This window comes from Typopeltis vanoorti, chromosome 18 (genome assembly GCF_054136105.1).
Source record: "Typopeltis vanoorti isolate ZY-2024b chromosome 18, IOZ_Tvanoo_1.0, whole genome shotgun sequence".
Taxonomy (NCBI): Eukaryota; Metazoa; Arthropoda; class Arachnida; order Uropygi; family Thelyphonidae; genus Typopeltis; species Typopeltis vanoorti.
The window spans coordinates 67,298,216-67,549,760 of record NC_143566.1 but is presented as its reverse complement, the minus strand read 5'-3'; the positions used below and the strand labels follow the sequence as shown (position 1 = coordinate 67,549,760).

The 251,545-nt window shown below is 35.5% G+C and overlaps 2 protein-coding genes across 3 annotated transcripts; one reads left to right on the top strand and one right to left on the bottom strand.

The window, feature by feature from the left end:
* Window positions 1-27,345: 27,345 nt before the first annotated feature.
* Window positions 27,346-186,649, bottom strand: LOC150096738 (uncharacterized). The gene is made up of 16 exons (XM_090408306.1): window positions 186,427-186,649; window positions 162,669-162,794; window positions 154,426-154,486; window positions 141,705-141,784; window positions 132,180-132,284; window positions 119,297-119,471; window positions 106,331-106,528; window positions 73,145-73,261; window positions 64,197-64,466; window positions 63,360-63,503; window positions 58,116-58,241; window positions 57,247-57,328; window positions 44,722-44,816; window positions 35,728-35,802; window positions 32,382-32,515; window positions 27,346-28,240 (listed from the first exon to the last, which is right to left on the bottom strand). Exons 2-16 carry the CDS (start codon window positions 162,758-162,760, stop codon window positions 27,970-27,972), a joined length of 2,025 nt encoding a protein of 674 aa, XP_090264432.1. The 5' UTR covers window positions 162,761-162,794; window positions 186,427-186,649; the 3' UTR covers window positions 27,346-27,969.
* Window positions 186,650-211,151: 24,502 nt separating this feature from the next.
* LOC150096737 (glucose-6-phosphate exchanger SLC37A4-like) lies at window positions 211,152-241,704 on the top strand. 2 transcript variants are annotated; one of them, XM_090408221.1, is made up of 9 exons: window positions 211,152-211,605; window positions 226,697-226,791; window positions 226,938-227,073; window positions 227,171-227,278; window positions 227,383-227,544; window positions 229,982-230,079; window positions 230,173-230,274; window positions 237,370-237,508; window positions 241,525-241,704. In XM_090408221.1, the coding sequence occupies exons 1-9, from the start codon at window positions 211,458-211,460 to the stop codon at window positions 241,683-241,685; spliced, it is 1,149 nt and encodes a 382-aa protein (XP_090264347.1). In that variant the 5' UTR covers window positions 211,152-211,457; the 3' UTR covers window positions 241,686-241,704. The 2 variants fall into 2 exon arrangements, with proteins under 2 accessions (XP_090264347.1, XP_090264346.1); XM_090408220.1 differs by having other exon boundaries at window positions 226,559-226,791.
* The last annotated feature ends 9,841 nt before the right edge of the window (window positions 241,705-251,545 follow it).

Genomic DNA, 251,545 nt, shown 5'->3' with positions numbered 1-251,545 from the left:
AATGGATTCGTTCACCAGTCCAGTCGCCTATCACTGGTAAACCAACAGAAAACGCACAACAATTTTAACTGCACTATTAGAAGTTTTTTTTTATTCGCTTCACAGACCATGACCTTTGTTATCTCACGTATCACGACACGGCAACAAGCTAGCCTTCCCCCTCAATGGCTTCCCTCCCACCCCTCAGGAAGCATGGATATTAAACACGTCTACACGACTTTCGCTTTGTTGGTAGCCAACCAATTAAGATGTTTGATGACATATGACGTCAGTTATTTAGTCTCGTGACTATCGAAAGGAAATCTACTATTTCTTGCTTTGCTTTGGCGTTTCTCATTGGTCGGTTAGGAAACTACGCAGATGCAATTTGTTTTGTAGAAATGTTTGATTATTCTAATTTTGTCAATAAATGAAATGCTTTTATAATCGAAATCGTTTGCTATATAACACAATATTAAATTATGTACATTTGTAAATATTAATAATCCAATTCCAGACTATTATTATTACTGGTATAGTAGTTCTCTACTTTTTTAATTAGCCTAAGTGATTATATTTGAATGAATCAAATCAATCATTACAATTGAATATTTGAGGTACTTGACTACTTAATAAAAGCTTGTGGCCAAAAGGATATGCGCAGAACGTTCACCCCTAGCTTTTTTTCCCCCTTCTTTACCCTACAGATTTCACCAAAGCTGAACTTAAAAAAAAAAGAGTATCCTCTTAAGATTCAAATGAGTCATTCTTCAAGTTAGTGCATGCATAGGGGATCAAAGATTCCGACTTCTTATCTCCTTCTTCGATGCCTCCAAACACCCACCCACTCTGTGGTTCAAGAGGACGCCTTCGTCGACTGGAATCCCGACTTCGGCCTGCAGAATGAAGCCTTAAAGGGCCAGGCAGCTGTTAGGCCGCATATCCGCCCCAAGACAACAGTCCACAACATAAACTACGTCTTCTCCACCCTCGTTACCTGCCTGTAATGATAGCGTTCCACACCCATAAGGTCATGGGGTCGTCAATAGGAACTCTTTCTGATGAGTTCCACTGAAATTCCAGGGAGGCCCTTTCGCCCATACACAACAGGGATACGGAGATGCCTCGCAGCCCGTGGCTTTTCACAGAAGGCTAGTCTAATTACTAAGATGACACACACACATACACCAGGATACAGGAAGTTGGTGTAACCCGCACGTCCAGGTCAAATTCTAAACGCTTTCTTGAAAACTGCTGTGATGATACCCTAGCTGTTTTGGATAATACCTCTTAGAGTTCATTTCCTTGTGTTCATAGCGAACTAAAATCTTTGTTGATTCACTAAAGTCTTTGTTGATTCTTCTAAGCTATATACTCCTTTGTCCGAAGTTAAGACATCATAGTTAACTATTTATAGTGTGTGTGTGGGGGGGGGGGGAACTAATGTAACAACAGATATATCTCACAAGCTTTTTTTACATGCTTCTTACAGCGACTAATTTCAATATTATTCATTTAAAATAATGTAGCTGGTTCTCCTCTAAATAAGGTGTATATTTTTTTCAGATTTTCTCCTTTTAAATAACTTGATTAGAGGCAGCCACAATCAGACTAAGACCACTGCTTTGCTGATAAGAATTGCTGTATAACCAACTAGCTTCTTGAATATCTATTGATTTTATCGTTTTTCTGTGTCTTTTGTTAACCTGTTAGCGCGCTATGCACTCAGAAGTTTAAATTCTGAAACGCATTTGTTATAGAAGGTTTTTTTTTTTTTTTTTTTTGGAAATCGTACTCATATAGAAGCAGAATGCCATTTTGTGCCCATTCGTCCACTCATTTAACAGGATCTTTAACCACAAAGTAACTAAGGATACGAAACCATTATGTTTTGTCGGTTAAAATCACGTGTGTTCTTCGGCCAGTTTGCTTATTTTACATGATGAAAAACCCAGTTTCCAAGAGAAAAGAATCTGCCACATACTAGAGACAGCTAACTCACCTTTAGATAGTACTTATAAAAAAGTACTATCTGGGCCAGAGGAGATCACGGGTATCATGTATTGGCAATCACTGCAGATGCTCAGTCATAGGTCGCATGCAATGCGTAGTGTGTATTCTCAAATCGTCTACTCAACTCTCCCCCACCCCAAGATCAAATCCTGAGTGCGCTACTGGATTCGAATGAGTCTATTTAGACATAAGAATGCCGAATTATTTTTAGTCAATGAAACGTCAGCATTCTATTGCATCATTATTAGAAAAATAAAATGTCAATGGTTCCTTAAACCATATGTGAAGAGGAAAATCAAGTATAGATGGTTTGCGTGCGTGTCAGATTGCGTTCTCAAGGTCATCCTACTTAACCATGTTGGTACACAAGTCGAAAAGTGTTTATCCCAGCGGTTGCTGCTCGTTATTGTACAGTCGAGGAGTAAACACGTCAACAGTGCTGTCAAGATTGTACGCTGTTCGTGAGCGAGCTTTGATGTCATCGTATTTTTGTTGGTCAGATGGATTGAGGAGAGGGAGATCAAGTTCTCCGTGATTTGACATAAACACACTACTAAGGAAAGTGTCAGTCAGAAAAAGATAGACAGAAAAAAAGAAAAAAGTGTACGAATGAGTAGAAAGATGCAAAATAATGAATCTCAGTAAATGTAGACGAATGCTATCAAATAAGTGTTTGGCATCGTGACAGTGCTCCACCTCATTCAGCCTCGTTGAAAAGTTCAAGAAACTGAAATTGAAAATACACCCTTACCAACCTTAATGTACCGATGATCATCATCTTTTTGAATCTTTGAAAAAAAAAAAAGCAACTTTATGTCCAAGTCAAAGAAACAGAACGTTTTGGTTGCGAAACCAAAAATTCTTAGATAGTGGGAAGAAATACAAAGTAGACGAAAATGAAAAATAAGTCAGTATCGATGATGCCTTTTGATTGGTAAGTCCTGGATTATAATTCCATTTAGGATACGAAACCCTTCAATCAAGGCTTTTCAGTTAAAGGTGAGTTAGTTTCATACGGAGGTGGGAGGGGTTTTTCCCCTCCTTGAAACTCGGGTTTCCCATCCCACAAGATAGTCAAACTCGCGAGGAAAACACACACAATTGACAGCCTTAATACACTCACAGCAGATAGCATTAACCACCTTATCAGAGCATTAATAGGTTTCAATAAGCCATTAGGCTTTAAACCTATTAATGCTTTGGCTCAATGACTTGTCACGGCTAAGTTACTTGGCCGTAACAAGCCATTGAGCCAAACACGCAAGAGATGAAGAGATGGATTAACATTTCAAACAAGTGTTCTTTTGATCATGACGGTGCTCCTCATTTAGCCACTACAACCATTGAAACGTTTGAAGAAACTTATATTAGAAATTCATCCCCACCAGCCCTACTAAAAACTGATCCCCCCCCCCCCACCAAGAAAGTGGTGTAAATACAATATTTGATTTCCGGCACAGTCTTTCCAAGAATTTTCTTGAAAGTCTTCACTTGTCCTTTGAACTCTAGGGACTTCTATAGCGATTGACGTCAGAGTATGATAGGTGATACAACCAACTATCCCATTACTTTATAAGCTAAAGATTCTTCGGTACTAGTCGAAGGTATCATTTAATGGTGTCAATAACTGCCTGATCTCTGCCTTGATAAGTAAAAAGTCCCGTTTTTATTTCTCACAAAGGCTGTAGATCGAAAGAAAGTGAATCATGCATGGGCGTTTGTAAAAGAGTACTCTGGATGGGCTTGTTGGACTCCTTGAATACAGATTATTTTTCTAATATGAAAATCTACCAGAAATGGGGAACTTAAAGTAGGAATATTTTATAATCCTCATACTTAGATTATTCTGGATGTTTTTATTTATTTGTAATTCACTAACATTAATATGGCAATTGCTGTAAGAGAAGTTAAATACGAATAGGATATAAGCATTGCATTTCAATTAAGAAACTCATTGAGCAGCATATCTTAACGATTGTACGCTTCTGCGCATGATCTATTTAGATAAGATTTCCCAAATATACCTGTCTGCTTTATGAATAAATATAATTACTATTTTATAGCAATTTTTATTCATTTTATTTGATTAAATTCACGTCTTTTTTTCTTCCTTCTGTTTCTCTCCTAAGATGTTAATGAATAATTGATTCGTGACAGGATAATACATTTTCCCATGCCAACACGAGATGAAGCCCAGTAAGAAACGAGGACCCATGGTCTATGATTTATTTTGAATTTATTTCCGGTAGTATGTGAAACTCCAATATCATGAAATGTCCCAAAATTGCTTGATCTGCACTGCTCCACTCGAGCAGGGAAGTTCGCAGTCCCATCGATCAGAATTAAATAAGCCAAGTTATTTTTCCTCATATGTGTCCTTTTCCCTCATCCATCTTGTATCGTTTTTTCTCTATGAAAGTATTTTTTCCTTCTGTTTCTCTTAGATTTACCTTTGTTCTCTACCCTAGCTACTTGTCTGTTGCGTTAATCGGATGACCCACTAACCACACGGCATTTTTTTTCTTCTTTTTTATGCCCTAAAGGTCTGTCGACCCCTTCTTAGAATTTCAATGTGTCTTGTATTCTTGGTGGTGTGTCGCTACTTTTTTTTTTTTCTCAAAACATTCCTCCCATAACCTCCGTCGGACAATTCACACACCTGTTGTGCGCAGTCACACGTCACTTCACCCTAACTCCAGGTCTCGTATTTCTTAGCGGTGCCTTCGTACGTGCAAGCAACGATAATCTATTTGGGTGCGTTCCAAGCACGCTTCACTGATGCGAAGGTAGGCATACTCCTGTGTGTGTGTGTGTGTGTGAGAGTTTTCTTTTCTTCCAAGCATCAAACATCCGCTTCAAACAATTGCGGGTTCGAGTTATTCGGTGGTCGACCAATAATCGCTAAGTCGCCATTTAGGCGTGAGAGAAAGAAAGGGAGAGGGAAAAAAAAAAACTTAAAAAAAATATCGAATTTTTCCTTTAATTTTGAACCCTTCTGTTATTTAACTTTTTTTTTTTTTTTTTAATTCAAAATTGCTTCGTAAAAACTTATTGCCAAGCGAAAAGTGAAGTGGAAACTGACAAGTTTACAGCTAATGATGGCGCTGATATTAAAAATAAATAAATAATAAAAAAATAGTATAAATAAAAATAAGAAACAAGCTATTTGGGGAATGATGCTTCAGTAATTTTAACAACTAACTTAAAATCACGATGAGACAGACACTATATGAGGATGGTCTAAAAAGTTCTCGGCTTAACAATGAAAAAACGAATTTATAATTTCAAAATTATTTTTATTTTTCAACATAATCTCCCTTACGACTAATGCATTTATTCCAGCGATGCTCCAGCACCATTATCCCGTCCTTGTAGTGGTTTTCAATAATATTTTCTACAAAATATCCCTCTACAGCTGCGATCACCTCTTGATTCGAAGAAAAACGCGGACCAGCGCAGAAGAGCTTTAGTTTTGGGAAGAGATAAAACTCAGATGGAGCCAAATCTGGGGAATAGGGTGGATGTTCCAATAATTCATAGTTCAGATCCCTTAATATTCTCATAGCGAAAACACCTTTGTGGGAACGTGCATTGCCCTGATGAAAGATGCTTTTTTTTTCTTCTGCAAATCGGGTCTTTCCTCACGAATTTTTTCGTCTAGTCTGGTTAAAAGATCGGAAGAATATTCCCGGGTTATTGTTTTACCCTTTTCAAGATAATTAATAAACAAATTCCTTTAATATCTTAAAACACCGATGCCATGACCTTTCCTGCTGATGGAACTGAATTTGTCTTCTTTGGGGCTGAACAACCGGCTTCTGTCCACTGCATTTACTTCTGTTTGGATTCTGGTGTGTAATGGTGAATGGAAGTCTCATCCATAGAAATAAATCGACGCACAAAATCGTTTTATTCCTGTTAAAACGCTCCAAGCACTGCTCAGAGATTTTCATGGCAGTGCGTTTTTGATCTGCTGTGAGCAAGCGCGGCATCCATCTTGCGCAAAGCTTTTTCACTTGCAATTCTTCGTGCAAAATACACCTACACATTATTTTGAAATGCTTATAATCTCAGTAATTTCACGCACTTTGACTCTCCCCGGTCATTCAATACCATATGGTGCACTTGATCAATGAATTCTGGTGTTGTTTCACTTTTTGGACGTCCTTCAAGTTGATCATCTTCAAGGCTGGTACGGTCACGTTTAAACTCGGCAGCCCATTTCTTAATTGTCGAAAACGAAGGAGAAGAGTGCCCATAAACTTTTATGAACTTCGAATGTTGGCGTTAAACCTTCTTTTACAAAGAATTTTATAACCGCACGATACTCAATTTTATCCATTTCAAGGATACACACAAAACTTTTGCTTCAGATAGCTGTATAAAACAAACTGATAGAATGACTTGCAATTTCACATTGATGCTTATGGCAGGTGTACCAGCTTAGGGAAAAAATCTTGCCAATAGTGTTGCCATCTATGGTCAAGGCCGAGAACTTTTTAGACCACCCTGTATATACTGTATATACATATATAAGTTAAGAAATTGTTTTAAGACTTTGAGGAGCTGATATTAAAAAAAAATTATGCCATATTAATATTTTGTATTTTACGTTTATATGATTTTATTGAATAGACGAAAAATATATAACATAATGTTTTTTTTTTTTATTACTTCAAGAGTATTTTCTATAGATATTAAACTTTGTTTCGACCTATTGTTTTTATTATTATTATTGTGTGACACCTCTAAGGATTCAACGCGGGAAGGCATCTTACTCCATACCACCCACTGTCTCCACTACTTAATCTTCCATTTAACCACACAGCGGCACACTATTCGCCATCTACCGCCCACCGACAGTATTATTTGTCTGTAAATTGTGTGCATTGTTAAGTACCGTACTTCCTTTTTGATCAGCAGAGATTAGGGGGAAGTCGACAGAATGTTATTGATAATTATATTCACACTGCCGTTTCAGCTTAACAGTCTAAAACTCCACAATATCACATTTTTAAATTAGGTTATAAAAGGCGTTCTAGTAAGAACAACGACACGTATTTTACTCAGAAATACGAAAAATCTACAAATCTGCTTTCCGTTGTCAAAAAACAACAGCATTTTGAAGGATGATTTAAGGGGAATCAGAGGATATTTCTCCGTACGCCCGGATCTTCGCCATCCCTCCTGGAAAACAAATAAACAGCCGAAGAAGAAACACAAATTGGCAGACATAATACAGATCCCTGAGTCATGGGCGACTCGTGCATACGCACTGCGGAACTGCAGCACCCCTAATTTTTGTCGATATATATATATAAATATAGTTATTTATATTTGCTTCTAATATTTAATTTTATCATCAATAATCCTATACAATTCTCTTATTTTGTATAAAAAATAATAAAAATCCATCTTGTAGCACTTAGGACGCTAGCAGCACTGTGTTTACCACAGTGCCATATTGCTACTCGCGCAAGCATATGCACGTCATAGTGAGCTATTAGCGTAATGCGACACTGTCCGTCGCGCAGTTCCGCTGTTATTTATATGCAGTTTGCGCCAGTAGCAGAGTGTTTGTAGTGCTTATCGTGTTTACTCCGTCTCTTTAAATATTTGGACATTACAATTAAAGGATGTAATTGTAATGTCCAAAAATTGTAAATCCATTCCTTTAATTACAATTAAATGAATGGGTTTTATTTTAAAGTAATTTTGAATTATAATAAACTGTATAATTTTATCGATAATAAACAATATTTTTTCGTGTTTATTTTATTGTTAAATTTTTACCATAATTTTGATATATCTGTATGTATATTTCGAAAGTTGCAGCACCCCCACGATTTCAAGCCACTGTCCCTGACCTCACCATTAATTGCGTCTGCATCTGCATATCTTAACCAACTACAAGATAAACCAATAACTAGATACTGTTAGTATTCGGTAATTTCTGGACCTTTTTTTATCTTTTAAACGATTAAAAAAAGTTGAGGATGCTGTACTTGACTTCTTTAATCTCTAATCCAACAGTGAAAATATGTCACACTTTCCAACCTTCTCCTCAATGCTTCTCACCTAAAGTAGAGCAATATCCGAGGATGATCATAATAGTGCATTTGTTAACATCTTCAGATCGCAATTCAAAGGATTATTGGTTGGTAGCAATAAGAGACAGCTTACGTAATGAGTTGTGTTTACATTCGTGTACAGTAGTTCCCCCCCCTTATCTGAGGGGGAAACGTTCCAAGGCACCCCCCGCGGATACCTGAAGCCGTGAATAGTACCGAATCACAGAGATTAACAACAATAACTAATAATAAAATAGAATAATTATTACAACGTACTGTAATAAATTTATCTGTGAATGGAATCTTAGCAACCTCAGCATATTTTTTTTCTTCTTCTTTGTTTCCTTTGAAGTCGAGAACTTTTACCTTTTTCACTTAAAAGAAAGCACTTTACGGTCTCTCTTTGGCATATCCGAATTGCCAGCATCACTACTGTTGCGCTTTGGGGGCCATTATTAAGTAAAATAAGGGTTGCTTGAACACAAGCACTGCGATACCCGGACAGTCGATCTGATAACCCAGAACTACTCAGAACGGTGCTCAATTACAGATACTCCTGATTTCCAAAAAGGTGTGTGTGTAGCTTTCTCCACCTTTGCAACGAGTTGCCCTTGTGGTGGACTACCCCTGGGATTAGCCAAATTGTCTATTGCTAAAAGAAAGAGCCATACGGCTTCATTTCGGAGATGTAAAATTACATCGGCAAAGTGGATATTAAATCCAACATTATTTCAAAGCCGAATGTTTGTAGAAATTATGAAAGTTCGTAAGTTGACCTGAGAGCTTAGCTAAGGCAGCTCGGGGATGCCGATGATTGTATTCTCGTAAGCACCAAGGTCAACTTATGAAACTTTTCTAGTTTCTACAAACATTCGGCTTTGAAATAATGTTGGATCTAGTATCCACTTTGCCGATTGTAATTAAAAATTGTTTATTTCTGGAATTTTCCATTTAATATTTTCGGACCTCGGTATTATGATTATCAACTGCGTGTGTTCCATGGCTGGTTTGTCTGCCTCATGTGTGGGTGAACTTAATATTTAGGCTAAAAAGCCCCAATTTAAAAGTTTCTTGCGTCGCTTAAAGTGGGTGGTAACTAGAGGGGAAAACTCCCAATGAAGGGGGGGGGGGGGAAACGACACCTACAGTAAGTTTTGTGCAAAACTGTGAATCAAGAAAAGAAGTTTCGGATGTTTGTACTGAGAGAAGAAAGAAAGCGTAGCTTTTATTTCTACGCATCCCTTCAATTAATAATAATAATAAACTAGTTCAACACGTAATAAACACCGCGATCATCCAAGCATCGTCAGGTAAGCAAGAAAACAAAACAAACAAGGAATTTATGGTCCACCGTCCACGATCCAATTTCGACTTTCACACCTTACGAAATACCAATACAGATAACCTTTCTTGAAACGAAATCTTCCACCAAGTCGTTTTTTTTAAACCCTCAGAAAACCAAACATGCGTATCTTTCCTATGCGATCGCAGTGTAAAACGACCCCTTAAGCCTTTGGTCGTAATTCTCTATGACCTCCGTGTGTCGTACAATAAAGAAAACGGATCCGTGGTCAGCCAACCATGAACCAGACTAGACAATAAAAGGGGGAAAGTGTTATTTTTACCGAAAAACAAAGCCAGTAGCGATGACGATGTAATTACGATCAAATATCTCGAAAGCCCTTCTGCTAGCCCTTTATAAGCGGATGTAAAACAGGAAGGTGGTACTTTTGTAAGGATAAAATATCCACCGACACAACCGATAAAAATTAAGCCTGTAATTTGCTGTCCGACTCGGCTTGCGAAGAAAAGAATGAAAGTGTTAAGAGGCATAAAATAAAAGTCTATAGAAATTCTTCCCACAAAGACGAATGGATTAAGGCGATACACTTGACAGGTCCTGATTACTTCTGGATAAGCAATTTTCGTAAGTATTCGAGAGAATAAAAGAAAGACAGTTTAAAGGACAAACAACACCCTATGCATAATTCACGCGTTGATCAAATACGTAGGGTACACTACCGACAAATCCGTTAATCTCATAGCTGCCACTAGTCAGTCTTGAAAAGCGCTGTACTTCAAGAATAATTAAAGCATTCGATTAGGAGAGATCATCCTACTTTTGAAATCTAGTGAATGAAGTTAGATATACAGGTCTGTAATAAGGGGAGTATAATAAACTGGAAACCACTAGCAAGAAAATGCAACCTACACACATCACTGTTTCTGATCCAGTCATCAGGTCCAAGTGCTCTGACCTTCCAAGACATCTTATGTTCAACACAGACTTTACGAAATACAAACTGATTCCTGTTGGCAACTGCCCAATATTCTTTTACCCCGGAACGTTGGATTTTTTTATTTATTTATATTTTTTTAAGCATATTTTCATCCTTTTATTCCATTATTCATAATATTAATTTGGAATCAGTAGTTCTCGATGCTGGAAGCCTCAATTAATGGTGACACAAGATCGTATCTTATCTGTATGCCAAATTAAACCTCTGGATTTACTTCAGCTCGAGAATTTTATTTTTCTCATACTAGCGTTAGCATATCCTATTTCATGACATCGAAACTAGGACTCATAGCAAAGAGCGTGACTCCATGCTTGTACAGATTTATTAAAACGTATGAGCTGTTCATGAAACTAAAGACTGCCTAAAAATTCTGTTATATGCAAATGCTTATCATACAGCTTAGTATAATGCAAAAAAAAAAATTCCCTTTCAAATCATTTGCATGAGAGAGATATTTTTTTCTGAAATTGGGTATTTAATTTTGTCCATGTTAAATTGTTACCAAGTTTATCAGTGTTTAGATTGAAAAAGTCTATCTTCTTGATCACGCTATAATAATAAAAATAATAATAATAATAATAATAAATATATATATAAATATATAAAAAAAGTGATAATTTTTATTCGGTGATATTACCATACCGCGCGAATATCTTGTAGTTTTCTTCCCCTCCCCCATACGATGGCACTATTTGGTTGGAAGGCTCTGAGTTTGAACCTTGTCTAAAATGTAAAGGTTTCTATAAGTCCTTTCAACTGAAGGTGAGTTTAGCCGGTCGTATGCGGAAATTGAAGGGTTCCCCCTCCTCTTCCGTTAACTCAGGTTTTCATCTGTCAAAATAGAAAAGTCAACCAGAAAAAAATGGGCAATTTAAACAGATAAAACAATGTCTTAGCTACATTAGCTATAACTCCAAATAGCTTAACTATCCTTGCGAAGTTCCTTTTTTTTTTGGGGGGGGGGGGGGTAGAACAGATGAGTTCCGTGAGACCGCGTAAGTTCTTATAGAACTAACAAAAGATGGATTAAAATCATAGTGACAACACTTTCCGCTAAATGTTCTTTAAGAATTAACACCCCCCCCCAACGCTCCAAAAAAAGTCAGCAAATGGGAAATGATTTATTTGAAGTAACTTCTTCGAAGTTCTATGAAAAGCGAAAATATCAATTCTTATTACAGATCAACGTCTTCAATCCGATGATATAAAGCTCACAAAAATCAGATTTATTAGAAATGCAACCTAATGGGGTTTATTTTTCTAATCTTCTAAAACTTTATTGCTGGGCCAACGCAGAGAAACAGGAATGTTCCAGTCAAAACTGGATATACGGTAAGTCTCCTCTTTCCCCGAGTTGATTCACACACTCGCATCGTTCATCTTACATTCGTTGTCTTTTTACTGTAGACCTTCCAAGGAGTCAGAAGCATTCTGTCCTTTCAACGCGGATTTCTCTCCACCTCACCCAGGAACGCCGTTTCTTTCTCGTAAATCTAATCGTCAGTGTAAGAGTGGGATGCAGTTATCAGCACCACTGTGCGCAGACCATCTCCGATCATGTGCCCAACCACAAGTGTTCACCATTTTCTTCCCAACTCCTCGAAATGTAATAAAATTGTCACGATTATGAACTGTTGCACGGGATCGCAAAATCCTGCTGGAGAGGAGGAAGCATAGAAGACTTTCCAGAGACACACTAAGAGAGCATAGCACATCGTCAAGGATGGGGGGGGGGGGGAGAGCATGGTTATATTAGTCATGGATACTCTTTCATATAGGAAAAAATAATAATACTGTGATGACGGTTACAAAACATAATAAAACAATAAGAAATGGCAATAATCTGTCAGTAGAAAAATCAAAGCAGTAAAAAGCAATACGTATTACACACATATTGTGCAATGAGAGTGCTATAGATTCGTTTGTACGCTGATACGGACGAAGTTGTATATCAACAGTTAAATTGTGATGCCGGCTGAATAAAATCTACATAAGCTCGTAAACGCAGTGCTTATAAAATCATCTCAAAATAAATAAGCCTTCTTTTACTCGGTTTTCTGAAAATCGAGTAAAAAATAATCCGTTTTCCTGCGTAATCTCATTGTGAATAAATAAAGTGACGTCATTACAAAACGGTATGTAGAGGTAATCTAACTCTGCAGTAACGAAGGAAGGAGAGACAGACTTAGAACGACGCTGTAAAAAGATACTCCAAGTACAGTTGTGAAACTGTTTCAGCAGATTTAAAGAAGCGGGAAATGCCACTGATAAACCCAGATCGGGTCATCTCCGAGTTTCGCAACAGCTTCGTTAAAATATATCACGGATCAATGCCAACTTTAATTATCCTTGATAAGGAAATACTCGACTCGTTGCTACTTCACCATTCCAGAGAATGACAAGGCTGCATGGAAATGATGCATGATTTATAGATCCTGTTACGTATTATGATACACAATCAGAATCCTTATTTAATTCATAAACACTGTGCCATTGTTTATAAACTAATTTACGATCTAAACCAAAAGGTTGTTTCCCTAATTCTCGAATACGAAAGAAGTGATGTCTACCATGAGTGGCTCAAATAGTACACCTAACCTTCGATTTTTATGGTACTCCCTTTGCGCGATTCCAGTTTAAAAATAACAACAAAATGCGCGCTGTATTAAAACGCTAAGAAGGTACCCTACACTCGTTATTATGCGTTTTGTAACCATTGGTAGCGTACACTATTTAGTCACGCCTGTCATTATTCGACTATCAGTACACTGAGGTATCAGTCTGCCAGACACGTGCGTGCGAATTTTAGATACGTTCATTTTATAGCTTAATTATTACATTTTATACAACGTGGATTTAAATTATCTATTATTATAAGCACATAAATGGTCCACTAGGGGTGTGTATTGTTTATTAACGTAAACTGAAAATAATATAAGGTGACAATTCAAACATCGCTGTTTACACACTATCTTTATCAATTGTTTCAATAAAAGTTTTTTTATAGCACTTAATTATCCTTGTGTATTTATACATTAAAAAAATCGTTAAATTATTTTTAAAATGCGCAAATATTTAAACGAATGGTTCGGAACATATCTCATTTTCTAGACAAAGGACAGTTTCGATTTACACGATTTTCATTGACGCAGCACTTTTGCGGAATCTACCGTGTACATCGAGTCAACCATACCGTTGTTCTATCACCAGATGATTTGTGAATCTTTGTTACTCAGATAGGGAACCACAGCATCACTTGTTTTACCAAATGTAGTACATTTCTTTTCTACACCAGAAAAACGTAATGCTTTCTGGTTACGATTTGCAATAATTATAGTGATATCTGACATACTATGACAGATATCACTGTACGCTGAACGCTGCTTATCCAGCCTAAGGAAAACGCTACGAATGGCAGAAATTCATGCATTAGGGAAAAGCCTTGCAGAATGATTTTTATGCATGATACACCGGTAGGCTATCATTATGTGGTCATAATCTACTTGTAAAACATTACTGAGGCGATGAGCTCCTGTGGGATGGATTGAAGGTCACCTGATTTTACTCGTCTAGACTTTTTCTTTAGAGGGCGAAGCTTCTGATTAAATGCAGAAATTTGGATCACTATGGCTAATTATAAACGTGTCCTACGGCAGGTGCTTACCAGCGTAAAATGAACTCCTTTAGAGTTACAACTTTGCTTCTTATTCATCTCTACTTACACTCTCTTTAATCTACCGACTACAATTTTCGAATCATAGAATAAATTTATTTCCAAAAGTGCCATATTTTCCCTCTGGAGCAAAGTGCTTTGTCATTGAGGCTCCGGATTAGGCTGAAATATTTAAGTTTTGCAGAGTCGGTTAATTACCACGACAGGCAGAGGTTAATCAAGTCTAATCCTTTCAAGGTGATTTTCGTCATGAAATATACTCAGGTTGGCAGAAGAATAAAGATGATCGTCTTCAAATACCAAGTAGAACCATCCCTGCTAAGTTTCTGCTTGGAAACTTGTTACCGAAAATTAAACACCCTTCACAAGCTTTATCAACATGTATTATTCTCTAATACAAAATTTCACATTAAAAAATTTTAATGTGAATCTTATCCATGAAAGTTAGATTAAATATTACATAATCCAGAAACCCTGCTTTAGAGACCAAAAACGAAACATTTATTCATCTGTCAAAACATTCACAAAAATCCTCGACACAAGGATACGAATGCACGGCCTGTTAGTTACAGCGATTATCCTCATCAACTCAGCCAAAACGATTTTGGAAACAAAGCAGATTAATTTTAGAGCATTATTAAGCAATGTTTTTTTATTTATTTATTTGTTCAATCAACTGATAAAATCACGTTTTTAAAACAATCAGCTAAATCGCTGATTTGGTTCAATTAAATTATTTATTATTATATTAGTATAGAAATACGCTGTAAGAGTATTGATCTGATTTTTTATGTAGTCGATCCCACTTAATTCCAATCACGGGTGAAAAACATAGAACACTTCAGAGTGGAAAAGAATAATTTGTGCAATATTTCTCCTTTGGAAGTAGATGTATGGCCGTGTTAATTAACTACTTTCAATGAAACGCTCAGATTGAGGACAGTACTGTGCGACCACAGATGCGAGACTCCTCGACACTTCTGCGCATCAATGCGTTTCGTGGGATGAGTGCTTTTTATTATCATACGTCGGAAAATTTGCTTTTTTTTTTTTATGAAAATTCCAGTTTTTAAAGTGGAAACTATTTTGCTTATACAACAGTTGGAAACTTACGTATAAAACATTTGATTTCGCGTGTTGGTAACGAATTCGTACATCGCCTTATTCCTTTCTTCTCTTCAACATGAACTGACTCTTTTTGGCATATTGCCAGCCGAGGGTCTCGGATCTGTGGTCCGACAGTACTTCCTAACAGAAGTTTGCAAGGAGTTCTTGAAATTTGATGGATTAACACCAGAGGTAGCAAATATAATGTAGTCGTCAAAGAGCCAGTGATAGAAGTAGAGTACCTCAGAATTTAGTATTAGGTTTGAATAAAGAAAAATATATTATCTGATACTACTTTATCAACGTGAGTAAAAACACTTCTAGTGCTAATGGCAGGCAATTAGTCTCCGCCCCTAGTCTAATACAATAGCTGAGCTTGTGATTTATTTTCCATTACAGAAAGATTAAACTGGATAGCTTCTGCTACCTCGTGATCCATAAACCTTAACATTCATGATATTGTCTGAAAGAGAGAATAATATGAATGTCAGGAATTGCTGAAAGAAAATCCCTATTTGATGTGCCTGAGACATAGGAAACTGGTGGAGAAAAAGTTCCTTTATTCAGAGACCAGAATCAAAATGTCTTTTTCCTCCCCCTATCTTCTTCCCTTTCATATTAGGCTCAATGGCATATCACAGCCAAGAAATTTAGCTTTTTATAAACCTGATTTATTTTTATGATAGGACAGTTAATCCTATTTGCACTGTCTGCAAATAGTGTGTTCTTCTAGCCAGTTTGTAGATTTTGCAGGATGAAAAACTCTCCCACCACCACCATATGAGAACAGCTAACTCATGGTCAGTTATAAAGTCCTGATAAAGTTTTGTGTCCTAGACAGGATTTGAAGCCATCTTTCTAAATGAAGGACATCAACAGTGTTTGAGCTATGGACATTCCATTTTGGCATCCATGCCAAACTTTGTCATAAGGATACACAGGCATCTTACAGTCAAATATTAAGTAAAATTTCTCTTTGCTGATTATCTAAAGTTGGACAGAATAGTCAATTGGTTGGATCATAAAAGTTGTTTGCAGAATGATCTCAAGAGATTGGAAGAGTACACAAGGAAGCGTGGTCTTAGCTTTAATGTGAACAAATACAAGTATATTCTGTTTGATAAGAAAATATTAAATGAATATATGTTGAATGAAGATTTAACTGAAGTGTGTGAGTTAGTTTATGGCATGATCATGTCGATGGAATGAAAGATGAGAGAAGCAGGCTCGGTAGACAAACTGAACTATAAATGGATGTTGGGAAGTTGCTGCTTGTGTTTATCACAAACTCAGCAGAAACAGGGAAATGATGGATGCCAATTCAGTGGAACAGTGCACAAACAGGTACCAATTCAGTGTAAAACAGGTAACTCTAGAAAAGGCATAATTTAACAGGATTCTCTCAGCGCACATCACCCAGAGATGGGTGATGCAGATCTGCTGTGGATCTTAATTGCTTTTGATCTCTCTCTCTTGGATAGCCAGACAGATTGCAGGAAATCAAGCTTCAAGTATGTCAAAGTGACCTTCAAGATTAGAGGAGATAGAGAAATGATATAGAATGGAGGGAAAACAAAACAAAAAAAAAAGAAAAAAGCCAGGAAAGGTCAAAAAAAAAGAGAGGATTCTGGATTTTGCATTCTCTAACATGGAATATCAGACTGCCCATCTTCACTCATGTGACAGAAGTAATCATACAGAATGTAATTTGGAGTTTCGATTGAATATGATTTTTGCAGCTACTATCTAAGTAAATACTGTCCATATCTGGAAAAGTTCATATTTATGCTGTAGATATAGAATGAAATGGAAGTGTTTATTTTGGTAGGAATTTTTGAGCAAAAGTTGGTTTTTGACTACAGTGACATAAGCATTTTCTCATCATATATACTTGTGCTTCAGAAGGTAAAGCATAGAGGCATGCAGCAAGCAAAGATACACTTTGAAATGTCATCCATACAAGAAAATACCCAATTTTCATAACATAACATGCTTTTAACAGTCCCCAACAACTACCACCCAGGCACAATCAAGCAACATAGGTAACAGGATTAGAGCCAAATAATTGGGGAAGCCTCCTGTGAACTATCACTATAGAGGGATAATGCACAGCAGTTCCACAAGCTATCCTTTGGAGTGTGTGTGTGTGTGGGGGGGGGGGGATTCTGAATTTCTACAGTATGTAGAAAAGCATTACTCAACACCACATGTAAAAAAAAAAAAAAAAAAAGGTACAGGATAACATCGCTTAACATGATTAATTAAACCATCAATTAATGTGCGCTATGCAAAATCACGTTAAGTGAATACAACAATAGGAATAATTATAATCCATCCATCAGTTAGTGTAAATTTGGGAAAAAAAAATACAGTATAAGCTATATTACTATATTAGAGGATAAAATCAAAGTTAATAAAAATCAATTGCTTAAATTTTTATTTAATGTCTAAACATTTGATCCATCCACTTTTTTACAAAAAAATTAAGTCAAGATGTTTGAATCATACTCAACTTTTTTCATCTTGTCATGCAATTTGCGAGAGCTGGCAATCACTTTATCAAGATTTCGGTGGACTTTGAAGCTTCGTTCCATATCGGGATCAGTATCAAACAAAATTTCCTTAGCATACTCAAATGCGATTGAAAATTAGCTCAAGTTCTTTTGCAGTTAGTTTCTTAATCAAAACATTCTCTTCTTGTTTGCACTCCTTATCTTCTTCTTCATATGCACTCTGTTCTTCTAGTTGAAGGACATCATTCTCACTTAACTGTTCTGAATGGGAATCGAGCAAATTTCTCACATAATCATCCAGTTCATTAAATCCAAGTTCTTTTCCAATTGTGCTGATTTCTTCAATAATGTTAGATCTTGGATTTTGCACGTGATAAACTAACATAGGCTCGAGTTTAAAGTCCCCTTCTGCATTGCCTCCTAATAAAAGTGTTAGACGATCTTTAAATACTTTGTATCCTGGTTGAGATGCTTCAGTTTTAGCTAGGAAAGTTTTTGTTGGCATACGCTTCCAAAAGAGACCAATTTCGTCGATGTTGAATATTTTCTGATTGTCATAATCACCCTCCTGAATTATGCTTTGCAATTCTTCAGGAAATATGGCTGCAGAATCTTTATCAGCAGATTCACTAGTTATTCTTACGTTATGCAGCCCAGCTCGATTTTTAAGATGGTCTAACCATCCTAAACTAAAGCTTTCACATTTCTCTTGAAATTTGGTTTCTTTCAAGAAGGTAAAAATATTGAGAGCTTTTGCCTGAATATTCCGTGTACTAAGAGGTATTCCTTTTTGGTTACAATCCTCATCCAGAGCATCATAATAGAAGATGCTCAATCTCGATCATTAAATGACTTCTATTTTGGGTGATCTGCATGCTTAAAGAAGCAGTAGCAACTTTTCCTTGTTCTTTGCTCTTATTTCATATAGTCTGAACTGTAGACTCGCTGTATCCCAGGTCTCGCACAATCATTGTATTACTAGCACCACTTTCATGTCTCTTAATGATTCCTAGCTTTTCCGTTTGCTGCAGATTGGTGGCAAAAATTTTCATGTAACATAAAAAAATCGCATTAACTGATTAATCACTCACTTAAAGTGGGAAATAGTATCATTTCACTCAATCACGTTAACTGATTATCATGCATATTGAATTCGCGTTAAGCGAGGTTTTCCTGTATACAAGTCAGAATCCCAGTTCTGAAAATCAAACATGATCTCAGCAACTTCGAGAAGAATGGTGGAATTTGGTATTTTCTCCAACCAGGAAGGTATCCATTTGCAGTGAGAATGCTCACCAAATTCAACATAACATTGGTGGAAACAGACCAACCATGGGCAGGCATATTAACAACTGATTCTCAGAAGCTGCATATTGTACTTCTCTGCCCCATTAGTAGCCCAAAAATTATTAATAGCTAAGTTTATAAGATCTCAGTTGTTCTGTTTCTGCTATCCTTAATTTTGAATTATTGAAAAACAGGAGGAAGACTATTAGCATTTGTCATTTATTAAATTTGGTCTTGAAGTATAACCAAACAGCAGAATTTGGCTGGTCACTCACATCTCATATTACTTCACTGCAATTAATTTTTAATTTAAATGAGTACCAATTTAATGTCATCTGTGATTGAATTTGAAGCATTTGATGAAAGAATTGAGTAAACTAAGATTACTAGCAAAATGGTTCATGAAGAAACAAATACTAATGGAGAAAGATTAATTTGGCTGGTCACATATAGAAATTTAAAAATAAACAGCACTATGTGTATATGGAAGAATATACATAAACAGACACATAGAAATCAACTATGGATATATATCTAACCAAACAGGCAATATCATAAGCAATAAAAGACATAGGAATCACATCCAAGATATTTGGAGTTACAGCAGCTGAGTGTGACAGCCATTTTCCAACTGATGCTATTCTTAGGGTTAAAATAAACAGCAATTTTTTTGCACATGTCAAGTAGATAAGAGGAAAGAAGAAAAAATGAGAGTGAATTAAAACAAAAATTGAACAGCTGAAAGAGAATTAAGATATTAAAAACATCTGGAATCCTATTAAGGATAGTGTAAAAGTAACAGCAGAAAACTTGATGGGAATTCAAAGAAAAATACAGCAAAAGGTTTAATGAAGAATTGTAAAATGGCAGTAAATAAAAAGAAAAAAAAAAAGAAGTAACTGGCTCAATAACCCATCTGATATTCATGGTGCTCAGATAAGAGCAAGGAAGTTAGAATAATCAAACAAAAAAGAAAATTTTTACATGACCAGATTGATGATATCCAGAAACAATTTGCATTTGAATAACCAAAGAAAATTCTATGAAATCAGCAAACTAAGCAAAAATGGGTTCACATATGAAAAAAAAAACAACTGGAGTAAAAAAAAAAAACAGTGGCTAGTAGTCAAACACTAGCCAAAGCAGAAGAGAGTGTATAAAGTAACTCAGAAACAAAGAAAAAAGGGACAAGGTACTGATAGAATAGTAGCTGAACTCATCAAACATGGTGGTGGTAGAAAATTAACTTTAAATTGGCAAATTTAATATGGGAAAGCAAAGAGATACTCAGAATGGAAAGAATCACTAATCATACCAATGTATAAAAGAGGAAACAAAAAAATGTGAAAATCACATCGGGACATAGGCTCCTGTCCACATGCTAGAAAATTTTATGGAATATTATCTATAAAAAATCTTAAAATATGTTGGTGAAAATATAGGTGAAGATCAAGCAAGATTCCAAAGAGACAGGCTTACAGTTGATCAGATTTTTACACTATGACAAATATTATAGTTAAAAAAAAAAAAAAAAAAAACGTATAATCAACAGCTCCATAATACCTTATAAGATAATAAATTTAATCAAAATGTGCACCACTGACAGCCAAAGCATGGTATTGGCTAACAGAATTAGATTTCAACCATATACTATTAAGACAGGTTTGAAGCAGGGAGATGCCCTTTAAATCCTACTTAATTTTGCTTTAGAAAATGTATTAAGAAATTTAAAGTTTTTTGCTGAAGAACCTACTAGATTACAAATCGACCAAGATAAAACTAAATATTTAAAAGAATATAGAAACAAGAATCAAGGAGAAAATGACCAGTTCACCATTGATAAATTAAAATTTATAAATGCCACTTTCTTAAAATATCTTGGAATGCTGATTACTGGAGATAATAAAATTAGTACAGAAATACAAGATAAAACAAATGCCTCCAACTGATCTTATCATTCACTACATCATTCATTATTTTCCAAAATTTTCTCAGGCAGAGTTAAAATAGAAATACACAAGACAATCATTAGACCTAGTTTTTTATGGCACAGAAACGTGGACCAAGATGCAACAGCATGGCAGATCTTTGAAACTAAAATCCTTAGAAAAGTCTTTGGACCTGCAAGTGATAATATGACAGGTGATGATAACACACTGAGTTGTAGAGAAGACAAAATCATGAACTATACAAATTCTACAGATCTCCACTACTAATTGATGAAATTAGACTTTACAAATTGAGATGATTGGGCATTATGGAAAAAATGGATAAGGATAGGATGGCTAAAAGCATTCAGGCTGAGGCCTGATGGAAATCAACATAAAGGAACACCAAAACAACTATGGGAAGATAACTTCCAAAAAGCAGCTGAGATGGAAATTCTGGACTGGATTGGAAGAGCTTAAAACAGATAAGAGGAAGTGGGTACTTGCAGCACAGAACCTTAGTGTTTCAGTAAACTGAAGAAGACCTATTTAATTCAGAGTTCATTATCATTCAGCTCCTTTGATTGAATGATAATGATTCAAGTCATCAGGCTGAATCCTATAATCAACTTGTCCAATAATCATTTAGGCCATTAATGGGCTGGCAATATAGAATTTAGCCTCTCATTCAAGCGAAGTCAATCTAATTTCTCAAGGAGGCCCATTTCCACCAAAAGAGTGCTGGTGCTATCAGCAAGCAATTCTACTACCAAATGATACCTTCCTAGTTGAAGGAAAAACTTGCTGATAAAAAAATACCAAACAGATCTATCTATTTGGTATTTTTTTTATCAGCAAGTGAAACACCATCACCTTGCTTATTGGGGACCTGAAGTGGCTATTTGTGCTCTCCAAAGCAGGGATTCCAGCTTCTGTCCTCCTGCAAACATCTAATATGTGAGTAATAAATACTCTTCAAGGGTATGCCAAACAAACATATTACAGAGATCCAGCATCTCCCCAATCTTTTAGGGTACAGCAGTTCCACAAGCTGACCATAAGATAGTATACAAAACTGAATCTGGTTGCAGTGCATTTATGTAACTTCCTGATCAATTGATGCATAATTCCTAAACTTCCAGAGAGTGCCTGAAAGGAAGCCATATAGTGGTATGTGGAGAAGCACTGTTGAGGCCATACCATGGCAAGGAGACAGAATGGTCTCTTTAAGAAAATGTCTACAAGGCAATCTCCTCCCATTGCATGTTACCTTACCTTCCCTTGCTCTTTTTCACTTCTTAAACACTATAATGACAATAAACTCAAACATGGATACAATGTCAAGATGGTTAAAATAAAACCTCCCCCAAAAAGTAAAAAAATAAAAATAAAAACCCAGAAAACCTCTTATCAGCTTGTTGTAATAGATATGGTATGAAGGTCAGCAATAAAAAGACAAAAACAATGAAAATAGGCAGAAGCATTGAAAATGTCAACTGTGTTGTGAATGGGGAACCTGTGGAACACGTAAAACATTTCAGCTACTTAGGCACGATTTTTACTGAAGATGGTAAATTAAATATGGAAATAGACAACAGAATCAGCAAAGCTGGTATGGTGGGAAGTCAATTGAATAAATTCATATGGAATAAGAGAGAAACTAGTCGGAACACTAAATTAGTTGTATACAAGACAGTGTTCAAACCAGTTTTAACTTATGGATCTGAGAGCTGGGTCAGAAGTAAAACACTTGACCAAAGACTAGAGCCCGCAGATATGAGAGTCCTGAGAAAGATTAGAGGCGTGAACAGATGGCATCAATGGCAATATCATATTAAAAATGAGGATATTAGGAAAGAACTTGACATTGTCTGCATCCAGGAATGCATTAGCAGAGCTAATCTCAGGTTGTATGGTCACCTAAACAGAATGGGCGAGGAAAGATTAGCAAAACAAGTGTTCTTTGCCAGGTTGGCAGGAAAATGACCCAGAGGAAGACCAAGATATAGGTGGATTGATACGGTACAAAGTGCCTTAGACGATAGAAATATAAGATCTGATAATGTTGGAGTCTTGACAAGTAACAGACTGATTTGGAGGAAAATTGTAGATAGGAAGTTAGTAATGATATAATTTTTTCATGTAGTACTATCATATCCTGTACACCCCTTGAGGGTACATGGCAGGAGTTTGATGATGATGAGAAAACCTCTTTCACAGTCAACATTCATGAATAAACACTAACTTAAAGTATGTACATACACCATCACTTGAGAGACATCCAAATCTTCTAACACAAGGAAAGGTAGTACTTGTGTTTTTGTGCTATCTTCCTTGCAACACAATGCCTAATTTTGAATTTCTTCTTTTTGACACTCTCGGACCTAAGATTTCTTTACTTCATTACCTGTTTCTAACCCTCTCCCAATTCTGAAAATCATTCTGACTGCTTTGAATTCTTATTCTTTAAGCTTGATTTCATGCAGTCCCATTACCCTAATGAAATCATCCTCCTGGGTGACTTTAATGTCTACAAATCTAACTGACTTCCTTTTTCCAAATTTACTGAACAAGCTGGAAGAGATATTGCAAGCAATGATCTAAAGCAAACTGTGCACCTGCCTACAAGAATACCAATAATCATCTTCACTCACCCAATAATCTAGAACTTTTCTTAACCAGGTGATTGCTCATCTTTCTAATTCAGAACTGCCTCATATAATTCTCTCTCTCTCTAGTGTTATACTCATCCTTCAATCATTCACAACCTCATATCTCTTGGCAATACATCACCACCTAGTGGAAAGATCTCAGAGACTTATTCCTCCTTTCTATGGGCAGACTACAGTCTTCACTCTTCAGATCCTGAAACTTGTTGAGACCACGAAACAGAAATTACATGCTGGAATCAGGATCATTTCTCAATCTGTTAAAAATTCCTGTCTGTTATCTATGCCATGGTTTCAATGAACTGTGACAGGACAGTCCATGAGAAAGAGAAAACTAGCATATCATAAACTGCCTGCAACAAAAACTCCAGATTTGTGCACTACTTCGATCAAAGCTCACAGCACTTACAAAACAATCATTAACAGTACTAAGTAATGTTCAGCAGGCTAAATTGCTGCCTGATCCAATGCCAGTTGCATTTTGTGGTCCCTTGCAAACAATTTCCTTATCTGTGCTCCCACCTATTTCTTTCACTCAGGTGGCAGTACTGCAACATCACATCATATAAAGTTGACCTCCTGGCATCAATCTTTTCATCCATGTACTGCACAGATGGCAGAGTAAATCAATTCCAATGAACAGTGCATCGTTTGCATCCTGTAGTCTTCCAGAAATTCATCAGGTGAACCCTGAATGACAAATCTTAATACCAAAAGAGCCATTCTCTACTAATGCCTGTCCTTTATCAGCTGTACATATAAACTCAACCAGAATTCACTCCATAGCATGAAAGCAAACTCATATATTGCTGATTCTAAAATAAGACTGGAGTCTATAGTCAACTTTAACACTTAGAAAACCGTCATCTAATCAATGACCACTAATATCAATTTTACTAGTCAAGATCCACAGCAGATTTCTTTGCATATATCACCCACTTCTGGACATGTGGCATGAAAAGATTTGGAGAAACCTGTGTGCCGTTATACTTGACATTTTCAAGGCATTTGATAGTTTGGCTGTAAGGGCTTGTCAGCAAAATGCCATCTTGTGATCTGCCTTTCCCCCTTTGTAATTGGTTTGCCAGTTTTCTCTTGGATCATTCTTACATGTTATAGTGGAGGGTGTTCTGTCTTCATATTTTCCAATTAATATGAAGTTCTCTTCCTCATTAAACAACCTTCTCTTACTGACCTCAAACTCCAACCATAGTTTTGCTGATGACAGTACCCTCTATTCCTCATATTTATGACAAACCATGTAGTGTTCAAACCTTAAGATCATCTAAGTGCCCAAATGATCGATCATCATACCATCCTTCAGTGGGTGGATGATAACCTAGTCACCTTTAATGCTTCCAATACACAATCCCCCCCCCAACACACACTTGCACAAAAGACCTTACTTCTCTCCGTAACCTTTGTTAATGCTTAACTCAACAATCAGGACTAGATCTTACTTCTCAGACTGAAACTTACATCTATCTAGCCTTTCTAGAAGTGATGAGATCACTTCTATAGTATCCTTGGCTTCAAAAAAATTTTGGCATCTTTTCATCTGCTAACTCTGTGCAAATTAGAATTACATTCAACCTTGAAATACTGCTCTTACCTTATAATAAATTTGGTTTAATCCTTTATCCAAGTGTAAGCAAACAAAGTTTCGCCTGAAAATATCTTCAGGACTTAAGTAAGGTGGTACATCCCTTGGCAACTCGTAGCAAAGGTGGACCAAGCTCTCATCACTCCTTGTCGACATGTATACTGCTATGCATTAAGGGCAGGGCCACTACCCAGACCAGTTTCGACCTTTATTGAGGTCTCGTCAGTGGGAGGCAGAAGCAATGGAGAGGTCATATTTACCTATACGAGTTACCAACTGGTGTACCACCTTATTATTAAATTACTCTGGATTTAGAGAAAGATGTTAGAAGTTTATTTTGCACTTGGTTAGACTATAATAAATTTAGTTTAATCCTTTATCCAAGTGTAAGCAAACAAAGTTTGCACCTAACCAAGTGCAAAATAAACTTCCAACATCTTTCTCTAAATCCAGAGCAATTTAATAATAAGGTGGTACACCAGTTGGCAACTAGTATAGGTAAATATGACCTCTCCATTGCTTCTGCCTTAGTATCACCACTCCGGGGATGCCTCACACTGACGAGACCTCAATAAAGGTCAAAACTGGTCTTGGTAGTGGCCCTTTCTTTGCATAGCAGTGTGTGTGTGTATATATATATATATATATATATATATATATATATGCCAACAAGGAGATGTGCTTTGCATTATGGGAGATACTGAGACAAGGAGTGATGAGAGCTTGGTCCACCTTTGCTGCGAGTTGCAAAGGGATGTACCACCTTACCTCAGTCCTGAAGATATTTTCAGGTGCAAACTTTGTTTGCTTACACTTGGATAAAGGGTTAAACTAAATTTATTATAGTCTAACCAAGTGCAAAATAAACTTCCGACTGCTCTTACCTTTTTCGCGATGCACCTCCGATCTCTCTGAAAATTCCTGATGCAGTTCAGAAGAATACTGTTCAGATAATTGACGATTCTTCTTTCACACTTTCTTCAGCTACCTCACAGATGTTTCCATACTGTCTCTTCTATGGATATTTCCATAGTCATTTCAACAGAGGTGGAATCCAATGTCCCTCATTTCTGCTAAACCTACAGTAACATGAGCAATAGTTTTCCTGACATACTTTTATAAGCTGAATTGCTGATTCAACTAACCTGCCACTCCCATTCCCTAAAAACTACAACCTCCAGTTATTCAAAAACAATATCAACAGATCACTGCCCTGAACACACATGGCATTGATTTGCTGCAGGCTTAGCAGTCTCTTGTGTGTGGAAATTATATATATAATTAACTGTCTGCACACAGTCTGTTATGTTTATTCAATGTGTGTGCTCACAGGCTGGTATTCCTGTTTTGCAAGAGATAAACTGCTGAATTGCCAGGACATAAGAACTCTACCATGTCTGTCTTAGATTAAAAACCTACATCCAGGATGATTTTGCCTTCATAGCAAACAAGTGAAAGTACTTAATATATATTTATAGAACAGTGCATATCTCACCTGTATATTCCTACGAACAACTACTTCTTGATGGAATAATGCTGTAATCTGAATCTGCATAAGTACATTTTTGTTTCTGTTAGTCTGGAGAATAAGCTGGACAGAGTCCCAAACTATAAATTATGAAACAACTATCTTGCACATTTCATATATAGATTTAAAGAAAAGCAGACAGGGTCAGAACTACTGACCTCCCACCTCCACTGTCAAGTTTTTTTGCAGTCTTCTCCCAGCTAAATTTTAGAAAGACTAATAAGTGATTTTGCACATTTGAAAAGAAACATATTGCAATGATTAACATATTCATATAACAAGTTCAAACATTCATATTTCATCACTTCTTGGCTATGATATACAATACTGATTATTTAAACCTAAGGTAAGATTATAACAGGAACCAAAACAGATGTTGTTGCTATTATTTAGGATTACTCAGGCAACTAAGTTCATATCAAGACAAATATATTATGCCTGTCAGCTGCATATGTTCTGAGGATGGTCAGTCTTGTTTTGTAGCAAAGTGCTCCTACCTATATATATAACACCTAGTAACTAACCCCCACTGAAGAGCATGTGTGGTTAGTTACAAATATACTATGAAGATGTTACCAAACAAACAAAAAAAAAACTTTCCTTTTCCATATGCTATATAGAAGTTATCTAATCTATCAATAAATATCTTTAAAAATAAACATCTCACAACAGTATTCAACTTTTATATGTTTTTTTAATAAAAATTAATACAAATAAAATTTCAAGGCATGTCATTAATTATTTTTCATTACCTGCATGCATTCAAGCAAATTCATTTATTGTCATTTAAAATATCAGTGCAAGAATAAACATTTTTGAATAAGTAAAATGTCTAACTTCTTATAAACAAGACTAAACATGATTTTGTTGGCCGAAACAATTAATTCAACTAGAACTCACTGAATAAAATTAAGAAATTAAAATGACTATACAGAATATAAATAAAAGCATCAATCCACTTTAATTATATCTCATCGCCACGTGAAATGATACAATTTAAGTGGATGGGCCATGACAGTGTATGAATAAATTATATCTGTTCAAAAGAATATTTCCTGCCATGGTGAAAAAATTTATCTTTTAACATAGCAATTCATGGTAGTCATCTCAAAAACATCATTTATATACATTTACACTGAACACAGAAATTATGTTTCCATATATTTTATGACTCTCTCTCTCAACTTAAATTACTTACAACTGTCACAATGTACAAAAACAGAGAACTTCAGTCAAAGTCAAGCTGTTGCTTAACAGCCTTATTTTACTATTATTTTAGCAGATTCATCTTATAGGTCTTAATTAGGCTGCAGTGGAGTGGAAGTTGTGATAGGTATTGCTCTTGGTTTACTTGGGCAGGGACGAGACACGTGAGGCTCACAATCATTCTTTTGTCTTGTTAAAGGATTCTTGTTTAAGTCTTCTGCTGCTCTAGTTACACTGTATGTGGTGCTTGGTAAAGTTGATTGCTGAACATAAGGACTTTTAGTTGTGCTGGCAATTATTGGGACAGGGTTGTTCTCAGTAATAGGATGTCTCTGAAGATATCGATAATCAAGTGGAGGATTGCTAAATATAATGAAAAAAGTAGAGCAGAGTAAATTATAAAAATATTAATCCTAATGCACATACTAAACATGATTTATACAAGATTTTTTTTTGCACCCAGCCCAAGTTCTTAGCTGACATTATATGTTTGTCATGAGTGGCTGCATATTTCAACAAATCAAGTTGATAGTGCACAGCATTACTGAATTGGGTACATGTTTGTTAAATATATGTACTCTATTCAAGATATATGTACCATGAAATCAGCCAGTGATCTGCATATACAGATGGCTTAAAAAAAGTGAATCTCACTCACAGAAGGTTGTAAACTTGATGTATATTAGTACTGTGGGTGGTTTAAGAGTTACAAAATCTGGAGGGAGATAAATATATACCAAACATGGGACTTTTTCAAGTCACTTCAGGCTTCAAATAAGCAGAGTGGTAATTTCACTCAGGACAGTGCAATGCACCTACTACCTACAGATGTTCACAAACATTCAACTGTGCAGCCTGTTGATCAAAGAATAGAGATGTTATCAGTGAACCAACCAGGTGGCTAAACTAAGGACACTGTTTATGTGATAAGATTTTAACAGATGTGTCAAAAAAAGTCATTGAGTACTTTTTATGCTGGTTTAGAAGAATTAGTATGATTGCAGCATAGCTTAATCTCATGGTAAACATCTTGAACAGAGAATAGCATCTTAAGAGATATAGCACACTAAGGATGTACTTAAAAAAATGTATATAATTTAAACTGTAAAAATAGGTAATAGCTAAAAGAGTTTGCATTTGATTTTCATGCTATTTTAAAATACTAGTCTAATATTAGTTATGACTGAAAGCAAATAAGGTGCATTTTTTAATTCCTAAAACTGAACAAAAAATGCATTGCAACTAAGTGACTATAAAAGAAAGCATATCATTCTGAACCAAAATAATTTTGAAACAGCCAATATAATGCTAAAGAATTCCCACACTATGCAAATGAGATCTGAACCTAATCATATATCTACTTCATGCAATAAAATAAAAACATAACACAGAAAAATTAAATATCTAAAAACACTTACTATAATAAAGAAATGTGCATATAAGCAGAGCAAAAATGCCTTATGGATGCAAGAAGTACTGTGCAAAGTTTTTAACCAATTACCTGATGATTAAAAACTATTTTTCCAGTCAAAATATGCATACATTTTCAAAGGTCCTAGTGGAACAAGTAAAGCAGATATGGATGGATCCCACAGAATCAATCCTGGACTTAAAATATATAACGGAAGAAAACAGACAAATAAGTAAATGTCACAAACTAAAATACTTAGAATTGTATTTTAATCATCATTAAACAAGAAACAGAGCACTGTATGTTATTAATATGTTTATAGCATAAGCATTTTAATGTTGAACAAGAGTTGGAGAATGTTATGAGAGGTATTTATTTGTAATTATAATTAATTATATTGAGTATTCTAAGAGTACAGGAACTTTTTAACATTTTTATTCTCCTTAATTATCATCAGAGACTTCCAGGGAATTAAGTACTCATTGAGGAAGGCCATATATCACTCACACCAGCTGTCATTCCTTCTCTTCCTCATCTACAACTTCAACAGGCAAACTGTTTCACTCATTCACTGCTCGGTGAGAGAAAAATTTAGCTTTCACCTCTTTCTTAATCACACACAAAAACTTCCACAGATGCCCCAATCCTCTCCCCATCTTCTGCATAACAAAAAATTTCATGAACTTATATTCTATAACATCCTTTAGAAGTTTATAGATTTCTATCATAACACCCCTCTTATCTACCAATGTTTGCAATGAGCATACTCTCAATTTATCCCCACATTCCTCACATCATCTCTATGTCTTCTTTGCAATATAACATGCCACTTTGCACCTTTTCTACAGCTTCTTCATCTGAGAACTCAAGAAACCCAATCTGTGAATAGTAGTTCAGGTGTCATATCAAGAGGAAAAATGATTTCCTTATCTTTATATATCAATGTTCATTTCTCCACTGTGGCTACAAGAAACCTAGCCTTATCAGTTTCTCCAAGCATAATTCCACCAATATAACATGCCACTGATAATCTCATCATAATAAAATGCATAACTTTGCATTTACTAACATTGAATTGACAGCTATTATGGTTTGGCTATGCCTCCAGTCTTTTCAAATTGTCCTGTATATCATTAAGCATCTGGGATTGTCCAGCTTAGTTTTGCATCATCAGCAAACAATTGAAGATCGCCTGTTGAACACTTCCCAATATCATGAATATACAGATTAAAGAACAATAATTCAAGGACTGATCCCTGGAGTACTCCCAATAGTCACCTTAAATCAGGCAGATTCACATCTTTTTATATACTTGTCCATCAGCTGTCCAAGTCATGCGAGTCAACAGTTTATATACTACTTTCATATTCTCAAGTTTATGCTACAGCCTTTCATGTGGCCTTTCACAGCCTTTGAAATGCTTTAGCAAAGTCCAACCAGTATCATAGTGTATTCATTCTCTTTATACAGGATGGATGTAACATTATAAAATACGAGCAAATTGCTCAGGTATGACCTCCCTTTAGTAAATACATTCTGCTCCTTGTAAAGTAGAACTTGTCAACCAGTTCTGTATGCGAATTCTTACCAACTTTTCTAAAATCTCCACAATTTCCCAGAGATGATGATAGATTAGTAGTTAGACATCAGTTTCTGGTACTCTCGTACAATGGGACTATCATATATTCTTTCCATTCCTGTGGGACCTTTCCTGAGTTGATACTCAAATTACACAAACATGTCTAATTCTATTGAACACTCCTTTAGCATGCATACTGATATCCCGTCTGTTGAATTCTTATCCAAGTTCTGCAACAGCTCTCAAGCTGCCTTCTCATGCACCTCTATCTCTTCATCCAATATAGCGGTATCTGCTATGTTACACCAAACTGATAGTGCTCACCAAAATGAGCACTTATTATATGACTGTTGCATTCAGTAAAGTTATCCTTCCAAATCCCTCCTTTCATTTATTTAAACAATAAAATTCTTTAAGCCTGCTCTTAGCTCATACAATGAATTTCTTTTGATACTCTGACTGCTTTCCACACAATACTTTTAACTTTTCAGGCCTGGATTTTATATATTTTGCAACTTCTCTCACTCTTATTCTCACATTTCTTCACATCTCCTTATGAATCTCTTGTTTAATAGAGTTACACATCCATTTCACTCCCATCCTATTTGCTCTTCAAATAGTAGGGATACATTTAGATACTGCATCTTTTCAAAACTTCCCATGCATTGCAGATATCCTTCCTATTTAGTAACTGATAACCGGACTGAACTTCCAAATTTCATAATTTCAAAAATCCTTAGTTTTCATTCCTAGGATGCATGAAGTGGTGATTCCATCATCAAGTGCAAATAATGAACAAATCACTTTACCACATCACTACTACTATTACCCCCCCCCCCCCCCGACATTCTGACTGACTATTATTATTATTATGCATTCACATTATACCAACTTCTGGACTTTCCTGCCTCTAGTTGTCATGCTTATTTTTCTTGTTTGAATTTGTTTCAATGTTTCTTCATTTGTTTTTATTTGGGATATTTCAATTACCTTCATTTTTATAATCAGAACTGTGTTGTAATGCTTTTGCTCAGTAGAGCAAAGGTTCCTATCTCTGGCATCTACACTACCCATTGCTTTTGATTCTGCTCTATTGTTCTGACAAATTTTTGGCACAATTTTTAAAGACTGACCACCTTAATTTAACATTATGCCTACAAATATATTAGTAAATACACCAAATACAATAAATCCACTAAAGATAGGCTAATTAATTTCAGACAATACTCAATAAATAATAATAATAAGGAAAAAAAACACCTTTAAAAAAAAGATCAGACTTGATGTTAATAAATTTCTCAACATGATAAATAGGTACTGAGAATTTGAAGATGATAAAACTTAAAACAATTTTTTTACAATTTTCAGCTACACTATAGAATTCTGACATTATAATCTTATGAATGGGCCATAAACAATAACTGAATTTGTGTGTGTGTGTGTGGTCCATTATAAAATAAGATAATGAAATGGCCATCAACATGAACTACACAAAAAATGTGAATATCACTAACCTTGAACTCTTTGGATTTGAAACCGAATGGGCAACAGAAGTAGTCGGTATCTGAGTTGCGGCAAGAGAAGTAATATTTGATCTAACAGGAACACTGCTTGAGTTGAACATATGATAGGTAGATCCATACTGTGGCTAGAAAATATTAAATAATTATTATAAGAAAAACATTTCATTAAAAAAAATTCTAAATTTGCATCACCTCATAAATCTTATTCCAGTTGCTATAGAGAATAAATTAAAATGTTAAAATGGTACTAAAAATTTAATTATTCATCTCCTATTAGAGTTTAAAATTTTCAAAAAAAAAAAAAAATATATATATATATATATTTTTTAATCAAAACAAGTGTTCTCTGCCAGGTTGGCAGCAAAACGACCAGAGGAAGACCAAGATATAGGTGGATTGATACGGTACAAAGTGCTTTAGACTATAGAAATATAAAATCTGGTAATGTTGGAGTCTTGACAAGTAACAGACTGATTTGGAGGAAAATTGTAGATAGGAAGTTAGCAATGATGTAATTTTTTTCATGTAGTACTATCATATCCTGTACACCCCTAAGGGTACATGGCAGGAATTTGATGATGATGATGAATTTTCAAATATGTGCATCTCTTAATAAAGAATTATTTTTAATAATGAAAGAGTACAAAAATCCTGTGAAAAAAAAATCAAGGCTATGATTTTTCCATTTTTATATATATTATATACATAAGAGAAGAAACTTATGTATATAAGAAAATGACTAAAACTGAGGAATAACGATATAGAAAAACTATCTTAAATGCATGACTAATTTCATCTTCTTAAAAGACCACATCCAGTGCATAAGATGGAAGTGGGGGGAGAAGAAGAAAGAAACACAAAATATACATTACTTAAGAATAACAGCAATAAATTAAGTTACAAATGCAATGGTGACATTTCAAGGCATTTTGAATCTACAGTATTGTTGAGCATGTTCATGGAGGTATGATCTCACATATGCCAAAATTGGATGGCTGGGGAGTAACAATCAGAGAGGTTATAAGTTAGGTTAGTATTAAGGTGGACTAATGTTAATTGCAAAGATGAATTCGATTCGTAGTAAATTAGCTTGTTGAGAAGGAAGGAATGAGTTTACCTTTTTCTATTTTTGCAAGAAGTACTTTAGGAATTGATTCTAGAGATAATGTTACTATGGCAAAATGTCAAGCCTTCAAAAATCTATAAAAGAATAATGATATTATAATTCTCTTGGCAGATAAAGGAAATGCAACTGTTATCGTGGATACTTATTCAAATATTGAGATCCAACTCATGAACTCCAGAACTATACTAACAATCTCTTTGGATAACTACAGAATTTCCTAGAGATTTAACATTATCTCTACGTTCTCTTCACCCTCTCATTCCTTGACTATATGATGTCTCTAAAATACTTAAGGAAAACACTTCATTAAGACCCACTGTGGAAGGCACCGACTCTCCAATGTATAAGCTTTCAAAATATTTGGCCAAAGTTTTAAAAGATTTAACATGTCCTTCATCACGAATTCTGAACATTTCATTTCAATTGGAAAAACTGGAAACTCATGTTTCTCATTCATAAACTCAAGAAAATCAACCTTAGAACCCACACTATTACAGACAATAACATATCATGTTAGGACCAAGAGATGGCGACACTTGTCTGTTGTCTCTTCATCGCATGCCACTTGTAATCAGTGATAATCTTGTGCCAACTATCTCTCATCAGCTACTGGTGGAGATCGAACTGCTCACTCAGTTTCCAAAAATTAGATACGACTAAAATGGCCTTACTATAAGAGAATAAAAAGGTATTAGCTGAATTTTTTTTTTTTTTAATGTATTTCCTTTTATCAATTTTAACATTTCACATCTTCAACTAACCAACCATCTGTTGAGCTCTTACTTCAATAACAGTTACTGGTAAATTCAGATGTTGCTATGCACAAACACTAGCAGGACATGTCTGGCATCAATTATCCTAATGCGCTCAAAATCAATGGAACGAATAAGTGATAGTCCTTGAAATAAACTGGCCAAATGGTGCAATTAATTTTTGTGTATTCACTTCAAAAGTGGGAATATATATATAGCTATTAGATGAATTTTGATATTCTGTTTTTACTGATCAATCACGATTTTATTATAAATACCTCTGATTTTTTTTTAGCAATACTGTAGCTCAGAAGATAAGATGCTAAGTAACACGAATAATGCTTGAATGAAAGTGGAATATTCAGGTGAAAAATGAGGCATTTTCACCGCATGCTGTAGAGAAAGTGTAATGAGCTTTGACAGGTACATGCTACAAGGTAAAGCTTCAGTAGAAAATAATGGAGCAGAGTTGCTGATTTAAATATGGTGTTCAGTAATGGGCACATAAAGTACTAAAATCATTACACACTACAATGTTGTTTACTGAATGATTACTACGTATTATATGCAGGTTGTAGTAATAGTGCCAGGCTTTCATGAAGCAGTAGGTATGAAGTAGAATGCACTGTTCAAGTAAATGTGACATTTTAGTGTCTTGCAAGAAAAAGTGCTTTACAGTTGGTTCTCACTATAGCAAACACTACCTTAACAAACTCTCATAACTACCAAAAACTAGCAACCAAAGCTACATAGGTACAATGTTATGCTAAATAAAATTTACTATAGCACATTGGAGCCTCCGTAACTCAGTTGGCACAGATGAAGCCCTTTGGTTGGAAAAACCTGGGTTCGATTCCTGTCCACGATGCGAGGAACCTTTATCTGGCCTCTTTTGACTAAAGGTGAGTTAGCCAGTGTCATATACAGGTAAAGGGTTTTTTTCACCCTGAAACTCGGGTTTTCGTCCCTCGGAACAGGCAAGCCAGTCCCATGAACACACAGATCTACAGCCATAAATACTTAAAACAGTGTGGAAGAGACAGGGTCCTTTGTATTCACTGGATATGAGGGCTTAAGATTTCTACTTGTACCCAAAATGAGCCCCCCCCCCCAGAGGTTTCGTGATGTAAAAGAGGTTTTTTGAGTGATAGTTCGCACTATCACTGATATCAACAGGCAACACTTTTCTGATGGCATCCAGTGGCTCCCATAAATTTTGAAACAAACAGTGCAGAAAGAACATGGCAGATTATATTGAAGGGATGTAATTGTATAGACATGATAAATATAAACTATTTTACATTTTGTGGCATGTTGTCACTACTTTATTCACAACTTTTGTGTATAAAAATTAACGCATTATTGAAATGATTATTTTCTAGCATATTCATCTCTTTATCTCTCCACTTACTAATTCTATTTAATAAAACTAGCATAATATACTTTTAACATTACATACTTGATATGGTGCAGAAGAAAGAGCTGGTCTAATGTGGCTAGTAACTGTTCCAATGGGAGGCATCACAGAAGAAGGCTAAAATTAACAATTCAATATGTATTTCTAAATTTGTAAGACAAATAATCTACGATAAAACTCAACTGAACAATTCTCATTTTTTAAAATTCAAAAGATTGAGCAATATTCAAAACAAGCACAGTTCTATATATATATATATATATATATTCATTAGACTAAAATAGCTTTAATGTGAAAGTGCAAGGACATAATTAATGTTAATTTTTATATCATTTACTATTCATCTGCAATTCATTTACAACATGGACATAACTGACATTACTGAACAAAGACAAAAACAGGTGAGATGATACTAAATAATAAGCATAAGATGTCATTTTCACGCAATGATGATCAAGGAAAGGAGTAGCGATAGCATTCAACACCAAACATAAAGATAAACGTCTTGATTGAAAGGCACGTTCAAGCAGAACTGTATGGACAAACATCAAAATGGGGAAATGGACAACAAAAGCTATTTGTGCCTAATGGTCCCACAAAAGGTTCACTGAAGGAAGAAAGGAGAAGGAATTTTGAGTCATTCAAGTAGGCAGCTGACAAAGAATATGAAAAAAGTGCTTCTTGTTGAAGATCTGAACAGCAGAGTAGGAATGAATCCTACCAGACATATAGGAGTATTTTGGGAAAATTTGGAGTAAAGGGAAAAGCTAATGCATGTCGAAAGTTTTTTCACTTGATTATACTATAAATTAAAGAACCCAAGAAATTATATTCTTGGTTTCAACTGTTATCCAAGTGTAAGCAAACAAAGTTTACCCATGAAGTCACTTCATGACTGGGCTATTTGTATATAGAGGCTAATGACTCCATATCAATTGCCTTAGTATCCCATAATGCAATGCACATATCCTTGCAGACATGCATAATGCTATGCATTATGGGAAGGGTCACTACCCAGAGCAGTTTTGATTTTTAATGAGGTCTCGTCAATGGGAGCCAGACCCAGAAGTGATACCAAGGTTGAAGTAATGTACAAGAAGTAATTTCTATAATTTCCAAGTATCCAAAAGCCAAAACCATCATCATCATCATCATCAAATTCCTGCCATGTACCCTCAAGGGGTGTACAGGATATGACAGTACTACATGAAAAAATGACATCATTACTAACTTCCTATCTACAATTTTCCTCCAAATCAGTCTGTTACTTGTCAAGACTCCAACATTATCAGATCTTATATTTCTATCGTCTAAGGCACTTTGTACCATATCAATCCACCTATATCTTGGTCTTCCTCTGGGTCATTTTCCTGCCAACCTGGCAGAGAACACTTGTTTTGCTAATCTTTCCTCTCCCATTCTATTTAAGTGACCATACCACCTGAGATTAGCTCTGCTAACGCATTCCTGGATGCTGACAATGTCAAGTTCTTTCCTAATATCCTCATTTTTAATATATTGCCATTGATGCCATCTGTTCACGCCTCTAATCTTTCTCAGGACTCTCATATCTGCGGCCTCTAGTCTTTGGTCAAGTGTTTTACTTCTGACCCAGCTCTCAGATCCATAAGTTAAAACTGGTTTGAACACTGTCTTGTATACAGCTAATTTAGTGTTCTGACTAATTTCTCTCTTATTCCATATGAATTTATTCAATTGACTTCCCACTATACCAGCTTTGCTGATTCTGTTGTCTATTTCTATATTTAATTTACCATCTTCACTAAAAATCTTGTCTAAGTAGCTGAAATGTTTTACTTGTTCCACAGGTTCTCCATTCACAACACAGTTGACATTTTCAATGATTCTGCCTATTTTCATTGTCTTTGTCTTTTTATTGCTGACCTTCATACCATATCTATTACAACAACTATTCAATTTAGTCAGAGAATCTTGAAGACTTGTAGCGGATTTATTTAGCAGTATAACATCATCCGCATAAAGCAAAGAGCTGACATTAACATCTCCAATTTTGATATCAGGTTTAATACCACTTTCCTTCATAATGTGATCCATATAGATAATGAATAACAGAGGGGATAATGTACATCCTTGTCTCACACCAGATTTAACATTAAACCATCTTCCTGTACTTCCTTCAATTCTAACTGCTGACTTACAACTCAAATAAAGACTAAGTATTGCTTGATATAATGCCCCATTGACACCATATAACTGCAACGTATTGAATAGCTTCTCTCTTGGCACCTTGTCATATGCCTTTTCCAAATCGACAAAACTTAAATACAGATCTTTGTTATATTCCCATGCTTTCTCGACTATTTGTCATAAAGTGAAGATCTGATCCTGACAGCCTCTATTTGGCCTGAATCCAGCTTGTTCTTCACCAAGCTTTTCTTCCACAATTCTTCTCAACCGTTTCTCAAGTATACTTGCATAGATCTTGCCAGGAACACTCAGTAGGGAAATACCTCTGTAATTCTCACATTCAGTTTTATTTCCCTTTTTATATATGGGTACTATGAGAGCTCTACTCCAATCATCGGGAATTCGTCCCTCTGTCCAGGCTTTCTGAACTATGCAGTGCAGCCACTGTAAGACTCTAATACCACCATACTTCAGCATTTCTGGTTGAATATCATCTACTCCTGCTGCCTTTCCACATTTCAAGCCTTTGATGGCTTTTTCTACTTCAAGTATGGATATGTATTCCTGACTGCATGCCTGGTCAGTACTTTTTACCACTGTGCTGTCATCACTGCTTGTTTCATTTAGCAGTTTTTCAAAGTAATCACTCCATACTTCAAGGATATCTTTTTCTCCTATTTTCATGTCACCTTTATCATCTCTAACTCCTTTTACAGCACTCTTTCCTCCATTCCTAAGCTTCTTCAACAACCTCCAGAATATTTTGCCACCTTCTTGATATTTATTTTCTATATTCTTGCCAAAGTCCTCCCATGACTTTTGTTTAGCTAGTTTTACACAGTGTTTAGCTTTCTTACATTTGTCTCTGTATTCTGTAAGAGTAAAAGTGACTTATTTGCCAGGAACTTTTGATATGCTTTCTTCTTTTCCTTCACTGCCTCTTTAACTTCCTGTGTCCACCAGGGAGTTCTGATTTTTTTATTCTTGCACACAACCTCATCACATGCCTCTCTGGCAGAATCAATCAATGTTTTCTTCAGAGTTTGCCACTGAATCTCCAAGGTTTGATTCCTGTTCTCAAACTCTTTCATTTTTTCTTCAATAATCTTTGTGTATTTTAGTCTACAGTTCACATCTGAGAGCTGTTCAACTTTTATTCGCTTTAAAACTTTCTTACATATTATTCTTTTCAATATGAAATTCAATTTTATCCTGCTCAAGACTAAATAGTGATCACTTCCAATTTCAAATCCTCTGTACACTCTGGTGTCCTGCACCAGGGAGAAAACATCATTATCAACAATAACATAGTCAATGAGACTTTTCTTATTCCTAGCCTCTTCTCTCCATGTGAATTTGTGCACATTTTTATGTTGGAACATGGTGTTAGTAATAACCAGTCCATGTCCTGAGCAGAAATCCAACAGATATTTGCCATTATTATTAGCTTTGCTCTTTTCTCCAAATTTTCCCAAAATATTTTTGTATGTCTCACAATCATTTCCTACTCTGCTATTTAGATCCCCAACAAGGACCAACTTTTCCTTTTTCATTGTGTCAGTTGCTTTTTCTAAAGCGTCAAAATATTCCTCCACTTCTACCTTAGTAGAACCTTCTGTGGGACCATAGGCACAAATAAGTCTCATTGTCCAGTTCCCCATTCTTATATTTGCCCACATTACTCTACTTGAGAATGACTGCCATTCAAGAAGATTAGCCTCGTATTTTGTGTTGAATACTATGGCTACTCCTTCTTTTCCTCAATTGTCATTGCCTGAATATAACATTTTGTATTTATTGCTCAGAAAGATCTCACCAGTTTTGGTCTTTTTTGTTTCAGTCACCCCTATTATGTCGATCTGGTGATGTTGAGTTGGGGTTTGTTTTCAGATTTGTTCCAGTAGCTGACTTTTCGCTGTTCGCCCTGGTTCCCTGGCAAAAACAACGGGGGCCTTGTTTAACCGGGCGACGCCCCAGCCAGCATGAAATTTTGTCATGTTGTACCATCATTTTTTATTTTGGTTTAACCAGTAAGAATACAATTTGGTCGGCTAAATCCCAAATTGCCAGCCCATCCTCATTCGTTCAGTATCAAAGTAGATACCCAACAGGGTGCACCACGAGAAGGTGAGGATTGGACATTAGGTCAGAAGCCCTGGTCGGTTCTCCGCATTCCTTTAAAGGCTATGTGGAGGTCTCCTCTCAGTTATACAGCTTTGACCCTTAAGCCAAAACCTTATTACTAAAATACTCTGGATTAGAGATAGATGTTGAAAGTGTTTTCACTTGGTTATACTATAAATTAAAGATGCCAAGATATTATATTTTTGGTTTCATCCTTTATCCAAGTGTATGCAAACAAATTTTGTACGTGAAGTAACTTTATGACTGGGCTACTAGTACAGAGAGGTTAATGACTTCCCATCAACTGCATTCATTATATGTAATGCATTCCTACGATGAATGTAGAACAGGATGTCTACGATCTTCCACCTTTGATGGCTAATAATGTGCATTTAGACATAGCACGCATCCTAAACAAGGCTAAACCACCAAAAAGTAATATGCCACAGAATGAAATAGCTGTCTTAAAAACATTGTACAGAAATAAAAACATTGTTATTACTAAGCTGATAAGGGTAATGCAACAGTTATCGTGGATCAAGAAGATTATAACAAAAAAAGTAAGATCTATATGACAGTTCACTTACCAAATTATAGATCAAGATCTCACTATGTCTCAAAGGAAAATTATTGGAAAAAAGTGACTTCTTGGCCCAAAGAAATCATCAACAAAAATAAAACCCATTCATGTCAAACCACCCTGCATTATGGGCTACCAAAAATCCACAAATCTAATATTTCCCTATACTCTATAGTAGATAGCATAGAGAGTCCTCCATATAAAGTTGCCCATTAGTTAAAAATCATATCCTTAAAAATTCAGACATAATTGTTAGCTTTGATGCCACATCTTTATTTACTAATGTACTATTAATAGATGCTCTTGATTTAATAAAGTCTAAATTTCCCATCGCTTCAAATTTACTATGTATGCAGGTTACTTTACATAGGGGGGGGGGGCAGGAATCTACAAGCATTAATGGTGCTGCTATGCCCCCCCCCCCCCCCCAGCAAACTTTAACATGGAACACTTTGAAAACAAAATACTTACCACAGCTGCATACAAGCCCCTGGTGTGGTTACGCTTTGTCAATGTGTTTGCCATTTGGCACCATGGACAAGACATTTCGGATGCTTTTGTCACCTACCTAAACAGCCAACACCCCAAAAATTCACTTCACAGTCAAAAAAGAATCTAATAACTGTTTGCCTTTTCTGATCCATTAGGCACCTGTATTTCATATGAATCACTATTTTTTTCCATTTACAGAAAGCCCAACACATACACAGGAAGATATCCATATAAACAATCACATCACCCAGCCCAACAGTATAGTATTTTAAAAACACTTATGCACAGAGCCAGAGCCATTTCTTCTAATGATACAGCTCTTTTCACAGAACTTAAATATCTGCACCATATCTTCTTGGCCTATGGCTACAATTCCTACAAAATAGATTAAATACTACATAGTCCCATTATTTTGCCTCCTCTAATATACATGAACAAAATTACTATTCCTATTCCCTATGTCAGAGGTACATCAGAAAAGATAGCCAAAGTACTAAAAAAACATGGACATTGCACACATGTTAAATTAGTAACTCTAATCTGCTCTCCTAAGGATTAACTACACCCTCCAGCATATCCTGGAGTGTGTGAAGTTCCTTGTGACTTGTCTATGGGTAGACAGGAATATCTGTTACTATCCACCTTGGAGAACATAAAATATACATTTGCTACCATTATTATGTCAAGTCAGGACTGGCAGACTAAGCTTTGGACACCCCTTCAGACAGGATTACATGGAAGAAAACTAACATGCTACTTAGAAGTCGTTACAGATAAGAAAGATTATTTTTAGAGTCAGCCATGGATATGAATAATTCTCCTAATCATAACAAATATGGCTGCATTAATTTGCCAAAAATTTGGGAGACTTATCTTAAGATTGACTCCTGCACAGCTGTAATACTTTTTTTTTTTTTTACAACATTAGAGGGCACCAAATTAGAACTTTAGATCTTTTGTCCATTACAATTTGAATTGTTTCACTCATTGTTGCGTATATATATATATATATGCTGCTTTGTGCTCTGAAGATGCTGATTTGAAATTCAGTGAAATATATCAGTTAATGAACACCTTTTTTTACGAAATAGTTCATCTGGTGTTGTTAATCTCGTTAAAATAAGTTATGAATAACGTTCAACACCTAAGCTTGCATGTTAGGAATATACATAGAATGAATTAACCTAACATATATTGCAGGATTCAGTGATTGGAGAAAAAAAAAATTGGTTGAGTGCAAAACAGCTAAATTAAAATCAGACAATAAGCAGCATTGAAACAACACTGACTAACCCTGAAGTTACTAACATTGTAAGGCTTCCACCTAACACAAATTTCATTGTGTATACAGAATTGGCATGCACCAGCCAAAGCATCAATCTCCTGATATACATCTGCAAAGGGTATATGGTATGTACACCAGCCAAAATGGAAATTTCTAATAAAAAAATAATTAATAAATAATAATAATAATTACATTAATGTGAAATTGCTTAAGTCGAATCACTTAACTTGAGGTCTTATTGTATTTAAACCATGACTACTGACCCAATTGTTTTAGATAAAACAATTCTTTGACTGCCATTAGAAGCTGCAAGCACATCATAAGTTAAAATACCATTTAATAGAGCAATCCATGACTTATAACACGGTTCCATTCTGATAATTCTCATGCCAGCCTGGTTGGCCAAGTGTTTAGCATATCTGCTCTCCAGTCAAAAGGCTGCAGGTTTGAATCCCGACATGGGCATGGATGTTTGTGATTGTCTCTGAAAATACTAGTGGTGGGCAGTAGATGGCGTTGGTGTAGTTGCGGTTTGAGTGGTGAAGACAAAGCTGTAGAGTAGGTGCCCTCCCTCTATGAATCTTTGGACTCCCTGGAGGTGTTATGTAATAATAATAATAATTCAGAAATCACTATACTCAGTCATAAGAATATGCTAAAATTTAACATCCCTGAATGATAAAAATGTGTAGGTCAGTTTTGTTATTATTTTTTTAACTAATTTTATTCTTTATTTTTGGTGAAATAATACAATTTACAAATTATAATATAAAATTACTGTATAAAGTACTGTACTGCAATAAATAATGAAAAATGAGTGGATGGTGTTTCTGTGTGCTTACCAGCAAAAGGTCCAGATGGAAACATGGGGCAAGAAGAGTAAATCTTCAAAAAAGGAGATATGGAGAGGGAGAGCTAGGTTATCATCAACAAATTTTTCGCATGCAGGAATTGCAACAAAACATTTTGAGAATCGTTCATCTAGATGGATAACTTGTGGATGATCTAGGCTCATCTTCAAGGTTAAGGTGACAGCACAGGAGTGGGTTTCTTTAAAATTTTGTACATTATGTTCAACTTAGTCTGCACAGTTTGCTGTTTCTACATAAATTTCTCTGTAGCAAACAATTACAGCTTGCATAATTCTATCAGCTTTCCTAAATCTTTCATTGTTGGGGTTGCACTTCTTCAAACAACCAAACTGCCTTATTAACAGAAGCAAATGTCTTAATTTTTTCACTGTAATTTTTGTCTTGCAAAGACAAAGCCTTGCAAGACACTGGGTGACATGATAGTGCTGCTTGCTAAAGAGTTGGAGGTCGACAATGAAGATATAGGGTAGATGATGAAAACTGAGGAAGAAGAGCTCTCAAATGAATACCTTATAGAGCCAGAAGCACAAAAAGAGGGAAGAGAGAGAGAGAGCAGAAGAAGTCAAGCCCTCAAAAAGTTTATTTTGAAGGCTTTGGCTTCTTGATTTCCTTTCTTCTTCTTCTTGTGCATCTTCATTTGAGAGCACTTCATCCACAGCTTTCATCAACTGCTCTACATCTTCACTGTAAAATTCTAAATGCTAGCCAGCAGAACTATCTTGTGAATGTGAACACATATTTTCAGCAGGTTCTTCTACTCCATTTATACATTTTTGCCTTCACCTCACTTCATGCTGCATCTACATTCTTTGTACAATACAAGATATTATAAATATATTTCTTCCAAAAGCCTCTGAGTGTTTTCTCATCCTCAGTACCAGCAATAGCCCAAATAAAAGTATTTCTTAAATAATATGTCAAGAAAGGCAGCAATAACATCCCAATCCATGGACTGCAGGATTGAGATGGTATTCAGTGAGTGTGTTAATGGCTATTGTAAAAGTATGGGCAGTTGTAAATTAAGGATTGACTGTAATTAAATAACCATTACCTCATTGAATAAACTTTTTCATTTGAGTAGCAGCATTTAAAAAGTTAAGAAACCAGACTCAATGTAAAAATCTTGTCAGCATGACTGATTTAACATGATGCAATCCTGCATCAAGTTAAATTACTGTTATGCTTGATACAATTTTACTTGGCAGCATCAACTGCAATTAGAGTCAAAGCAAACTAAGGTATGAGGTCAGTACATTATCATTATTTATGTCAACTGTATATGTTCTCTGTCAAAGAAAAACTTGCCTTCTCTAATTAGAATGGCTAACTCATCGCCTTCAATCTTATTTGGCAAATAAAAATCATTTAGCAACACATATACCTTCATCTGTCAATTATGCAACTCTTCAGAAGATTTATATTGATTTTTTGAACACAAAGGGAAGTTGACTCATAAGATAGCTCTCTGAAGTTAACCATACAAATTAAACTCAATAGTAAATCTAATTTCCTACCTGATGAAACTGCACAACGGTAGAAGTTGGATCGGCTAGGGGTGTTCGACGATTCATTTGGACTTCTGTAAGACTTTTGTTTAGCCACTTAATCACTGAAAATAAAAACTGCATGAGAATGGGAAAATACATCACTTAAATTAGAATTATTCTAATAAGAAACTGCTACAGCATATTTTAAAAGAATGAATCATAACACAACAATATGAGTGCATATTTACCAGTAGTATTAGTCAGGATTTGTGGTACCCAAGAATGTTTATTTTTACCATCTTATTTAATGCTACGCTCTACCACAGCATTAAATAGATTTCTATTTCTGACACTCGTCAAAATGTTTTTGTGGGATGAAAAAAACAGTGTTCAGAGGAGGAAAAAACTTAGTAATCTACATATGAGACTGACTAATTCTCCAGCTGAAGATATATTTGAATTCCTATACAGGAATTCAAACTCAAGTCTTGGCAACAAAAGACTGTTATTACTGAATAAATTACAGAAAATCTTTCAAAAATTAAAATGTTTGGAACTACAAAACATCTTCTATGAAATGATATACTCTAAGCCTAGAAATGGAATTACCTTTCTTAACAAATGCTTTGCCATACCATATGTGTATATCAAATATGATTATCAAAAATATTGTAACTAATTTTTAAAAGTATTTGTGTTTGTGTTGGGAGAGGGGTGAAGCACGATATCACATACTTCAAAGACATATGTTGGTTGGCTGTTTTGAAATTACAGTCAAAAAAGCTAAGGCTATGAGACAAGAGTATTACACCTGCAAATTGCATGTGTTCTTTTCTGACCAGTTTGCAAATTTTGCAGAATAAAAGACCTAAGTTTCCATGAGAAAAAAGCTCCAGCCAACTCTGTATAAGACTGGTTAACTTATTTTCATATGAAGAAAAAAAAGTTCTTCACACCTTAGACAGGATATGAAACTGGAACTTTTCAGTCAAAGGACATTGCTAATATTGATTGCAATATGGAGACTACATCTCACAACATACCACACAGTAACCTAAAATGTAAATCAGAGCAAATAGGGAATTGACAAAATGGATAAGATAGCGACAGAATGAGAGACATATGAGAGCAGTGTGGCACAGGGTTCTATACTTGGACAACTACTGTATTAATTTCTATATTAATGATACTGAGGGTGCTTAAGGGTCAAAGCTGTATAACTGAGAGGAGACCTCCACATAGCCTTTAAAGGAATGCAGAGAATTGACCAGGGGTTTTGACCTAATATCCAACCCTCACCTTTTTGTGGTGTACTCTTAGGTATCTACCTGGATAATGATTGAACAAGGATGGACCTGGCAATTTAGGATTTAGCCGACCAAATTGTATTCTTCTTGGCTTAAACCACAATTAAATGACGGTACAGCATAACAGAATTTCATGCTGGCTGGCATCACCCGGTTAAACAAGGCCTCCATTGTTATTGCCAGGGAACTACGACAAACAGTGAAAAGTCAGCTACTGGAACAAATCTTGAAATAACCCCCCCCCCCAACTCAACATCACCAGAGTTCAAGATTGGTACTATCAACATAAGAAGCCTGAATGGCAAATAAATGGAACTAGCAGAAGAATTGGATAAGTACCAGATCGACATAATAGGGATGGCTGAAACAAAAAAGATAAAAACTGGTGAGATCTTTCTAAGCAATAAATACAAAATGTTATATTCAGGCAATAACAATCATGGAAAAGATAGAGTAGCTATAGTATTCAACAATAAATATGAGGCTAATCTTCTTGAATAGGGAACTAGACAATGAGACTTATTTGTGATGGTCCCAAGAAGGTTCTACTAAGGTAGGAGTGGAGGAATATTTTGGGACTTTAGAGAAAGCAATTGATGCAATGAAAAAAGAAAGTTTGGTCTTTGTGGGGGATCTAAATAGCAGAGTAGGAAATGATTGTCAGACATACAGAAATATTTGGGGAAAATTTGTAGAAAACAGCAAAGCTAATAATAATGGCAAATACATGTTGGATTTCAGCTCAGGACATAGACTGGTTATTATTAACACAATGTTCCAACATAAAAATGTGCATAAATTCACATGGAGAGAAGAGGCAAGGAATAAGAAAAGTCTCATTGACTATGTTATCGTTGATTGTGATGTTTTCTCACTGGTGCAGAAGAGTAAAATATGTACAGAGAATTTGAAACTGGAAGTGATCACCATTTAGTCTTGAGCATGATAAAATTGAATTTCATATTGAAAAGAATAGCATGTAAGAAAGTTTTAAAGCAAATAAAAGTTGAGTAGCTCTCAGCTGTAAACTAAAATACACAAACATTATTCAAGAAAAAATGAAAGAGTGAGAACAGGAACCAAACCTTGAAGATTCAGTGGCAAGCCCTTAAGAAAACATTGATTGATTCAGTCAGAGAGGCACATGTGGTGAGGTTGTCTGCATGGATAGAAAAGTCAGAACTCCATGGTAGACACTAGAAGTTAAAGAGACAGTAAAGGAAAAGAAGAAAGCCTATCAAAAGTTCCTGGCAAAAAAGTCAGTTTGTGCTCTTAAGAATACATTGACAAACATAAGAAAGCTAAACACTGTATAAAACTAGCAAAACAAAAGTCATGTGAAGACTTTGGCAAGAACATAGAAGATAAATATCAGTAGAGTGGCAAAATATTCTGGAGGCGGTTGAAAAAAGCTCTGAAATGGAGGAAAGAGTGATTTAAAAGGAATTAGAGATGATAAAGGTAAAAAGAAAACTGGATAAAAAGATACAGTATCCTTGATGTATGGAGTAATTACTTTGAAAAATTGCTAAATGAAATAAGCAGTGACAGCATAGTTGGTAAACTCTCAACAGGCATGCAATCAGAAATACATATCTATACTTGAAATAGAAAAAGCCACCAAAAGCCTGAAATGTGGAAATGCAGCAGGAGTAGATGACATTCAACCAGAAAGGCTTAATTTAACCAAATAGCATCAATGGCAATATCATATTAAAAATGTGGATATTAGGAAAGAACTTGACATTGTTAACATCCAGGAATGTGTAAGTAGAGCTAATTTAAGGTGGTATGGTCATTTAAACAGAATGGGAGAGGAAAGATTTGCACAAGTGTTCTCTGCCAGGTTGGCACTAAAAAGACCCAGAAGAAGACCTAGATATAGGACTGATACAGTAAAAAGCCTTAGAAGACAGAAATATAAGATCTGATAATGTTGGAATCTTGACTGGTAACCAAAAAGGTTACCAGTTACTTGAAAAAAGGGCACTACCATGGCTTTTCTTCTCTGTCAGTGTAGTAGGCAACACAAATAACTAGTACTCAAGTTCAGTGATGAAGATTTAAAAGATAATATATGGCTGAAGAAGGGTAGTGCTCTGGTGCTCTAGGAAATAATTATCTCTACAAGAATTCCTGAATGATGGATTATCTGAGTACTACAGCTACTATGTGAAGATCTCCAACAACTCCATAATCACTGCAATTGTCCAAGGAGGCAGGGCTTGAATACCAACCCATTTTTGAAGCATATTGTCCACATGGCATTATTTGAATGCTATGTACATGCAATGGATTATGAACTGCTGATAATGAAGGGCAACATGCAGATTGTTTAATTGAGTATCTTATATCATAAATTACCACAGATGCATATGGACTTGTGCACCTCTGCACATCCAATTCAGATACTTTTGAATAGATCTTATATTGCTTTACATATTGATAAATTTTTCCTTTCTTTGTTGTATTATCTTAGTTATTATAACTTTACACTGTGTATAATAACTAAGATATCATTAGTCCACAAATCAAAACTTTTTTTTAAAACTGAAATTTAAGTGATTATAATATATTTCAAAGTGTATTTAATCCAAATCTGCAACCCAAGAAATCCCTTCATTGTAAACAATATCAAGTTATCATGTAACAGAACATAAAAAGGGGACGTGGAGGAGACTCACTACAAACAGTGACCCTACCTAAGTAGGACAAGCTGCAGAAAAAGAAGATATAACAGAACATAAAAAGGCAAAATGTATCAAGTATCTGACCTGAATAAGATCACAGGTTTTTGGAATATTTGAATGTCAGTAATAACACTAAAATTTCAAATCATTGTACTTTACTGCTTTTTGTAGTTGTCATCTCTCTCAAAGCATGAGTAGCTATAGCTTGAAAATGAATAAAGGCACAATCCAAATATGCCTGGACCTATCTTATAGTGTTATTACTGCAGCATAAACTAAGATTCTGTGAGTGTAAATCTGTTTCTTTAATTTATTAAGCATGAGCTTCCTCTGTTATGCATGTATATGTGTTAAGCCAGTGGTTCCCAAACTTTTTCAATTCTTGGCACCCTTGCTGAATCCAGGTTTTCCCAAGGCGCCCTATGTCAAATTCTAACAAGTACATTTTGCGAAATAGCGAATAATTTCTTTTAATTAAAGGGTTAGGTAAAAATAAATAAAAAACATTTAAAATCACAAAAAAAGTAATTGAACAAATTCAACTAATTATCATTAGTGGGATGGATGAGCCTGTTGATCACTGCACATTTTCTCAAATCTTGGAATCAAACTGGACACAGCCACCCTCATTTCTTTTTCCACATCGATTTTCACACAATACTTAGTTTTTATCACAGCAACTGCCGAAAATTCAGCTTCGCACAAATAGGAAGTTGCAAATGGAATTAAAATTCTCTGAGCTTTTTCACTCAGAAGGGGATATTCATCTTTTACCGATATCCAAAATTTAGTTAATTCCATGCTGTTAAATTCTGTTTTCAACGTATTGTCTCAAGACAACTCAATAAGATTCTCTTCTTCTGCAGCAGTAAATTCAGATGAAGCACTGGCATGAAATGGATCTTGAATCTATGCAAATTTATTGATATTATCATTTTGAAAATATTTCTCAAACGAGGTGATAAGCTGTGATAGGTGTTCTTCAAAAATGGATTTCATACCTCGAGAGAAATCAACTCCATCGGAAGTCAAAAACTGTTGCAACAAGGGGAAACATTCTTCGTTCATTTTTTCCCCCATAGTTTTAGTTTTTTATAAAAGCTGAAATTTTCTCAATTGACTTTAAAAGGTGCATGTTGCATCCCTGCAGGGAGAGATTCAGAGCATTCATCTTTTCAAAAATATCACATAAGTATACTAGTTTTACCAAAAAAATCTTCATTCACAAAATTTTCGGTATACTTATCTTCCTCTTAAAGAAAAATATAAATTTCCTGTCACAGTTCAAACGTACAAGAAAAAACATTACCACAAGAGAGCCATTGCAAAGTGCTGTAGTACAACGAAGACATGTGCTCGGATCCTATATCCTCACATAGTTTTTTGAAAAACCTTGCCTTCAACGACTGAGTTTTTATAAAGTTTACTACATTCACTACATATTCTAAGACCTGGTTCAATGTAGGACTCAGATATTTTGACGCGAGTGTGCTTCCATGTGAATAACACAATGGATCCACATTTCATCAGGCGCTTTGCTTCAAATAAGTGCCTGCAATCCTCCATAATAGTCGGACATAGAATGAGCACCATCAGTACAGATACCAACACACTTAGTTCACTTCAAATCATTTTTGGAAATAAAAGTATTAAGGATCTCGAACAAGTCTTGAGCCTTAGCACCAGCAGTGATACTTTTACAAAGGAGAAGGTCTTCTACGATGTTATTACCATCTATAAACCGTACATAGCAAATCAAGTGAGCATCATTATTATTATCTGTGGCCTCATCCAGCTGCAACCCAAATTCCTTCCCTTTTATTTTTTCAATTAATTGATCATTGAGGTCCTCTGCTATGTGCTGTATTCCACGACTGATAGTGTTATTGGACAAAGGCACTTTTGAAAGCAGCTTCCCAGCAGACTCACCGATCACAATGTTCACCATATCTACAGCAGCTGATAGAATGAGTTCTTCTGCGATGGTATGAGGCTTCTTATATTTTGCGATTCTATGTGCCACCTTGTAAGATGCTAGCAAAGCATTGCTTAGTATTGACGCTTGCTTATAAAAGCTACCTTTTTGTTGATTTAACTTTTTTAACTTTCTGGTAAAGTAGTCACGAGATGTACTAACTATGCTGGGATTATTGGTTTCTAAATGGCGTTTCAACTTACTTGGTAGGATGCACTCTGGTGCCAAAACTGTCATACACAGTACACACTGTGGCCTCCCTTCACTATTGACTTCTGTCGACGTAAAACCCAAGTCCAAATAACTGTCATCATATTTTCGATATTTATGCTTCTTCACACTCTTGCCACTATTTGACGGTGTGCCCTCTTTATTTTTCTCTCACAACGCTTATTACTGTTTAGTAAAAACCGATCCATTTTTAAAAATACATGAGAAGAAATACTTCACTTGACTAAATCACAACAATATTCAGTTGATACAATCTCCGAAAACTAATTCAACACTAAGACCATGCAAAACAAACCGACAGCTATTTATTTATGAAAACAAAGTGCTGAGAGAGTTCGAGAAACTACTAAAATAATCGAGAAACTTAATTATTGTAGAGTGGCATCTAGTAACCATTTGTAGAGGCTTCTACAAACAGTTATTACTAAGTGAGTTACTGTTTTGCACCAGGTCTGCTAGATGTCACGTCCTATCACATTGAATTGATAGTATTGAAATAAAATAGTGAAAATTTTGTGATCGCGGCGCCCCTGTGAGGAAGCTGCAGTGCAAACTTTGGGAACCACTGTGTTAAGCAGTGACACAATATCACTCATGTGACTGGCAAGGACTGCATGCTTTCAATGTTTAGTGTGAAATGTGAAACGCAATGCATCAAGTGGGCTCTTCATTATTGCAACCTGCAAAATTAATTTTGACTTCAATTAATTCAGGTAAAAAAGGGCTGGTTTATGACTTTTGGGATGCCAAAAATTTTGAGGGCATTAAAAACTTGTTTAGCTTTTTGATGATTCTTCCAAAACAAACTTAACAGGTTTCATTGCATAACAGTAACAAGCTTCCATACCTCTCATACCTGTAATACATTGCTTGGAAAGAAGTCAATGGATACTGTAGTCTGAAGAACAAACAGCCATGGCACCTAGCTTAATAAGATGTAGGACCTCCTTTCACTGTGATGACTGCAGTTACGGAGTATAGTTTCCACAAGCATACAATAGCAATCGGTGGGAATATTGGACCATTCTTCCTGTAATGAAGTCCCGAATTGTTGTGGGGCAGATGTCTCTTGACCTCATCTGATGTGCCAGTTCATCCCACATATTTTCAATTGAGTTGAGATCAGGGTTGTGTAAAAGCTATCATGTCCACAAATCACACAGTTAAGCAGCAGCCTTATGACATGGTGCATTGTCTTGCTGAAAGAGACGATGGTCATTTCTGCAGAAATGTCAAAAAGTAGGAAGCATTTCATTGTCCGGAATGTTCAGATACCTCTCAGAGCTCAATATTTGTGACACCACAAACAGAGGTACAAGTCCAAACTAGGAAAAACAGCACCATATCATTACACTGCCGCCTCCAAATTTCATAGCTGGGGTTACTCACCCTGATAATAGACATTCACCAAGCATCTACTCAGTACAGGCTCTTCCTGTTTATCAGCACATCCCATTGTACAGGCTCTTTGCACCACTGAAGACGATACTGCATGTTGGTTTGGATAATGTGGGGTGTGCGAATTGCAGTCCTACCATGGAAGCCCATGTTGTGAACCTCAGTTCTGAATGTTTTTGTGCAGCTTTATGTTCTAGTCCATGTTGAACATGTCAGCCAACAAATGGTGGTTTTTACATATTATCCTTTGTAGCACACTATGGTCATGTTTGGTGAGTGCAGTGTGTGGTCCACTGAGGGTAGACTTGCAGCTGACTCCCTGAGCTTCCATCTCAGCATGGTATCGCTGACTGTTGACCTGAGATGGCCCAATTTGTCAACAATTTGCCAAAAAGATAGGCCCGCAACATGGCATCTTATCACAATACCTCTTTCAAAACTTCATCAGTTCCCTTTTCTCAGCTATTTCGCCTGGACACAGTTGCACAGACTTAGGAGTGTCATATTCCTCCAATTTATACTGGCTACAAACATGTGTCTCATTATGTGGTATGATGCACCTTGCCAATGCAGGGTGTCTGTTGACTTCTTTCCAAGCAATGTACATAGAAAGGACACTTTTAAAGATTTATATCCAAGTTGATAGAAATAACTGCAAAAATTCCTATCAGAATATTTGTATCACCTTCAAAGTAACTGCATTATACTGAATGGAGGAAGGATTTATTTATAAAATCCTGCTGCTTCTGGTGCTTATAGGACAGAAGGGTAAAGGCAAACATTATGTCAGAAAAATATGCAGTTCCCAAACAGATTTTACACCAGGAAGAGAGAACATAAAAACTTAAGCTGCTCATATTTGATAACAAGAAAATATTTCTGCCACTACTGCATATTAAACTGAGTCTTACAAAAATAAATCTGCATTCCAATAACTGCAAGATTTACAAAAGAAATAAATAAAAAGATAAACGTAAGGAAGTTAGGTTTGCTGGGTTTCATATTACAAAAATATCAAAAGATGAATAACTTGAAAAAGTCTTATTAAAGAGAACCACAAGTGTGTAAAATTTTCACAAGTTTTGTTGAAGAGTTTGGGGACAAAAATAAAGCTGAAGTTTACAAAGAATTCAGACACTTTTGAAAGGATTTCGTACTGTTTTTCATATTGATAAATTCTGCCTTTCTTTAATAAATTTAGTTTAATCCTTTATTCAAGTGTGAGCAAACGAAGTTTGCGCCTGAAAATATCTTCAGGACTTGGGTAAGGTAGTACAACACCGGGTAACTCGTAGCAAAGGTGGACCAAGCTAACATCACTCCTATCTCAGTATCTCCCATAATGCAAAACACATCTCCTTGCAGATATGTATAATGTTATGCATTAAGGGAAGGGCCACTACCCAGACTAGTTTTGACCTTTATTGAGGTCTCTTCAGTGGGAGCCAGGCCTAGAAGTGGAGATACTAGGCAGAAGCAATGCCGAGGTCATCTTTACCTATAGGAGTTGCCAAAAGGCCAAAAAAGTTTATTTTTCACTTGGTTAGACTATAATAAATTTAGTTTAATCGAAACCAAACGAAATAGCCTGAGTTCATTGTGAACTGAAATAGGGCTGAGATATCGGGAGAAAATTTAGCTTGGATTAGCTCTAAAGTTTCCTTGAGTGGGACATTGGTGAATAAGGAGGAGACGTCGAAGCTGACCATTATGTCATTATGTTGGAGTGTAAGGTTTTCTATGCTGGCTTTGAAGTGGGCTGAGTTTTTTATGTGTGATGGTGCGTTGCCAGTATAGTGTGTGAGCTCTTTGGCTAAATATTTAGCTAGTTTGTATGTGGGGGAATCAATGCCATCCACTATGGGACGTAATGGCACATTTTCTTTATGTATTTTTGGGAGTCCGTAAATACGGGTGGGGGGGGGGTATAGAGTTAAACGGTTTTAATCTGTTGGTAACTTCTACAGGCCAAGAAGTGACTTTCTTAAGGAGGCTGTGAAGTTTTCTAATTTGTGAGTTGGTGGGATTGTAATTGATAGGGAGGTAAGTAGCCCGATCTAATAGGAGAGCATTCATCTTACCTTTGTAGTCCTTTTGGTTAAGTACTACAGTTGCATTTCCTTTATCCGCTTTGGTGATAACTATTTCTTTATTATTTCTCAATTCCTGTAGGGCTTCAAATTCCTTGTTGGATATATTGGTTTTGGGTGGTTTTGCTATGGAAAGGACACAAGCTACATCCAGTCTTACACTGTTGGCGATTTGATGTGGAAGGTGGCGGATTCCTCTTTCAATCTGGATCAAAGGAAGGCAGATGTTGAAAGTTTATTTTTCACTTGGTTAGACTATAATAAATTTAGTTTAATCCTTTATCTGCAAGTTGCCTGGTGTTGTACCACCTCACCCCAGTCCTGAAGATATTTTCAGGCGCAAGCTTTGTTTGCTCACACTTGGATAAAGGATTAAACTAAATTTATTATAGTCTAACCAAGTGAAAAATAAACTTTCAACATCTGCCTTCCTTTGATCCAGATTGAAAGAGGAATCCGCCACCTTCCACATCAAATCGCCAACAGTGTAAGACTGGATGTAGCTTGTGTCCTTTCCATAGCAAAACCACCCAAAACCAATATATCCAACAAGGAATTTGAAGCCCTACAGGAATTGAGAAATAATAAAGAAATAGTTATCACCAAAGCGGATAAAGGAAATGCAACTGTAGTACTTAACCAAAAGGACTACAAAGGTAAGATGAATGCTCTCCTATTAGATCGGGCTACTTACCTCCCTATCAATTACAATCCCACCAACTCACAAATTAGAAAACTTCAGAGCCTCCTTAAGAAAGTCACTTCTTGGCCTGTAGAAGTTACCAACAGATTAAAACAGTTTAACTCTATACCCCCCCCCCACCGTATTTACGGACTCCCAAAAATACATAAAGAAAATGTGCCATTACGTCCCATAGTGGATGGCATTGATTCCCCCACATACAAACTAGCTAAATATTTAGCCAAAGAGCTCACACACTATACTGGCAACACACCATCACACATAAAAAACTCAGCCCACTTCAAAGCCAGCATAGAAAACCTTACACTCCAACATAATGACATAATGGTCAGCTTCGACGTCTCCTCCTTATTCACCAATGTCCCACTCAAGGAAACTTTAGAGCTAATCCAAGCTAAATTTTCTCCCGATATCTCAGCCCTATTTCAGTTCACAATGAACTCAGGCTATTTCGTTTGGCAGGGAAAATTCTACAAACAAATAGAGGGGACAGCCATGGGCTCACCACTCTCCCCACCCTTAGCCAATTTCTTTATGGAGACCTTTGAGGAAAAAGCCTTAGCCTCTGCCCCACAAAAACCAACCATATGGCTTCGCTACGTTGATGATGTGTTCGCTATTTGGCCACATGGCTCTGAAACACTCCTCTCCTTCCTTACACACTTAAACAACCAACACGCCAGAATCAAGTTCACCCTGGAAAAAGAGGAAAACAACTGCCTCCCTTTCCTAGACACACTAGTCACCCGCCATCCTGATGGAACCTTGGTTTTCTCAGTTTATAGAAAACCCACCCATACAGGCAGATACATTCACCAACAATCCCCCTCCCCCCCACAACAATATGGAGTGGTGAAAACACTATACAACAGGGCTAAACTAATCTGTTCTAACGACATGGCCCTTAACACAGAACTAAATCACATCTTAAACACTTTCTCAGCCAATGGCTACCCCCCCCCCAAAAAAAATATTAAAACCTACAAACCACAGCCCCCCCCCCCTCCCCCCCTCCACAAAAAAGATTACTCTAAATCCATCATCATTCCCTACATCCGAGGCACCTCGGAAAAAATTACCAAAATTCTAAAAAAACATGACCTCACCTCCTGTTACAGGCCTTACAGAAAATTGGCATCCCTTATCCGCTCTACCAAAGACCAACCACTTCCCCTAGACCTACCTGGTGTATACCAGGTCCCTTGCAGTTGTAAACTGTCGTACTTTGGCCAAACAGGCAGGACAGCGAATATCAGAATTTCTGAACACAAGGACTACATCCGGTTTTACAAATATAGCCATTCTGGTCTTGCAGACCATGCTCTGGATACTCGCCACAGAATACGGTGGAAGAAAGCAAAAATAATACACCGGAGCAAATATAAATTCGAAAGATTATTTGTGGAATCAGCCTCTGCCCTAAGAAACTCTCCAAACCTCAACAAATTTGGTTGTATGCGACTGCCCCAGATTTGGGAGGCATACATCAGCAGACCTTCAGCCCAACGGCCAAGAATGCCTACTTAGCCCACCAGAGGGCACCATCAGGACTTCTAGGAGAAAGATAGCTTCATATCTTCATTTCCAGTTACTATATTGTTAGAGCTTGTTGTGCTCCTGCCTTTTGTAAGTTCCTATAGAAAATGGCAATGAGACATTGCCGAAATATTGGAGATATCTATTAAAGTATTATTTAATTTATATTCGGATCTACGTTGTTTCAATTCCCTAAGTTATTTAGAAATGCCTTCCTTTGATGTATTATATCATAACTTTATACCAATCAACTTATAACTCAGCCAAGATGGATAAAACAAGATATCACTAAAGATTCATGTCCTTCATTTTCAATTGGACTTCTTCCTGAAAACCTTGGTACAGTGAGTGATGCGCAGGCAAACTTCTACCAGATCATGGTAATGGGTCAATTCCAAAAAGGAAACTAAGTGCTTTACTTATAAAGCAGTTCTAAAGTTCTGCATATTTAAATGCCCCCCCCCCCCCCATAAGGCATGATAAATAAAAAAAAAATTAAACTTTAAAATCACTATACCTAAATGCACATTGCTTTACAAAATATCTGTTGACCATAAAGGAACATGAAAATTATTTTCAGAATAGAAGAGTTTATTCTACTCCAAAGAAAGAAATAACTTACCACCTTCATTTGTTTTTATTTGTTTCTCATATTCTTCTACTTTATGATTAAGACTCTCTAAAGTTTCTGACTGTTTTGCCAACTAAAAAAATATAAATAAAAATTAAAAGAAATTAAAAAAGGAAGTAATTTCTTTAAATCTAATAATGTAAAACACACACAATATCAATTAATTTATGTGAAGCTCACATAAATTTGAAGAGCTAAAAAGCTCATGCAGCAAAGTACAATATGAACTATCAAAATAAATTTTAGAAATGATCAAATAATGTTAAGCTATTCTTCAGTTTTTATTTTTACCTTTTTTTTTTTTTTACAGCACAAATACAATGATCAATTAAGCTTACATTAATTGGGTTGGTCAAGTGGTTAGCATACTAGTTCTCTAACCAACCAGCTGCAGATTCAATGCTGCTGTGGGCATGGATATTTGTGAATGTCTTTAGTGGAAAATGAATTTCAATGACCAGTGTAAGACCATTGCTGTACTTATTGAGGGAGGGGGGGCCCTAAGGTGGCATGAAAAAGTTCCATGTTTGGTCTCAAAAGCAGAGTTTTTGAATTATGCCAAAAATAAATAAAAATACAAAAAAAATTATATATATTTAATAGAAAAAAAAAAGAAAAGAAAAGAAAAAAATCCTTAACCTATCCACAGTAATTTACAGGATTACTGTGGAAAGGTTGTAATCTACAGGATTACAATCTTTTGTAGGTGGAACCAGCCAGGCACAATATGTTGAAGACTCAATGCAGGGAGGTCTGCACTAACCATTATTCATAGCCATTTAAAGTACTATTTCAATAGATTGCCTTATGCCTTATTATTTTTGAAATTTTAACATTTCCAAGCAAGAACTATTACTTACCTCCTCTTCTTTGCCTTTTAATTTTTCTCTAATAGTAACCAGTTCTTCCTGTAAATGTTGAAGTTGTTGTTCTTTTTCATTCAATAAGTCTTCTTGCTTTATTGCTATTTTAGCTCGAACTTTCAACTAAAAAAATAATATGCAAAGTAACATGCTAATATTTTAGTATAGCTTCAACATTTAAAATAAATAAAATATTTAATAAACAATACTGAATCAATACATCATGGAAACTTTTAATTTTTAAGGAGCAGTTTAACTTATGGATATGTGTGTACATACAAATTTATAAAGATAGCTTGTTTCTAATGCTCCTGGCATCTGTATATAGACATAAGTTACCTCCTCACATTTTTATACTTAAATCTACAGTTTGCATGGCCCATTTGGCAATTCTTTCTTATTTCTCCCCAGACACACTCAAAATTAAATTATAAATATAATTTCATTTTAACTGCATCTTTCAATTCCAAAAAAGAAATAATCTACTATTTGATTATATGTGGTGAATACACTTTATGCTAGAATGTGGTGAACATGATAAAAGTAGTAGGATACTAATGATCCATAATGTTGTTTTCCAAGCAAAACAACAAGGTATTCTTTTATAAGCCAAGAGAAGCATCCCCATACCATAACATCACACTGAACAGATGGGATTAACATTCTTCTGATAGTTATGGTCTACTGTCCAGTGGACCACTGAAAGCAGTAACAGGGAATTATGTTTATAGATCTGTAGTTCAGCATGTTATCTGTCATGACTGTTGGCTACTTTCAGGCCAGTACGGTATGGTCACTGTCACCAAATGGTGGCAAAATAGTCACATCCGTAACTGAGTCACCTTCTGATACTATGATCAACACCTTACCTCATGTTGCTTCTTTCACATGCTGCTTGAGAAAGTTGTCTTGCAAAAGCTCGATAAATTCTCCTTCATTCTTATCATGAGTTTTCTCTGCTACCCAATCTTGAGTACTATGGAATTCAGTCCATAATGTTTTGACTGAATTTTGAGAGATATGAATTTCCTCAACTCCTGCTTGAAAGAATCTACACAATCATTTCTTCTGCCTGTATACCTCAGTGGTATGCAATATTAAAAAAAAAAAAAAAAACCTCTATAATTTGTGCAACATAAGGCACATTCCTTTTTCTACAGAACTTCTGTTCCAGAAATTTAGTGCTGAGGAAAACAAAGCTATTCCTTTTGTGAATATTAAACCTATGATATGTCAATTTTAATAAATGGCAGAAGCATCATGGGGACTTTTCTCACACATACACATGCAAAAAAAGCATACTAAATGAAACTTTTAAGAACTGTGGTTAACTACATAATCAAGAGACACATTAACTCGGTAAATTACTTACTGATCATTTAAACATTAAAGATTTCTGAAAAAATAACTGTAATCTTCAGTGAAACAAAGAAAGCTTTTTTTTTTTTTTAGAAAACAAAAAGCAAGAATGTATGGCTACTAGATGATGTTTAAGGCAGAATTCAAATTTTGATGAGGCCTTATCACTAGCCATAATTTAAGGAGGGATGATGGTTTAGCTATGCTGATAAAGCATGGGAGATTTTGATTCTAAAGCAACTAATTTGTTTTTGAATAGAAGCATTCATGTTTTAAGTTTCATTCAGTAGCATGTAGCACACACCTTGAACAGTTAGCTAAACATTACCAATTCTTACTTTGATACAAAGTCCTTGTTTCACATCATCATCAAATTCCTGTCGTGTACCCTCAAGGGGTGTACAGATATGATAGTACTACATGAAAAATTTACATCATTACTAACTTCCTATCTACAATTTTCCTCCAAATCAGTTTGTTACTTGCCAAGACTCCAACATTATCAGATCTTATATTTCTATCGTCTAAGGCACTTTATACTGTATCAATCCACCTATATCTGGGTCTTCCTGTGGGTCTTTTTCCTGCCAACCTGGCAGAGAACACTTGTTTTGCTAATCTTTCCTTGCCCATTCTGTTCAAGTGACCATACCACCTGAGATTTGCTCTGCTAACGCATTCCTGGATGCTGACAATGTCAAGTTCTTTCCTAATATCCTCGTTATTAATATGATATTGCCATTGATGCCATTTCACGCCTATAATCTTTCCCAGGACTCTCATATCTGCAGTCTCTAGTCTTTGGTCAAGTGTTTTACTTCTGACCCAGCTCTCAGATCCATAAGATAAAACTGGTTTGAACACTGTATTGTATACAGCTAATTTAGTGTTCCGACTAATTTCTTTCTTATTCCATATGAATTTATTAAATCGACTTCCCACCATACCAGCTTTGCTGATTCTGTTGTCTATTTCTATATTTAATTTACCATCTTCACTAAAAATCATGCCTAAGTAGCTGAAACGTTTTATTTGTTCCACAGGTTCTCCATTCACAACACATTGCCATCATTGACATTTTCAATGATTCTGCCTATTTTCATTGTCTTTGTCTTTTTATTGCTGACCTTCATACCATATTTATTACAACAGTTATTCAATTTAGTCAGAGAATCTTGCAGACTTGTAGCAGATTTATTTAGAAGTATAACATCATCCGCATAAAGCAAAGAGCTGACATTAACATCTCCAATTTTGATATCAGGTTTAATACCACTTTCCTTCATAATGTGATCCATATAGATAATGAATAACAGAGGGGATAATGTACATCCTTGTCTCACACCAGATTTAACATTAAACCATCTTCCTGTACTTCCTTCAATTCCAACTGCTGACTTACAACTCAAATAAAGACTAAGTATTGCTTGATATAATGCCTCATTGACACCATATAACTGTAGCGTATTGAATAGCTTCGCTCTTGGCACCTTGTCATGTGCCTTTTCCAAATCGACAAAATTTAAATACAGATCTTGGTTATATTCCCATGATTTCTCGACTATTTGTCGTAAAGTGAAGATCTGATCCTGACAGCCTCTATTTGGCCTGAATCCAGCTTGTTCTTCACCAAGCTTTTCTTCCACAATTCTTCTCAACCGTTTTCTCAAGTATACTTGCATAGATCTTGCCAGGAACACTCAGTAGGGAAATACCTCTGTAATTCTCACATTTAGTTTTATTTCTCTTTTTATATATGGGTACTATGGGAGCTCTACTGGAATCATCGAGAATTCATCCCTCTGTCCAGGCTTTCTGAACTATGCAGTGCAGCCACTGTAAGACTCTAATACCACCATACTTCAGCATTTCTGGTTGAATATCATCTACTCCTGCTGCCTTTCCACATTTCAAGCCTTTGATGGCTTTTTCTACTTCAAGTATGGATATGTATTCCTGACTGCATGCCTGGTCAGTGTTTTTTTTTATCACTGTGCTGTCATCACTGCTTGTTTCATTTAGCAAATTCTCAAAGTAATTACTCCATACTTCAAGGATATCTTTTTCTCCCGTTTTCATTTCACCTCTATCATCTCTAACTCCTTTTACAACACGCTTTCCTCCATTCCTAAGCTTCTTCAACAACCTCCAGAATATTGTGCCACCTTCTTGATATTTATTTTCTATATTCTTGCCAAAGTCCTTCCATGACTTTTGTTTAGCTAGTTTTACACAGTGTTTTGCATTCTTACATTTGTCTCTGTATTCTCTAAGAGCACAACTTGACTTATTTGCCAGGAACTTTTGATATGCTTTCTTCTTTTCCTTCCCTGCTTCTTTAACTTCCTGTGTCCACCATGGAGTTCTAATTTTTCTATCCTTGCAGACAACTTCACCACATGCCTCTCTAGCTGAATCAATCAGGGCTTTCTTCAAGGCTTGCCACTGAATCTCCAAGGTTTGATTCCTGTTCTCAAACTCTTTCATTTTTTCTTCAATAATCTTTGTGTATTTTAGTCTACAGTTCACATCTGAGAGCTGCTCAACTTTTATTCGCTTTAAAACTTTCTTCCATGTTAATCTTTTCAATATGAAATTCAATTTTATCCTGCTCAAGACTAAATAGTGATCACTTCCAATTTCAAATCCTCTGTACACTCTGGTGTCCTGCACCAGGGAGAAAACATGACTATCAACAATAACATAGTCAATGAGACTTTTCTTATGAATTTGTGCACAATTTTATATTGGAACATGGTGTTAGTAATAACCAGTCCATGTCCTGAGCAGAAATCCAACAGATATTTGCCATTATTATTAGCTTTATTCTTTTCTCCAAATTTTCCCAAAATTTTTTTGTATGTCTCATAATCATTTTCTACTCTGCTATTTAGATCTCCAACAAGGACCAACTTTTCCTTTTTTTCATTTTGTCAGTTGCTTTCTCTAAAGCCTCAAAAAATTCCTCCACTTCTACCTTAGTAGAACCTTCTGTGGGATCATAGGCACAAATAAGTCTCATTATCCAGTTCCCCATTCTCATATTTGCCCACATTACTCTACTTGAGACTGACTGCCATTCAAGAAGATTAGCCTCGTATTTTGTGTTGTATACTATGGCTACTCCTTCTTTTCCTTGATTGTCATTGCCTGAATATAACATTTTGTATTTATTGCTCAGGAAGATCTCACCAGTTTTTGTCTTTTTTTGTTTCACCCCTATTATGTCGATCTGGTACTTATCTAATTCCTCAGCTAGCTCCATTTCTTTGCCATTCAGGCTTCTTATGTTGATAGTACTGATCTTTAACTCTGGTGATGTTGAGTTGGGGTGTGTTTTCAGATTTGTTCCAGTAGCTGACTTTTCGTTGTTCACTCTGGTTCCCTGGCGAAAACAACGGCCTTGTTTAACCAGGCGACGCCCCAGCCAGCATGAAATTTTGTCATGTTGTACCATCATTTTTTATTTTGGTTTAACCAATAGGAATACAATTTGGTCAGCTAAATCCCAAATTGCCAGCCCATCCTCTTTCGTTCAGTATCCAAGTAGATACCCAACAGGGTGCACTACGAGAAGGTGAGGATTGGACATTAGGTCAGAAGCCCTGGTCGGTTCTCCGCATTCCTTTAAAGGCTATGTGGAGGTCTCCTCTCAGTTATACAGCTTTGACCTAGTTTCACATGAAGATTAAATGAGTTACTCTTTCTGAAATATTTGACATTTTGGTGATCAAAAAATAATAATTGACTGTGCTTATGTATTTCAACATTATGCTAACAGAAAATCAAATAAATTTTACTGAAAAAAAACTGTAAGTGCCGTGAATGAGCACTTAACACATTTTTGTAATACCTAATCACAATCTAATCTATTCTGCTTACCTTGGCGTGACTGCTGTGCATTTCTGCTTGCAGTTTTCGAATTATATCATTGCCTTTGGCAACTTCTTCTGTTAATGATTTTATAGCTGTTTCCTTTTTATTTAAAAGAACTTGGTTATGCCCAAAAGAATCTTCAAGATTTTTCTAAGAAAAGAAATACATACATGCAATTATTTCTCTCATCATGAAATATTTTTATTCACAATATTTCATAATTATAGCAATCAAAAGATTGCTATAAATATGAAAATTAAGCAAAACTGACACAACTATTTCAAAAAAATAGTTGTGTCAGTTTGCACTATGTTCCAAAGGTTTGAGGGTAGGGAATAACATAATTCCAATATTCATATCTGATACATGCTTCCACCATAACATCCTATGGTAAATAAACTGCAAAATCATGTATAATGTCCACTAATGTCAAATGTTTAACAATAAGGATAACCAATACTTCTCAGATCATTAATAGAAATATATATACACAAGTAGTAAACATCCGAGTCTTCCCTTTGACATAACAACATAGGTAGCAAAGTGACAACTTTACCTACTCAGTTCACATCCTGTACAGTACTTAATACTATTTATGCTATAGCTAAATGAGAAGTCTAAAAATAAGCCATATGTTATGATCTATATTATCCTTGCTCTATTTAACAAGTTTTTTTTTTTTTTTTTTTGAAGGAAGGGTTTGACAATTTTTAAGAAACCTGCAAATCTTTTGCATACCAACAGAAAATTGAAACCTTTATACAAGAATAAATAAGAACTGGAAAAATAATAATAAATAAATAAATAAAAAAAAAATTGGAATCTTTAAACATACAAACTTACATTTTGTCCATGAGCAACTTTGAGTTGCTCCTGCAATCTTGCGACTAACTGGTCCTGGTGGACAGCTTCTTGTTCAAGCCTAGACAGTGAATTTCGTAAATGTGCAACTGTCTTTCCACTTTCCTGATGCTCATTTTCCAGGTGAGACTTTTCTTTTGTAAGAGTCTGTAATTTCTGGTGAGTATGCTGCACTTCCTCTTCTAAAGTAATTAGCCTATGCCGGAGTTCTCTAATGGTTGTGTCAGATTTGTAATTTTTTTCCTGTAATTCCTACATCGAAATAACATTGTTCATTAAACTAAATGATTATTATAATTAGCACAACAATAATCTTCATCATTATTGTAGTGTAGTTTATGACAAACATTATTTGTTTACAATTCATCTCTTATTCTTGTTGAGAGGCTTATACGCTGGTTAAACATGATAACTAATATTTAAGGAATTGACAGCGTATACTAGAAATATAAATTAAATAAACTTTAATATATACTTTCCGATATTTCGGCGAACGTCACGTTGCCATCTTCTTGGGAACTTATTACAAAGACACGTGCACACAAGTACTACATAACAGCAAATGAGAACTGAAGCTAGGAAGCTAACGTTTTCCTAAAGTCCTGGTGGTGCCCCCTGGCGGGCTACATTGGTGGTTCTTGGCCTTTGGGCTGAAGTTCTTCTGATAATTGTTTCCCAAATTTGGGGCAGTCTCATGCATCCAAATTTGTTGAGGTTTGGCATGTTCCTAAGGGCTGAGGCTGATTCCATGAATAGTCTTTCATACTTGAACTTGCTGCGGTGTATGACTGTGGCGAGTATCCAGAGCGTGGTCTGCAAGCCCAGAGTGGCTGTACTGGTGAAATCGGATGTAATCCTTGTGTTCTGAGATTCTGATATTTGCTGTCCTGCCTGTTTGGCCAAAGTAAGACAATTTACAGCTGCAAGGGACCTGGTATACACCAGGTAGGTCTAGGGGGAGTGGTTGGTCTTTAGTGGAGCGGATAAGGGATGCCAATTTTCTATGTGGTCTATAACAAGTGGTTAAGTTGTGTTTTCTTAAGATTTTGTTGATTTTTTCTGAGGTGCCTCGGATGTAGGGAATGGTGATGGATTTAGAGTAATCTTTTTTGTGAAGGGGAGGGGGTGGTGGGTTGTGGATCACTGGGTTAAGTATTCTCTGGATTTTTTTTTTTTTTTTTTTCTTGGGGGGGGGGGGGGTAGCCATTGGCTGAGAAAGTGTCATGGATGTGATTTAGTTCAGTGGTTAGGGCTTGATCATTTGAACAGATTATTTTTGCCCTGTTGAATAGTGTCTTAATAACTCCATATTGTTGTGAGGCCAGGGGACACCACCAGGACTTTAGGAAAACGTTAGCTTCCTAGCTTCAGTTCTCATTTGCTGTTATGTAGTACTTGTGTGCACGTGTCTTTGTAATAAGTTCCCAAGAAGATGGCAACGTGACGTTCGCCGAAATATCGGAAAGTATATATTAAAGTTTATTTAATTTATATTTCTAGTATACGCTGTCAATTCCTTAAATATTAGTTATCAAATTCATCTCTTAATAATTAGAATATTTAATACAACAGGACATAATTTACTGCACACATTTATGTAACTGTTTTTACTATTATTTAAATGCTGACTTGATATTTGACATAAGAATGATCCACTAATTAATGAAGTAATAAAGTAAAGACATTTTTTTTCTCCTCCCATGTTTCCTAAATATTTATTCTGAAGTTGTATTTTCTATTTTATTTTATTTATATTTAAACTACCTGCTTTAGAGAATAACGAATGAGTAAAAATCATTTCTATTAAACATTAAATGCTTTATTTTTCTATAATTTTTTTACAATAAACAAATGGATCGCAAAGTGCTTGGCTACATTCAGTTAAGTGATAAACAAACCACTTAAGGGATAATTGTAACTAGAATAACTACTGCAGAAACGCAAAGTAACAACTTGGAATTAAAATTAAAAATAATACTATTATTATTACCAACAAACCTCCATGGAGTCAAGAGACTCATTGTGGGATGGCCTCTCATTCTCCCCCATGTCTCCAGATATTCCATGAAAAATCTCATCCAAGCTAATTTAGTAATTATCCTTTACCAAGTTATACATCTCAATCATGTTTCCCTCTTCCTTCTATCCAATAGGCTCTGTAATTTGCATTCTCTCAATCTGTTCTCATATTCCACATTCCAGAAACCAACTTAGTCAATGGTCTCTGGACCCTCTCCAACATTTCATTATGCTTTTGAAAACCTGGTGACCAAATCTGTGTACAGTAATCCATATGCAGCCCGATCAAAGTCTTGTACAATGGAATCAAAACATCTTTACTTCTACATGTCAATGTTCTCTGCATTATTCCCATAATCCACTGTGTCGTCCTCACAATTTTAGTAAAATATCCACAAAATTTCAAGTCCCTATCCACCATAACCACTAAATCCTTCATCTCCTCCAAAATATTTCCACCAATCCTATGCTCTGCACCCTATCTTTGCTTGCCAAATTTTAAAACCTTACACTTTGCAACATTCAACAATGGCACTGGAAAAGGCTTAAATGGTGATATATGGTTGTTTGCAGATGATGCAAAGTTGTAAGAGTTATGAGAAGTAGAGCAGATGTAGCTTTGCAAGAGGACCTAAATATGCATCTGCTCTGCTTCTCATGACTCTACCCAACTTTGCACCATCTGCAAACAACTGTATATCACCATTTAAGCCCTTTCTAGTGCCACTGTTGAATGTTGCGAAGTGTAAGGTTTTAAAATTTGGCAAAGCAAAGATGGGGTGCAGAGTATAGGATTGGTCGAAATATTTTGGAGGAGATGAAGGATTTGGGGATTATGGTGGATAGGGACTTGAAATTTCGTGGTATAAAATTGTGAGGATGACACAGCAGATTACCAACTTTGCACCATCTGCAAACAACCGTATATCACCATTTAAGCCCTTTCCAGGGTCATTTCATACAAATTAAACAACAATGGCCCCAAAACAGACTTCTAGGGCACACCACTAATGACTTTTTCTTCTGGGATATCACTTTCCCCATATACAACTTGTTGATCCCATCAGACAGCCACCTCCACAATGCCTTTTTCTTCCAGATTGCATACTCATTAATTCCTCATATACCTCCTGCTCATTCATCAACAGTGGTTTCTCCTCCATTCTCACTGCTCTCAAGTTCTGCATTATGTTACAATCAGAAGGATGGAATACTTTAATGAACTGCTCATTTAACACTTCTACTATATCCTCCTCAGTGTTTATCATTCTCCCACTATTACTGACCAACATCACCCTCCCATAATCATTCCTCCTTCTACTGGTCACATATCAAAAAAAAAAACTCCCTAGGATTTCTTTTAGTGTCATTTGCTAACTGCTACTCATACCACACTTTTGCTACCCTTACTAAGTGAGTCACCTTCCTTGCTTGCTCTCTGTACTCCTCATGTAACTGATTATCTCCATTCATCTTGTGCCACCTTCACAATGCTTTTTCTTCCAGATTGCATGCTCTTCAGTCAACCATTTTATATCTATCTGTTTAATCTTCTGACCTTTGGAATACACTCAGTCATCGTCTTTGCTAGATAATTCCTGAGTAGAGAGGCCAAGCGGTGCTGATTTCCTTCCTATGCAATTCCTCATTTCATATCACTGCAAGCCGCCTTCTGAGTTTGCCATAATCACATGTCTTACAGTTCCACATATAACTCTCTTTCAAAAAAATCCTGATATGGATGACCACCACCCAAGTAATCACCTCATAGTCACTTTAAGCAACTGAAGGAAAACGTGACACTTCACTGACAACAATATCTTCTTTTGACCACAAAACTAATGTAATAAAAATAACTAACACTGAGTTTATTGGTCATAAAGATTTGATATTACTAGTTATGCCACGTAAACTAGTGGCTTCATCTGGGTTTGGATGAACACACAAATATAAAAATACCGAATGCATACGAACCGTTACACAAGTACAATAGAAACATGTGGAGCATGGATGCTGGCACATGGTCAGTCATCATTGTTCAGCAAGTGTGTCCGATCTATTTTAGGAATGTGTTCTGGTGCAAAAAATCTTTCGCACCAGAGCTTTTCACATCTTCTGCAGGTGTCAAGTTGTGATCCGAAAAGTTTAAAAGTACCTTATCATCGGGTAGGGTAACTCTCGATTTTAAAATCTTCTCGTATAAAGCATCAAATTGCTTGATATGCCTGTTTTTGGTATACTTAGATAAGTTTTATTGTACATATTGTTGATCATATCTAGACGGGATCATAGGCGAGCACCTATGCTGTTGGTCAGAGTGTAGTGTCAAGACACAAAGAATCAACCTGGTTCAGAGCATACCCTGTGAATTGTATTCTCTCACGTAATGACTTTTCCAATAGATCTGTTTAGCTCTACCAGAATGGAAGAAGTCACACCAGAGCACATTCCTAAAATAGATGTGTAACGTAGAAAAGGTCCTTTACCTCCTACCTGAACCTGTTGCAAATGACATTAGATTAAAGACTGCGATTCTTCTCTCATCTTCTCGTCCTCCTAAAAAGAATATCAGCTCCTTAGAATAAAGATCACTGTTTAAGTTAAAGAAGAATAAAAATATTATGCACTTAGGCTGACAAAGGCAATTCAACAGTTATCTTGAATATGACAGAGTATATGTCCAAAATTTCAATTCTACTTTCTGATACCTCTACTCATTGTCAATTAGAGTCTGACCCAACTTGAACAAACCATGTAGAAACCAACAACCATTCATGCAACACAACTACATGGCCCACAGATCTTAAGAAAATATTAAAATTCATGCATCCGGTAACTCCACGTTTATATGGATCACCAAAAGTACACAAGACCAATTGTAGATGGTATCAGCTTGCCAACTTATTCGTTATCAAAACATCTTGCACATCTTCTAAATGTTCCTGAATGAAGTTATGGTACTTATGGATAATCTATTCCCTCAAGCCATCTTTCAACTCTATAAACACTGTCTCAACTCAAATTTTTTCCGATGGATGGAAAAATCTACAAACAACATTTGCGCCTTGCAATGGGAAGCCCTCTATTTCCTTCTTGTGCAGACTTATTCAGGGAAAAGTTTGAAAATGATGTCTTGTTATCTACAAATCCTAAACCATCAATTTGGTGGAGACATGTAGATGATATATTCATAACGTGGAAACACAGTGTAGCCGAGTTATATGATTTTCTGGCATCTATTAACTCCTTCCACCATAAAATCAAATTCACCTTAGAACTTGAGAATGAAGGAAAATTACCTTTTCTAGACATTTTAATTACAAAACAAGTAGACAAAGGCATTTCTCTTAGTGTGTATCATAAGCTGACCCACACAGGTTGTTATACATTTCTCCTCGTTGCACCATATTTCACAAAAATTGGGCATTGTACATATGCTGAAAAAGAGGGAGATCTCTATTATAAGAGATGAAGGAACATTAACAGAAAAATTACATTCTGTTCTGCAATTATTAATCAGCAATGAATATCCTCAAAAAAACAGCAAAAAGAATACTACTCTCTAATCCCTCTCTACAACAAATCCATGACATTCATTAAAGAACTTCATTATAACATCACAGAACCATTATAACAAATTCATTCACTATAACAGACTACTTTTCAGTAGTTATTTGAAAAGTTTGGTAAATTTCCAATAGGTGGCAACACAATTCGTTCATTCATACCAGTGTCAGCACGTATCATCTTTGTCATGATCCCTGGCAAAACTTCAGCCACATGAAGCACATAGTTCTCGTTTGGCAAACATTTAAAATGACCGTGTTCACATTTTTCATAAAAATGGAGAAAACGAGTTTCATGAAGTGATAAAACACTTTTATTTGAAGAAGTGGATGGCCACGTAGATCAAAGCCGAGTTAGATGCAGTTCATGAGGACTCTGCACCAGCATTAAAGACTATTTATTTTTGGATAAATGAGTTTAAATGTGGTCGTAAGTCCATCGAAGATGAAGCGCATTACTGACACCTGACTGAGGTTCACTACGAAGGAAATGATTGACAAAATCCATAGTATCATTATGGAAGACCATTGAGTGAGAGTTCGTGAGATTATAGGCATCTCAACAGAATGGGTGTATAATATCCTGCACGAAAAAGCTGTTTGCGCAATGGATGCTGTGATTGTTGATTGTCAATCAAAAACACATGCAAAAAGACATTTCAACACAGTTTGGTGATGTTTAATTGCAATTTGCAGGATTTTTTGCATCGATTCATGACTGTAGACGAAACTTGGATCCACCACTACACACCCGAGTCCAAGCAGCAGTCAAAACAGTAGACAATGCTCAGTGAAAGAGCATCGAAAAAACGAAGACTTTTGTCAACTGGGAAGGTGATGACCACTGTTTATTGGGATTCCCAAGGAATTGTTACGATAGACTATTTGGAATAGGGTAAGACAATAACAGGATTCTATTATGCGTCATTGTTGGACTGTTTAAAAGAAGAAATGAAGGGAAAAAACAGCGCTCTTTCATCAAGACAATGCACCGTCCCACACTTCTGCCGTCGCAATGGCAAAATTGCACGAATTGAGGTTTGAAATGATTCCATATCCACCGTATTCTCCGGACTTGGCCCCATGGTACTACTTCTTGTTCCCAAACTTAAAAATTTGGCTCGGTGGGAAAAACGCTTCTTCGAACAAGGATGTCATCAGAGTAGTCAATGATATTTGCACAATTTGACAAATCCTACTTTTCAGATGGGATGAAAAAATTGGAAACTTGCTAGACCAAATGTGTAGACCTCATTGAGAAATAAAGGTGATTTTTTTCCAAAAAAATGTGTAAAAAAACTTATTTTTTTTTACCAAACTTTTCAAAGAACTCTCGTAATGGTGTTGGCTGCACTGCAAGTTGGCTTTACCATGAGGTATAGCCAACTTGCAGTTTTGTTTCATAATCATAGCTTCTAGTTTTCATTATTATGCAACAAAGCTGCTTTAAAGCTTACTTTAGAATAATTCACAACCAAGAAACAATCTTTTGACTCGTGAACTTTCTTAATTTCTCTAAAAAACATTCATGTCGCAGCAGTGATAAACTCCAATCCCCATCTCAAAAACTGGATGCTAGGATTTTGGTGCAGTTCTAAAATCAGAAATTTTCTTTCATGAATCAATAAGTTTTCCACTGTTGAAGATGAAATCAAAGCAATTCAGATTGTTGTTTAGATGAATTCAAATTTCTAACAAGATTGTTTAATTCCTTCTGTTCAAGCAGATAAAATTTTCTGACAACCTCAAATGGTTTCTTCCAATGGTGAGATTCCTATCTGTACAGAAGCAGAGGGTTCATCACCCACTGCTACTACAATATCTTACATTGACAGTGAAGCAGATTCTACATTTGGGCATGCAATATCAAATGTTTTCTCTTAATGGGAAATCAGATATGTTAGCTAAAAGAAGCAATAATATAACAAAATGTTATATATAACATTCTTCTGCCTCTTTCCAAATCATCGACATTCTAAGGTTACAGATAAACTATTTTCCCAAATTTAGATGAGTCGAATTATTTTGACAAGAAGTGTAGCAATAAAAGCAGCTTTCCCTCCTTTTTTTTTTTTTTAAAACAAGAAATCTTATTTTCCTAGTTCACACTTAAAATAATGAAGATATGCAGTCTTTATGGAGCAAACGAGGTTGCTCTTAATGCTTATAAATGCAACGTAATAATAAATTAAAGAAATGAGATATTCAAAGAAGGCTGACTGCAAGTGAAAACTGACTTTGTGTTATGGTATTTCTGGATGTAGATAGCTTCAGATATGTTCAAACTATGTCTTAAGTGGTAGTATTACAACAGCTACAAAAGAACAATTAAGTGAAAACAATTCAAAAGTATTCCAAAATCAATGAAAAGCATAAAAAGAAAAAAAAAACATGGTAAATTTTTTGTATTATTACAGATTTGGATATTTTAAAATATATTAGAATTGTCTCAATTAAAGTTATAAAAAAAAGTTTCTAATGTTGACTGAACTGCATGTTACTGACATCATTCAGTAATGATTTGTCCAATGATAATTTATTTCTTTTTTTTGTGCTCAATATCTATTCTCTATATCTGCATTTGTCATTAAGGCGTGGAACAAAAATAAAACTGACTAGTTTTGCAATATCTATAATCTATGTCTTCTTCAGGGATTATTTTAAATGGGAGAAATGAAGAAAGCAGTAGACATTAAAACATAAATAAATCATTAAAAGAGAAACAATCCAACAAAAATTGGGGAGATAACACAGGGCATGCTTGGAAGTTAAGTTTGTTCTGCAACCAAAGGGGTAAGAGATGGGTTTTTCTCTCACAGAGAAGTAAGTAGAATAGTTTGCCTTTAGTGAATGAATTTAAGGGAAGGTATGAGAGCTGGTTTGGGTGATTTATAGCTTCTCTGGAGGTCTTAGATAATAATAATATAATTCCTCAGTTTTCCTCTGGGAAAACTGAGGAATTATATTATTTTTATCTTTTCCTTCATTTTTGTTTTAAACACTTGATTTTATAAATCTTTAATCTCACATTCTAAAAATTTCCTTCCATACTGCTACATATAATTGCAAAATATTTTATCCTTGCAAATGGTCAATGAAAAACAAACATTGATATGACATTTCTTTAGGATTCCAAATTGCAGAATTTTAATAAAACCCACCTAGCCAAAATCCAAGACTTTGCATGCAGACAAAAATGATAAAAAAACATGTTTACATGAAATGTACCTAAAAATGGAAAAGACCATTGCTTCTCGTACATATAATAAATTATTACCAAAAAGTACAATTCTTTAGTCTCGTTTAAATCATTAAAAGGATGACGTAAAATAAATATAAATATACCCTATTTAAAGAGTCTAAGCATGCTACTCTTGATTCTAATTGCTGAACTTTATTTTTATGATTAAATTCCTTTTCTTTTTTTTCCTGCTCCCATCTTTGCTGCTCTTCCAGATGACTCTAAATAAAAAAAAAAATAAATAAAATAAAAACTTTAAATCAGTGTCAAAATTATATTAGAAACAATTTGGCTTAAGTGCATTCTGAGCTGGAAATATAACCACACAATTAGCAACTAACAAACTACATCCAAATACAGTCTGCTATTCAAAAATCATTAATCGAATTAATCAGTCAGACTGGTTGGCCAAGTGGATAACATACACAATCTTCAACCAATAGGTCCTGGGTTTGAATCCCACCATGGGCATGGATGCTCTAAAAGCCTGCTTTCGATGAGCTTAAAATGCAGTGATGCAACAATGACAATCATCTCTTGCTTATAACAAATACTGTTGAAACAAACTTACGCTATAATGAACTACTAATTTGCTAGAGTGAGTATCAGCTGTAATACTGACCATTTCAATGCTGCATTTTTTCTGCAGTATTATAAATTTCCTGTGTTTTTTCATTACAAGGCTCCAAAATTGAATACTCATAAGGCTGCATAGTATTAAATAGCAGAAATCATAAGTTTGATGTAAAAAGTGATTGCATTTCTTCACATTTTAACCACCTTAAGAAAATATAATACATTAAAATAGAAACTAAGATATTTAGAATGAATATGAGATAAAAGTTCTGAATTTTCTTTTTTTTTTTTATTATCAATGGCAAGTATAAAAAGATACTATACACTATTATAATTAAGTTTGCATTATTATTAACTTCCTATCAACAATTTTTAGATTTTCACTGTCAGTCCTTACATCATCAATTTCTTGAAATGTACTCCCAAAGGGATGTTCAGGTTACTATGACAACACTACATGATTAAATTTACATTATTATTAATCTCCTATCAACATTTTCCCTCCAAATCTGTCTACTACTTATAAGTAACCCAATATTGTCATATCTAACATTTCGTTATATGTCACATGTTACATGTTTAGATATGGCGTTAGATGTCATATCTAACATCTAAGCTTCTGTCTAAATCAGACAACCTAGACTTTGGTCTTCCTTTGGGTCTCTTTCTTGCCATTTTGACATGAAACACCTGCTTTGCTAAACTTGACATAATTGCAATTATCTAACATATTCATTTTTAATGATTCAGCCATTGATGCCAACTTTCAGGTCCATATGTTAGAACTGGCTCGAACATTGTTTTGTATAGTGCTAATTTGGTGTTTTTGTTGATTTCTCTCTTTCCATATAAATTTATTCAGTTAGCTACTCACGATACCAGCTTTGCTTATTCTAGTCTATTTCCAGATTTAACTTGCCATCTTCACTAGAACTGTGCCCATGTAGCTGAAATATTTTACTTGCTCTATAAGATCTCAATTCAAATGGCAGCTGAAGTTTTTTTATGCTACTGCATAGTTTTGGTCTTTTAATTGCTGATTTCCATGCCAAATTTGATATACAGCTGTTATTCAATTTAGTTAGAGAATCCTGGAGACTTGAACTAGATGTATTTAGAAGTACAACATCATCTGCATAAAGCAAAGAGCTAAGTTTGACATCTCCAATTCTAATATCAGGCCTGATGCCACTAAGGAATAAGAGTGGAGGTAATGTGCATCCTTGTCTTACTCCTGATTTTACAAACCATCTTCCTGTATTTCTTTTAATTCTAATTGCTGACGTACAACTTAAATATGCTCTATGTATTGGTATGTATGATGTTCCATTCACACCATATAATTGTAATGTTTTCAAAACCTTTTCTCTGGACACCTTGTCAAATGCCTTTTCCAGATCTACCAAACTTAAGTACAGTTCCTTGTCGTATTTCCACAATTTCTCAACTATTTGTCTAAAATTGAAAATGCGATCTTGACAATCTTTATTTGGTCCGAACCCAACTTGCTCTTCTCCAAGTTTCTCTTCCACAATCTTTCTCAACCTCTTTTCAAGTATGCTTGCATAAATCTTACTTGGAACACTTAATAATGAAATTCCTCTTGTAATTCTCACATTCAGTTTTATTCCCTTTTTCATAGATGGATACTATGAGAGCTCTACTCCTATCATTGGGAATTTGACCTTCTGACTATTTCCCCTGAATTATGCAGTGTAACCACTGCAAAACTTTTATACCTTCATACTTGAGCATTTCTGGTTGGATCTCATCTATTCCAGCTGCCTTTCCACATTTCAAGTTTTTGACAGCTTTTTCTACCTCAAGTATTGATGTATATTCCTCTTTGCATTCCTCTCAAAATTTTTCTAGCACAGTTCTGTCACTGCTTGGTTCATTTAACAGTCTTTCAAAGTAATTACTCCAGATATCTAGGATGTGCTTCTCTTCAGTTTTAATGTAACCTTCATCATCTTTGATTTCTTTTGAACTATTCTTTCTTAGATTTCTAAGCTTCTTCAATTGCCTCCAGAACATTTTGCCACTTTCTTGATATTTATTTTCCATACTCTTACCAGTTTTCCTATGACTTTTGTTTAGCTGCATTTACACATTGCTTAGCTCTCTTACATTTTTCTCCATATTATTTTAGCACATCTGTTGACTTATTTGCTAGGAACTTTTGATATGCTTTCTTCTTTTCCAGGACTGCTTCTTTAACTTCTTGTCCACCATGGTGTTCTTATATTTCTATCCTTGCAGACAACTTCATTGCATACTTCCCCAGTTGAATCAATCAGTCTTCTCTTTAGTCTGACATTGAGACTTCAAAGTTTGGTTCTTGTTTTCGTTGTTTCATTTTTGCTTCGGTAATGTATGTATAGTCAAGTCTACAATTTGCCTGTAAAAGCTGCTCAACTTTAATTCTCTTTAAAACTAAAATTTCTTATATATTGCTGGCCTGGTTGGTCGAATGGTTAGCATATCTGCTCTCCAGCTAAAAGGCTGTGGGTTGGAATCCTCCCGCTGTGGGCATAGATGTTTGTGATTGTGAAAATCTAGTGGTGGTGGTGGGAGGTAGATGGTGCTGGTGTAGAGGATAATAATAGTTGCGGAGACAGTCGTAGAGTAGGTGCCCTCCCTCGATTAGTCTTTCGACTCCCTAGAGATGTCATGTAATAATAATATTGTTCTTTTCAATGTGATATCCATTTTTATCCTGCTTAGTACTATGTAATGGTTACTTCCAATTTCACATCCTCTGTACACTGAGGATGTGAAATTGGAAGCACCACCATGATGAGATCACTATCAACAATGTTGTAGTCAATGAAACTTTTCTTATTTCTTGTGTCTTCTCTCCATGTGAACTTGTGCACATCTTTATGTTGAAAGATGGTGTTAATAATGATTAGTCAGGGTACTGTGCAGACGTCCAGTAAATACTTACCATTTACTGTTCTTTTCAAAGCTCGACCCTCGCACTTTTCTCCAAATTTTCCCAAAATGTTCCTATATGCCTGGTGGAATTCATTTCCTACTCTGCTGTTCAGATCTCCAACAAGGACTACTTTTTCCATGTTCTTTATTTCAGCTGCCTGTTCTTCTTTCTTTCAGTTCTTCCTTAGAAGAACCTTCTGTGGTACCATGAGCACAAATAAGTTTCGCTGTTCATTTTCCCATTTTGAAGTTTGCCCACATACTCTACTTGAAATCACCTTCCAATCAAAAAGTCTATCTTCATGTCTAGTGTTGAATGCTATCACTACATCTTCCTTTCCTTGATCATTATTGCCTGAAATTAATATCCTATATTTATTATTTAGTAATATTTCATCTATTTTTGTCTTCTTTGTCTTTGTAATGCCAATTATGTCCATGTGGTACTTTTCTAATTCTTCTGCAAGTTCAATTTCATTACCATTAATATTCCTTATATTGATTGTTCCTATCTTCAGTGTTTCTGATTTTGGGTTTTTTATTCTTCTTCCAGATAATAAGATGGAGGTTGTTCCAGTAGCTGACTTTTCTCCTAGTTCACTGACGAAAACAGCATGGTCACTGTTTATCCAGGTGATCCTCAGATGACATGAAATATCATCACATTATACCATCATATACATTTGTGGTTAAGCTAATAGAAATTACAATTTGTTTGGCTATGTCCCAAATTGCCAGCCCATCCTCATTCTTTCAATACCCAGTAGATACCTACTAAGAGGGCACACCACATAAAGGTGAGAATTTGACAATAGGTCAGAAGCTCCAGTTGGTTTTCTGCATTTCCAAAAGATGATATGGAGGTCTTCTCCCAGTTATCTGGATTTGACCTTTAAGCATTTCTATAAAATGCATCCATCGACCTCGATCTTTCTCTAGGTCTTTTTCCTGCTATTAAACACTTGTTTTGATAATATTTTATCTTCCCATTATACCCATATATTCTCAGATGCTAATGATGTCAAATTCCTTTCTGATATTTTCATTTTTAACACGATTTTGATGCTACATGTTCACTCCCTAATTTTTTTCAGAGCTTTCATATTAGTGATCTCAAGTCTATTCATTTATAATTCTAACCCAACTTTCAGATCCATAAAGTGAAACTGGCTTGAACACTATCTTGTATAATATTGCCAGAGAGAAATTAGCCAGTTTACTGTTGGCTAATTTCTCTCTTATTCCATATAAATTTATTTTCCTGGTTACCTACGATACCAGCTTCGCATATTGTAAGATGGTAGTGGCATGAACTCCAACTGATAATTATACCCATATGAATATGTAACTGCTACCAAATGTGTTTAAGGTTAGTTTCAATTGTGAGGGAAAACTGGAGTACCAAAAGAAACTAGATCTCAGAGACAGAATGAGAGACAATCTTAATGTTGAAAAAAAGTAGGTGAACCATATAATGAGTAACCATCACTATAGCCAAACCCTATAGCTATTCTTCATTCTCTTGTGTCCTTTATTTATTTATTTTTAATTTATATATATTTTTCTATACATATCTGTAAACAAACCCATAACATTACCAATATACTAATCATTGTAAAACTGGATACTGTATATTTTCACGTATATTGCGAACTAGAAATTTTGTTTGAAAACTAGCCCTAAAATGCCATGTCCACGTATAATGTGATCTGTTAATCTTGTTCCCTAACATTATAAATAAAACAATACGAATTAACGAAAGAAATATTTATTTTAAAACAAAATGTCAAAATACAATACGAATTGGGAAAGTTCATATCCGTAATTTATGATAAATTTATGGAAGGATTCCACTTTTTCTTCAAGCTGCTTTGGTAACTTCTGCGCAATTTTTGTTCGGTGTCATAATGTTAATGCTTTGCGTTCCATAAATCTGTTGCACCACCCAGGCGAAGCAAGAAAAGATGAAATACCTGGTGTGTCCTTGAATTTACCATTCTTGAGTTGTAGAGCTCGAAAACGAATTGCATTTCTTGTTACTATAATGCCATCTTGTTGTTGTGTCAAAATCCATTCATTTAGCTCTTCTCCAAATTCTGGAAAGGATGCTACATCTCCATAATGGAGACGTTTTGTTTTGGGGATTTTTTCAAGACTGTCTTTTTGCTTATACCAAAGTCTAATATTACTCTCTGCTACACCAAATTCTTTCATAGCAACACTGTTATTATGCTGTTCTGCAAACTGCACAACACACAATTTAAATCCTGCTTCAAAAGATAAACGTTTACGTTTCTGTTGGCTCATTTTCAGGCTAGGTTTGTTTAATGAATAATATTTAAAATGAACTGTGGTTAAACCGATATAACTGTGCTAATATCCTGCGGGGGGGGGGGGGATATTAGCACTACTTACATTACTGGCTTTATGCACAGCTACGATGCGTGCGCGGTTGCTGAATGCGAGTGGGTCAAGTAGATTTGGTTGCATAGGCATTAGGTAGTATATATTGTGTGTGTGTGCAAGTCTAATAAGATATTATATTTTTTAAGTTCCGCATATAATACGAACCCCTAACTTTAGACCATAAATTTTTCGCATTATACGCGATAATATACGGTAATCATTATACATAAATTTTAATTAACCTGTCCAGCCATATCAAGTATCTAATTTTTTCTTAGTTACATAAATTTACAGCATCTATAACCTAAGTGTCATTGCACATATTTTCTTCCCTAGAAATTTTTATTATGTTGTCTAATACAGCCTTGGTCAGTTCATATTATAAATATGTATCACATTTATGATATGAACTGACTCATACACTCCAAGTAAATCCTCTTCATCTCAAAGTAAATTCATTACAATTACAACTAACCAATAGATTCTTATACCTACCATGTTACAATCCTCCCACATTTAATCTTTACTAACTAATATCAATTATCTTGAAATCCATTAAAATTTTCAGTGATATATTTGTCAACCATACTGGTCTAACCAGAGATATCATAATGGTATGATATATCTCACAAAAGCTTCTTTTAATTAGGCCTACAACATGCTGACCTTACCAGTGTTTTCTTAACATGATTCCTGAACTTTCTTTAAATCTCGTCCATTTCATTTATATCCATCCAATATTATTTTCTTACTGAATCATATATATTTAATATCTGTTCACATTAAATTTTATACTCCACTTGCCTGTCTACTTACTGATCTAATCTTTTAAGATATTATACTGTGAAGAATGGACAACTTGACTATTTTCACCAAGCTTCACATCATTAGGAAAGAAACAAATTTTAACTCCCTTCAAGGTCAAAGGGAATCAAATAAGAACTACTCACGATAAAAACATAAGCAGTTTTCTGTCTTTTAGCATCACCATCATTAATTTCCTGATACGTACCTCAAAGGGTGTTCAAGCAACTACGACAGCACTACATGATTAACTTTATGTCATTATTAAACTAATATCAACAATTTTCCTCCAAATTAGTCTATTACTTGTCAACACTCCAATATTGTTGTATGTAACATTTTGTGCTTTTAAAGCACTTCTGAGATTGTCTTTCTCTTTCATTGTGAGTCTCTTTTCTGCCATCTTGACAACAAACACTTTACATTAGTTCTATTTACACATTCTTGAATGCTAACAATGTCAAGTTCCTTTCTAACATCTGTTTTTAATATGATTCTGTCACTGCTGCCCTAATTTTTCTTACATCTCTCTCTCTCTCGTATCTATGGTTTGTAATCTGTGTTTAAGTGCTTTATTTTTAGCATCAGTCCACAACTTAAAAGTGGTTTGAACACTATCTTGTATACTGATAGTTTCATGTTTTGACTAATTTCTCTCTTATTCCATATCAATTTATTCAACTGGCTCACCCACAATATCTGCTTTGCTTATTATGTTATCTATTTCCAAATTTAATTTGCCATCTTCACTAAAAACTGTGCCTAAATAGATGAAATATTTTACTTGTTCTTGCTTTTCTCTGGGCACCTTGTTATATGCCTTTTCCAGATCTACCAAACTAAAGCACAGATCCTTGTCATATTCCCATGATTTTTCAACTATTTGTCACAAAGTGAAAATCTGATTTTGACAACCTCTATTGGCCCAAACCCAGCTTGTTCTTCTCCAAGTTTCTTTTCCACAATTTTTCTCAACCATTTTTAAAATATGCTTGCATAAATCTTACCTAGGACACTTCGAATCCTCTGAATTCTCACAGTCAGCTTTATTCCTTTTTTTAAAAATTTTTTTATAGATGGGAACTATAAAAGCTATACTCCAATCATCTGGAAATCAACTTTCTGACCAGGCCTTCTGAATTAAGCAGTGTAGCCATTGCAAAACTTTATAGATTCACATTTAAGCATTTCTGAATTTATTTATTTGTATGGAGTTTCCTCCCCTTTCCCCCCCATCCCTATTGGGGTGAGTTGTGCCCCATCATGGGGGGGTTAAGTATTTATGGTTGCAGATCATTGTGTGTTCACGGGGCAGATTTGCCTGCTTCCAGGATGAAAAACCCCAGATAAACTGGTGAGAAAACCCTGCTGTCCACGCCCAAGACCGGCTAACTTGGCTATGGCTGAGGAAGATCCTTAAGCTCCTCACGTCGGCGACAGGAATTGAACCTAGGACACTCCTTCCCTAGGCATATGGTTGCAAAGTGCATAGCCACTAGGCTAACCGCACAGACAGCATTTCTGAATGAATATCGTCTACTCCAACTGCCTTTCCACATTTCAAAAACCTGAAATGTGGAAAGGCAGTTAGAATAGATAAACGTTTCTTGCATTTTACTCTGTATTCTTTTCGGGCATTTGCTAGGAACTTCGGTAGTATGATTTCTTCTTTGCCAGGACTCCTTCTTTAACATCTTATGTCAGCCAGGGTGTTATTATTTTTCTATCCTTCCAGAGCTTACCATTGAGATGGTTTCATTTTTGTTTTCAAACTGTTTCATTTTTTTGTTGAATAATGTTTATATAAATATGCTTTAGGGAAAAAGTGGAAAAATATGCTTTAGGTTCGGACGTTTTAAGTATGTCTGGGGAGGGAAAAGAGAAAATTTTAGAACAAGACCAAATAGAATATCTAATTATAAGAATAAGCTAGGCGGTAATTTATTATATCAATACACAAATGCCAGGAGCATTAGAAACAAAGGGTATTGAGTTCGTTGCTTTATTGTGGCCTAAGATTGCACTAGTGAAATCTGGCTATCAAAATCAGATATGGTAATTGGTATTCAGTGTAATGGGTATACCATTTTTAGGAATGACAGAAGAGATAGGAGAGGAGGAGGAGTGCTGCTAATGAAATCAGATGCCTTCATCATCATCATCAAATTCCTGCCATGTACCCTCAAGGGGTGTACAGGATATGATAGTACTACATGAAAAAAATTACATCATTACTAACTTCCTATCTACAATTTTCCTCCAAATCAGTCTGTTACTTCTCAAGACTCCAACATTATCAGATCTTATATTTCAATCATCTAAGGCACTTTGTACCATATCAACCCACCTATATCTTGGTATTCCTCTGGGTCTTTTTCCTGCCAACCTGGCAGAGAACACTTGTTTTACTAATCTTTCCTTGCCCATTCTGTTCAAGTGACCATACCACTTGAAATTAGCTCTGCTAACGCATTCCTGGATGCTGACAATGTCAAGTTCTTTCCTAATATCCTCGTTATTAATATGATATCGCCATTGATGTCATCTGTTCATGCCTATAATCTTTCCCAGGATCCTCATATCTGCAGTCTCTAGTCTTTGGTCAAGTGTTTTACTTCTGACCCAGCTCTCAGATCCATAAGTTAAAACCGGTTTGAACACTGTCTTGTATACAGCTAATTTAGTGTTCCGACTAATTTCTCTCTTATTCCATATGAATTTATTCAATTGACTTCCCACCATACCAGCTTTGTTGCTTCTGTTGTCTATTTCTATATTGAATTGACCATCTTCACTAAAAATCGTGCCTAAGTAGCTGAAATGGTTTACTTGTTCCACAGGTTCTCCATTCACAACACAGTTGATATTTTCAATGATTCTGGCTATTTTCATTGTCTTTGTCTTTTTAATGCTGACCTTCATACCATATCTATTACAACAGTTATTCAATTTAGTCAGAGAATCTTGCAGACTTGTTGCGGATTTATTTAGAAGTATAACTTCATCCACATAAAGCAAAGAGCTGACATTAACATCTCCAATTTTGATATCATGTTTAATACCACTTTCCTTCATAATGTGATCCATATAGATAATGAATAACAGAGGGGATAATGTACATCCTTATCTCACAGCAGATTTAACATTAAACCATCTTCCTGTACTTCCTTCAATTCTAACTGCTGACTTACAACTCAAATAAAGACTAAATATTGCTTGATATAATGCCCCATCGACACCATATAACTGTAGCGTATTGAATAGCTTCGCTCTTGGCACCTTGTCATGTGCCTTTTCCAAATCGACAAAATTTAAATACAGATCTTGGTTATATTTCCATGATTTCTCCACTATTTGTCATAAAGTGAAGATCTGATCCCGACAGCCTCTATTTGGCCTGAATCCAGCTTGTTCTTCACCAAGCTTTTCTTCCACAATTCTTCTCAACCGTTTCTCAAGTATACTTGCATAGATCTTGCCAGGAACACTCAGTAGGGAAATACCTCTGTAATTCTCACATTCAGTTTTATTTCCCTTTTTATATATGGGTACTATGAGAGCTCTACTCCAATCATCGGGAATTCGTCCCTCTGTCCAGGCTTTCTGAACTATGCAGTGCAGCCACTGTAAGACTCTAATACCACCATACTTCAGCATTTCTGGTTGAATATCATCTACTCCTGCTGCCTTTCCACATTTCAAGCCTTTGATGGCTTTTTCTACTTCAAGTATGGATATGTATTCCTGACTGCATGCCTGGTCAGTACTTTTTACCACTGTGCTGTCATCACTGCTTGTTTCATTTAGCAGTTTTTCAAAGTAATCACTCCATACTTCAAGGATATCTTTTTCTCCTATTTTCATGTCACCTTTATCATCTCTAACTCCTTTTACAGCACTCTTTCCTCCATTCTTAAGCTTCTTCAACAACCTCCAGAATATTTTGCCACCTTCTTGATATTTATTTTCTATATTCTTGCCAAAGTCCTCCCATGACTTTTGTTTAGCTAGTTTTACACAGTGTTTAGCTTTCTTACATTTGTCTCTGTATTCTCTAAGAGCACAACTTGACTTATTTGCCAGGAACTTTTGATATGCTTTCTTCTTTTCCTTCACTGCTTCTTTAACTTCCTGTGTCCACCACGGAGTTCTAATTTTTCTATCCTTGCAGACAACTTCACCACATGCCTCTCTAGCTGAATCAATCAGGGCTTTCTTCAAGGCTTGCCACTGAATCTCCAAGGTTTGATTCCTGTTCTCAAACTCTTTCATTTTTTATTCAATAATCTTTGTGTATTTTAGTCTACAGTTCACATCTGAGAGCTGCTCAACTTTTATTCGCTTTAAAACTTTCTTACATGTTAATCTTTTCAATATGAAATTCAATTTTATCCTTCTCAAGACTAAATAGTGATCACTTCCAATTTCAAATCCTCTGTACACTCTGGTGTCTTGCACCAGGGAGAAAACATCATTATCAACAATAACATAGTCAATGAGACTTTTCTTATTCCTTGCCTCTTCTCTCCATGTGAATTTGTGCACATTTTTATGTTGGAACATGGTGTTAGTAATAACCAGTCCATGTCCTGAGCAGAAATCCAACAGATATTTGCCATTATTATTAGCTTTGCTCTTTTCTCCAAATTTTCCAAAAATATTTCTGTGTGTCTCACAATCATTTCCTACTCTGCTATTTAGATCTCCAACAAGGACCAACTTTTCCTTTTTCATTGTGTCAGTTGCTTTTACTAAAGCCTCAAAAAATTCCTCCACTTCTACCTTAGTAGAATCTTCTGTGGGACCATAGGCATAAATAAGTCTCATTGTCCAGTTCCCTATTCTCATATTTGCCCACATTACTCTACTTGAGACTGACTGCCATTCAAGAAGATTAGCCTCGTATTTTGTGTTGAATACTATGGCTACTCCTTCTTTTCCTCAATTGTCATTGCCTGAATATAACATTTTGTATTTATTGCTCAGAAAGATCTCACCGGTTTTTGTCTTTTTTGTTTGAGTCACTCCTATTATGTCGATCTGGTACTTATCTAATTCCTCAGCTAGCTCCATTTCTTTGCCATTCAGGCTTCTTCTTATGTTGATTGTACCGATCTTTAACTCTAGTGATTTTGAATTGGGATGTGTTTTCAGATTTGTTCCAGTAGCTGACTTTTCATTGTTTGACCTGGTTCCCTGGTGAAAACAACGGGGGCCTTGTTTAACCGGGCGACGCCCCAGCTAGCATTAAATTTTGTCATGTTGTACCATCATTTTTTTTTATATTTTGGTTTAACCAATAAGAATACAATTTGTTGTTTATTATTTTAACGGTATAATAGAACACAGAAACTAAGTAAATAATTAATTTATTAACTTGATGCTGATATTTCGCTGGTATTATAACCAGCATCTTCAGAGCACGAAAACACTGCTTGTCACAATACGCGAGACTAAAACAACATGGTGTACTTAAACAAAATTGTAGGAGCAACACAAAGACTAGAGTCCTGATTTTGGCGCCCTCTATCTGAAAAAAAAAAAAAAAAAAAAGGCTATCATATATTACTAGAGTCCTAGAAAAGTGCTAGTGTTTTCTTAATATGACTGTCTTCCAGATCTTTGGCAAGTTAATACAGCCATATTTGTTGAGATTTGGAGTGTGTTTTAGGGCTTCTGTCGCCTCTAAGAACAATCTCTCTGATTTATACGGGTTTCTGTGTAGTACTTTTGTGTTTTTCCAGTTGATCCTGTGTGCAGGGGTATCCAGAGCATGGTCTGCTAGGCCCGACTTCCCATAATGATAATTCCGGACGTATCGTTTATGTTCGCTGATGCGGATCTTCACAGTTCTTCCTGTTTGACCGTAGTAGGCTTGATTGCATGAGCAGGGTACTTGGTAGACTCCTGGATATGATAAAGGAGGAATGCTGTCCTTAGGTGAGCGGATGAGGGTGGCTAATTTGCTACATGGTCTGAATGTAGTGCGTAGTTTATGTTTATTGAGAATTCTTGAGATCTTTTCGGATGTGCCTTTAATGTAAGGGATGGTGACTGTTTTGTTGTGGTTCTCTGTGGTGGATGGTGGGAGGGGTTTCTTAGGAGTGTTTAGTATTTTGTTTATTTTATGTGGATTGTAGCTGTTGGCCAAGAAGGTGTGGCGTAAGTGAGTCAGTTCAGCAGTAAGAGCCTTGTCATTGGAACAGATTGCTCTCGCTCTATGGGTTAGCGTTTTTAATATGCCATATTGTTGAGAAGGATGATGGTGTGATTGTTTGTGTAAGTATCTGCCTGTATGTGTGGGTTTTCTAAAAACTGAAAATGATAAGGAACCATCTGGGAGACGTGTGATGAGTGTATCCAGGAAGGGCAGACAGTTGTTGGTTTCCAGTTCCATAGTAAAGTGGATTTTTGGATGTTGGCTATTTAAATGTGCTAAGAATGTTTTCAATGTCTCAGGGCCATGTGGCCAAATAGCAAGCACATCATCAACATAGCGTAGCCAAAGTGTTGGTTTGAGAGTGGCTGTATTGATTGCTTGTTTTTCCAGGTGTTCTATGTAAAAGTTGGCTGGGGGGGGGGGGGAGCCCATGGCTGTCCCATCAATTTGTTTGGATATTTTTCCTTTCCATGTGAAATATCCTGCATGTATTGTGAATTTGAATAGTTCAAATATATCAGGGGGGAAGTGTGACTTCAGTAGATTGAGGGTTTCTATTAGTGGTACATTTGTGAATAGTGAAGTGATGTCAAAGCTTACTATTAAGTCTGAGCTTTTTAGGGTAAGGTGTTGTAAGATGCTTTTTAGGTGTGCTGAATTTTTGACAAAGGAGGGAGAATTGTTAGTGAGAGTGGCTATTACACATTTAGCGAAGTTACTAATACATAACGAACACATAAGTCTGTCCACACGTTTAAGAATACAATTTGGTCGGCTAAATCCCAAATTGCCAGCCCATCCTCGTTTGTTGAGTATTCAAATAGATACCCAACTGGGTGCACCACAAGAAGGTGAGGTTTGGACATTAGGTCAGAAACCCTGGTCGGTTTTCCGCATTCCTTTAATGGCTATTTGGAAGTCTCCTCTCCGTTATACAGCTTTGACCCTCAGCCCAGTTAAGTAGAAACACAAGAAAACAATGATAGTAACAATGCCCCATGTAGCAGTGAGTTCAGGGGATGGTTGAGTCTATCTGTTGTGAAGTGTAGGGTAACAGAATGAAATATATGGTGGGGTGTTGCAACAGACCTGATGGCTCAGTTGCAGGGGATGAAGAAATGCATTGCCAATTTTAGTCTTATGGGTATCAAACAAATGGTAATTATGGGTGACTTTAATTTTCCAAACATTGATTGAGGAGAAGATCAATCTCATGATAAGAAAGAACAGGAATTTATCGAATTGTCGAAAGACAACTTTCTCAAGCAGCATGTGAAAGAAGGAATTCAAGGTCAAAGTGTTGGATTTGCTCATAACATCAGAAGAGGTCTCTGTCAAGAATATGGCTATTTTACCACCAATTGGTGGCAGTGATCACGTTGTACTTTCTTGTGAAGTATCTAATTGTATTGATGCTCCGATTAAAAGAGGTTACATGCTGAACTACAAATCTGGAAATTATGAACTTAAGAGAATACCATCTTTGGTCCCATGTTATCAGTTACTGAATGGGAAAAATGTCAGTAATGCATGGGAATCTTTGAAAAAGTGCTTAAATGAGGTGGTATCTGAATGTATCCCTAGTATTTGAAGAATAAATAGGTTGGGAGTGAAATGGATATCCAATCTTATTAAGCAAGAAATCCACAAGAAGAAGAAGATGATGTGGAAAGAATATTGTGAGAGGAGTAATGAAATATATAAAACTCAGGCCAGAAAAGTAATGAGTATTGTGAGGAAAGCTAGAATGGAGTATGAAAAGAAATTGGCCATGCAAGGCAATCCAAAAGAATTTTATCATTATGCCGCAAGTAAAAGAAAGAATGAATGTGAAAGAATAACTTTATTGAATGCAGATGGTATTCGTTGAAAGCTAATAAGATTGTTCAGTTATTGAGTGCTCACTTTGCTAAGATATATCAACCAGATGTATGTAACATGGTGTACAGTGCTACTGCTACATTGGATGAAGAGTTAGAGGTTTGTGAAAATGAGGTTAAAGAGCTGTTGCATAACCTGGATAAGAATTTGTCTATAGGAACAAATGGAATATCAACCCGTTTGCTAAAGGAATGTTCAGCTGAATTAGCTATGCCTTTCACATGTTTGTATAACTTGGGTCTAGGCTCAAGAATGATATCACAGGAATGCATGATAGTTCCATTGTACAAGGGTGGTGCAAAAACTGATGTGTCTAATTACTGATCTATCAGTATCTCTAGTGTGGTAGTGAAGATTTCAGAGAAGTTGGTAAGAACTCGCATACAGAAATGGGTAGACAAACATGCTATACTCTGCAAGGAACAGCATGGGGTTACTAAAGGAAGGTCATGTTTTAGCAATTTGCTCATATTTTAAATCAATGTTATGGCCGAGATGGATAAAGGAAATGAATACACTATATTAATGTTGGATTTTTTAAGGCATTTGATAGGATACCACACGAAAGGCTGTTGCATAAACTGGACAATATGGGATTGGAATATAAACTCTTGACTTGGATCAGGGGTTGGTTGACAGATATCAAAAGGTGATTTGGTATACAGTGGGTGTGAATCTGCCAGATTTAAGGTGACCGGTTGTGTACCTCAGGGTTCAGTCCTTGGGCCATTATTGTTTAATCTGCACATTTATGACATCAGGAAGGATCTAACATCAAATGCGTAATTGTTTGCCGATGATGCGAAGATAGGCAGGGCAATCAGGGATGCTACTGATATTTAGCAATCACAAAAGAATCTGAATAGACTGGAAATTTGGGAAAATGAAATGGCTGTCGATTTAATGTCATTAAGCATAAAGTTATGCACTTTGGCATGATTAGAGTTCCAGCAGGATATTATATTAGCGGGGTTATTCTACAAGAAATTGAAGAGGCAAGGGATCTGGCATATTGGTGGATAGGAATTTAAAGTTCAAAGGTCACATAGCAGAAGTTGCTAATACAACTCAGAGGATAATTGTGATGTTGAAGCAAACCTTGACATGTAAGGATAAGGAAGTCATTTTGTCTCTTTATAAGGCTTTGATAAGACCACACCTGCATTATTTTGCACAGATTTGGTCTCCTAGGTTCCAAGGGAATAAAGCTGTGGAAAGGATGCAAAGAAGAGTTACAAAGATTATATCTGGATTATGGGATTTAGATTATGAGGATAGATTGCGAGTATGTGGATTGCAGACTCTGGTTAACAGGAGAAAGAGATATGATATGATAGAGGTCTATAAACGTTTGAATGGGTGTTATAGGATATCAACTGATGAAATTTTTTGTTATATGGAAGATAAGGAGAGAACATGGGGGCATCCATGGAAGTTAAATTTATTTGCAGTCAAGAAAGGGGTAAGAGCTAGGTTTTTCTCCCAGAGAGCAGTGAGTGAGTGGAATATGCCCTTAGGTGAGGAGTCTCTAGTGTGAATGAATTTAAGGAAAGGTATGATAGCTGGTTTGGGTGATTTATAGCCTCCCTCGATGAGTCCTTGACTCCTGGAGTTCGCAGATAATAATAATAAACGAGTCTACAGTTGGGTGCTTAAGGGTCAAAGCTGTATAACTGAGAGAAGACCTCCACATAGCCTTTAAAGGAATGCGGAGAACCGACCAGGGCTTCTGACCTAATGTCCAATCCTCACCTTCTCGTGGTGCACCCTGTTGGGTATCTACTTTGATACTGAACGAACGAGGATGGGCTGGCAATTTGGGATTTAGCCGACCAAATTGTATTCTTATTGGTTAAACCAAAATAAAAAATGATGGTACAACATGACAAAATTTCATGCCGGCTGGGGCGTCGCCCAGTTAAACAAGGCCCCCGTTGTTTTCGCCAGGGAACCAGGGCGAACAGCGAAAAGTCAGCTACTGGAACAAATTTGAAAACAAACCCCAACTCAACATCACCAGAGTTAAAGATCGGTACTATCAACGTAAGAAGCCTGAATGGCAAAGAAATGGAGCTAGCTGAGGAATTAGATAAGTACCAGATCGACATAATAGGGGTGACTGAAACAAAAAAGACCAAAACTGGTGAGATCTTTCTGAGCAATAAATACAAAATGTTATATTCAGGCAATAACAATCAAGGAAAAGAAGGAGTAGCCATAGTATTCAACACAAAATACGAGGCTAATCTTCTTGAATGGCAGTCAGTCTCAAGTAGAGTAATATGGGCAAATATGAGAATGGGGAACTGGACAATGAGACTTATTTGTGCCTATGGTCCCACAGAAGGTTCTACTAAGGTAGAAGTGGAGGAATTTTTTGAGGCTTTAGAAAAAGCAACTGACACAATGAAAAAGGAAAAGTTGGTCCTTGTTGGGGATCTAAATAGTAGAGTAGGAAATGATTGTGAGACATACAAAAATATTTTGGGAAAATTTGGAGAAAAGAGCAAAGCTAATAATAATGGCAAATGTCTGTTGGATTTCTGCTCAGGACATGGACTGGTTATTACTAACACCATGTTCCAACATAAAAATGTGCACAAATTCACATGGAGAGAAGAGGCTAGGAATAAGAAAAGTCTCATTGACTATGTTATTGTTGATAGTGATGTTTTCTCCCTGGTGCAGGACACCAGAGTGTACAGAGGATTTGTAATTGGAAGTGATCACTATTTAGTCTTGAGCAGGATAAAATTGAATTTCATATTGAAAAGAATAACATGTAAGAAAGTTTTAAAGCGAATAAAAGTTGAGCAGCTCTCAGATGTAAACTGTAGACTAAAATACAGAAATATTATTGAAAAGAAAATGAAAGAGTTTGAGAACAGGAATCAAACCTTGGAGATTCAGTGGCAAACTCTGAAGGAAACATTGATTGATTCTGCCAGAGAGGCATGTGGTGAGGTTGTGTGCAAAGATAAAAAAATCAGAACTCCCTGGTGGACACAGGAAGTTAAAGAGGCAGTGAAGGAAAAGAAGAAAGCATATCAAAAGTTCCGGGCAAATAAGTCAGCTTTTACTCTTACAGAATACAGAGACAAATGTAAGAAAGCTAAACAGTGTGTAAAACTAGCTAAACAAAAGTCATGGGAGGACTTTGGCAAGAATATAGAAAATAAATATCAAGAAGGTGGCAAAATATTCTGGAGGTTGTTGAAGAAGCTTAGGAATGGAGGAAAGAGTGCTGTAAAAGGAATTAGAGATGATAAAGGTGAAATGAAAACAGGAGAAAAAGATATCCTTGAAGTATGGAGTAATTACTTTGAAAAATTGCTAAATGAAACAAGCAGTGATGACAGCACAGTGATAAAAAACACTGACCAGGCATGCAGTCAGGAATACATATCCATACTTGAAGTAGAAAAAGCCATCAAAGGCTTGAAATGTGGAAAGGCAGCAGGAGTAGACGATATTCGACCAGAAATGCTGAAGTATGGTGGTATAAGAGTCTTACAGTGGCTGCACTGCATAGTTCAGAAAGCCTGGACAGAGGGACGAATTCCCGATGATTGGAGTAGAGCTCTCATAGTACCCATATATAAAAAGGGAAATAAAACTGAATGTGAGAATTACAGAGGTATTTCCCTACTGAGTGTTCCTGGCAAGATCTATGCAAGTATACTTGAGAAACGGTTGAGAAGAATTGTGGAAGAAAAGCGTGGTGAAGAACAAGCTGGATTCAGGCCAAATAGAGGCTGTCAGGATCAGATCTTCACTTTACGACAAATAGTCGAGAAAGCATGGGAATATAACAAAGATCTGTATTTAAGTTTTGTCGATTTGGAAAAGGCATATGACAAGGTGCCAAGAGAGAAGCTATTCAATATGCTGCAGTTATATGGTGTCAATGGGGCATTATATCAAGCAATACTTAGTCTTTATTTGAGTTGTGAGTCAGCAGTTAGAATTGAAGGAAGTACAGGAAGATGGTTTAATGTTAAATCTGATGTGAGACAAGGATGTACATTATCCCCTCTGTTATTCATTATCTATATGGATCACATTACGAAGGAATGTGGTATTAAACCTGATATCAAAATTGGAGATGTTAATGTCAGCTCTTTGCTTTATGCGGATGATGTTATACTTCTAAATAAATCCGCTACAAGTCTGCAAGATTCTCTGACTAAATTGAATAGCTGTTGTAATAGATATGGTATGAAGGTCAGCAATAAAAAGACAAAGACAATGAAAATAGGCAGAATCATTGAAAATGTCAACTGTGTTGTGAATGGAGAACCTGTGGAACAAGTAAAACATTTCAGCTACTTAGGCACAATTTTTACTGAAGATGGTAAACTAAATATAGAAATGGACAACAGAATCAGCAAAGCTGGTATCGTGGGAAGTCAATTGAATAAATTCATATGGAATAAGAAAGAAATTAGTCGGAACACTAAATTAGCTGTATACAAGACTGTGTTCAAACCAATTTTAACTTATGGATCTGAGAGCTGGGTCAGAAGTAAAACACTTGACCAAAGACTAGAAACCGCAGATATGAGGATCCTGGGAAAGATTATAGGCATGAACAGATGACATCAATGGCGATATCATATTAATAACGAGGATATTAGGAAAGAACTTGACATTGTCAGCATCCAGGAATGCGTTAGCAGAGCTAATTTCAAGTGGTATGGTCACTTGAACAGAATGGGCAAGGAAAGATTAGCAAAACAAGTGTTCTCTGCCAGGTTGGCAGGAAAACGACCCAGAAGAAGACCAAGATATAGGTGGATTGATACGGTACAAAGTGCCTTAGAGGATAGAAATATAAGATCTGATAATGTTGGAGTCTTGAGAAGTAACAGACTGATTTGGAGGAAAATTGTAGATAGGAAGTTAGTAATGATGTAATTTTTTCATGTAGTACTGTCATATCCTGTACACCCCTTGAGGGTACATGGCAGGAATTTGATGATGATGATGATGAGTCTACAGTTTACTTGTAAAAGCTGCTCAATTTTAATTATTTTAAAACTTTCTTATATATTGTTCTTTTCAATATGATATTCATTTCTGTCCTACTTAGGACTAAGTAGGATATTGACTGTCACTGCCGATAGTGATATCTTCCAAATTCTCAGTACACTCTTGTATCCTGAACCAAGTATGAAGATATCACTATCAGCAGTGACAGTCAATGAGACTTCTTATTTCTTGTGACTTCTCTCCATGGGAACTTGTGCACATGTTTATGTTAGAACATGGCATTAGTAACCAGCAGATACTTATCATTATTATCAGCCCTGCAATTTTCTCCAAATTTTCACAAAACATTTCTATATGCCTTTTGGGATTCATTTCCTACTCTGCTGTTTAAGTCTCCAAAAAGGACCATTTTTTCCATTTTCGTTATGTCAGCTGCCTGCTCTAATGATGACTCAAAAAATTCCTCTACTTCTTCCTTAGGTGAACCTTTCTGTGGAACAATAGGCACCGAAAGCTTCATTGTCCATTTCCCGATTTTGCAGTTTTCCCACATAACTTTACTCGAAACTGCCTTCCAATCAAGAAGTTTATTTTCATGTCTGGTGTTGAATTCTATTGCTATTCAATCTGTTCCTTGATTGTTTTTGCCCGAATATAACATCCTATCCAATACTTATTAGTTAGTAAGATCTCACCTGTTTTTATCTTCTTTGTCTCAGTAATCCATATGATACTTTTCAGTTCTTCTGCAAGTTCAGTTTCCTTTCCATTAATATTCCTTATACTGATGGTTCCTATCTTCAGTTCTGAGGTTAGGTTTGTTCTTCTTCTTCTAGATGTTGAGTTGGAGTTGGCTTTTATTATGTTACTAATTATTTTACTTCATAGTTAATCTCTTAATGGAACTGCAGACATTAATGGTTTAATTGTAATGGAGTGACAGTGAGACAAAATTACTTAAAACTATACTGTTATACTTGGAATTTCATCTATCAGACTATAATAAATTTAGTTTAATCCTTTATCCAAGTGTAAGCAAACAAAGTTTGCACCTGAAAATATCTTCAGGACTGAGGTAAGGTGGTGCAACAACATGCAACTCCAAGCAAAGGTGGACCAAGCTCTTATCACTCCATGTCTCAGTATCTCCCATAATGCAAAGCACATCTCCTGGCGGACATGTATACTGCTATGCATTAAGGGGAGGGACACTACTCAGACTGGTTTCTACCTTTATTGAGGTCTCGTCAGTGGGAGGCAGACCCAAACGTGGAGATACTAAGGCAAAAGCAATAGGAGAGGTCATATTTACCTCTACGAGTTGCCAACAGGTATACCACCTTATTATTGAATTACTCTGGATTTAGAGAAAGATGTTGGAAGTTTATTTTGCACTTGGTTAGACTATAATAAATTTAGTTTAATTGTTGCACCACCTTACCTCAGTCCTGAAGATATTTTCAGGCGCAAACTCTGTTTGCTTACACTTGGATAAAGGATTAAATAAATTTATTATAGTCTAACCAAGTGCAAAATAAACTTCCAACATCCTTCTCTAAATCCAGAGTAATTCAATAAGGTGGTACATCTGTTGGCAACTCGTAAAGGTAAATATGACCTCTCCTATTGCTTCTGCCTTAGTATCTCCACGTTTGGGTCTGCCTCCCATTGACGAGACCTCAATAAAGGTAGAAACCGGTCTGGATAGTGGCCCTTCCCTTAATGCATAGTAGTATACTTGTCTACAAGGAGATGTGCTTTGCATTATGGGAGATACTGAGACAAGAAGTGATGAGAGCTTGGTCCACCTTTGCTTGGTGTTGCATGTTGTTGCACTACCTTACCTCAGTCCTGAAGATATTTTCAGACGCAAACTTTGTTTGCTTACACTTGGATAAAGGATTAAACTAAATTTATTATAGACTAACCAAGTGCAAAATAAACTTCCAACATCCATCAGACTACTGTTGATATTTCACAATCCTAAACTCTAATGCCAATACTATTGTTTGAAAGAGTGAAAATTTTATCAGACTTTTTTTTTAGGATAGTATTATGAGAAAAATCTAGCCAAGCAGACCAAAGGAAATCCCAAAGAGTTATTTTGTTATATGGAAAGTAAGAGGAAGAATGACTGTGGAAGATTAACCTTAATGAGTGATGATGGTCACAAAGAGACAGAAGCAGATAAAATAGTTGAATTATTGCTTTAACATATGTGGCAGACACTGATGTGGGAGCAGAGGAGGACAAACTGGAGGTTCTTAGGATATTGTAGAATCTCAATGTAAATACAGCTGTGGGATTAGATGGGACATCAGCTAGGGTTTTGCAAGAATGTACAAGGGAACTGGCAATACCTCTGACTAGGCTCTTTTAATTTAAATTACAGCTCTAGAAGAGTTCCAAGGGAGTGGAAAGAGAGCAAAACAATTCCCTTGCATAAGGGAAGTTCTAAGACTGCAGTAGCAAATTATAGACAAATCAGTATCTCAGGTGTGGTGGTAAAAGTACTAGAAAAGTTGGTCAAAAAGAGAATTCAAGAATGGGTAGATAAAAATATGATACTGTATGAGGATCAACATGGCTTTGTGAAGGGTCATTCATGCCTTAGTAATTTAGTAACTTTTTATAATAGAGTAACAGCTGAGTTGGATAAAGGAAATACCTACATGATGATTTTACTGGATTTTGCAAAGGCATTTGACAGAATACTGCATGGAACTCTGTTATGCAATTTAGAACAAATTGGGATAGACATGACACCGATTAAGTGGATAAAAAAGGTGGCCACCAGACAGATATTGAAAAGTTGTATATGGAGGGCAGAATTCAGACGAAAACAGATGACTAGTGGTGTGCTGCAAGATTAAGTGCTGGGACCATTGCTGTTAAATTTCTACATAAATGATATAGGAAATAACGTGAACTGGATACTGAACGAACAAGGATGGGCTGGCAATTTGGGATTTAGCAGATCAAACTGTATTCTTATTGGCTTAAACCAAAATATAAAATGATGGTACAACATGATAGAATTTCATGTTGGCTGGGGCATCGCCCAGTTAACCAAGGCCCCCTTTGTTTTAGCCAGGGAACTAGAGCAAACAGTGAAAAGTCAGCTACTAGAATAAATCCTAAAATACAACAGAACTGAACATCACCAGAATTCAAGATCGGTACTATCAACATAGGAAGCCTGAATGGCAAAGAAATGAAATTAGGCAGAGGAATTAGATAAGTACCAGATTGACATAATAGGAGTGATTGAAACAAAAAAAAAAAAAAAAAGACAAAAACTGGTGAGACCTTTCTGAACAATAAATACAAAATGTTATATTTAGGCAATGACAATCAAGGAAAAGAAGGAGTAGCCATAGTATCCAACACTAAATACGAGGTTAATCTTCTTGAATGGCAGGCAGTCTGAAAGTACAGTGATGTGGGCAAATATCAGAATGGGGAACTGAACAATGAGACTTATTTGTGCCTATGGTCTCGCAGAAGGTTCTAATAAGGTGGTGGTGGGGGAATTTTTTCACGCTTTAGAGAAAGCAACTGACAAAATGAAAAAAATGAAAAGTTGGTCCTTGTTAGGATGTAAATAGTAGATTAGGAAATGATTGTCGGACATACAAAAATATTTTGGGAAAATTTGGAGAAAAGAGTAAAGCTAATAATAATGGCAAATACCTGTTGGATTTCTGCTCAGGACATAGGCTGGTTATTACTAACACAATGTTCTAGCATAAAAATGTGCATAAATTCACATGGGGGAAAAGAGGTAAGGAATAAGAAAAGTCTCTGACTATGTTATTGTTGATAGTGATGTTTTCTCCCTGGTGCAGGACATCAGAGTGTATCACTTCCAATTTCGATTTGAAATTGATCATCATTTAGTTTTAAGCAGGATAAAATTGAATTTCATAGTGAAAAGAAGAACACATTACAAAGTTTTAAAGTGAATAAAAGTTGAGCAGCTCTCAGATGTGAACTTTAGACTAAAACACAAACATTATTCAAGAAAAAATGAAAGAGTTTGAGAACAGGAATCAAACCTTGGAGATTCAGTGGCAAAACCTGAAGAAAACACTGACTGATTCAGCCAGAGAGACATGTGATGAGGTTGTCTGCAAAGATAGAAAAATCAGAATTCCATGGTGGACACAGGAAGTTAAAGAGGAAAGCATATCAAAAGTTTCTGGTAAATAAATCAGATTGTGCTCTTAGAGAATACTGAGACAAATGTAAGAAAGCTAAACACTGTGTAAAACTGCCTAAACAAAAGTTATGGGAAGAACTTTGGTAAGAACTTAGAAAATAAATATCAGGAAAGTGGCAAGATATTCTGGAGGTTGTTGAAGAAGCTCAGAAATGGAGGAAAGAGTGCTGTAAAAGGAATTAGAGATGATAAAGGTGAATTGAAAACTGGAGAAAAAGATATCCTTGAAGTATGGAGTAATTATTTGGAAAATTGCTAAAGGAAACAAGCAGTGATACCACAGTGGTAAAAAACACAACAGGCATGCAGTCTAAAATACATATCCCTACTTGAAGTAGAAAAAGCCATCAAAGGCCTGAAATGTGGAAAGTCAGCAGGAGTAGATGATATTTAACCAGAATGCTCAAGTATGGAGGTATAAAAGTTTTCCAGTGGCTGCACTGCATAGTTCAGAAGGCCTGGATAGATGGTCGAATTCCAGATGATTGGAACTCCAATCATGAGTAGACCTCTTATAGTACACATATATAAAAAAAGGGAAATAAACCTTAATGTGAGAATAACAGAGATATTTCTTTACTGAGTGTTCCTGGTAAGATTTACGCAATTATACTTGAGAAATGGTTGAGAAGAATTGTGGAAGGGAAGCTTGGTGAAGAACAAGCTGGATTCAGGCTAAATAGAGGCTGTCAGGATCAGATTGTCACTTTACAACAAATAGTCGAGAAATCGTGGGAATATACAAAGATCTGTATTTAAGTTTTGTAAACTTGCAAAATATGACAAAGTGCCAAAAGAAAAGCTATCCAAAATTCTACAGTTATATGGTGTCAATGAGGCATTATATATCAAGCAATACTTAGTCTTTATTTGAGTTGTAAGTCAGCAGTTAGAAATGAAGGAAGTAAAAGAAGATGGTTTAATGCAAGATTTTCCAAACTGTGTTCTGCAGTTTGGGAAATCAGTGTTCCGCGGAAGATGAATAAGTGTTCTGCGAGAAGTTCTCCTGGAATTCGTCATTTTAGTTTTCTAAGCATTTCTCATGAATAAATATTTTATAGTGGAAATATTCACGAATATTATTCTCAGAGGAGAATAATATTCGTGAATATGTCGAAAAGCTCAGATCCAGAACGCCTAATAACATCAGGCTAATCAGATCCAGAACGTCAAATGTTAGTGACCAAGACATGTATTTTTAAATGTGGAAGTATTCATGAATTATCGTTAATTTTCACACATCGAAACCTTTCAACATTTGGGAAAGGGAATACTCTGTTTATGACAGGTCATAAAAATTGCCTGCAAGCAGATTATAACAGTGGGTGGCATATCCTCTGTTCTCAAAACTGAAGGAAATGACATCTGTGTAGCAAATGTCAGTGACCAAGTGGCATATTTTTAAACATCGAAATATTCATGAATTATCATTAATTTTCACACATCGAAATCTTTCAACAATCGGGAAAGAGAATACCACTGTTAATAACTGATCATAAAAATTGCCCGCAAGCCGATTACAACAATGAACGATGTATCCTCTGTTCTCAAATCTGAAAGAAATAATATCTATGTTGCAAATATTAGTGACCAATTAGCAAGTTAGTATAAAGAAAATTTTTCCACTAAAATTGAAGATAAAGGTAGACTGTATCCGGTTCTCAAATCTAGTAATACTGAATACTTTCTTCGGAAGTTCGTATTGTAGGGTGAATCGTAGTGCATTGATTTTTTAAAAGTAATAGGCCTGCAGATTTAAATTTTAATATGAATAAGAGACAAGTGACTTTCTTTAATTTTGGTATTAAGAAATCTCTCATTTAAGGTGTTTGTGATGCAACAGATAGTGAGTCATCCACCATCAGCCTATAAAGTGATCTCCAGGATGTACAAAAGGAGGGGAAAACTACCAGCACACAGGAGAAAAAGTCTGCATTCACTCGTAAGTACTTATAACATTATAAATTTTTGGTGATCAGAATGGGATATGTCAATGAAAATCAGCACAAATTAATTTGATGATGTTTATGTTTAATAGATGTTTAATTAATAGATTACAAAATAACCAAGGTGTTCGTGAAAATTTCAGGATTTGTGAAGTGTTCTCTCATAGGAAAAGTTTTGGAAATGCAGGTTTAATGTATAATCTAATGTATAATCCAGACATGGATGTACATTATCCCCTCTGTTATTCATTATCTATATGGATCACATTATGAAGGAAAGCAGTATTAAACCTGATATCAAATTGGAGATGTTAATCTCAGCTCTTTGCTTTATGCAGACGATGTTATACCTCTAAATAAATCCATACAAGTCTGCAAGATTCCCTGACTAAACTGAATAACTGTTGTAATAGATATGGCATGAAGGTCAGCAATAACAAGACAAAGAAAATAGGCAGAAGCATTGAAAATATCAACTGCATTGTGAATGGAGAACCTATAGAACAAGTAAAACATTTCAGCTACTTTGACATGATTTTTAGTGAAGAATGTAAATTAAATATGGAAATACACAACAGAATCAACAAAGCTGGTATGGTAGGAAGTCAACTGAATAAATTTATATGGAATAAGAGAGAAATTAGTCAAAACATTAAATTAGCTGTATACAAGACAGTGTTGTTCAAACCAATTTCAACTTATGGATTTGAGAGCTGGGTCAGAAGTAAAACACTTGACCAAAGACTAGAGACTGCAGATATGAGAGTCCTGAGAAAGATTAGGGTCATGAACAGATGGCATCAAATGGCAATATCATATTAAAAATGAAGATATTAGGAAAGAAATTGACATTGTTAGCATCCAGGAATGTGTTAGCAGGACTAATCTCAGGTGGTATGGTCACTTAAACAGAATGGGAGAGGAAGGATTAGCAAAACAAGTGTTCTCGGCCAGGTTGGCCGGAAAACGACCCAGAGGAAGACCAAGATATAGGTGGATTGATACGGTGCAAAGTGCCTTAGACGATAGAAATATAAGATCTGATAATGTTGGAGTCTTGACAAGTAACAGACTGATCTGGAGGAAAATTGTAGATATGAAGTTAATGATGTGAATTTTTCAGTTTGTAGTACTATCATATCTTGTACACCTTGAGTGTACATGGCAGGAATTTGATGATGACTTCTGTAGAATAAAATATTTCAGCTATTTAGGCACAATTTTGAGGGAAGATGGCAAAATAAGCAAAACTGGTATGGTAGAAGGCCAAATGAATAAATCTATATGAAAAAAGCTAAAGCTCTTCTAACAATTTTCTCTTCTACATACTCTTGTGAAACTCTATCTTCTGCCTTAAATAATTTCAAATCGAAAGGGAGAAATAGATTGAGCAATGATTTGAGCGCTGCCTGTCTATAGCCCTTCTATAAAGTAACTTTCTACCAGTACTCAGCAACAGAAAAGTCATTAAATGTAATGTAAATTTGTAATTTCACTTTATTAAATTAATTGTATAATATGAATTCATAGATAAATACAAAAATGTTTTGGGAAAATTTGGAGAAAAGAGCAAAGCTAATAATAATGGCAAATACCTGTTGGATTTCTCAAGACATGGACTGGTTATTACTAACACCATGTTCCAACATAAAAATGTGCACAAATTCACATGGAGAGAAGAGGCAAGGAATAAGAAAAGTCTCATTGACTATGTTATTGTTGATAGTGATGTTTTTTCCCTGGTGCAGGACACCAGAGTGTACAGAGGATTTGAAATTGGAAGTGATCACTATTTAGTCTTGAGCAGGATAAAATTAAAGCGAATAAAAGTTGAGCAGCTCTTAGATGTGAACTGTAGACTAAAATACACAAAGATTATTGAAGGAAAAATGAAAGAGTTTGAGAACAAGAACCAAACCTTGGAGATTCAGTGCCAAGCCTTGAAGAAAACCCTGATTGATTCAGTTAGAGAGGCATGTGGTGAAGTTGTCTGCAAGGATAGAAAAATTAGAACTCCATGGTGGATGCAGGAAGTTAAAGAAGCAGTGAAGGAAAAGAAGAAAGCATATCAAAAGTTCCTGGCAAATAAGTCAGCTTGTGCTTTTAGAGAATACAGAGACAAATGTAAGAAAGCTAAACAGTGTGTAAAACTAGCTAAACAAACGTCATGGGAGGACTTTGGCAAGAATATAGAAAATAAATATCAAGAAGGTGGCAAAATATTCTGGAGGTTGTTGAAGAAGCTTAGTAATGGAGGAAAGAGTGCTGTAAAACAAGTAAGAGATGATAAAGGTGAAATGAAAACAGGAGAAAAAGATATCCTTGAAGTATGGAGTAATTACTTTGAAGATTTGCTAAATGAAACAAGCAGTGATGACAGCACAGTGCTAAAAAACACTGACCAGGCATGCAGTCAGGAATACATATCCATACCTGAAGTAGAAAAAGCCATCAAAGGCTTGAAATGTGGAAAGGCAGCAGGAGTAGATGATATTCAACCAGAAATGCTGAAGTATGGTGGTATAAGAGTCTTACAGTGGCTGCACTGCATAGTTCAGAATGCCTGGATAGAGGGACGAATTCCCAATGATTGGAGCAGAGCTCTCATAGTACCTATACATAAGAAGGGAAATAAAACGGAATGTGAGAATTACAGAGGTGTTTCCCTATTGAGTGTTCCTGGTAAGATATATGCAAGTATAATTGAGAAACGGTTGAGAAGAATTGTGGAAATAAAGCTTGGTGAAGAACAAGCTGGATTCAGGTCATATAGAGGCTGTCAGGATCAGATCTTCACTTTACGACAGATAGTGTAGAAATCATGCGAATATAACAAAGATCTGTATTTAAGTTTTGTCGATTTGGAAAAGGCATATGACAAGGTGCCAAGAGCGAAGCTATTCAATACGCTACAGTTATATGGTGTCAATGGGGCATTATATCAAGCAATACTTAGTCTTTATTTGAGTTGTAAGTCAGCAGTTGGAATTGAAGGAAGTACAGGAAGATGGTTTAATGTTAAATCTGGTGTGAGACAAGGATGTACATTATCCCCTCTGTTATTCATTATCTATATGGATCACATTATAAAGGAAAGTGGTATTAAACATGATATCAAAATTGGAGATGTTAATGTCAGCTCTTTGCTTTATGTGGATGATGTTATACTTCTAAATAAATCCGCAACAAGTCTGCAAGATTCTCTGACTAAATTGAATAACTGTTGTAATAGATATGGTATGAAGGTCAGCATTAAAAAGACAAAGACAATGAAAATAGGCAGAATCATTGAAAATGTCAACTGTGTTGTGAATGGAGAACCTGTGGAACAAGTAAACCATTTCAGCTACTTAGGCACGATTTTTAGTGAAGATGGTCAATTCAATATAGAAATAGACAACAGAATCAACAAAGCTGGTATGGTGGGAAGTCAACTGAATAAATTCATATGGAATAAGAGAGAAATTAGTCGGAACACTAAATTAGCTGTATACAAGACAGTGTTCAAACCAGTTTTAACTTATGGATCTGAGAGCTGGGTCAGAAGTAAAACACTTGACCAAAGACTAGAGATCGCAGATATGAGAGTCCTCAGAAAGAGGCGTGAACAGATGCCATCAATGGCAATATCATATTAATAATGAGGATAGTAGGAAAGAACTTGACATTGTCAGCATCCAGGAATGCATCAGCAGAGCTAATCTCAGGTGGTATGGTCATTTAAACAGAATGGGCGAGGAAAGATTGGCAAAACAAGTGTTCTCTGCCAGGTTGGCAGGAAAACGACCAGAGGAAGATGAAGATATAGGTGGATTGATACAGTACAAAGTGCCTTAGAGGACAGAAATATAAGATCTGATAATGTTGGAGTCTTGACAAGTAACAGACTGATTTGGAGGAAAATTGTAGATAGGAAGTTAGTAATGATGTAAATTTTTCATGTAGTACTATCATATCCTGTACATGGCAGGAATTTGATGATGATGATGAGATTTTATATCAATGTCCTATTAAATAAATAGCCTAATAATATGATATGTATAAGTCACCATCTATGATTATGTAGTTAAATTTATAATGCATGTATGCAAGTGGCACATCAACAACATCAGTATTTAAAAAAAAAAGATGTTTGACACACCTAGGTAAAAAGGTTCGCCATCACTGCACTACACTAACAGTAATACACAAACCAAGTGAGCATTCTAACCAATTTTAATTCTTGTAGAAAGGCTTATACGCTGGTTAAACACGATAACTAAATACTTAAGGAATTGACAACGTACACTAGAAATATAAATTAAATCAACTTTAATATATATACTTTCCGATATTTCGACAACGTCACGTTGCCATCTTCATGGGAACTTAAGATAAAGACACGTGCACGCAAGTACTACATAACAGCAAATGAGAAACAAAGCTACCGGCAGGGGGACCATCAGGACTTTAGGAAAATGGTAGTTTCCTCACTTCGTTTCTCATTTGTGTGTACGTGTCTTTATCTTAAGTTCCCATGAATATGGCAACGTGATGTTGCTGAAATATTGGAAAGTATATATTAAAGTTGATTTAATTTATATTTCTAGTGTACACTGTCAATTCCTTAAGTATTTAGTTATAACCAATTTTAAGTTATTGATCTGAGAGTTGTTTTGGAAATAAAACAGTTGATCAAGGATTAGAGACTACAGGTATGGAGTTTTGAGAAAAGGTAATAAAGTGATAACACCAGTAGCAAAATCATATTAAAAATGAAGATATTAATTAGGAAGAAACCCAACACTGTTAGCATTGAAGAACATGTCAAAGCTTCTCTAAAGTGGTATGGTCATTTATACAGAACGAGTGAGGAAAGGTGAGCACAACAGGTGTTTGATAAGAAGGTGACAGCAAAAAGATCCACAGGAAGGCCAAGATCAGACCAATGAAATTAAAAGCAGTCCAGAAGACCAAAATATAGGATCTGACAATATTGGAGTCCTAACAAACAGCAGCTTGTTAGGACTCTAATATAGTATTCTGTATATCCTTTGAGAGAACATACCAGGAATTTTGATGATTGTATTGTTAAACTGCCAAATATCCACTATTTAGATTATCAACTTCAACTGATGTATTAGATCACTGTTAGTCTCAGACAAATAATAATCGAGTTTTTGTTTTGATGGTTAGATAATTTCACCCCAATAAGTTGTCAACTAGGCATATCCATTAGTCTGCCTGTTTTATGAGATAATATTTTTAGCTACTTTGAGAAAAGACTCTGCTCTCAATTCTCAACTTATGCTACTTTAGCTATGCTCAAAAAAGGCCTAATAAAGTTTCTACTATCAGAGACCAGATTAGAAAGACCCAGCCCACCCCACATTACTTTTTCAAACAAGTGGTACATGACACTATGCAACCAAGAAAAATTATGTGCTCATGGTAAATTTTAAAAAGACAATTTCTTTTGGTTCTTGCACCAAGATTTAGAAAATTCTTAATGACTGCAGCATTCTTTGCAGAAATAATTTAAGCATCTAACCATTCATCCTACTTCTCCCTCTCACCTGCTTAAAGAAGGCTGGGTCTAACATGAACAGCAGTTATCAAAATCCTGCTTCACTGTAGCTACATTATATAAATTTCTGTACAAGTTCAGTATATAGTTATGGTTTTGATATTTTCTATCCATTTCTTTCTTGATCTTCCTGAAGTTACTCTGCACTTCTGAGAATTTGTGACTTTCAGGAAGCATTCTGTTCACATGTGCATACTATAAATGTTTTTCTTTAATTCTATTACTGGTATATAATAGCTCAATTTTTTTCCGATTCTTGTGTTTTATTACAATCTATGCTGCTTTATTTATTCTTTTCAAACAATTATTTTTTAAAATCTATTAATCTTTATTCTTCCTTCTGTTTGGTAATCCAAATCCCTAGAGAACATAGTTCTTTATGGCTTTAGTAATCCAAAGCCATAAAGAACTGTGTATTTTTCAAAAATGTTTGTAAGTTTGCTCATAGCACACAACTTGGATTTATTCTGTTTTTACCCCCCCCCATAATTTAATTTGTAATTAATGCACTTAAGTGATTAATTTTTTTTTAACCTTTTCTATTTTATTACCTTTCCACTTGCAAGTGAAGTGCTTCTCCCCACCCCCATTTTCACTGTTCATTAGTTTTTCTGAAGTTTGTCTACATTGTCCAAAAAAGTAGACATTGTTTACAACTAATACTGCATCATCTGAATATTTTATTCAATATAATTTCTGCCCATTTACAGACGCATACTTCTAGAACAAGCTCTTTTACCAGTTTCTCCAGACATAAGCTAAAGATGGTGAGAGAGAGAGAAAATATTAATGCATGGCTTCTCTCTCAACTAAAATTTCATAATCAGTGGTGGCTTGTGGCTTGAAATCGTGCGGGTGCTGCAACTTATGAAATATACATGCACACTGAGTACAGTGTATACATGTTTGGATAAAATATCAAAATTATGGTTAAAAATTTAAAAAAAAAATTAAACATGAAAAAATATTGTTTATTATCGATAAAATTATACAGTTTAGTATAATTCAAATTTACTTAAAAATTGCCGCATTATGATAATAGCTCGCATCTCACTATGACGTACATATGCTTGCGCACGTAGCAACATGACACTGTGGTAAACAGTGCTGCTAGCGTCCTTTGCCCTCCTAAGTGCCACAAGATGAATTTTTATTATTTTTTATACCAAATAAGAGAATTGTATAGGATTGTTGATGATAAAATTAAATATTACAAACAAATATAAATAAATTAATAAATATATTTATATATCGAGAAAAATTGGGGGTGCTGCAGTTCCGCAATGCCTACGCACGAGCTGCCCCTATAATCAACTGTTCTGAACTTTAATGTAACAATAGTGTTTTTGTAATATTGGCAATATTACAAAAAATGATACTGAATATTTTTCACTCTTATTTTTCATTTAATTAAAATTTCATTTAATATTTCAAATAATTTATATGCATTGAAATACACCAATTAGTAAACTGGAAATGTGAGTTGCATGTGTAAAGACAAGACAAATTTTTAAACAAAAACTTAATAACAAAGAAAATGGATCAACAAAAGTTGTCTCCTTATTCAGAAGAGGCATAAAATTTACTGCATTTTTTATTGTATGCGCTCAATTATATATTTTGTAGTATTTTTAAATAGGAAAAATTGGACATCATGCTGGAACAAGATAATTCTAAGTGCCTTCATATGAAAGCTTAAGTGATTGGCATTAAAATGTTCTTAGCAAATAAAATGTGAACATAAAACATAATACTAAACAGTATATTTACCAATAAAAGCAATACTGAACAACATACCTTAAGGAGTTGCTCTTTTTCAGTCCTTAATTCATCGGAATATTTTCTTGAATATTCAGATATTTTAGCTTTGTATTCTGCTTTGATAGTTTCTAGCTCTTTACTGTTAAGTGTAAGATTTTCCTGGCAATGTGATAGTCTATGTTGAAGATCACTTTCAGTGGCTTTTAAACGAGTCTCTAACTGTAGTTTTTCATCCTGCAATTATAATAACTATAAATACACCAACATAAGGAAACCTAAAATTTGTAAATTAATGAAAAGTTATAGCTTCAAACAATTCAGATGACAATGGTGACAAATTTTTTTCAACTGATGAAATTTTTCATTATATGGAAGGTGGGGAGAGAACACAGGGGCATCCATGGAAGTTAAATTTATTTGCAGTCAAAAAAGGGGCAAGAGCTAGGTTTTTCTCCCAGAGAGCAGTGAGCGAGTGAAATAATTTGCTCTTACGGGTAGTGAGTGCATCTAGTGGGAATGAATTCAAGGGTAGGTATGATAGCTGGGTTGGGTAATTTACATCCTCCCTCGATGAGTCCTTGACTCCCTGGAGGTCTCAGATAATAATAATAAAAATGCTTATTTAAAATACCATTCATTTCACTCTAACTTATATTTTGGCAATGGTGAGCCAAACAAGTCAACTGCCATCAACCAGATGTTCATAAAAATTGTAGATGGCGTACAATGTAAAACATCAAACTCCCAAATCATACTCACTGATGAAAATTAAACAAGAGAGCAATGCACAGTTCAGAGAGATCTAAGGCATTTTTTACTTACATTTCAGGTTGAGTTTCAAACAAGTCTGATAACCCCCATGAGGGCTTAAAATATGTGCACTAATTACATATGCTTAATATGCAGTTTGATACAAAAAAGGCCAAGCATTGCTATTGGCAACATTTGGAAACATGTGGCGCATACTTGTAGATTTCACTAATAGCATTTTTTTATATTTATTTTTTAATGTGACTCCCACAGACAAACACTTGCAAACCTATAGCACACCAATGCTGTGAGAGTAAGATAATTCAACAGCCCTACTCTCTGGGACCTAATGCAATACTTTTCCAAGCCACTTCATTCCAACTCCTACCAATAAGCAAGCTGATAGCCTCATACGTGTGGACAGACTTATGTGTTCTTCGAACATGTTGTTTATTATTTTAACGGTATAATAGAACACAGAAACTAAGTAAATAATTAATTTATTAACTTGATGCTGATATTTCGCTGGTGTTATAACCAGCATCTTCAGAGCACAAAAACACTGTTTGTCACAATACGCGAGACTAAAACAACATGGTGTACTTAAACAAAATTGTAGCAGCAACACAAAGACTAGAGTCCTGATTTTGGCGCCCTCTATCTGAAAAAAAAAAAAAAAAAAAGGCTATCATATATTACTAGAGTCCTAGAAAAGTGCTAGTTTTTTCTTAATATGACTGTCTCCCAGATCTTCGGCAAGTTAATACAGCCATATTTGTTGAGATTTGGAGTGTGTTTTAGGGCTTCTGTTGCCTCTAAGAACAATCTCTCTGATTTATGCAGGTTCCTGTGTAGTACTTTTGTGTTTTTCCAGTTGATCCTGTGTGCAGGGGAATCCAGAGCATGGTCTGCCAGACCCGACTTCCCATAATGATAATTCCGGACGTATCTTTTATGTTCGCTGATGCAGATGTTCACAGTTCTTCCTGTTTGACCGTAGTAGGCTTGATTGCATGAGCAGGGTACTTGGTAGACTCCTGGATGTGATAAAGGAGGAATGCTGTCTTTGGGTAAGCGGATGAGGGTAGATAATTTGCTACATGGTCTGAATGTAGTGCGTAGTTTATGTTTATTGAGAATTCTTGAGATCTTTTCGGATGTGCCTTTAATGTAAGGGATGGTGACTGTTTTGTTGTAGTTCTCTGTGGTGGATGGTGGGAGGGGTTTCTTAGGAGTGTTTAGTTTTTTGTTTATTTTATGTGGATTGTAGCTGTCGGCCAAGAAGGTGTGGTGTAAGTGAGTCAGTTCAGCAGTAAGAGCCTTGTCATTGGAACAGATTGCTCTCGCTCTATGGGTTAGCGTTTTTAATATGCCATATTGTTGAGAAGGATGATGGTGTGATTGTTTGTGTAAGTATCTGCCTGTATGTGTGGGTTTTCTAAAAACTGAAAATGATAAGGAACCATTTGGGAGACGTGTGATGAGTGTATCCAGGAAGGGCAGACAGTTGTTGGTTTCCAGTTCCATAGTAAAGTGGATTTTTGGATGTTGGCTATTTAAATGTGCTAAGAATGTTTTCAATGTCTCAGGGCCATGTGGCCAAATAGCAAGCACATCATCAACATAGCGTAGCCAAAGTGTTGGTTTGAGAGTGGCTGTATTGATTGCTTGTTTTTCCAGGTGTTCTATGTAAAAGTTGGCTAAACCCTGCTGAACTGACTCACTTACGCCACACCTTCTTGGCCAACGGCTACAATCCACATAAAATAAACAAAATACTAAATACACTCCTAAGAAACCCCTCCCACTATCCACCACAGAGAACTACAACAAAACAGTCACCATCCCTTACATTAAAGGCACATCCGAAAAGATCTCAAGAATTCTCAATAAACATAAACTACGCACTACATTCAGACCATGTAGCAAATTAGCCACCCTCATCTGCTCACCCAAGGACAGCATTCCTCCTTTATCACATCCAGGAGTCTACCAAGTACCCTGCTCATGCAATGAAGCCTACTACGGTCAAACAGGAAGAACTGTGAACATCCGCATCAGCGAACATAAAAGATACGTCCGGAATTATCATTATGGGAAGTCGGGCCTAGCAGACCATGCTCTGGATACCCCCTGCACACAGGATCAACTGGAAAAACAGAAAAGTACTACACAGAAACCTGCATAAATCAGAGAGATTGTTCTTAGAGGCGACAGAAGCCCTAAAACACACTCCAAATCTCAACAAATATGGCTGTATTAACTTGCCAAAGATCTGGGAGACAGTCATATTAAGAAAAAACTAGCACTTTTCTAGGACTCTAGTAATATATGATAGCCTTTTTTTTTTTTTTTTTTTTCCAGATAGAGGGCACCAAAATCAGGACTCTAGTCTTTGTGTTGCTGCTACAATTTTGTTTAAGTACACCATGTTGTTTTAGTCTCGCGTATTGTGACAAACAGTGTTTTTGTGCTCTGAAGATGCTGGTTATAACACCAGCGAAATATCAGCATTTATTTGAGTTGTAAGTCAGCAGTTAGAATTGAAGGAAGTACAGGAAGATGGTTTAATGTTAAATCTGCTGTGAGACAAGGATGTACATTATCCCCTCTGTTATTCATTATCTATATGGATCACATTATAAAGGAAAGTGGTATTAAACATGATATCAAAATTGGAGATGTTAATGTCAGCTCTTTGCTTTATGCGGACGATGTTATACTTCTAAATAAATCCGCAATAAGTCTGCAAGATTCTCTGACTAAATTGAATAACTGTTGTAATAGATATGGTATGAAGGTCAGCAATAACAAGACAAAGACAATGAAAATAGGCAAAAGCACTGAAAATATCAACTGCATTGGGAATGGAGAATCCATAGAACGAGTAAAACATTTCAGCTACTTAGGCACGATTTTTAGTGAAGATGGTAAATTAAATATGGAAATAGACAACAGAATCAATAAACTGGTAGAGTAGGAAGTCAACTGAATAAATTTATATGGAATAAGAGAAAAAGTAATCAAAACATTAAATTAGCTATATATATATATATATATATACAAGACAGTGTTCAAACCAACTTATGGATCTGAGAGCTGGGTTAGAAATAAAAACACTTGACCAAAGACTAGAGACCAGAGATAAGAGAGTCCTGAGAAAGATTAGCGATGTGAACAGATGCCATCAGTGGCAATATCATATTAAAAATTAGGATATTAGGAAAGAACTTGCCATTGTTAGCATTCAGGAATGTAATCTCAGATGGTATGGTAACTTAAACAGAATGGAAGATGAAAGATACAGTGTTCTTTGTTATTTTGGCAAGAAAAAGACGCAGAGGAAGACCAAGATATAGGTGGATTGATTACAGTAAAAAGTTCCTCAGAAGATGGAAATTTAAGATTTGATAATGTTCGAGTCTTGACAGGTAACAGATTGATTTGGAGGAAAAATTGTAGATAGGAAGTTAGTAATGATGTAAGTTTTTCATGTAGTACTATCATATCCTGTACACCCACTGAGGGTACATATCAGGAATTTGTCCCGAAAATTCAAAGAATAAATAGCTAGGAGTAACATGTTGTGTACTCTTATCAAGCAAGAAATTCGTAAGTACAGGAAGGGGTGGAAAGAATACCGCATGCATAAGGATGATATGACAGCTATGAAAATTATAAGCAGCAGGCCAGAAGAGTCACAGCTGTTGTACAGAAAGCTAAGAATAGTATGAAAAGAAACTGGCTCTGCAAACTAAAGAAAACCCACAAGAATTCTATTGATATGCTGTAAGTTAAAGAAAGAATGAATATGAGAGAATAACTCTGCTGAATGTGGTGTGAGGGTGACAGATGCAGAAGAGGTTGTTTAACTAATGAGTGCCCATTTTGCTAATAGCTATCAATCTGGTATATACAACATTGAGCCCACTGCTACCTCTTCACTGGATGAAGAGGCTCAGTTGTATGAGGAGGTATTAGAGATGTTGTACAAACTGAATAAGAATTCAGCAATAGGAACTGATATCAGCACAGGTGCTAAAAGAGTGTTCAGCTGAACTGGCTATCCTTTTAACCAGACTATTCATTTAACCTAAAGAAATTTGGACCAATCTGTAGCTTAGGAGTGGTGGTGAAGATTGTGGAAAAAGTGGTTAGGACTCTCATTCAGAAATGGGTTGACAATGAATCTCTACTTTGCAATGAACAGCATTGGTTTAAACAACTTGCTCACATTCTATAGTAATGTTGCCATTGAATTAAAGACAAGAAGAATGGATACACCATGATATTTTTGGATTTTGCTCAGGCTTTTGACAGAATACATCATGGAAGACTGTTGCATAAATTGGAGAATATGGGTTTGGATTATAAAATATTGGCACGAATAAGAGAATGGCTGATTGACAGATATCACAAAGTGGTATACAGAGGATGTACATCTGCAAAATTTAAGGTAACCAGTTGTGTACCACAATGTTAGTACATTGTGGTACACAACTACAAGAGTCATTTAATAATAAGGTGTGACACCTTTTGGCAACTGGCATATGGAAATATGAGTTCTGCATTGCTTCAACCTTGGTATCAGCTCTGGGTCTGGCTCCCACTGAAGAGACCTCAATAAATGTTGAAACCGGTCTGGGTAGTGACCCTTCCCATAATGCATAGCATTATACATGTCCGCAAGGAGATGTGCTTTGGATTATGGGACACTAAGGAAAATGATGTGAACTTAGTCCACCTTTGCCATGAGTTGCCCCAGTCCTGAAGACACTTCAGGCACAAACTTTGTTTGCTTACACTTGGATAAAGGATTAAATATATAATCTTTATCTGGTGTCTTTCAACAAAAGGCGAGTTAGCCAGTCTCATAAGGAGGTAGGGGTTTATTTTCACCCAGAACAGGCAAACTGGCCCCATGAACATACATCTACAGACATAGGACACACCAGGAGGTATAGGGCTAACCACCTTATCCTCGAGTTACGGTTGCAAAGTCCAAGAATAGTTGGAAGGTCATGGACATTTAAGTGCCTGTTAGGATCACTGATGGATGGATAGTGGTGTACCACAAGGATCAGCCCTTGGTCTGCTGTTATTCAAACTGTATATTAATGATATTGGGAAGGATTTGACATGTGACCTAACTATTTGCTGATGATGCAAAGATAGGTATGATATTCAGGAATGCTGCTGATATGCAGTACGTGCAGAATGTTTTGAACAGGCCAATTGTAGGCACGGGAAAATGGATATCAGTCCAATGTCAGTAAATGGAAAGTCATGCACTTTGGCATGATTAGATATTCAATGTCATATTATATTGGTGGGATTATGCTAGAAGAAACTGACCAGGTTAGGGATCTTAGAGTGTTAGTAGATAGGAAGTTGAAGTTCAGGGACCATGTAGCAATGATTGCAAATACAAGTCAAAAGATAATTGCAATGTTGAAACATACTTTGACATGTAAAGATAAGGATGTCATTTTGCCTCTTACTGGTATCCTGGTTTCCGTGATGATTCCGATACAGTGTAGAGAGAGAGAGTGCGAATAGGAGAGTGTTAAAATGATATCAAGACTGTAGGATACAGACTGAGAATTTGTAGACTGCAGACACTTGTAAAGAGAAGAAAGAGGGGGGGGGGGGGCAGATATGATTGATATACAAACTTCTAAATGGGTCATACAGGATTTCAGTTGATGGAATTTTTCATTTTATGGAGGGTGTGGAAAGCACATGAGGGTATCCTTGGAAGCAGAGAATGAATGCCATTAAGAAGAGGATGAGATCTAGGTTTTTCTCTGATAGAGTAGTGCATGATTATGCATGTAGTGTGAATGAATTCAAGAACATGTGTGTGTGTGTGTGTGTGTGTGTGTGTGTGTGTGTGTGTGTGTGTGTGTGTGTGTGTGTGTGTGTGTGTGTGTGTAGCATGTGGCTTCCCTTGATGAGTCCCTGATTTCCTGAAGGTCTCTCTTAATAATAATCTTCTTGAATGGCAATATCAAGTAGAAGGAAATAGAGAATCAGACAATGAGACTTTTTTGTGCCTTTTGTCCCAAAGAAAGTTCAACTGAGGAAAAAATGGAGGATTTTTTTTTTTTAAAAATAATTACAGAGGGCAGTTGACAAAGAAAAAGTAGGTCCTTGTAGGAGATCAAAAAAGCAGAGTAGGAAATGAATATCATGGGATAATTTGGAGAAAAGAGCACAGTTAATAATAATAATGGTAAGTACCGGCTTGAGAAGAATATCAACAGTGCATAGGAAGTATTAAAAAATACATCAAAGATGCAATATCGGAATGTGTCCCTAGAGTTCAAAAAATAAACAGGATGAGTAAAATGGATGTGCAATCTTATTAAACAAGAAATTCTTAAGAAAAATATGTGAAAGGAATACTTTGTGAATAAGGATGATGCCAGTTATGAAAAATAAAGCACATGCCAGAAGAGTCACATTATTCCACAATAAACTAAGTGAGAGTATGAAAAAAAGAAAAAAAAAACTGGCTCTGCAAGATAAAGACAGGAAAAAATAATTCTATCATTATTACATTGCAAGTAAAAGAAAGAATGAATGTGAAAGATTAACTTTCTTGAATGCAGATAGCATTGTCATTCAGTTTATGAATCAGCTCTAGTATCTCTCTCCTTCTCATACACCTGAATTTCTTCATCCATTGAATAGGTAGCACTGAGCCCAACGTTGCATATACCAGGTTCATAGTTTTTAGCATAATGGACAAGACTGTTCAACTAATGAATGCCTATTTTGCTAAAAGCTATCAACTTGGTGTATGCAACATTGGGCTGAATGCTGCCTATTCAATGGATGAAGAAACTCAGGTATATGAGAAAGAGGTACTAGGCTGATTCATAAACTGAATAAGAATTCTGCAATAGGTCAAATAGAATATCAGCATGCATGTTAAGTGTTCAGATGAATTGGCTGTATAATTTTGAGTCTCAGCACAGTGAAGATTCTAACTGATGTGAAAAGAATGTATGATAATCCCACTGCAGAAGTGGGTGGTGCAAAGAATGATATGCCTAATTATCAGTATCTCTGAAGAGCAGTGAAGATAATAGTTGGAAAAGATTGTTTAAGATCACATACAGGAATAGATGTTCAGATAATCTATACTTTGCAATGAACAGCATGGATTTATTAAAGGAAGGTTATGCTTGAGTAATATGTTCACATTTTATAATAATGTTATGGCTGAATCAGACAAGGGGGGATGGATATCTAATGATACTTTTGGACTTTGCTAAACAGGATACAGCATAGAATGCTGCTGCATAAATTGGAGGAGATAAAATTTGATTATCAACTATTAGCTTGCAACGAATTACCTGCAGCGTATTTATAATTAAAGCATCACACAGAATGCAGAAGCACACCAGTTTCAATATATAGTCCTTCCTGGTTTTAAATACAATTGGTAAGTACAGGAATACCTCGATTATCGCGATTCTCGATTTATCACGGTTTATAATTTGATACCAAAATTCCAATTATTGCGCTCCAAATTCGAATTATCGCGGCTGCGAGATGTAGCCCACTACATATGCAACCAGTTTGAATCGCCATTCTCCAGGTATCGCTCTCTTGTAGCGCTTCGTTTTTCTCCGATGGCGCCTTCTCACCACTTACCAGTAACTATCTGCCCTTGCCTGAAGTACATCATGTGGATATTTACCCCTACAATGAATGCTAAACGAAACAAGGATGATTTCACATCTACAGCTATCAAGAAGAAATGTAGAGTGATCAGCTTAGAAGATAAGTTGTATATGATAAATAAGTATGAAACAGGCATAACCAAAGCCAAAATTGCAAGAGAGTACGGTCTAAACGAATCAACTGTTCACCATATTTTAGACCATGCTGCAAACTCTAGGGCTTCGATCTAGGACTAAAAGAAATTGAAAACGGTGATGTTCAGGACCTGCTTCAGTCACATGATAAGGAGCTGGATGATGAAGACCTAATTAATCTCGAGAAAGAACATGCTTACGATGCTCAAATCGAAGGAATTTACCCTCAAAGAAATGGACGAAATGTTTAGAATTGCTGAAAATTTTAAAGAAAAAATCTTGAATGGCGATCATAATTTCGAGTGATCACTGAAAGCTCGCCAGGAAATTAAAAATTCCATCCGTTGCTACCGAGTTTTGTACGAAGAAAAAAAAAAAAAAAATCCGCCAGACAACTCTACACCAATTTTTATCCAAGAAAGAATAATTGTATATACTGTATGTACTTCTTATATATAAATGAAGATTAAAGAATAATCTTGTTTTTCTTAATGAACCTTCATTTTTTACTTAACAGGTTTAACACATTTCTTTTCTACTTGATATATAAAATTTAATTAATAGATTTGAAAAATCCTTGGCATCGATCACCCATTTTACACGCATTATTTATCCCAATTATCGCGGATTCGATTATTGCGGTATTTTTCGTGGCAACAATAACCGCGATAATCGAGGTATTCCTGTATTTAAAAGTGCAAAAGCTTTAGTATGCCAACAGACAAAAAAATTATTTTGAATGGGCAGCAAAGCCATGCATGCACTGCCTTCTTCACAGCTGGTAAAATGATTGCCTTCAGATTACATTTGGTGGCTGAATAAGGTGAGAGTCCAAATGAGTAAAATCTAAACTATTTAAGGTTCTACAGTATCCTCCAAAAATGTTTCAACAGGGGTACTTCATGTAAATAACTGACTATGACTTATCAGGTAGCATACTTCTGTACTGTGCACCTTACCATTTTCCCTTTTGTCTGATAATATTCAAGGATTGGTACTTGCAAATTCCAGAAAATGTGAATATCACTTTCTGACTCAATGTTGTACTCTGAACTTTCTTAACAAGAATTTTTCCTATCAAACTCCTGCTGTTTGCTTTGCAGCTTATATTAGTGGTTGCATCTGGACATCAGTGTGAAAATGCATACCACAGAAAGGAATCCACTTTCCTTAAAATATAAATTCAAAAGACAACTGCAGATAGTAACAGTTTTGTGTATGTCAGGCTGCAAATTGTTTGGGAACAAATACTGCATCACCTTTATGGAAGCAGATAAACCACTTTATCTGCAATTTCGGTGATCACTATCATCTTCCTATGATCACGTGTGTGTGTGTGTGTGCATGCACACACACATAAAAATAAAATAAAAATCCATTAATGCCTTTTATTCCTAACAGGGAATAGACAAGGCCCTTTTAGCCCTAACTTTTGGAGACTGAAGGGGCAGTTCAATCTCCATCGGTAGCGAATCAAAAACAGCTGGCTCAAGACAGTCACTAATTATAAATGGCATCCAGCAAAGGAGAGACGTGTTGCCATCTTGTGGTTCCTAACACAGGAATTGATTTTGTTGAGTTTCTGGGAGAAAAAACCTACTTGCCTGTGTCTGAGACTGACTAACTTGGGAACCAGTCAAAGAAAGATTTCGAAAAAGTTCCTCTAGTCAGCAACTAGATTCAAACTGAGACTGGCTTTCTTTTGGTGGCCTTGCACTGTTACATATATATTTACACCATTGTTATATATATATTTATGTTTATTTTAAGTATGTTATTTACTTTACTTTCTTTTGCTTAACTCTTTAAATAACTCTTACGTAATTCCTTTTCTTAAATCTTTCTAGTTTAGTTTCGTCTAAATAATATGCTCTATCTTTCTATCCATCTTAGGATTCACTCAGGAGCTGTTATTCACTCTTAAGTATTGTACACGTGGATTATGAAGACAAAGGGTTTACTACTGGACAATGCTGATCCCCTCTTTTTCAGCACTGGTTCTGATTCATTCTTCGGATTCAGGGAAAATTTCTATTATACTGCACCACCCTGAATCCTAGATTATTGAACAGCGCAAAATCAAGGAACCAGAACTCAGTTAAGTACACTATCTTAAATCACTTGAGCTTATTTTGCAGTCGTAGCCTCCCTAACAATTTATCTCTCGCTGTGGTTCAAATTTTATGAGAAGGTGCAACAGAAATAAAAAATCAGGCAAGTCACTAGTTAAACTTAAAGAAAAGAACATTTAATTTCAATTCAGACATTTACACATTAATAAATAGACAATGACATTTAATTTCACTAATATCAAAGAATGAACATAATAATCAAAACCTTCTAAATTTCTTATAGCATGCAACACACATCGATTCAAGTATGCAATTCTATCTATGAACAGCCACGCACTTTTATACACTTCAAGGCTAAGAATTATTCACTTATCAAGTCACAAAGTAACCTCCACATGCTTCTGAACTAATTGCTTTAAAACTCATATATTATCACTACTACAAAATCTAACTATCTCTAAAGTCCTAAGTATAATTAATAACCTCAAAAAACTTAATGTCCTTTCTAAACTTACAAGCTTTCTCCCATAACACAGTTACTTAACAAGACATAGGGTTTACATTACCATTTGCAGGGGGACTATCCTTGGCCATTTCATTCATCACCAACTGTACTTTCTCTTCTTGATTCCTGGCTCATTCTATGTTATCTGTAGTGTTCCACTGGTGGTCCGGACAGGACATATCTCCGCCGCCGAAAGTAACTGCCATTGTTGTCTCGTCAACTGGTTCAGCATGGCTCAGCTATTTCCTGAGGAATTGGAAACTGCCTTCCGCTGAGCTAAACATTGACCGGCAAGCTTTCATGAACATCACGGCATGTCCCTTCAGTCTTTGTCTCGATAACCTCGTCGAAGCACGAGGTGAGAAGGTACCACAAGGAGGTTCCAAAACCAAGTGAAAAAGCGACCAAAAAAGCCTCCTCTTAGGTGCTGCTACCGTTTTAAAATTGCGCACCAATCTTTCTTTTTACGTCATTGCTTTTCCCCTCCCCTTTGCCTCAGTCACCCTACGTCTCCCAGTATGTAGCGCCACTCTCTCCCCTATCGTGCTCCTCGATGTGAGTGTGTGTAGGGGGAGGGAGGACTGCGCTCTTGCCGTTCTTGGTGCACACATACTTGTTTCACATGTACAGCTTCTGGCTATCTGCACCTAATCCGATTAACTTTTCTCCCAGCAAATTTATAAGCATTTACACAAAAGTAACAAGGCTTAAATCACAGACAATTCACAATATTTATATTACAACATGAATTATGGATAAATAACCTCAATTTAAAAATGTTTCTGGTAAGTTACAAGTAATTTAGCACATCTGATATGTCAATATATGTTCAAAATTGCAAACGCATGTTAAGTCTGAAAGAAATGAAAATTAATTAAGTTTCAGTTAAATTCAGAACTTAACAGTACTACGGGTGCAAACCCCACTTCCACAGGCCTTTTAGCAGTCAAGTTCGAGATGTTAATTCAAGGCAACTGACAATACAAAACCAAATATTTTCATTTTTTTTTTTATTATTATTTTTTTTTTATATTTATTGGTATCCCATAATTCAATGCATTGCATACCATTCATTCAACAGTGGGATCAATTGAAATAAAATTTAAATGAAAAACCGAAGATACTTAATGAATCATCTTGTATATATTTCCATTAATTACATGATTCTCCACAAGTAGAACCATAACAAGTCATATAGACTAAAAACTCAGCTTATGGCAGGCCATCATTAACAATGGCAAGAGAAACAAGTAATGTAATTAGCACTAACATCACAGCAAAACTTCAACAAAAATATTAATATTCTTCTATATTCCATATAAAGAAATTCAACTTGCTTTCTGATGATCTAACCTGTTTCCTAATGATAGCAATGTGCAAGTCTGTAACATATTATGGCAATCTTATCATGGAATTCTCCATTAATTCACTTATTTCACAATAACACATATCAATGATATTAAAATTAAATTGGTGTCTAGTTCTAATTAATGTTCGAGGATATATTCAAATTGCAAATAAAAACTAAACCCATTCAAATGATAATCAAATGTTGTATTCAAGGCTTATTGAAATCTATCAAGCTTTTAATAGAACTTAACAATCTTTAGGAAAAAATGAGATAATTTATAAAAAGCAAATGAAGAACTGCTGTTAAAATGGAATAATGGGTCAAAAATCAGCAGTCTCCTCTATGAATTTAGTGATGATGGCAGATATGCTTCATGCTGCTAAATGAAATTTCTATCTCAGTTATAATATTATGAAAGAATCTGCACATGAAAAGATCAAAAGACTACACACAAACTGAGTTTAAAAAAAAACAAACTAAAAATAAAATTCATACCTTTATGAATTTTAAACATTTTGCCAAATATTTCTTCACATTTGAATCAGATGCTGGAACAAGTTTTAGAGATAAATGTGTTAGATGCTTAAATGGATTTGTTTCCACTACATCTAGTTGTGCTGGATCAGGATCAATTCCTAATTTCCCAACTAAATTCAGGGTCAACAAAAATCTATAAAAAGCAAAAATGAGATATAATTACAAAACGCAATATATGTGCCAATTTTATAAGCTAGGTTTTAATCCATTTTTCCCAAGTAAGCAAACAGCCAAGTAAGTCAAGTTTATACCTACATGTATACCCAAGTTAAAAAACTTTCTACATCTTACTCTCATCTGGAGATTTTTATTTAATAAGGTCAAAGCACCTTGTGGCAACTTGTTTAGGTAAAATTTATAAGGTCTGCATTACGTCACCCTTGGCATTTTTATGGTCTGGCTCCCACTGATGAGACCTCAATAAAGGTCGAAACCGGTCTGGGTAGTGGCCCTTGCCTTTAATGCATAGCATCATACATCTCTGCAAGGGGATGTGTTTTGCATTAGGGGAAAATACTAAGGAAAATGATCAGAGCTTACTCCACCTTTACTACGAGTTGCCTCAGACTTGTACTACATGCAGGTGCAAACGTGACTTGCTTGTCTATTTGCTTACTTGGGAAAAAAGGATTAAAACCTAGCTTATAAAATTGCTTGGTATCTTTAACATAGTATACTCAAGTTAAAAAACTTTCTACATATATATATATTATCAACTGATTATTTATATATTCATATACACATCACTGACAAATGCAAGAGTTTCTAAAAGAGAGATGTATATTTTTTTAAAAAATAATTATGCTGATATTCTCGTCTTTAACATAGAGGAACTAACAAGGATATCTCACATATGCCACTGATACAAACACAAAAATGAGTCCTGTCTTTAAAAATCATTTTAATAGTAAGTTCTTTGTTAAATGCTGGAGCTTGAGATGAATCTGTTCCAAGTATACAACATTACACTTATCTCCTTTTTTATCATTAACCTCGACATCAATTGCATCATCTCTCCAAATCAAATCACATTTCTCTTACCCATTTTCATATATAACATTCCAGTACTGATAATTGTGTTTAGATCTCCATTGTTTCCTTATTTCCTAAAAATCCAGACAACCAGATCTGTGTAACTGACGTGGCTTGATGAATGTCTTAATGATCAAGTTCTCAACGACCTTCTCATTACAGCAGTATCTCCACATCTGAATGAGTTCTCACAACTTTTGCAAAGTTCCCCAAACTTTAATTCTGGTCCACAATCATCACAAATACCTTATCTCCTCTGTTTCTTTTGAAGAGTTCTGCCAATATATGGGAATACATTCCATTTCCACTGGCTAAAGGGCAAAACTTATATTTGTCCCATTAAATTGGCATTCCCACCTTTTTTTTAATCAACCAAGCACACAGCAGGTTGCAAAACTTCTAACATAAGTGCTGTGAGATGGGGCAAGTGTTTAAGGAGAAAGAAGTCTGCTTATGAACTTCTTGAACAGATAAAGGCCAAAGCACTTTGGAGAAAAAAAAAAAGTTTGTTTCAAAGAACACGGGTAGATGGAATGAAAGAACAGGATGAGAAGTTGATTCAGTATGTCTAAAGCTGAACAATGTATGGTTGTTGACCAGTAGCTTCTCCATTTTCTTCTAGACATGTCCATATCTAGAAGAAAATGGAGAAGATCAGAATCAATGAAAATATCCAGAAAGAATAATATGAAGAAAAAGAATATCTGCAAAAAACAAAAAATTTGAATGAACCTATGAGAGGAGTATTTATTTATTTATTACATAGACTGCAATCTTTTGGACAGCAAGCATTTTTAGCAGTTTTTAAAGGACCATCCCAAATATAAGAACATTACTAAAATATAAGAATATTAAGAAGAGTAATTGCCGATACTTTTATAGTTTACTATGTTCGGCATGAAACTCTCTGATTCCAATCTTTGAGTTTCTTATTCGGTTTTAAAACAATGTGGGATTTAATATTCCCTTAATTTAAATAATGTTTATATCGCCGAAATGAAGCCTATTGGCTCTTTATATTTAAGAATCAATCAATGTTTTTATGTTTTTCTTCAGAGCTTGCCACTGAATCTCCAAGGTTTGATTCTTGTTTTCTTGAATAATGTTTGTGTATTTTAGTTCACATCTGAGAGCTGCTCAACTTTTATTAGCTTTTATTCAATATGAAATTCAATTTTATCCTGCTCAAAACTAAATGGTGATCACTTCCAATTTCAAATCCTCTGTACACTCTGGTGTCCTGCACCAGGGAGAAAATATCCCTATCAGCAATAGCATAGTCAATGAGACTTTTCTTATTCCTTGCCTCTTCTCTCCATGTGAATTTGTACCATTTTTATGTTGGAACATGTGCTGAGCAGAAATCCAACAGATATTTGGCATCATTATGAGCTTTGCTATTTTCTACAAATTTTCCCAAAATATTTTTGTATGTCTCACAATCATTTCCTAATCTGCTATTTAGATCCCCAACAAGGACCAACTTTTCCTTTTTCATTGTGTCAGCTGCTTTCTCAAAAAATTCCTCCACTTCTACCTTAGTAGAACCTTCTGTGGGATCATAGGTCCAAATAAGTCTCATTGTCCAGTTCCCCATTTTGATATTTGCCCACATCACTCCTGGTAATGATGATGATCTGCAGCTACAGCCTCACCAGTCATGTTGAGATTGTGGAACGCATAGTGACTCCTATAGCAGTTGAATTGTCCACAACTTGCAGCAAAAGGTGTTGGTAACTTTTCATCTTTTGTGAGATCTTCATACAAATCTTTCGCCTTATCTTGTATGACAACTCATAACAAAGGAATGTTCTGTTAGCTCTGATGCTCAGTCCATACAGCCAACATTCTTTCCATTTTCTCAAGTGCATGACATAGAGATTTCATTACTTCTTGTGGATGACTGAACACTCTTGAAAATTGTATCAGCCATTATCACCATAGAATCACACAAGTCCTGTGGTCCTTTGAATGTCAATGCTGCTTTTGCCTTTATTAAATTGATTCACAACTTACAACTTCATCTCTGAAGAATGGAAAGAATGAAGTGAAAGTTTTTTCACTTGATTATACCATAAATTGAAGATGCCAAATTATAATCTTGGTTTAATCCTTCATCCAAGTAATCTTGGATGAAGGATTAAACCTTCATCCAAGATTACTTCACGCAATTGTGAAGATACTTCACAACTTGGTTACTTGTATACAGAGGTTAATGACTTCGGTCAATTGCCTTAGTATCCCATAATGCAAAGCACCCCCCCTGCAGATGTGTATAATACAATGCATCATGGGAAAGATCACTACCCAGCCTGGTTTTGACCTTTATTGAGGTATAGTGTGGGGGATACCTCACCAAAAATTTTTGAATGATCTACAAAATCACTTTAAAGTTAAGTAACCCTAAAGGATCACTTATCACTTCTAAACTCATTACTCCTGATCTGAATCATTCCAGGACAGGAAACTCAGCGGGGGGTTTCCACGAAGTGGAAGGCAAAATCCATCACCTAGTAGAGCCACTTTACCCCACAGAAGGTAAGCAAACCCAATGATGAGCATTAATAAAAGTCATCAGTGGGAGCCAGATCCAGAAGTGATACCAAAGTTGAAGTATGGCAGAAGTCATATACCCATATATGAGTTGTCAAAAGGCATCACACCTTATTATTAAATTACTCTGGATTAGGGATATATATATGTTGAAAGTTTTTTCACTTGGTTATACCATAAATTAAAGATGCCAAGATATAATCTTGGTTTAATCCTTTATCCAAGTGCAAACAATGTTTGCACATGAAGTATCTTCACGACTTACAGTTACTTGTATACAGAGGTTAATGACTTCAATCAATTGCCTTAGTATTCCATAATGCAAAACACACACACACACCCCCTTTCAGATGTGTATAATACAATGCATTATGGGAAGGGCCACTACCCACACTGATAGTGGTCTAATTTGTTTAATCCTCAAGTGTAAGCAAACAATTTTTGCAAGTGAAGTATTTTAACATATGGGTTACTTATATGCCTTAGTATTCCATAATGCAAAGCACACTTACCCTTTCAGATGTGCATAATGTAATGCATTAGACTCTGTATAACTTCAATCTTGGTATCTAGCTCCCACTGATGAGACCTCAATAAAGACTGAAACCAGCCTGGGTAGTGGCCCTTCCCATAATGCAGTGTTTCTCAAACTTCAGATATCTGCGTACCCGTTCATATATTTTCATTATTACCAAGTACCCCCTTATCAAATAATAAATAAATAAAAATATATTTCATTGCAAATGTCTATTTTATTTGAATTCATATATTCATGTAAACAAAAAATATGATTTATTTTTAATAGAACAAAATTTGGAATAGGTTTGTAAAAATAATCATATTAAAAATACTGAATATTTTTACGTATTAATTATGCTTGTTAGTTTTGTTTTCATACACGCAGTGTCTGCACTTGTGATGTGCTCGTTATGAAAATGTTATATTAGAAGTAACATGCAAAGAAGTTAAAAAAAATTGATATACTTACTAAACTGAATATTTGTGTTACTTATAAGAAAGTTTGTTGTGGTTTAAAAATGTTGAATTTTGTGTTTTGTGAAAGACTTTCTCTTAGCGCTAATGGATACAGCGAGTCAGCCATTTTATATTGCAGTGCGTAGTTTCTGACTTTTGTGGAGTGCGCATGCTCCCAGAGAGGATTTGATGTGTGATTGACAGCTGACAAGGAAAGCGTTGCATATCCAAGTAACAGTTGTAAACAAGAGAGTGTTCGGAAGTTTTTAGAACACTGGCCGGTAAATATTCAAGTTGGAAGGAACTTGATTTTTTTGTGTGTGGCAGTCAGAAGAAATTTTATAGTGTATTCCGAAAAAGGAATAGTGGAAATAATAGGTTTCAAGGAGGAATAAGTAATGAATAAAAGGAAATCTTGAAACTGTAAGATTTTAAAGTGGAAAAAGTTAAGACTGTCATTTAATATTGTGAATGAAAGGAGAACTTGTAGCTTGCATTCTAAAGTGAATGTTTTTCTTAGAGAAAATATTGATAAGGAAGTTCTATAAGTATTAAGGATGCCTGAAAGTGAATGTTTAGAAAATATATTGATTAAGAAGATTTTTAGGTATAAAGGATGCCTGATCTGATGAGTATTGCTACTAAAAGGAAACAAGATTTAGTCAAGAAGACTTTTATGTGTGTTACATTGATTGATGAAAAGGATCCTAAAAGTGAAGTACAGAGCTGTATAACTTCTGGAAAAGAGCCTTAACAGAAAGAGAAAAAGACTATGAACATTTTTTTTTGTGATTGTGAAGGAAAAAGTGTTTAGTCTTAAGAGTAAGTTTATATTTTTTAATGAGGCCTTGGATCCATATAATCTGTAGTTATAGTTATGTATTATTGCTAGAAGTGTATATATATTGTTTTAGTTTTATTAAATGTGTTTATTTTGTACTTGGTATTGAGTCAATGATTAGTTGGATTCTGAAAGAGATAGTTAAAGTCATTGCACCAATTGGAGTGAACTTTTGTGCAATACAATAACATATAGGGACACTCGGAGTCAAAAATAAAAATAATTGTTAGTAAAAGAATTTTATATAATAAATCACCTCATAAGTATATAGTATAATTATTAACAAAGGCATAGCCGGTAGACAAAATAGTTAATATAATATATATATAAAAAAAGGAGGGAATATAAAATATATATATAAAAAATAATAGGTTCCCCTTCATTTCCTGTCCATGAAAATCCATATTTAAGTAATTCATACCATACTAAGATTTTTCATCTTCTTCCTAGTTGGTTCTCTAGAGATGTCAGACGACACACCCTTATCAATTTCATTTGATCCAGATGCAATATCAACATTTTCTTGTTGCTTACAGCTACTTGTATTTGCTATATTGTTCTCATTTGTAGTTTATAAATCCAATCTTTAACAAATTTATTTATTTACCCTTATCAATTTCATTTGATCCAGATGCAATATCAACGTTGTCTTATTGCTTACAGCTACTTGTATTTACTATATTGTTCTCTTTTGTAGTTTATAAATCCAATCTTTAACCAATTTATTTATTTATTTAATCATGATCCATACTTAAGAATATGAAAGCTTAAAAAAATTACTGTAAATTTATCTACTCGAACATAACTCGCACGTTTTTCCCAAAATGAAAGCTAAAAAATCGTCGTGTGAGATATATGCGGGGATTTTCAGAAACTAAAATTTTCAGGAAAAAAAAAAAAAAAACCTGCAAATGGCGTGAGTTGCCAAGAAGCTCCTAATTGCTATCGCTACTTTAGGCATCGAGAACAGTTTCCTTGTGTGCATCGTCAAAATCGTCTACCCAAATAGCTTCATCTTCCCCATTATTTCAAGCAAAAATTACCAGTAATTTACAGGACTTGAGATACGTAAGGCAGCTATGAAGAAGTGCATACGATTGGTGCTGTATTAACAAAAGATCACGTGAACCAAAGACAAATTAGCATTTCAACAGTTGAGTCGAAATGGTAATTCTCTTCAACCAAATTCCATAATATCTGAAACACATTCACTATATATTTCTTAGTTTTAACGTATTCACGACTGGGTGGTGTTTGCTTGAGTCTATTACAGCGGTCTGTTGGAGGGGAGATGCGATTCATTAGTTAGTGCTGTTTTTATCCCAGATGCCTCTAATTGCACTATTTGTTGAGAAATATAATGATTCCATGCGTTGATGATGCATAGCCGAAAATTGCCACGTACCCCCCCCCGGGGGGTACATGTACCACACTTTGAGAAACACTCCCATAATGCATTGCATTATAAACATCTGAAAGAGCGTGTGCTTTGCATTATAGAATATTAAGGTAATCAATGTGAAGTCATTAGCCTCTATATACAAGTAACCCAGTCATGAAGATACTTCATGGGCAAACATTGTTTGCTTATACTTGGTTTAAGGATTAAACCAAGAATATAATTTCTTGGCATCTTTAATCTTTATTCACATTCTTCTTCTCACACTTACTTTCCTTTCTATTGCCAGGTATCTTGCTCAAAGATAACAGAAGTCATTTACAAATAAAGACAGCTTCTACACCTCAAAAAGGAAACAGCAATAGTCCTTGCATAATTATGAGTAACCCTAAAGGATCACTTATGATCTTTACCTGTGTGTGATTTTGGAATGATATTGTTTATTTTTTATTTCATTTTCATCAATGTATTCTTTTTTTAGGAAATTTTTTTGGAAAAAAAAATAAATTATAAGCCTTTGCTTAGAACCTCTATTTTGTTCAGAGAAGTGTGTGAATAGATTTATAACTGAACTAAAAATACTGTTTGTTTACTTCAGTTGTGGAAGAAATGGAAGTAGGATGTTTCTATAGGTGTTCATAAATTTGTTAGGTTATTCCATTTTTATTATAATGCTAATTAGTTAGTTTTTAATTTAGTCAGAATTTTCAGCCTTGTATTGAAATAAAGGGGCAGCTCTATTACCATAAAAGTTTTACTATTTTTGGTTTACTGACATCATACATTTTTAACAGTTGTTTTCTAACTTTGTTATCTGTGACTGTAGCATCAGACTTAGAATCTGCAATAATAATAATAATCTTCACCTCCTCCCTTCTACGTGTTAGGCCTTCTGGCCTGTTACAGAGCTATCTTAACGATACAAAATTAATAACAGAAAAAACTCACGTACAAAGATTATTTAATAGTATAATTTTTGCCTGTGTGTGTCACAGGCATCTTCAGTACATTAAGCTCAAATTAAACAATAACTGACCTTTTTAGTTATCTTACACCAGCTACTTAGGTGGCGCTTTTTGGAATTGTCAGTTATTGTTTAATTTGAGCTTAATGTACTGAAGATGCCTGTGACACACAGGCGAAAATTATACTATTAAATAATCTTTGTACGCGAATTTTTTCCATTATTAATTTTGTATCGATATGTCTACTCACAGTATAACTCTTTTAAAATTTAGAGCTATCTTAAGCCCTTAAAAGTGGTACCCATCCCGAGGATAAGGTGACTAGTCCTATGCCTCCTGGTATACTCTATGGCTGAAGCTGCATGTGTTCATGGGAGCGGTTTGCCTGCTTGCAGGAGGAAAAATCCCTGCTGTCCAAGCCCAAGAATGGCTAACTTGGCTATTTCTGAGAAAGATCCTTAAGCTCCTCACATCGGCAACGGGAATCGGACCTGGACACTCCTTTCTCAGGCATATGGTTTCGAAGTGCATAGCCACTAGGCTAACCGTGCGGACAATAATAATAATTATTATTAGAGACCTCCAGGGAGTCATTGAGGGAGGCTGTAAATCACCCAATCCAGCTGTGATACCTTCTCTTAAATTCATTCACTCTAGATTATTAATACGATCTTCTATGAAAAAGTAAAAACTTAGGGATGAGAGTGAGCAGCTTTGCTTCATTCCTCTCCACACTGATTTGTGTATTGATATCATAATGCACATTGCTTTGGCATTCTGATAATATGCAATTAGTTTCTTAATATTTCATACACTAAACCTAACTTTATCTATATCTATATATAGACTAAATCTATATTTTTATATAGACTATCAAATATTAATATGATTTGGAGTAATTTCCTTTTAAAATACATGTTTGAAATTAGCAAAGGAAAAATCAGTAAAGCAAGGAAATTTTGAGATAGAGTGATCATATAAAGGTCATTCACAGTTTGGCATTCTCTGACATTGACAGTCACATCTGATTAATGCATATACCACCCTCTTGTTACAGAAGGAAATCATGTAATATATAATTCAGATGAGCTTTGGTGGACAGTAGTTGGGCTGCTGAGGTTCTGAAAGGAACAGCTAGCAAGTCTGATAGGTGGTGGTACACATAATTCATGTTTGAGGCAATAAATGTTGGTGAAGCATTTTCACCCCTTCTTTTTTCCTTTGTTGTTTGAATTTCTGTTGTTCATTTGCTATAATTACTTTATTATTAACAGCCCTATAAATTACATCATCATCATCAAATTCCTGACATGTACCCTCAAGGGGGGTGTACAGGATATGATTTGGTGTGACTGTGATCAAGTGTGACTGTCAATGTCAGAGAATGCCAAACTGTGAATGACCTTTATATGATCACTCTATCTCAAAATTTCCTTGCTTTACTGATTTTTCCTATTTCAAACATGTATTTTAAAAGGAAATTAATCCAAATCATATTAATATTTGATAGTCTATATAAAGATATGTATAAATAACATATGTTCTTAAAATAGATATGATGGATTAACCATTGTAGCATAAGCAGCATCAGATTTCTAAACAGCTAAGTTAGTTGACCATGACCAAAAGTAGTATGATAAAAATATCTCATGTATATAAGAAGTTAATTATATAATCATTAAATTAACAGAACACACAAAATAATCATGAATAAGGTCATGTGTGATACAATAATCTCCCTATTGAAACTGTAACCACAGAAATAGTTAGGTTTAGTGTATTTTCTTTAACACAGTATTATGTCTATGTATGATCCTCAGGTTAGCACTTTTTTTTGGGGGGGGGGGGGGTAACTGTTATAATGAATCAGTTTATTAAAGTAGTGACCTATAGTAAAAACAAATGTACTACAATTACAATGAACATTTAAAAACAACTTCATAAACAAAACTGTTTCCTGCCTTGTTTATGAAGTGAAATGAATTATCGAGAATCTCTTCAGTTATCAGAATCTCTCTCTGTTCTCTCCAATGACTCAAAAAATGCCTCTACTTCTTTGTCCTTTGATCAGACCAAAGACACACATAAGCTGTATTGTCAAGTTTTCCCATTTTGAAATGTTTCCCCATCAGTCCACTTAAAACTGGATTCCATCCAATTAATTTTATCTTCAAGGGTTGTTCGATATTACGAGGTATTCGGTATTACGAGGGTTGTTCGATAAGTCTGTGCAAAAATGAAGAAAACGATTTTTTTTGGGGCAAACATTTTTTTTATTTTTCAACATAGTCTCCTTTGAGGTCTATGCACTTAGTCCAACGATGCTTGAGTTTTTTGATCCCATCCATATAGTATGATTTGTCCAACTCTTCAAAATAAGCAGTTGTTTCGGCAATCACCTCATTGTTTGATGAAAATCTCTTTCCTTCCAGCCATTATTTTTCATGTTTGGAAACAGATACTAGTCCGAAAGAGCCAAATCTGGAGACTGGGGGGGGGATGCAGAAAATTTTGTGGTCATCACAATCGCAGAAGAGTGAGTGGGTGCGTTGTTGTGGTGAAAAAGAATCTTCTTTTTTGCCAAGTGTGGCCGTTTTTCCTTTATTTCATTATTTAAACGATCCAGCAAAGATGCACAACACACTCTGTAATTGTTTTGCCCTTTTCCAAGGAATCTATGAAGATTATACCATGAGCATCCCAAAAAACGGTGGCCATAACCTTTCCTGCTGAAAGAGTGGTTTTCGCTTTCGTTGGCAGATTCCCTGCTTGCAACCCATTGTTTTGACTGGTCTCAAGCTGGTAGTGATGAATCCATGTTTCATCCACTGTTACAAAACGATGCAAAAATTCCTCTGGATTCCGTGAAACAACTTCAACCTGTCCTTGCAACAGTTCACATATTGATGATTTTGATCCAGTATGAGCAAACGCAGCACCCATCTTGCGGATAGTTTTCTCACATGTGAATGTTCATGTAAAATATTATGTACGTGATCATTTGTGATGCCCACAGCCTTAGCAATTTCACGCACCTTCACTCTTCTATCATCCATCACCATATCATGGATTTTTTCAATGATTTCTGGACAGAGCGTCCAGAACGTTCAGCACCACTTGTGCTCATATGGCCACTTCGAAAGTTACTAAACCACTTATAAACCGTTCTAATCGAAGGTGCAGACTCACCATAATGTTTATCATGCTTAGCTTTGGTTTCTTGAACCATTTTGTAATGTTTAATCACTACATGAAATTCTTTCTCCTCCATTTTTCACAAATCATGGTACTTGATCGATTTAAATGAATGGCAAAACACAGAGTAATAGCTCTATCTGACTGAAATTTAGTGTGTGATCCTCCAACAGTTGCCAGCAACTAAAAATAACCTCGATATGTACTGGTGGTGTCATCTCTCCGACTTTGCACGGACTTATCAAACAGCCCTCATAGATCCTATAACTATCTCTCTTTTACCTATCCCTTGATACATAACCGAATAAATCTGAGAAGGGTTTGGTCTTCTTCGTTTAAATATTACCAATTATGTCAGTATAGTACCTGTGCAGTTTTTCGGACAGCTTCACTTCTTTCTCACTAATAGTGTATATGTTACGGTTAAAGTGAATAATTCCTAGAGGAGTCTGGTACATGTAATAAAAACATGTTTATAGATTTTATATGTAGGTTTTCATTCTCAATAGAAATTACAACAGCTTAGTTTAGGTTAGTTTAGTTTATAATAAAAAAGTAAGGAAAGTACTTCTTTTGCACTCAATGAAATCAGAAATCAATATAAACTAACCTAACCTGGATGTCGAACCGGAGTGTAGTCGTAGTTTGTCGTGTGCAGATTAATGAGGATAAAAGATAAACGTTGTTGTGGGCCGAGCTTAATGATTGCGGGCAGATAAATGGGCATAACAAATAAAAGCTGTTGGGAGCAGATGAATGGGGATAATAGATAAATCAGAGAGGAACTGATCAGTGTTTTTCTCCATTGATGAGGAAAGAGGTACAGCAACAACGTTTATCTATTATCCCCATTCATCTGCCCACAACAACTTTTATTTGTTATTCCCATTTATCTGCCCGCAATCATCAAGCTCGGCCCACAACAACGTTCAACTTCTATCCTCATTAATCTGCCCACGACAAACTATGACTACACTCTGGTTCGACATGCGACATCCAGGTTAGTTTCGGTTATAATGATTTCTGATTTCATTGAGTGCAAAAGAAGTACTTTCCTTTCTTTTTTCATTATAAACTAACCTAACCTAAGCTGCTATACTTTCTATTGAGAATGAAAACCTATATGCAGGACCAGCGCCTAGTATTTTTCTTGTGCGTGCGATTAATGTTTGACACCTTTCCAAAAACGTTTTTTTTTTTTTTTAATAAAGTGTGAATAAAACGAACAGCAAATGAAAACCGCTTTACAGTATAATGTTACCTATGGATTAGTCCTGCCTATACAATTTTTTTTTTTTACACGGAACTCAACAATTAATCATAAGTTGATTTATGATACATCAAAAAATAAAGAACTATTTTAGGTATATTTTCGTAAATTTTAATCAAAAATTGCAGTGATATAATCAGGTCCAGGATACAATTCCAGAATTTATTTGTTCGTTTCTGGGAAGATCTGAAGGGGCCCAAACGGAAGACGATGTACATTCATAATTATATGTACCATTCCGTACCATTCGTTGTTCATTTAATCTCATATTTTTTGACATCTTTTAGGCGCCTGTATATATTGCACACTTCGCAAACACCAGCCGGGCCTGCCTATATACAAAACCTATAAACATGAAACATGTTTTTATTGCATTTACCAGACTCCTCTAGAAATTATTATTCTAATTCTAATTATTCACTTTAACCGGTTACTATTAATAATAACTGGTAATTATTAATAATAACCAGATTTATCACTTTAACCATAACATATACATGGCAAATGTCAGTTCCAAGTTAGTATAAAATGGAAAAACAGATTAATTGTTCTCTAAACTAAGTACATGCAGAAAAAATAATTTAACAATTATTCACAGAGCTATAATTTACCTTGGAATTTCTTTTTGTTCTTCCTGTGCACATAATTCAAGTAATTCAACAAATTTCTGGGGAAATGCAGGAAAATCCACAAGTAATCCCTGCTGTGTTTTCAGACTGCAAAAGCAATAATTATGCTTTTTTTTTGTTATTTCCTTGTAAGAATTTATCTGTACTAAACAACATTATTAATTACAAGATGTATATAAAACAGTTTATATAATAAGTGGTTAAACTGAAGATTGTAGGAAATGCAGTAAACTACCATTTATCCGACCTTCAAAATGACCCTTAGATTAACCAATCCTTGTGTTAATAATTGGTGGATTTTTATATAGAGGATATTCATAGATATTATCTTAATATTAATCCTACCATAGAGATGATCTCATTTCACCAATTATTTTTTTAATTCCGAGCGTACCTACATATTATTATATGCACAAGGGTTCACTCCAATTGGTGCAATGACCTTAACTCTTTCAGAATCCAAATAATCACTGACTCAAGACCAAAATAAACACATTTAATAAAACAAAAACAATATATATATACACTTCAAACAAATATTACATAACTAACTACAAATTAATTGGATCCAAGGCCTTTTAAAAATAAACTTACACTTAAGACTAGACTAAACACTTTGTTTGCACAATCACAAAATGTTCATAGCCAGTTTCTTTCTCTGTCAAGACCCTTTTCAGAAGATATATGACTCTGTTCTTCATTTTTATAGGATCCTTTCTAATCACGTATGTAGCACACATTAATTCTTCCGAACTTAATTCTGTCTTTTTTCTTCAGTAGAAATAATAGTCAGATCCGGCGTCCTTAATACAGATGAAACTTCCTAATCAGAGTTTTCAAGAACGTTCCTTTAGAACATAAATAGCAAATTCTTCTTTTATTCACTAAATGCTTATTGACAGTCTTAACTCTTCCAATTAAAAAAACTTACAGTTCTACGATTTCCTTTTCGGAATCTACTATAAATCTTTCAAGTAGTGTTTCCTCCAATATTCTGTTTAAAACGCATATAGCAATATTTTCTTTTATTTATCCACATACTTATTCCACATTAAAACTTAATAGTTCCACGATTCCTTTTTCGGAATATACTATTAATTTTCCTCTGACTGTCACATAAAAAACTCAAGTTCTTCCAAACCTAAATATCTGCCGGCCTGTGTTCTAAATTCCTTCCGAATGCTATCTTGTTTACTCTCCCGTTGCTTCGATACTGAACCTGTCAGCTGTCAATCACACATCAAACTTCTCGGCAAGCATGCGCACTCCATGAAACTGGTAAGCAAGAAGTTAGGTATAAATAATGGCTGACACGTTGTCTCCGTTAGCGACAAGAGAGAGAGAATGTCTTCATAAAACACAACTTTTGATAATTTTAAATTACAATAAAATTCCTGTAAGTAATACAAATATCAAATCCAGCAAGTACATCAATTTTTAACTTCTTTACATATCATTTTTGACAAAACAATTTCAATAACGAGCACATCGCAAGTGCCGACAATGCGTGTTATGAAACTAAAACTAATAAACATTCTAACATAACCAATACGTAAAAATATTCAGAATTTTAAATTATGATTATTTTTACACTTATATGCAACCAACTTTTCTGTAAAGCACCATGTAACAGTACTTCAATTATCCAAACTTGCCATTCTGATAATTGAAGGGCTGGATAAATGGTAGATTACTGTACATAAGAAAGAATTCTTTTCCATAAGACAATTGGTAGAAGCATGTAATAAATGAAGATGAAGTGAAATGAGATCTGTAAAGGACAGTTGCATAGACGTTGCACATGATTTTAAAAGATTCAGAGGAGAAAGATGGAATTACCAATGAACAGTGCTCATGGAAATATCTAAAGAAAATGCAAGGAGCAGAAACAATGTCTGCATGAAAGAGTAACCTGGTAAAAGATGGATCATTAACATGATTCGCTTCTATACTGAGAGAAGTATTTTTTGGAGTTCTCTAATAATATTATCTCAAACGTAACATTAGAGAGAATACAGAGAAAAATATAAGAAATCAAAGCAGTGTCTAGAAAAACAGCTGACATTTACAAAAGCCATAGGAAGACTTTGGTAAGCATACAGAAGATAAATATCAGGAAGGCAGCAAAATGTTCTAGAGGCTATCACAAAAGCTTAACAATAGAGGAAAGTACTGTAAAAGGAATTGGAAATGATACACTTGACATGAAAACTGAAAATATGAGATGTTTTGAGTAATTAAGACTGTTAAATGAAATAAGTGACAGAATGGTAGTAAAAAAACATTCAAGAGGAACACAATCAGGAGTACATGTCAGTACTTGCAGTAGAAAAAAAGCCATCAAAAACCTAAAATTTGACAGTTACTGCACTAAATAATTCAGAATAATTAGAGTAAAACTGTCATAGTTACATCCGTAAAACAAGAATTTCATTCTCACTGAATGTGAGAATGGCATAGATATTTCTCTATTGAGTGTTTAATGTAAGATTTATGCATAGACCTGAGAAGAGACTAGAAAAAAATTGTGAAAGGGAAACAGGAGAAGAAAAAGATCGTCAGGATCAGATTTTCTCTTTAAGACAAATAGTTGAGAAATCATGAGAATAAAATAAGGATCTGCATTTAAGTTTTGTAGATCTGGAAAAAGCATTTGACAAACCAAAAGAAAGGTTTGTCAAATACAGTAGAACTAGGTTATAACGAATTCCACGGGACCGCATATATTTGTTCGTAATAACCGTTATTTGTTATATCCAAGAAGGTCATAATTTGAGCGAATTAAAAACATTTTCAGATTTTTCTCAGCATAGTTATATTGGGTAACATAAATACATATGTGCATGCATACATATAAAGAACAAAAATTTATTTTTAAAACTTCACATTTTTACATAAAAAATCATCAAGCGTGCTTTGCTTTGCACAAGACGTATATTTCATACGTTTGAAATTGTTCCTTATACCACTAAGATGCTTGAATGTGTCGTCTGAACTTACAGATCGCGATTCCCTATCTCTTGTTAAAATATGTAAAGCACTTTCTGCTTCACACCAGGTAACGATTTTCTCATCATTGCTATTTTCTTCCTCGGAGTCACTACTACTATTATCTTCTTCTGGTGTATGAGAGATTTGTTTTAAGATGTCAGCGTCTCTCGGTATACCCGAAGTTGCGACGCCATTATCAATGTCTATAAAATTACCAATCTCTGCGCACGTTCCAAAATTGTTCGAGTTTCGCGCTTTTAACCACGCTGATAACAGTAAGTTATCCTCTTCATCTTCTTCAGATTCGCACTCATATTCCGCAAGACCGGCTTTCTTAAAACAGTTTTGTATTGTAGACGATGATACCAAATTCCAATCATCACTCATTAAACGTATTTCATGAAACACTGATCTTCGAGTCGTAAGCATAAACATTTTCCGCAGATTTTTCTCTGCGTTCTATCAGTTCCAAGACTAACAGACGACGAAAATGGGATTTAAAACATTTAATTATGCCTTGATCAAGTGGTTGCAAGACAGATGTCACATTCGGTGGCAAAAAAACAAGTTTTATGTTTGTTAAATTAGCCACTACAGGATGGACAGGACAGTCGTCTATCAATAACAAAATTTTCCGGTTTTCACTGCGAAGATTTTTATCCCACTTGCGAATTTCATTTTCGAAAATTGAAGATGTCATCCAGGCCTTCTTATTCGCTGTATAATCAACGGGAAGTTTCTTTATGTTTTTAAAGCATCTAGGCTTTGCCGATTTTCCAATTACAAGAAGCTTTCTTTTATCACTACCAGTCATGTTCACACAAACTAAAACTGTGAGTCTATTTTTGATAAGTTTTCTGCCAATGCACTTTTCGTTTTTAAATTGAAAAGTTTTATCGGGCGTTAAATTATAAAAAAAACCCTGCTTCGTCTGCATTATAAATGTTGTTGTATCCATACCTTCATTTGATGTCCGGCCATACATTCTTGATCCAGTCAGAAACAACGTTTTTGTCAATGGACAATGCCTCGCCACTTACTTACTTTTGCATAGACAATATTGTTTCTGTTCTTAAAGCGATCAATCCACCCATTGTTGCATTTAAAATCGCTATAACCAAGTTGAACAGCAAATTTTTCGGCTTGAACTTTCAAAATTGATCCACTAATAGGTAAGCCAGTGGTTCTTTGCACTTTAAGTCATGAAAGAAGTGCCTTGTCAACGTCACTTTTATTACACTTTTTAAGTTTTTTACACTTTGATCAATTGTTTTCAAAAGCTTTCAGAGTCAACTCGCGATTCTTCCAAATTGTTGATATTGTAGATGGAGACAAACCATACTTCTTTGCTACTGTCAGATTTGATTGGCCATTTTCCACCTCCCAAATAATTTCTACTTTTTCGGAAACCGATAAAATTTTCTGTTTGACTCCCGACATTTTTCCACAACCAGAAAATGCGTACGTACAAAATGTCAGTAAAGGAACGACTAACGTGTATTATTCGTTTGTCATTCCCGTGAAAACAAATTCGTAATAAACATGAAATACATGCATTAAATCAAATGTAATTCAAATATACCTTCAAAATGATTCGTTATAAACGTGAATTCGCTGTAACCGTGATCGTCATAACCGAGTTCTACTGTATTTATACCATATAATTGTAGCATTTTAACACTATATTTATAAGAAGCAATACATATCTATATTTGAGTTATAAGTCAGTAGTAAGAAGAATGTACAGGAAGGAGAAATGCTTTGGTGTAATTGATGTAAATCAGGTGTAAGACAAAGTGTACATTATCTCTACTGTTATTCATAATCAATACTGATCAGCTTATGAAATAAACTGGCATTAAACCTGATATCAAAATGTTAATCTCAACCTGATATCAAAATGTTAATCTCAACTCTTTGCTTTATGAAGATAATGTTATACTCTTAAATAAAGCCAGCACATGTCTGCAGATTTCCTTAAATAAATAACTGCCATAACAAATTTGGTGTGAAAATGAATAACAAAAGATAGATTATGAAAATGTGTAAGAACATTCATCAGCTACATATAGAACAAGTAACACATTTCAGATGTTTATGCACTTTTAGTGAAGATGGACAATTAAATAAAAGAAACAGACAACAGAATTAGCAAAGCAGGTATATCAATAAGTCAATTAAATAATATTTATCTGGAATAAGGAAGAAATCTATCAAAATACCAAAGAAGCTGTATATAAAACAGTGTTCATACTGATTTTAACTTATGGATCTGAGAATCGGGTTACACAGTTGCTCAGACCAGAGACAGCAGATATCAGTTATAAGAAAAATTAGGTGAGTAAACATGGCATCATTGAAAGAAATCATACTAAAAATGAAGATATTATAAAGAAACTTGACACTGTTAGTATGTAGGAATGTGTGAGGAGAAGTAGTCTTAGATGGTATGGTCACTTAAACAGAATGGAAGAGGAAAGCCCAAGATCTGGGTAGATTGATGCATTAAGTGGTGCCTTAGAAGACCGAATCATAAATTTGTTAATACTGGAGTATTGACAGATAAGACTAATTTGGAAAAAAATTGTTTGAAGCTAATTATAAGTTAAACTTTTCATGTAGTACTATCATAGTATCCTGTACCTCGATTTTGATGTTATATATCAGGAGTTCAGTGACTGTTGAATGAATTAGAAAATTGCATGGAGTTTAATGGCTGTTCAAAGGTAAAACAAAGTCTTGAATGAAAAGGGAAAACCTGATGCCTTGATTGCTGAGGAGAAACAGGCCTTGATTTTTTTCTGACAATCTCATAAGTCAAAAAGGTCTCAAGATGGAAATCAATATATGAACCATAAGGATGTGCTAACAATTAACATGCTGAATGCTAAATTATTATATTCTGTTTCATTCTAATTTTACTCTTTGTGTATACTAAAATAATACAATGTAATAAATAATGAAACATGAATATACTTTGGTATATTCATGCTTCATTTTGTGCACATAACAGTCCAGAACGATCAGTTGGAAACACTTTAACAGTAAGGTCACCTCTAAAGCTTGAAGACAATGTTTACAACTGAAACTGGCTTCCCATCTCTAACTCCACCGATCAACAATAAGAGATGCCAAACTATTTAATGTTAATACATTTTTTTTTTTTAGTACAAATTCCACCCATGAAACATGTAAATTTACTGTATATTAATACCATAGGTGGACTAAGGTTAGATAATCTGGAAAACCTGCTCTAGAAACTAAACCTAGAACTTTTTTTAAGTCACATCAGGCTTTGAATAAGCAGAGTGGTAGTCTCAAACTGGACAACAAAATTCATCAATCATACTTAAGACTTGTGAATATCTAACATTCACAAACATCCAATGGTGGGATTTAAAGATATCGTCTATTGGCTGGAGAGCAGAAATTATTCTTCACTTGGTTAATCAGACTATCAATCTAAAACAAATTGTTACTCTATTGCTACATTCCAGAATGACAATCTTCATCCTCCCAATACCATAGACCATTTTTAGCTAGATGTCCTTTCATTCAAATATAATCTGGACATCAATTCTCCTCTTGATAACTTAGACAATAACGTTCTCCTGTTTCCCTTTTTACAGCATGATTACTGAAATAATCACTCCAGGAATGAGGGCTTTCATCTTTTCATCTTACCCCAAAACTCTCAACCACCATTTAAATCTTGGTTCCTCAATAAGCATGCCAAGATTCAAAATAAAAATTCAACATATTTCAAGTGGGTCAAAAATCTCAGGCTTCATGTTCAGCTTACAGCTATGTTCATAGTATTTGCAAAAAAATCCTAGCTTCTGCTCAAAAGGCAGTCAAGCCTAAGTCCCTCACAAAGACTATGGGGTACAACTTCTTTTATTACATAATTTGGCCTCCTGCATCCAGATAGTGCACAATCTTGACAATCACCAAAAGATAAGACAGCCTGGTATCAGTCTTCTCCTTCAAATGTTATATAGCTGCCCAGGACAAATCATCTCTCACTATACCTCTTCTGATCTTGTGCAGAAAGACAGAAGAATCTTTAATAGCTTGGATAGCAACAAGTCTAGGTGGCACCTCTCCAAATCTGTTCAAAATTTGTACTCCAGAATAAACATCCTATATAATATAGTCAGTACAAGCTATTGTATTTGTATGACACCTGCCCAACAGCACAGAAAGATTCCTATATTTATCCTATCCAATAAATCTACCTGCAAATTGCCAGTCTAGATGGCTTAGTGGTTAGCATAGCCACTCTCCAACTAACAGGATGGGGGTGTGTGAATGTCTTTAGGTGGGAAATGAATTTCATCATCCAGTGTGAAACTACCTTCCCACTTATTGGAGACCTGAAGTGGTTTAAAAAAGTTCCATGTTTGGTCCCTAGAGCAGGGAATTTGTATCTGGTAAAAATAAATAAATAAAAATCAATAAAAATAGAAAAAAAAATCCTTGGCCTACCCACCATACAAATGCACTATAAGTTCACAAATAACCCTTGAATCATATAAAAATAAATAAATAACTATTACCCTATTTGCACTCACCTCAAGCCTCACAAAAATAATGCAGAAGGTTCCAGGAGGCTGCAGTTAATTATTAATCATCAAATATGGATGATTACTAATAAATTACCAATCTATATGGTTGGTCTTTCACAACTTAATCAGCAGTTTCCTTTCTGGATGTGCACTGTCATGACAGACGGTTTCTTCTCTCTTCAGAATTCCCTGTCAATGCCTGTGTGCTACAGCACTGTACTTTCACCCACTCTATTCCTCCTGTACATAAAAAAACATCTCTCACTAACCATAAATCGTATATACATAACATTGCTGATGATAATACACCCCATCCTTAAATGATCCACGTCTCAAGATCTTCCATAACCTACATCTTAAACAATTATCTTTTTCCCACTGAGGGTAACCTAGTAAACTTCAGTGCTACCAAATGCAGTCCTATTCAAGATGATGAGGGTATATCATACAGATGTTCTTACTAAGCTATCAATTTATGATCTTCTTCCTTCTCCTCTTCCCCCCCTTTGGATGGGGGTCGCCAGCTTCCGCTCTGACCATTCACTGCATGTCTTGTGGATGGTTCCCCTCATCAGATTTCTCTATTAATGGCAAGGCATTCCATGGCTCTATGCTTTTCCCCACACTTTCCTCCTGTACATTACCACCTTCTCTCACTGATCGCATAACCTATTCATAGTTCTTATGACAACAGCAAACTCCATTCCTCTCATTCATTCAACAAACCATGAAGTACTCAAATAATTCAAGCTCCAAGATCTTCCATGACCAATTTCTTCAATACTAATCACCTTACCATTCTCCAATGGGGTGAGAATGATCTAGGGATTTTCGATGCTACCATACTATATCTTGTTTCTCAAAAGGAAGATCTCACTTCAGACCTCCTTGTTTTTTTGATAATATTCAAATCTCCAATCATTTCTTATGTTGAATTTATACCTCTAGTCTTTCCTGGCAAAAGACTATTGCAACAATAGCCTCCTCAGCATAAAAAAAATGCGGCATCCTTTTCTTTCAAGACACTATTTTTCAGATGCAAAACTTCTAACATTATATAAATTCCAAATTTGCCCAAATTTAAAATACTGTTATCACCTAAAGGGTGGCACATCAAAAACCTCCTTAAAAATGCTTGTTGTTATCTGAGAGAGACTGTGGGGGGGGGGGATTCACTTAACAAATGACTCCTCTCTTTCATAGACTCACTCACCATTTCATAGTCACTGTCCATTGAATTGGCCACCACCTTTCCCTTTACTAGGCATGTTATAAGTGCTTCATCCATACACACTTCAGTTTCTCACTATACTTTGATTTCATCTATCTGTTTTTTGAAACTGCTTCATCACACTATTATTCTTAATGAATACAATCTCCAGCTGTTCTAGAAACACATCTACAGGTTCCTTCTTTATTCTTAGCCATATGCCCATATACAGAATACTACTGTGCTATAGATTTTAAAATGTCTCATGCGATTGATACAAAAATGGGCTTTAAAACTTTTAGACGAAAGGATAACAAATATTCATTGTAGTAGCCAATCAGTAAAATAATGTTTGCTTTTGAAAGTTAAAAAGCTGCATAAATTTCATGCTAAAGGTTGGTTTCTTATAAGCTCTTGGTCATTCTCAAAATTAAATTTTGATGGCAAACATCGTTTTGCTATTTGGCTATATAACATAAAGGATATTTATATTCTTTCCTTTAATCACATAAAGGAAAATAATAAACATCTACTAAATGTAAAGATGATCGGCATCAAGTGATAGCTTTCATACTAATTGATGGGATTCACAGAACTTATTGTTCAACATACATGTAGCGGCAAAAATTTTGCTGTAATTCATCTTCCATCATGAATAAAAGATGATATAGATGTCAGGTTTAATATATACCTTATTCAAAGCAATGCATAAAATTTAAAAAATTTTAAATGGCCTACCTAAGAAAGTCCTCTTCAGTCAAATTTAAGGTATACAAAAAGAAAGGATCATTATCATCAGTTAAACGTACGACCAACTCCTGATAAGAAACAAATGCAAAATAATCAAAATATCACAACCAAACAAAGATGAATTTAACTTGAGATTTACCTTTTCATATAAATCTAAAATGAAGCCACTAAAGACAACTAAGAGAGCAAATTCATCTCTTTCCTACCTGTTTTTTTTATCAATTCCTCAGTACCAGCTTCAGATAATGCTGTTAGATGACAGGTAATGAACAAAAAATTCATATGAAATTATATTAAGAAAAAAAAATACAAAATATTTAAATCTTGTATTCAACTTACAGAAATGAGCAAGTTGTGCAGAACTAAAATTTACATGCAGACCAAATATAAATGCAGATTCTGTTATTATTAATTTGCTCTATACAATATATAATATTATTAAATATACCTTCATCCATCAATTCATTGGACATCAAGATGGCATATGGTCACTCCTTTCCTTAGTGATGTTCCACACCAGTCCTCACCAGGTGGTCGGACCTGCCGTATGCTTTTCTAGCAGCTCCAACTCTGAAGATCACACACACACACCATCCATCTCTCCATCTCATTAAAGGTCTGCCCCTTCCTCTTTTTCCAGAAACGTTACTTTGAGAAGTTCTCCTCCTCCCATTCTTTCAATGTGTCCAAAGTATTTCACGCTTTCTTCTGTCAATATCTTTAAGTAGCCTTAATGTTCTGATCATTTCTAGTACCTATCCATTTGACTGCCTTTTAGTACACGATATCCTCAACATCCTTCTGTAACACCACATCTCAAAAACAATATACCTAGCTAATTATCAATAGTTAAAAGTGTTTAAGGTAGACTTCTAACAGTATTTTGGTTCCTTGAACTTGATTCTTTATATCAACAGTGGAATCGGTTGTCGAACTTAATTCATTCCCGAAGGCTGTTTGGAAACCGAACTGTTCGAAAACTGAAACCATTTTCCCATAAGAATTAATGTAAAATGGATTAATCTGTTCCCGAATCCCAGATGATTGTTTATTTAAACCTTTACAACAGTACTTCATGCATAAGATCGCATACAAACATAATGAAAATGCATAAAATTTAACATAAAAAGAATAAACACAATAAATAGATAAAATATAGATGAAAATAGATTGCCTCTTTATTTTTGAGTATTGTACAGATCGTTGATTTCGCCATACCGAACTGCATAGCAAGATCCGAAACATGATCGCCATTTTCATGTTTGGATATGATTTCTTTTCTCATCTCTATCGTGGTTCTAAGAACTTTTCTTTTCACTTTGCTGCTATCACTATTCTTCTGCGGTCCATGGTGGCTTAATTAATGATAATTTATGAAAAAAAAACACAAAGAAAATCAAAAAACCTCACTGCAAATTCGAGCAGGTGTCTTTTTTTAACTGAACAAAGGCTGCCGCGTAACTGACACTTTCCCGCCTTACAGCTCATAATGCTTATAGCATGTGGAGCATGTAGTTGCTGTCTACCTATTCGGGAACCAAACAGGTAAACAGGTAATTCTGTTCGGAAAATATGTTCGAGAACAGAGGTGTTCGACAACCGACGTTCCACTGTATAAAAAATTTAATTTAATCTGCCCACTTTTCTTCTATTTATTGACTACGAAAAGGCATATGATAACTTCAACAGAAACCTACTCTGGAAAATATTACAAGATGATAAAATAATTAATTAATGCAATAAAAAGTCTATACAGAAAAACAAAAATTGTATTGCATTAATTAATTGAGGAAGTATTGCAGATGAAACATTATCGGAACCTATAACTATAAATAAAGGAGTAAGACAAGGTAGTGGCTTATCCCCAATCCTATTGAACATTTACATAAACAAAATTCTAAAAGAATGGAAAACAACTGTCAAAGATGGAGTTAAACTAGCAAATAATATACAGCTAAATACAATATTTTATGCAGATTATCAAGTACTAATTTCAAATTCAGAAGATAAACTCCAAATTGCAACTAACCATCTAAATGAAATAGCAAAAAAATTTAAAATGAAAATCTCTGAAAGCTATGGCAATGTGTGAAACACCATTCAAAAAGTCAAAATTATGCTTAACAATAAAATAATAGAACAAGTTACAGAATTCAAATACTTGAGAAATATAATCAAGCAATACAATACTGATTCACAATCGGAAGAAAGACTACAAATTTACAATAGAATGAATGGCATAATTAAAAGAAATTTTGGAAAACAAATGACTAAAGAAACTCAATTAAGATTACATAATATGACCTCTAAACTATCTTTCAAATTTGGAAGTGAAACTTAGATTCTAAAACAAAGAAACAAAGACTGGAAACAGCACAGATGAAGTTTCTAAGACCCCTCCTGGGACTCACTAGGTTAGATAAAAAGAAAAATACAGAAATAAGAGAATGATTAGATACAAAAAACATCATACAATAGAAGAATATCAGCAAAATTAGCTACAACCACATAGAAAGGATGAATAACAACAGGACTCCCAAATTAGCATATATAAATATAAACCTACAGGAAGAAGAGACTGTGAACGTCCAAGATTAAGGTGGAAAGATCAACTTCATCTGCAAAGCAGGAACAGGACATAAAAAGCCTATACCAGAATTGCTCAGAAGATGACGACGTATATATATAAAAAGGTGTTCATCGGTTCACAGGGAGAAATGTCTTATTTTCAGAATACAAGAATAAATAGGAAATTCGAAATAGCAGTAATCACACTGCAATTTCTGAAAAAAACTACATGGAACTGGAATGAAAATAAATAATTCAATAACTAAATTAAATATTTACACACTAACATTTCACCAGCTCAAGCTAGCTACCATTATGAAAGGTGGTTTAAAGAGAGAAACATAACAAACACTGGGAGTGAAATGACCTTGAGAACGGGGACAGTCACGTGTATGGAGGGCAACACTGGTACACTCTGCAGCGATCTGTGATTTCTCCTGACAGGAGGATAGGGCAACGCACCAAAATATGTAGGGTTACATCATCAGTTCTACTGCAGTTCACTGGATATAATAGTCCACTATTACGCTTCCTATGTCAAATACACTTATGTCCTTTTCTTTTTACCAAAATGTTGCCTGTCCTGTCTGTCCAAAATACAGGATTACATATTGACAGGGGATACTGTAGATACCTGGAGAGGACAGAGGATACCATTTTACAAATTCTTAGTCAACTGTTCTACAACAGATCGATTGGGCTTATTTCTAAAACAACACAAAATTAGAATAGTCTATACACCTCTGACAAAGTCTCCTCCATCCTTAACAAATCAATAACTTCCAGGGTCCTCTCTTCTTCCCAGGTGTCTACACTATACCCTGTTAATGTGGGGGATCTGGTATTCTGGACACACAGGATGGATACCTTGGTAAGAAGTATATTCAGTATGGGCAACCTAAAAGTGGACTAGCACAAAATGCCTTGGAAGAAGATCATTCCATCAGATGGATGACAGGCTACTGCACAGATAATGTTTTGAATCATAAAGACTGCTCATGGAAGTGGCTATGTTCTACAGAATCAAACGAACTGCAATAGAACTGATAAAACCAGGGGCTGCAAAAATACCACTTAAACCTACTGGGCCACAAAAAAATTTTACTCACTTATAGAATTATGATAGGAAACATACAGAATTTAAAACAAAGACAAATTCTGAACAATAATTTGTAAGATCTGGCATGTTGTTTTAATTTTGATCACTAGTTCACTGTTCTTTTCAGCATGCTACATGCTGGAAAAGAACAGTGAACTAGTGATCAAAATTTGATATCTCCTAGCCAAAAATTTGATATCTCTTAGAATGCTTCTTTCTAAATACAAAAATCGTCTGATAGAACAATAAAATTTCCACAGTACAATATTCTAAAGCATTTTGATGTTTGCTGGTTTTCAAATCCATGTTTCTTTCTAACCTTCCATAAATGGTATTTTAATTCATTAATTATAAAAATCAAAATTCTCTTCCATTTGCTGACAGGTGGTGGGTACTACAAAAAAATAACCTGTTCTGTTGTAAGTAATGGAATGCCCAATACATTACATAATCTGTAGAATGCATGTTCTACTGTTTCAAATTGGTAACAGATGTCACAAATTGGATCTCCGATGTTAAAGTACCTCCATTTGATGGTATTGACTGCAAGGTAACCATATGCAATTCCCCACGCAAGATCCCTCCTGTCAGGATATCCTTGGAACTTCAATAACTTATGAAAGAAAGTATTGTTGTCAGTACCCAACTGCAGAAGTTTGCAGCAAAAGAGATTCAAGATTTCTTTATACCAAATTTTACTTTTTTTAATGGAAAGAATATCAATGCCGGGGTGTTGTAGCAGTCTTAGAGTTAAGCACAGAAGGTTGTAGTATTCAGACACAATCTTAGCTTTTGGACTTTATAATCATTTACTCCAAACAGGAGATGAAAACCCAGGTAGTACAGGTGTGATTGGTCTTCAATATTTTATGGATTTGTGAAGCTGTACTACTTAAATAGCAGAATTTTAAGACTGGAAGCCCAAATCCTCCATGCTTCTTTGATAGTTGAAGAAATTCCTTTTTAACTTCTTGGTATCAGCCTGACCAAAAAAATTGTACAAGCTTACTATATAATTGCTTTTCTTCTTAGCTTTTGAGGGTTCTCTCTCTTAGGAGTTAGTCCAAAAGGAATGCCTCCAAGATGATCCCACTTTCCAGAAACTTTTAATTTTGTCTTGCCTGCATTAGTAATTAATTCACTGATCTTGCTGAATTTTTCCAAAAAATACCAAAAAAGATATATATGGAATCATTATCCTTCAAAGTACCCACTACATCATCGACATATACTAATACCTTATTTTCCTCCATAGTTGAAGGAACTGTTATTCCTTGCACAGCACGTGTATTGTTGACTTCCTGTAGGAAAGGTTCAAGAACCAATGCAAAGAGCAGTGTACAAAGATGGCAACCTTGCTTGACTCCTTTACGAATTTTGATGGGGTCTGACAGGAACCCATTAACTAGGAGGTGGGTAGTTGAATTGGCATAGGCTCCTTTGATAATGGATAGCAGCTTTTTACCCACATCAATTTTCTAGAGGATGTGAACAGGGATGCCAGACATTACTGATGCTCGAGTAAGGTCTAATGATAGCACTGCCATTAACTACTTTTTTGTATTAACTAAGCAGAGTAGATCACGTAGCAGAAACAATAAATTATACTGCTCTACCTGGAACTCCACACACCCATGTGCTTCTAATTATGTATCTCATTCCCACTTTTAGCCTGTTACTGATAAGGCAGAAAAATATCTCGTAGTCAGCATTAAATAGAGAAATAGGTCTGCAGCTGCTGATTAAGGCGTGATCTCTATTAGGTTTTGGAATAAAGACAGTATGGATTGCTACAAATTCACTTGGTATGTGTCCTGATGAGAGAAAAAAATTAAATAGTATAATTAGAATAGGAAGAATAAAATCCCAACTTTGCAGTAAAGTTCTATTCCTAGACATCGGGTCCTGGGGATTCTTGTCTGGCATTCTTTATAGGCTGTGGTACATCAGATGCTATAATGGATCTGTCAAGTGCATCTTGGATATGAACAGGAAAGCCATTAATGTTCCAGAAGTTATAATTTCCCACAGTACTATTGTTTTCAAAGAGATTTTTGTAGTGTTTTTGAAAGGAGTTAAGAATGTCTTGAGTGGTGGACATGTCTTCACCATCAACACAGATCTGAGTGAGAGTCTCCTTTCTTTGCGGAATTTAGTGAATTGTCTATTGAAGAATGCAGCTGAAGGGCTATTTGGCAAGGGACGCTGTATTCTTATTTTAAAATTTCTTTCTTCCACTTGTTTCTACCTTTCCACTTCTATCTCTATGTTAATGTTTCTAATGATGTTGCTACATTCTATACCATTGTGTTGTTTGCTATGAACCAACTTCTCTCTTTATACAGGGCTTTTTTTCTTGTAAGGAAAGCCTGTTCCTTTCTCCATTCAATCATATTCTGTTTTACTGCTTGTTTGAATTTTAACTGCATAGCCCAGTTCCAGGTAAGAGCATTCCAATTTGAACAGTGTCTGGAGTTTGGTTGAAGTCTCCATGGTCCAGAACTGATCTCTACTTGTTCCATGAACTGGAATTTAAGTAGAACTGGATTATGATCTGACATGTTGATGTCAAGATGTTTTATCTGAATTATCCTCTTTATAAGGGTTCTTGATGGTAGATTGAGGAAGGAGGTGAAGATTGCAAAGGAACAATTTGGCTTCATGCCTGGTAGATCAACAACAGATGCTATCTTTGGGTTACGGCAGATGATGGAAAAGTATCGAGAGAAACAAAGGGAGCTACATCTGGCATTTATTGATCTGGAGAAAGCATACGACAGAGTGCCAGAGGAGGTGAGAGAAGATGCGCCTTGGACAATATTGTATGCAGATGACATCTTACTGTGTGCAGATTCAAGAGAAGAAGCGGGAACTAAACTGGAAAGATGGAGAAAAGTACTGGAAGAGAGAGGTATGAGACTGAGCAGAAGTAAGACAGAGTATATGTGTTGCACAGTGGGTGGTGGACAGGAGACAGATCTGGAGCTGGAAGGAAATGTCATCAGGAAGGTGAGAGACTTTAGATACTTAGGTTCAACAGTGGAAGAAGATGGAGGAGCTGAGAAGGAAGTGGGATGCAGGATACAAGCGGGTTGGAGGAACTGGAGGGAGATGGCTGGAGTGTTATGCGATAAGAGGGTACCGATCAATCTGAAAGGCAAAATCTATAGGACAGTAGTGAGGCCAGCTATGATATATGCTATAGAAACTGTGGCCCTGAGGAAAAATAACATCAGCAGGATGGAAGTAGCAGAAATGACAATGCTTAGGTGGATGTGCGGTGTGACCAAAAAGGATCGTCTGAGAAATGACGATGTCAGGGTAACAGTGAAAGTTACGAACTTAGGAGCGAAAATACAGGAGGCAAGGTTGAGATGGTTTGGTCATGTGATGAGGAGGGAGGACGAATATGTGGGAAGAAGGGTCATGCAGATGGATGTGCAAGGAAGGCGGAAGCGTGGGCGACCAAAGAAGAGATGAAGGGAGCTGATAGAAGAGGACTTGAGGATGAAGAACTTGGATGTGGTGACAGCCCAAGACAGGAAGGTGTGGAGGAGACTCATTATCACAGTGACCCCACTTAATTGGGAGAAGCTGCAGAAGAAGAAGATCCTCTTTATAAGGGAAGAAGAAATATAAATTCGATCAAGAGGGGTAACAATACCTTGATTCATGTATGAATAAGCCTGGAGATTAGGATTGTGAATCCTCCATATATCTACTAACTCAGCATTGTCAAGACATGTTTTTAACTGTGCTTATCCACTTTTCCAATACTAGGGTGACCTCCTATTTTGTCTAATGTGGAGTTTTCAATACAATTCCAGTTTCCAGCTGCTATGATGTAACGGGCACTGTTACATCATAGCAGCTGGAAATTCTTGGAAGAATTTTCATCTAACTGTTCCATTGGATGGAGCATAAACAGTTATAAACCTTATCACACATCCACATTATTTCGAGTCTATTGTCAAGATTCTCCTTCCTGCATCCCTTTGGATATTGCAGAATAATCCAAGGAGGGGGCAAGAATAAGAACTCTTACTCCAGCCGTGTTAAATCTTCATAAAGCTCCAATAAGAAAGAAGTGGATATCTATCTGTTAAAGTTTTTATATCTGCAGAAGTATTTCTCGGAGAAACAAAAACCTGTTATTATAGCATAGCATAAGTTTACATATAGTCATCATCATCAAATTCCTGCCATGTACCCTCAAGGGATGTACGGAATATGATAGTACTACATGAAAGAATTACATCATTACTAACTTCCTGTCTACAATTTTCCTCCAAATCAGTCTGTTACTTGTCAAGACTCCAATATTATCAGATCTTATATTTCTGTCATCTAAGGCACTTTGTACCATATCAATCCACCTATATCTTGGCCTTCCTCTGGGTCATTTTCTTGCAACCTGGCAGAGAACACTTGTTTTGCCAATCTTTCCTCGCCCATTTTGTTTAAATGACCATACTAACTGAGATTAGCTCTGCTAACGCATTCTTGGATGATAACAATGACAAGTTCTTTCCTAATATCCTCGTTTATAATATGATATTGCCAAAGATACCATCTGTTCACGCCTCTAATCTTTCTCAGGATTCTCATATCTGTGGTCTCTAGTCTTTGGTCAAGTGTTTTACTTCTGATCCAGCTTGCAGATCCATAAGTTAAAACTGTACAGGTTTAAACACTGTCTTGTATACAGCTAATTTAGTGTTCCGACTAATTTCTCCCTTATTCCATATGAATTTATTCAATTGACTTCCTACTATACCAGCTTTATTGATTCTGTTGTCCGTTTCCATATTTAATTTATCATCTTCACTAAAAATCGTGCCTAAGTAGCTGAAATGTTTTACTTGTTCCACAGGTTCTCCATTCACAACACAGTTGACATTTTCAACGATTCTGCCTATTTTCATTGTCTTTGTCTTTTTATTGCTGACCTTCATACCATATCTATTACAACAGTTATTCAATTTAGTCAAGGAATCTTGCAGACTCGTAGCGGATTTATTGATAAGTATAACATCGTCCGCATAAAGCAAAGAGCTGATAACATCTCCAATTTTGATATCATGTTTAATACCACTTTGCTTCATAATGTGATCCATATAGATAATGAATAACAGACGGGATAATGTACATCCTTGTCTCACACCAGATTTAACATTAAATCATCTTCCTGTACTTCCTTCAATTCTAACTGCTGACTTACAACTCAAATAAAGACTAAGTATTGCTTGATATAATGCCCCACTGACACCATATAACTGTAGCATATCGAATAGTTTCTCTATTGGCATCTTATCACATCTCTTTTCCAGATCTACAAATCTCAAATACAGATCGTTGTTATATTCCCATGATTTCTCCACTATTTGTCGTAAAGTGAAGATCTGATCCCGACAGCCTCTATTTGGCCCGAATCCAGCTTGTTCTTCACCAAGCTTTTGTTCTACAATTCTTCTCAACCGTTTCTCAAGTATACTTGCATATATCTTACCAGGAACTCAGTAGGGAAATACCTCCGTAATTCTCACATTCAGTTTTATTTCCCTTTTTATATATGGGTACTATAAGAGCTCTACTCCAATCACCAGGAATTCGTCCCTCTGTCCAGGCCTTCTGAACTATGCAGTGCAGCCACTGCAAACTTTCCAACCACCATACTTCACCATTTCTGGTCGAATATCATCTACTCCTGCTGCCTTTCCACATTTTAAGCCTTTGATGGCTTTTTCTACTTCAAGTATGGATATGTATTCCTGACTGTATGCCTGTTGAGTGTTTTTTTTACCACATATCACTGCTTGTTTCATTTAGCAATTTCTCGAAGTAATCACTCCATATTTCAAGGATATCGTTTTCTCCTGTTTTCATGTCAACTTTATCATCTCTAACTCCTTTTACAGCACTCTTTCCTCCATTTCTAAGCTTCTTCAACAACCGCCAGAATATCTTACCACCTTCTTGATATTTATTTTCTATGTTCTTGCCAAAGTGCTCCCATGACTTTTGTTTAGCTAGTTTTACACAGTGTTTTGCATTCTTACATTTGTCTCTGTATTCTCTAAGAGCACAAGCTGACTTATTTGACAGGAACTTTTGATATGCTTTCTTCTTTTCCTTCACTGCCTCTTTAACTTCCTGTGTCCACCACGGAGTTCTGATTTTTCTATCCTTGCAGACAACCTCACCACATGACTCTCTGGCTGAATCAATCAAGATTTTCTTCAAGGCTTGCCACTGAATCTCTAAAGTTTCTTTCCTGTTCTCAAACTCTTTCATTTTTTCTTCAATAATCTTTGTGTATTTTAGTCTACAGTTCACATCTGAAAGCTGCTGAACTTTTATTCGCTTTAAAACTTTCTTACATATTATTCTTTTCAATATGAAATTCAATTTTATCCTGCTCAAGGCTAAATAGTGATCACTTCCAATTTCAAATCCTCTATACACTCTGGTGTCCTGCACGGGAGAAAACATCACTATCAACAATAACATAGTCAATGAGACTTTTCTTATTCCTTGCCTCTTCTCTCCATGTGAATTTGTGCACATTTTTATGTTGGAACATGGTGTTAGTAATAACCAGTCCATGTCCTGAGCAGAAATCCAACAAATATTTGCCATTATTATTATTAGCTTTGCTCTTTTCTCCAGATTTTCCCAATATATTTTTGTATGTCTGACAATCATTTCCTACTCTGCTATTTATATCCCCAACAAGGACCAACTTTTCCTTTTTCATTGTGTCAGATGCTTTCTCTAAATCCTCAAAGAATTCCTCCACTTCTACCTTAGTAGAACCTTCTGTGGGACCACAGGCACAAATAAGTCTCATTGTCCAGTTCCCCATTCTGATATTTGCTCACATCACTCTACTTGAGACTGCCTGCCATTCAAGACGATTAGCCTCGTATTTAGTGTTGAATACAATGGCTACTCCTTTCCTCGATTGTCATTGCCTGAATATAACATTTTGTATTTATTGCTCAGAAAGATCTCACCAGTTTTTGTCTTTTTTTTGTTTCAGTCACCCCCTATTATGTCAATCTGATACTTATCTAATTCCTCAGCTAACTCCATTTCTTTGCCATTCGCGCTTCTTATGTTGATAGTACCAATCTTTAACTCTGGTGATGTTGAGTTGGGGTGTGCTTTCAGATTTGTTCCAGTAGCTGACTTTCACTGTTTGCTGTTCGCCCTGGTTCCATGGTGAAAACAACGGGGGCCTTGTTTAACCGGACGACGCCCCAGCTGGCATGAAATTTTGTCATGTTGTACCATCATTTTGTAATTTGGTTGAAGCCAATAAGAATTACAATTTGGTCGGCTAAATCCCAAATTGCCAGCCCATCTTCGTTCTTTCAGTATCCAGGTAGATACCCAACAGGGTGCACCACGAGAAGGTGATGATTGGACATTAGGTCAGAAGTCCTGGTCGGTTCTCCGCATTCCTTTAAAGGCTATGTGGAGGTCTCCTCTCAGTTATACAGCTTTGAACCTTAAGCACCCCGTTTCCACATAGTTTCTTGTTTAATTTGCCTGTGGAATCCTCGTACATTTAATGATGTAATGCAGAAAGGAGATGTCATGATTAGTAAAGTGTCACTGGTAAGTCTTTAACTTCTTTTTTACAGTTGCTTCCCATTATTTCAATTTTATGCCTAGAGGTCTCATCAATGGGAGCCAGACCCAGAAATGATGCCAAGTCCTTATCCTTATAAGGACTGGCTTAAAGTGGTGAAGCAAGAATGCTTTTCATCTTCCCCGTTATCTGTAGAGGACAATGCAGGGATAAGTTGTTATTGAGCTATTAAAGCTCTGATCATGGCAGGAGGGTAACAGCAATAGTCGAGCCTCAGTTAGAACTTCATTGGCTACAGCATTGCCATCCATTACCTTCCAAGGGTATTAATCACCCACCCGGTAGCATGATGCCAAGGTTGAAGTAATGCAGAAGTCATGTTTCCATATACAAGTAGCAGAAGTCATATTTCCATACACAAGTAGCAAAAAGGTGTCACCTTGTTACTAAAATACTTTGGATTAGAGAGAAATGTTGTAAGTTTTTTCACTTGGTTATATTATAAATTAAAGATGCCAAGAAATTATATTCATGGTTTATTGGATTCTTGGAAATATGACTTCTGCATTACTTCAACCTTGGTATCACTTCTGGGTTTGGCTTAAACTGATGAGATCTCAATAAAGGTTGAAACTGGTCTGGGTAGTGGCCCTTACCATAATGCCTAGCATTATACATATCCATAAGGATATGTGTTTTGTATTATGGGATAAAAATGCAATTAATGTGAAGTCATTAGCCTCTACATACAAGTAGCCCAGTAGTGAAGTGACTTCACGCACATACTTTGTTTGCTTACACTTGGATAAAGGATGAAACCAAGAATATAATTTCTTGACATTTTTAATTTATAATTGAAAGAAGAAACAAAAGAGACATAATTGAATTTACAAATGATACAACACAGAAAGCTGAATGTTACTGCATGACAAAGCCAGACCTTAGTAGAGGGTGGTGAAAAAAAAAAAAAAAAAAAAAAAAAAAAAAAAAAAAAAAAAAAGCTCAACATATATTCGTGCATTTAGATAAAGAATATACAGAATGACCAACAAGGGATTGTGGATGTTTCCTCTGTGACCCACCAACCCATGGTTAATGTAAGTAATTAGCATGCTTTCAAAAGTGCTGACTGTTATAACTGCAATCATTGAATACTACAAATTTTAAATGACAGTCATAAAATTATAAGTTAAGAAAAAATAATAATAAATTTCTTTTCTTCAATGCAGAAAATCAATTCATATCCTTTTCCTCCAATTTTTCTTGGTTTATTACTTTTTTAGATAACAGTTATAATAATTCTACTTCATTTTATATTTTCTATAAATTCTAGCACTTCTACAGTAACAGATCCAATATTTCACACAAACAGTAAATTTTTAAGGTAACCTATTTATACATTAAATCTAACAACATTCTTCATTATGACTTTCATATTTACCTACTTTTCTCAAGAGAGGGGTGTTAACAGAACATCTTTCTACTGTCAGAAAAAGAGATACTTTCCTATATGAAAAAAAAAGAAAAAAGAAAAAAAAAAATAGCATGCTGTAAAAGAATGATAATACTGCATTTTAAGAAGTTCACATTTTTTAAATATTACAGTACAGATGCTAGGCATTTGTTTGTCTTAAATTCATATTTTTAGCAATTCCAACAGAATTTAAATTTTTTACCAGAGATTTGCTCTAATAGCCAGGTCTCCTTCCCCCATCTCCCTAGACAACAAACAAGTCAGAAAAGTTTATATTAACATGAGCTAGTGGCACAGATCGCATGCTATGCGATAAAGACTAAAAGTGGAAGAGTTACCAATCTGTTGACTCTGGCAACCCTTTTCCTTATTCAACACTCTCAAAACAAAAATCTTACTCAATTTCCATGGATGACTCCTTGTTCTGGCCCCTCTAACCAAGTGCTGAAAAATTTCCTCTGCATTCTATAAACCCTTTTAGTAACCTAAATGTTTCTACCATGTTTATTATTTTCTACCTATCAACAAATTAACAACCTAGAAACCTTCAATCTATTCATTGTAGGGATCATTCCACAGACCACTAAATCTTAAACACTTGTCTCTGGATCCAAACACTTCCTCATCCTTCAAGAAATTCAGATGACCATCCTATTCACAGTAATTCACACGTGGTCATATCAAAGTCTTATAAAAGAATAACTTTCTTATCTCTGTTTATTAATGCGTTTTTCAACAACTAAGTTACCTTTTTCTAAATCACTTAGGGAATTGAAACAACGTAGATCTGAATATAAATTAAATTATACTTTAATAAATATTTCCGATATTTCGGCAATGTCACATTGCCATTTTCAAAAGGAACTTACAAAAAGGCAGATGCACACAGGCACTAACAATACAGTAACTGAGAATGAAGATATGAAGCAATCGTTCTCCTAGAAGTCCTGATGGTGCCCTCTGGTGGGCTAAGTAGGCGTTCTTGGCCATTGGGCTGAAGGTCTGCTGATGTATGCCTCCAAAATTTGGGGCAGTCGCATACAACCAAATTTGTTGAGGTTTGGGGAGTTTCTTAGGGCAGAGGCTGATTCCATAAATAGTCTTTCGAATTTGTATTTGCTCCGGTGTATTACTGTAGCTTTCTTCCACCGTATTCTGTGGCGGGTATCCAGAGCATGGTCTGCAAGACCAGAATGGCTGTACTTGTAAAACCGGATGTAGTCCTTGTGTTCAGAAATTCTGATATTCGCTGTCCTGCCTGTTTGGCCAAAGTACGACAGTTTACAACTGCAAGGGACCTGGTATACACAGGTAGGTCTAGAGGAAGTGGTTGGTCTTTGGTGGAGCGGATAAGGGATGCCAATTTTCTGTAAGGCCTGTAACAGGAGGTGAGGTCATGTTTTTTTAGAATTTTGGTAATTTTTTCCAAGGTGCCTCGGATGTAGGGAATGGTGATGGATTTAGAGTAATCTTTTTTGTGGAGGGGGGGAGGGAGGCTGTGGTTTGTAGGTTTTAATATTTTATGGATTTTTTTGGGGGGGGGTAGCCATTGGCTGAGAAAGTGTTGAGGATGTGATTTAGTTCAGTGTTAAGGGCCATGTCGTTAGAATAGATTAGTTTAGCCCTGTTGTATAGTGTTTTCACCACTCCATATTTTTGTGAGGGGGGGGGGATTGTTGGTGAATGTATCTGCCTGTATGGGTGGGTTTTCTATAAACTGAGAAAACCAAGGTTCCATCAGGATGGCGGGTGACTAGTGTGTCTAGGAAAGGGAGGCAGTTGTTTTCCTCTTTTTCCAGGGTGAACTTGATTCTGGCGTGTTGGTTGTTTAAGTGTGTAAGGAAGGAGAGGAGTGTTTCAGAGCCATGTGGCCAAATAGCGAACACATCATCAACGTAGCGAAGCCATATGGTTGGTTTTTGTGGGGCAGAGGCTAAGGCTTTTTCCTCAAAGGTCTCCATAAAGAAATTGGCCAAGGGTGGGGAGAGTGGTGAACCCATGGCTGTCCCCTCTATTTGTTTGTAGAAATTTCCCTGCCAAACGAAATAGCCTAAGTTCATTGTGAACTGAAATAGGGCTGAGATATCGGGAGAAAATTTAGTCTTCAGCCACCCTGAAGCCTGAAGTGCTCAACGTGCTTTCACGTGGCCACAACTTTGCCATTGCTCCCAGAAAAATACCAAGTGAGGATATTATGATCCAAATCGAAAGAGGAATCCGCCACCTTCCACATCAAATCGCCAACAGTGTAAGACTGGATGTAGCTTGTGTCCTTTCTAAAGCCTCAATTTCTTTCAAAACCAATATATCCAACAAAGAATTTAAAGTTTTACTGGAATTGAGAAATAATAAAGAATTAGTTATCACCAAAGCAGATAATGGAAATGCAACTGTAGTACTTAACCAAAAGGACTACAAAGGTAAGCTTAATGCTCTTCTATTAGATCGGGCTACTTACCTCCCTATCAATTACAATCCCACCAACTCACAAATTAGGAAACTTCACAGGCTCCTTAAGAAAGTCACTTCTTGGCCTGTAGAAGTTACCAACAGATTAAAGCTGTTTAACTCTATACCCCCTCATATTTACGGACTCCCAAAAATACATAAAGAAAATGTGCCATTACGTCCCATAGTGGATGGCATTGATTCCCCCACATACAAATTAACTAAACATTTGGCCAAAGAGCTCACACACTATACTGGCAACACACCATCACACATAAAAAACTCAGCCCACTTCAAAGCCAGCATAGAAAACCTTACACTCCAACATACTGACATAATGGTCAGCTTTGATGTCTCCTCCTTATTCACAAATGTCCCACTCAAGGAAACTTTAGAGCTAATCCAAGCTAAATTTTCTCCCGATATCTCAGCCCTATTTCAGTTCAAAAACTTCCTCTAGACCTACCTGGTGTATACCAGGTCCCTTGCAGTTGTAAACTGTCGTACTTTGGCCAAACAGGCAGGACAGCGAATATCAGAATTTCTGAACACAAGGACTACATCCGGTTTTACAAGTACAGCCATTCTGGTCTTGCAGACCATGCTCTGGATACCCGCCACAGAATACGGTGGAAGAAAGCTACAGTAATACACCGGAGCAAATACAAATTCGAAAGACTATTTATGGAATCAGCCTCTGCAATAAGAAACTCCCCAAACCTCAACAAATTTGGTTGTATGCGACTGCCCCAAATTTGGGAGGCATACATCAGCAGACCTTCAGCCCAACGGCCAAGAACGCCTACTTAACCCGCCAGAGGGCACCATCAGGACTTCTAGGAGAACGATAGCTTCATATCTTCATTCTCAGTTACTGTATTGTTAGTGCCTGTGTGCACCTGCCTTTTTGTAAGTTCCTTTTGAAAATGGCAATGTGACATTGCCGAAATATCGGAAATATTTATTAAAGTATAATTTAATTTATATTCGGATCTATGTTGTTTCAATTCCCTAAGTGATTTAGAAATGCATAACCAACGTATAAGCCTGTCTACGAGAATCCACTAAGTTACCTATGAGCTACCAAGGCCATTTTATGCAACATGCCCAATGAATTTCAACCTCCCTATCCAACACACACCCCCAAATTCCTAGCTTCATTAATTTCCTGGAGTACAGTTTATTTTTCTTTAAATCATTTCCCATATCATTTACACATAAATACAAATCTGTTCCAAGCACAGAGCACTGCAACACACAAATGCTTTCTTTGGTATCTTTCTCGACCTCTTTTCAAGTATGCTTGTATAAATCTTACCTGGAACACTTAGTAGAGAAATTCCTCTATAATTCTCACATTGTTTTATTCTCATTTTTATGGATGGGTACTATGAGAGCTCTACTCCAATCATTGGGAATTGCATTTGCAATATGCAGTGTAGCCATTGCAAAACTTTTATACCTCCATACTTAAGCATTTCTGATTGAATATCATCTATGCCAGCTGCCTTTCCCCATTGCAAGATTTTTGATGACTTTTTCTACCCCAAGTATTGATATGTACTCCTCTTGAAAAATTTCTAGTACAGTTTGCTTGGTTCATTTAACAGTCTTTCAAAGTAATTACTCCAGACATCTAGGATATCCTTATCTTCAGTTTTCATGTGACTTGTATCATCTTTGATTCCTTTTACAGTATTCTTTCACCAATTTCTAAGCTTCTTCAATAGCCTCCAGAACATTTTGCCACCTTCCTGATATTTATTTTCTATATTCTTACCAAAGTTTTCCCATGACTTTTGTTTAGCTACTTTTAAAACAGTTTAGATCTAGAAAATAAGGGGATAAAACATCCTTTTTTTTTTTTTTTTTTTTTTTTAATAGCCAGTAAGTAAAACTAAAGATCGATAACTACGATCTATATAAGTTTCATGCCGAAAAACTATCGGCGAAGGCAATTCGAAGTAAAGGTGGAGCAAGCTCCCTCACTATTCTTGATATTTTCTCATAATGTAAAACACAGCTCCTAGGAGATGTATTTATTAGATACAAGTCACAGTTTAGATCTCTTACATTTTTCTCTGTATTCTTTCAGGGCACCTGCCAACTTATTTACTGGGAACTTTTGGTATACTTTCTTCTTTTCCAGGACTGCTTCTTTAAGTTCTTGTGTCCACCATGATGGTCTTATTTTTTTATCCTTGCAGACAACTTCACCACATACTTCTCTAGCTGAATCAATGTCTTCTTCAGAGTTTGCCACAGAGACTCCAGGGTTTGGTTCTTGTTTTCAATGTTTCATTTTTTCTTCAATAACTTCCAATTTCAAATCCTCTGTACACTCTTGTATCCTGAACCACCATGATAAGATCACTATCAACAATGTTGTGTCAATGATACTTTACTTATTTCTTGTGTCTTCTCTCCATGTCAACTTGTGCACATCTTTATGTTGAAAGATTGTGTTAGTAATGACTAGTCATGTCCTGAGCAGAAGTCCAATAAATACTCACCATTATTATTATCATATATGAAAATTTTCCAAATGTTCATATATGCCTGATGGGATTCATTTTTTACCCCCCCCCCACTAGCTTCTGTTTAATAATACTACTCAGTAAATAAAACATAACAAATTTCATTTACATAATTTTGATTTTAGCAAGCATAAAATTTTCACCCCAGTGCCAAGGGCGTCTTCAGCATGACTTTCAAATTAAACAAGCAGAATAGAAACCAGAAAATTCAACAATGAAAATGCATGAACTACACATAAATATAGAGTGAAAGTCTAAATACGTTAAGGTCCTAAATAAACAACTCCTGCTTTTTCAACCAAATGGTAGCATTCATCTTTCAGTATTTAGAAACTCACCATCATACTTGTCAAAAATCTGGCATTATTAAGACTCTGGTATATCAAACTCACTTTCTCTACTTCATTGAAACACTGCTCTTTCAAGAAATAATTTCATCAAGTCAACCTTCCTTCTTAATGGCTTTGCCAAGTCTTATACCAACAAAATCATTGACAGCTATTAGAGTTTCTTTATCTGCCTCCGAAGAGGTGGTCTATCGTGTCACCATTCCTTATGTAAAAGATGTCTCTGAAGGTATAGCCAAACGACTTGGATCTGTTGGCCTACAAACAAGTGTTCTCTCAGCCTATTAACACGATTTCTACTTTTTTTTTTTTTAGGTTCTGCAATAGATAAACTTCTACCTTTGGACCACTCTGGAGTCTATCGAATTCCTTGCCAATTCCATCATCATAATCAAATTCTTGACATGTACCCTCAGGGGATGTACTGGATAATTATGATAGTACTACATGAAAAAGTTACACCATTGCTAACTTCCAATCAACAATTTCCCTCCAAATTAACTGTTAACTGTCAAGACTCCTCTCCCATTATGTTTAAGTGACCATACCATCTAAGATTAGTTCTACTAACACATTCCTGAATGCTAACAATGGCAAGTTCTTTCCTAATATTCTAATTTTTAATGTGATACTGCCATTGATGCCATCTGTTCACTCCACTAATCTTTCTCTGAACTCTCATATCAGAGGTCTCCAGTCTTTGATCAAGACTTTTATTTCTAATCCATCGCTCAGATCCATAAGTTAAAATTGTTTTGAACACTGCCTTGTATATAGCTAATTTAGTGTTTTGACTAATTTCTTTTTTTTATTTTATATAAATTTACCATACCAGATTTAACAATTCTGTTGTCTATTTTCATATTTAATTTGCCATCTTCACTAAAAATTGTGCCTATATAGTTGAAATATTTTATTTCAACTATATAGGCACAATTGATGTTTTCAATGTTTCTATTTTCATTTTCTTTCTCATTTTATTGCTTATTTTCATACCAAATTTATTACAACAGTGGTTCAATTTACTCAGAGAATCTTGCAGACTTGTACTAGATTTATTTAAAAGTATAACATCATCTGCATAAAGTAAAGAGCTAAAATTAGCATCAACAATTTTGATGAGATTTAATAGTACTTTCCTTCACAGTGTGATCCCTATAGATAATAACAGTGGAGATAATGTGCACCCTTGTTGCATACCTGATTTTACATCAAGCCATCTTTCTCTACCTGCTTCAATTCTAACTCCAAGATTTTTCAACTATTCATCCTAAAGTAAAAATCTGATCTTGACAACCTCTATTTGGCACGACCCCTTGTTCTCCAAATATCTCTTCCACTCTCTTTCTCATACATCTTACTAGGAACACTCAGGGAAATACTTGTGTAAGTCTTTCAGGTTTTTGATGACTTTTTCTATTTCAAGTAAGGATGTGTATTCCTGGCTGCATTCCTATTGGGAGTTTTCTACCACCTCGCCAATGTGGGTTATCATATTTTGTCCAAATTGGTAGATTAGCAGCCATACATTTTTTTTTTCATGTGAATACCACCAACCAAAGGTTGTGAACCTATCATACAGTGGTACTGTCAATGAACAAAGAGGCAGGTAATCTGGCAACTCCTATCTAAACAAAAGTGATGGACTGAAATTATCTCTTTTATGGGAAATAGTACCTTTTCACTTTCCGCATTTTTTAAAAAAATTAATTATGGGCTTGTTTGAAGTTGTTTGGTTAGGACCTTACTGCATCTAGACCATGTCACTCTATATCATGTACATATATTTCACATGTTTTCAATATTGAATCTTGCAGTTTCTGTTGTACTTGTTTAATCTGAAAGTCATACTGAAGATATGCTCTGAACACAGGGGCACAAATTCTATGACTAAAAATTAGACAAGTAAAATATGTATTAAATTTTATTTAATTATCATGGTTTATGTTCTACTTCATCAAGTTAATACTACTCATCCATCTAACTTCTACCTAATTTATCTTCCCGACCTTGGGTATACGGTTTCATATGGCTTCCTTTAGACACACCCCCTTGACTATCTTTCATGTACTGCTAACATCCTTCCCTTGCAGATTCTTAATCCTTAATTAGTCACACCTTTTTTTTGTTACATAATTAGCAGCATGGGGTCAGAACATTAGAAATCATTGTTTACTCCATGCTGATTGCACCAACAGCCGACATATGACTGATTAGGCACAGGGGCAGCAAGAAACTCAGGTACTTGAAATCACAGCAAAAATCTGTTATTAGTTTTGTCAGAAATCGAACTTGAATGATGGCTGAGGTCAAACAGATCCCATGCAACTAATTAAAGGTTAAGCCATGGTACTGTTTCAAGAAATTAAGGCCAAAACAACTGAGATTAGCATATTATATTTGGTAAATGCATCTATTATTCTTCAGGCCAGTTACCTGTATTATGTGGAAGAAAAATCTGAGATGAATTAGCTTGATGTTATTTAGCTTGTGAAAATTTTGATATATCTTAAACATAATTTTTCAACATTAACTACAAATATTTACACCCAGAAATGAAACAGCTTTAAATTATTTATTCATTTATTTATTCTTTAAATTGTCTGAGAGGGTTTAAAGGCACATTACAGCTAACTGGCTTTGGAAAAAAATACTGTTAATGTATATGTTAATTTCAGGCATTATTATTATTTTTTTCTTTACATCACTGCATTTTCATCAATTTTAACATATATTTAGTTATACACTGTTTATTAGCTAAAAATATTTTGAATTAACAGAAAATAACAATGATTTTGCATTCAGATCAAATTGAAAGCTACAGAACTATTTGGTTGGCAGAAGAAAAGTAATTTATTTATTTATTATTTTTTTTTTATTACCTGCTTTGGCTTGCATATCCTTCCTTCATGCATACACAAACTGTTTTCCCATATAATTTTTCAACTTCCCCACAAGAAACTGATAATGCCATTGTTTTATTCTTTTCATGATGAGGAAAGGTCTTTCTAAAATTGAAATGGGTTTCAGATAAGTTAAAAAATAAAATAAAATAAAAAAAATAAACATCTTCCATTAATAGAACTGTAAAGTATACAACACAATACATTTCAACTCTTACTAATATTTCCATCATGTTTCACACTTGCTATATTCATAAAGGTCAAAATACTGATTTATTTTATTTATTTATTATTTATTTTTTCATGTGAATACCACCAACCAAAGGTTGTGAACCTATCATACAGTGGTACTGTGAATGAACAAAGAGGCAGGTCATCTGGTAACCCCTATCCTGGAGACAAAATATAACATTTTAACCCACTTTATCTATCCTTAAGTCTTTTGCTTATAACATAAAGTAATAATACACTACAAGATACAGTTAAAATACACTGTGAATTACTGAAGAGCAAAATTTCTAAACATGAATATTTATATACATAAAGATTAACCAAATAAAATAAAATTAAGATTACCACCTAAATGGCTACAAGTAACAAGAACAGAAAGAAAAATTGAAACATTTGTTTATAAAACTAGACTATTGAATGACACAAATGTACAATGGCTATATGAACAAAGAATTAACCAATATCTAGATAAAATAAAACAAAATGAAGAAATAGAAATAGAATGGCTTAATATAAAAACAATACTAAATGCAGCAGCAAATGAAAGCTTAAGAAAGACCAAAAAATTCAATAAAAGAAAAAAACTGAAGATCTGGGATGATACAATCAAAGAAATAATCAGAAAGAAAAAAGAAGCCTATCACAAATGGTTAAGCAGTAAAAGATTAGAAGATGAAATAGAATATAAAAGACTAAGAGCCATAGCTAAAAGAGAAGTCAGAAAAAGACAGAATCATGGAATAAATTTGTTTCTAATTTAGAACATGATTTATATAAAATAAGACCCAATGTGTATAAGATTTTGAAACACCTAAATGCAGATACCAAAGAAAACATAAAATTAAACACTGAATTGAAATGAGAAGAATTTTTAAATTACTACACAGAACTGTGGACAGACAAATATTTTAAAAAAGACAACTGGCAAACAATTAACGAAAATGAAAAGGAAATAACTGAAGAAGAATTAGAAATCAGCCTGAAAGAAACAAGAAACGGAAAATCACCTGGAGAAGATAAGCTAGGTTCAGAACTATATAAATACGCAGGAACAAGATTCAAAGAAAGACTCTTGTTATTTTTAAATAAAATTTACTCAACTGGTATCCCCCCCAATAGAATGGAAAAAAAGCAATTATGATTCCTATCTTTAAGAAAGGTAATAGAGATGACCCTAAAAACTATAGAGGTATCAGTATACTAAATTCCTGTTACAAAATATATAGCAGAATCTTAAATAACAAACTAATGAAATATTCCGAAAACTTTATTCTAGAGGTACAGAATGGATTTAGAAAAGGACGATCATGTATAGACCCAGCCTTTTGCCTAAAATTAATAAAAGAGAAAAGAAGAGAATATAATTTAGAAACACATATTGCATTTATTGACTTTGAAAAAGCATTTGACAAAGTTAAAAGAAACATATTATTTAACATATTAAAAGAAAGACAAGTACCAAATAATATCCTAAAAGCTATCACAAGTATATATGAAAATAATCAAATACAAATAAGACTAAATCACGAGCTATCATATACAAAAGAGATAAACCAAGGGGTCCGACAGGGATGTCCCCTCTCAGCAACTCTTTTTAATATCTACTTAAATGAAATAATAATAAAATGGAGTAAAAATTTACATCAAGGAATTAAACTTTCACCTACAGTTAACTTAAACACTCTCCTCTTTGCAGACGACCAAATAATAATTACAAATTCTGAAGATAACTTACAGAAAGCTATTTTAAATCTAAATGAGATATCCAAAGATTATGGTATGATAATATCAACAGAAAAATCAAAAACTATGGCCTTTAAAGGACAAGATTCAGCAAGAACTAAAATAGTAATAGATAACAAGATCTTAGAACAGGTGAATTCATTTAACTACCTAGGATGTACGATCACATATGAAAATGAAAAAGATACAAACGTAAAAATTGCAAAATATTTAAAAATAACAGGTGTAATTAACTCTATATTTAAACCAAACCTAGTTCAAAAACAAACCAGGCTAAAAGTATACAATACATTAGTCTTACCGGTCTTAATGTATGGAAGCGAAATCTGGACAATAAAACAAAAAGACAAACAAAGATTAACAACAGCAGAAATGAAGTTTATGAGAAAAACTGCAAAGTATACCCTATTTGATCACAAAAGAAACGAAGATATTATGAAAGAATTAAACCAAGAACCAGTAATAGAAAAAATTAAAAAATATAAACATAAATGGATGGAACACGTTCAAAGAATGAAAACAGAAAGATTACCAAAACAAGCCTTAAAGTACAAGCCGTTAGGAAAAAGAAAACCAGGAGGTCCTCTGAAACGATTCAACGATGACTTCTAAGGCTGGAACAGGCCATGCTAGGGCTAAATCCTTGATACATATGATGGTGATGATAAAGATTAACCAACGTAAATGAGACAAACAAAAATATCAACACGGAAAACAGATGAAAAGCAATTATGCATGACAAATTATATTTTTGTTTTAATTCTTTGTTGTTTTGATTTACAGATGAAGCAACTAAGGCTGTGAGGGCAGCACACTATGTGCAATAGCATATGTTCTTTTGGCTGGTTTGTCTGTTTTGTGAGATGAAAAACCCAAGAATTTTTCATGACAGTTATAGTTATATAATTAAAAGAAATTATTATTATTATTATTTATATGAGCACTCCACAGAGTCAAAGGACTCATCGTTGGAAACCCAATCTATCCATTAACACAATACCTATCATACATTTTCTTAAACCTATTCACTGTTGGGGCACTCACAACCACCACTGGCAATCAACTTCGCTCATTCACACTCTCCAGGAAAGAAACTACTCTGCACACCTTAAACTACACTCTTAGCTTCCAACTGTGACTCCCTTGTTTTCCCCCTACTCCCCATGTACTGACAAATTTCTTGTGTCTATCTTATAGTATCTCTTTAATAACTTATAAGTTAATACCCCCTCTCCTCCGCCTGTCAGCTAAACTCTGCAACCCACACACCCTCAATCTATCCTCATAGGGAACATTTAACAGATCTGTCACCAGCTTGGTCACTCATCTCTGAATCCTTTCTGCTGCCTCCTGATCTCCAAGAAACACAGATGACCAAATTTGTGCACAATAGTCAACATGTGGCTGAATCATAGCCTTCCTATGTTTACTTGTCAATGCGCTCTTCAAAATCCAAGTAATCCTCTGAGCTATTTTGCCAACTTTTGCAATATGTCCTCTGAATTTCAAATCTCTATCCACCATCAACCCAGATCCCTAGCCTCATTAATTTCCTGTAAATTAGTCAATCAATATGATACAAAGTGTGTAATCTTTTCATCCCAAAGGGCATTACCTTACATTTTGAAACACTAAATTGACAACCACTGTCCTTTGCCCACACTGCCAATTTAAAATCATCTCGTAAAGTATCTACATCACCGTTAACTATTGCCCTCCCTAGTTTTGCATCACCAGCAAACAACCGAATGTCCCCCCCCCCTTCAAATCTCCTGCTATATTATTAATATACAAATTAAATAGTGGTCCTAATACAGAGCTCTGCGGCACTCCACTAGTCACCATCATTCACCTTGATTCCACTTCATCATGAGAAGTGGAATCCATGAGGAGACTTAGATTAAACAACTTCACCAGAGGCACTGTCAGTTCACTTGCACATTCTTGTAGCACATGAGCAGACATACCATCCAGGCCCACTGCTGCATTCATGTTGATATTTTTCAATATAATGAGTACCTCTGGTTCATCTACCCAAATGCACACATCAGTTTTTGTCACCTTGGTTACTACCAAGTCACCACTTACCATCCACACAAGCAACAACCTTAGGTCATGTTACATATCAGTCATCAAAAATGTTTCAAGTTTTGCAATTTTCAATTTGAAATCACAGACCGAAAAGTGAAACCTACTATGTAAAAGATATCTCCTGCAACATGAAAAGTATGATCAATAGTTAATTATAATAGTGTCTCTGTCTAGAGTGCAGACTAACATAGTGACTAGGCCAAACAAGCAGTATTCCATACTTACACATCATAAAACCAATCCAGAAAGAAAATCAAAAGCTGCTTGGCTGTGCACACAGATATCCACCAAACAAAAAGACAAAGTCATTATAATTTTAGGAAAACTACAATGACAGTATAAATCTTTAATGTCAATTCAATGATATTAAATGAAATTTGGGGGGGGGGGGGGGAAGGACCTGTTCACTTGTTACTGCTCACTAACTCTCTGCAATGCAGGGTATGGGGAGGTGGTAGGCGTTATCTTGCTGGAAACTCTGGTTTTTTTCATCCTGCAAAACAAACTGGCCAGAAGAATGCATGCAATTTACAGACATAATACACTGGCCTCATACACATTGTTGCTTTGGCAAATAAATTCCAAACAAGCTATAGAGGATACTGAAACTCAATTCCACTAGGTTATAATATAAACTAAAGGCACCAAGAAATTATATTCTTGGTTTCATCCTTTATCCAAGTACAAGCAAACAAAGTTTGCAAGTGAAGTAACTTCACAACCGGACTACTCGTACACAGAGGTTAATGACGTCACATCAGTTGCCTTAGCATCCCATAATGCAAGGCATATACAGTGGTTTATGTATAATGCTATGCATTATGAAGGACTACTACCCAGACTGGTTCTGACCTTTATTGAGGTCTCATCAGTGGGAGTCAGACCCAGAAGAGATACCAAGGTTGAAGCAATGCTGAAGTCATATATTTCCCATATACAAGTAGTCAAGAAGTGTCACACCTTATTCCTAAAATACTTGGCTTCCTGTTGTCATTAAGATTACATCTGCTACTTTCACCACCTACCTAGTGGGGAAATAGCAGATGTAATTGTGCAGGGAAGTAGCGATATCTTAACATTGCATTAATAATAGCAACAATGTGTTCAGGTATGTAGCAGGCATTTGATGATTTTGTTAGCAATCCCATCTGGGCCTGTGCTTTGCTTAAGACTGATGATTTCACATACCTCAGCAAAGTGATCTCAGTTGAATAGGATTTATGTACTCAGTGTGTTTTAGCTTACAACCTACCCATATGTGTACTTGACTGATGAAGTCTAGATCGGTATGGGCGTAGTCTGGACTACACTGCTTCTCTAGGATGTTGCCAAAAGCTTCAACTTTGTCTACATCACAGTAAACCAGACCACGTTCACCATGGAGTGGTGAATGTAGTCTATGCATAGAGTTTTGATCATTTTCCAATGCATCTGGTCCTCTGTGTTTTAAGGACTAAACGTTTCTCTCCCACTGTTGATTTCAGTGGTTAGTGCATATCAAACCTCCTTTGTAGCCCTATTGACATTTGTTGGTGTTCTGGGGGGGGGGGGGGCAATGTTCTGTGGTAGTATTGGCAACTGGCTGTTCTTTTCACGGATCAAGTTTTTAATCTCATCCAGAAGTCGGTCAGAGTTTGTGCATGACACATCTGCAGTGGCAGCTGTTAATACAGTTATTATCTGCTTTTCTATGCTTGAAACTGAGTCATCAATTTTTTCCTTTGAATTGATGGCTGGAACAAGCCAACAGATTCGTACAGAGCAGTCTTTAGTTGTCCGACTGACAGTTGGGACTCAATCTGGGATATTTTCATGTTGTAAGCCTTGTTGGATTAAAATGTAAAACTGGGTTGTGGTCAGTGCTGAGGTCATCCTTTGCACTTATTTGGTACAGATGCATGATATTTTGTAGTATCGCTATGTGAAGGACATCAGAAAGTCCTGCCTCATTGTAGTACATAGGTTTTGGAGTTCCTATAATCACTGTGTTCTTGGTGTTAGAAGATTCTAGTGTTTCGATTTGTAGTTCTGATGTTCTATGCGGTGCTTAGCATTCATGTCTCCCGCTACTAACACTGCTTCATTTTTGTCTAGAATTTCAGTCAAATTTGCTTCCAATAACCGTTTGTTTCTTTGGAGAGTTATATACAGAGTAAATTTTCAGAGACCCATATTTGCAGTTTGGACCTCCACTCATGTGATTTCTATGTTGGTAGTGGCAGGATTTACAATTTCATTGTGTTTTATATTAAGCTTGACAAACATGGCTGTGCTACATAGGGTCTGTCATTATTATTATTATACAAACACTTCCTGGAGTCAAAATTCCTGAGCTTCGTGTTGTTGGCTGGTCGAAGGTATGTTTCATTTACAAGGATTACCTTAGCACTGCAGCATGTCCTTGACATGCTGCAGTGGTAAGGTAATCAAGGGGAGGTGTAATAATAATAATAGTTATCGAAGGATAATGATTAGGACAAAAATGGCAGATTTAGTCAGCAGCACTTAAGAATCTGTCTATGTGGCTGTTTTAACTCTGAAAGTGGTAAATCATGTATCTTTTAGAAAAATGTGAGAGGACAGTACAAAAAAAAAAAAAAAAAAAAAAAAAAAAAAACAGCTAGCAGAATAATGGTGAGAAAAGCAAAACTGGATCTATGGGGGGGGGGGGGGGGATGTGGCAAGTAAAAGAAAAAATGCCCATGGAATAATAATCTCAGTGAATGCAAAAGACAGGCAGAAAGTGTCAGATGCTTTAGGTTTATGGAAAAGTCGCTCCCAGCATTTCGCCCCCTGAAGATGATGAGTAGGTTACAAAAATATAAATACAGTCAACTCTCGATAACTCGAATTTTTAACGAGGTCCCAGCCCCTTTAGTGGAGATTCAATGTTAAACTCTCTTGATTACTAAAACTGAACTTCCGATAACTCTAACTTTTCCGAAAAAATTTTTAAAATTACATTCGTACAAATTGTCACGTAGCTTTTAAACTAATTTCTCCCCTTTTGTATGTCTTCAGGGTTCTCTTTCCATTGTGTAAGTATTAACTGGAACTGGTAATGCTTTCACAATGGAAAGAATACATACTCGATCACGAGGGCGATAGTCACATGGTTAGTGACGGACAAGGGGGAAAGGAACAGTGGACAGCGTGCGTTTGCTGTTTTTGCCACCTCATTATCGGCGGTGCATCGCGTGAACAAGTTGAGTGTCGCAGGCAGTGCAATATCTACATATTATTTTTACATCTTGATTGATTAATCCTGTGTATACAATGGCAAAAAGTGTTCCATCAATAAGAGGCAAAAGAAAATTGGTAGATGATGACAACCACATTTGCATGTTTTCAAAGAGAACTGTAGATGAACGACATGGAATCTGGGTTTGTGAAAAACGTTCCACCTGCAAAGGGCGTGTTTGGAAGGCCCAGTTGTGAAAGTCATAACTAAACATAACCAGGCAGCTCAAGCTGCAAGGTCAGAAGCATTGCAATTAATTGGTCAAATACGGCAACATGCAGCCACCACGAACGAACGGCCACAACAAATTGTTGCATCAGTAATTGCAGAGGCTCATGCCAATGTTGCGGCATTACTTCCTAAAAAAGGATTCACTTAAACGAACCATTCGTCATGTTCGATGCAACAATAGTACTCCTGCTTTACCGAGCAATCTCCATGACCTAGTAATTCCACAAAATTATCAAGAAATTATTATCGATGGCAATGTACAACAGTTTTTGATGTATGATTCTCAGGATGAACTGCTCCCGGGTTGCATGCTTATTTTTTCCACTAGTAACAATCTTCAGTTATTAGCGCATAGCCAGGAGTGGTTTTCTGATGCAACTTTTAGCACAGTACCCATGCATTTCCAGCAGCTTTATACAATTCATGTGGTTCAATTCAATGCAGCTATTCCAGTGGTCTACGTGCTTTTGCTAAACAAAACTCATGCCACATACGTCAAGTTGCTTCAAGAAGTTAAAAATCTACAACCGGATTTCCAACACCAGTGACTTATGACAGATTTCGAACAAAGTGCCATGCAAGCCTTCCAACAAGAATTTCCTAGTATTGTAAATACCGGTTGCTTTTTTCATCTTTCCCAAAGCGTTTGGCGAAAGGTACAGAATGAAGGTTTAAAAGCCCGATACGAACAAGACCATGAATTCGCTCGTTCGATTCGAATGATTTCTGATGACTTCCCCATTGAAGTTATGGTGATTGCAAACTACTTTGAAGATACATATATTGGAAGAAGACAACGGAGAGGCTGGCAATTACCCATTTTTGCCATCAAATTGTGGAATGTTTACACACGAACACTGAATGATCAGCAACGTACCAACAACAGCGTGGAGGGGTGGTACAGGGGATTTCAGGAAACTTATGCTACTTTATTCCCAAATATTTACCGATTCATCGATTCTTTAAAGAAACAACAAGGGCTGCACAATTTCGAAATTACACAACTAATTGCCAGTAATTCAGGCAATCAAAGAAACAAGAAGTATGCTGCAATTTCTGCAAGAATCAAAACAATAGTCCAAGATTTTCAAAATCGTAATGTAATTGATTACCTTAGAGGCATTGCATACAATTTCGAGTTTTAAACAATAATAATGTGCATTTATTCTATTAAAACAAAATAAATTAGAATTATTAAAAAATTAGGTGTATTATTTACATTTTTGTAACTTACTCATTATCTACATGGGGCAAAATGTGCCAGGGGTCAAATGTGCTGGGGGCGACTTTTCTGGATCCCACTTTAGAAGTAGTGGAGTTAAGAGATCAAGATGTATATTCCTAGTAGATCTCTTAATAATCTGGATTCTGAGGTGGTGGTAGTACAAATGAAAGGATAGAAGCGGATGAGTTAGAGGCATAACAAAACTGTTGATTCAAATGTAGCAGTGAGACTAGATGGGATGCCAAAGGAATGAAAGAGGTTTTGCTAATTCTCTGACCTGAGTCTCAACATAACCACAATTCCTAATGAGTGGAAGGAAGGAAGGGTAATTATATTAACAAAAGTGGAGGAGCTAGGAAAAAAGCATCTCCAGAATGGTCATTAAGGTGTTGGTGAGGCTAATTAGGATCCAGTTGGTGGAAAGCATCTTACTCCTCTAAAGAAGACAGCATGGCTTTGTTAAAGGTATGTTTTGCTTTAATAATTTGCTTGTTTTATAAATGGGGGGCCTGCAGAGTTGGATAAGGGAATGGATATACCATGAAACTTAAATTTTCACCAATTTCAGGTTGTTATACAAACTCAAATGGATGGGTGTCATTCAGTAACTCTCTTATCCATGTCACAAGCCTATACTGAATGACAGGTATCAAAAATTAAGGTATAGAGGTACCGACGAAGAGAAAGAGGGTGACAAGTGGGGTACCTGAGGGTTCTGCACAGGGGGATATTATTAATTTATATATTAATGATATGTTGGTAAATACAATTATTTGCTGATGCAAATTAAGGAAAAGAGAAAAGGGACTTATCTGATACAGAATCTTTATAGGCTGATCTGAACAAACTGATTCTATAGGCAAATAATATCTATTAAATATTGCCACCAAATGCAAGATTATACATTTTGGGCAGAAGATTACATAGTATAATATTATATTACTGGTAATTTGCTATAAGCAATCAATGATACCACAGACCTGGGGATGCAGAAATGAAGTTTTGAGGCTACATCACTAAGGTGATCAAGGTCATCACATCAGATAACTGCGATGATGAGAAGAACTGTGATTTGTAAGAATAAAGAAGTTATATTCCCATTTTATAAAGTTCCGATAAGACCACAACTTCACTACTGTGCTCAGATATGATTAACCTGAGTTCAGATTTGAGGAATTATGGATATCAGGACAAATATTGAGGCTATTTGGTCTTCAAAGACTGAGTGGAAGAGGGAAGATGAATAAAAAAAAAAATTCAAGTTAAGGAAATCTTCCAGTATAGCAACAAGTGGCATTTTAATTCATAGTAAGGTGAGAACTACTCATCTCTGCAAGCTGAGTAACAGTGTGGTTAGGAAGTATGTGAAGTCTAGTGATCTCAGGGTGTGTGTGAAATGGGGTACTAGTGGATGTTGCAAGTGGATTTCTGGTGAATGTTTTCAAAGAAAGATGTGATATTTATCTAGATGCTCTGTGACCTAGAAGAGGCTCTCCATCCAAGTGGATTTCTGGTGAATTCTGATGAACCAATAGTGGATGTTGTAAGTGGATTTCTGGTGAATGTTTTCAAAGAAAGATGTGATATTTATCTAGATGCTCTGTGACCTAGAAGAGGCTCTCCATCCAGAGAGTCAGTGACTCTCTGGATGAGTCTGTATAGTAATTTTTTTTCCAATATATTTCAAAGAATGAATTTTACTCTAGGTATCAATTATCAACGTAATGTGAGAATGTGCTCCACAAAGCAAATAAAGTCATCATAAGTATAAAAGATTAAAAAAAAATTAAAAGAAAGAGTAATTAAAGGTTATGCTGCTCAGCTAACGCCTTTTATTTCCTTATAGGGAGTAGGCGAGGCCTTTATACCCTAACTCTAGCTTTTGGAGACTGAGTGGGCAGTTCAATCTCCACCAGTGGCCAATCAGAGATAGCTGGCCCATGTCTATCACTAATTATAGCAGCCACCGATGAAGAGGCTGGCAAACAAGTGCTGCCATCTCTTGGTACCTAACCCTAACAAGATATTTCACTGTCTGAAATAATGTGGATAATACGGTCGATTTTCTTGAGTTTACGGGATGAAAAACCTGAGTTTCCAGGAGGAAAACCCTGCTTGCCCATGCCAGAGATCGACTAACTTGGGAACCAGTCGAAGAAAGGCTTAGAAAAAGTTCCTCCAGTTGGTGACTAGACTTGAACTTAAGTCAAACTTCAAGCAACCAAGTGCAGAGGACTCGAGCACCACTTCCACTAAGCTACACAGGTTGTGCTGCTTAAGGTGTTTATTCAAAAATAAATAAATGAAATGAATAATAATAAAAAAATACTATACTGCTTGGTTATATTATCTTTCTACTATATGAACAAAAAGGATTTCAATTCCATTTAAATCTTGTGCATAAAGATAATGGTTTCCCCTCCCCCCCCCATGTGTCAGCAGTATATTACATAAGAAATTAGATTTTTCTTTCACTCACACCCTCCTGCTTTTAGCCTATTTTCATCCACTGCTAGATATAGGCTCCCATCTCTTAATTCTTCTGTCCTTAGCCAATGTCCACCATCTCACGTTAAACCTTTGTATCATCCAATTAAGCACTCATCTTGCCATGATCTCTGGCAAGATGAGTGCTTAATTATGTCCATCTTTCATCTGTCAATACAACCAGTCCATCTCCATTTACAATACTTCAAACAATATCCTCTACTCCAGTCATCTATAATTCTGTTATTACTAACTCTCAAAATGGACTGAGTCTATTCATATGTGAAGAGGTGTTGCCAGTAATATGAGAAAGTCCTCTGGCTAAATGTTTGGTTGGTTTGTAGGCAGGTGAGTCTATATCATGTACACTTAAGTGTAGCTACTTATTCCATATGGATTTTTGGAAGTATATAAATTTAGGGTTGACAGGTCTGGAATCATAGGACTTTGGTCACCTCTGCCAGCCAGGATGTAACATTTTTTAGGTCTATGGGGGGGGGGGGGGGGGCTATGATCTGTGTGTTGGTGGGGTCTTAGTTTACCTTGCAGTAAGTAGACCAGTCATTAAGAAGGGTATTTTTATAATTATAATTTAATTGGTTTAGATTTAGTTGCATTGTGTAATAAATTTAGTTTAATCCTTTATACAAGTCTGAGCAAAAAATTTTTTTGCACCTGAAAATACCTTCAGGACTGGGATAAGGTAGTACAATACCGGGCAACTCGTAGCAAAGGTGGACCAAGCTAACATCACTCTTATCTCAGTATCTTCCATAATGCAAAACACATCTCCTTGCAGATATGTATAATGTTATGCATTAAGGGAAGGGCCACTACCCAACTAGTTTCGACCTTTATTGAGGTCTCTTCAGTGGGAGCCAGGCCCAGAAGTGGGGATAGTAGGAAGATGGTATTCATTTACTTTTTCTATTACTTGTGAATATTGTAAATATGATCTATTGTGGGAAATATTTCTCTGGTCTGCTTGTTCATATGGCTGTGCATCATCCAAAAACCTTGTGATTCTATTTAGTATAGTGGATATAAATATTTTGTAAAATCGTGATAGCAAAGTGACTGGGCTATAGTTATTGATATAACTTCTGCCACCCTTTTTATATAATAAGATAATCAATGATTTATGTTAATGCAGTGAAATTTTTTCTGCAGTTAAAAATTTTGAGTTCTGCTAATATGCCATGCTGAAAGTTCTTTCACTTGGTTATACTATAAATTAAAGATGACAAGACGTTATATGGTTTAATCCTTTATCCAAGTGTAAAAACACAAAGTTTGCATGTGAAGTAACTTCACGCAAGGCAACTTGTATATACAGACTAATGACTTCACATCACTTGCCTTAGTATCCCATAATGCAAAACCCACATCCTTATGGACATGTATAACACTATGCATCATGGGAAGGTTCACTGCACAGACTAGTTTCAATAAATAAAATCTCTGGGAACCAGTTTATTCCACTATAGGCCAGGCCAGTAGAATAACGGTCGATCAAATCATTGTCAATTTGACATATTGTTTGAAATGTAATATAGCTTGACTTCGTGTGTATGTATGTGTGTTATGTTATTATCATCATATTAAGATGATGACCTTAATATGATGACAAAATGTCTGGAAATTAAAGAATTATTCTTAACACAGTTGCAGTCTCCATAATTTACCAAAATGAATGGTATTCAATTGTCCACATGGTTAGCCTAGTGGCTTTGCGCTTCGCAACCATATGCCTGGGGAAGGAGTGTCCCAGGTTCGATTTCCATCGAAGAACTTGAGGCTCTTCCTCAGGCATAGCCAAGTTAGCCAGTCTTGGGTGCGGATAGTAGAGGTTTTTCCACCAGTTTATCTGGCATGTTTCATCCCGCAAGCAGGCAAACCGGCCCCGTGAACATACACTTCTACAGCCAAGAATATATCCGCTCCAGCAGCAGACTAGGCGACAGGTCAGTTGGGAGTGGTACTAACAAGAAGTCACATCTAAGTAACACGCGGCCACTGCATAAGAAGCGGGAATAACGCATGGTGAAAGAAGAAGAAGAACAGCATTTTCAACTGTTTAGTGAACTGGTGTATTTATGTTCTATTTATATCCATGCATAACAACCTAAATGCACACTTACTTTATTATTGGGACATGATGTAATGCAAGCTTTGACAAACAATGTAATATAACAAAATATTAAAATATATCCTTAGGGTTTTCTATAAGTTCGATAATTACCAAACCAATGTGAGCTAATGTATTGCAACTGCAATGCCAAATGGGCCCTACTTAATTCTTTTACAATACTTGAAACACACACAGTGTACATACATGGGGTCCCTGTAAAAGCCCAATGGGAAACTTTGACTTATCTCACATAATGAAGAGGCTCTGCATATGTCTGATACCATCATCATCGTCAAATTCCTGACATGTACCCTCAAGGGGTGTACAGGATATGATAGTACCACATGAAAAATTTACGTCATTACTAACTTCCTATCTACAATTTTCCTCCAAATCAGTCTGTTACTTGTCAAGACTTCAACATTATCAGATCTTATATTTCTATCGTCTAAGGCACTTTGTACCGTATCAATCCACCTATATCTTGGTCTTCCTCTGGGTCGTTTTGCTGCCAACCTGGCAGAGAACACTTGTTTTGCTAATCTTTCCTCGCCCATTCAGTTTAGGTGACCATACCACCTGAGATTAGCTCTGCTAACACATTCCTGGATGCTGATAATGTCAAATTCTTTCCTAATATCCTCGTTTTTAATATGATATTGCCATTGATGCATCTGTTCACGCCTATAATCTTTCTCAGGACTCTCATATCTGCGGCCTCTAGTCTTTGGTCAAGTGTTTTACTTCTGACCCAGCTCTCGGATCCATAAGTTAAAACTGGTTTGAACACTGTCTTGTATACAGCCAATTCAGTGTTCTGACTAATTTCTCTCTTATTCCATATGAATTTATTCAATTGACTTCCCACCATACCAGCTTTGCTGATTCTGTTGTCTATTTCTATATTTAATTTACCATCTTCACTAAAAATCGTGCCTAAGTAGCTGAAATGTTTTACTTGTTCCACAGGTTCTCCATTCACAGTTGACGTTTTCAATGATTCTGCCTATATTCATTGTCTTTGTCTTTTTATTGCTGACCTTCATACCATATCTATTACAACAGCTATTCAATTTAGTCAGAGAATCTTGCAAACTTGTTGCAGATTTATTTAGAAGTATAACATTGTCCACATAAAGCAAAGAGCTGATATTAACATCTCCAATTCTGATATCATGTTTAATACCACTTTGCTTCATAATGTGATCCATATAAATAATGAATAACAGAGGGGATAATGTACATCCTTGTATCACACCAGATTTAACATTAAACCATCTTCCTGTACTTCCTCCAATTCTAACTGCTGACTTACAACTCAAATAAAGACTAAGTATTGCTTGATATAATGCCCCATTGACACCATATAACTGTAGCATATTGAATAGCTTCTCTCTTGGCACCTTGTCATATGCCTTTTCCAGATCGACAAAACTAAAATACAGATCTTTATTATATTCCCATGCTTTTTCAATGATTTGTCGTAAAGTGAAGATCTGATCCTGACAGCCTCTATTTGGCCTGAATCCAGCTTGTTCTTCTACAATTCTTCTCAACCGTTTCTCAAGTATACTTGCATATATCTTACCAGGAACACTCAATAGGGATATACCTCTGTACTTCTCACATTCAGTTTTATTTCCCTTTTTATGTATAGGTACTATGAGAGCTCTACTCCAATCAGTGGGAATTCGTCCCTCTGTCCAGGCTTACTGAACTATGCAGTACAGCCACTGTAAAACTTTTATACCACCTATTTCAGCATTTCAGGTCGAATACCATCTACTCCTGCTGCCTTTCCACATTTCAAGCCTTTGATGACTTTTTCTACTTCAAGTATGGATATGTATTCCTGACTGTATGTCTGTTGAGTGTTTTTTACCACTGTGCTATCACTGCTTGTTTCATTTAGCAAATTTTTAAAGTAATTACTCCATACTTCAAGGATATCTTTTTCTCCTGTTTTCATGTCACCTTTATCATCTCCTTTTACAGCAATCTTTCCTCCATTTCTAAGCTTCTTCAACAACCTCTATTATATCTTACCACCTGCTTGATATTTATTTTCTATGTTCTTGCCAAAGTCCCATGACTTTTGTTTAGCTAGTTTTACGCAGTGTTTAGCTTTCTTACATTTGTCTCTGTATTCTCTAAGAGCAAAAGCTGACTTATTTGCCAGGAACTTTCGATATGCTTTCTTCTTTTCCTTCACTGCCTCTTTAACTTCCTGTGTCCACCATGGAGTTCTGATTTTTCTATCCTTGCAGACAACCTCACCACATGCCTCTCTTGCTGAATCAATCAGGGTTTTCTTGAAGAAAAGGTTTTCTTGCAACTGAATCTCCAAGATTTGGTTCCTGTTCTGAAACTCTTTCATTTTTTCTTCAATAATCTTTGTGTATTTCAGTCTACAGTTCACATCTGGGAGCTGCTCAACTTTTATTCGCTTTAAAACTTTCTTACATGTTATTCTTTTCAATATGAAATTCTATTTTATTCTGCTCAAGGTAAATAGTGATCACTTCCAATTTCAAATCCTCTATACACTCTGGTGTCCTGCACCATGGAGAAAACATCACTATCAACAATAACATAGTCAATGAGACTTTTCTTATTCCTTGCCTCTTCTTTCCATGTGAATTTGTGCACATTTTTATGTTGGAACATGGTGTTAGTAATAACCAGTCCATGTCCTGAGCAAAAATCCAACAGTATTTGCCATTATTATTAGCTTTGCTCTTTTCTCCAAATTTTCCCAAAATATTCTTGTATGTCTGACAATCATTTCCTACTCTGCTATTTAGATCCCCAACAAGGACCAAGTTTTCCTTTTTCACTGTGTCAGTTGCTTTTTCTAAAGCATGAAAAAATTCCTCCACTTCTACCTTAGTAGAACCTTCTGTGGGACCATAGGCACAAATAAGTCTCATTGTCTAATTCCCCATTCTGATATTTGCCCATATCACTCTACTTGAGACTGCTTGCCATTCAAGAAGATTAGCCTCATTTTGTGTTGAATACTATGGCTACTCCTTCTTTTCCTTGATTGTCATTTCCTGAGTATAACATTTTGTATTTATTGCTCAGAAGGATCTCACCAGTTTTTGTCTTTTTTTGTTTCAGTCACCCCTTTTATGTCGATCTGGTACTTATCTAATTCTTCAGCTAGCTCCATTTCTTTGCCATTCAGGCTTCTTATGTTGATAGTACCGATCTTTAACTCTGGTGATGTTGAGTTGGGGTGTGCTGTCAGATTTTTTCCCAGTAGCTGACTTTTCGCTGTTCGCCCTGGTTCCCTGGGGAAAACAACGGGGGCCTTGTTTAACCGGGCGACGCCCCAGCTGGCATGAAATTTTGTCATATCGTACCATCATTTTCTATATTGGTTTAAGTCAATAAGAATACAATTTGGTCAGCTAAATCCCAAATTGCCAGCCCATCCTCGTTTGTTCGGTATCCAGGTAGATACCCAACAGGGTGCACCATGAGAAGGTGAGGACTGGACATTAGGTCAGAAGCCCTGGTCGGTTCTCCGCATTCCTTTAAAGGCTATGTGGAGGTCTCCTCTCAGTTATACAACTTTGACCCTTAAGCACACCTGTCTGATACCATTATTTCCCTATTATAATATATAATAGGAAAACAATGTATCTCTGATGTAAACAGAAGCAGCTTCAATTATCCCATGGCCCACCAAATTTCAGCACTTTTGTCTGTCATAATATACATGAAGCATAGCTTATCCAACTACACACCAACCTCCAATCTCAGTCCACTTTGTAATTCTGCTGCCTTCCTTTTCTTGTTAGCATTATAGTCTTTGCAAGTTCACAATGCCTGGCTTATTCTTCTTTCATCTTAACTCTTGGACCTGTTGCAACAATGTTCATTTTAATCTGTTTTTCCAACAATTTTATACTGTTCTAACTGATCTTTTAGTACCAGGGTTTGCATTTTTCTATTCTTCCCATTATGCTATTTCTCTCCCCCCCCCCCCCCCACACGCTTTTTCCCATTCCCTTTTCCTCTCTGTTGTCCATTTGTTTACTGTAAGTCGCACCTTTTTTTTGTATGTATCTTCAATTTCTTATCTTATAAAATTTTGCTTTTGCCACAGTTTTCATTTCTAGGATCATACATATTTCACTGTATGATCCTATTTTAGCTTGTTTCATATGCTATTTTTTTTTATATTTTTTCTACATTATATTTCTGGCAAATCTGTCATAAATGAAATACTCATCTTTGTAAATCTTCTGTATCCTATCATTGCTACATCATCTGCTGACTAGATCAGATTTACTATATCATTACCAATGATTCTAGTAGCAAGACTTAAATGTTGGTTAAACATAACTGGTATTTAGTTTACGGAATTAACAACGCATATAAAGTATATTAATTAAAGGTAACTTTAATGAATAACTTCTATATTTCGGCAACGTCACATTGCCATCTTCAGGAACATAAAGATATGGTATGTGCACTCAGGAACTAACACAAAGCAAATGAGGAAGAAAGCAAGAAACTAATATCGTTCCTAAAGTCCTAATGGTGCCCTCTTGCAGGCTAATTTGGTACTCTCGGCAGATGGGCTGAAGTTCTCATAATGAAAGTCTCCCAAATTTGGGGCAGTTTCATGCACCCAAATTTGTTGAGGTTAGGAACGTTTTTTAGAGCTGCTGAAGATTCTTTGAATAATCTTTCGTATTTAAACTTGCTGCGATGAATTATTTTTGTTTTCTTCCAAAGAATTTTATGGTGGGTATCTAAGGCATGGTCTGCCAGCCCAGAGTGGCTGTACTGGTGAAACCGGATGTAGTCTTGGTGTTCTGAAATCCTGATATTTGTTGTTCTGCCTGTTTGGCCAAAGTAGGACAATTTGCAGCTGCAAGGGACCTGGTATACACCAGGTAGGTCTAGGGGAAGTGGTTGGTCTTTGGTAGAGCGGATAAGGGATGCCAACTTTTTATATGGTCTGTAACAGGAAGTAAGGTCATATTTTTTGAGGATATTGGTTATTTTCTCAGAGGTGCCCTGGATGTAGGGGATGGTGATAGACTTGGTGTAATCATTATTGTGAAGGGGGGGGAGGGGGGTTGTGGTTTACAGGTTTTAGTATTTTTTGGGGGTTATAGCCATTGGCTAAGAAAGTGTTGAAGATGTGGTTTAGTTCAACAGTCAGGGTCTTGTCATCTGAGCAGATTAATTTTGCCCTGTTATATAGTGTTTTTATTACCCCATATTGTTGTGAGGGGGGGGGGGGATTGCTGGTGAATGTATCTGCCAGTGTGGGTGGGTTTTCTGTAAACAGAGAAAACCAAAGATCCATCAAGCTGGCGGGTGATTAAAGTGTCTAGGAAGGGAAGGGTGTTGTTTTCCTCTTTTTCTAAGGTGAACTGGACTCTGGGGTGTTGGTTGTTTAAGTGTGCTAGGAAGGAGTGGAGTGTGTCTGAGCCATGTGGCCAAATAGCAAACACATCATCCACATAACGAAGCCAAATAGTGGGTTTTTGTGGGGCGGAGTTTAAGGCTTTCTCTTCAAATGTCTCCATAAAGAAATTGGCCAAGGGTGCGGAAAGTGGTGAACCCATGGCTGTCCCCTCTATCTGTTTGTAGAACTTTCCTTGCCAAACGAAATAGCCTGAGTTCATTGTGAACTGAAATAGGGCTGAGATATCGGGAGGAAACTTGGCTTGGATGAGCTCAAGGGTTTCTTTGAGTGGGACATTAGTGAATAGGGAGGAGACGTCAAAACTGACCATTATGTCAGTGTGTTGGAGTGTGAGGTTTTCTATACTGGCTTTAAAGTGGGCTGAGTTTTTTATGTGTGATGGTGTGTTGCCAGTGTAGTGTGTGAGCGTTTTGGCTAAATGTTTGGCTAATTTATATGTGGGGGAATCAATGCCATCCACTATGGGACGCAATGGCACATTTTGTTTATGTATTTTTGGGAGTTCATATAATCGGGGGGGGTCTAGAGTTATAAGGTTTAGGTTTGTTGGTGACTTCCACAGGCCAAGAAGTGACTTTCTTAAGGAGTCTGTGGATAGTTCTAATCTGAGAGCTGGTTGGATTATATTCAAAGGAGAGGTAAGTAGTACGGTCTAGTACTAAAAAATTTAGCTTACCTTTGTAATCTTTTTGATTGAGTACCACAGTGGCGCTTCCCTTATCAGCTTTGGTGATTACTATTTTTTTGTTGTTTTTCAATTCTTGTAGGGCTGTATATTCGTTTTTGGATAAGTTGGATTTTGGAGGTTTGGCTTTAGTGAGAACACCGACTACATCCAGTCTTACGTTGTTGGCGATATGGTTAGGCAGGTTGCGAATTCCACGCTCTATTTGGATCATGATTTCTTCAGCAGGTATCCTTTTAGGAGCTAGGGCAAAATTGTGACCACGTGAAAGTGCGGTGAGTGCTTCAGGCTTTAAAACTGCCGACGAGAGGTTGACTACAGTGTTGAATGGTGGCTGAGGTATGGAAGTAGAAGTCTTTGTCAGGTTGTCGTAACGTCTCCTCCCTATTCACTAATGTCCCACTCAAAGAAACCCTTGAGCTCATCCAAGCCAAGTTTCCTCCCAATATCTCAGCCCTATTTCAGTTCACAATGAACTCAGGCTATTTCGTTTGGCAAGGAAAGTTCTACAAACAGATAGAGGGGACAGCCATGGGTTCACCACTTTCCGCACCCTTGGCCAATTTCTTTATGGAGACATTTGAAGAGAAAGCCTTAAACTCCGCCCCACAAAAACCCACTATTTGGCTTCGTTATGTGGATGATGTGTTTGCTATTTGGCCACATGGCTCAGACACACTCCACTCCTTCCTAGTACACTTAAACAACCAACACCCCAGAGTCCAGTTCACCTTAGAAAAAGAGGAAAACAACACCCTCCCCTTCCTAGACACTTTAATCACCTGCCAGCTTGATGGATCTTTGGTTTTCTCTGTTTACAGAAAACCCACCCACACTGGCAGATCCATTCACCAGCAATCCCCCCCCCCTCACAACAATATGGTGTAATAAAAACACTATATAACAGGGCAAAATTAATCTGCTCATATGACAAGGCCCTGCTATTGAACTAAACCACATCCTCAACACTTTCTTAGCCAATGGCTATAACCCTAAAAAAATCCAAAAAATACTAAAACCTGTAAACCACAACCCCCCTCCCCCCCTCCACAATAAAGATTACACCAAGTCTATCACCATCCCCTACATCCAGGGCACCTCTGAGAAAATAACCAATATCCTCAAAAAATATGACCTTACTTCCTGTTACAGACCATATAAAAAGTTGGCATCCCTTATCCGCTCTACCAAAGACCAATCACCTCCCCTAGACCTACCTGGTGTATACCAGGTCCCTTGCAGCTGCAAATTGTCCTACTTTGACCAAACAGGCAGAACAACAAATATCAGGATTTCAGAACACCAAGACTACATCCGGTTTCACCAGTACAGCCGCTCTGGGCTGGCAGACCATGCCTTAGATACCCACCATAAAATTCGTTGGAAGAAAACAAAAATAATTCATCGCAGCAAGTTTAAATACGAAAGATTATTCAAAGAATCTTCAGCAGCTCTAAAAAACGTTCCTAACCTCAACAAATTTGGGTGCATGAAACTGCCCCAAATTTGGGAGACTTTCATTATGAGAACTTCAGCCCAACTGCCAAGTGTACCAAATTAGCCCGCAAGAGGGTACCATTAGGACTTTAGGAAACAATATTAGTTTCTTGCTTTCTTCCTCATTTGCTTTGTGTTAGTTCCTGAGTGCACATACCATATCTTTATGTTCCTGAAGATGGCAATGTGACGTTGCCGAAATATAGAAGTTATTCATTAAAGTTACCTTTAATTAATATACTTTATATGCGTTGTTAATTCCGTAAACTAATTACCAGTTATCATTACCAATGCTTATTCCACATCATTTCATCTATTAAAATAATAATGGTAGTGGCTTAATGAATCATCCTGTCTAATTCCTTTTCTTTTTTTCTCAATTTCTTACCATATTACACATTTATTTTCTGTATAAATATCTTTAATAAGCTTTACTATGTGTGTGTTTTTTTCCTTTTTACTATTATATTTAAAAATTAAAAAAAAAGCAATTTTCATAATTATGAAACATCATTCATAATGTCTTGAATAAGTTTTGCACACATTTTAAAAGTAGCTGATAACAGATTAATCACTCATTTAAAAAAAAAAAAAAAAAAAAAACCTAGCAATGTAATACTTTTTCTTCAATCATCAATTATTTGATTTGTACATTTTTGATATATAGAGAAAGAGCAAAACTATGAAAACATTGAAAGCCTAATCAGTATTCTCAATGGAAAACCAACAATTAAAATATTTCGGCTATTTAGGTGCAATTTTTAGTGAAGATGACAAATTAGATATGGAAACAGGCAACAGAATAAACAGAGATGGTATGGTGGGGGAAATCAGATGAATAAATTTAACATGGAATAAGAGAGAAATTGGTCAAAACACTAAACTTGAATACACAAGATAGTGTTCAAACCAGTTTTCAGCTATGGATATGAGAGTTGGGTTAAAAATAAAATACTTTATCAAAGACCACTAATGAGAGTTCAGAGAAAACTTAAGGGAATAAAGAGGTAGCATCAATGGAATCATTATAAGAAAAATGAAGATATTAGAAAGGAACTTCACATAATTAGCAGTGAAAAATGTGTAGGCAGAGTTCATCTAAGTGATATGGCCACTAAAACAGAATATGAGAAGAAAGGTTAGCACAACAAAGGTATTGTCATTCCAACATAGTAGGGGGGGGAATACAGAATATGATAGATAATACTACAGTCCTAACAAAAGCAATTATTCTGGAATAAAACTATTAACAAGAATCCTGTACACCCCCCCCCCCCCACACACACACATACTGGACTCAACAAATTATGCAAAATCCCACTCATCAGGCAAAAAATGAACTTGCCCAAGATTCCATTTTTAATATGGTCTGGTTGGCGAAGTGGTTAGCGTATCCGCTTTCTAGACAAAAGGCTGAGGGTTCAAATCCTGCTGTGGGCATGGATGTTTGTGATAATACTACTTGTGGTGGGCAGTAGATGGCGTTAGTGTAGTTGCAGTTTGTTGGTGGATTGAGTGGTGGAGACTAAGTTGTAGAGTAGGTGCCTTCCCTTGATGAGTCTTCAGACTCCCTGGAGGTGTCACGTAATAATAACTTATAACTAATATATTATAATAAATTAATAGAAGTTTACAAATTTCATTAGTGGTGTTGTAACCATTTTTTTTTTCTAAGTTAAACTGCAGCTATTTGCCATAGACAAGTCTATTTGTCAAGCAATATGTATGTATGGTTTCTCTTCCTCCAAATTTTAACACCTCATTCTGTCCTTTGTCTATTCCAGTATTTTTTAAATTATTATTATTATTTCTACTTTTTCTTAAAACATGTCATATTAGTTGTAAAATGAATCCTAAATTTCATCATCCTTAAAGTTTTCTTGTAAAGTTGTTTTTCTTTATTCATTAATTAATTTAATGAAATGTTTTTCTAGCATATTTGTTCAATTAAGGGAACGTTTATATATTCATTAATTCAGTTTTTTTGGTTTTGCTCCTGTGTACAGTAACACACAGTGGAAACACATGGCTTTGTGTATTTTGGTACACAGAAGCCATGTTGTGTTCCAGATATTTTGAATAGTTATCCCAGAATTCTTGTTTTATTTTCAACATTTTGTTACTAGCTTCATTTCTCCTACTCTTATATTTGTCATATTCTTCATTTGTTTTATCTTCTAGACATGCTAAAATGGCTTTTGTGTGTGTGTGTGTGTGTGTCTGTAATTTAACTTGGACTCCTCTTCTGAAAGCAATGCCCCATAATTCTGATTATGAGCTATAAATTTTAAAAATCGACAGAGTTGTATTTGATATGTACTATTTCTAGGAAAATTTCCATGAATTTGTATTTAATATTTTTAACATGTAGCCTGCGACCTCACTGAGCAACCAGTATTTGTGATATTGTCAACCTAATAGCTAATATCACAGGGTTGGGTTGTTATCGTTATTCGAATATTTTTTTTTTTTATTACGATTATTGCTTTCGGCGTGAAAAACCAAAATAATTTGAATTTTCTGTGGTTCCCATAACAAAATGATGCACACGACTGTGAACAGATGATAATGAAACGCTTTTATCAGCTTTTAATGCAGCAACTATGGCAGAAAGATAAAGCTTATTTGTTAATGGAAGCTGTAACTTGGTAGAATCGCTGGTTAATAAAGTCAAGCTTGTAATAATTAGGAAACGAATCCTGAAAGAAAATCGTATTTACCTTTTTACTTAGTTACAAATTTTCGCGCCTCTGGACCACATTTCACACTACACGGTATCATAGTACATTATAATTTCAGAGTAACCGTTGGGTGGCTCTCAATACGGGATTCAAAAAATGACAGTGCTGTCAAAGAACTTAAATTTTCTTCGCTAAATAAAATAAAACTGACTCAGTAGCCTTTTTCACTTTGTAAAAATTTCCGGGATTTTTATAAGAATAAAGAAACCTTTCATGGCATAAGTATCTCTGAAAGAACAAATACGTCACAACATGTTTACACATGATGTGGCTTGGTTAATACATATAAAAACCATCCCAACATGTGTTGTTACAATTTGACTCGAGAATGAAATTCTGAAAATGCATATAACACTAGCTAAATATATTACAGCGAACACTAAACGAAACAGACGCAACAGGTTAAACATATTACATAGAACATTATGCGAAAGAGATGCATATAACTAGCTAAACATATTACATCGAACCAAACGAAATCAACATCATTTACATTTTCAACGGGGTTTAACAGCACACTCGATAGAAATTTCATTATTATTATTATTATTATTATTATTATTATTATTATACCGGCATTTCCATGCAGTCAGAAGACTCATTGAGGAAGATCCAAGCTCTCCACACAACATCTATCATATCTCATCTTGAACTCATTGACAGATGAAACACTCACAACTAGGGGCAGATTAAGCCGGGTCTCTTGCCAGTAAAATTTACTGGCCCCTAAATCTATATCGTTCTTATAGATCTCTTTTAATTATTTCACATACTCGATGCCGCTGAAGGCCGCCCAGGTTTGATATCCACTTGATCCGCCTCTGCTCACAACTGAGTCAGGCAACGCATTCCACTCGTTCACTACTCGCCAACCAAAAAATCTAGTCATCACATCTTCTTAACCACAGTCTTACTTGATTTCAAGGGATGACCTCTTGTTCTTCCACCACTAACAAACTGCTGAAATATTTCTACTGCACAAATCCTATAAAACCCCTTTAGTAACTTAACTGTTTTTATCATAACCTCTCTTCTTCGCCCGTCCAACAACTTCACTAACCCACAGACTCCCCATTTTTCAATGTAAGGAGCATTTCTCAGACTGCTCACCATCTTGGTTGCCAGACTGAATCCTCTCCACCATTTCATCATTCCCAAAGAAACCCAGAAGACCAAATCTGAGCTCAGTAATCCAGATGTGGATGTAACAACATTTTATAAAGCCAAAAAAGCATATCTTTATCACTGCATGTATTTATATATCACATAAGTTCCTAAATTCGAAATATGAACATGGCTAACAAAGCATTTATGAATTGTATAACCGACTAACTCGCTGCCAGAAGAAGTCAATTAGTATATCATATAAGGAGGTACCAGTTTATCATCATCATCAGTCGTCTCTTCATTGGATGTAGCTTATAATTAGAGAGAGTCTTTGGCCAGCTGTCTCTCATTGCCTACAGGTGGAACTGAACTGCTCACGCAGTCTTACAGACCACCTTGAGAATGCATAGTCGAAAGATTGAGTGCTTGTTGGTTTCATTGCTTTGCATTTAAAGTAGAAGGAACTAACGCTGTGAGGTCAGCAATATTATTATTATTATTATTATTATTATTACGGGCAACTCCAGGGAGTCATTAGACTCATCGAGGGAGGCCCTAAATCATTTTCATCACAACTATTCGACATTCATACAGTATCTATCATACCTCGCCTTAAACTCATTCACTGTCACAGCATCCACCACAGACTCAGGGAGCGCATTCCACTCATTCACTACTCTAAAAGTAAAGAACCCAGCTCTAACACCTTTACTAACCACACTTTTGCTCAGTTTCCATGGATGTCCCCTAGTCCTCCCACAACCAGCCCTGTTCTCAAAAATATCTTCTGAATTAATTTTATAGAAACCCTTCAGTAATTTGAATGTCTCAATCATATCTCCCCTCCTCCGCCTATCAACCAATTTTTGCAACCCACAAATCCTCAACCTGTTCTCATACGGTTCATTCCACAGACCTGCTATCATCTTGGTCACTCGCCTCTGGATCCTCTCCACCTCCTCCCCATCAAGAAGAAACCTAGGTGACCAAATCTGAGCACAGTAGTCGAGATGAGGTCTTATCAAGGCTCGATACAGAGGAACAATAACCTGCTTGTCTCTGCTTGTCAACGTATTCTTCAGCAACCAAGTGATTTGATGAGCTGATTTGGCCACTTTTGCAATGTGTCCCCTAAATTTCAATTCCTTATCCACCAACACTCCTAAATCTCGTGCCTCATCAATTTCCTGGAGCACGGTTCCACCAATGCAGTAAACTGCCTCCCATCTTTTCACCCCAAAATGCATAACCTTACATTTTGCCACATTAAATTGACATCCATTCTCCCTAGCCCAGACCTCCAATCTATCCAAATCATCCTGCAAAATTTTGACGTCATCTGCATTCACTATTGCCCTACCCAACTTCGCATCATCCGCAAACAAATGAACTGTTCCTCTCAGATCCTTTCCTATATCATTTATGAACAAATTAAACAGCAGTGGTCCAAGAACAGATCCTTGTGGTACACCACTAGTCACAGGCCGTCTTGTGGACTCTACTCCTGAGTAAACCACTCTCTGATATCTCTCCGTCAACCACCCTCCTATCCATCTCACCAACCCTATGTCCATTCCCATATGCTGTAATTTACTGATTAGAATTCCATGTGGTATCCTGTCAAAGGCCTTAGCAAGGTCCAGCAGAATCACTGTAAACCCATTACCCTTATCCAGTTCAGCCGTCACTGTGTTATAATACGTGAGCAAGTTACTGAGGCATGACCTACCCTTCACAAAACCATGCTGTCCCCGATACAGTATCCCATTTTCTTCTATCCAATCTTGTATTTTCCTCTTGACTATTTTCTCTAAGAGCTTGATAATGATTCCTGTTATGCTGATTGGCCGGTAATTTTCAACAGCAGCCTTGGAACCACCTTTGTGCAGTGGAACTATTTTCCCCTCTTTCCACCCCCTTGGGACTGACCCAGTCCTGAGGCTCAAATTAAACATAATGGTCAAGGGCACTGACAATTCTTTGGCCGCTTCACGTACGACACGAGCTGGTATACCATCCAATCCCACAGATGTATTGACATTGAGGTTCTGTAATAGACTAGTTACCTCTACCTCATTCATCACAATTCCAGTATAAGCTGTTGGTTCCTCCATTTCCGCAAAGCCACCACCTGGATGATATACTCTTGCAAAGTGCTCGCTCAGTAATTCCACAACATCGACTGATTCAGTTACCTCCCTACCCTCAGCATTTTTTAAGATCATTCTACCATGAGCATTTTTCCTTTTACTTGCAACATATTGAAAAAACTGTTTGGGATTCTCTTTAGCCTGCATGGCCAATTTCCTTTCGTAATCTGCTTTTGCTTTTCTTACCACCCTTGTTACCATCCTGGTCTGAGCTTTATACTGTTCATGCACCTGATGGTCACCCTTCTCCTTAAATTCCCTCCACAATTGTTTCTTTTTTTGCAGCTCAAGCTTAATAGTGTTATTCATCCATTTAACCCCTACCTGATTTATTATTCGGACTCTTGGTATACAGTCAACCATTGCCTCCTGCAAACAGTTCTTGACCACCTCCCATGCACCATCAACATCCAGCCCTTGCAGTTTTACATGCCATGGCATTGAGCCAAGCACACACCTAAGCTTGTCATACTTACCAGCCCGGTAATTCCACATATACCCTGTCTTAATTGTAAATTCGACTCCTTTAGCCACCTCCCAAGTCATGACCTTATGGTCACTCTCACCAATTGGTGGCAACAAGGTCATGTTCGTTACAGCCACATTCTCAGTTGCAATTACTAGGTCCAGCACTCTCTGCCCCCTGGTATTTTCCAATACATGTTGCCGTAGATAGTTGTCCCTTAATAACTGCATAAAATCCAATTCCTTCCTCCCATGTGCCCTCTCCTCTTTCCAGTCAATATTACCATAATTGAAATCACCCATAATAATTACCCTCCTTCCATTCATTTCTTCTATTTGCTTATGCATACTATTCCCACCATCCACTCCATCACCCGGTCTATAGCAGCACCCAATTGTATATTTTGTTCTGCTAGATTGTATCTCACACCAAACAGCCTCAAATGTGCTTTTTTCCCCATCCTGCAGTTCAACTTCTATACTCCTTGGCTGAAGCTCATCAGTTATCATCAATAACACTCCTCCCCCCTTTTTATTCATCCTGTCACTCCTGAACACGCTATACCCATCGCATTCAATCCCACTAGCTTTATCATCTTCTGTCAGCCATGTTTCACTAATACCGACAACCTGTGGCCTGGAAGTGCCAACCATGGCCAAAAACTCTTCCTTCTTGTTCCTAATACTCCTGGCATTAGTGTACATGAATCGCAGAAGCCCATTTGTCCCATCCCTACTTTGATTCCTTATACTAATTATCCCATTCTGATTTGTTGCCCGTCGTACTCGCCCAGGCATAATATACTCATTCATACACTTAACTGCCCCCCCTAAAGTCTGCATATCTACTCCCCCCCTCTTAATAAATCTAGTTTCCCTGAGTCTGTACATCCACTTCCACATCATTCATCAACACTCTTTCAAGTCTCCGTACACCAACTCCATTCAAATGTAACCCATCCATCTTATATAAGTCCTTTCGCCCATCGAACTCATTCCACACATCCACAAATTCCACACCACTCTCCATGCATAACCCACGCATAAAGTCATTGGCAATTATGGCCCTCCTTCTAAACACTTCGCTGTCATACCGCGGTAAGATACTCACCATCCTAACTCTCTCACTCTTCTCTTTTGCTACCTCAAACAACTCCCTCACATCCTCTATCATTTCCATTTTGTCCTCTTTCAAATCATTCGTTCCTGCCACTATTATCATCTCTTTCACCCTCTGTTTTTGCAGTCGAATAGATTCGCTGACGTCCTTTATGTTCGCACCCGGCTGGGACGACTTCGTTAAACTCTCAATTATTACGCCTCTTAATAGCGAATCCCCATACAGCACTCGCTCCTTCATTTTATTGACGTTTACGTACATTCTATTATTTGCCGTCACAGACTTCCACCGGTTATTTGTCGGTACGTTCAACACACATTTTTGCATACGGTCCAGTTGTCGTTTGGCTCTGTGTATCGCGCCATTTAAACGGGCAATTTCGCTACTCGCACTTATCTCACCATTTTCGTTATCGATCAAATCATCCATTCCTTCGGTGTTTCTACCTTCATTTACACTTTCAGCGACGCTCTCACACCTATCTGGCACTACCACGCAATTCTCTAGTACACCGCCATTTTCTGCATTCTGACTACCGTTAACGATATCAGTCTCGATACACGAAACACGCTTGAAGTCCTCATTCTCTTTACACTTTCTACACATATTAACTCCACTATCACTTTCTAACCAGACTCCTACCGCTCTTCGCAAGGCATACATCTCACAGACAGCACACTGCATAAACTCTTTCACATCAAAACTCTTAAGCAAGCATGGCGACCTGGCCGCCATTTTTTTCTTTATCGGTGCCATGTGTACGCTATCTTTTCTTAAAAATAATAGTTAAAATAACAGAAAACACGCAAAAATTGCACAGACACACCAAGAAACAAAAAGCATTGAGTTTATATTTCTTGTTTTGCGGGATGTGATCGATTGTATTCATGAAATGAGGATACGGAGTTAGATCTTTCTAATGAATCCCCATGATGATTTCTAGGACGCCATGAAGGCACCAAGGGCAACTGTAATAATAATAATAATAATAATAATAATAATAATAATAAACCTTCTAAACCCCTTTCTTCAAAGGTGATAGGCGATACATTTAAACCCCAAACTTTTTTTAGAAATCAATAGCTAAAGCGTAAGTCATCTTTCACCATCACTACAGAATTGAGTGAATATTTTTCCGCGGTACCCTACGTAAAAGTGACGAAAACACAGTGCACAAATTCAGTCACATGATATTCCTAACTAGCATATTATGTGATTATGTGGATAAGGTCGAATTTTTCTCAGTTGTAGTCCTGAAATCTTTCTAGAGGAAAACACACTACTTATCGCTTCCAAAGAACCGCTAACTCGAAGGCCTAGTTCAAAATGTTCCACTTGTCAGTTACTAGAGGAATATATACGTATGACTACAATGGAACCTACTTCTTGGAAAGAAGTCAATGGACACCATAGTGTGAGGAACAAAGAGTCATTGCCCCCATCTTAATAAGATGTAGGACCTCCTATTAGCTGTAGTGACTTCCAGCAACCCTCCGAGACATATTTTCCACAAGTGTATGATAACGATCAATGGGAATTTTGTATTATTGTTCCCGTAAGAATGTAATGAGATCTTGGAATGCTGTGTGGCCGACGTCCCTTTGCCACACCAGACGTTCAAGTTCATCCCTCAAATGTTCAATAGGGTTGAGATCAGGACTCTGTGGAGGTCAGTCAAATGTGGGAACGTTCATGGTCTCAAACCTCGTAGTTAAAACAGCATTAGCCTTATGGCATGGTGCATTTTCTTGCTAAAAGAGACAATTATCAGTTCAGTAGAAACGCCACAATGTAGGAAGCATTGCATTTCCAAAATGTTCTCATACCTCTCGGAGTTCAGTGTTCGTGGCATCACAAACAGAGGCCCGAGGCTAAACCAGTAAGGACAGGATCATACCAGCACACCGCCAAAGGGGATTATACCATCACATCAAAAATTATAAAGTTGTGGTTATGCACTCTGGTAAGAGACGTTCACCAGGCATCCGCCACACCCATCCACCTCCTCGGTAGAGGATGTAGTGCAATTCGTCGCTCCATAGCACAGCTCTCCAAGCTTTCACGTCCCACCGTACACGCTCGTTGCACCACTGAAAACGACGCTGCATGTTGGTTCGGGTAATGTGGGAATTGCTTGTTGTGGTCATACCATGAAAACCCACTTTGTGAGCATCGATTGTGAATGCTTTTGTGCAGTCCATCGATGCTCGGACCCAGGGCCGTCGCCAAATTAGATCGCGCCCTAAGACAAACAATTAAATATTTATAAGACAAATTAAATTTGTCTTATAAATTCTTATAAAACAAAAAATCTCCAGTACTATTTGGTTTTTATTACAAGAGAGACATTAATGCAAACCGGTTACATAATAACATTAATTAAATGTTTGCTTTGCTGGGATATCGCACAATAAAACTGTTTATAAGCTCTTTTAAATTTAAATTATAAGCTATGTCCGCCTCTATCGATATACACCCTCTATCCAAAAAGAAACCGAACTTTTGATAGAAAATAAAACACAAGCCAATTATAATTGTTCAAATCATTTATTTCAATCAGAGCCTGTGTAGCTCAGTGGAAGTGGCGCTTGCGTCCTCTGTGCTTGGTCGCTCGAAATGACTTAGGTTCAAGTCTAGCCTTCGACTGGAGGAACTTTTTCTAAGCCTGTTTTCGACCGATTCCCGAGTTAGTCGATCTCTGGCACGGGCAAGCGGGTTTTTCGTCCCGTAAACTCAAGAAAATCGACCGTACTACCCACATTATTTCAGACACTAACCTATCTTGTTAGGGTTACGTACTAAGAGATGGCAGCACTTGTTTGCCAGCCTCCTCATCGGTGGCTGCTTATAATTAATGATAGACATGCGCCAGCTGTCTCTGATTGGCTACCGGTGGAGATTGAAATGCCCACTGAGACTCCAAAAGCTAGATAGGATATAAAGGCCTCGCCTACTCCCTATATATAAAAAAAAATTATTTCAATCAATATATTGAAATAATTTTCTCTCCCTCAGCTTCGCTACAGCGTTTGGCACGGTCAATTAATTCGTTAAATGAGTTTTTTATATCGGTTTTCGGGATAACTGTTGAGAGTCGTGGTTACTGCCGTTTGAACGTTTTCAATGTTGTCGTCTCGCTTTCCTTTCATCGCCAAATGAAGTCGGGGGAAGAGAAAGTCACAGGGTGCTAAATGAGGGGAATACGGTGAGTGATCCAACACACAGACTTGTTTTTTTCTCAAAAACTGTCTTGCAATGTTCGAACGATGAGATGGTGCATTATCGTGCAAAAGTGACCAGCTGCCTGCATCACGATATTCGTGCCGTACGGGAAGAATTCTCGCTATCACTCGCTTCAAAACTTCGAAATAAAACTAACCATTGACCGTTTGGCCAGGCGGAACAAATTCTTTCTGGATAATGCCATTGGAATCGTAGAAATAAATCAGCATTGTCTTTACTTTTCACTTCTCCAAGCAACTTTTTTTTTCAGATGCTCCCTCTTCTGGTGGTCTTTACTCAGCACTTTGGCGCTTTTGTTTCGAGCTCATACTCAGAACACCACGTTTCGTCACCAGTAACGATTGTTTCAAGGAAGTTTAGTCCTTATGAGCGGTTTTAATGAGGTCCTTCCAGTGTTCAATTCGATACATTTTTTTGGTCGTTGGTCAACTTGTGGGGAACAAATCGCGAACTCAATTTACGAAGGCCAAAACTCTCGGTCAAAATGTTGTGCAAAGTTGTCGTCACAAGTTGATGACAAGAAATCGTCCGTCATATTGATCAATCGATATAACCGACGATTTCTGGTTTTGTTTGAATCTCAGTTCTCTGAAACTCATTTTCCGACCGTTTGTTAAAACACACTCTCACTCTTGGCACTATAACTCGGCTTCTAATGAAACAAATGTCATAAACAGTTGACACAACACTAATGAAGGTTGCTGCTTTCGACAACAAAAAGATACAACAGGCGGGGCCAATGCTAGACCAACCAATCTTTTTTGGGTCATTGCTGTTCGCAAATAATTTTTAATCAGTTTAAGCCTGGAAAAACTTCATTCGCACTTGCTATGCTAACAGGAATTGTTAGTTAGCGATGGCGCCTACCGCAATATGGCTGAGCAAACGGCCTTATTAAGCCGCGCCGTGAGGCAGGCTACCTCTATGTTACACCCTGTCGACGGTACTGCCCGAACATCAACATTCAAAGTGTCGGCCGATATATATATATATATATATATACTGTATATATATATATATATATATATATATATATATATATATATATATATATATATATATATATATATATATAGAACTCTACCAATCGACCAAATATCCATTGCTGTTCTTAAACATGGGTTGAATATTTGCAAGCAATAGAGTTTATACCAGTGAAATAGAAGATAATAAAATAAAAGAAAATGACATTGAAAATTATTCAAATTACTTGTAGTTTCTCAATTCGGCTTTGAAATAATGTTGGATTCAATAATTTGAATAATTTTGCATCGCCGAAGTGAAGTCTTTTGGCTAGGCTGACCATACGTACCATTCTGAACAGGACAGTGCCGGTTTTTTTTTTTAATATTTTCTGGCCGTCCCGTCGTTTTAATAAAAATGCCAATTTTGTCCCGTTTTTAATAACAACTATAAATACTTTAATATTGGCCAATCATAAATTATTATTCACAACCTATAATCGTATATCAATATCATGGATACAATTAATTTGTATAATCGTGGAGTCGCATTGTTCGATACTAAATATCGATATCTGCAGTGATTTATTCAGAGAATATAAAAACTACATGCTGGCAACACTTGCGTGTCTCAGACGCGGCGTCTGTTCTGTAGCGTTAGTTTTTGTTTTGTCTCTATGTTAACCGGTGGCTTTGTTATTCAATGCCGGTGGTTTAAATTTCATAATTTTTAAAGTTTTAAGTCTAATTTTTAAAGCTTTAAGTCTATCCTTGCAATGTCAAAGAGGCGAAACTGCAGTTTTAATGACGATCTCCAGAAAGAATTCAAATTCATTAAACTGGACAAGCTGAATGGAAAAAAAAAAAAAAAGGACGGCCTGAACGAGGAACTCATCACCGAAACAGAAGAAACTCATGTATTCAATCAGTGAACCCTCATAAAATCTATAAATGTGAGGCAGTTGGATACATGGAATAAAGAAAACATTCCTGTATCTGATAGATGAGTACAGATTTTTTTTGAAATAAGAGAAAAACGCCTAGAATTTAAGACTTTTGTAATATTGTAGAGTTTATTCTTTGTCTTCCAGGAAGTACAGCACCTGTTGAGAGAATATTTTCTGTTATGAACAGTATGTGGTCAAAGGAGAAATCTAGATTAAGTGTTGAGAAAATGAGGACTATGTCAGTTGTAAGACAAAATTGTGTCATGGAGTGTGAAAATTTTTATGATAAGGTGTTGAAAGACCGAAATATGCTGTGTAAGATCACATCATCGAAGAAATATTCATGGTATGATCGTGGTGAAATACAGTACTCCTCGATGTCTACCTAAATTTTTTGTATGGGTTCTGTCACTGAAGAATAATGATAAGCTCAATATGTTTATGTAATAAAACTTTCTTTATCATCTTCCATGAATACAGAATATTACATAACCCCCGTCCCGATTTTGCTATCCCAATGTTACTGTCTCAATGAAATATGGTCAGCCTACTTTTGGCTCTCTATTTCAGTAATTCTTGGTGCCGTTTGTGATGAGACCTCTTGGCAATTCGTATGGTAATGTATAATCTCTGCATCACTACAACCTGGGTATTTACATTTTGGGTCTGCCTACTCACTGATGAGACCTCAACAAAGGTCGAAACCGGTCTGGGTATTGACCCTCCCCCCATAATGTATAACATCATACATGCCCGCTAGGAGGTGTGTTTTACATTATAGGAAATAATAAGGATAGTGATCAGAACTTACTCCACCTTTACTACGAGTTTCCCCTGTCATGAAAGGTTTGCTTACGCTTGGATTCTCCGAAACTTTTATAGTTTCTATATTCGGCACGAAACTCTTGTAGTTCTCTATTCGGCTTCGAAATAAGGTCATCATCATCATCAAATTCCTGCCATGTACCCTCAAGGGGTGTACAGGATATGATAGTACAGTACTACATGAAAAAATTACATCATTACTAACTTTCTATCTACAATTTTCCTCCAAATCAGTCTGTTACTTGTCAAGACTCTAACATTGTCAGATCTTATATTTCTATCATCTATGGCACTTTGTACCGTATCAATCCACCTATATCTTGGCCTTCCTCTGGGTCGTTTTGCTGCCAACCTGGCAGAGAACACTTGTTTTACTAATCTTTCTTCGCTAATTCTGTTTAAGTGACCATATCACCTGAGATTAGCTCTGCTAATGCAGTCCTGGATGCTGACAATGTCAAGTTCTTTCCTAATATCCTCGTTTTTAATATGATATTGCCATTGATGCCATCTGTTCACACCTCTAATCTTTCTCAGGGACTCTCATATCTGCGTTCTCTAGTCTTTGGTCAAGTGTTTTACTTCTGACCCAGCTCTCAGATCCATAAGTTCAAACTGGATTGAACACTGTCTTGTATAAACTAATTTAGTGTTTTGACTAATTTCTCTCTTATTCCATATATATTTATTCAGTTGACTTCCTACCATACCAGCTTTGTTGATTCTGTTGTGTATTTCCATATTTAATTTACCATCTTCACAAATCGTGCCTAAGTAGCTGAAATGTTTTACTTGTTCCACAGGTTCTCCGTTCACAACACAGTTGACATTTTCAACGATTCTGCCCATTTTCATTGTCTTTGTATTGTTGTTGCTGTTTTCATACCACATTTATTTATTTATTTATTATTAATTAGTTAATTTATTATTTTTAATGATACTTCAAAAAAATAATAAATGCTTAAATATGAAATATTTTTATTTGTGAAATAATTATAAAACATGTACAAAAATATGATCAATATAGTTTCATACCAATGGCGTTCAGGGTGACCAGTAAAACAAGCACTGAACTCATTGATATCACTTTGATGCACCTATACGTATCTCATATTTCCGGGTTAAAATTGATTTTTTTTCCTCTGAGGAAAAAAAAAATATCCTAAAACAACATCATATTTTTTTTATCAATATTTAGTGGAGCGTCTACTCAGGAGAATGGAATTACAGTATACACATACAAAAAATGTTTATGAGGGCTTTTCAACCAAAACTTGAGTTAGCAAGTCTCATACAGAGATCGCAGGGTTCCTTTGCCAGAAACTAGATTTTTTTTTTATCATTCAAAACTATCAGGCTAGAAGAACATACGTTATGAACAGACAACGCATTGGCCTCATAGCTTTAGTGTACTTGGCCATAACTCTAACCAACCGACCATGTAACCAAAAGCCGCAACTAAAGTCCTATATGCAAAATGCTATATCCTTAAGGAAATCTGCTATAGTAAACTAACTAACATGAGAAAGATCTGGTGAGGTCCACTAGAGTTTGCCATACTGTGAGTCGATTGTACCTATTAAAAATAAGTTCCAGCTCAGTAAAGCATGTTTTTAACATATGAATGTCAAGATTGGCATTGTTGAAGTTACCAGTCTATTTGTGGCAAAAGTCGAGGTGTCGATTGCTAGCAGACGAGTAAAATACTGAAGTTAGCAGGTGCTACTTTTTTTCAGCTTTTTAAATGAAACTTTTATAATAAGCAGAAAATTTATGGTAAGTAAGAAATTTAGAAAGAGAGTGTTTTGTTGCGTATATAAACGATGGAAAAGGAATTAAATAGCATTATTCATTAAACTTAATATTTCATCTAATTATTTCAATCATTGATTAAAGTAAAGGAACAGAAGTCAGGTAATAATGCCCACTGAAATAGTGCTTTAAAATAATTTGATAAATTAATGAGTTTATCTACAGAATAAATAAGTTAGACAACGAAGAACGATAATATGTATATATTGGGTCAACGAATACGTATTTACATTTAGGTGGTTATCAAGTATTGAGTTATGTGTTGATTAATCAATTGTATGATTTGAAAACACAAACTTGAATAAAAGGCGAGATTATCCAAGAAAATACTCAGCGGTTCACTACATTTAAGTTCAATAGTATCTTCACTAAATATTTAATTAAAATGTGTGCTAAAGTATTCCTAGTATCCTAAATAAGCAATAAAATTAATTTAGCGGACCATATTTAATATTACAGGATAATAAGTTCCATTTTTTGTTTATTATTTTATTTGTTACGTTTTTAATAACTTAGTTGAAATAACTTTACTTTTTTTACGCGTAAGTGTTCGATATTTCTGATGCAATTTGTGTTTTCAAGTCAACCATATCTTTTAGCGATCCACATAAATTCGCGTAATAACCCTTAGAGTTTTCCGGATGTCCTGTTTAATGTAATTAGCTTATTAATTAATAAGAAATATAATTTACTTATTGGTTAGAGTAGAAACTAATAGATCTGAGTGAACGGAAATAAATTTAATAAAAATTAACAAATAAATTATTTTCGGAACATAAGTACTATACTTTGTTTATCCAACCAATATACTTATCATGCGACACTAGCGGCTGTTTCCGCTTCGCACGGATTTGTGTATTATGTGAATAAGTTTATTAGCAAGACTTTCCTCTTAGGAAACAGCTAATCGAAAATGATTAAAAAAAAAAAAAGAAAAAGATATTAAACAAATAAATAAAGAAATATAATAAATTAGTTTATTAGCAACATGGAAAGGCTAAAAGTCGTGTCTCATATGTAGTAAAAGAACTCGATCTAACATAGTAGATTAATCAATAGATTATAATGCAGTTTAAAAAGTACATTGAAAAATAGAACACCCAGTTTATTTGTTCCGCCATTCAAATATTTCCTCCCTTAATACGAATGCCTGCTGGCAACATCGCCTGAGTTGTCGCTCTACAAAATGAGAAACAGAAATACACTGTACACCCGTCGAAGACAACTAAAGCTGTTAACTGTTTTCAGTTCACAAGTTGTGGAGAGCGAATATTATGTCTGCAGTGATTGTCCTCACGTGGCTATTTTTCCCTCTCTTAAAAAAAAAAAAAAAACTGAATAAAAGCAATTTAGAATATTACCATTATCTGCTTACCGTTTTACTCTTTGTAAGCTGGTGCTCACACTAAATTTCTCGAAAACAATGGAAATTTGCACTCTAATCTAGCTCGCTTTTTTTTTTTTTTTAATTGAAATAATGATAGAAAAGAAACCAAGTAGACGAATGAAATTACATGGATGTCTTGAATTTTTCGATTCAGGAAGAAATCGTTGCATTTCTTATGGATCGAAAAATTCAAATAAATAAAACTGAATTAAAAATTAAATTTTTATTTATTTTTATTTTACTTATTTTTGCTAAAACGAGTTACTAAGACTTCACTTGACTCTTGACTTTGTACATAATTTTTAATACAGTATTTCTAATGAATAACGACAGTAGTCAATACTTTTTTATGTCAAAGATATCACATTAAGTGTGCATAAGGCTGAGTTTACAGCAGGTGGTGCTTTTGTGGCAACAGTTAGGTTAACTAGAGACGTTCGACTACACAACAACATAAAACTGCTTTGTGTATAGAGAAGAGAAAATGGCAAATAATACCACAACGAATGTCACGTAATCTAAAAGAGATAAGGACTCTGAGGAAATACCGTAGCAGCTGAATTTGAATTGTATTAATTGGACTACCGTGAAATGATTTAATCCTAAAACAGATGAAGCTACCTTAATTAAATATTGCATACACAAGAAATGAATTATATATTTTAAAATCTCCAATGTTTGGAGTGCAACCTAATGGTATTTAGTTGACATGATAAGAGTATAAGACATGTTTTAGCAAGTGGAATAATTTGCTTTATTTGGGGGGGGGGGTAATTTAAAATTGATGTATATTAACTTACTTGTTTTATTTTACGATTTAAAGTTTCAGGTATCTTCGTTTTTCAATGAAAGTATCATTACCTCCTGGAAGAGCCAATCGACTGATGATGGAATCAATATCGGACCGTATACTCGACAAATTGAGTCAACTCTGTGGCACCTCCAAGGAATTCAAGGCATCGTAGAAGGGCACACTACTCCACTCTCCTCAACTTAATCCTCCAACTACGCAACGACGGCACTACTACCATTAACGCCATCTACCGCCCACAACAACAGTATTTTTGTTTGTAAATTGCGTGAATTCTCACGGCCGATTTGCCTGTATGCGGGATGAAAAAAACTAGAGTTTCCGTATGAGATCGGATAACTCACCTTCAGCTGAAAATGCCTCCATAAAGATTTCTTTCTTCACTACGAAAATCGATCTCAGTTCTTTTGCCATCAAAGGGCACCATGTTCTGTTGTTCTTACAATTGGGTTACGGAGGCACTTAAGATTATGACCTGCATATTAAGATTATGAACGACAGAAAATATAGAGAAATTCAATCAGTTAGGAAGATCCTTGGTTAGGCTTGCCAGACGTCTCGTATATGCGGAACTGTTCCGTATTTTACGTCAAATTTTGCTGACCCGTATTGTACTTGTAGGGGACAGCCTAATGTCCTGTATTTTAATGAAAAGATAAAATTATAAATATTATGTTAAGCAGTTATAATTTTCAATATTCTTTTCGAATAATTCAACTTAAATTGATTTGAAAGCCATAAAAACTGATTCGAGAAATTAATTGTGTTTACAGTTTACGGCGGCGACGGTCCTTTTCATTGGCCGCTTTTTATTTAGTATAAGCATTTTATTTATAATTCTGTATACAGATATATTGCATTTGCTTATTTTCCCACAGTTTTTATTTGGACATTGTGCGGTGCGGCATCGGTACAATATGTGCATGTTATTTCAATAATTATTTAAAAATAATAATATCTCGCCTTTTTCGAATGTGCGGTATTTGGTTAATACATAAAATGTATAATTAAGGGTAAATTAATTTTCTTTATTAATTATACGAAGGTAAATTAAATTTTGTTCCTTTCATTAAGCCCTTAACAATGCCAAAACGAAAGTGCGTTTTTAACGATGATTATTCGAAAGAATGGACTTTTATTGCAAAAGGAAAACATAAGTTGGATGCAAAATCTGTAGACGAATGCTTAGTTCTGGGACGATCGGATATTACACAACACATTAACACTTAGAAACACAAATTGAGCATTTCGAGTTCCAGTTCCAAAAGTATTGATACTTATTTGTAAAACCAAATACCAGCAATGAAAGAAAAGTTATTGCTGCTGAAATAACTATGGCATTTCATAGCATAAAACATTATCATTCTTTTGGTCACCCATGTCCCGTATTTAGTTTTCCAAAATCTGGCAACCCTATCCTTGGTGGGACAATTTACTTCGATGGGAGCGGTATCGAAATAGTATACCGCTACTACCTCATTAATCAAACTACAATAATCACAGAAAAATTCAGAAAAAAAAAATCACAATATTTACTCGAATTTTAAATAAAAAGTATTTTGTTTAAAAAAAATTATGCATAAATTATCAATTTATTATTAAAAAAAAGTGCGTTTCGCATGTGACTTGAGTCAAAATTTAGTTAAATTTAAATAGATTTTGAACAGGCTCAGAAATTTCAAGTAACGATTCATCAAACATCTCATAGCATTAGTTCATGTATTCCCCTAAATACATATTAACAGTCTCAGAGGATGCTGGCACAATTTCGGTTTTGCGATCTCTCATTTGTGCGATCGATGTAAATAATAAACAATACCATGAGATGAAATTCATTTACCGCCTAAGGACATCCATCCCCAGGAATGGATGTGAACCCACAGCATGTGGGTTTCAGAACGGATAACACACTCTCTATTCGGCCAACCAGCCCAGCAAAGTTTAGATAATCTTTCACTAAGTGCTTCCGTTAAATGAATTTTACATCACCGTTAGCAAAAACTTTGTCACGAAGTTGGAACTCAGTTCCATTTCGAAAGTAAAAGTAAGCTGGAAGATGTGCTTAAAAATGGTACCTAAGTTATCTGTGATGCAGGTATTTTTATAAAAGTATTTTCCCTTCCCAAGCATTTTAATATGAGAGAGATTGAATTTCGGCGCGTGTGTGTGTGTGAGTGAGTGAGAGAGAGAGAGAGAGAGAGATTGCGTATTTTGGATTCCCTCCTGACGGAATCCAAATAATTTTTAAATACAATTAACCGGACATATTGTTACAAATATTGGCTCAGTAAAAGAGCAAATGCTACCAGAATGCACTGCGAATATCTCCAATTAAATAAAAATAGTAAATGAAAAGATGCAGTGTAACTAATGATTGGGAGCCATTTCGCAATTTCTCCTTCGAAATTTTGATGCTGTCGTGTTGAGCATTGTAATAGTCACTGAAATATAAAACTTGTATTTGTAACAATCACTGTAATGCAACACAATTTTGATCGAAAATAAAATTTAAGAATGTTAATAACAGATAAAATGGCAAACATTTATTTTTATTCATCGTTACGAATAATCTGCTTTATTTTGCATATTTTAACCATACCATTATTAAATAATATAAAACTATTATTATTATTATTATTATTATTATTATTATTATTATTATTATTATTATTATAATCAAATGTAGACATAACAAAACAGTTAGTAAATTACATAACAATAAAGAAGATACTGATTATTATGTGATAATATCATTAATATAATATTACTATGTAACATGAAAAAAAATAATGTAATAAAATATTCTTCTTATTAAAAAATTGTGAATAATGAGTTTACATTGTATGTTTGTGGGAAATAGGAAATTTAATATTTTAATTGCACTTGTGTAAATACTGTTGTATAATCACTCTTTCTCAAACTTTGAAAAAAAAATAGTAAACTGCGTGTAATATTATATAACTTGTGTAACTCTGAACTATATAATTGTAATATTACTGAGATTGTTATTTTAAAAAATAGCAAAAAACTATGTTATCATCATTATTATTGAAATTTCACTAGATGTAGCACTTAGTGCTGAACCTTGTAAAATAATATACTGAATGTTACTCAACCCCGTGTGGTAACCAGGGTTAAAGAATAGTCCAAATGTAGCCCATGCATGTCGTAAAAGGCGACTAAAATGGGTACCCAGTATCCGGGGGTATAGCCGGGTTCCTTCTTGTAAGGTTGGGCGCAGGGCTAACAACCCTGTCCTGTAAAAACTCATTTGTTAAGAAAGTTAAAAGGAAAATTAGCCAGACGGACTTTGCGGGACAACAGAAAAAGGATTATGAATATTGGTTTGGAAGCTGGAATGTCTTGAGCCTGAACAGACCAGGAACATTGAAGAGAGTGTGTGAGGAACTACAGAGATATAGAGTGCGGATAACAGCATTGCAGGAGGTGAGACGGAAAGGAAGTGGCATATTTGATACCAGAACACATACTATTTTTTACAGTGGAGGAGATCAAAAGCCTTTGGCACCTCATTTTTGGTTAAAAAAAATGGAAACACTTGGTTCTTGATTTTAGACCAGTAAATGAACAACTTTGTGTACTGAGAATAAAGTTTAAGATATTCAATATTTCACTTATATGTGCACACGCACCAACTGAGGACTCTTGTGAAAAAGACAAGATAAATTTCTATGAATTATTGGAGAAGATACATGATCAGGTACCGAAACATGATGTAAAAATGGTTCTAGGAGACATGAATGCCAAAATAGGAAAGGAAGAGACCTTCCGACCAACAATTGGAAGAGATAGTGAAGAAAGTAATGAAAATGGCATGAGACTAATTGATTTTGCAAGTAGCAAACATATGATCATATGTACAACCTGTTTTCCACATAAAAAAGTGCATAAAGTTACCTGGAGATCGGCAGATGGAATAACGGAAAACCAGATCGATCATATGCTGATCAATAGACGACATGCGACAGATATCATTGATGTAAGAAGTTTTAGAGGAGCGGATTGTGATACGGATCATTATTTGTTAAGAATTAAATATAAACAAAGGATAAAAATTAATAAAGTAGGTAGAAGAAAGAGAACACCAAGATATGATGTCCAAAAATTAAAAGATGGAAAAATCAGACAAAAATATATTGAAAGATTGAGAGAAGAAATAAATGAAGAAAATGAGGATGAACATATAAATAATATGACAATAGATAAAAAATGGAAGGGATCAAGAATAAAATTACTAAAGTGGCTGAAGAAGTCCCGGGATTCAGAAATAATGATAAAAGAAATGAATGGTATGATTCGGAATGTAGAAAATGTGTTGAAGACAGAAATACAGCTCGTCTAAAGATGCTTGCACGGAAAACTCAAGTAAATGAGAATGAATATAGAGAAAAACGAAAACAAGCCCAAAAATATGTGTAGAAGAAAGAAACGTGAATGGGAAAAGGCAAGGCTAAATGAAATTGAGATTTTGAAGAATAATACAGGACAAATTAAGAAAATGTATAATAAGAGAAAGGAAATTAAAGGCGGATTTCAACCCAGAACAACTTTCTGCAGAGACCGTGAGGGAAACTTGTTCAGTGGAAAGGAGGACATTTTGAAAAGATGGGCAGAATATTTTGAAGATCTCCTTCAGGACAAAACAAGCTTGGAAAATAACGTTCCAGAAGAAGACGAGTTTAACGAACCCCTTATGGGGGCAAGTATGGGGGAAAGCTGAGACAGAGGAAGCACCAGAATTAAACGAGGTGGAATTAGCCCCAAAGAGAATGAAAAATAATAAAGCACCTGGTAAAGATGGAATACCACTCGAGCTATTAAAATACGGTGGACAATCACTATTAATCAAAATACATGTGTTTGTCAGAGGTATGGGAAACTGAATCTATGACTACTGAATGGGACACTCCTATTATCGTTCCTATACATAAGAAAAATGACAAGTCTCCGTTACAAAAGTATAGAGGAATATCACTGTTAGCAGTAATTTACAAAATGTTTGCAAGGGTACTGGCAACTAGATTGGAACCCTTTATAGAAAAAACAGTGGGTTACTACCAATGTGGCTCTTTAGGTATGATAGATCAACAACAGACCAGATCTTTACAGTACGAACAATAATGGAGAAATGCTACGAGTTCAATATCAATCTGCACCATTTGTTTGTGGACTTTAAACAAGCCTATGATAACATCAATAGAGATAAGCTATTTAAAGTCATGAAGGAATTCAAAATTCCACCTAAACTGATAAGATTAGTTAAAATGACACTCAGAAACACCATGGGTAGAGTGCAAATACAGGGCGAACTCACACCTGAGTTCAGGATTACCAAAGGATTACGACAAGGAGATCAACTATCAACAATGCTTTTCAACCTATGCCTTGAAAGGGTAATACGAAATGTAATTATAAACAGAGGTGGAACTATTATGAATAGAAGTCTACAGCTTTTGGCTTTTGCGGTTGATGTGGACTGTGTTGCAAGGACTGAGAAGCCTTAGAGAAGGTTATAGACAAATGAGAGAGGAGGTAAGGAAAATGGGACTACAAACAAACGAAACTAAAACAAAATACTTAATTGTTGCCAAAGATAAACAAAAATTGGGAAACAGCCAAAGTTTCACGGTAGATGAAGAAATCTTTGAACGAGTCCAGCAGTTCAAATATTTGGGTTCAGTAATAACAGAAAGTAATGATATGTCAGTTGAAATTACCTATAGAATAGCTGCTCTAAATAGAACTTATTATAGTATTCAGCCATTATTAAAATCTAATTTGATTTCGATAAAAAGTAAAATCCAGCTATATAAAGTAATCCTCAAACCTATGCTTTTGTACGGCTGCGAAACATGGACAATGATTCAGAGAGATCAAAACCGATTGCAAATTTGGGAACGAAAGGTATAAGAAAGATCTTTGGACCAATTAATGAGAATGGACTTTGGAGAGTGAGGAATAACAAAGAAATAATGGAGAAATTCAATGAAGTGGATATTATTACTGAAATAAAGGCGAGAAGACTGAGATGGCTAGGACATGTTCAGCGAATGGGGGATGATAGAGCCGTAAAAAAGGTCTTCATGTCTGGACCAGGTGGATCTAGGCCCAGAGGACGACCAAAAAGGAGATGGCTTGACGATGTGGAGGATGATTTAAAGAAAATGAGAGTAAAGAACTGGAGGAGCAAGGCACAGAATCGTGACGAATGGAAGGCTATCCTGAGACAGGCCCAGGTCCTAAATGGACTGTAATGCCAAGGAGTAGTAGTAGAATGTTACTCAAGATGATAATTGTATATATGTAAATATTTGAGAGATCAATTAAAAAAATAAATAAAAAATATTATTATAAAGCTTCGAGGATACAAGCTGACACATTACATCTCAACCGAGGTCAACAGAAAGAAAAAAAAAATATTTATTACATTGAAGTGCTGTAGTTACAGCGCTAAAATACATTAAAAGCAAAAATTGTAAAATATAACATATTGTTATAATATAAATGTTGTTAAAAATGTAATCTTATTCAATTGCAAACTATAAATTACCATCTATAGTAATATTATTAACACATTATAAATTTAATAAAAAATTATAATAAAAAAAACATTTGTGTGAAATTCATTGTTAAAAAAAACATTTTAACAATGAATTTCAACATTTTAACTAGAACAACATATTTTGTAAATGCATAATATGCAATCATAATTTTAATAATAAAAATCATTGAATTTTAAAAAAAATGTTCTTATTATGATATGTATGTAATTTTCAGAATTTTGAAATTTTTATAATTTTATAATGTAATTATTATATGTATGCAAGACATAATAAAGTGTTTTTCTTAAAAAATATTATTATTATTATTATTATATGCTTAGTGATAATCATAGACTGCATATTATTGTAATGCATATGTCAATACTGTGTATAATAATAAATTATGATACGATATGAAAAAAAAGTATATTTATATTCAAAGAAAAAAATATTTTAAAAAAAATAAGGTACTTCATCTGCATATAGAACAGAAAATGTAATGTTTAATTGTACATATGTAAATATTCTGTACGATGATAACAGAAAGAAGTAGAATTATTTAAAAAAATTATAGAGAAATAATATCTATTGTTATTGTATATATCTTCTTCTTCTTCTGCAGCTTCTCCCACTTAAGTGGGGTCATTGTTGATAATGAGTCTCCTCCACACCTTCCTGTCTTGGGCTGTCACCACATCCAAGTTCTTCATCTTCAAGTCCTCTTCTACCAGCTCCCTCCATCTCTTCTTTGGCCGCCCACGCTTCCGCCTTCCTTGCACATCCATCTGCATGACCCTTCTTCCCACATATTCGTCCTCCCTCCTCATCACATGACCAAACCATCTCAACCTTGCCTCCTGTATTTTCGTTCCTAAGTTCGTAACTTTCACTGTTCCCCTGGCATAGTCATTTCTCAGACGATCCTTTCTGGTCACACCGCACATCCACCTAAGCATTCTCATCTCTGCTTCGTCCATCCTGCTGATGTTATTTTTCCTCAGGGCCACAGTTTCTATAGCATATGTCATAGCTGGTCTCACTACTGTCCTATAGATTTTGCCTTTCAGATTGATCGGCACCCTCTTATCGCATAACACTCCAGCCATCTCCCTCCAGTTCCTCCAACCCGCTTGTATCCTGCATCCAACTTCCTTCTCAGCTCCTCCATCTTCTTCCACTGTTGAACCTAAGTATCTAAAGTCTCTCACCTTCCTGATGACATTTCCTTCCAGCTCCAGATCTCTCTCCTGTCCGCTGCCTACTGTGCAACACATATACTCTGTCTTACTTCTGCTCAGTCTCATACCTCTCTCTTCCAGTACTTTTCTCCATCTTTCCAGTTTAGTTCCCGCTTCTTCTCTTGAATTTGCACACAGCAAGATGTCATCTGCATACAACATTGTCCAAGGTGCATCTTCTCTCACCTCCTCTGTTACCACCTCCATCACAATATTCAACAGAAACAGATTTAATGCTGACCCTTGATGCAAGCCAACTGTTACCTGAAAACTTTCTGTCTGTCCCAGACAGGTCTGAACACTTGTCTTCACATTTCTGTACATTTTCCCGCACCAACCTGACATATTTCTCCGGAACCTTCTTCTCCCTCAGACACCTCCAGACTTCTTGCCTTGACACTCTATCGTATGCTTTCTCCAGATCAATAAATGCCAGATGTAGCTTCCTTTGTTTCTCTCGATACTTTTCTATCATCTGCCGTAACCCAAAGATAGCATCTGTTGTTGATCTACCAGGCATGAAGCCAAATTGTTCCTTTGCAATCTCCACCTCCTTCCTCAATCTACCATCAATAACCCTTTCTAGGATTTTCAATTTTCATTGTGTGGGACATCAACTTTATTCCTCTGTAATTTTTACAGTCTTGTGCATCCCCTTTACCCTTGTAGATGGGGACAAGAGTACTTTCCCTCCATTCCTCGGGTATATTTTCCTGTTGGCAAACTTTCATGAACAGGTCCCACAGCCGTTCAATTCCCTCTTCCCCCAGTGCCTTCCATGCCTTCACTGGAATCCTGTCGGGGCCCACCGATTTTCCATTCCTCATCCTCTTCATGGCCTCCGTCACTTCCATTCTACTGATGTTCTGCACCATCCCCTCAGAAGGCTGCCCATCTCCTCTGTGAGTCCTTGCATTTTCCTCATTCAAAAGTCCCTCAAAGTATATTTTCCATCTGTTTCTTATGTCCACATCTCTCCATAATACTCTTCCTTCAGCGTCTTTGATCTGCCTCACATGTAAGATGTCCTTTGCTGCTTTATTTCTACATTTCGCTAGTTGATAAATTTTTCTCTGTCCTTCCTTTGTTTCTGATTGATCATACAGATCTTGATATGCCATGGCCTTCGCCTGTGCCACAACTCTCTTGGCTTCTTGCTTTCTCTCTCTGTCCTCTTCCACTCTTGACTCATCCCACTTCTGCTTTGCCTTCCTCTTAGCTGTCACTGCCACTTGTACATTATTATTCCACCACCAACCCTCCGTCTGCTCTCTAATCTTTCCAGATGTCTCACCAAGCACCTCGATTGCACAGCTCAGGATTACTTTTGAATTATGTTTCCACCAATCTTGTACACTTTCCAGTCCATCCGAAATCCTCTCTAACACCTTCTCCCTAAAACGATTCCTCACACTCTCCTCTTTTAAGCAAAACCACTTAATTGTCTTCATCCCATGGCATCCAGAGGTTCTTATCTTCCATCTTATTTTAAAATCTGTGCACAGCAGTCGGTGTTGCTGTGCTACTTGATCTGTTATTGTATATATAAAGTGTAAAAATACAAAAAAAAATCTGTAATAATCATCATTGTTAATATTATAATAATATACGTTGCAAACAATTATTATTATTATTATTATTTAAAAAATATTATGTACCTACAAGTATCTGTTATGCACAATTGTGTTCATGTAATGTATTATATATATATACAGGGTGTTTCAAAAAGAATGTCTCGATTTGAAAATTGTATTGTAGGGAACATTGAGCATTTGTAATTGTGGTGAGTGAAACTTTAGGCCTTACTTCATACTTGGTAATTTATTTTGTAACTATATATATATATATATATATAATAATATATATATATATATATATTATTATTATTATTATTATTATTTCTAAAGTCACCTGGAAAATAAAAGCAATAAAAAATTAAGATAACGAAATCTGTTTATCGTTAGTTCTTGGATCTTATGAAGCAATAGTTAACGTCACTTCCTATGCCTCGAAACGTAATGACTTTTAGTGTATATCATATAGTTATCTGAATAGTATAATAAAGAGCGTGTTGCTACACGGCAGTGAGGCTCTGTACATCAGATAAAGTTCTGAACCTTATTGTGGATGAAGTTCGAAACAAGGGTATCTATCTCTTACAGACTCTGAACGATGCGATAGCAAGGAAGTCCTTCACCCGTGTATTTTCTGTTCAAGGCTGTGAAGGTGCAGTTATTCTAACGAACGCCAGGAAGTTAACTAAATTTGGCTTTGTTGCTGCATACTATGCTAACACACAGCCGTGTCTTTCAACGTGTTTATACGGATGCTTGAGAAATTCAATTCCTCTATTTAATCGCTTACATGTACATTCTGACTAATGAGAAAAATGGACAAACTAAAGAGTCATCAAATGACGATTTTTATCACTATGTTTATAGGTTATGCATGTTATGCATACAATCGAAAAAGTGTTTCATTTGCAATGCCAAAACTAATGGAAGAAGGATTAGGAATTAATGAAGCAGGTAAGTTTTCACTTCTATTAATATATTGAACTTTGAAAACGCTTCCATAGGCAAACTGCAAAGGAAAAGAAATGAAAAGGGCAAATTTTAATAAACTGAAAGAGAAAATGTAGGAATTTTGATCAATTTACACTTTAAATAATTTGCTAAAAAGTTGCTGAGATATATTTTTGTCATAATAAAATGGTTTGATTCATATTTATTTGTTTATCTCGATTACATCGTCTGCCTTTGAAAATGAACTGTTTATCTCAGTTATATCGTCTGCCGTTTATAATGAAATATCGTATATTCAAAATATATTTCAGTTTTTTGAAGTTTCAAAAATATAAACCGATTTATAAATTATAATGTTAAATAAATCATATTTATTATTAATTTTAATTCAATAGAGTTTTATAATAATTTCTAGGAGCCTGTTTTAATATATGAAGGAATACTGTTACACAGCAAAAGTTTCAGTTCGCCTATAATAGCGAATTCCTACAATATTTTCTGTTTATGTGCTCAAGGACATATCCACTCTTGAGTAAACCTCGAAGAGATATTACAGCCTGGTTATCACAGTAAAATGAATTCATTTCCATATTCATTACGCGTTTTACATATACGAATATTCTGTAAATATTTATGTTATAATTATCTCCCCCCCCCCACCATATTGTTTTGTAATACGAGCTTCAGAAAAGAAGAAAGATAAAAAATAAAGGAAACCCGTGGTTGGGATGTGAACGTGATACCTGACCTAATTGGCCAACGAATATTATCAGCGGTAGGAACGCACTTCGTGGGTTGGACCATGTGACAAACACGTGCATTGCTTGGTAAACATTGCAATAAAACAGAAAAATGATAGCCTTTTAGGTCAGCTGATTCCTAGGGCCTTTATCGGCTATTAAACTCATAGTATGTGTGTGTGTCTGTGTACGTTGATTTGATCACTTTTTTTTTTTTTTTACATAGTTGATTCTTAATCAATTAATTAACATTAACTGAACATAATTGATTATCATTATTACTGACTCAATTAAGTTCGAATAAAATTCATACAGATATCTTCATGACATCTAATTTCAGTTATGTGATTCAAATGATCCAAACTAGCAGCTAAAAAAAAAAAAAAAAAGGCAGACGACGAACAGATTATATCATTTAATATAAACAAACGATTTCAGATAACAAAATATCAGAGGTTACGACAATTATCAAAGGTTACGGCACTGATCCTATCAATGATCATCAGTGTCATAACAAATAAGTAAGATCGCTTGAAAATTAAAACAACAAAAATTTTCCTTCTCCCCGAATGATTCTAAAACTTAAATAAATTAAACATAAAATACTGAAAACATAATAAACCATTAAAATGATCGTGAAACTATCTAATCTGGACTACAATTATTTAAATTTTATTTTTAGTTGTAAATAAATTATTATTATATATTATTATTATATTTTAAATATATATCCCCCCTCCCCCACACACAGTTACCTATCTCGGTTACTGGCTGACGAGATAATGAAGTTGATAGTCTAGGAACAACTTTAAAATTTTCTCAACATGAATTCATGTTGGATTTTTTTCTCTCTTTATTGAAATAATAACCAGCTTCTTATAACGTATTCGTCTCCATCGGCTCATTTATTTGTAAGATTGCATTTTACGAACAAGTTTTAACACTTGTGGATCAAGGTTGAAGTTAACGAATCGTTAGTTTAGACCAGCGTTTCTCAACCTTTCTAAGCCCAAGGACCAGTAAAATGCCTAAAAGAATCCTACGGACCACTAAGTTACAGAGACGTAGTGGGGGTGGGTGGGGGGAGCAGGCTCGAGCGGCACTTTTTTTGGCGTTTAAGAAATCTTGCCATACTGTCTATAAAACAGCAACTGAGTGATGAAATAGACTTCGCTAATGTGATTGACGATTTTGCGAACAGAAAAGCAAGAAAACTAAGATTTTAGAATGTTGGAATTAAAGTTTTACTTCAAAAATAAACATAATGTTTTTAATTTATTTCCCTATACGTCGTTTTGACTTTTTGTAATTTTTTTTAAAAAAACCTATGTAGGAATTACCAACATTTCGGAAAAACTGTGCCATTTATAACATAATAAATCCTAAAGCATGTTTTGAAAGATATGGCAACATAATTAATTAAATTGGAAGTAAACGATTAAAAGTGTATCATCATTGAACAAAGTTTTAATTTTTATTAAACAAATAAATAAGATAATATAATTATGTTACTACTTACTTTTAATGAGATGGTTGAGTTTCTCGGCCCTTGCAGAGTTGCTAGATATCAGCTCAATATTGTTGGTCAACTTCAGTCGAAGATCGGCACACACAGTAAGGCGATTTCTGTATTTTGTTTTTATTTGAAGGAGCGATGAAAATCCTTTCTCACAAAGATAGGTTGTAGAGAACTGCAGGACGATTTTCAATGCTTCTTCAGATAATTCGGGAAATTCACTTCTCACTGAAGGCGAGATCCAAAATCGAGCAAAACCAAGATCACGGAATTGCATTTTAAGTCCACTGTCACTTGAAAGCTCAGTTAACTGTTCTTTTTTCGATAACGAAAGGTCGTTCTCGTGACTGCAAGCCTGAAATGCATCGCGAACCCACAGAAATTTCTTATAAACGTTATTAGGAAAATATGTTTCAAAATTCCGTTTCAGATTTTTGAGGTAATCACAAACCCTTTCCAGAAACTCAGAATCAACAAAAATATTATTTTCCAATAAAAAGGATTCCAATGTTGGAAAAGGTGCAAATTGTCTGTCTTTTACATAACTAATTCATAACACCAATTTTTCCTCGAATGCCTTTATTTTGTCGTAGGCATCAAGAACAGTTCAAAAATTTCCCTGAAGGGAGAGATTTAGTTCATTTAATTTCGAAAAAATGTCTGAAAGATTGGAGAGTGTTGATAACTATGCTTCGTCAACAAGGAGTGAAGCAAAATCAGAATTACGTTCATTTACAAATAATAAAACTTCGTGCCTTAATTGAAATGGCCTTGTTAGTACTTTCCCCTGGAAAGCCAGCGAATTTCAGAATGAAGCAAAAGTTGTGTATATTCACTGTCCATTTCATCGCCGAGTACTGAAAATAACCTGTTATTTAACGGTCGAGCTTTAATAAAATTAACTAGCTTTGCATCGTTATATAGTACAGTTTTAAATTCTGGTTGCATTCCTTTGGAGGCTAACGCTTCCCTATGTATGAAACAATGCACCCAATTCATCCGGAGCTACTTTCTTGACCATAGAAACGACCCCACTAGACCTGCCTGTAACGGCGCGAGCTCCATCCGAACAGAAGCCTATACATTTTTCCCACTGGATCCCTTTGTGTATTATGTAATTATTCAGAGTGTGAAATATTTCTTCTCCAATTTGGGATGACAAAGTTCTACAAAACAGAATATCATCATGCATGTTGTTATCATGCGCATATCTTACGTAGCACGTAGCATGTTAACTGCACACATTTGTAACATCAGTAGTCTCGTCTATTTGTAACGCATAATAAGGGCTCTTCTTAACTCTTTCGATTAACTGATATTCCACGTCACCTGCCATTTCATTAATTCCGCGACCGACAGTGTCATTTGAAAGAGGAATCAAATCAACATCTTTTAGTAACTTGTTGCCAAACATCGTTTTTACCACATCTTTTATAGCTGGAAGTAGCCAATTTTCCCCGATACAATGAGGTTTCCCTGTTTTCGCTATGCGCAAACCTAAGAGAAAGGATGCTTCCAGTGCCTTGCAATTAATGGAACCCATGGCCGAAACTATATCTTTCCCATGATTTAATGTCCCTAAGCGTCGCTGAAAAAATTCAATTGGCTTATTTTTCACATCACGATGTTTAGTTTCTAAATGTCGTCGGATTTTCGTAGGTTTCATGCACTCGTTCGACAACACTTCATAACACAAAACACGCTGAGGTTTCTGTTCACTTTCATCTCCACACCAAGTAAACTAAACCGAATTCAAAATATGAACTGTTATATTTCCTACTGTATTTTTTCTTTGAACTGCTTGTTTCTTCTACTTTAATAGTATCAGATTTACTCGCCGTTACAAGACGTGTATCACAATGAGGGATTCTAATTAGGGATTCATCACCTATTTCATTTGCTCTTCTTTTCAAAGTCCTAGTTCTGAGCCACTTTTCCATTATTAAAAAAACGTTTCCGAAAAATTATAAATTCTGGTGTTTGTCCAAGTATCACTTAGCACTTCTGAAGATGTACTGAGCCTTGGTTGAAGGAAGGAAACCTTCAACAATAAAAATTAATAAACAACAAGCCATTGGTTGAAATGTGGATACCACATGTTCACTTCAAATCTGACAAAAACAGCAAGGGAAGGCGAAAGCAATAAAACTATATTGTTTTTCACTTTACCCCTCTTTTATTATTCGTCATTCTGCAGCTACAAATTTAGTGGCAGAATGACGAATTGAACATTTGAACATTCTGACGCTATTTGTTAGTTTTTTTCAGGCTCCATTTGATTTCAATAATTTTTAATTACTTATTCAATTTTAATTTGTTTTGTTTGGATAATTAAAAAAATATATTTATTTAATTAATTTAAGTCTGCCTGCGGAACACCTGTCCCATCGTCGCGGACCGCAGGTTGAGAAACACTAGTTTAGACCACACACAGTTTGGTCTTACGAATCCAAAATGAAACAACAAACAAAACGACTTACGTTATGCAAACAGATCCCTTACAGAAATTTAGAAATACCGAGATGAACTTCCTAGTTGCTTTACATCTGAAAAAAGATTATGAAGAATATAAGGGGAAGGCGTAAATAAAATAAATAAATAAATGAAAACAACCTTTGTGCCACTACTTTTTTTTTAGTCTTAATTTTTTTTTCTATAGTTGAAATTGAAATTACAAAGTAGCGTATTTTTTAATATTATTTTATTAATTCATTTGCCTGTGTTGAACCAATCACATCTTTTATCGTTGAACTATAAAAAGATTTTTAATTTTTTAAAAATTTGAACTTTTGAAAATTTAAAAATAAATAAACGATAAAATTGCTAATCTTTTATTCGCCTTATATTTGCCAGTAGGCGATGCGTTTAGTCTTAAGTTTTTGAAGAGCAGGTAGCCAGTTTTTAATTCCCTTAGCCGTCGCAACAGCTGGTCCAAGGTTATCTGTGATTTTCAAAGGCACCCGGGGAGGAGAGTACATCAAACTTATTCTGTTAGTATTTATGTTTCGACAATAAACTTCAGCTTTGGAAGAGGAAGTTTTTTATATTTTTTGATAAAAGAATAAGTGATTTTTTAAGCTAATGCATTTATCTACTTCGTAAAACGGAAGATGTTGGGAAATTGTACAAGCGAGTGGTATAATTCTAGAGCGACCTGTTAATCTAAAACTGAGTTGTTACTTTTCCGATGTTCACCATCTACTGTCATAGGCAACAGTAGATGGTGAACATCGAAATTGGCCTGACATCAGGAATCTTCGTCTGTCCGTTATTAACATTCATTATCAACTCTTCATTAACGTTGCATATTCTGCAATATAAATGTAAGGTCCAGGGCAGTCGCCAGGAAAATGATTATGAAGAATACAAGGGGAAGGCGTAAATAAAATAAATAAATAAATATTTATTTATTTTATTAGATCGCGCCCTGAGGCAAACAATTAAATATCACCCCTGATGGATTATAAGACAAAAATATAAGAGAATCTCCAATTGCTATTTTTTTTTATTACAAGAGAAACATTAATGCGAAACGATTACATAATAATACATAATAATATTAATTAAATGTTTGCTCTACGGGGATATCGCACAATAAAACTGTTTATAAGCTCTTCTAAATTTAAATTATAAGCTATATCTGCCTCTATCGATATAGTTGCTAGACTTGATGATTGCTGTTCGCAAATAATTTTTAATCAGTTTAAGCTTGGAAAAACTTCTTTCCGCACTTGCTACGCTTACAGGAATTGTTAGCGTAGCAACGGCGTCTACCGCAATATGGCTGAACGAGCGCCCTTATTAGGCCGCGCCGTTAGGCAGGCTGCCTCTATGCTACACCCTGTCGACGGTACTGATAAGATCAAAGGAAGAGTTTTAAGGTGTTCCGTGATGTTGTCACCTTTCGTTGGTATTTTCATTCTCATGTCCAATACTCTCGCTTCATCGCTTTATTAATTAACAGAAATTAGTTTATTTTCTCACGTTTTTGCCATAAATGGTATTTTTTTATATCGTCGATGGTGTAACTGCAATGTGGCCTATTTTGGTCAGACGGAGAAATCCATTGAGTTGCGTATGGAAGAACATGTGAGAGACATTACTTATGGCAGAACTAGAGCCAGCTCGCAATCTAACCACGTTTTTAATTCTGCTCGCCCTAACGATGAAGATTCTGTCATTCATCCAGTGATCTGGAACAAATCAGAAAACATTTTTAGATGCTGAGAGGAGAATCATGGAACCAGCAGAAATTGTTCCTCGATGCGATCCATCTCACTACCAAAGTTGGGTAACCTATTGGACTGTCACTCTTCAGTATCCAACTTCGGCATACACGAAATCATGCCCACGTGAACGTGTAGAACAATACTATGACATCCATAATACTTCAAACGTCATCAATATGCTTTTGTAAGATAATTTACAGCTATTGTTCCTCTTGTAATGTATATTTTTGTATTTCTCTTTTCATTTTATGCATCCTATGAAGTCTTCTAACAAGACGAAGCTAGTTGTGCTTTCAAATAATAAATTAATTATTAATTTAGATACCGAAAGCGAGTAATCAGCAAAAGTGTAAATTTTTATAAATTATATGTAGAAACTAGTGATGAAACGAAAAAAAAATCAGTTTCCTTCTGTAAGTGACTGGTCTGGGATCATCCGGAAGTTGTATGTTGGGATCCCCTGCAAATAGCATCTCAAGATCGTGCAAATGACATACTGGGATCTCATGAACAAAAGAAGTGATTTTGATATTATTAATTCAAATTAGAATCTTTATTTAAAATTTATTTTTTGGAAAATATCAATGCAATATACTTATAAGCACATTTCTATGTAATGTATAAATAAATATATCAAATAATTATACTCGAATTGTATGTCTGAAAAAATGCATGCAATTATTAATTAATTAATTTAATTGAGTTTTTTTACTCACATTCTTAACTTTCAGCTCAAGAAGAATGTCGCCTTAGATTAGCTTTTAGCGTATGGAAAGTTTAAACAAAAATTAAATCTCAAGAAACAATAACATTTTGATATATGAGCGACAAGGAAGTTTATTCGCTTCCTTTTCTTCGCTATTATAACCTACATTTATCACTTTTCTGGAATGCGAAGGTGTGAAACAAGCAAAAATATAGAAGCACATTTATTACAGTGATATTTGTGGTATGATTTTCGTCATATGCTCTACAATTTTTGGGTCCTATTTTCCGGGATTCTACATTGAGGCCCTTCCGCTTCACTACTTACGGGAAACCCAACTTCAATAAAGGATACATTAGATCATATTTAATATGTGAACAGCAAATGAACAATTCAAATTCTTTGCTTGAGCAACCGGCTTTCCAGTAAATATTTGCTACACACAGTTTAATTATTCTCGCTTCAATATATTCGTTATGATAATACTTACTTTTGCTATGAAAAGGAAGTACAGTATACATGTTCATTAATATAGTTGTTTAATAATGAACAACTTCCTTTGATCCAGTGGCTAACGTATCCACTCTTCATATAGCAGGCAACGGGTTCAAATCCCGTCACAGAAATAGATGTTTGCGAATGTCTTTAGATGGGCGATATAGTTCATCGACTTTCGTCACTTTCCCGCTTATTAGAGTACTGAAGTAGCTTGAAATAGCTTCACGTTTGGTCTCTGGAGCAGGGTTATCGGATCATGTGAACAATTCGATTATTTTAAAAATATATAAAATAATAAAACAAAATTATTTTGTATTAAACCCGGGTTCCCGAACTTATTTCCCGTGTCTCAAGTACATCCCCATGTTCTTTCCCTCTCCCCCCCCCCCCCTTTCAACAAGAGCTTGGACTTAGAAGGCATCTTTAAACCAAGGTATGTACATAATTTTTCCACATTTTTTATTCTGCCATAATTGCCTTCTACACTCGCCCATAATGCCCTAAATATATATATATATATATATATATATATATATATATATATATATCCCTTTTGAGTTATGTTAGCCAATGTATTAAATATAAGGGACACTCCTAAACAAAAACAGGCTTAAATAGCCGTTAATTATATTAATAAAACAAAAATCCCTTAGTCCATCCACAGTACCAATGCGCTGACATTTACAACCTTTTGTGGGTAGGATGTCGATTGTATGTATGTCGGATGTCGACTGCATTGTATGTCGATTTAGAAAACCAAGAAAGTCGAAATACTGATTTAATTTGCACAAAAATGAATTAGGAATTCAATGCAACATCCACCCAGGCAGTGTCTTTTAAACAGTCCAATATGCATTTTCCCTTTACTGCTCGGGAAAATGTGCCATCAAACTCCATAAGGTTTTTGCAATTTTCGAAACATCAATCTGTTTAACGAAAATCGTTTTCTATCTTGATGTGAAAATTCACTAAGTAGACAAAATAATTTAATATATAAAATAATATATATATAAAGTAGGTTCAGAACTATATAAATATGTAGGAACTAGATTCAAAGAAAGACTCTTATTATTTTTAAATAAAATTTATTCAACTGGTATCCCCCCAATAGAATGGAAAAAAGCAATTGTGATTCCTATCTTTAAAAAAGGTAATAGAGATGACCCTAAAAACTATAGTGGTATCAGTATACTAAATTCCTGTTACAAAATATATAGCAGAATCTTAAATAACAAACTAATGAAATATTCCGAAAACTTTATTTTAGAAGTACAGAATGGATTTAGAAAAGGGCGATCATGTGTAGACCCTGCCTTTTGCCTAAAATTAATAATAGAGAAAAGAAGAAAATACAATTTAGAAACACATATTGCATTTATTGACTTTGAAAAAGCATTTGACAAAGTTAAAAGAAACATATTATTTAACATATTAAAAGAAAGACAAATACCAAATAATATCCTAAAAGCTATCAAAAGTATATATGAAAATAATCAAATGCAAATAAGATTAAATCACGAGCTATCATATACGAGAGAGATAAACCAAACTCTTTTTAATATCTACTTAAATGAAATAATAATAAAATGGAATAAAAATTTACATCAAGGAATTAAACTTTCTCCTACAGTAAACTTAAACACTCTCCTCTTTGCCGACAACCAAATAATAATTACAAATTCTGAAGATAACTTACAGAAAGCTATTTTAGATCTAAATGAGCTTTTAGTAATAGATAACAAGATCTTAGAACAAGTGAATTATATATATATATATATATATATATATATATATATATATATATATATATAGAGAGAGAGAGAGAGAGAGAGAGAGAGAGAGAGAGAGAGAGAGTGTGCATTAATTTAACAATGAAACATGAAAAGTTACTAGTCAAATGAAAGATAAACACTTCTTGGTACATCTTGAAAAAAGAGTAGAAGCATTACTTGAAAAATCACCAATTGGGGGAAGAGACAAAAACCATTCAGGTCTTTGATGGTTTTTTTGTGGAAGGAAAACGTAGGAAATATGTAAATTTAAACTAGGATCAACAAGGAATAGGAACAAAATGAATATAAAGAATGGAAGGAGTGAAAAGAAGAATGGATTCCTCGTTGTTTGCTTGGACACAGAAGATAGATAAACGTTTCGCCTAACTATGCTGTCGTCAGAATAAAGAAAGCTCCCTTCTTTTTTCCAACTACCATGTAGCTGCCCCCAAACAGTTTCCATTTGGCAGAAACTGTTAAAGCTACATTCATTTTATCTATAAATACTCGTTCTTTCGTTATGGTCTAAATGACATCTTTTCTTCCCTTAAAGCATCGTTCCAGCATCCCCTCTTTAATATCTGCTCATGTGTTCTCCACCTGATTAGATGCTTTAGTCGGTATCGATGATGTCCTGGTTAGAAAGACCAGGATTCTAATCGCTGGATGATGAAAGCCTTTATGAAAAATCTGTATAGGAGCTTTTAATTTAAATTTAAGTTAGCCGGTCTCCTAAGGACTTCAAGCGCGCGCGCACGCACGCACGCACGCACACACACACACACACGCACGCACGCACGCACGCACGCACAAATTGAGACATAATACACCGGACATAACTCCAAATATCCAAACAGTATGAGTCCGTATCACTACAAAATCCAATCCATATTGTTGTACCTTCCCTCCCTCTCCCCCATAACTGATCTTTCAGTGTACTTTTTTTTTCATCATATTCCTACGATGAATCATCAACATTCTGGCACTTTCTAGTGCTTGATTCTTAAATGAATATTATACTTCATTACACCACACAAGTTACCATTAAAGAGTGTAATTCCATTCATAATAAGCTTTAATACTGTATCTTTAATACTGTATGTGTGTGTGTGTGTGTGTGTGTGTGTGTGTGTGTGACTGCAGCTCATGAAAGACTTTGCTCATATTATATTCATACGACCATATCAATAACAATCCATATCTTGTACGCATATGTTTCTTCTTTATACAAAAGGAAACAAAACTTATTCTTCTTATATGTGACCTTTGCAAATTAAATAAAGGACGCATTTTGCTCAAGAACCGAATATGTGTTTATGTTTTATAGACATCGATATGCCTGTGTAATTAATGCAAACACATCAGCATTCTACATGTTTCTTCCGGGGTCATTTTGCTACCTGAAATAAGCAGACACAAATGCACCTCGCACCTCAGAACAGACAACACGTGAATGAAGTAACTATAAGCGATTACATTATAATTACTCAGAAGCGTCTATCTAGCACTCGGTGTAACACATTGTCCTGATAAGGCTAACCCAATTGTTCGGGTTATTCTTTGATTAGTTTTCAGATAATTTTACAGTAATCATATTATTCAAAGTTCAACAATAAACACACACTGATCAAGTGCTCTTTCAGATGCGGAATATTACACAAGCATTATGATAAAATTTCTGGTATAAGCATATCGCAAGAAATATATCCTTGAAAAATTGAAAAGGGTTACACACAGTTTATCAATTTGTGCAACTTTAAACACGACTTATCCGATCGGTGGGTTTTATTAATACCGCATCATCCAAACGTAACTACGTGGCATAAATTTACAAATTTTAATAAAAGTATTAATTATGGGACAGAATTATAATGAAGGCTATAATAAAGAACATACATTATAATTACTCGTACGACAAGAAAGAAGGGTAACGATCCCAAAGATGCCACTGTCCATGGTACTTAATCAATGTACAGACTGAACCTGTTTTGGCTTATCATTAAAAGACAAAAGAAACCTTTCTCAGTTAAGATGAAAGTTTAGTTTTGTGCACTAGGATGCTATTGTTCGACAGTGACCTCTGGAGTCAGGTTTCTTTGTGACAACTTTTAATGTAATTAATTAATTATGTTTTTCTCAGTTTAATCTGCTGTAATGACGTACACACATGTATGAGTTTGTAATAAACGTGCCAGCTGTCTTAAATTTCTGAGTGGTTACCATTAAGATGCCACTCTAAACATGTACATTTGAATGAGCTCACAATTCTTTAGAAGCTACCGGGAGAATATGCGAGAATATTAGGCATATGGATTCCAGCAAATATATTTGATCTTTTTAGAAGTCGTCTAGTTTTGGCCAATTCAAAATTTTGCTGAGCCTAATTATGGTAAACACATAACTTCCGGACATCCAGCCGAAATAATTTACATATGAATCAAAGAATAATTTAAACCGACAGCACTTATTTTGGCAGCATACTTCACAGTAGACACAAGTACGAAAAAGCAGACCAGCCCACCACTGAGTTTCGTTCCCCTAACCTTTACTTTCATTATGCGAGTTCCTTAACTTTACGAAAACAGTGCACTGTCCAAGTTCCTTACACATATGACAGCTTTATAAAACAATCCCCCTCTCACTCACAAAGTGTTCTACAAACCATATACGCATAGCTTAGAGTTAAACACCTTGACGAGAAGCAAACTGAGGTTAATATCCTTTCTTCAATTAAATTAAAATGTGAATGCGGTGCTTTACTTCCTAATAGATTAACTATTCAATAACGGACTATTTTAATTTTCCTTTTGTGATGGTTGCTTCTAGCTAAAAACGATAATTGCGCTACAGAAAACGGACTGATTTTAGTGGCAATTGTGTCTAAAACTGGAATTGTTTGATTCCTTTCAAATTAGGCAGGTTTAATATTTGCTGTCTGTGTAATATGTTAAACGACAGCATTAAATTTAAGTAACCAACTTTCTTCAGTTAAAATATATTATATTCGGTAATTTAATTAAAAAGAAATATTTAAGGGAATAAATACTTAAAAGAAAACAGTCTTCATCATTCTCGTCTCTCGTAATTGTTTTCCATATTTTTAATGCCATTCAGTGTTATTTATGTTTTCTTAAATTTTGCAAGCATATTTGAGTAGGGTTATATTGCTTTGGGCAACATCTTCTGGCAAGAAAAAATGCATTATTTCGGATATAATCCAAGGTTTTTATTTATGGAAAATAGAAGTGTTGGTTTCTTGAACATCTGTCTTCCTAGAATGCAAGGTATACAATACGTCGCATATGTAAAAATTGATTTTATATATTAATAAAACGTTAATAAAAGAACTTCAATGATTTATGAACAAAGTGAAGTAAAAAAAAAGAATATTTTAATCCAGTATTTCGCCTAACAGTAATCGAGGAATTTTCAAGGTTAAATACGGCAAGGTAACCAAAGTAATTTCAAAAGCATTCAAATATTTTGACAAAGGTCGTCAAAGGTCGTCAGGTTTTTTATTGAGTTGATTTAAAACGCAGAATTACAGCCTCTTAGATGTTTGGAATTATTTTATGTTATTGTATTTATTACTATTATTATTATAACAGACCGCGCGGTTAGCCTAGTGGCTTTGCGCTTCTCAACCATATGCCTGGGGAAGGAGTGTCCCAGGTTCGATTCCCGTTGTAGACGTGAGGAATTTGAGGATCTTCCTCAGGCATTGCCAAGTTAGCCGGTCTTGGGCGCGGTCAGTAGGGTTTTTTCCGCCAGTTTATCTGGCGTTTTTCATCCCGCAAACCGGCCCGTGAACATACGCCTCTACAGTCAAAAATATATTCCCCCCCCCCCCCCCAGCGGCAGACCAGGCGACGGGTCGGTTGGGAGTAGTACTAACAAGATGTCGCATCTAAGTAACACGCGGACCCTGCATAGGAAGCGGGAATAACGCGAAGAAGAAGAAGATAATTATTATAACAATTTGTTCACTATTTGACCGCACGGCCAAAACATGTTAGATACATTATCAGAGCACTTAAATAATTAAAACATTAGAATGAAATGTACTTTATACGTTTAAAACAACCGCTGTTTATCGCTTTTCAGATACGTTAATTACCAGACTTCAGATAGTTATCTCTCTTTCATACTAAAAGCATGATAAAAATATTACTACAAAACGTCTTGGTCAAATGGATGTATACCCCAAAATCGAATACAGAGTCATTAGATCACTCAACTGGTAGTAGTAGTTTACTTATATTAAAGGAGTATCTGAAAAAATATTAAAAAAAATACTCAATAAACATTACTTACAAACTGCCTATAAACAATATCACAAGTAGTTGCTTTATCCGTTCTCCAAAAGATAAAGTTCATCCCTTATCAGCAGCTGGAGTAGATACAGGATGCATTGCCATATCCACAATAAGGGAGTTTACAGTGGATAGTCTAGCAGACCTGCAGAGAAACTGAGAAAAGAATAACAGAAATGTATAATAATGAACCAATATGGAAAAAAGGTGGATTAGCAGACCATGTGGATTAGCTTGATGGAGAGAATCTCTCCTAAAGAGACTACTCCAGAATTGACAGATTATTCTGGGGACCCACTTATGCTTTACAGAACCCTCCAAATGTAAACAACTATGAATGGGAAAAACCTTTCAAACATCTAGGAGAATAATTCTGCGTTTGAACATTGCATGTTATACTGTTTTTATTCCAATTATTTCATTTGCCTTGTTATCTTTATGTTAATCGAAATATTGGATTAAATATTCCAAATTTTATTTGTTGTTAATAAACAATTAAAGTTCTTTGTCAACGTGTGTAGCTAACATCTAAATCTGAAATAAGTGAAAGGCTAATAATCTTATACGAAAATTATGATTACGAAAGTGATTCTGAGCAAGCAGGGTAACTTGTAAATACCCAGGATTATTATTTATTATTTTATGGTACCCATCAAAAGTTCTTAAAAACAAAAAAAACAAATCTAAATATTATTATCTGTTGAGAAAAAGGTGTGCTGTAATGCAAAAACTCATGAAACATTACTATTTCTTTCTAATAATAATAATAATAATAATGTTTATCAATGTACCTAATTCTAATTGAGGCAGGTAATTTAAATTGCTTTAGTAGACATTATCCAACTATGCTCTCTTACTTTAATTCTGAAATAAAGCTGTGCATCGGTGGTATGCTATTAGCTGCTGTTTCAAATCTTTATGCTTTCATTAAAAACCGCATTTTCTGAAGTTATTTCTAGAGGTAAAAGTCTAATTGCTGAAAAGTTATATCTAAAGAAACATTGAAAAGTAGCATCTGCTGAATTCACTATTTTACTCTTCAAGTGTTATCAACAAAAAAAAAAGATAGTTTTTTTGACATTTTGAAATATTGACATTGTATTGTACTTTAAGGAAAACTATGGAAGAATCATTGACTATATATTACTAATACATATATATATATATATATAATTTCGACAGGTTTAATTGTCAGTAGTCAGAACATGGCTTATGCCATCAGTAAGTTCCTAGGTGGAGTATTATCGGACCGCATCAGCTCTCGCCTGCTGTTTTCAACAGGTCTTCTAGTCAGTGGTTTAGTGACAGTCATTTTTTCAGGTTGTGAATCCATCACTTCGTTTGCCGTCCTTTGGTTTATTAATGGATTTGCTCAAGGATGCGGCTGGCCGTCCTGTGCTAAGGTACTTAAACAGGTAAGGAAAGTTCGAAATATTATAGCATTTTTAACGTTTCATCAGAGAAAATCTCGGAAATGATTGTTTTAAATTAAATAAATGATTAAAATTGAAATTCATTATTCAGATATTTTATAAACTAATTGGTATTTTACTTCTCTCAGTGGTACTCGCCATCGCAGTTCGGAACTTTTTGGAGTGTACTGTCAGCAAGTGCTAATATATCGGGAGGAGTTGCTCCATTTGTTTCTGCATTTATTATAATTAATTACGGCTGGAGGTTTAGTTTAATTGTCGCAGGTTAGTATGCGTTTATTTGCTTTGAATGACTAGTTGGTTTTCAATATCCACACGTAATCATATTTAAATAAATTGGAGTTTTTCTGTCTGCTTTCAGGAGTTGTCTCTATACTTTGGGGTATTCTTTCCTTATTTACTATAATCAATTCTCCAAAAGATATCGGCCTACAAGGATTTCAGGATGGATCTTCTAAAAAAGGATCAGGTGAGTTAATTCATTTATGGCTTCCACAATTATGTAAGCTTCAAATCTTTAAAATCTTCAGCAAATCTCATGATTTGATCCTGAAGAGGAATTTTCCATTGTAGGCCACAGTGATAGAAGAAACGCCACATTCCTGGATCTTTTGAAGAGTCCATTTCTCCTTCTAGTCTCATTTTGCTACATGATCGTGTTTTGCGCAAAGACAAGCACAGTAGACTGGGGTCAGGTGTATCTAATTGACGACAGAGGACATTCCCAGTATGTAGGTGGGTGGATGTATTTATTGTTTGTCATTTTAGATTCAGGATAACTTGATAATTGAAATATGCCGAATCGGAGGAAAACCATGTAAATAACTTCATTAGCGAAGACTTTTCACTTACGTATCATAGGCATCGTCGGTTCAAACATTCACGGGTAATTCTAAAAAGCGCCACCTAAGTAGCTAATGTAAGATAACCATAAAAGATCAATAATTTCCTAACTTATTAAACAAATTATACATATTCAGACAAAATAAACTTAGGAAAGACTAGGTTATTTAAAAAGTACTATCTCCCACAAAAGGGATAGACGTTAGACCATCGGATCTGTTTAAGTTAGGAGAATGAAGTAATGAGCCTTTCTATGAGGTTTTATTTTTTGGTGTTCATGAATATAACGGTTTGTATGAATCTATTTCTCTGAAAAACCGAAAAATGTAGGCTACCATCTGGTTGACGAAGAATTAAAAGATCTAAAAATGCTAATTGTTTATTTACTTCTTCTAAGGTGAATTGGATCCTGGGAGGAGGTGCATTTAATTTAGAAAGAAACTGCTGTAAGTCAGACGAAGCGCCATTCCAAATTGCTACAATATCATCCACATATCTGAACCAGTGAGTAGGTCTAGGTGAAATGTTGTCAAAAATACGTTCTTCAGTGTTCCAAAGAAGCTGGCGATAGTAGGAGCATTATATCCATGCTGACTCTCATCATCATCCAGGTCAAAAGGCCGTAACTATTAAAACACTAGTAGATCGTGCCCATTCTTTATGTTCTTCGGACGAACTGTTACAGAAAGAATTACTTATTAATTCCACCTTTTTATCTAATGGTTTTAAGAATTATTTCATTAACAGAACTTTTAATAATTATGGTATTTCTACCTCTTCAAATACAGAAAAAATCACTCGTCGCATTCCTGTCCCTTATGTGCAAGGTATTATTGAACGCATAGCGAAAGTTTTAAACCACTGGATACTTTGGTTGCCTTTCTCCCCATCAAAAAAATCGCCATCTTTCTCTCGTATTCTAAGAACAATTTTCCACATCTCAATTATGCAGGTGTCTACCAGATTCCTTGCTCTTGTGGATTATCTTATTCCGGACAAACAGGAAGATCTGCTTTTATTCGGGTAGAAGAACACGTCTTATGGTAAATATCATGAGCCTGAACATTCTGGATTTGTAGAGCATGCTATCGACACTAGACATAGAATCCACTGGAACAAGACAAGAGTTCTTCATAAAAGTCTTTTCCTCATATGAAAGGCTTTATAAAGAAACGTGTGAATCTTTACTTCATTGTCCTAACTGTCTACGTCTATCCCCTTGTTGAGAGATAGTGCTTTTTAAATCACCTAACCTTTCCTAACTTTATTTTGTCTGAATATATATAATTTGTTTAATAAGTTAGGAAATTATTAACCTTTTATTTACCTTAACATAGCTACTTAGATGGCGCTTTTTTTTTTAAATTGTCTGTTAATGTTTAATGGAAAACTCACGCAAATAACTTTATTAGGGTAGAATTTTCCCCTAAGTATTTTGTACTAACAATGCCTATGATATTTAGACGAAAAGTGTACGCTAATAAAGTTTTTTTACGTGAGTTTTCCTCCAGTTTTATTATTATTTCAATATGTCAACTCGGGTATTTAATTATTGAAATAAATGCATTGTACTGAACATTTCGTAACCATGGTGAGCATTATCACCTTGGTTACGGAAATGTGACCATTGATATGGGCAAACAGTTTATGCACTTTAGTTGAACTAGTATTCGTAATTCTTTCAAGATATTTGAAATAACTTTTTATATAATTTGATTTTTAATGAAAAATAATGTTGAAAAATATATGTACATCAGCAGGACTGACGAGAAAGAACGAAGCCAATACAGAGAAAGAGAGAGAGATTTGGATTCAACACAGCTTCAGCAAAAAGATTCTCATCCTTGATCGTGACAAATGGAATGTCACACAGTTCTTCCTTTTTTTGGTAGACCTTAAAGGATTTTAGGCTTTAAGGGATTTCATTACAACTTGTGTGTTTCTACCTTTATGCTCTAAGAAGCATCAACGACAAAGTGGCCTACATATGAAGTGTTCACTGTGCTGAGAATTGGGTTATTACACAGTCAGCAGTCTTTAAGGTTTCTTCCCGAAAGTTAATTCCTGCCATAATTTCCTTCCTTACAGGAAACAATTTCTTACAGCGGGGTGCAATTTTCTCATTAGGGGTTTACCCATCGGTAGATTAGTAGATTCAATAGAGCAGTGTTATTCCGGGATTGAAAGGTATTTTTAGCAATGAGTTCTTCAAGACTTTAATTGTATAACTTCTATTAATGAATATGTTTCAATATTCCGAGATGTTTTAAGACAAATTTTATTCTTAATAAGTCGAATTGTTACTAATTGAACGCATAATTTATTTTAGGAAGTGCATTTACAAGTAGTGTTGAATCGGGAGGATTCTTTGGCGGGGTGATTGCCGGTTATCTAACCGACTGGGTTTTACGACGCAGTAATAACAAGGTGAAGTAATGTTCACGAATTTTATACAAATTTTTGTGTTTATACTAAATTTCATTTATGTTCAGTAAAAGTATTTTCAAACATTTATTCCAGGAGAGGGGCAATCCTCGTATGCCTATAGCAGTTATATTTATGGTAGGCGTCATGACCTGTCTTCACTGTCTGTACTTCTTCGTTAATGAGTCATCATCCCAAGTAAGCATTGATATGTTCGTATTTAGAAATGAAATTCTAAATATTAATTCACAAATATTTTTGGATTAAGTACACCCTGTTTGAATTCGTCTGAATCACGAGCATGTTTTTGAAATGATATGCAACCAGCCATTTGTCTACTAAGCGTGTCTGTAATTGTTCTTCAGTTGTTTGAAAGTTTAAAATCCGATCTAAGACACGAAAAAAACGTTATAAGAATTTAAAGTGAAGGTGAGTTAGGTTACCGAGTTTCATATAGATAACAATGTTTTCAACTCTCTTAAACTCGGTTTGTACTTCCCGCAAAGCAAGCAAAACCACAATAGAAAAGACATAATATTCTGGCCACATAGTCTCAGTTGCTTTGGTCATAATTTACAACTATAAAACACTCTTCTAAATCACTGTCGCTGTTCTGAATTTTTTTACTCACCTATTTAAGTACCTTGAAGCATATAACTAACCAACTTATCCTAAAATTATGATAGCTCTAATCCTTAAGCTAATCAGATAGGTCTGAAGTACCAGTACCCGAGATTATTATTTGTTATTACTTACCTCAGGTGATCAGATCTTAATCCACCTTTACTACGAGTTGCCTAGAGTGGCATTACCATGAGTTCCCTCAGACTTGTACTACGTGCAGGCGCAAACTTGTTTGCTCACTTGGGAAATAGGATTAAAAACCAAGTTTATATAAAATTACTCGGTATCTTGAATACATATTACTTACCTCATTAGGAAATGTGTGATGAATCACCGGGTGATGACTTATAGATGCGTTCGTTTAGGTTGGTAATGAATTCTATCGTTCGCTGAAACTGTTACTCTGTTTATGGGGGGAAGGAGGCGCGAAGTGACGAAAAAAAAGCTCCATGTTTGGTCTCTAGAGCAGATTTTTCAGAATAAAGTCTTAGTTCATCCATTCTTCTAATACTACTAAATTCTATGTCTACAGAACCCTTTGTGAATAGATTTCACATTAAAAAAACTCACATTACACTACACTGCATTTACTTCATACAAACTTCTCAGTAATTTTTTTCAGCTTGGTTCGCTGAGTGATAGCATATCTGTTCTCTGACTTGCAAGCTGTGGGTTCGAATTCGGATCCCACTGTGGCATAGATGAGTATGAAGGGTTTTACAGTTTTAATAGATGACTTTAATCGCTCAGAGTGAGATCATCGCCCTGCTTAGTGGATGTCCAAATTGATTTGAAAAGGTACCATGTCTGATTTCCAGCTTAGAGTTCTCAATAAAGGTGAAAGGAAATGGCGTACAATGTGTTTCCGTGTGTTACAATTATTATTTGTATACAGGTATGCTCTCTAGAGCCTCCGTAGCGCAGCCGGTATAGACGAAGCTCTTTGGATGGAAATACCTCCTTTTGAATCCCCCCCCCCAGTCTAGAACGCGAAAAAACATTCATTAGTTCTTTTCAGCTGAAGGCGATTAGCCAGTCTCGTATTGAGTTTTTCATCCCTCAAATAAGCCCCTTGAACACACATATCTACAGACAAAATGTTTACTATTGGGTAAGGAAGACGGGGGGGGGGGAATCACCTTGTTCTTTATTATTTCCTAGTGAAGTAACATTGCTATCCACTAGCCATTATGTTGATAAGAGATAGAGATATGCTGTATACGGATTTAATGGCCAATTTTTCTCATTACGAGATTTCGTACAGTGACTCTTCATATACATATCTTTTTGTTTTAGTGTGTTTTGGATATTAGTAGAAAGAGGTTTTAGACTAATTTTTCATCATGTCACAAAGATAACCCTAATTCTTAATCAAACTCCCAAATTCATAATATGTATTTCCATTAAGCAAGGTTGAATATGTATCCTATTATGCAACATAGATATAATATCTGATCATTCCATACAAACAGTAGCTTTGATAACACTGAAGCAACGAGACAAAATTTCTATATTTGAAATATCTTGAACTCTTTGTCTAAATATCATTTATAATTTTCTGAGCATATTGAAATACGAGTTTTTTGTTTCTTGTCACTATTTACTTACTTGAAACCTATAAATCCAAAATCTGAGCGCCTGCATAGCTCAGTCTGTAATGACGATGTCCTTGGTTGGAAAGACCCGAATTAGAATGCTATTAGAGCCACGAATACATTTCATAAGTGTTTTTATGTGAAGGTGAAATTCCCTTATTGATTTTTTACCTGTCTCATACGCAGGTGGCAGGTTTCCTATCGAAACCTCGAGTTTTTCATCTTGCAAATAAAGCAAACCAGCCAGAGAATCTAAACATTGTTAATTAAGAAGATAACAACGATCACAGCTTTAATTAGGATTCTACTAAGCTAAATTACTTGGCCATAATAAGTCACTGAATCTAACGTGTGTTAGAAGAAATTGAAGTGAAATCCAGAATCCATTCAACCAAATAAATTTAGAAGTGAACCTTTAAATCCTCCTCTCTAATCGGAAGGATCTCCAAAGCGATCTACTGTTTTTCAACTCGGATGGGTGAAGTGTTCTTTCTATGTTTTTTGTTTTCTTACAAATATTTTCACCCGAATGTTTTTTCATCCCTAAATTATTATTCAAAATTTATCCACAACCATTTTCAAACTCATCAGAAGTTACTTCCATGTACTCCAAGGTATTTAAATAAACTTTTCCGTTCTTTTCGAAAATGCATGCTTCCAATTTAATTCTTTGGAATAAAGAATAAAATAGAATTGTTGTTTTGATATCAGGATGTGATGGCAGGGCCTGGATCTTCAATTAAAAAGAATTAGGTTTGAATCACATCAAAGTCACGAAGAATTTTAGGGTGACTTAGTGGATCGCAGTTGGAATTCAACCTCCAGGATAGGGTTTTTTTTTTTCCTTTTTCTTAAACCAGTTAAACTAAGGACTGAAAATATACGTAATGTTTGATTTAGCCCAATTACAAGTCGTTACCTAAGCGCAAACAAAAATTCTCTTAACTTTTTGGTCTTCCAAGAAAGTTCCTTTAGATTCTCCAAGCATTAGCATTTGGGTATGCCATAAAATATAACATAACATCAAACTCCATTAACATCAAACGAGGAGTAAGGCAAGGATGTGTGCTGTCACCTCTTCTTTTTAACATCTACTCAGAAGCCATATTTCAAAAAGTCTTGGAAGGAAGAAAGGAAGGCATTAGTGTAAATGGTGAAATCATTAGTAACATCCGATATGCCGATGATACAGCTCTTCTGGCTGACAATATTCAGGATCTTCAAAATCTTTTGGAGCTAATAAATGCAGAGAGTGAAAAAATGGGATTAAAAATAAATATCACCAAAACTAAATTCATGGTCATAAGTAAGAAACCAATTCTTAATTTAGCACTTTCTTTAAATAGGAAACAAATAGAAAGAGTGCCAAAGTTTAAATATCTCGGATGCTGGTTAAATGAAGATTGCAATCGAGAAATGGAAATAAAAGTTAGAATTGAAATGGCAAGAAAAAATTTTCTCTTGATGAAATCAACACTGTGTAACTGCAGTTTAAACTTAGAGCTTAGAGTAGGCATGGTTAAATGCTATGTATGGTCTGTACTGCTGTACGGTGCAGAAACTTGGACCTTGAAGACAACATCAATAAAAAGACTTGAAGCCTTTGAAATGTGGTTATACAGACGAATGTTAAAAATCCCATGGACAGCAAAAACGTCCAATCAGGAAGTACTGAAACAAATGGGGAAATCACGTGAACTTTTAGATACCATAAAAAGAAGGAAAACTGCATATCTTGGTCGCCTACTTCGTAATGAAAAATATAAGATACTTCAATTGATTATAAAAGGGAAGATAAATGGAAGAAGAGGACAAGGAAGACGAAGAAAATCTTGGCTGGCAGATATCAGACAGTGGACTGGTATGAACTCTGAGAGACTGCTCAGAATAGCTGAGAATTGCTCAAAATTTGTCAAGGTGGTCGCCGACCTCCGATAGGAGATGGCACTCAAAGAAGAAGATAAAATATAAAATATACGAAGTGTATTTTTTAACCTAAGATAAGAAAATACCAGCACTGGTGAAGAATAGAGATTAAAGAAGAAAATTATAAAGCATATAGGCTGTAGTATCTGGGAACAGGTGCAAAAGAAGGAAGGTAATTCCAAATAGTAATATACAGCATCGGTTCCCAACCGGTGGTACGCGTACCCCCCGGGGGGTACGTGCTGGGCCGTTCAGGGGTACACGAAAAATAATCAGTAATGGTGGCAAAACAAGCAAAGTAATTTATTTTACATTAAGATAGGCACTGAACAAAAGTGTCAGGATTTAAAAACATCTGTTTTACAAACAAGAGGTACAATTTGTAGAAATGGGTTTAAAAGGGGTACGCAACTAGAAAAAGGTTGGGAACCACTGATATAGAGTAATAATAAAAATATTAGGATACATACAAATTGCCGCTGTCGATCTGAAGGTATGCTGGGAAAGTATACCAAATAATATGGATCATAATTTATATAGAACAAAAGTACCGAAATATGGGACGTCTTTTTCCAGGTTGGAATTAGCATATACTTCGGAAAGGAGAGAAAAATTGGAACTAATAAAATGGCAAACTAGTTTGAAGTTTTCTTTTCTCGATAAAATACAGAACGTTTTTAAATATTACACAGTTCAAATCCGTAAAGGTCTGAATTAATTCTATTGAATATCTGCGCTGAAATCAGGCGGTAGATCGAACTGTAATTTAAGCCCTTCAACAAAGCCTTTTTTTTTTCTTCGCTTTACGAATATTATCCAACAGGATAATGATCACCACTGTTATGTTTACTGGAAGCCTGAAGTGCTGTGTCTTTTCTCGAGGGAAAGCACTTGCAGGCCGTATGAAGTAGCCTATCAAATTTTTAATTATGAAATTTTTAAATATAAAAATTTATATATATCAATCAGCTAACGCCTTTTATTCCCTTACAGGGAGTAGACGAGGCCTTTAAAATCCATGTAGCTTTTGGAGCCTGAGTAGGGAATTCAATCTACCGGTAGTCAATCAGAGATAGCTGGCCCATGTCTATCATTAATTATAGCAGCCACCAATGAAGAGAATGGCAAACAAGTGCTGCCATGTCTTGGTACCTAACCCTAACAGGATATGTTACTGTCTGAAATAATGTGGGTAGTACGGTCGATTTTCTTGAGCTTACGGGACGAAAAACCCACTTGCCCGTGCCAGAGATCGACTAACTCGGGAACCGGTCGAAGAAAGACTTGGAAAAACTTCCTCCAGTCGACGGCTAGACTTGAACTTAAGTCATTCTTCGAGCGACCAAGCGCTATTTCCACCGAGCTGCACAGGCCTCTGTGAAATTTTTTTAGAATCAAAATTTTGTTACTATTAATAAAACATTATTATTTACTAAAATAAAGAGCCAAAAGGCTTCATTTCGGAAATGCAAAAGTATATAAATCAAGTTGATATTAGATTCAGCATTATTTCAAAACCGAATGTAGAAACTATAAAAGTTTCTACATTCCCGTAATCTCCCTGGTCAAATTTCATGCGAAATTTGACCAGGGAGATTACGGGAATACACTCGCCGTCATTTACGAGTTGCCCTAGCCGGACCTTATAGGAGACATGATCGCTTTGCCCAAGCGTCCATATATAATTTCGGCGATGCATATATAATTTTGCATCGCCAAAATGAAGCCTTTTGGCTTTTTATTTTAGTAAATACTGTACATATTTACTAAAGTATCTCCGAAGTGTCGGAGAGGTGTAAAATATACCTCTTCGACACTTCGAGTTCCTTAGTACTGAACGAGAGTTTTTGTTCTCTTAAAGGTTTCTGAGGAGAACCAATCAGTTCGGACGCTTGCGGATATACGCAATATCGGATATACGGATATACAGTATACAATAGCGATATACAATAGCGAATATACGGACGCCTCTTATTGGCGTCCGTATATTCGCCAATAAGAGGCGAATATACGGGCGCTTGGGCAAAGCAATCATGTCTCCCATAAGGTCCGGCTAGGACAACTCGTAAATGCCGGCGAGGTATTCCAGTAAGCTCTCTGGTCAAATTTTGTACGAAACTTTTATAGTTTCTGTATTCGGCTTTGAGATAATGCTGGATCTAATAACCACTTAATTTATATAATTAAACATTATTATAATTTTAATTATAAATGTAATTATACACTTTAAATTATAAATAATTGTTTGTTTACGAAAAGGGAAACGAAAATTAAGATACCTGCTTCAAGTGGGAAGCTAGTTTTAAAAATATCACAGACCCTCTGACTATAAACATAATAAAGCTCGGATTCGAAACTAGAATTAAAAATAAGTTGTGAAGAAGGTATCTACTATGCTGTATAATCTAAGCAAGTTGAAAGGGAAAAGAACATACCGTTTTAAACCATACAAAGGGAGACAAAAGTGTATTGAGCTACTTTTGTACAGCATTACTAAATGACTTCAATGGATGAAAGGTAAAGGTTATCCTAAGTGAAGCTTAAACTACTGATGCAACATTGTTTAAACCTGAAACCCGCCCCTGACCGAGCATTTATTTCATTTTTAGCAGCACTTCTTCAAAGTAACTGTAGAAGCAAACCATGAAACTGCATCAAATTCACCTTCAAGTATTCTTTGACTTCGTTTCAGTGATGTACTACAAATAAACTTTTGTTAGCGGAGCAATTATTACACAAAAATACAAATACAAAGCTCTCTTATGGCAATACAAGAGGCAACACAATTGCACACAAAAGGTTTGTCATTGTGAAGAAGCTGATTGTAGCATTCGCATCTCAAGAATAATGTCATTTAGTTAGTACTGCAAATGCGACACAATATGAAGAGTGTTTGGTACGAAAGGTTTATTGCGAATCTTCCAATAAGAAACGTCCTTTACAGGGTAATATCAGCGTCCTTGAGCAGACTTGTATTTTTTTAACTTGTATTTTTATACAGAAAATGGTATATTCTGTATAAAATTGCCTTGGAGAAATATAAAGAATAATGAAATAAAAAAATTATCGTCTTTATCATTTATCACAAATTCTTAATAAAATGCTTTTTTTAATTAGGAATTCTTGTTAATTAATTAATTTCTTATAGCTCTGGATTACAACCCTAGGATGCATTCTTGGTGCTTGTCTGTATGGTCCAATTGCCATATTTGGAGTGGTCGCAACTGAATCAGCTCCATCACATTTAAGTGGAACTGCTCATGCAATTGTAGCACTTGCTGCAAATGGTAAGGGTTAATTATCAATTACATATACTCTGTTTAATGATGCAAATAGAATTAATTAAGAACTCTTCGAATGCAGAATGCAGAATTAGTAATATTTGTGGTATGGGGAAATAGCTTGAAGATATTGATATAAAGACGTAAGTTACACCTAACTATCGATCTCCAAGAAAATAAACACATTTCTTTATCAAAATGACCAAAATGGGTCTTATTACGAAATGAGATTGCTAGAAAAAAAAAAGGCTCACTAAATTAGGCTTTCCATTATACTAGAAAAATTATAGCACCGCATCGCAATCCTCTGATATAAATGCAGTAAATCACGAAGTATCACTATTATTGGTTATACAGTAATCCCTCGATTAATGCGCCCCCGATTAGTGCGCCATTTTTTTTTCGATAGCCAAATTCGATTAGTGCGCCTATCTTAAAATTAAATGTTACAGATTTTAAAAATTTTCTATCTATACATTTTTACGGCTAACTATTTTAAAAAATCCCTCACCAGAATGAAATAATTTAGTAACCGATTTAAAACATTTTACAAAGTTATTTTTAATGGCATACTACACTACTTCCATGTACGCTATATTCCAAATTTTTACCACCAAATACAACTTCTCTCATACAACCTATGGACCAGGGGATTATCGCAACCTTTAAGGCATACTACCTGAGAAGAACATTTAAACAGGCAATAGAAGCAACACCTGGTGAGAATTACATGCCATTAGTAGAATTCTGGAAGAAATTTAATGTTAAATCTGCTATTGAAAATATTCATCAATCTTGGAATGAAATTACTGCTAGCAATATGCGAGCCATTTGGAAGCACATTCTTCCACATTGTGCAAAAGATTTTGAAAGTTTCAAATGAAATGGATAATGTTGTTGAGGAAATTGCCAACATCGGGCGTGAACTGGGTTTGGATGACATTGGCAATGATAACGTCCAAGAGTTAATTAAATCTCATTCTGAAGAATTGAGCGATTCCGACCTGCTAAATTTAGATGCACAGCGGGAAGATACCGAAGAATATGAAGAAAATTTAACCACTGATAGTCAGCCAAAAGAGATTTCACAGAAACAATTTGAAAATATTTTTCGTTCAATCGACGTTTTTAAGCAGCAATACTTAGTAGCTGACCCTGATGAAGAGAGAAGCGGTAAAATTTGCAGAAGTAGAAGAGGCAATGGGGCCATACCGTCGGTTGTATGAAAAAAAGAAACAAAATGCCCGCCAAACTACCTTAGCTCAATTCTTTGTTAAGAAGCAGAATAATAAAATTTATATTCTGAATATGTTTTATTGTCTTTCAGCTTCATGGTTTTCCTTTAACTAGGCCCTGAAACATACCTTAATTCTTTTATAAAAAACATTAAGGTTCAAAAAAGAAATCTGAGGAACGAATTCGATTAGTGTGTTTTCGATTAATGCGTCTTTTTTAAAGAACGCATTAATCGAGGGATTGCTGTACTGTTGTCCATATATCCACCTGACAGATTTTGTGTTGTTAACAAGTGAGCTGCTAATTAAGATTACATAACTTGGTGCATGACAAAACACCTAAATGCAAATCTAAATATCATTACGTATTAACTGTATATTGGAAATGTTTCAGTCAATAAAACACCGGCCACTGAATTAGAAACCTTTATGCAGATGTACGTAAACGCCACATACGCAACGCATAACAAAAATATTTGGTCCTGTGCGTCACCACGTGATCAAGGCAACTATTCAAGAGTGATGCTGGTCAGTAATCGTCCACAGTGTTGATCATAATGAGAAAAACAAAGGATCTTTCGGAGTTCGACAAAGAGCTTGTGGATGTCCTTCTGGCTCGCTGGAACCACGATTTAGAAAATAGAACAGCTGATTGGTTTCTCAAAAGGTGGGATATCCCAGGTGTTTGATTAGTGGAAAAATCATCCACGTTGCTTGTATAAGAGGCGTAACGGTGCTCCTAAGACAGTCTGTCAGAAAGGAGATCGTCATCGTCTGAGAAGGCTTGTATGGACAAACAGAACTTCCATGTGCAGCAATTGACCGAATTTAATGAAGGCATTTAATGAAGGCTGCGCATATCTCACTGAATTATGCACAGGAATCGAAGACGATCTCTATTGGCATTCGCATGCCTATAAGGAAACCACTCATTTCTGCGACCGGACACTGAAAGACTGGAAAAAAGTCATGTGATCCAACGAGTCACCGTACACCTTGTTCTATACCAACGGTAGGCAGAGAGTTTGGCTGGAGCCCAATGAAGCAACGAATTCAGCTTGCCTTGTAAACACAACTCAAGGTTCTGGAGGTGCTATCATGGTGTGGGGCATATTCTGTTGGTGTGGAACGGGTTCCCCCTGATATTGCCGGAATAGTGGGGCGTCATCCAAGGAATATCTGAACATTGTTGCCGATCAAGTCCATCTTGCAGTGTGACTTTTTATCCAGCAGGTGACGGTTATTTCATGGATGAAAATGCTACTGTCCATCGCTCAAGAGCTATTCAGTAGTGGTTCAGCGAACATGACACCGACTTCCGTCATCTTCCCTGGCCATCACAAAGCTCGGATCTGAACCCAATTGAAAATGTATGGGACGTGTTAGAAAAACAGATGCGGGAGCAAAGTCCTCTTCCCTCAAATCTGAGCCAGTTAAAGGATTGTCTGGCAAACACCTGTTGTGTTGTAGACATGGATGCAATCCAGCATCTTGTGGAATCCATATCAAACCGCATATGTGCTGTAATTCGAGCCAAAGGACATCCAACAAGATATTTAATAAAAGTTTCTAATTCAGTGGCCAGTCTGTGTATTTAATTTAGCCAAACATTCTCCATGAAAATACTTATAAAAGAGCTTAAGGCAGAAACAGAACGTGTATGAGAAAATGATTATATGAATCTATGCGGGGAAGAGGTTATGCTCGTATATCACATGACTGTGTTTGGTAGCATGCAAGTTTGCGAAGTCACTCTCTTCCCCACAAGAGGACACCACTGTACATTCTTTAGATGGTAGGGCACTGTGTCCTCTTGTGGGAGTTGGGGAGAGGACAACTTCGTAAACTTGCATGCTACCGGTACTGTCATAAGGATTTGTGCTCAGTGAGAGACATTTATCTATTGGAGTAAGAATCGACAAAAGTATAGCATTCTACCTTTAAGCTATTTTTTCATGTGTTATGAGGCACTGTGATAAATAATAATCCTTAATAATTTACTAATAATTTATAGTGCTCATTTCAGTGGCCTTCGTTATCCGGCTTCCATTCTCTTAATTTCGACGATATGAAAAAAATGAAGCACTGCTATGCTAATTACATATTTGAATAATTATTTCGATCCGTTATACAGTTCAAAGTACATGTCTCTATGATTTTAAAGGAAGCAAGCGAGGCGATTTTAAATTTTATTTAAAAGAGGCTGAAAAGTAGCATCTGTTCTTTTTAGAGTTTCACTCTTCAACTTACAATGAACACCTAACGCCAAACTTTTGTATGAAAACCAGCAATGAAGTCAAGATCGCCACTGTTGTTGCTTCGTTTTTGAGTACGTTTTGCTCAAACTAAACCATATTACCCTTCTGGCAGAATTTGCCATGATTTCAACAGATTTTCTTTGCCCTAAACATCAGTAAACTATGTGCATTCTCAAAATCTTATAGGTTGCAATTCATTGAAAACTTATCTTTGATTGGAATGAAAATAAAAAGTGAACAAATCATTTTGGTTCGCTTTTTTGATTCGCAAGAAAATACAAATAACATAAAATAGATTAAACTTTTATATCAATAAAATGCATGCACAATGTGTTATATCTAAATACAAATTATAAAACGAATAGGAATAAAAACCCATTGATTACTCAACGTGTGGATAAAAACTGTTTACCATAGGAGGGATAACTTCATATTATCATTTCTGTTTAGCATTTTAACTATATGAATTGAAATATTTGAGTAATTAACGATATTCAAATATATTAACACAATTTTTTCCCTCTTGTAGTTGGTGCCATAACATCAGGTCTTCCATTCAGTTACATAGCCAAGTACTACAGCTGGGCAGCCATTTTCTTCATTCTAGAATTGATCTGTGGATTTACTGTATTAGTGATGCTAGCAACAAGAAACCTAAGTTGCGAAATTGGACGTAAAAAGACAGATTAAAATCATTTGTACAGGTGAACTTAATCAAATTCACTGTCGTGTTCTTCAGTAATCCTGTGCTTTTACCGGAGGAGGAAGAAGAACAACCCAAACCCAAGCATGTTATACAACCCACGAATAAGGCAGATTATTTTTACCTCTGTTTTTATCTCGTTTTTTATTCTCCCCGCTCTATATATAATGCTCTTTTCTTTCTTTTATTCTTTCGATTTATGATATCACTCGCATCTTTTCGACAACAAATACGCAACATTTTCGACTCAGCACTAATTTCCGGATTTTTTTTTAATTTAATATAATCAAAAACAAAATCATCATTTGATACAACAGTTTAGTCTGAAATTAATGATTGTAGTAAATTTTCCATTGAAGAATTTGAAATTTCCTGAAGGAACATGCCCTTTAAGTAACTCAAATTCTTTTAAGGATAAAATTTATCCTTAAAATAATTTAAAATAGCCCACGAGAACATTTTTTTTTCTAAAAAAAAAAAAAGGGCTTAACCATGGGAGAGTATGCAAGCCAAACAATCATATAAGGGATCGCTTTCATAATAACTATTGTGATTTATTGTAAAAAATTGAAGTTCCGTCGTTTCTTTTATTTCGAACATGAGATTACAATGAAATATTTAGTTTCTTTTAGATTTGTATTGAAAACATAGTCATGATACCCTTCTGAATCGCTACAGTTGCAAATTAACTTGTAACCCATTCGTCATCTTACGTACAGAGAAATGGGTTGATGGAAAATGACGAAGACATGATGACGTTCTTCCAATCATAAATGCTGGCTTCTTTCCCCTCAATATGGCATTAAAACATATTCTTTAATCATTTCAAATAGGTCATATCCAGGGGTGTAGTCGGGCCAGGGCGACGCCCTGGTACTTTTTTAAAATTATCAAAATTTTTAAATTCATTATAATAAATTATAAGAATTATAATAATGAGACTTATTAATGCATTTCCAGCTTTCGGTCAAAAAATAGCAGCTTGCACTCTTGTCATTTTCGTTTCAGAAAACAAGACAGTCTCTATACCATATAGTCGTCATATATCACAATAATAATAATAATAATAATAATAATAATAATGGCGCACTTGGTGCTGTGGATTTTTGTTTCCAAAGTAGAGCCCTGGCACTATTTCTTTTCGGACTACACCTCTGGTCATATCCCTATTCCTTCCAAAGAATTCTATTAGTTATAATAAATGGAATACTGGTTGAATGATTCCTAAAAAACGTAAACGGCTTTTAGTCCAGTATTAAAGAATTCGTCACGTTCTGTGATATCCAACCACGAATATAGAATTAGCTAATGCTCAGTTAATCTGCTTAATTTTCTAGTTCTGTACTATTTTCAATTGATTCTAAGCATGATATATGGCAGTAGAAATTATTATAATCATTAGTATTGACTCGTTACTGTTGACATTTAACTATTATCTTTCAGAAGACATCGACTGTCACACTTGGACATATTTTCAAAACATCGCCATTACATTCCAAAACGCACTTTCAAATTAACTAGCGCTGTTTCGTCAACTAGCCAGATGATTAGGAGAACGATGTTATTTAAATTGAAACAACTACTGTTACTTAATTTGAGCCACTACTTACAGTATCTGTTGCTTGATCTGTGGAATTGATTCTATTTCCTTTCAAAGGTTGTGGAATTCTTGCATTCTGGAAAATAAAAAGAGAGAGCTTTCGATCCTCAATGAAGTGCAATATTTAGTCATCTAGTTCTGTATATGAATACTAGCGTAGAGTGTACAGTGAATTCTATATATATATATATATATTATATATATTTATTTTTATTTTGTAGGCCATATTAGAAATTGTAAATTTTATGAAATAAAATATAAATAAATTCATTTCGATAATTTTGAAAATTATTAAATTATTTCGTTTCCAATGATTCCCAAACATATCAAAAAAGCGAAGCTATGTAAACAACCCCCGTTTTTTTTTTTTTTTTTTTTTTTTGATTAATGAAGAAGAAAGCAGAGCGAAGTAAGAAAATAATAAACAATAGTTTGTGATGTCAGTTATGTCCATTTTCGTTATCTTTTTTGGGAACAACATTCTTAAACTTTTATTGCAAAATACAAGCTAAGCTTAGTGATGGAATTTCTATTTATTTATATTATGATTAATCAAAAAGTATTTTTGCCAAAAATGGCAAAAAACAGTTTGCATGTTGTTTACCGTGCAAAATACATGCAAATTACAAATAAACAAAACTTGCTTGTTAATTTTTTTTTTAATTTTAATCTTTTAATCTAGTTTGCGAAGCATTTTTCTAGACAATCGTATGAGAAAAAAATCAAGTGAAAAGCAGTAGATTAAAATAGATTTCATCAGTTAAAGAAAACATAAAAAGCGTTCTGACAGTGATGTAATTTAATTACATTTAATGCTAACATTATCATTAGCAAATAATTGTGTTCCGAATTTAACATATTTTTAAAAATAACATTTCCGCGTTGCCAGTTGGCACTTTTTATCTTTATATTCCTTATTTACCTTTTTTTTTTTATAATAGCTGGGCGTCGAAGTCAAATGACCGTGAAGACTTCGTTGCAGAAGAATCGCATGTATTTATTTATTTATTTTTTGTTTATGCAATGAATCATTGAGCAAGATAATAGGACACAGATGTTGAAATACCAAACTGTTAGAAAATGTGTTTTTTCGGAATGCAAAATTGTTGTTGTTTTTTTGTTACAATTTCCCGGCAAAATAAATAAAATGCCTATGTTACTCAGGCTTTTGGGAACACCAGATAATAGTTTCCCAATGAAAATAAAATTGGATAACTGCCCCATAGAACAGTTGTAAGTTATCGTACAGGATATCAACTGAAAGAAAAAAAAATCAAACCTAAATCTATGCTTCGAAAGATATTTAAATAATCGTGACGAATATTTCCAAAAAATACTCACATCGTAATCATCTTAGAGATATTTTGGGAGCTGGTATTGGAAAGCACCAAAAAAAAAGATGGATTGAAAACCCACTAACCGTGAAATTATATCAAATTATGGACAGTATCATTTAGCAAACGTCCACATCAGTTTTTTTTTTCTTTTGCCGCATTCTACATTAAACTAATATTACGGAACATCTTAATAAATTCTAGTACATGACCCTACACAGAAACGGAGCTGTTCTAAACTGTTACTCTTCCGTATCAATTACTACCACTCAAGGGCAGGTTTTTTTTTTTTAAAGAAAATGTATCTAATTCTTTTTCTTGTTTTCTAGTAATGTTTGTTTCACATTCCAACGGAAGTCGCTTACACAGAAAAGATGAGAGAGTTATAGAAAAACTAACTGTAGGCTAGTGGGATACAAAAAGAAGCAGAGCATAGAAAAACGACGGGCAATATTTGTACTATTCAAGCATGATGGTCATGGTAGCGTTGTATAATATTGCATTGTGGCTTAGTGTCTAACTGGACTAAAACAAATAATAGGAATTATTTCCATTTCGGTATGCAGTTCAGTAGTGTGAACTGAAATTGGAGAAGGAAGTCGGAAAATAGTAATTTAGAAAGAACAGAACTGAATTCAGAATAATTAGGTAGAATATGTGGAGGAGAAAAATTCCGTTCTCGTTTATTATGTTAGTAGAAAATTTGCTGATTAAGGCAAAACAGTGGGACCCACTTCTGTTCATGTAAGGGCCGAAATTCGTTTGTATTACACCGTTTCCAGAAGTAAAAAATAAATAAAAAATGAATTCTTTTTTTTCTGCAGTAAAATTTACTCACGAGGCATGCGAAAATTACAACGAAATTTCAGTGTAATCAAAAGCGAGCAAAACGAATTATACTGTAAATCATAATAAATATTAAAAATCCGTTAAAACTTTAATGAGAAGGAATCAATCAAAATATTCCGCTTTTTTGAGAAAAAAAATATATAAAATTCAATGGCCTCTTTCAGGATTTTTTTTTAAATCAATCTTAATTTACCAAAGAGGGGAGTACCGTTCTTGCTACCATCTTTGTTGTTGTATGAATATGAAACGAAAGACAAGATACGCAGAAGTGAAGAATTTGTATAGAACCGGACACAAAATCATGACACGTTTATTTAATGGTTCAATACCAATTTATTAAATAAGCTTAAATGTTAGAATATCCAACATCTGGATTTGTCGAGAAAAAAGGCATGAAAAACATTTTCGATATATCCGGCTTTGCAAATGATGCACGCGGTTGGTAACACGGCAGTGGCAATGAGTTTCAGTAATGGTTGACTTTCTAAATTCATTATTAATGACACAAGGGTGAAGACTTGCTAAGGCAATAAGGCCAGTGTATTTTATCTGTCAACTGTGTGCTTTCTAAAGTTCGGCTATTTGGTAGGATGAAAAAAAACCTCATATCTTAATATGAAACTGTCTAACTCACCTTCAGTTGAAAAGTCCGTCTAAGATATGAGGACCCATATAAAGGGTCCTCATATTCTAGATGGAATTTGAACCCAGGTCTTTCCAATTGGAGGCATCATATTACGATTTCGCTATGGAATATCCTAAAGAAAGACCAAAATAAGCCTGATAGTTCGGGATTTCGTCTTCCTGCATGAACTACTGGGCGTTCATCTTTAAATGCTTCGTCCATAAGAGAGAGAGAGAGAGGGAGAGAGAGAGAGAGAGAGAGAGAGAGAGAGAGAGAGTGAGAGAGAGAGAGAGAGAGAACATCACAGAGATATCTTTCCACCATAAAGCGGTAATCGTAACTTTTATTTAAATCTCTGTGATTATTTCATATATGATATATCAAAAAGAAAAAATTCATCCATCGGCCAGAACTAACGTTGTAACTCAGCGAAAGAATCATCGGAGTTTGCATCCATTAACGAGAATGACTTCTGTCGGAGAGTTTTTAATTAACTAAACTGGCGCATCATTTGCAAAAGCGGTGTAGACATACTGAACATGTTTTTCAGTCCTAATTGTTGTTTTTCGACAAATCCAAGGACCAGAAAATATCACGAATAAAGAATATGTAATTGGGAAACTATAAGCAATTGTGTTATGATTTCAAGGTCCAATGAGTAGTAGCTAACGTTCTAATAAAGCAGTGCATGCATCTCGTTGAAATTATTGTGAATGTGTAGCAAGTGTTGTGGTGGTTTGTAATAATAAACATTTAGTAAACGCATCTTGTGCACTTGTTCTCGATGAGTATACATGTAAAATCTTGAGATAACCTAAGGTGTTTTAAGTGGATTTCACTTGAAAAATTGACAATACCTGTTTTTGAGAAAAAATATAATCTGGATAAATTCATTCTGCATTATGGGACAAAAATATATTCGAATTATATCACAAGCAATTCAAATATATTTTGGAAAAGTGGAAGGAGGGATCTGAATATGGATTCGAATAAACAAGATCTTTCGATCTTGTTTATTCGACTCCATAACATGGAAAACATCATTGTAACCACACAATCATTTGACAATGTTTGACAATTATCACCATTTAAAATCAAATATATTAGAGTTCAGTTGTACCTTAATTATTATTTATTCATTTACAAATGTATCAGTTAGTACATTAGCAGTTTCTTTATTCAAGTGCACGACAGTATCATAAAAATCACTGCGCAGTATAAAAAAAAGATCTGCCTTATGACGTCTCGACTATTACTATGGAACTGGCTTTTCATTAAAAGTCTCTGACACGTTTCATCCTCTAGACCTAGTCTCCGCAAACTAATAACAGTTTATCAGAAACTGTGACATCTACTTCGTATTTAGAGCAGTTAATACTCACCAACATTTAAAGGTAATTGCAAGGTGCGTAGAAGCGTTGCCGAAATAGCGATGGACAACAAAGGCCAAAGAGACATTGGCCATTTTTACTGGTAATAAGCAAAACATCTAGTCTTTTCTCTCCGGTTTAAAAAGCTGTCTGCTATAGGGTTGCAGTCTGGTGTTAAATAAATACCATTCGCATGGAACGACGGTTAAATAAATTACTGCAAACAACGAAACACGTGAAACAAAGGGCACATAGGATGGCACTGTTGCGAAGAATTAACTTAACAGCATTCTGCTAATCAAGCAGCATGCTTTTAGTCGAGAGGTATGCAAGTACGAAGAACTGATTACCAAGTAATGGGCACAACTGAAGCATCAGTGAGCAAAGGAAAGAAGAAATGAAACTAGGGCAAGCTTTGGTTATCCGCTCTAAGAATATACCCAACTTAAGAGAATGTACCTAGGTCATCAAATAGACGCAACCTGCAACCTTTCCATAGAGATTTTTAAAACAAATTTAAAAAAATTTAACTAAAAATAACTTTTATTTTAGATTTATTTATCTGAGCTGTGAAATAAAGGTTCATTTCAAAGTTTCAAACTCGAATTTCAAGTTAAAATAACCGATAGTACTAGCTTGCTATTCAATCATCTTGTACTAGTAAAATACTCATGATTTAACAGTACAAGATACTTAGTATAGTAAACTACTCTAAGTATTTTACTAAATACTACAATACTTAAACTGTTGCTTAATACATCCCGAAGTGCTACAGTAGCTAAATTACTTTTTAGTACTTCAAGTGCTAATGATTCCAATAGCGTAGCGAAGATTTGAAGAGTCTGCTTAAAACATGAATCAAGTCCTCCCTATATACACACGCCAGTACAGTACTCTGTACTCCATATAAACATGAAAACAAATAATGCTAATGATACTCAAGAATCCAGTATTTTTATAGTTGATGTTTTCATGTTTCTCGTACTGTTCTTTATAAAATGAATTCGAGTTTTTGGAGAGCCCTTTGCAATGTTAACTTTTCAGCTGTAGTAGAAATGAATATTTCAAGGAGTTGTGATCCCGTCTTACTGATTTCGCCATCCAATTACGTTCGTTTCTGAAATTGAAAAGAATTAGTAAATCCAGATTCCGATTTGATTAACAATCAAAACTGGCTTCGAAAAACTGCGCATGGAATCAAATTCGAACATCTCGTATTCTCACTCTCAATCTCAAGAATGTCAACAAGAGGACTCAAGAATGTCAACATGCTGACGAAGAGGAAGAAATGATTTCGTTATAACTATTATTATTAATCGGTATGTTAGAAGGAGACCCTCCCTTCTCAAGGCACAGATACAAGAATTCTTTTGGAACTATTTGTAGCTACATTCTCACGTCAAAACATCATTGCAGTCAATGAGATTTATCTAACAGGGAAAACGAGCTTCAAAAAGAAATAACGTGCTCTCAAAAGAAAGAAATAATGACAATAAAAGAAAGGAATTTCACCAATTTCTCCTCTGGTGAGAGACCGGGAAGTTTCAGCACTTTTAGTGGAATGCCCTTGATAAGAAATCCAGGTAATTTCAAGTTGAACTGCGAATGCACCGCCTGTTTTCTTTCTTTGTTTTGAACCTGGTAAAGTGATTACGTTAGCTCATTCCAGCTTATTCATCATTTACGTTAGAACATAGACGCGGTAAATTGTTTCGGATCATCTTCATACCTATTCGACAAAAACATAGACCTTAATACCATTCGCAAAGGATATTGTAAAGGAATGCGAAATGAATACTAATGAGTTTCAAGACTTATCTGGGACCTCTTTTGTGACGAAAAACAAACCAACAATCTCGAAAATTCATTCCAATGATTAGTTACTGTTCCATTAAGGGAATATTTCATTGTCTAATTACAGTTATCATTCATTAGCTTAAAATAACTCATTATTGACAAATATTTTTACCAACTTATTTAACCCATAAATCCCTTTGTAAACTTCAATGGAATCCAATATTTCTCTTCTTGTATTTTAAATTTGTAATATACAAAATTAAACTTTAAACTTTTTCCTGATAACAGCATCATACCAGATATTCGACTGGTCGTCTGCTGTGCATTTTTTCAAAGCATTTATTTTCACTATTTTTTGATTATTGAAATTTTGATGACTTTTTGATTATTAAATTTTGATTTTTCATTATCGAAATTTTGATTTTTCATTATTAAAAATTTGATTTTTATTGAAAATCGCACTATATATCCAATACACTACCACTTTTTGTCTTCCACTTTTAATCATATCTAATTAAAATTTATGATAAAATTAGCGATTATGTTTATTGTGGAACTTTGAAATACATACCTTCATTGAGCAATCTTTCCACATGAAAATTTAATTACGGTAGTATTCATTATGAAAACGGAATCCAGAAATACTAGTTAAATAAAAATTCAGTTGTGTACCAATTCGTGAACCGTTCAAAATCATTGCGAAAGAAACAACATAAAAAAAAAAGAAATAATTTTAATAGGCAAGCGGAGAACAATGTGACATCCAATAGAAAATACTTGTGCCATTGTTTCTAGCAGAAAACGAAAGTGACTCATTGAAATTGATTTTTTTTTTTTACCCGCGAGTGCACTCACGCTTTAAGTGGCTCGCGCAGAAAACATTAATGTTATGGGTAATCTAATGTGCGTGTGTTTCTGTTTGCTTGCTTCTATTCTTAGTAAACGATAGCATCTTTTAGGCAAAAACATCTGTCATATTCGTTTTTCTATTTTTGGCAACTTTTTATTATCTGTTTCATATTTCCTTATTCGTTCTTCACTGTTGGTTTTTTTTCACATGAATACTTACGAGAGTTCTTGTTTATATCTTCATTATAATAAAAAAAAAAACAGATCTTCAATCATACTTCACTTTATAGAATTGAATAATGAAAATAAAAATATTTCTACAGCAAATCGTATGCCATTTAGGACAACATAAGAGAACAACGTAGCTGCCAGTAATAATTTTTTTTCTCCTAGTTGTACTGTGCGTGGTATAGAACATTAAGAAGCTTACTTTTATTCTCTATTGTGCATATTCTTTTTTTTTATTTCCTTACGACTGCTTGTTTCATGGTGCAATTTATTAGGTGCATTTTTTTCTCTTTCGTGCTATCTCCGAGATCATTATGGTAACGGAACTTATTCGTTTACAGGTCACATGATCAAGTACGTCGCACCCGGAAATTTTAACGAAGTGAAAAAAACAAAAACAAACAAACAATAAAAGCAGTGGTTAAGCAAGTTCATACTCATGAAGATGAGCTCCTAGGTTTTTCCTGGTGATTCAACACCATTCCAGACACACAGCAAGAATCGTATGCACGTACGTCAATGCATCAACCACGTGTGGCAATTCTCACACTGGTTTTTAATTAACGAAACAAATTAAGGGACGAGAAGTCAAGGGTACATCTTCCACTGAATATCTGGAACACGCTGGCCTTAAATTGAGAAGAACGAAACTAGTAGATAAGGTCAAATCATGTGATTGACGCTGGGTGAACCATGGGTAACTTCTGCATTTTAACGTAATAAGCAAATTGTGCGCACTCCCATCGTCAAGCGTTTCTTCGAATCAATCAGTTCCGCCCAATTGGTAATGGAACGACACACAGGTATGGTTCTGTAAACTGGCGTTCTAGGTCAGCAACCATTCTTCGCGTCAAAACATATCTTGCCTTAGAGCAGTAAGGGCTAAGCGTGCGCACGCACATACACGTGCGCGCGCGCGCGCTCGTGTTACGGATATTTACGTACGCGAAGATATTTATAACAAATTCCATTCAGTTCCTGGAAGATGTGGAAGTGATATGTCATACAAAAATAAAAAGGTAGCTAACCGAAACGAAAGAAACTTGAAACCGTATAAATGGAATAAATGTGAGATGTTATCGGTCTCAACAAATGAACCATGGGATGATATTTTTAGTCAAAATCATCGTAATAAATTACTTTCCGATCATGAATCGCTTTATAATGCGTTTAACGGTTCTGTTGGTTGATTTGC

Bases quoted from the DNA above. Each gene is read 5' to 3' on its own strand.
- LOC150096738 (XM_090408306.1), bottom strand. From the start codon at position 162,760: ATGGCATTATCAGTTTCTTGTGGGGAAGTTGAAAAATTATATGGGAAA. The intron at 63,504-64,196 runs GTAAGTTTGTAT...TTCTTTTCTTAG, and splicing joins AAGTTGCTCATGGACAAAAT to AAAAATCTTGAAGATTCTTT. The intron at 58,242-63,359 runs GTAAGCAGAATA...TTATTTTTTTAG, and splicing joins TGCACAGCAGTCACGCCAAG to TTGAAAGTTCGAGCTAAAAT.
- LOC150096737 (XM_090408220.1), top strand. From the start codon at position 211,458: ATGAGAAAAATGGACAAACTAAAGAGTCATCAAATGACGATTTTTATC. The intron at 226,792-226,937 runs GTAAGGAAAGTT...TACTTCTCTCAG, and splicing joins GTGCTAAGGTACTTAAACAG to TGGTACTCGCCATCGCAGTT. The intron at 237,509-241,524 runs GTAAGGGTTAAT...TCCCTCTTGTAG, and splicing joins TGTAGCACTTGCTGCAAATG to TTGGTGCCATAACATCAGGT.